Consider the following 203,247-nt stretch of genomic DNA (forward strand, 5'->3'; position numbering starts at 1 on the left):
GAAACTGGGCAGCGCTGGCCTCTTCACACACTGCAAGGTTAATCTCTCTATTGATTACAGCAGCAGAAAAAAGCAAGACTTCACTTCACATTTCCTCCGTTCCCACATGTGTGTGTACAGTGTACAGTTTGCTTCCGTGAGCGATGCGGCCGTGGATCCACAGCTCGGAATGATAAATGATGTTTATGCTGATACCATCTTTCTGCCACACCCATTACCCCATATTGAAAAAATAAATCACCTCCAGCGCAACATTAGATTCACATTTATTGACAAAAACATTTTTCAAAAGTGTTTGTTCATACAGCAAATACTGAGTATTAAAAACAATGACTGGTGTAAAAGGCATAAATATACATTCTGACGCCTGCTGACGTCTAAAATCTTGGCCTTCATAAAAGCTGGGCATTGGTGAAGACAACGACGAGTCCACAACAACACTTTGACCGCGACGTGGGACACATTTCACTGCAAGTGTTCAGCATTTAGTGTCCCCCGGGCGATCCGGTGGACGACGGCGTCTCTGGGAGCCTTTTGTCTCTCACTCGCATATGTACAAACACAATCGACAGAAAAACCTGCGCGGGGTGTGAACCCAGGGCCCCAACACCCCCCATGAACCTCCCCCTCCCCTCCCCCGCGTTTTGGTGACCCCCACATCATGTTGCGTTGACGCCGCGCGCGTCCACATCCTCGCCTCCTCGGGGGTCGCAGGGCGACTCGCACTTCTCGCCCTCCGGGATTCTGCTTCAGAGGTGACCTAGTTCTCTCCTGATTGTCGGCAGAAGGCAGTTTCATCAGCTGGCTCTGTGCTGAGGCACTGAACTGTGGCTGGAACCCTGGGACAGGCCGATTGGACTTGTGTAATGAAGCTCATCACACACATGCACGCACACAGACACACACACACACACACACACGCACACCGCGGCCGTCGTCGGATCCAGGGCAGCAGAATTTATAACAGCCATTTATTACCTCCTCCGTTATCGAAAGAAATGTGATTCCTCGGCGCGCTTCGGATGCGGCGCGGCGCCATTATGCTGCGTTATTATGAGGGGGACGGGGACGGAGCGGAGGGTGTTGATGGATGTTGGTGCAGGGCCCGCTGTCATTACTACATCCAATCGAGAGGAGAGAGCGCGAGGCGCTTCCCACAAAATGGCCGCGGAGTACCGAACATGGCTCCGGCTGCGAGGAGCAAATGACTCGCGCGCGGGAAAAAAAAAAAGTTAAATACATTTGTTCGATGGCCGCGTGTGTTTGGAACACTTTCAGTACGGCAGCCCAATCAAAGACAGTTCAACTGCAGTGATTTCGGCGCCTCTTCACAGCAGAGTGTATGAATGAATGAATGAATGAATATTTACACGTGGCGTTTATCTCACTGTACTGTTCAGGATGTATAAAAAACAACAACAACAACTCAGCATCAGTAAATCTGTACAAGAACACTGCAAACGTCCACACTGAGCGTGGCAGACGTCACACAACATACTGATATTGTCCTAAAGTCTCTCTAGCCTACAGAATACTCATCACATACAGAAGCAACAGTGGCATTACATTCATATAAATAACAACAATAATTCCAGTTCAACCCGAGACTCGCGCTGTAGGCTTCATTCGTCAGTAAAAAAAAAAAAAAAAAGAGAACTGAAGACCAGCTTCACCGTGTCCTTAACAGCTCCCTTTAGAGGTGCAGCAGATGTCCTTGAGGTGGTGACACTAAATCCCCTTGGTATCACAAAAAGAGAAGTATCTTTGAGCACTGCTCTGTACAGGTCAGGGGGGTCCTTGGAAGTCCACGGATTTCTTTCTTTTTTTTATAAGGCCCAGGAGACAGCAGGGTTTTACAGATAAGAAGATATCAGTTCCCCTCTTTTATTGGCACAGAGAAAAGTCTTTTCTCTTTGTTTTCTTTTGTGATCCAAAGGTCTGAGCTGGAAAACGGTCCGCATTGACATAAAAGCAGAGGTAGCCGTCAGCGCATTCACTGATTGATAAGTCGGTAACTGACGTCCCTCTTGGTCTCCACGTTAGCTGCAGTCACTGGCGTCCAGTTTTTCTGCAAGTTAAATGCGAAACCGCTGCGGTCACTGCGATTCCACGCGGTTGTGGGAGTAAACGAGAGACGTCGCGTGAGACGAATGGAAGGTAAATATCTCCTTATCTTCCACGTAAGTCCCCTAAATGTCTGGAAATTAGGAAAAAGACTAGGATTTGAAAACACGTTTTCTGGCCGACCTGAAGATGTGGGGGTGGGGGGGGGACAGGTTCCCTACTCTCTATGGCCAGAGGTGCTCTGCATCACCATCTGCTCGCTCATGGCCGGAGATGACTGCGTGAGACGAGAGAAAAGACGAGCCAAACCCCCCCCAGTCTCTGCCTCCTCCTCCTCCTCCGTCAGAAGCAAAGACTCGCGCCGCTCGCGAGCTCTCGGCGTCGCAGCCGCCCGGTGACGCGGGCGAGGAACGACGGAGGGGGGGGGGGGGGATGCGAAGGTAGGAAAAGAAGAGCAGAAGTGGAGGTATGAAAAATAAGACATGGGGGGAAAGAGACGGAGGGCAAAGTGTGTCCATCTGATCATAGACAGTTCTTAGGCTCTGCTCCTGGCAGATTCTCCTTCTATCTGCGTTTGCTTTCTCCATCTGACCATCTGTCTCCTTCTCCCTTGCTGCTCCGAGGATGAAAAGGACAAGATGAGAAGGCTCCGTGGATTTGATGTTTTTTTTGCTTTTTTTTAGGCTCTGCCTTTGTCCTTCTTCAGCAACCTGTTCCCCGATCTGTTCGCCCGTCCTTCACAGCTGTCTGCTGCCGTTGGGTTTCATCTTGATGACCCACTCTCCTCCAGAGTTGCTGTTATTCAAATCCAGAAGGTGTGTGTCGGGATCCAGGCAGTGCTCACCTGCACAAAACACACACCGAAATGAGCAAAAGCCACTGCTGTTGGAGTTTTAAAATGCAGGGTAGATTTTGCATTGTAATTACGGATGGGAATAATGATCACTTCTGTTATTGAATCATCATCAATTAAAGTCATAACAATGTCCATTCCAGTTCCTAGAACTCAAATGGACCCAATTATTTCTTGAAAAATGACATAAGATTGAAGATTTGTGTTTGTATCACACAGCTTAACAATCTCTGGTACCAGTTTTAGAAAAGATGAAGCGACTGAACTGAGGGTTGTTTCGTCTCAGCTTGCGCGTAATTATAAGCATTTGTCTGCTCCGATAACTGCAGATGCACCGCTCAAACCTCTTTTGGTGTTTGCACAGTTCATTACCTACGACCTCGCTTCACTCTTCAGCTCAATGAACAGAAATTAACATGCAAAACACTTCCAACTCACCGATGTTCCCTCCCACCTCGTACAGGGCGCAGTCAGCGTTCGCCACGGAACCGTTTCTGTTGAGAGACAACAGCTATGTGGCATCTGGTTTTTCATAAAGGATCAATTGTAAATATGTCTCTAAGAAAATAATAATTTGGAAAGTGACAGAAGTAACACCATAACTACTCTGAGAGTAAACATTGAAGTCAAGATGTCTCTGTCATGTAACGCCCGGGCAGGACCGTACCTTCGCATTTTGCCCTTTCCATTGTCTGGACTGCGAAGGGACTGACGCTGAAACTGTGCCAGCAGGTCCGAGGCTCGGGAGTTGACGTTGAGCTGGAACTCCATGGTGCTGCTCACCAGGTCTCCGACCTGGATCTTCACCGTGCGGCATGGCTGCAACGCAACACATTTATGTGCTCTATTATGCAGGTTTTGCCGGGTATGATGCTCCATGTGAGGAGCTTTTCAACACGAGGATAGAGACCTTACTTTAATTGCATTGGCTGTTGCCAGGGTTGTAAACCAGCTCACCTCTGAGGCATTTTTATCCGTTTTCTCGCGGCTGTCCGTGTGAATCTTCCTCAGCAGGTTCTTGATGCGGCGATCGTAGAACTGGTACCGCCGGTGACTGTTCTCATTCAGCTTACGCACCTGGCTCATGAGGAAATTGGGGATCTGAAGAGAAAGCGGAGAAAGAAATATGTAAAACCCCAAAATAAAATACAAAATAAAACCACATGTAGAAAACTAGCAATAGCCTCTAAATAATGACAACAAACGATGGTCTCCTCGTGAGGTCGAGTAGGTGGGCCGTCTTACCGTCCAGAGCAGGTCCTGGTAGCGGATGAGGAGCCTCATGACATCGGCGGCCTTCTCCGCATGTCCTTTCTCGGCCCCCTCGGCCAGTCTGCTGGGGACGGCCTTATGGAGGAACAGGTTGGGAGCCATGATGGTGGCAACAGCCCACAGGTTCATCCTGTTCGTCTTCTCACTAGAAACCACCTTACTGAGGAACTCGAGGAGCGCCTGAAGAACACACAGATGGAGAAATGCATCCGTGTGAAATCAAAGGTGATCTTCATCATAATGTAGGTCATGTGGGGGATGAGCACTCCGGTTTGTACGGAGTTGAAAGACTGACTTTCAACTCAACAACTTGTAAATGTTGAGAGGCCACTTGCGCACACAGATGCACAAAATGGAGCAAAGTGCATTATCACAGTGACTGAATCATCTGTAACACCACGCTAATGCACGGTGAGTTTCCGCTGCCTCCACCGAAGTCAAAGTAATTAGTTCAGGTGGGTTTTATGCTCCAGAATGCTAAAAGCGGAGCGGACTGCACCGTTGTATCGGTGAAAGTGAGTCACGGTTAATGCAAGCTGTTACATAACAGAGCAGACTGTTTAAAAGGTGGATCCAAAAACCTCAAGTAAGAGCATGTAGTGTGTGAAGAAGTTTCTTTGTGACAAATTGGATGTTTAAATGCAAAACTATGATATACTGTATTACAATATTAGTTTATTTGAAATACTTTTTTTTATCAGTGAGTACCTTTAGTGTGTTTCTGTTGGGCTCAGGCAGCAGCAGGATGAGCAGGTTCAACATGTGCAGTTTCTGCCTCAACTCTGTGATGTCTGAAAGGCGAGGAAGCAAAAGTAAGACAGGCCCAACACACACACACACACACACACACACACACACACACACACACACACATGATCTTCATTTCCTCTCTGGCCGAGAGCGATGGGATACTTAAAGATTAATGACATTGTGACAGGTGGCCATTAGGTTTGTTAGCTTATGTCTCTGTGGTCACGCGTCGTTCATCACTTTGTACCGGTTCTCTTTGCAAACTAAACATCAGTGAGTCATCAATCAGAGCGTATTAATAACATCAGTTCACTCTTTTATTAAGGTGAAACTAGTGTGAAAAAAGCAGATATTTTACATCTGCTCTCAAAAGGCTATCAACTTGTTCATCTCAATGCTGCGATCTCCACTGGATCAGACCAGGTAAGCGTCACGGGGAAGAGACTCAGGTAATTATGATGTGAACCCTGCTGAGCTGTCTGGAGAATGCCATCTAGCATGTAATAGAAGAATTACTCATTTATATATGCAACTTGCGAGATAAGAAAACACATGAAATCCCGGCATGCAGCATATTCACAGCTGTTGTTCATGATGTGATGCTATAGTGGAGCGGTGCACCCCGCGGTTTCGCACTGAAAACGAACGATTTAAAGAGGTTTAGAATGTTTGCACACTGACCTCTGACGGCGCTGAAGGTGTTGAGGTACTCGGCGGTGAGCAGAGGAGCGGGGAGTTCCCTGATGAACTTCTTAAGCAGCGCGGCAGCGTCGTTCGGACTCACCTCGTCCCAGCTGACCGTCCTGGAGTAGAAGTTGGCCTCTAAGTTCTGCTGCAGCAGCTGCAGGTAGAAAACAATGACAACAACAGATACACCGCCAGTGTTAAACCAAAATCCCAGGTATGCAAATTATGTGAATTATGTTTCAACTCTATGTAAGTAAGTTATATTATCTTCACTTCCTACATTGTGTGTATCTACATTCTCATTGTACAGCATGCTGCTAATACAGGCCACAGGTTTCATATTGTTTCAGAGATTCATCCATTTGGGAAAAATAAAAACTATCATAGTGGTATAATCTTTTTTTAAAGATGAAAAAGTATTAAGTTGATGTCATTCTCTTTAATTGGTCGTTGTTGCCAAATCCATCATCCAGCATTAAGGTACTTGATTGTTTCATTGCAGTAATTTGTCCTGGAACTAAATGGCGCCCTCTTCTGTCCGCTTTAGTTTCATCCATTCACCATCTACTGTGCGGAACTAAATACGCCGTCAGAAGCTTGACCTGGTCGCACAAACTGAAAATAAATAATAATAATAATTTTTCTCACTGGACTTTTCTAAATGTCAAATATACTTAAACTTGATTTTCTTCAATGCTGTTCAGGCACTTCTGACATTTAACAGCGTCAATATCGGCTGCCCTTGAGGTCACGAGACTTTGTTTTTTTATGCTTCAAACATACAATTACAAACGTGGTCATTTGGCGCAGCGTGAAGGGTTGTACGAAATAAAATAAATAATGTGTATTGAAATATTGTACCTTTATTCGTGACTGAGATCCTGGAACCCGCAGGATGCCCTCTGAATCAACACCTTTCTTTTCCAAAAATGACAACAACTGCAAAGAGAGAGGGAGGAGACAGAGACACATTAGCAGAGACTCCGGCTTCAGCAGATAAGCATCTCTTGCCCACCTCTGCTGGTCGTTCTCAGTAACTGCTGCCACATACAGGGTGTGGTCAAACCTTTTAACATTCAGAGGACACAGCGGTGGTTTCATGTGCCTCAATCTGACGACATGTTTTGCAGGTTCCAGCAATAGCAAAAATGTGCAGAAGACGTGCTGTGCTGAATGTTACAGGCAGGTTACATAAACCTGCGGATAATATCTAAGACTTCTACGTTCAGGTGGAAAGCATGTGGAACTACTTTCATGAAAGGTGGCCTTGCCAGCTGTTTCGGGTTCTTACCTCCTGCATGAAGAGAGGAGTGGCGGTGTTGGGTTTGAGTTTCTGATCGTTCTCCAGCAGCGTGGCCAGCGGCACACCGTACAGCGGGCTCTCTGCGAAAGACACACCGTGTCCTTCAGTCGTCTCACATTGACATTCGGCCCCAGTTGCATACACTGCCAACGGCACACAGCCCATTGAATTCTGTGTGATTAATGTTACTGAAGAATGTCACCATTTTTTAATTCCAGTGCTGTTATAGTATATGCAGAAACAGGTACTTATAATATTCATTAAAAGGGGGCAGAACATATTTAGGTTTGATTCCAGTCTGTAAGAAAAAAGGAGGGCGTCGAAAAAGCCATCTTTCTTTGTGTGTATGTGTGTGTTTTTGAAGTGCTCTCTTCGTGTGTGTGTGTGTGTGTGTGTGTCTCTGCTGACATACCTGGGATTTTCCTTTTGACGGTTTTGTGCCTTTTGACCTCCAGCTCTAAGAGGTCGCACAGCGCCGTCATGTCGATGAGAGCCAACTGACGCACCTTCTTCATGTCGGCCTGAGAGAGGTCCTGAACGCGAGTCACTCCGAGACGGCACTTGGGCCAGATCACACGCTGAGGAGACGAGGGCAGTGAAGAGTGAGGAGAAAGGGGTTGGAGTGGAGGGATTGGGTGTGTGTGAGAGGTAAAGGAAAAAAGAAAAGAGAAAAAAGCACAGAGATAAACCTTTAACAAAGTGCTCATTGTAACAGGACGTGCATCAGCCATTCCTTTGATTAATGTGAGCAGTGTGGCAACCGTATCCATGCACGTTTAAAAACACAAACTCCTGCCCTTTGCTAAGGATACTTAAAATAAAAGAATACATCGGCTGGACTCAGTGACACAACAACTATTCTCTCGTTGGGGGCTAATTCCATCATTCCTGCATTTTGCTCAACCCTGCTATCTAACCGGCTGCAGGGGACGATTAGAACGGGATAACAATAACAGTCTGTGCGTGCGTCTAAAAGTCCAAAAGATATTCAGTCCAGGGAGACAGGGAGAACTTATTCATCACGTATACCTGGCCAAACGCCTGATTATCACCCGTGTTTTAAATAGATGTTCTTTCATTCCGAAAAAAAACCCATTTTGAAACCCTTCCCTGAAGGACAGCTGGAACTACAGTCACGCGGAGGAGAGGTGGAAGAGTTTCTGTGCTTACAGGCAGGGTGCCGTCCTCTTTTCTGCGCTGGCTGGTGTACTGGGGAAGTTTGGCCTGTTTGAGGAAGATGACGGCCTGTTCGCAGTAAGCCACATCGGTGATGAAGAACTCCTCCTTTGGGGCGCCTCGGTGAGGCTCCGGCGTTGCAGCTGAGTGGGAAAAGCATCCGTTCAACAGACGTTCAAACTCCGGCCTATTTGTTCACTTAAGGAAGTCGAGTGTGAGGGAAATCTTGTACAATTTTCACGAGGGAACAAAAGGAAGACAGACTTTGGGGGACAAAATGCCATAAATATCAGGAAATGTACCCACATGAATCTTCCATCTCGTAAGAAAATAGCAACAAAACTAATAAAATAAAATAGATATAAAACAACCCTTTGTTTGTTCTGAAGATATCAACCTGCTGCTACTCTGAACAAAATATTATTCTTAACGTTGAAATTTGGCCGGTGAACTCGACATTATAAGGACAGGCGCTTTCTCCAGCAGATGAACGTGGACATGAAAAGCCATCCGGGGGTCAATATGAATATATATTGTATGATATAAAGATATATGACGGGGCTGCGGCCTGATCCAGACAGACTCACATGACTGATTCTCCACGTAGGTGTTTGACATGTAATTGAACCTATAAGCGGCTAATCGGTTGTTTTTTAATCGGCTGACTGTTAACAGTGCTTCTGTGTGTAGCTCTTACCTGAATGGGGCGTTTTGGCCATTGATGCCATGCTGGTTTGGGCAGTGTCTTCGCTGTGCTGGGGCTCGGGACAAAGAGTCTGGTGAGGGAGAGAATTTATTGACAATGTCACGTCACATTTTAACGTGCTCTGTCCTCGGACCACGGATTCAACAGGGAAAGAAAGAAAACCTGGATAAACCTCAGGAGGAGCAACTGAGTAAACTCTGTATGGACATAAAATACACAAAGCCTGTGTACACAATCGCTACTCTTTCTCTATGAACAACTTAAAATATCAGTCCTTTAATACTTTGCCCACCACTGGGAATAGTAGTTGTGTTGAATAGCGTGTCCACTGAGCAGATGGAGATGGATATGAATTGTGTTTCCTTTGATAGAGGACTGATAAAGATCAGAGGAGCAGTGCTCGCAGGGCTCAAGCAGACAGGGGGGGACAAAGCATGGCCTTTACATGTGATTTGCCTTCATTGTCCCAGGTCAGACCCTCAGCACAGAACAAGACAACACACAGGAACAATGGAAAGGCCCTCCCTGAATCCTGACAGACACCAGGGGAATGGATCTGGAATGCCTTCACGCAAGATTTGTCAGCATATCATTGAGCCCGAGAGCGGCCTCTGCATGTCAGATGTAAACAAAGGACATACGAGTTGCTACAAGTCCCTCTCAAATGTTGCACTTTAGCTTTCTATTGCTGTTCCTTCCCTGCGGAGGTGTCAGATGTGGCAGGGAGCTACAGAACCCGAGGCGCTTCAAAAGTCCTGACCTGAGTAATGGGGTTGAAGATATCGCGGACGTCTCGCGGGGCCGGTTTGTTCCTCTTACGGAGGGACAGCGTGTAGGAATCCAGTCGACGCTGGACGGCCTCGGCCTGGGTCCGGGTCAGGGTGGACAGCAGCACCGCTTTGTCCACATCCTCGCTGTCCTCGCTGATGAGGGTGGACAAGCCGGCGTCGGCCAACCACTGCTCCTCCTGTTCGCCTTCTGAGACACAAAATGATGGAAGGAAGTCAACGCAAACACAAACGATGTATTCAACACAGCGGCCAGGCGGCATGAATTTGTTTGATTTATGTGTGTACAACGACATCAGTATCAACATCATGGTATTAGGTAAACAGAGCATTAACTTTCTTCAGCGTTATGTGCCTCGTCCTCGTAAGTCAGATGTAAACAAAGGACATACATTTACACCCGGCAGCTAATACGAGTAAATGTCTAACAACTAATCTCTCTTTAGTGATTTGTAAATCTCTGCGTTGTAATCACCTGTCCTGTAAGTGTAACCCGGTTCTGAGTTGGGGAGATGTTTAAGATCCATAAAGAAGAACATGAAGATAAGTTCGCCCTCTCAAAAGGATGAAGACGCACTTACACACCAAAGTCCGGGACTCAGAGGGGTTTTCTCTTTTGTTACAAATTCATTGAAGACAGGGCTCCATTAAAGGGGACAATCAACACAACCAGAAATACAGAACACAATAAAAGGGCCGTCCCATTAATAATGGCTTACACCCCCTGGCACATAGTGTTTGACAGCGTTGTCACGGTGACTAGCGCTTCTTTGCTGCATGATTGACACCTGATCTGTTGCCATGGCGAAGGCATCACTTCATGAACACTCACACCCCCCCAACCCCCACCTCTCCCCCCCAGTATCTACCTTCAGATTGTCTGGACTCTCTCTTGGTGCAGTCGAGGTCCGCGTAGCCACTCCCCTGCCGAATGGTCTCCACCTCGCTCCAGAAGGAATCCACGCACTGCTGGTCGGGGCGCTGCTCCTGGTCCTGGGAGGAGGCTGCGTGCGCGTCGTGCTCAGCTGCTGCCTGGTCCCGCGGGCTGGCCCAGGGCTCCACGCTCATCTCGGTGGGGCTGGGGTTCCTGGTGCACACATACACGCACGTAAAGAAATTGCACGCGTGCATGCACACGGGCTAGCAGGAAAACACAAAGACACCTACGTACGCACGCACGCACGCGCACACAGACACGGGAGGAGGGAAGGAAGGAAGGAAGGTGGAAAACGATGCACAAGGGGTGAGGAAGAAGAGCCCAGAGAGATGGAGAGACAAAGGGAGCGGGGCGGAGGGAGGGCCGAAGTGAGGAGAGAGACGGCGAGAGCGGACAAGAAGTGGGGGGGTCTCTATTGTTCCTGCAAAATGGGTCCTGGAGGCGCAGTACCCTGCAGATCCACCAGGGGTCACTGCATCATTGTGCGATCCGTTTGCTGGTCACACCCCTTTTAATGTCAGACAATATTTCGCGGACCGGTCGAGAAGGTCCGACGGGGGGGGGGGGGGGGTAGTAGTCGTTGCGGGCGGAACGACCGGCAGGGGGGGGGGAGGGTAGTAGTCGCGCGCTCTGTGTTCGCGGTAAAAAGACAAGAAAAACGCCTGGTGACGCGTGGGGAATGTGTCAGAGGGACGAGCGCACATAATTAGGAGAAAATCCGGTCAATTTTCAAAATAAAACATTTTTCAGAAAAAAAATATATGTAAGCTTTCTGCGGCCCGGTACCAAACGGCCCACGGACCGGTACCGGTCCGCGGCCCGGTGGTTGGGGACCACTGCTTCAGAGGACACATGCGTCCAACCCACCAGCAACGGAAGAGTATGAGACAAAATACAAGACACAATGGAAAGAAAACCAGGAAGAAACCACTGCAGCATATGTTTCTTGTGAGGGACTTAAGAGACGGTATAGGATGGTTAGGAAGAACTCCGCTTGCACCATTGGGGCCTGTGACAGTGATCTCAGTCACAGGAAGTGGTGAGCCGAGTCATCGGCGTGCGGTTCTGTCACATTCCTCTGGTCGGCAAATCTCAAGTAACATACCGAACCGCATGCTTTCAGTTCTGAGGAATTTCAGATGGTCGTTTATAGTGACATGACGCAAAGAAAGACAATGAAGTCATAGTTGTCCGAGGTCTCAGAGCCCATAAATACCTGTCATACTCTTGACTTGTGTTGCCGTGACCAACAACATGTCAGTTGAAACCAAATCACTTCTCTTCCAGTTCAATTCTTTTAGTGTGTAAAACCAGTTTCAAGGCATCTCTGTGTAGAAAAGGGATGTGTGTCTGTGTCTCTGTGTGTGTGTGTGTGAGGGTTCAAGAGTTGCATGTTTAATGGATACTTACTACCAAAATAAAAGACAAATAGAAAGCAGTATGGTCGATAAGGGGCAGACTGCAGAAGAATACAAAGGAAAGAAGTTGAGGAAAGCCAATTCTTCCAACCCAGAAGCTGAAACCAGCAGACGTCACGAATTACCACAACAATTACTCAGAAACAACACTGGTGTTAATACATTTTCACTGAATAGACAAATTGTTTCCACTTCTAATGCTGTGCTTAGTTACAGTCAGAGGTAATGACATTCATTACTCCAGTAGAAGTACAGATACTGAGGTTTAAGAAGACTTCTGAGTTGAAGTATCAACTCAAGCTTTTTACTTTAAGTACGAATATAAAAGTACTGGTTTCAAAACTACTTTCCCATTGATTAGGTAGACTGCAGTGTCTCCCCAAGGGTTACATCTTCATCTTCATGTTACAATGATGGGAAACACTAAACTGGCTGTGGTCGGTTATCAAAACATGGCTTTATGAGCAAATACAGAATCCCTTTGTGTTCATTTCTAAAGCCTCGCATTAAGACACACGTCACTTTATTTAAGACGCTGCGCTACTTGCAAGTCGCCGTGTTGTGCCAGATTCTCAATAAAGTTAGGAAAATACCTTTACGGCAAACCCATGGTCATGAAAGTACTCATTTAACGTTACGTGGAATCTGCATGTCGGTAAATACCCAACTGAGATCGACTTGTGCCGTTCTGACAAAGGAAGCTGCCACCGACCACATTTCTCACCCTGATCTGATTTCGGAGAAAACCAATAGGGTGTCTGGATGGTAAATGTTTATACTTCATCAGCCACAATTAAATTCAGTCTATCCGGATGGAGCGATTCATCTGGATAGGTTTTGTTTTTGTGTGTGTTTTTGAACGATGACAAGACGGAATGAAATGGGAGTAACGAGGCTATTTTTAAAATGTAAGTAGTAGAAAGTACAGATATTTCCGTGAAGATGTAAGGAGTAGAAGTAAAAAGTTTAGTGTAGGAACACCAAATGTCTACTTAAGTAAGGTAACAAAGTATTTGTACTTTGTTACTTGACACCTCTGGTTACAGTAAGATTGCAACAACATTATTCATACAACATCATTCATACAATTGTATGAATAAATAGGATGTTATGGCATGAATGTCAATTCTTATAAATAAGTTATTTGGAATTCTGATTTGAACTCTTAAATGAATAGTACATGTGGTATTGATGCCATGTAGTCACAATAAAGACTATTATTTTCAGGAAGCGTCTAGCTCACTACATCCCACACGCGCAGCTGTCCAAAGCCAAAACACGTGCTCACAACTTGCCGCTCTTACGGATAAAACACAGCAAGCCAGAGAGAGCAGAGGTCAGCTGACTCACAGCAGCACTCTGGATCCACTTCCACCGCAGGGAATGCAACAAAAACTCACAAAAAGTCACGACAAATCTAAACAAGTTGACTCGACAGCACAAACTACAGGCACCGCGTCCCCTGTGGCTCTGATGTTCACTGGGGGTTTCGGGGTATTTGTGGCATCTCCACAACGTGTCCGTCAAGCACGGACAACGTTCGAACTTGTGCGAATTCGATCCCTCGGACCCCAGACCCCCCCCCCCTCCCCCCCTCCCCACCCCTCCGGCTCTGGCCCCCTCTCGTCTCACATACCTGACTGTCTCCTTCTGGGACGATGGCTTCACGCGCTTGTGCCTTGCCGAGATCGGGCGAAGCCTGAAACGGGACAACCTGGCGCGTGGCGACTGCATGGTGAATCCGAGCCTGAGCACCAGCACCTCCTCTCTGCCTTTCATATCCACAGTGCTAAAGGAATCCCGGGATTACAGTCCGGCACAAAGGACCCCGCTAGCTTTTGTCCAGTAGTGTTGAGTGTGGCGTAGTTCTGTCCGCGGCTTTAGGAAGCGGCGTTGCTCACTGAGGCTTTGGCGCTGAGTGGAGCTGGAGCTGGAATGCAGCAGGGAGTGACGAAGTACATTTATCACGTCATTCTCACCTGTCCCTCCCCTGCCATCACCAGGCTATACGCCCTGCTTGATGGCCCAAAGACCAACAAATCTGGTTCAAACAAGAATGTTTGACACTTGAATGATTAATTGTACATCTGACGGTACTCACATGTATACCTCCTTATTGACCTTATAGTGAAAGCTACTCAATTTAACCAGAAGCAATTGATCAAAGGTCCTTTGTTAGGAAAGTGAGGCCAGTTTTCACCTCTTTTCTTGCTGTTACTGTAGAAACTAACTCAATCAAATCCAAACTCTGTGCTTGAGGGTCCGTTGCAAGCAGGTAAGCTCAAATCAAACAGCACATTCTTGTGTTTTGACAGCTCGCGACGTGGTACGCGGAATCCAATAATTAATACGAAAGCTGCTCATTGCAACAGCTTTTCTCTTTGTTCAGCCTCATACCTGAGGCTCTGGACCGAACAGTTTACATAAACTCAGGTGGCAGAGAGCGAGCCGGAAGCTCCTCAAGTAAAACAGGTCTGTCAACTTAGTATGTGAGCAGCACTGTAACCCCTCAAATCCTTCCCCCAAATCACTGACACGTAAATGAGAAAACCGGTTGCTACCCAGACCTCCAAAGTTTGCCAAACGACTCGGTTTCTATAGCTTTAAAGAAGAAAAAAAACTGAATTCATTTTTGCCATTATTGAGATAAAAAAAGTCTTGACTCATATAACTAAAATGACCTCAAATGAAGTATGCCAACCGCCTGGGGAATTAACTGAGAGGACAGACCATCAGGAGGAGAAGCAAGCCTGCTGATAATGTTCTTCACCACCGAAACAATTTATAAAGCTCAGCCGCAAAACACATGCTTCTTTGTAAATAGCCCCTGAAATAGCTCCTGAAAATGTCAGGGTGTTGGGATTGTTTTTCTTTGTTGAATGGGCCCTAAACCAGCACAAGGAATCAACAGGAAGTCATCCACTCTGAGAGAAGAATAAGATGTCAAACTGCCGCGTTGCGTTCAAACTCCAACTAGTTTAGTAGTGACCCCGTCCGACCAGCTGTGGTCAAGAAATGCGGAAAATGTGAAAACAGTTGTGTTGAAACCAACACTGTGTTTAATCCTCGTGGCTGAATTACATGGCAAGCCTCTTAGCTGGCAGAGAATGCAACAGTTTGCCCACACAGCCTTGAGAATGTGATTCTGCCGTAGCGTACAGGATCTGTCCACTGGTGCAGAAAATCATAAACACATTCACAGATCCAGAGTCTACAACATCCACAGAACAAGAGGAAAACCAAAGCACCCAAACACGCATTCCAAAGAGGACAATCAGAACTTTTGAACTAAGAATAAGTAACAAGAGAGCCCCCCGCCCTGTTTAACAGTAGAGGAGTAACCATAAGACCAGCTTCATGTCCCAGCACCCCCTGAGTCCACGGCGGGCAGCAGAGGCCCGGTCCTACCTGGCCTTGGCCCACGCGGTGGCTCTGCCCGAGAGCAGCAGCAGGGCTGCGGAGCCGCTTTTCCCCCACGGCATCCCGCTGTGGTGCACCACCTGCCCCCCCCACCCTCTCTCCCACCCCGTGGCTGTAGGAAGCAGCAGCTGCCTGCCCTCTGGCAAGCTGTTTCCTTGCAATCTCCTCGGTGCACAAACACATTAGAACAAGGACGGTCTCACTAGTGCTGGTTGGCGCGTCACTGCTTCGCATCCTGGGGCAGGAAAGGAGGTCTGTGCGGGGCGCAAAGGGGGAGTAGGAGTGGGGGCGGAGAGGGGTGGTGGTTGAATAGCTGACTGGGGCTGGGACACCGGCCGACGGGGAAGACCCTGTCTGAATGGCTAAAGGCTGAACGGATCGGGCAGGAGGGCACAACAGCTGCATGGCGGGCAGGACGGCTCGACAAACCGCTCGGGGAGAGTTATGCTCGGCATGAGGGGAGCGGGAATTCCTTTGTGTCAATGTCAACCATCTCACTTGGCGTTTTACTGGACTTGGGAAACCTCAAACACAGCGATCTGCTTGACCTCTGGCTTTCTATCTTTAAGGTTGTCATGAGACGCCAACACGCTTATTTACAGTAGAACGTAATACCAAAGAACAGCAGGACGGTGCCTGTTTGTTCACGTGTTCTGAGGCGGACACGGAATTAACCGCGGCTCTTGAACTTTGGATCAGGCTTGAATGAGGAAGGAACACAGTGTTAAAGAAGGGCGGGCACAGCGACACACCGTACAACCTGTATCCTCTGTTACATATTTTTGCCAGAACAGTATTTGACACAGTTTTCAGCCAATTAGTAACACATTGAGGTTCAGTCATTACTAATGGAATCTATTTTTGGAATTTTATTTGTTTACTTATTTTTTAGTAACATATATATTCTCAATATTATGTCCTACGCCCAAAGACATCAGTCTGCCGTCTTTTCTTGGATGGACACAATGAATGTTTGAGTAAAAATGACTTGGATTTGCCATTTCAGGGGAGAGTCCTTGGACCTGTACACCTCCAGTGTCAGGTGAGATCACTTTCTTTCCTTTCTCTTGAATCATTTGTGACGGTTGTTCCTAGTAAGTCAAGCCCTTTTTCACCATCACAGTACTCCTTAGCTGACAGGAAAAGGAAAAGTGGGGAGCGTGACGGCGCGTCGCCTTCTGACCCTACAGATGGCTTGTGACAGCCAGCTCAGCCTCTTGTCCTGCTGATCCACCAGTTGGCAAGTAGGGAAAAGGGATGGGAGGGGAGGGAAAGTGAAGCAGAGTAGCACGCAGGAGGGAGAATAATGACAAAATGAGAAAAAAGGGCAAATGCTGATGGAGTAAGATTGTACAGAAGTGGCGGTTACAGAGGAGGTTGGAAGATGTTGAAGCGCGATGGAACAACATATAACATCAGTACTGCTAGACTGATGCTAAATGCTTAATGTGTGAGGAGAAGAGAGAAATGTGTCCCCTGACTCACCGGCACGTCCAGATGGTTTGAATAACAAGCAAATGGTGACAGAGCCAGATGCAGCCGGTCACTCAGAACTCACACATTGAAATCAAGGCTGACAGCGGGCTGTATATGCTCACGAGTGCAGACACAGCAACCAAAGAGGCAAAGGAACTGCGGTAAACTCATTAGTCAAATAAAGGAGTTTATTTAATGCAACTGATGCAAGTTTGTATTCAATCCAATGACCTCCACACTGTTCCACACCTACAAACGGAAATATAGAGAAAATGTTTGAGGGAAAATATGTGGTCCCAGGAACAACTTGTGCATGCAGCGCACCGACAGGTGAATGTGTGTCACCGGCACCTCTCATCATCTTTTACCGCTGCAAGGCTTGGCTCACAATGTAGCTGTGCTTGTTCTGAGAGCATTTGCATCATTTAAAATATGTCCCTGTGCTACTTCCCTGTGTGCAAAAGGTTTCAGACAACATCCCAGAACTGCACATTACCCTCATTCTGCCAATAAATATGTCAAAGATTGTTGTATGTTTCATGGATACACCATTACAAAAGGGGCTCATTGCGGACAGAGTTGTGTGAGAATAAAAAATTAGAACATTAAAAATACCTTAAACTGTCAACTGAAAATAAGCACAGATTCAGCTTCTATATTGACGACTTGGTTAAGACAGAAGTTCTGGTCCGGAAGAATTACAGGCTTGGTGAATATATAAAGATAATGACCATTGTTTGTCTTATGGCAGCTTCCCACATGCTCTAAAAGGAAGATGTGATAGATATGACTTTTAACTCCTTGATTAGGTTGTGCATCACTGTCACACCTTACTTGACATCACGATCGGTTTCCTTATAATCATAAAGTAGGCAGAGAGGCTAAAAATAGACTTCTGACAAAAATGTGTTGTATTAGGGTTTGGGTAGCACGTCGTTTTCCAACTCACCCAAATCAACCCTATTAGCTCAGTGTTCTCTTTGTTGTACGTTACTGAGAGTGAGCTGGAAGAAATCTGACGTCAACAACACTACAATAATTCCTTAACACATGAAGATCCTTCCTCCTTAAATTACGCCCGTCTGCGGCGGGATGAAATGTTTCAATCTCATGAATTGACCACACTAAACAGCAGCTGTTAGTCGAGCACATCATATGAATAATGACGCAACATGTAAGCATTATCTTCAGGATGACTGCAGCAATATAATAAAGGGCGGATGACAGCCATTAGGAGGTAATTTGTTACACTGGCAAACGGTTCTTTGTGAGGCGAAGAGATGCCCAAATGAATCAGAACGTTGCTTACAGGACGGCGAGTAGCAAAAAGCGTGATATTTTTTGGGGGTCACAATTGTTTGATTACAAAAAAGGAGGCGGGAGAATGACACGCCCTTGGCAACAAGTCCCTAGCAACCGGAAACGCTTCTCGACCGGAGGACAGAGACACAAAGCCGAACATAATAAAACGGCACAAGTCAATTATTCTACCTTTGCTTTTTAAAATACACGTAACATCCGCTTTAAGACGGCATCAGTGTTTTTCACCGGGAGGGGTACGGTTTGCTAACGGCCGGGTGAGGGGTTAGCCGTAAGCTATCGGGAAACAAAGAGGTCCACTGAAGGTTAACGGAACCCGTTAACGTTACCTGGGAGAACACCGTCCAAATCCCCGGTGTGTGCGGGCTCGACCGAGCGGTGAAAGAGGAGGTTTCCATGCAGCTCAACGGAGATGAGTCTCGTTGCGGGCGGTGGGGCGGGGGGGGGGAGGGAGAAGGGAAGCTCGTCCTGCCCTCACGGATGGGATGAGAGAGGCTGCTCTCCTACGCTAACCGTCCACGGCATCCATCGCACCTTGCGGATGACGTCACCGCGCCGGGCCTCATCAATAATAAAAACAACAACAAAAGTGCCATATGAAATTTTTCCTGTTTCCTTTTTTTTATCCCTCAAAAAGATGCCATTTTAATTGCACACAGGAGATAATATCCTAAAGGAAATCCATCTGCATGCACATCTGGGAACTCTTGTCATTCGTGAAATAAAAACTAATTGTAAAAATACACGTTGGTTTATTTCAGAGAAGAAAGTGTACGAAAATAGACCAGAGCAGACATAACACGCTAACAGTAAGCGTCAGGCAGAACAAACTCTGAAGCACATAACATGTAGAGAAAAAAATAGCACTGAACCAGACAAATGCACGTAAAGGTGAAACAAGCAGGACCGACAGAACATCAATGGTTGCACACCTGCTTGGCAACCAGCCAAGGAAACTGAAGGAAATTCTTGAAGGTTTTTTATGTGTTCCGTGCGTGTAGGTGTGGTGGCAGAGCATTCCACCTACTGCCTGTGTGTTGTTGTGCCTGCCATAATTTTAAACTGTGTTCCTTCCTCATTCAGGTCTAATCCAAAGTTCAAGAGCACAGTTAATTCCATGTTGGCCTTGGAATACATCCATGAACAGTGTGCTGCCTTGACAGAGAATGTGCAGTAGATCAGCTAAATGAGTTTGACCTGTGTGAAATGACACAATTACCTTATGGAGCGGCATGTGCCGCTTTGATTACTATTTAATAGTGGAGGCAGGGCCACCAAATTTTTACTTTAAAAAAAGTTTGTGCTGACAGGCTCCTCAACTAAACTCTAAACCCATTTGCAACCCATAATCTTAGTTTTTTTTAAAGCCTGTCATCAGTCATTTCTTATGAGAATGTTTGTTTATCAGTCAAATTGTTCTTTTTTTCTTCTGTTGTGATGATTACGCACTTTTCCCACGTTTTGTATTACTTCTACTTGATTGGTTTCCTATTTGTATATATATATGTATATATTTCTGAACTCTGAATTCGGTGCATTGTGGACATGTACAGTATGAGGGCTGGGAGGTGAGTAATAGGGGGAGGATGTTGGAGGGATGAAATATCTACCTTCCATTGCTCTGCATGGCAGAGCATGGCATATTTGAGCTGTGACTATTGTATCATAACTGAGCTGACGCAGGTTGTAAAAATGCAAGAAAAACACGGACAACACATAGAAACATATTTTTGTTAGCTGACTCACGTAGTATCAACGTTTCTACGGTCTTTTAGTACAACATTAAATGGTAGTAAATTCTGGAATCTTTCAAATGGTGAAAATCTTTATACAAGCAAAATTGGAACCTACACTCTTTGTGATTTGGATGGATATAAACAAGCTTTAAACATACTAATAAACATAAGCACGCGCAATGTGCCTGTTCTATGGTTTAAATAAGTGTACCTAGTGTACGCATACGTATAACAATAATCTAGAACAGATTCTTCACCGTGAATATAACAACCAAGGAATGTTCTGTCAGTTTAACCATTTTATTTGGTGAATTTTACATCCATATACAATTACATTCAGTCTTTAAGGATCATAAATAATAAGAAATGGGTTCTGCTTTTCTCATTCAAAGAGTATGATTTTTGTTGTCGTGATTCTAATTTTCATAACTCTATGCTAGATTTGGTAGTTTCTAATTAAATACTTTTATATCATACTATTGGATGTTACTATTGTGTACTATTGGACCTTTTAATGTCTAACTCATTCCTCAACACATTCTATCACCATCATCCCCTGAAGGCTTCAACCATGACGTGCTCTACTTAAATACGGTGGGATTCTACATGGCTGCTGAACACTCTTGTAAAGTCGGATGTCTTAATAAAGGTCTTTTACGGCCTCCAACCTTCAAGCGTTGAATCAACAATAGACCGACTATTTAATAAAAGCCTCGGAAAACCCCGGCTGACTCGAGTTTGGACTAACGCTTCTATAATCACAGTCACAGCTGTGCAGAAATGCCGCATGCTTATTTTTAGCTACGCTAGCAGCAGGGCTCCAGATGCCAAGGCCTTTCGGGCAGTTGGTCCACTGAAATGTATGCATAAAATATAACACCTGCTGAATGGATTGACATGCCATTTTGAACATAAATGTATGGTGCCCACAGGATGAATCAGCACTTTTACATTTGAACTCGATGACACAAATCTTGTGCATGTTTGTCTTGATCTTGGTCAAAAAACAAGTAATGACAAGATACAAATCACATTTCTACCTATTGGAGCTCTAAATGTGACTTCTGTATGATTCCAAGCATTTTTATAAGATAATAACTAATAAATAAATATAATAATTTGAGCATGTCCTGTGTGACGAGTAGCAGTGAGATAAACCTTGTAGAACAAGTTCCACTGAGACTATTGGCATCGCTATCAGCCTCAGCTGCTCTTAGCATGCTAGCATTTAGCTCAGGTCTCCTGAAGAGCGAAGCTGCCACCACGGCCATTACTTTTTATGTTTAGGGTGAATTGCTCATATCGGTTACACCTCAAACAACCACCTCAAATGTCATCCCCATTGTGTTTAAGATGCTCATGTGACACACTTATCATACCACCACTTCTGTCTTCTCAAGGCTCTCGCATCACTCTTCGGGAAGAAATCCCTCCTGCGGTTGACACAGTACGGGAACAGAAGCTATTTATTTGCAGATATCGCATTCCCAACATACTGTGGACTCAGCTGGACTCAATCGCTCCACCCCTGCAGCTTTTAGGTGGAAACATCGTTCCTCCCGCACAGACGCATTCTCCCTGGGATCCTGTTTTTGTTTTCATTGTCTTCTCTGCTTTCTTGCAGACGTGTTGGTTCATTCCAGGGTTTTGTGGATGTGTGTGCATAGAGATAGAGAGAGAGAGAGAGAGAGAGAGAGAGAGAGAGAGAGAGAGAGAATGTGTGGAGGAAACGCATGAGACACAGAAAAATGAGACACGGCGACAGAGAGCACAGAGGGCCTGTAAAGCGGCCCGCTGTCTTCCTGCCATTGTTTCATCTCGGGAACCCACGTGTGGCTCGGGCGGCCTACGAATCTTGGACATCAGCTTGCCCCCCCCCAACCCACTCCTTCTCCCGTCGTGCCACTCCTCCCACTGCCGCTCTTCGTTTCCATGGAGACAGATAATATGCCCGCAGACGATTGCATCCCCCGCTGAAAGGCATTCAGGGACGCAATGAGACAGAGCGCCGTGGAAAAAGCAACACAGAGACAAATTCATACGAGGTTGCACTCGAGAAATAAAAATTGATCGGATTAGAAATAGAATTAAAAAGTATTTTTTGCCTCTTGCTTTGTGTGGTTTCACACACAAAAACTATGTATCTCCAAAAGGTCAAAGGTGAAGTATACTACAGGATGGATGGCCAATAAAAATAAACAAAAACTAGCCAGAGAGTTTGTTTAGTTAATTATTTCGTTTAATTAGCATTACCTGTGCTATCGATCACGTTAGCCTCCTTTAGACAGTTCAGGCCCAACAGAAACTTATTTGCATTAACCAGAATAAAAAGTCAATGTTTGGAGATATCTTTTCACCGTATGTATTCATCGCACACTGACATGGGTTGGTAAATTCTTTAAGGAGCTCAGCTGGTTGAAGGCAGTGGTACGTGGGAACGGGCCAGACCTGCTGTTTCACACTCGTCACGTGTCACAGAAGCACGTGAAACCAGGCTGCTCTTGCACAGCGGATTATGCCGCGAATAGAAGATTTTTGTTTCTGCGTAGACTGATTCAACACCATGTGTAATCATAAAGTAACGAAATTGAGTAACGAGAAAGCTGCCGATTTTCTTCAGAATATTTGTGGTTATCAGGCTGCAGGAAAAAAGTCAATATGTAGCAAAAATGCCTGAAACAGAAAGAAATCTCAAGGCCTAAAGTAAAAAAATATCTGGTTGACAATTACAATTTATTATTTACTTTGTTTTTACAACCCAGGTTGACGTTGATGTACATATTTGTCATTTATTACACTCAGATGTATCCTGTCACAGCCTAACATGGCTCCCTTTTTTTAAATTTAAGATTGGGAATATTGGTTTTCTGTTAGTTTACAAAGAAGACTTTTATCAGGAGCGAGCTGATTATATAAATTCACAAACAAAGGACGTTATTCAGGTAGGCCTAAAATCCCTTGCTACATTTAACCACTCTCATGGTAATATCCTGCTTTAGGATTAATCCTGAGTATATGTGGTGGGATGTTGGCAGCAACGCAAATTGAGATTACGTATAAATGATTGTTTGAGCCTAATTATCATAAAACCATTTTAAAAGTGGGATCAGAACGATAACTGAATGAACTCCATCCGCAAACTGACTTTTTGTCTGATATTCTGCTGTCATATTAAAATAATAGAATAGTAACATATATACAATTGACTGCTCTTTTCTCTCCACATCCATAGCAGAACATATTATTCTTAATATATACGTATTATGATTAAAAATCATTGCCAGACTTTACCAAACCGATTATAAAGAGCAGATCAAGTATTTTTTAATGTATGCAGTAACAAATGTGTCATAATGTGAGAACTACTACTACTACTACTACTACTAATAAGTTGTAGTCCACAGGAAATTGAAATTAATCTACTGGACCACAGGCTGGTGCTAATGGCACAAAACATGATATTAGCAAATGAAATATTGCCCTTGTTTTTTGTTTTTTTAAATCATTGCCTGAAATATTTCACGTGTAATCTATTGCTGCAACCACCAGGGGGAGCTCTTGTCTTTCTGTAAAATAAGGGTGAACAGCACAATTTTGTTGCTAAACTGCACAAACAATGGGGGCCCTTTCCTGCATTAACTGTCTCCATCGAGTAGTACATCAATGACGTGATTTCCTTTGATCGGTCCTGCAGAGGTTCAACAGTTTGTGATCAAACGTTTGCTCATCACTTGTTCCACATGATGAGTCCTAGACAGCGAGCAACACTAAACACGAGTCTCATGTGTAAACCGGTTAGAATTTTGGATCCCACTACAGGAAGTACTTGACTGCAAACACAGCAATGACTTGCAGGATTAGCTGCTGAGGGACCGACTGCACCAGATTTGTGGGGCATCTGGGAATGGCCGCCTTGCCTGAGGGAACGTGCACAGTCGGTCGGTGAAGCCGGGGATTACGCAGAATTTTTTACTCAGTGACTCGTCGGTCCTTCTCGCTTATCCTTTTTTTTTTTTTGCATTAATATATGGTGTGATGAATTTGGGCAAGGCCACGAATTATTCACACCTCGTTGGTCTACACGGAGTTAAAAGAAAGTTTTCAAAACTGCACCGTCAGTGTCTGCAAACCAGGATGGAACTCTGCTGCAGAGTGAGACCACACAAGGCCTCCAGCAGAGTGAATTTCCCCCTCGGGTCTCTTGTGAGTGGTGGTTTGTTTTCCGCATTTGAAAGCCTTCGGGTTTTCCTTTTTTGCGCTCAAAGAAATAGAAACAGACACTTTTGTACACTGAGTGCCAGCACTGTTGAGAGTCGTTGGTCGTGATCTTTGCATGCATGTATAATTTGAGTCATTCACAGTCAGCTCAATGGGCTCAACGCGACAGCGACACAATGCCGAGAAGAGAAAGAGGCAGGAGGAGGAATTCTTTTTAATGTTGAAGGTTCAGTTGAAAGAGGTTGTCACTGTGTTGCCAAAGAGGAGTCACACTATCATCTGGCTTATTGTCAAATTCTCCAAAAGAAAGCTCTGACCTCAAGGTTTCACTTCAGAGCTGCGTTATTGTTCCTGCTGGCGGGACGAGTGACTGGTACTCACTGGATGCTGTGACAGGATGCAGAGGAGCTTTACACTCGGTTTGATGACTGAATGTCCTGCGTGCGATGATGGAAAAACATTTACTCTTTAAGTGTCAGCCTTCTTGCGCACAGTTATTATACTACTTTATACACAAAAAAGGGCCATGCCATACATTTCACCTTAATAAACACAATAACACTTGATACATTTATTATACATTCAATCCATGCTTAACTCTGGATACTTAAAGTACACTCTGCTGATAATACTTCTGTACTTTTAGTTGTACGACTGCATTGTTATGTGGTTGCTACTTTCACTCACTTTTAGGCAAAGAACTAAGACTGCTGTTCAGACATTTAACTATCAAATAAAACAGAAAACAAATCCAAAGATTATAGTGACGCTGCATTCACAGAATGCACCGTCATTTGATTTGGTGTCCTGCACAAATATATCACAAGTGTAATGGTGTTTGAATTAGAAAAGCAAAAGAAAAGACATTTATTGTTTTTTGTGTGGGGGTTTTCAGCTAAATTCAAGGTTACTCGCTGTAGCTGTGACATCAGCAATATGCGAATAACCCACGGGGAGTTCTCCCACGAAACACACTCATTTGTGGTTCGTATTTCCTTGGTCATTGAGGATGAGAGTGTTCTTTCAGTTCTCAGAAGAATTCAAAAAATAAATCAGCCACATTTGGATTTTGGACGGAAAAGAGAAAGAAAAAAAACATAAACGGGTGGTTTGTAGGTGAATGGCTGAGTAATTTTTCTCTAGTAGAAGAGAGAAATGCCTTCCCACTTTGAACCCGGGGCCAATACTTACGGTACATCGTGATGAATCACAGTCAGAAATGATCAAAAAGAGCAGAAAGCCGCGTCTCAATGTGCTAATATCTTAATGGGATGACTCGGACAACCTGGACTCGTTGCTCCCAGAAGATTTATGGCAGCGATCCAGCCTTCAGCACGTTAGAGAAGATAAATATCAACGGAGAGGTTGGATCAATGCGAGGCAGAGAGACATAGAGACATTCTGTTTATTGTTGGAGCAAATTTACAAAAACGTTTTTAGCTTCACACAGAGTGTGATTGTCTTTCCTGCAACACTTCACCGGCTTCAGATATATTAAACATGTGTTGTTGTATCATTAGTCACCGACAGTGTGTCGCAAACCATTAAAGCAGATGATGGAAAGTTTCTGACTTGAAAATTAAATTCAAATTTAGCGCTTAATGATCAGATTATAATCATTCTAAAGCACGTTACAGGCCTTTTCTGAACAAAGTTAAAGGAACAGTTGATTTAATGTCAAGATTTTGCATGAGGGGATTGATTTCAGAAGTTTGATATTATTCATTTAATATAGAGATTGAAGATGGTTAGCTTAGCATAACACTGGAAACAGGTGGAAACAAGATATGGCAAGAATTCCCCATTGTATTTTTTAAAAGCGGAAGAATGATTTAAATGCCATTTTGAGGGATACTGCAAAGACCTGATCCTCATTATTAAGATTTAATTTGCGGCCTTTGTTTAGTCGTGCATGCCACTCCCAACAAAACAACCAGCCCTTTCTGCTCCTTGGGAAAATTAGGGCAACTACAAATCCATGAAATATGTAAAGGGTGAACTTTTAAGCCATTCCAGCTCCCAGGGGGAGCAGGACGATTAGGGTTAGGAGGAGAAAAGGGGGGAGTGTATGAGCAAACACTTCACTCCATCAACCGTTACCGCTGACCCAGATTCTCAGATCACAGCCATAAATAAAGTTTAAAATGAGTCAGCGGAGGCCAGAGCAGAGGATGGACTCGAGAAAACACAGGCCTTTCCCCCAGTAGACTGCTGATTGTGTCCCTGGTGAACAAAGTACTTTTGTTGCCTTAACTTTACATTTTGCATTTTGTTGGCAGAAACCCAACCAAGGAGTCTTGTTCACTGGATCTTTTGTATCCAAATTATTGACCAAGTTGTTTTGTAGCGTTTTTTGTTTCGATTTGCATCAGCCAAGTGTTTCAAGCTGTTGTCACTGTGACCATCATCTTGAAGTGTGATTGAGAGGTAATGCATTGGATGGGTGTCCTTCACAATGACACGGGGCTGCTTTGTCCAATGTGGACATACCTGCTGGTTTTCCAGGTTTGGATGTTATCACGCCAAAATTATATCGAGGCACATATACAGTAATAAAATATAGTGATCATTATCAACATTTTTGCAGAATCACTTCCCTCCCCGTCATGTGTCAAAAGTTTGGTGACGTCTCTATAGTTAAAAATGCCCTCAAATAATCCACAGTATTTTCTTTACCGGATTATCATATACATGTAATCTTTGAATGATTCATAATAGGAAATACATTAACATTAAGACATTAACAGGTCGGTGTTGTGCTTCTTTTAAAACATACATCCGCTTCTCTCCTCTGGACTTTTTGTGTTAACCGCTCGTACCAGTATGATGTGCCACATTGGTTACCCAACGGTATCCTTTATAAATACCCATATAAATAATTACTAATTTATGTGTTATTTGTTGCACAATGGCTTTCTGAGCAAAAGTATGAAAAAGTATGCCATCTTGCAATTCACCTTTAATATTGCAGGAGAATCAGACAAATTAAAGATTCAAATCTGAATCTTTAATTTGAAGAATCCTCAGCCCCAAATGGGATTTCTTGCCTGTGCATCAAACTTTTTCAAAAAGAACACTAGAATCAAAAGAGTCACATGTCAGCATTGGTGGCAGGTTGGTCGCTCAAAGTACGACCTCAGCTAAATAATACATTAAAGATGAAGTCTGTGAAATTAAAGTCTTTTATCAGGATGAGTGTCTTAAATATTCAGTTATCTGATGTTGAGAGCTGCAAAACCAGACTTTGAGTTACTGTATAATTAACTACTGGCTCATGTGAGACGACTATTTACCAACAATGCTGATAATAAAGAAAATTCTCTTGGTGTCTTAAACTTACGGAGGCAAATAATCAACATGTGTACTTGTTTGTGTACTTGTTTACAGAAACACTTGACACAGTATGTCAAGTTGTTGTTTCGGATCTCCAGATACATGTACGGTATGTGAAATGCAGTACGCCAAAAATACTTGGACGTCCTTCTCATTCTGCAGTAGGTCAGCATGCTTTGCTGACTGTTCTGACCCACAATCCTCTGCAGGATTATACGACCAAAAGGGTCAAAGTTCAAGGTGTAACGGTGTGTGGATGTAGTGCATCCCAACACTAGTCTGTACGTTTTAGTGTGATATGGAAGGCAGTGTGCCTTTACGTCCTCACTTCAACCACTCAGTGCCGGTAAGGCGGATTCTACGGTGGCCCGGAGAGCCCAAGGCACCGCAAAGGGATGAAACAACGTGCAAATTAACTAAAAATCATGAAAAACACAGCTAAACACAGAAATAAAGCCCTGACAGGAGAAAGAAAAAAAATCCGAACATGCCAGGACACGCTTACATAAAAATAACCCTGTAATTTAGCTCATTTTCAAAGACCGCTATTGGTTAACAGGCAGCAACTATATGCGTGCGTTTTCTCTACTGCAGCGTGTCACCATAGAACTCCTAAAGCTGCTCTTTGCTCCGGTGGTCGGGGGCTGTAGACCCCCCCCCCCCCCCCCCCGCTTTGTGCACCCCTGCGTGCTCCTCGGTCTCCTCCCCTTTCTCTCAGCCCCGCCCTCCGGGAGTGAATTGGTGAGAGAGAGAGAGAGAGACTCTGCAGACACACACGCGCGCACGCACGCGCACGCTGAGCTCCTGCGCTCAGCCCCGCCGTGTCGCTCACTAACGGGACAAGTTTAAACCTTCAGGATATCTTCCCCTCTCGACGTGAACGAGCCGCACTGAGGTCAGTAAACGATACTTGTCCGTGTTGTTTTTGTTGTTGTTTGGGAGCCGTTGACCGGCTGAAACTAAACGAGGTGGGAAGAAGAAGAAGAAGAAGAAGAAGAAGAGGAGGAGGAGGAAGGGGGGTTTATTCCTTCCTCGGTGGAGGAGGAATCTCCTCTCGCAGCTTCCTTCGCTTTTAACCGCCGATCCGACGACGAAGCGATCGAACCGGTGAGAAAGACCCCGTCGGTCCCCGTCGGTCCCCGCGGCTCGTGGATTCGCCTCCGCGGGTCTGAGATCAGCTGAACATCCCCCCCGGTGGTCGCCGCTGCGATGTTCCGCGTGGGTTTCTTTTCCTGCAAACTTCTCAAATCAGTGCGCGGAGGACAGCTGAAGGTTCGATGATCATTTAAAAATAGGCCCGTCAGTGGCTGCTAACTTTTGTTTTCATTCTGAATGAATTGTTGGGGTTCAAATCGATCATTTTAGTCATTCATCAGTCAGATCATTTAGTTAAAACTCATATTTAAATTAAAGTAATGTGAAATAAAGCCCAAACTCACTGGAGGCAAACACCAGCATAGGCTTGACGATTTTTGATTGATAGGACTTTGAATTGATTATTTTCTTAGGGCCAAGTCCCAAAGAAAGAAAACTAAAATTGCCCATAACGTTTTGTCCAACAATCGATCAAACACCACCATGGTTCAGTTCATGATTGTTTAAGAGAGATAAATAATAAACATCTGTGCGGTCCTTTTGGTACCACGATGACACCAGCGCCGCCTCTCGCTGTCACTGCCTTATGTTCACACAATAGACTGGAAACATCAGCACGTTGTGCCAGATGTGCTGAGGACGGTCGCCGCGTTGGCCTGTCCTGAGCACTTTCTCCTGCTGTTCCTCTCAACATCTGCAGCGGGAGAGAGACACAGACAGAGACGGTGCAACCTGCCTTCACGCAGACAACACCCCTGCACACGTATGTGCGTGCCAACATGCGACTAACCAGAGAACGACCGTCCGGTCGGTGACGTCGTGGTACCCGGGCCGCGTGTCGGATGCCTCGGGGCTGAATAGATGCTCACATGTGACGCTCACAGTTGAAGTCATTCAATCCTCCTAGAGCTTAAACACTGAGGCCTTCTACACATTCCAAAACACCCCCCCACCCAAAAAAAGTAGCGCGTACAGAGGGCAAGCTTTGGTCGGGCCCTGGCTCCCCACACGTGACCAGCGGCAGTACGAGCTGTGGTCATCGTAAGGTGGAGCTGCAGGGCACGCAGGAGTCACAACAGGCCTTTGGGTTGGTAAATCCTCGACTCCTTTCCTAGCCTCCTCTCCTGGCGTCTCCTCGGAAGAGACGCCAAGGCCGGAGGAGTCAAGGCTCCGAGGGCGGAGGAGTCAAGGCGGAGGAGTCAAGGCTTAACAAAGTGACGTCAATTAGATCAGTGGTGCTGTTGAACACATCCATGAGAACTTATACATTTGACTTTGAGTCCACTTCTTACCGGCATAATGCGTAGAATGCGAAGAATGTCCGGCGCCTGCCTCGTCTGCAGCCCGATGCCGGCTGGGACCCTCTTTTGGATGATGAGCTGTATAAAGCGGAAATGTGCCGTCTGTGTTGCATAATGGTGAGAGGCGGATTGTTTGATCACCTCAAATAACAAAAAGGGTCTTTTATTAAGCTGTTAGTGCCAAAGAAAAGCAAAGGAAGAACCCCCGTAAGACTCGGGCAACAGTTGGGGGGGTCACAAGTCTGCACACTAATTCCTCTGCTGCGTGTGTCATTGCACCACCCTGATCCGCACACGCGTGTGTGTGTTCTTTGCACCTCACATGGTCCGTGGCAGAGAAGGCCCGACGCGCGACGGCTCTGCAAAGGCAGAGTGTGATCCCTCTGATTCCCGAGGAGCCCCGCTGCTCTCCTTCACTTCCTCCTCTGCACCCACGAGCTGCCTCCGTAAAACGCTCTCTGCAGCTTCGTACCCTAACGGATGTTTAATTATTCCGACACGGTGATTTTGCCTGTTTGCTCATGAAATATTGAAGCAGAACAGCGTCCCAGGAGGCTTCACCTCATCCTTAAACGTTTCTCCGGAGTCTGTGACTGACATCAAAGGCGAGTCAACACAAGCGCTGCATAAGCTGTGGATGGGGGACGTTTTGGCTTAAACAAAAATCTTTTTTTTTTCATGCTTCACTCCTAACTGGAAGTATCTTGTGAGGATTGTAAAATCTCCTCCGTGACCTCCCGCTGCTTAAGATGTCTTCCGTGAGCCGCGCCTGAAACCACTGTGCTTGATTACTATCGAAAGAGCGATTATACCGGATCAGCGCTCTGATTACAGCTGCCAACCAGGCGCTGTCTGCTAATCGCCGGTCTTAATACTGAGACGGGCAAGTCTCAGGGCAGCTATCAAGGCCACTTTGTAATCAAAATACTCAAAAAACTGTTGAATTCTTCCCTGGATGTCGACGTGATTGTGCAGGTTTGGCTTGTGGGGTTGTGGGTCGCAAAGTGTGCGTTGTGTGAGTTACTCTCGTATTCTTCAGGTTGTGTTGTTTGACTGTTAAGTGATCTGGGGATATAATGGTGGATCTCCTGCTGGTGCATGCTGGGGTTTCCAATCCGCTCCGTCTCTCCCCTGTGCAGGTACTCGCTGAGAGGAAAAACAAAACGAATGTTTTAGTGAGAGGAGCTTGAGCATCACGTCAGTCGTCCCCATCGATCAATGCGTGACATTTATTGATTTTGAAGGTCTGTCGGAAACGCTAGTATTTATAACTGGTCTGAGACGCAGAGATGATTTAAAAATGCATGAAAGTCGATAACAGTAGATCTTTCTTGTGCTGAAAGCCCCAAAAGCCAAACCTGAGGTGACACCACATAAAACCTTTTTCAGTTCATGAATCCTCCGAGTAGAATAACGGAATCTAGAACCGTCGATTTGTGGGTGGACGGATTTGACCGGCGGACAAATATTCCCCAACTATTTTCACTGGTGAGTTACTGTTCATCCATAATGCAAACTGAACGTTTCGGGATGTTTTGTCGGGGCAAAGCTAGACACCTGCAGACGTCACCATCGGGGTTCCGGAGTGTTTCATGTGCATTGTATCTGCTAAATGATAAATCAATAATGAAAATCCTCCTCACAGTGAGCAGTAATACAACCCTCATCACACCATCGCTGCCTCCACCTCCTCCAATCAGGCCGGCTTATGAATGAATGAATGATTTCTGCTCCGGCGCATCGGCTCGTACAGACCATGGGGGGAAAAAAACAAACATATTATTTGTAAGGTGCCATGTCAACAAGCCTAAAACAAGGCTGCTTTGCTTCTTTATTTACATTTTTTCCCTCCGGAGACACGCGATGTGCACTCGGGAGGCCCGGTCTGTTACCGCCGTTGGATAACGCACGTCTTTAAAGGCCTTCGCGCAGATTGAACGTCCTCTCTGAGTCGCGGCGTCTTTGCGGCCTCTCGTGCCGCGTTCCCACCTCAACTGCGCGTTTCTGTGTCGCAGCCAAAACATCCCGCGCACGCTTTGTCGAAGTGTCGTGAACAGGAAGTGAGCTCGTAGAGTTTGTGGCCTGCACCCTCTGTTCAGGAAGGCGTTTGGCTGGGGGGGAGGGGGGCGTTTTTCCCCTCACATTGTTGAGGAAAGCACACAGAGCGAGCCTCGCAGGTCTCTAGTTTGATCCTTCTGAGTGCGGTTGATCATGCGTCCTTGAAAAAAAAATGTTCCCGTCTCATCGAATCTATCTTTTTTCGTGGTGATTATAAAGAAAAGCACGACGTGGTTTCTCTTCTGGGGGAAAGCGGCGCTTCACAGCAGTTCTCATCAAGTCGGTAACCGAGGAAAAACATTCACTACTTTCCATAAAGATTCCTGCTGTCCTGATGAGCAACATGTCTCCTAGATAAGGGGAGCACAGCTGTTGGGCTTCAAAGGCCACCATTGAAAGTGTTGAAATATTGCCTCTGCGTGTGTGTGTGTGTATTTGTGTGTGTGCTTTTTGAAGTCTGTCTTCCTGTATTCTCCTTCTCCTGTGTGAGATGGGGCTTTTAGAGTTTGCTTTTCCCCGTTTTCCATCTCTCTCCGCTCTCTACAGCTCTTAGTGGAGAAGGTGGTTGTGGCTTGTAGTACCCAGGCTGCAGCTGTGTGTGTGTGTGTGTGTGTGTGTGTTCCTGGTTCGTACCGTCTGTGTTGTTTCTGCCATTTTTATTTATTCTTTTTTCAAACATTTCTTTGCCCACTGTGCATGAAGAACCTCGACATAAACACACACACACTCTGTTAACCGCTAGTGATTTTCCCATTACGGTTTTGAAAATTAACCCCAAACTATTGAAGCGACGCTTCTCCAGCTCTGATCTCTTGACTGCGGGGTTCCTTTTGAAGGGAACAGCTGGATCTGTTTAAATAGTGATGAGTGTGCAGAAGTTTGCCTAAAAGCGTACTCTCAAGGAGTCCCCCAAATGAACGGTCAGTTTGAAGTGTTTTATGTTCCCGACATGATGCTCCTGTCTGAACTGTTTAGCGGCAGATGCAACATTCCCTTAAAAGAAGGATCAGGTTGATCAGATTTTGGCACAGATGTGCGCCGGCTCTGAAACAATGACGGGGTCAGCGTTCTAGCGCTGTGGGTCAAAGTCCTTGCTGGCTTTCATTCAAGCTATCCAATTACCTCCACACGGGAAGTTATGTGTTTAAATCTTTTTGGTTTGACGGCAGGATGTCTTCAGATCGTGTTGGGGAAAAAAAAAAAATATTCTGGAACAATTGCTTTACACTGCTTTTATTTTGATGTCGGGATTATTCTTGGAAAATCGCGCTGGGGTTAGTGGAGCGATAAAGACAAAGAAGAGCGGCTACCTCCGCTGCCCTACTTAAAGAGGTGTGGCGGTAGAGTGGCTCTGCATGTTGTTTTGTGCTCCGTGAGGGCGGTTTCCTGCAAACCGTTCAGCAACCACTCGAATCACCTGCATTCCATCATCAAACCCGTTCCCACTCCGACGACAGGCGCTAACCGTGCAAGGTGCCACCTGCCCCTCCGGAGCGCAACTAACCGTTGGCAGCGGCTCACGCGGCCTGCGGGATCAATGTGGGGTTAAGTGCTCTTCATCAAGGACACGCCGACGTATACCAGCCGAGCCGGGGGGTTCAAAACCGCCGATGCTCTGGATTTTAAGGACGAGCTTCCTCCACCACCATCGTTAAATTAGAAATTCACAAACCTGTATGAAATAAGCTCATCATCTTCATCCAACGTACGGTATGATCGTCTTCATTCTGGAATGTAGTGCGATAAGAAATGCGCATGCACGGCTCCTGCCCGCAGTCTCTGCGCTCCCGTCTTGGTTTAGTTGTGGATTAGAAGTGACACGTACTGCAGGCCGGCGCAGCCTAAGCCCTGTTTACCCCGGCTAGGTCTTAGCCAAAGACTCAAACCATCATTAGGCAGCTAAATGACTCAACAGCGGGAAAGAGCTCCAAACGGGGAGGGGGGGGAAGAAGAGTATCAGGAACAATTCAGAAAAGACACAAGAGGATTTTCCTGAATATGCGTGTGATGGAGTGAACCGGATGACTTTAGCGAGGGGTGGGGGATGAAACAGGGCGTGCTTCGGTCAAACCCTTTTTATAAATAAACAGATTTGTCTAAAATAAACATGAATTGCTCTTGTCTGTGCGCAGCAGATGGACGAGTAGCCCCACCCAGGCCCTGGACGCTGCGAGCCGCCCTCTTTCCGCACTGAGGTCGAGGCCCTTTTTGTAAAGTCAGACATTTGTCCAATTTGAAAATGGATTTGCAGTAAAGGGATCAGTGCTGCGTCCTGTCAGGAAAGGTCGGAAAGCCTGCTTTGAAGGACCCGGGTCTCATTTTGGAAAGATGTAAACCTGCATGTTGATGTAACAGGCAAACTGTAATCTCACTGTGGGCAGGGGAAATAATAGATTAAAAAAAAAACAGAAAAACATCTCAAGGAGAAATAGCGGCGAGGAAATGGAGACTTCGTGCACAAGAACACGGCAGAGTAAGAAGAATAAACCATTTCTCGGATTTGTATGTAAAACGGATATAATATATCGCAGCACCAAAAATGATCGCGCTCATTTTTATATATTGTGCGATAAGTCAACATATCGTTCGGTTATCGCGACAGGCCTACTCAGACGTGGATCTTTTTAATGCGAAGTGCGGGTGGCAGGAAGTGAATAGAGTTTCACGTTCAGGCGTTCACATGTGGGTCTTCTACTGCACGTGGAAAAAGTCTGCTACCTGCCTTAAAGTGGCCGTGTCGAATGGATTATGCAATAACGTGTGCAAGATGTTGAAAGGCATCTCGGGAAGTGTTTGAGCAGTACTAGTTCCTGCCTCAGCGTAGGAATGCACCTGAGAAGGTTAAAGAGATTGAAATCTTTTTGCATGTTTTTAGGGAAAATGCTTTTGCAGCTCAGTAAAGTTAGTTGGGCAATTAAACTATTTAAAAAATGTACTGATTTTTTCAAATCAGTGTATTTCCTGTTTTATTTTGTAGTCTTGAATGATAGAAGATTGTCGGAAAAATAAAATCGCAGAGGGGAATCCTTTTATTAATCTCTTTCATTTGCTCGCTCGCTCTCCATCAAACCAACATGCAAGGAAACATTGTGCGTGCTTCGCCTGTGAATGCTGCTGCTGCGCTCTCATCAGAGACGGGGAAGGAGATTGCCGGTGGTAATCTCACAGGGTCTTACTGCAGCCTCTTGCAGAGAAAATGTAAAGAAATCCCAACTCATTTTTCCAAGTACAGAGGGGAATAAAACACTTTTATGTAGGTTAAGGTGCAAGTGGGATGGAGGCTTTCCCAACCACGTCAACAACACTCTGCATCGCTGTCTCCAGAACTTTTTTTTTATCCAAAGGGTTATTATCTGTTTGCTCGTCGTTTTCTCTTCTTTGTGATGAGGTTTAATCCGCTGAGTTTATTGAGCGCGTTCTGACCTTGTGTCTATTTTAGGTAAATCTCCCTCGGTCATCAATTGACAACACCGCTTGAAAATACAAGTTGGATTGATTCTACACTCGCAAAGATGAACAAGAAGCTTGAAAAGAAGCTTTTCCTTCCCCACTGGACAAGAACCACCAACATCTGGCTTTTTGCAGTCTTTGTCACATGACACCTGGCTAGAGATATCGGGGATATCGGCCTCTTTTAATAATAGTTATAACAGTTATTTGGATTTATTGACTTACAAAACACATCATTTGTCCAGTCAGAGGACAGCGAGTTGAACTCGAGGACGGTCGTAAAACACATTCAACATTTGTAATCCTGTGAATTTCCCCGCTGGGGGACTAATAATGGATTATCTTATTTTATCTTATCTAACAACAGAAACCAAATAAAACTCATCAGAGCGCTCGGTGTTCGTCTCTCCACCGTCCCATCAACCAGCAAATCCAATGCGAGCTTTTGAAAGAGCGCACTGAGTTGGTGACGGAAATAAGATTAAAAAAAAGAAGAAACCGCCGTAACATTTGAGCTGTTTATTAAGGTGTGTGTGTGTGTGTGTGGCACGTTACACTCGCCTTGGTAAAGCACTGCAACGCTTATTTTTAGTGCGTTTTCCATTCAACGTTAGATATATATACGCCATCGGTGGAAAAAGGAACTCTAAGAGAGCTCTACATTCTTGGGCTGGCTCCGTGTGGGCTGAGGCTTCAGTCCCCCTCTGACCTGCTGACTCTGTGGGCTCGTGCAGCGGTGGAAAATGTCAGTTGACACAGTTTAGTGTCTCTGCGCCGAAAGATCTTCAGATAGACGGTTCAGGGGTAAGTGACTATTCAGCTAAGTGACGATTATTTATTTCCATGCCAAACAGAGAAAACCGGGCCGATCCGAACCCTCGTTGGAACGTTTCTTTCGGCCGTTGGGGACTTTATCTTACGATGCACAAACACAGCAGGAATGTGTCTTCCCACGCGCACGAATCAGCCTAGATCTTTGTCTTATTCTAAAGGTTGTTGCTGTGTTGGAATAGTATGTTGTTTTTTATTTACATCTGACTTTCCTCACTTCATTTCCGTCTCGGGCAGTTGGACCATGTGGGTCGAATAGGAATCCGCTCGAAGTGAAGATTGGGAGTCCTTTTTTTTTTTTTGTCATTCTGTGGTTTTACAACTTCATTCTTATTCACACCACAGAGAAAAACACTGCAGCAGATTCACGGCGTCTCTGCATTTGAGCACATTTCTATTAAACAGTGTTTGTCCATTTCCTACGTATTCTATGATGTCTGTCATCATATATTTTTTTAGATTCCTATTTGTATTTAAATTCCCTCTTTTTAAAAATTTTTCCCCATTTCAGCCGTGTTCCATATTTAAATGTGACCAGAGGAAAAGATAGACAGTCAAAAGTTTGGACATACTTTCCCATTGAATGAGAAAATATGTCCAAACCATTAACAGGTACTGTGTATATATATCTATATATAGATATATATATATATAAATAAATAAATAATGTGGAAATCTGCTGCTACAGGCAAAGTGTAACATCATTATTATTATTGGCTAAATAAGGAGAATGTGGGGGCCCAGTGCTGCCTCCTGGAAGGTTAGTGTGCCTAAACCGCCCTTAAGATGTGAAAGCGTCGTTTGTTTCTGTAGTCGGCGACTGAGAGACCGCGGCCTTCTTATCCACCAGCTCCAGGTGAACAGTGAACGGTTTTGAGTGCTTATCAACCGAGCTCATTCGTGTGCATCAGGGTGGAATATTCATTTACTTCATGGCCCCTGAAATGTGTCCATGCCTCTCGGCTCGGACGTGACTATGCGGCTGGCCCGGGCCGCGGCATCCCGTCGCATCGCAGCGCCTCGGCTTAGTCTCCGCGCCGCGCGCCGTCTACCTCTGCCCTGGTTCATTACGACAGGGGAGACAGTGACCCAGAATCTAGTTGACCCGAGTGCTTTAAATCAAGGCTCCACCGCAGGAAATAAATTCTCTCCCTATACCAGCACGGCCAGCGCCAACTAGGACAAGCAATCCAGACAGAATAAAAACGTCCTCTCGGATGGCACAGAGGGGGAGAGGGATGGCAGAGAGAGAGAGAGAGAGAATTGACTGGATGGATTGAAAAGTGGTGCACTGCTGCAACACAAAGACGCCTTTTGACACGAGACGAGCGAACAGAGCAGTTCCGTGGAAAGCAGATATGAAAACCGTTAAGATTCTCATTCTTCTACATTATATTGGCAGTTTTTGTAAATGTCAGAGGTTCCCTGCTCAGTTTGTCCAACAGTCAACTGAAATAATCCAAACATTTAGGGCTGTATTTGATGAACTGATGGTTTTAAAAGTACCAAAGGTGGGATTGAACCTCGGTCAGCTTTACATATTCTTTGATCCGATAGTTCCTGACTGAATTGTTTATTTTAGCCAATACATCTTTTATTAGACACTGTGTTCAATCTAGGATTACTAGTGGGTGGATTTTGTTTCCTTTTGGCCATTTTAGCTGTTTGTCAACTTAACCCATCTTCATTTAACATCTGAGACTGTGTGTGTGTGTTTGAGGGGTTCCACGGCTCACTGAAGCCTGCCCCCGTTTTCTGTTTACATGCAGCAGCAGCAGCTGCTCGTCCCGTTTTTCTTCCCTCTGTCTCTAAATAAGAAGCTTTCCTCTCTCCTCTTCGTCAAAGAGGAAGCTGCTGCTGCTGCTGCTGCTGAGGGAGCCGAGACTCACGTTCATAACAAAACTCCACGTGATGTGGTTGAAATGTGCGATTTACCGGACTGGGAGCACTTTGAATGCCTCTTTACGGCTCTCAACATGGCGGCTCACGGTTACAGTGTAAACGGGGGGCCGAAAGTGTCTGACCGAGCTAACAGTGTTTACTTGCGGTTGGGGGGGGGGGCTTCATCAGCTGTGAGCGCAGCGCAGAGCCACGCTCACGTGCACTTACATGCACAGCGGGCTAAACTATGTCAACAAGGCGAGGAGAAGCTCTGATAGCGACACACACAGAGTGAGCGTTATTTCCCTGCTCGGTCAGACATTACTGCGTCATATCTTTACATAGACGAAGCTTGTTTCAGTGTGTTGTATCCAGCTCCTGAAGTATTTTTAGTAATGTAGTTTAAATAAGTGAAAAGCGCTGGTTGAGTGGGATGCAGAATATTGGATTTGTACTTTTCATAAAAACGTCCTTTTTTCTTTTGTGACGAAATTGAAAGTGGTTTTAAGCTTCAGAACAGAATGAATGAAAACATGAATCCTTATTAAAAGATGAACATATAGAATACATCCTTAGTGTACGCTGCAGCATAAAGACATGGAGTGAAAAGGCTAGAAATATCAGCGAATGAGAACTGCAGCACCAACTCAAGCTCTCTGCATGTGTGAACAGAGTAAACAAGGTGTGATGCAGTGTGCGTGTGTGTGCGTGCGTGCGTGCGTGTGTGCGTGCGTTCTGTCAGTTTGACACGGCCAGGGGTCGTGTTTCGGCTAATGACTGCGGTCGTCCCAGAGGTCAGAGGTGAAATCTCACCGCAGCTTATTTCCACTGAGTCTGTTTACTCACAGTTTTCCCCCGTCGCTCCCACCCGTGACGATACCATTGTATTCACCATCCTAAACAGTTTGGATCAGGGATCACAGCGGCGGCAATAGCGGAGGGCGAGGAAACACCAATGTTTGGATTGTTATGGTTGTTATGGTTTTGTTATTGAAAATGAGAAAATGTGTGTCCTTTTAAATCTACCAATTATGATCTGAGACAATTACAATTCTCGTGTGCTCCTCTTCCTTCTTTACTTCTATACCACTGGTTTGCAACCTTTTCTTGGGTTTTCATCAACATTCATCATGTTCCATATGCATTTATTTGAATTAAACCAGATCATGTGTAGTATTTTTTTACTGTACATATTGTTACAGTATTCTTCTCATACAATCAGGTTCTTGAACTGTTGATTGGTGTCCTCTATTGGTATCTATTTCAACTCTACTGTACTCCGATCCAAGCAGATCTGAATGCACACTTGCAGCACGTCTCGCTGGGGTTTGTCGGGATTACTGGTTTCAGATAATCCGACTAAACCGCAATCACTCCGATCACAGTGGCCCTGCCACCGCGTGCTTAGCGCCGTAGTAATGGACAAAATCATGGCATAGAGCACAATCATTGTTGCTTTTTGAAAGGCAGTATCATGCGGTTGGCATACAAAGGGGGGTTGGAAAACCACAGCGCTGTAACACATAGAGCATTGAGGCCGTTTACGTGTGCTATCTGCTTTAAGCCGCTATTAGCGTGTGAAAAATGCCTCACTTTGTCGAGCCTTCGGTATGCAAAGAGGGAGCAGTGCATTGATTTCTCTTCCAGTCTAATGTGTCAGCTGAGGCTGTCGTTTTCACCAATGAAAGAAACCGCTTGGTGAGGAATACTGCACAGTCTGATGTTATGGATTTCTTTTCATCCTCTGGTGACCGTAGCACTTTGGGAACTCCTGAAAAGGCTTGTCATCGGGAGGAAAAGGCTTCTACGGTTCAGCTAACTCATTTACAACCGGAAAATTGCATCAAGCGCTTTCATTGCAAATGTTTTAACAAATGCACTCTTCCGGAAGTGATGATCACGGAGCTCTGCACAGTCTCACATCACTGAGTCTTGAATTCCACTCTGGGGCCTTGAAGACCTCCCCCCCCCCCCCCCCCCAAAAAAAACATCAAATGAAACATGAACTGTGTCCTCTTTGGAGTGACGGCAGGATTCAAGTGTTTTTCTGTCCGAGCAATGACTGATGCTGGATGTCACTCTCACATGGACTCAGGCTCTCCGGGGGTCGGCATGGGGACGGGACGGAGCACAGGGTGAGGGACAGGCTGAGGCCGCAGTTTCATGAGGAGGGGCACGCCAACAACGTGCACCCGCACTTCCTCATGACGGAGGGGTTTGTACAGCCTGCATGAATACACACACGCGCACACAGACACAAACACTGTCCCATTGTGTGCGACACTACCGCCTGTGTCTCCGCACGGAGCGTCCCGCCACAGGGCACGCCCCCTTGCTGCTGGATGGCACGCACTGGTACCGACATCATTGGCGATGCAAAGTGCAGCGAGTGTGTGTTTTGTTTGTGCGCCGTGTTCTGGTGCGCGCGGCCCAAACCGTTACGCAATAAACCAGTTAGTGGATCCGTAGCAAGTGCATTCGTTTTGCCACTGATTGGATAAACTGCGGGTCGCTTTGCTGGTTAACAGCACCAGGCAGGTTATGGACACTTAAACTTTGCACTGTTCTATTTTGTTGGGAGCTGGATTTCTTTTGAGTTTTTCGTACGACAAATGAATATGTTACATTGTTTCCTTTTTAATCACAAAAATATTCAGCAAGCTGATACATAATGAAGCTCATAAGCACCCTTCACTTCTTTCTTTTTAGGGTTGAATGCGACTATTGTTTCGAAACAAAGGAAAAGTGAGAACCACGTGAGATATTTCTGAGCCCTCCTGCAGGCAGAGACGGACGGCATCATCAGCCGGGATCCTCGGGACGGCAGATGACGAACTGTGAGCAGGAGGCAGGACTCACCCTGCAGCACAGGGTTCTGTGGCCCGGTGCTCGGCCTTCTCCTTCCTCCTCTTCTTAGCCATCGACGCGGTCGCCCTCAGTGGGCGGAGTCGTCTTACGTACTCCCACATTGCACGTCATTCAGCTGACGCTTTCATCCAAAGCAATTCATAATAAGTGCATTTAACCACGAGGGTGCAGACCCAGAACAACAAGTATAATTTCTTCAAGAGAGCCAAACCACTGAGTGCTAAAGGTAAGTGGCATCAAGTGCCACCTAGACAAGGAATAGTGGGAGGAGGTGTGCTTTTAGTTACCCACTTTCTGCCGTCCCGACGTCGCCGGGAGCTCGTTCCACCATTTAGCTCCTGTAACTGTCCGTTTACAGCTCAGAACTGTGCAAACTTTGCACCTCTGTGTTCCCGTCACAGTCGGAAGAAAAAGAGTTGAAGTAATTGGTTGTCGGATGTGTTCAGCTCCCGAGGAAGGAAATCATTGTCGTCATGACAAGCGTGTCTGTGATGGACTGTGGCGACCTTTTAAGGACTTGAGACATTCATAATGGGCCTAAAGTGAGGGAGCGGAGGGTCTTTGTGTAGGTGAAGTATTATTAAAAGCCTGCTTCTGGATAGAGGTGTCAGCGTTAGAACAAACGTTTTTCTTGACATCAATTTAAGGATAATTTAAATTATTCGTCTTTCTTAAACTGTGAGACAAAGGGACTAATGTTAAAAGCAACTTCTTCAAATGGTCCTGATGAGGTTGATAAAAGGAGCTGATAATAATGGGGAAGAAGTTTAAAGCCATCGAACCTCATTTTGCGCCTTAAGTCCAAAAATCCACTTTGCTCTCAATATGAGAAAATGAAACGTAAGTGACCGATGAATCGATCTGCTTGTTGGTCGACATGTTTGTGCTTTCAAATGCTAAACAAGTCAGTGGAGCCGTGAGGTTTTTTTGTCAAACTGTATATTGCGTTCTCCATTCTGTTGACAAACATCTATCAAATACATATTAGTGCTAAATATTCTCAGGATAGTTAATATTAGTGAGAGGTTGAGATGAAATCCTTTCTGTGTATCGTAAGCTCCACTGTGCTGCCATTAGCTGTTTGGTCTTTTGCCAAATCACCTTCCTAATGATGATGGGGGGGGCAGAATGACCTCAATCCAGCTGGTTTGTGGAGATATTAGTGAATTAAAGCGGATGTTGGCCTGTCTGGACACACACACACACACACACACACACACACACTTTTGCAATGCTATAATTTTTTGTTCCTTCATTGGAGGCATTCATTGTCTGATTCATTTCCTTTTCAACCCCATTTTATTTAAGGTAAAGGTGGCTGTAATTTACGGTTTCCGTCCTTGAGGGGACACTTGGCCCTCATAAGTGTGGAAACACACACACACACAGCTGTGCTATAGATGATGAAAAGGAGATAATGGACCCGGATGCTCAGTGACAGCGGCTTTGTACTCAGCCGTCAGGCGGCCACGACAGGCGAAATGTTCCTCCTCTCAGTCAGTCCAGTGAGGTCCAGCGCTTAAAGCTCCAAGCTGGAGATAAATCCTTGTTAACATGCAATGGGGGTTGTTCTTTTAGCGTAGTGTGTTTTTTTTTTTTTTATTGCTTTCATAAATATTCCTTTTTGCTTCGATAAATCAGCTGCAGCTGTAGTTTTATGCTGAAAGATGAATAGAACGTCTGCAGCAGAAAGACGTCTTTTTTTCTTGGCAGAGAGAGAAAGAGGAGACTCTTGTCTAAAGTCCAGACCACCGTCGTGTATCTATTTCCGGAGCGTGAGTGGTTTGCGTTTTTTTGGTGATCTTGCAATCACAAAAAAGACAACAAGCCAAATAAAAGCACCGACGAAACTGTAAGAATCGTCTGTGAGAAGTCGCTCTGTTGGTGTGTTCGGGGCGTAAATGTCGCTGCTACGCCGTCGTCTGCGTTTGTCTGACAAACGTTAACCTTTATGAGTTCAGTGCAGAGGTCTTATCCGCATCACGGGAGACGATTTGAAGTAAATCTGTGATTGGCCCCCCCGTGACATCGCTAAAGGCTCAGCGTTGCCTGCAGCCCCCCCGTTACCTGGAAAGTACGCAGGGCGTCTACGTTCCTAACGTGGCCCCCCCGGCTGTGCTGAGGGAACAAGACCACGGGGGCCCTTTCGTGATCCGTGGGAGAGACGGCAGCCTCTGTAAATGTCCCCCCACCACCCTCCCCCAGCAGAACGGTGCGTGAGAAAAGGTTAAGCTGGCACGACCTTGAGACGAGCAGCGAAACCGCTGCACGCTCGCTGAGGCGCCGCGGCGGCCTTTTCTGCTCCTGTGGTTTTGGGGCGTTCGGGGGCTCGAGAACAAGGAGGAAAAATGAGTCTAGAAAACCAGGCGTTGTTCTCGGAAAGATGACGGGCTGGTTTGGCAACGTGGTCTCCAACTAGATCGGTATTTTATATTGTTAAATTTGTAAGAAGAAGGGCTCGATGGTGATTTCAATAAAATGGTGTTAATCCAACAAATCTTGTGTTGTACGTTTTCATTGTTTGTTTGATAAAACATCAGAAATTTTTTTTTTTTAAAAAGTCCACTGCTTGTTATTTTACAGTTGACACTGTAGGGACACTTATCAGTACCAGTCACATGTTTGAATACACGTCCTCTTTGGATTAAATTAGAAAATGTGTTACAACTTTTTACTGTAAATCCCAGTAAAAATTGTTCCTTTGCTCATTATCTCTGTGGGGTGTATGATATCTTTACATTAATCACAGAAATCTGTGTATGAAGACGCGGCGAGTTTATTTGTAGGCAACATTGAAAAGGGTTTAAATACAGCCTCAATTATTACTGTCAGTCACCAATTAATGCAGAGGTTATAAATCTGTCTGGGTCTGTTTCCGCCACTTGTTGCTTTTTCCGTCTCAGGCTGTACATTCACTTCTGTGTGTGTGTGTGTGTGTGTGTTTGTGTGAGTAATACCATTACCGCCGCTCTGATTCCCCTGATTTGATCAACGGTAGCTCCTGGGTTTCATATTCCCGGCTCTAATGGCAGCGAGCATCAAAGACCGCTAAAGAAAACACTGGACGTTCCTTGTTTGTCACACATCCTGTCTGAAGTTAATTCACTTTGCCTGATCCACTCACTCACACACACACACACACACACACACACACACACACACACAGAGTGCTCTGTCTGGAAGCCTCACCGTGATTCAGAGGAAACTTGCGTTTTAACGCATTTCGTGTTGAAAAGTTATAAAGTAATACTTATTCTCTATTTACACTAGATCATCCCCAGTGGAAATACTTGCTCATATTTGGATTGGAATATACTTCTTATTATCATATTCGCCGTGCAGCATGTTTCTGTATTTAGGTGGAAATGCACTCGCATGTTTGAGGAAAGATTGCAACATCGACATGTTGTGGTTGTGGTGACCACATTTGTTCTTTATTTTGTAACTCCCCCAACCCCCCCCCCCCCCCCCCCCCCACGCTCTGTGAATGTGTATGTATGTGTCTGATCGCGTGGAGCGTTTATTATTCCATCAGCTCCTTCACTGAACTTGGCTCTCATAAGCCTGAGAAAGGTGGCCCACTTACTGGCTGCAGTTCAGCACAGTGAACCTTTTATTTCCCTTTTAGAAAATAAGGCAATGAAAACTTTACAGCTAAGCAATTCATTTTTGAAAGCGCACAGTAAATATAACGTGAGCGAAACAATTAGGCTTGCAGTCGGTTCGAAAGACTGAAAAGCATGTTCATGACCCCTCAATCGTCATTTTACTCATCACCCAGGCTCCTTTTTTTACCCAGCATGCCCTCCTTCAGTCTCCTTCAGCAATAGCACACATGTTTAAGACGTGCCGCATCGCTCGAACAGATCAGTGGGGAAAGTTGTGCGAGACGACAGAACAAACTGTCTCAACGTGCTTTGACAGTATGTGCATTCTGTGTAAGAGGTCACGTTGTTTAATGCATGAGCAGGTGTCTTTCATCTGTGTTTGTAAGTCTTTTTTTGAGTCACTTCACACACATGCACACACACACACACGATGGCGCTGCTATAGGAAGTGGTCGTGCGTCTGTGTGTTTCCTGTCCATGTCTTTAGCAGTGCGCCGTGGAGCATTTCGTCGGCTGCAGACATGACAGGAAATACTCCTCAGCATCGGTGAGTTAGAAGCTCGTTGGACGAATAACACGCGTGCTTCCTGTGACCTGGAAGGTGTCGTTTGCTCTTGTAGGTGTTTGTCTGGGCTGGTTTTTCCAGCAGAGAGTGGCACACTTAGTTTTGTTTGAGTGGTTTGAAGAGACTCAATCTCTGCAGATTTTCTACCTATTTACTCTATTTAACGGTATTCATCGTGATGTCCATGAACTGTAAGGTTGCATCATGCTGCTTTCTTGGTCTTTCTTGGAATTAAAAAACTGGCCGCAGAAACAAGGCACGGCAAATCCTCGCTTCAGCTCACTGCCGTGGTAGTTTTTAATCAGTTTCTCATCAATAACTGTACTTGCAGCTTCCAGGAAGTGGTTAACCTGGATGGCTCACAGCGCTCGAATGAGTCGGCAACCCATGCTCGTCCTTTTCTGTCCCATTTCGCATCAGTTATTGAGGTAAACATGGAGGAAGTAGCCTCTTCTCACGCAGGTTCCCTTTGAATCAGACCGATGCTCCCTTTTGAATGTTTGCCGCATCAAACTACCTCCACATCTTATTTGCTGATGTATACAGTACAAAGTAAAAGACGTTTCTGGCTCCTCTTTACTAACAATCTCTCTCTCTCTCCTCACCCAGGACGTTTACCGCTGCCGAAGGATGACAATAATAATGCTAGCGATGACGACGATGGGAGGAGGCTACGGCCGAAGGGGCAGCCCTCGCTAGAACCCCCCCCCCCCCCCCCACCCGGCTTCAACCCCTCGCCCCCACCATAACATCCTCTCCTGCCGTCCCCTCCCCTCCCGCGACATGGCCAACCACCTGGAGCTGATCCAGGAGCTGCAGCAGCTGGACAAAGTGCCCAGCCTGGAGAGGCTGCGGGCGGCCCAGAAGCGGCGTACCCAGCAGCTGAAGCGATGGGCCGTGTACGAGAAGGAGATGCAGAGCAGGAGGCGGAAGGCCGACAAGAAGGGACGCGGCGGCGGCAACCTGCAGCCCGCGGGGCCCAAGAGGCACGTGTCGTTCGCCGCCAGCGTGGCTCTTCTGGAGGCGTCGGCCAGGAACGACCCGGATGAAGGTAGGGGCCAGTTTGGAAGTTGGAAGTAGAGTTGTTCTCATCGTAACGAGGCAACGCGCTGGAGATATGTGCCGGGGTTTTGTGTCAAAGCTCAGAGTCGAACCCAGCGCAAAGCTCAGTGAGGCCACGTTTGAATAATTACTCTAATTTCAGCCTCACCTTGATTCTTCCGGCCGCATATCAAAACGCCAAGGTCAGGGAAAAAGGACTCGGTGGGCCTTGCCCCCCTTAAACTGCCAGTGGAAGCAGCTGAATTTGTTCTGCTAGGAGACTGTTTCTCATTTCGAAATAATAGAGTTGTCACAGTGAGATGAAACTCTGGCAGTCTTTTTAATTAAAATTTCTACGGATGGTGCCCCCCCCCCCCCCCCCCCCCCTGTTTGGAGATAATAATTGTTTTCCCCCCAGTACAAACGGTCCCACGATGCTGTGGCAGTGCTAACAGTGAGCCAGCGATGCAGGAATGATAGCAGGATCCTTATCACTTCCATACGACACCTAATTTAACTTCGCTTTAACTTTAAAATTAGATTGGGATTTTCTTTTTTCATATCATATTCCGCCCGCGGATGTGCTACTGTACATTCTGTTGGTGCAAGCTGTCGTTGCAGATATGGGGAAAATCAGCCATAAGGCTGATGTACAATGATTCCCAGGGAGCAGACGCTGCACCGCGTATACACACACACACACACACACACACACACATTCAGAGGCTCGCTTGGGATTTTTTTTGTCTTGTGTAACCTAAATAAAGATCTGATGAAACCAGCAGGAGAGAAAAGGATATCACCTTTTTCGAGGGGGATGGAGGCTGTTTCTTTGTTTCTATTCTTGCTCAATCGGCTGCCGCCTCATTAGTGGCGGTGGTGGTGGTGTGTGAGAGATTTTGGAAAGGGTTGGAATAGCATTGAAAGGGGTTTTTGTCTTACGTTGCTGTGCAGAGTTTTGTTCTCAGAAAGTCTGCTGAGCCAATTAGACCTTGAACCAGGATGTTGTTGATGTTTGAAGAAACCACCTCCGAGGTGTCCAAAGACCTGCAAACACTTGCAGATTTAATGTCAGTTTCAGGAATCATCATAAATACATTCCATGTGCTCACGTTTATGTGTAGTCGACACTTTGTACCCGCTTTATATTTTAGCATTACCATGACTTCTTATGACATCACACATTGTATTTCAGTATGTGGCTAACATCAATTTCACTCCATTATCAGTCACACGACTTTTAAAGAGGCCGCCGGTTGCTGACTCTCATACCTGTGAAGCATTTGATGTGATGTCCACGCGTGACGTGTAAATCCGTCTGTGTGTAGCGGTGGCCGACCTCCCTGCTTCGGTTGGAGCCCACCGTGCTGCTTAAGGAGGGTGGGTGTGGGGGGGGGGGGGGCATGACAGCGCCGTGACTGCACGCTGCTCACAGGCTCCTCTACAACGGTATTGTGCCACATGTGTTGTTGGTTCTCTTGTGCAGCCAAGAGAAAGTAGAGAAGGAAATTGAGTCGTGGCATCTTAGAAATACCGGACGTCGGCACTGACATTTACGCCAAGATTGATTTTTATAAATTAAACACATCATTTAGACCCTTCATTTGCTAGAGCTGCCACCAGCGAAGCCACTACGAGCAGGTTTGCAGGTTGTCGATGTGCTTTAGGAGTAAAAGGAGCCAACTGGCCCCTCTTCTTTAAGCAAGAGAAAGGTTGATGGGGAGGAGTAAAGAAAACAGCGGCGAGGGAGCCTGAGATTGACTTTGACCCGAGGTCGACTCGGACACAATAAGATGAGAGGTCGGATTGGCAGGAATGACCTCTGCTCACTCCCAGCTCCGTCGAGATGTTTCCTTTTGATTCTCTCTCTGCTCTCTCCCCTGCTTGGGGTCACTGCGCCGACTGGAGGGCGTGTGCACCGAGAAGTGTGTGTGTGTGTGTGTGTGTGTGTGTGTGTGTGTGTGTTTATTGGAAGGAGCGTTTACTGTTCTGGTATTTTGAAGGCTCTGCTGTGTACATGCTTGTTTCTAAGTGAGCGCTTTTGTTTTTGTGTGTGTGCGTGTGTGTGGGTGTTGTGTTGCCTCCCTGAACTACAACGTCTCTGTAATTATAACGTCATAGCTTGAGGCTGCAGCATCAGCCCTCCCTCCCCCAGGAGACGCAGTTACGTAGCAGAGGAGCCGAGGACGCAATGTGTGTACTCGGGCTGAAGATGTGTTGTGGGGGTTTCAGTGACGAGGGTTGATGGAGCACCTCCATGTCTCTCTCTGACTATTGAGACCGATGGATTTTCTTCTGTCTAGAGAATCACTATCCTGGAGAGAAGCACACACACACACACACACACACACACACAGTGTGGACTGAGCTTACATTTCTTCTTTAACACTGCTGTGCTATTTGAGGACATAACTCCTTCAGTGACATCTGAGTGATTTGATTAAGTTCTACAATCAACAGTTGAGTTCATATTTATGGCAACTGGCATTGATTGATGAGCATGAACTAATATCCAGATTGACCGGCGATGCTGCTCGGTATTAATAATTAAAGCGCTGCATTAGGTGAGGTAAATGTGCGCACGTGGTGATGATACCCGACTGACTGTGGTCAAGTGGGGGAAAGTAACACGGTGACAACGGCTTTTTCAAAATGTCCTTGAGTAAAAACAGCCCGGCCTCTGCTGCTGTGGATCGATCGCACACACACGGGGGCCTCGACAGCTTCACACCGCCTGGTTTTTAATGTTCTAATCGATTTGTACAACTTGTGTGCTTCTCTCTTCATTTTGATCTTTTCAGAATCATTACATTTTCTATCTTGATTGCTTAGAATTCACACTTGTATTTCGTGTACAAAACAGCAAACCAGCGTGAGCTAAGAGACTTGAATTTATTACTTTTTATGTTGAACATCGTCAACTTCATTTTGGTATTTGATGGTACAGCGTCCTTCATCAGGCATTTAGTTTAGCAATAATTTATTAATCAGCCACCTGCCGATCGGCTGAACTTTTGGAGTTTCTAGTTTTACATTTTTTGGCTGCTGCTGTGAGCTGACATTTCTTATCAGCACACTATTCGTTCTTATTATGAGTTCAACCTAAATGTCTAAAATTATTATTTATTAAAAGTATGAAATGACACATCACCTGAAACACTGACTGCTGCACAGAACTGCGCCTCTATTCTTTAATAAAATCGTTTATGATTGAGATCTTTACGATTTTAAGTGTGATAATATATATATATATATATATATATATATATAGGTGTTTTTTAATCTCTTTAATCCCTGAACTCAGTTATTCTACACTTTTTTAGCCTTATAGTTTACTCTTGGCTCTCCACCTTTTTCACAACTAGATTTAAGGATCTCCAGCAGCAACTATCTCCTCGTGGAAAGAGAGTTCTCGAATTGTTTTTTTCTCCTTTTTCCGCTTTTTTTGTGAGGTCTCGGAGGAGCTTTTGACTTCTCCTGCTGTCTTATTAGAAATGTTAGGCCTTCCCCTTGGAGGCCGTATGCAGATCGACTGCTCCCGGGCGTATGGTAGCAACACAGTGGCATTAAAGAGGCACACAAGAGCAAAGGGGAAAGACGACGAGTGACACACGCACAAAAAAAAAGACACAAATCTACAAAAGTATTTGCATAAGAATATACTTAAATGAAAAGTGCTTCTCATCCAGAATCAGGTCGTTCAGAATAATGTATATTATATTATAGTAATATGTTCACGGTATTCATGTTTGAGGTAGGTACCAGTGGAGCTTATTTTGAATGATTATTGATTGCGGCATTAAGTATCTTTTCAGAGTTGTTCAGTGTTTAGTTTTTTAATCATCTGGACACACGCAGAGATGCGATCAACTCTGTTGTGCACAAGTTCTTTTGAAGAAGCCACTTATTTATTCCCGATTTCAAGCATGAGGTGTTTTCGCTCACCAATAACCAGCGCTCTGTAAGAGGAGGTTGTTTACTCGCACGCTTGGCTAAGCTGATGTGACCTCTGACCTTTGACAACTGTAGTGTAAGCTCTCCTGTCGCTCCATCGCATCTGTGCAGTAACTCGATGCAACAACAACAATTTGCATGTAAAACTTATCTGGCGCTGAAACAATTAGTTGATTATTCAGTTTTCGTGACCTCATCATGTAAGTTATTTCTCCAGCTAAAATGTCAAAGATTGAATGCATTTTGTCATATAGGCTTACTGTTTTTTATATTTATTTGTGCCTTTAGTACCGTTTTACATATACAAATAAAATGCATGATAATATACATAATGTGCATATAACCACTGACGGACGGATTTTGCTGATGAAGTTTAATAGTTGATAGTTTGCTGTGAGCTCAGATGGGCTCTGAGATATGAGACTGAAGATGACTGCAACCGTTTTTTTTTTTACCACCGCTGCGTCTTTCCTGGTGACAAAATTAAGCTGCTTCACTCGGGGCTAAATCATCACATTTTCGCTTAGACAGTTGATTACTTAAGTGGGATCTGAAGGACCATGACGGGGTCCAGAACCACACATAAAATGTGTCCTTGGTGGGCGGCGTCTATTGAATCATGCGGTGACAAGGAGGGCTGGTTTCTAAAGGCGCCGCTGCTAGTATTGATATTCGTGTGTCAATTCTTCCCTCTCTTTGTGATCAGGGCTGTTTTCAGGCACCCATTCCGGTCAACAGCACTCCCTTTCTCTCCTCTCGCCCCATTGCGTCTTTGCTGTCTCCTCGCCGCCTCAGCAGACGGGACCGACTCTCAAATAATCATTTGGAATAAAAATGTTTTTTTTAAAAGAGCGATTGGCTGGACGAAGTATGAACAAGTGTAAATGTTGGAGATGAGTTCGAGGTTGCTGTAGTCGGTGGTCGGAGCGGCTGCACTTGTCTGTGGAGTTGTCAGTTTTTTTGTATTCTTTTTGCTTCATAATCTCTCACACAACAACAGAAGGTCATTTATCGAAAGCCGGCGCGTCATTGACCATATCTGCTTCACTGTCTTCCTTGTCTTCCCTTTTATGTCCGTGTCTTTTCTCTTTTTTTTTCTTTCTCTCCGGATTGCTCGCCTAAAGCCAGATTGTTATCGTCATTACTCACCATGGTTCTTGGTGAATTGTTCCGTGGTCTCCGAGACGTCCCCACTCTCCTCGCCTTCTTCACGTCAGTGAAATATCCTAGGAGAGCCCCGACTCTCAAGTTAACTCCCATTTCCATGGTAACTGAGGCTGACAGAGAGAGCCATGGCCCACAGCTGCTCGGCTGCAAAGGCACAAATTGTGCATCATCATTGCTGCACGGGATCGTGTGCGGGAGACGGTGGATGTGCCTGCGAGTTTATGTAGAGAAAAATAGGATATCATATTAATATCTAGATGCATATTTGGATTTCAGAAAATAATGGAAAATTCAGGGTCGATGCGCTCCATAAATGGATGAACGGGTTTCTTCATTTGATGTCCTTTTTGCGAAACAACCGCCTTTTGGGAAACTGATCGTTCTGCCTTTTTGATCGTAATTGAAGGCGTTGGAGGCATTCTGACTTCAACCCCCCCCCCCCACACACACACACACACACACCACCACTGTTTGTAAACCAGCTCACATCGAGCAGGGCCTCTCCACCTGCCCCCAAACCTCCCCAACTCATAGTGAACGGAAAGCCCCCTACCATAGAGTAAATCTTAAAATAGGATTATGGATTATCCAACAAGGATTAGACCTCGCCAAACCAGGGCAGAACGTTTCATGAACAGCTGATGTTAAACCAGAGAAACAGTCAGGGACCTTTTTTTAATTATATGTGATGAAACTGCAGAAACACTTGTGGACTGAGAGGATGAATGCAATGGAGTGAGAGCACATTTTGACTAACTGGAGAGAAAACAACTGCCCTCGAGTTATTTTGAAATGGGATTTGACAAATGGTCTGATTAAACCCCGGGAGACAATTAAGGCATATATTACTTCTGTTACCTTTCTATTTTAATAGCCAAACACACATAGATTTGATGCGGTAGTTAAACTCAGGGTCAGAAAGAAGATTAAACGCTAGACTCGGGGTTTGATAAAATACCAATAATAACCTTACCCGAGTATTTGCCGTCTTTGCCAGATAACCCTGGAGCTATCAAATCCAAACGGAGGCAGTGGAGTGCAGCTGAGCCGGGATGAGCAAATTACAACTGCTGCAGCTGCCTCAGGGGTTGTCGGTAAAAGCAGGAAACCTTGTATAAGCCCCAGATACCCTCCATTGAACAATTTTAGAAATGACTAACAAGGCACATTAGAAGAAGTAACAGTCGTCTCTGGAGAATTGATTCAATTTGGGTTTTTTTTTTAAAGAGAAAGGTTTCTGAAATTAAATTTGGAGGTTCAAAATGAACGACTATTGATTTGGCATTGCACATTTATGACGTAATACATCTACAGTGAGCGTTAAGAGGACATGTCAGAATCGATGCAGCAGAACCAGCAGTGTACATTCTTTGCATTCCGTGCATTCTTCACATTTGTCAAAACCTTCGTCCATTACAACGCAGCTCCACTGCAGACTTTCCAAGTGGAGATTCGGGTGTGTGGTTCTTTTATTTTATTTTCCTGGAGTGGAGTCTTCATGTTGGGTTTGAGCTCTATGTTCTATTTGCTATTGAAATTGACCTCCCTCCGTCTCAGTTACTCCCCCGCTGGCCGTCTTAATCACTGTTTATTCCCCCCCCCCTCGTTCACTGTAATCGCTTTAAGCCGGCCATCTCGATGCCCTTTTTGTACGCATTTTGGAACTAATTGGGTGGAGCACTGTTGCTTAATCCAGAGTATTACTGAGACAAACAATGCGGACGCTTGTCTCCACACTTTATGCTGCACGTTTTTATTTATTTTGCTTGAAAATCATAAGCGTGTACAGACTTGAACATTCATTGTGAAATTGTATCCAGGTTAACAAATTGTAAAAGTATAACGAATTTACTGATAATTCCAATAATCCTGTTTGATATAAAATAACAAGCAGGCTGTAATAAGCAGTTGAAACTCACTTATAGGCAGATTTCGACAAAGGGGAAATGTATTAAAGCGTTGTTGTTCTTTTAAGGTATTTTTGGTTTCTCTACCTGACGTGACTCTGCACTGATGTGACTCATTATGAAGCCTGGATTGGTTCCTAGTCTCAGCACCTTGTAAATGTCTACGACAGACGGGGACAGTGTGAGACGTGAGCCTTTAGATCACAGCGGAAACAAAATGCAACCTCATGGAGCTGTAAGCGTTGGGTCTTGTACAATCACATTGGTCTCAACTACTACAAATGGTTTATGGGTAAAACTTATATTTACATGTCCGGGGATTGTACAGATACAGCCAATTCATTTTGAGATGCGTTAGAAGCATTTCTTCTTTGTTGCAGTGTCAGGTGACACAGCATTAACAACACCAGTTATTTTTATCCAAATCACACTAAAAGGTGGACACAAAATCCGAGTAGCATGTAGAGAGCTTCCTGTCATTGTTCTCTGAATGAACAGCTGGGGACATACGATGCAGGGTGAGTGGCCTTATACGGTGTTATCGGCACGTTCCTTGTGCCAATTCTCATAAACGCACTCGTTTTAATCACAGATTGCTTTTATTGTGTTGACGCTGTCCTCCACAGTTATCTGAAGTTACAAGTTTGCACTAACAACTAACAAAGCAAGTGAATTTCAACAATAAAAATGCTCTTGCACCACGCCAAATATCTTACTTTATTACCATCAAAGAAGAGCTTATTAACATTGGTATTGTCTGTTTGTTACATCAGTAAATCTGTCTTTCTTTTAGAGCGAGTTCCCATCGTCTCTCCAAATTCGAGAGCCGAGCTCATTGGAGCACGTTGTGTTTATTCTGATTCGGCGTTAATTTGCTCGCAGTGACCCAGAGAAAACCCGCTGCGTCCCAGTACTTCCTCCTGCCTTCCGCACTGCAGCCCTGCAGACTGCGACTGTTAAAGCAGTGCAACATACAATTAAAGTCCCTTAATAGCTCATCATGCGAAGGATAATTATAACACACAGCGGAATGCTAATTATATCAATGATCTTCCCTCCTAACGTCCCACTAAAACCAATGTCATGTAGCTGCGTCTTATGCCGGTGACAAGTGGCCTACTTTCTGCTCCGCCGACAGGAAAAGCAAACGCTCCCTCGCCGGCGGATTGTTTGGAACATAATTGTGTTTTTCTCTGCACGGTTTCATGTGTTTTGCGCCATTCGACTGTTCAAAAGAATAAAATGTTTCATTTGTGGGAAGTGATGCACACTTCTGATTATGCGTGATACATTTGTGGGGAATTTTTTGATAAACGAATGAGAAGAGGGTCGCGGCGCGACAATTAGCTCAGTAGCGCGAGCTGAGTGAGAGAGAACAAAGAAGAGAGCGACCTCTGGATCGTTCATGTGTCTCCAGACTGAAAAAGAGAACAATCCTGCTGTGAATCATCAGATATCATTAACGTAAAGTAACTGAGACTATTCATTTAATGCCGATTTATGATTTCCTCTCTTTATTTTCAGAACGGCATGGAAATCAATGCTATTGTTAGCAATCTATGCTGAAAGGCTCTAACTGGAACACAAACGTAACAACATCATGCGTCCACATTTTCAAGTGTTTTGAAGAGCAACACTGCTTAAAGTTACCTGTCTTTGTAAGACTGGATATTTGTTTAGTCAATGATGCCAAAAATGACTTCATCCTCTTGAAAAAATCCTATTTCAAATCTCAGTTCATCTTTTAATCCGACAAACTCGCTGGGAGCAGCTTGAAGGGGGAACACCCGAGTCCATGGATTTACTTTGACCCATTTTGAAATGTTTTATAGTAACTGAGTGAGATGGATTATAAAACACTAGTGACATTATAGGTAACATACATAAGCTTGTTTAATAGATGTGTACCGGCTGACCTGTGAGATTTAAGGGATTCTTTGGCAGCTTTTACTGCTGTGCAACAAATATTTGTCCCTTTGGGACAGCAAAGGGTTTCCCCTAATTATACTCATTAAAATGAATCCTGGAATGAACTCTGGTAGATTCTCATCCATGTAGCTGCAGACCCCAGTTTATTGTACTTGTACCAGCAACTCAATTTCACATGGCGAGCTGATGTGATTTATGATAACTATGTTTAAGCGGTCTGATGGATGACAGCACAAACTGCTCTTTTTTTTTTTAAAAGGCCAATTATTTTAAAATTCAATCTCTGAATTTCCCACAATGGTTCAACTTCTTTCATTTTACTGCTCGAGCTCAACTTCCCGAAGGCATTTTAAGGCTGAAATCAGCTGAATGATGTGACCCATCAGTTCCAATAGAACATGCAAACGCATCGCTACACACAGATGAATAAACAGTGGAGGTTAAACAAATGGCTTTGTTTGATTTGGCGGCAGGGACACAGATCAGAGGCTCGTGCCGGATTGTGGGAATGTTCTGTCCGCTAAGGATCCTGATCACGATCATTGTAGAACATCGTGGTATTGATTGATCGAATCGTCGTGGCAGATCGCTTTCGAAGTGAATGTTCAACAAGTGTCCAGCAAAGTGAGCGATCTCCACGTGCCTCTTTGTTAGGAAACAAGGAGCGTCGCATACTTTTACTTGTGAGTGAAGGAAAGCTCAAAAATGCAAATAAAACCATGACAAAGCATTTGTTTTTTTTTGTAAAATGCAGAGCCTTTTAAATGTTAATTCAGAAGGAGGAAAAATGATTGTAGCACAAGTGGCTCCTCTCACAATAACCTTCATTTTAAAAAGAAAAAGGGCGGAGTTTGCATCAACAAAGCCTTCCTGAAAAAACTGCACTTCAATTTACAGTCTTCTGTGGCCTAATTCGACCCCAGACGTACACCCGGCTCACACGCAGGGTTTCTCGTATCAACTGTATTATTTACAGATGCTTAAAAGTACCTAAACAGTATTATTCACACTGGATCACTTGGCTGCAAACAACTACATTTTCAGAAGATGATCAAGCCAGTGACCTTTTAAGATGCTTTAGCCCCTGTGCTGCAGAAAAGAGGCTTTACGTTGTTATTAGGAGCAGACAACCATAGAACTTGGGCAAATATACTGGTGTTCTTGATATGCACGCACCCGGCTCCACTCCAGAGGCACGCGTTACTGTTGTGAATAACTTCTTATCAACGATCAGAGTTCAGGAAGCGTTTGACCGAAATATCTTTACAGTCAAAGTTCATTCGCTTGGGATTTGGTTCCATCTCCAACACACACACACACACATATATTATTGTCTAGGTACAGCGAGATAACAGGAAGGAAGGGTGCGTCTCTCTTCATGCGCTGTTTGTTGATACATCTTTTATCTTTTGGGAAGCATCTCGTCCAGATCCATCTCCTCCCTCCATGGGAATTTAGGGGGCCTGCCCAGGAAGGCCTGCAGGAGATTTCTGCAGTCTCGTGTTTGTCACTTCAGTCAGTCACTTTGTGGCAGCAGATAATCACCATGGTGACCCCTTCGATGTAACTGATTCCTTTTTTAAAGATCTTTGTGTCATTTTGTGTGTGCGTTTGCTCTGCAGACAGATTGGGATCACATTCATGGTTTGTGTCGCCAGCTCCAAATCTATTTTGCTTCTTTTTTTTTTTTCACTGCCTCTCTTTGTACCAGTGTATCTGTCTGTGTGATGTATAACAACATTTCATCCCAGGCACTTCCCTGTCAGGGTTTGAATGGTAAATTCTCTGTGATCCCTCTTCCTTTTATCACGACACTCTTGTGCCGCGGGTGAGATAAAAGTAAAGAACGCTCATTTTTGACCGCCGTTGATCATTAAGTCAGAGTCTATGTGCCGCTAATGAGACATGCAGCATGAAAAATAATGTAATCCGTGCATGAAATTGGACTTTTGCTTTTGAAGGAAGTAAATCACCTGTGAAAATCTGTTAATTTATCAAAATGAACACTAGCAAATTGAGCAAATTCTGTCACTTTGCTTTGAAATATCGACGACTGGATTGATTGGCGTGAAATGGTGGATATCTCATTAAATCTCCAAACGAAAAGGAACTGACTGCATTGAGTGATGATGTATCGTCTGAAGAGCGCAGACACCTCTGTTTGCTGCTGTTTGTGACATCCTCTGCTCGCTCTCCATTCCATCGAGGTCATTTGTGTGCGTCGCTGTACGACTCGTTAATCGAGGCCGTCCTCGCGTCACGGCGCCCGTATTTGGATTCGCATGCCGCCTTCGTGTAGTTGCACGAGCATCAGCACCTTAGTGAACAAATCTCCGTTTCAATCAGGTCTCTCTTATCTTCAGACACATCACACAACTCAACCAACGCACGGGCGCAACGCTCGGCCGCAGAGGAAAATCAATCCAGCACCGATGCACGTTATCATGGAACATATCAAGCCGCGTGGTGGTGAGGGCGCCGCCTTCATGCTCATCTGGTGAATCTCTCTCCAGTTTCTGGCACATGTCGTTATCTTTTTAATTGTATCATTTCCAGGCTGAAGAGTAAGCAGAGCTATCTGACTTCCCCCGACAGACACACCATTAGACACACAGCTGTGCCCTTCCAATTACTCCAAGTGAAAACTAGAAGTCTTCAAACGATTTGTGACTTCTTGTACATTCGGGGGTTCGTTGTTCTGTTTACGAGTTCTGTGATCTATTGGACTTGAGGTTTAACTTCATCTGGAGCCTCACAACCTGTTAGAAAACAGCCTAAAAGTAATAACCGTAGTAAGACACCAACCACTTTTTAAATGTATTTCTCACTTTGATACTGCGTGCACGAATCCAACTATCTTAAATGACTTTATTGTAGTCGACTTTTCTCTGAATGAATCAGATGACGTTCTGCGACGCGCTTGAAAATGATCAGAGACCCTCTCTGGAAAGCCAAACGCGCTACAACAATTGCCTTTAATCCATTGATTTGTCTTTCTCTCTTGTACCTACAGCATAGAGAGGCTATAATAAAGCTTATCTTCTTTGGTTAACTGAGAAAAAAGCACAGCCTGCCGAGTCAGCTTTACCTGAAAAGGTAAATGTAGAGATTCTGAATCCAAACTGATGTAGTGGAGGTAGAATCCTTGACAATGTGTCCACACTGTGTTCTTTTGTACTCGTCATTAGCACGTGCACACGCATGCATGGCTTTAATTATAAATCATCCAGTGGATTAAAGGTTAGACACCCAGATTTAGCAAAAGATTTTTTTAAATCTGTACTGAACTGTTGTTATTACAACACGCAACTCATCGATGTCATAATTCCTTTGTTATAGTGAGTTAAGAAAACCGGTGCAGATAAAAACCAGTTGTGTCAGAATGTTCTGAGGTCTGTTTGCAGCCTCAAATTAGTTTTATGAAATAGTTTTTTATGAAAGGGTTTTTCTCCTCAGCTGAAAAAAAAAGATTACTGTCTTTGTCACTGCAGTCAATACGAGCACATAAAAGTCTTTATTTCAGTGGTCTGTAGAAGTGATGACGATGATGAATCAGACACGGGCCGCACATTCAGAAAGGAACACAGACTCAAGGTCGTAATTTCATCATCTACAAGGAACCAAAATATACGTCTTAATATTTAAGTCGATGTAAGAGTTCGTTTTTTCTTTGTAAAATAAGTTAATGTGAAAAATAGGTCTAAATACTGGGAGTGCATTTGATTCAAAACAGGCTGCCTATGTTACAGCAAACATTACTTTTGGAACTTGCTTTTGTTGGATCTTGGATGTTTCCTTCGGCCTCCTCTGAGCATAAGTAAGTAAATACAAGTTATGCAGTCACTTGTTTTCAGGGAATCTTGTGCTTGATGCATGATAAACACTGTTATTCCAATGCACTTTTCAAGCCAATTCAAACCCAAAAATAAAATCCTCAGGCAGCTCAACAAGAAAGTCCCTTGAAGATTTTGAATACACAAAAAAACTCTCTCAATGTAACTACAAGAAATCCCCTGATGAGGCGGCTTATGTGGGCTTATGCGAGTAATGTCGGCCCTCGTGGTCCCTCAGAGACGTGGTGTCTCTCCACAATGTCCGCGAACAACATCCACTGAGGGGAGCAGAGATGGTGTGCGTCATTTTATTGGATGCAGTCAGACCTCGGGTCCAATTCTCTCTGCACTCGCTGTGATATTTCACTTTAATCTCCCCCTCCCTCAGGGAAGCGGGAGGCTACAGCGACTCGCTTTTGTCCGCCGTCCTTGGCTATAAAAACTCAGCTGAGACGTTTCCGCCGCTGAGCTCCTGTGCGCATTGGTTGTGCTGTTACGAAACATTGTTCCGGCAGAAGACAAACAACTAGTTGGACGTCGACAGCGTTTCATGTCAGAAGCCTAATTGAGGTCTAATAGCTGCAGGATTCAGGGAGTGGGATAATGGAGTTAGACTGGCGACGGCTGCACTTCCATCACTCCATCCATCCTACTTCCATCTACTTTACTGTTGAAAAAGCTCTCCCTCTGCCGCGTTTTGGGGATTGCGCAATGCGTTTCCATAACGACCGACAGCCATTACCGTCAAAACTCTCACTCGGGGGAAACTCTTGCAACACGCAGCCAGCGTGCATTAATATTGACCTGTATAATGGTCGATCTTTATTCATATACATCTTGTTGTCATCACCTCCTTGCCGCAATTCAACAGGCGAAGCAAAGTAAGGAACCCTTGCAGAACTCATGCAGAAGGTGCTGACAGCGGTGCATTATTTAGTTGGTGTTGTGGATGTAGAGAAAGCAAGAAGCTCTTTAGACGGCGCGTGAGGAATGGAGTGCGTCGTGCAATGCTGTATGTGATAATGTGATTTATTCTAAATTACACTCGCCCCCTAAAGTCTCTCCGCACAGCCTCGTCCTACTGACCATCTGACAAAATCACCCGGACCCCGAACGCTAAATGAATCAATTCAGCAGGCTGTGTAATGGCTCGTGTTTTATTTGTGCTTCATGGCCGCAACCGCGACCGCGAGAGTTTGTTCTTATTTGCGACATGTATTTTGTGGGTTTAGGCTCTTAGTGCCAGGTGGTCTACGCTCAGTGCTTTCTCTAAAAGCATCGTGTGTGGATGCACAGCACTAAAAGCTGCTGCTCAGCTAATGTCCTGCGCAGCAGGGCCACAACCAACGGTTGTTCTTTTCTTGATTAATTGGTCAATCATTTTGGTTTTGCAAAATGTGCAAAAATTGCTTCTCCCCGTAGTCCAGAAAGCCAATATGACATCTTTTTAAAATGCTGTTTTGCTTGAATTGTGTCGTTTGTGTATGTGTGTGTTGCCCCTGGACTGTTTTTTAGTGGTTTTCTGTCCGAGACAAACCCGGATGGCAGCTTTGCCAAAAACGGGGCATAACATTGGCGGGGAGAGGACCGCTGCGGGCCACCGCCACTTCCTGCTCACGCCAGCAGGTTTATCCGTCATAGCAGTCGGGCAGCTGTCCCGTGATCGCTGATCTTTTTTTTTTTTGAATTAGGGTCTGGGCAGAGAGTTTATCTGTTGGGACTGTGAGGCAGCATAATCACATCACCACACACAAACACACACTCTCACACACACACACATTTGCCCATATTTCCAAGGTCAGTTGGGTAACATCCGGGCCGGGCTGATCATTTGAGAGATTGCAGTTCCCGCAGGGATGCACCAGCTCGGATGACGCAGTGAGATTGGTGGATTCCAAATTGACAGGTGAAGTCATTGGGTGACAAAAGGTGACGTTAAGGTGCACCTGCAGTGTGTCTGAGCAATCGGGACAGATTCTGTCAGAAACATTGATTTCAACGGAATGGCCGCCTCACCATGCGACTTGCCTCACGCGAGAGCAAACCGAATCATTTTCAGATGAAGCATGCCTTCTGTTATTTCACAGTTCCACCATCACTTATGGGTTTCTCCCTGTCTTTTCCACCAGTACGCTACCTGCTGAAGAACAACGTGAGTCCGGACCTCTGCAATGAAGACGGCCTCACCGCTCTGCATCAGGTAAGGACGTCCGGCGGTCTCTCTCTACCCGTTTGTAGGGTCTGCGAGAGCGAGATAATTAATCCTAATGAGCTCCAACTATCTTCATGAATGATCGTGCATGGCGCCTCGGTAGCACGTCACGACTCTTTATCCCCCCATTTCCAGTCTCTGGCTTTGCACTGTCCAATGCAAAAAGATCCCCTTTAAAAATAAAGTAAATTATCGTTAAGAAACTGCAAGAATGAAAGCAAAACCTTTTTAGTGGCGCTGTCAGTGAGAGCGACGTCTTTTAAATGATATACTCTGATTCAGGCTTTACATTGTACATATATATATATATATTATGAAATCACAGCCACTTCCTGAGGGTAAAAGAAGTGAAAGTAATACAGCCTGTGTGTGTGAATTAACATTTTTTTCAGTTTTTTTTTTTAAGCCAATTGAAATTCAATTATAATTTCCTCAGGCAGTTCACACGGCATTTAGATGTTTATATAAACAATGTCTAATACATTCTGATACGACAAACTTTGAGCTATTCTTCAGTTTATTTAGTTCAAATATTAAATATATTCTTTGTTTTGTAGAGCAGCACTGCGACTGCTCTTTTTAAAAATGTATTAATGAAAGTCAACTTTACCATCTCAGTTTAGTAGACGTATAATTAAATCTTTTCCTGGTGTGATTAGTTTGCAGTAGTGTGAATTAAAACCCTTGTACAGAAAAGTGGTGATTTATTTCGACACTGAAAGAAATGACTTTTAATAGTGAGGAAATGAGCTCGGCATTGGGTAAATGAGTCCGTTTTGATGCAGGGAATTCATATAAGAGATCAGGCTCCTTTTCTGTTGGTAATTAGGAACGATAATCAAAGCTAATCCAAATCAATGCTTCAAGTCACTCAAAACTGCTCATTCATCTGTGCAAATAATGAATCATTACATGTCTCATTTAATCACAAATCAGTCCCTTTATTTAAAAGTTTCCCTTTATTCATCTGACTTGAAGCCGTTTCCCGGCACCACATGAGACCGCCCACCATTCAAAAGCGTGTTTGTAAGCTCCAGAGAGTGAAACAAAATCGTGAAAACATCAAATCCTGGTTTCATCAAGGTTGTCTTTGGTTTCAGACTCATATTCACACACTCGAGTCTCTTTGCAATGAATTCTTCTTACTCGTTCCACTGAGAGATTAGCAAACAAAATGAAATCATGAGCTAGTTGACGCTTTTTTAAAAAAAAAATGTATAATTTGATGCCACCGGTTAACAGATGTGACATCGTAACCATGGAGACATGGTTCTGACTTGTCATGATAAAAGGTTAGCTTACTTTGAAAGCTTACAATAAGTATTGATGTGGTTGCTACATACTTTTACTGTGGACAGAGTTGTGTTACCTTTGGTTGTCTTTAGCCTGAGAACCCTCCTTTAAGATCATTTCAATTCCATTTTCAAGAATAATCCTACGAATTTGAATAAATTGATCAAGTTGATTTGTTGTCTCTGGCTCCTCTTTCCCTCCTCTCTTCTCTTGGCATTTTCTCCCCTCTGACCTTTTTGTGTGTCGTCCCCCCCCCGACCCCCGCCGGCTGCCCAGAGCCTAATACTGCGGCTCCTGCTGGGAGGCGGTGAAATGAACAAGGGGAAGAGAAAATTGAAGTCCATCAGTCACCACCGCTGTGGCTGGTGCTTTTAAACGCTGTGGGGCGTTCGCCGCCAAAAGGTCGGATTGACCTTTGGGCTCTGAACGTGTGTGTCTACCCGATAATTTATTCGAGCGGTCCAGCCTCCACGCCGTCTTCAAGATGAGCCTTTTTCACTCCCGCTGCAATTCGACAAATATCACCATCCACATGCAGGCGAGACACAATAGAGACAGAAACACTCATTGGGGGAATTCCTCCATGTGTATACACACACACACACACACACACACACGACATATGGCAGAGGGTGAGATAAATAAAGGGAAGTGGTGGGGATGTTTCTATAAATGAGATGTCATAGCGATCAAGGACTGTTCTCTCCTCACTGATGGCAAACATCAATCCATAGATGGCTTTCAGGGGGACTGGATGTGGCAGATCACACACACTAGTGTATAGACACTTCAATATTTATTATGCCCTCCCTTGGGTTCAGTTCTGACAGAGAATGTGTCATTTTCTGCAGTTTGCTGGCTGAATCCCAATGGGACGATTTCAGTTGTTGGATTCTTGAAGTCATGTGGACCACTTAACGTTTTTCTTCCTCTGTTCTTCCTTGCGATATTTAACTGAATGCTATAGCACCATAACCTCCACTAAGAGTAAAGGGCTTTTTTGTATTTGATTTATTAGTTCAAATCATTTAAGACACTTTTCATATACAGCGGGTGCAGACTTCTGTATAATTAACAGAGAGCAAACATTCCCTCATGAGAAAGGAAAAACCTTTAAAGGGTAGAAACCCGAGGGAGGGCGTCCACACGCCTCGACTTTACAGAAGAGAGAGGGACAGAGAGGTGGGGGACATACAGAGACACACACACAGCAGCTACAATAATAGCACGACAGCTATTCTAGCAATAAAAGGATGACGGTGAAGCAGCAGGAAACGGTTGCTTTTTATGAGCAGAAACTCAAAGTAAAACACGGCTCTCTGAAAGTACGAGCAGCAACGCGCATCTCCGAAGCGCCGATATCAGGGCTCCAAAATGTGCATTTAAAATGTGCACTTTCTCCTGCAACAGAAGCGCGGACAGAGAGAGACGGCTGAGGCTTTTTGTTCCTGTGTGGTCCCAGACGTCTCATCAGTTAATTCATCTCCGCGTCACGTCACACTTTTCGCACCTTGAACTCAGCCCACCAGCCTTTCAGCACCATGTTCTTTTTCCCGGATTCATTAATGACCCTCGATTTAGTCTTCCCTGGACTTTGGTGTTATAGTTGTGTTGTAAAATGACTTTCTCAGAAGCCGTTGGGTGTCGCACGGGGGCCGAAGGTGAAGGACGGTGGCCGAAGATTTAAGCCGCCGCCCCCCTCCTTCCTCACGATTCGCACGAGCGAGTCGCGTCAACTGTGAAGGCTTCTCATCCTTTAACCACCCGTATTCTCCGCCACCCGGTCGGCCTCTTTCAGCCGCTCCGTCTCCTCCGTTTCAGCTCTGAATCGACGGCCCTCGCGGTGCCTGGTCCTTGACAACAATGCCCTTCTGCTCCTCAGACGCGGACCTCTCGTCCCACTGACGCTGGTCTTCCCGAGCCTTTTGTTAGAGCAGCGCTGCCGCCGTCGTGTGAACGCTCTTCAATAAAAGGCCGATCATCTCCTCGCTCGCCTCATCGTCTTGTTGGCGAGGAGGAGACGCGTGGAGGACTTTTGGATCTACACCTGGCGGCTGTGTTTGGAGGCCGGTTAGCTCGTGGGGGCCCCAACGCGGGCACGTTTTGTTTAGAGGGAATGTCTGAGCGATTTAGTTCAGTCAGCCAGCAGGCGGGTTTATGCAGAAGGAGGTTAAGAGATTAGCCTTGTGTGTAGGTTGGAGCCTCCTGACGACGTCCGTCACGCCGCTGCCGCAGGACGGAGACGGCGGCTCATCCGTCAGTGTGCGGAGGATGTCTGAGACGTGCTTTTATGTCGCTTCAGTCTCGCTCTTGTCAGTTTTAGGATGCTGCTCAATGCGATTTTGGTGCAAGAAAGAAGAATTAAATGCCTCCACACACACACACGGTAGAGTAGTACATTTGTGACCCACGCTGGCCCTTCTTTTCCTCTGAATGTGTGTTGCCTGGTGCTATTTTGATGGCAGTCACATCGGAAGTAGTTGACTCAAATAAACCAGTAGCACTTCTGCTTTTGGGAGCTCTAGAGGAAGATCTTAGTGGGGGAGTTCTCGCCTTCCTTAGCTGAGCATCACTAACAGTAACGACAAGTAGTAATTATAGCACTGAACTTTGTGCACACGGATCTTTTTGTGTCAAGTCTGTTGCTGATGTGAAAGACGTGCAGAAAGATTTTGAAAAAGATTCAGAAAAGTTATTGACCCATGTGTTTTCCAAACTTCCCAAACTTTTTTCACATTGATGCCAATTTAAGTTTTCATCAAGCTTTCTCAGTCAGATCTCATCCTTTACTAAAATGTTATTGCGTAGAAATATGACATCCGCATTCTTATTCCTCCAGCCTGATTTGCTGTTTGTTATGTATTCATATTTCAGAAGTGGACAGGTATTTAGAGGTATGTAACAATGCCATGAAATGCCCAGATGCGTTTTCTACTATTGAAACAGACCTTGAAATTATCCTTATGTCAGATTTTCTTTCTTTGTGAAATCTCCATCAACAGAATCTCTGTAGATAAATATGCCACTTTTAATGTCGCCATTCAGTGGCCTCTACGATTCTGACTGTAATAAATCATTGAAATGAGCTTGTAAAAATGTGATAATGTTATCACATCTGTTTTTTGACCAAAAATCCCCCGCTGTCACAGGATGTTTGTCAACCAGTAGTTTCCAGTCACTCAGCCTTTCTGTTTCCTCCGAATCTACTTCACCTCTCATTTGCCTTCCTGCTATCTGCCTCCTGCATCTGTGAAGTAATTTCATTTCCTCTCCTGTGTTGTATATTAATTTATATACACACACACACACTCTGCGTAGCCTTGGCGGTCGATGCCACACAACTCCAGCGAATTCACACAGCTTATTTTCTCCTGACGTCAGTGTGGTCTTTTTTTTATTGGTGTTTTGAGCGCTCGGATTAAGATTTGTTTTTTTCAGACGAGAGACGGTGACAGAGATGGAGCACTTGTTGCTGAGGAAATAGATTGTTGTTCAGTGATTCACGCAGCACCAAAGGTGACGCTGTCGGCCATCAAATCATCCCACGGTCGCAGCTTCTGTGCTCCGTTCCTGCTGTTTGGGTTGCACCAAACACTCACCACTGCAAGGAAAAGCGTCCAATGTGTGCTAGAATTTCACTGCTCTGTGGAAGACATGCTGACTGCTTTCTGCTCATTCTCGTGCTCATTTTCAACCTGTTGTCTAGACGACGCCATTAGGATGCTGAAGGAAAGACTGCTGTTGATTTCGTTTCACCAAACGGACCTTTTGTATATCCTCCACTCAGCTTCCTCTTCTCTTTCCTCACTGGTCCTCTGCATCGACGTTTGTACCCTCCTTAGCGGTCTCACTGGCCCTCGCTCCATCGCTCGGATACTAGAAGCCTCTAGAGATGCCACTTGCTCATCCTCTATGTAAATCATCAAGAAAGAGGAAAGAGTCTGTTCTGCGCTCCTCAGCTTCTCAACGTTTCCATGGCGAGCGCGTGCAGTGAGGGGGGGGGGGGCACACTGAAAGACGCAGTGCGAGAAGGAAAAAGAGTATGCGACATCATCACGACGACAAGCCGCAATAGGAATTCATTGCGATATTCTCTGACACCATATTTTATTATTTGTTCCCCATAAAACATCAGTGTTTGCGCGGATGGAGCCATTTGGTGGGTGGCTTAAGATTGATTCGTATTATTTTCTTTTGGTTACCAACCCGTTTATCCCCGTTTTCCTCACTGTGTCAGAATCTCTCAGTGGGCAGGATCACGACGGGATTAACAGCAGTCAGCAGATTCAGCGTTTGATCCCTGACAGATGAATCGTTTTCCATTTCAAAGCTTCGAGAGTCGAGAAGTGACAACGGTGGCTTCACACAAAGGGGAATGAGCTCCTGTGGAAGAAGCAAACAAGCACGCAGCGGTTTTCTGGAACGAAAAAAAAATAGTATGAAGTATTTTTTAGGACATTTCTTCTTTGATATTCTGTGCACGCAGCATAGTGTGGTCCAACATAACTTCTGACGGATCGGACTCAAACGCACAGCAGCACGTCGGATATCCTTGCTCCTTCTTGCTGAAATGACACTTTCAAACTGAAAACAAGACTTTTGCGCTGAATCCTTCAGGTTTTTGATCATAGTAATCCCAGTTTTTAACTACAGACTACTGTCTCTCTCTCTCTCTCACTTGTCTTCTCCTTCGTCTTTGTCTTTGTTCAGCGGCGAGACACTCGCTCCAATTAGCTCGGGTGGAGAAAGACTTCTGTTTGCAGAGTCGTTTACAGAGAGAAGTTCTCTTTCCGCCCCACCCTATAATCACGCGAGAGTCTAGCAGGGAAAATACTTTCTGTCTGAGTCTTTGTCTCTGTGGCGGGGTGGGAGCCATGTCTGCATTTGCAGCTTCTGTCACAGATCCAGGGCACAACCCACACAATGGCTGTGATGTCAGAATGACCGTGTCCACATTTGCTTAATGCGTTCTCAGTCTTGCACTCTGCAGTATGCGATAAGGGAGGTTTACGGGGATTGGGTTTGACTTGGTAATGGACTTCTCGTTCATTTGTGCTCTTTGTGCGACAATATGTCTCTTTCAATCCATTTCCGACGCAGCTCACTCACTGTATGAATCAAATGAGGCAGTAGAATGATATTTAATAACATGCAGAGGAAATACATTTCAATTTCCTCCAAACACGAGGAAATGGTGGATGAGTTTTCATACTCCTTAATGATTCTGCATAAAACAGCAATGTTACATCATTTCTGTCCTGCATTCTTATCTCTTGTTACCCCCCCATCCTGCCCCCTTCCCCCCTCCAGTGTTGTATAGATAACTATGAGGAGATGGTGAAGATCCTGCTGGGCCGAGGAGCCAGCGTCAACGCTCAGGACAACGAGCTGTGGACGCCGCTGCACGCCGCCGCCACCTGTGGCCACGCAGGACTGGTCAAGATACTCATTGCACAGTAAGACGTGCAGACATGCTACGCCACAGCTTTCATGCAGCTTTTTAGAATTGGACGGGAAATAGACATTTCTTAACATTAAATTATGCCGTTCAATGGGATGAAAATATAGTGTGATACACAACAGTTTTAATTAATCTGCTCTGAGACATTAATTTCGACAGGAGACGTTGATAAAATGGGATATCGTCACATCTCCAGTCAATAAACAGTCATATTTAATTATCTCCCATCCATACGACATGCAATGATTAACAAAGTCCTTATTAGCAGTCTTTGTTATGTAAATGTATTTCTTAATCCAATTATACTGATGCAGTTTTTTCAAGCGACAAACAAAGGTCCTCATGTGTTGTTCATTTCTTTCTTCTAACACATTTGCATCCCAACAAATGGAATATATTCTATATTATAGAGTTCCATACGCTGTGTTACTCTGGCCATTGATTATGTCCTCTGATGTAACAGCATGTAGACACTGAAGGAGACACACACGTTTGCAGCATGTGAACCCATTCATATGGTTTCTGCCTGTATGCAATAACTAGAAACTCAAGCACACACACACACAACCACACACACACACACACAATAAATCCATCCCCACTACTACCATCTGTTGATGTGCAGGACTTGCCGATCCACTCATTATATCCCTCGGCCTCATTATCCACAGTGAAATTACTGATTAAAACTCCCTGAATGACGCTGGCCAACTTGTTTGGGACTGAAAGAATTTAATTAGCATCATCAATTAGTTCTCCAAATGAGATTTAATGTGCCAAGACTTTAAGTTATGAATCGTCTTTTTGTTACAGCAGGTTTTGAGTGTAAAAATACAGACCTTAGAAGCGTCGCTGATTGTTATTATTATCTGAAAACCTTATCTAGCTTTAATCTAGTTCATCTAAAGCTCGTCAATATCATCTACCTGCTCGTCTCCAACAGCGGTGCCGATTTGCTGGCGGTCAACTCCGACGGGAACATGCCGTACGACCTGTGCGAAGACGACCCGACGCTGGACATCATTGAGACGGCTATGGCCAACAAAGGTAGAGTTTCGATACTCTGCGGTGGCACCACCGCACACAATCTAGGCTCCGTGGTCACAATCTTTGAGCTGCAGATCGCAGGGGATAAGGAAGTGCAAGTAAAGCATTGTTAACTGACGCGGCTAATACAACCGTTGAGGGAGGCGTCTCAGTACCTATTTCCTCACCTGTAACAGTGGCAGTATGTCAGCAGGAGATCGTCCAGGTACACGGCAGCGAGTTGGTGGCCTCAGTCCCGCAGAGACTCCAGATTCACTCTTTGGGGAGCTGCGAGACATTCGCAGTTCCATCACTCTCGCCGGGATGCAGATTGGGAAACTGTATATTCCTGCTGCATCTCTGCAAACCGGCGCGGTCTTCAGGCGGGCGCGTGGACACGCGGTTGGAGAACGAAGCACGTGGCTCAGAGCATTGCTGTGGTGTGAAGTGTGGTTCATTCAAACGGGGTCGGACTCTCACAACACTTCCAGTTCCCCAACCGCCTCTATTGGAGACCATTTGTGACAGGGCAAACTGAAGCTTTCCAAATAAACCCAGTACTTCATTTCCCTCACTCATTCACTAATTCATTTCTATCGCCGGTCTCTCCCGTGTGTTTTCCGGAGGGTTTATTCGTTTTTTTTCCTTTCTCGGGCTGTCGGTTGCTGTCCGTTTAGCGTGTTTAAACTGCTAGCGAGTGAGTAGCTAGAGACGTAAAAGGTTACACTCCCTCCATCAAGGCGCCCCTTCGGCATGAAAGTAAATCCCAAATGCTTCGTGGTAAACAGGAGAAAAGTGCGTGCAGGCGGGGTGCTGCCGGAGGGCATCACGGTTGCTCGCTCATATTTCCGTAGACAATTAAAGGTCTAAAAAAAGCCTTGTTATGGTAATTGCTGCATCGTAAACAACTGTGGGGTTAATGGTTTTTTTTTTTAAACCGTGCAAATAGACGATGGACCGTTGTGGAGGAACACGGAGGGAGGCTGCGGGTTTGCAGAGGGGAAAAAAACGAGTGCGGCGGAATATGAGGTTCTGATTTTGCGATGGGATCTCTCGCTGATAGCGGTGCAGGAGGTGACAAGAACAATTATAGAGCTGATCACAGGCAGCGTGCTGATGCTCACTGCTCATTATTAGCACTGTATCGCCGGGGCTAGAATGGTCTCTCCAGAGACGGGCACTCCGGTACTCTCACGCGCACACACCCACGCACGGACACACAACTATGTAGTCATTTTGTTGTCATTGAAGGACACAGTTACACTAGTTTTAGTCTATTTTTTTTTTCCATGGTCCAATGTTTTTGGCCCTGGGACACGGATTTTGTTTTACAAATGACTTGTTTTTCTTATTTACATGATGACATATTGACAGTTTTCTGACTATATTTGTCATTGTGCGACAATGAGAAATGTTTGTTGTATTACACACATTTTTTAAATTCATTTTGGGGGCATTGTTAAGCTCAAGGGCGTCACTGCAGCTGAATCAAAAGATGTTTGAAGCCAAAGAGACGGATGCTCGCTGACAGAAAACACAGGAAACAAAACAAAACAGTAGCTGGAGGGATGCGGAACGTCGAAGTCGACAAAGGGGACCGTCGTCCGGATTCCCGCGCCTTCAAAACGCCCTCGGGTTCTGATTCTCGTTATAAATTCAGAGTGAGAAAAACAATTTTCCTCACTGGTATGTCTGTTTTGCCATGGCTGAAAACAAGAGTGGAAGTTGGCCTTGAAATGGGGGCCGGGGGGGGGGGGGGGGGATGTTGGCTGAGTGGATAGATTCACCTCCGGCCTCGCTCGCTCATGTTCAATCTTTAACTCTACAACACAGGAAAAGTTGCGGGTCCAAAACACTGGCGACATCATGTCATGGGGATGACGACTTCTGCTTTATACAGAAAATCGAGGGATCCTCTTTAAGTGACTAATCCTTGTGCATATTCTTTAAGCTTCGATTTCCAGCAGCTGTCACAGCACTCGATTCATTGTCATTTTTAGTAATTCACATTTTCAGTCACACACTGAGAAGGTAAAAGGTCACAGTTCTGACTGACAGGCAGTTTCCATTACACATTTCTTTCAAATTTGTTGGACAGTACGGTACATTAAAGCTCAGCCGTGGGGGAGGAAGTCAAGTGGGCGCCTTTCAGCGTGGAGTCGTACCTGGCAGTGAGGCAATAAATTAGAGGCGCCGTGACGGACGGAATCACCTGAGCTTCGACTGGGGCCAAACGCCATTCAACTCTTTGGCAGACGGTGTTGGGAAAGGCAGCATGAAAGACAAATATCCTTGACGGTCAAATTGTTTCTATCCGCACTGATGGCAGCGGTGTGTTGATAGTTAAATGCATTGAAATAATTATCTGCCAATTTCTAAACGTTACTTAAAATGTTTCTTTAATTTCTTTTAATATCATTAAACATCCGTCCGCCTTGTGATTAACGCTGCGGTTTGCATGCACTTGATCGACAGGCATCACGCAGGAGATGATCAACGAAACGCGAGCCTCGACAGAGATGAGGATGATGGGAGACGTGCAGGACCTGCTGGGGCAGGGAGAGGAGGTGAACCTGCAGGACTCTCAGGGAGCCACGCTGGTGAGACGCTCGCTTTGACGTTTCACTACCGATCTCCATTTAAAACAAGATGACAAAAGTGCTTTTCTTTAGAGTTCAGGTTTATCGTCATTTGGGCTTTATAAGAAAATGTCTCTCTTTTAGGACCAGGTTATTGATTGACATATGCATATAACATATGCAAAGTAGCAGTTAAAATGATGATTACTAGCAGCATGTGTGTGTTTATTTAAGTTTGTCAGGTACAATACATGAGGTAGCTTAAAGCAACCAACAATACAAACCACAACAACTTGTCTCATTCACAGCTGCAGCCTGTGTTGACTTGAGATGGATTCCGTTCATGTACACAGCTTCATTAGACAAGCCAATATTTGCATATGAATAATATGTTGATGGGAAAAGGCATAAAGTTTCTTTTGAAATATAATTAGGGAGATGTCCAATGATCATCAACCCGCAGCTGTAAATGAGACTAGAGAGCTATAAATAAAGCTAACTTCATCACAGACCAGAGTTCATGCTACTTTTTTCAAATAATCAGAAATTACGCCTCTGCACTGAGAGGAAAAGAGAAAAGGCAGGTAAATAGTCAAAGGATAGTCTTTTTTTAGATAGATGCACCTTCTAATGATCTGGGCTATCAAACTATTACAGCCTGCCTATCGTGCTTAGGGTGCACAGGCGTAACACAAAAATGTTGAAAAAAGGGTAGAAAGAAAAGGGTAGCCTTGGCAAAGGTGGAACGGCGGAGATAAATAAGGCGTGTGTACATTAACAATAGTAAATAAAATGTATTAATAATTTATTTATCACAAAAGACAACTGAACGGAAGCAAAATGCATCAGGGTCTCAAAGGCCAAAACAATAAACAAAACCACCCAGCCAGAAAACAAAGGCGTTCTGGCCTACCGTGGGAAAAGGAACAAAGAATACGCCCACAAAACAGGAGAAAAAAAGATGAATGAATAAACAGAAATGGCAGAGAACCCTCACACTTCCCACCCAAAGTGGCAGTCTGAACGCAGACACTACACACTGACCGTCTGCTCGTTGTCAGGACGAAGAGAGAACTGGGTCAGGGAGCCTGTATGTAGCCCACTAATGGCCTGATGTCTCTCAGGTGGCTCTGCTCCAGGTGAATCACCTGAGAGAATCCCCCCCGCCCTCTTCTCAGGAGGGGGGCGGAGTCACGTCAGGGGCCGTAACAAAAACCTTTAAAGCTGATTAGAGCGTTTAGATTTATCATCTTATTAAGTGCAAAGCAGAAATCCGTGATACGAAAGGGATCTGTTTTGTTTGTGAGCCCCGAATACACCTGGAGTCACAATTTAAAAGCCGGACTGGAGAATATAATAATCCTTTAATGAGGAATATGTAAGTATTACATCAGGGGTAGAAGATCCGATTTTGTAGCATATATCTTACTAAAACTCCTTGAATGTGGTACGACGGGACCACGAGGGAGAAATGAGCTATTGTTCGTGCTCACAGCTACAACGGCTCAGCTTTGAGTTCGACTCCCATCAAACGCAACGAGAGCAGCAGCAGCAGAATGCATGCTGGGTAGGCAGACGGGCAGGTAGGCCAGTCATCTCACAAAGGATAGGACAGCGCGTAGCAGTCCTTCCAAAGACACAGAGGCAATATCCTCTGTTCTCTTTGTCAGAGCGCTGGAGTCATTCATTGCCGTCGGGAACGTCAAGAGAACTGCGACAAAAACAGTGTCTGTGAAGTAAATTGCCTCCCCTTAGCTTTAAGGGAACACGAACACACCGAACTAAAGTTGAGTTTCACTGCTCGATTCATGCAACTGGATAGGACATACACTTACAAATGGGACAATCTTGGCTGTGAAAAGAAACACAACCCTGCATCACCTTGAATAAGTAAAACCAATGCGCTCTATTAATAAGCAAATATATCTGATAGCTGCTTTAGGTGAGAATCAGGGAGGCAGCGAAGGGCGTGAATCTGTCCATCGTGTTGGTTTGAAACGTGCGCTTTCATTCTTGTGTTTTTTCATTCTTGAGTGTTATTTCCGAAGCATTAGAAAGGACGCATGCTTGGGACTGACATGCAGACTCGTTCTTCTGCTTGAAAATTGTGAACCACAAACAGCAAACTTTGTATTTCAGTGCACTGATGCACATAAAGAATGGAGGGCAAAAAGGATCATTGGCGTGATTTTTTTTCCCTGAGAAGAGCGCAGGATGCCGGATGCCTTAATGAAGTCTTTATTTTGCATCAGGGATTTAAACAACGTGACGGATCAGTAGATGAAAATAGCCGTGGGGACTTTAAATGGTAGTACTCCAAAATAACCCTGTTAAGTCTAACTACGGCTTGTCCGATTAAACTTCTGGTCCCCTTGTTTTGTCCGTCCTCTTAATCTTCTTTGGGACATGATGCAGCAAACTAGAGCATGCCTTCTTAAAATATCAGGAAAAGAAGAGAGGAACAGACCTGGGTCTGGTAGGAAGTTATGTAAGTTTAATCTCTTCGTTTTCCTCTGCAATCCTTTTGTTTTGATGCGCAGGAGCAGTGATTCTCATCCCGTGTGGTCGCAAACGGGAGAGGATTTATTTCACTCATAAAGTCATCTCAGTGTGATTTAAGTTGCGAATAAATGAGAAATGTGAATGAATCAAACCCCCAAAAATGAACTACTGACCAGATCAGAATGAAGGGACACAAATGCCTTTTTCGCAGCCGGACCGAGCACTTCATCGGCTTAAAATGATGGCAGAGTTAAAAAAATAATAATTTCTAGTAAACTGTAAAGAAGTCTTTATTTTCATTGTGGCTCTTTGCAGCTACACATTGCGGCGGCGAGTGGCTACGTGCAGGCTGCAGAGCAGCTGCTGGAGGGAGGAGCTCGCATGGACCTGAGAGACTGTGATGGATGGCAGCCGCTCCACGCTGCAGCGTGCTGGGGTCAGGTAAGGTCAACTTAACAGGAAACCGATAAGCTGGCATGCACAAAGGCTCCTGCACCCATCGACACCATTTGCTGCCGTTGTTGTCGTTTCAGATGCATGTGGCGGAGCTGCTGGTGTCACATGGAGCCAGTCTCAATGCCAAGACCTTCCTAGATGAGACCCCCATCGGTATATTTACACCTCGACACTCTTATCAATACACCTGGTGGGGGGTTAACAAAATAAAAGTTTCATCTCAGCGGGGTCTCATTTACAGATTTATTCGTGGTTTTGTTCTGTTTAATTACTGATTTAGATCTTGTTACGGTAAATTCATTCATTTCACAATCTGTTTTCAGCATTTTCCTTTTTTTTTTTTTCAAGAGAGTATCAAAACATAAGACGCACAGTTTCTTTTGAAAGGAGCTGACATTGCTGTTCTTCCACCGTTCTCATTCCAAGATCTGTGTGAGGACGAGGAATTCCGAGCCATCCTGTTGGACCTGAAACACAAACACGACATTATCATGAAATCTCAGCTCAAACACAAGACCTCGCTGTGCCGGCGGACGTCCAGCGCAGGCAGCCGCGGGTGAGTGCTGACACCTGCTGGTGTTACCGCTGCTACTACCAAGAGTGCTTAGCCAGGCTTATTTACTACCCAAAGAGAAAATATGACCGGTGCACGGCACTGACTGCTCCGACTTAATCCAATTTAAAATCCTCATCCACGAAGTGAGCTGTAATTACAGACGAACTGCGTGCGGTTTCCGCTCATTAAGACACGTGAGTGTTGCAGGCATTTTAACTGGGTTTATTAAAGGCTGCCCTCATGTTTGTTGGCATGTTTCTCTCACGTGTCCACAGAAAAGTGGTGCGGCGAGCCAGCATGTCGGACAGACACAACTTGTGCCGCAAAGAGTACGAGACCGAGGCCTTCGTGTGGAGGGGAGGGAGAGAAGAGGAGCACGAGAAGGAGAAGGAGTCCGATCAGGACAATAACCAGGTGTTTAATGGGAGTCTTGAGGTTGTTTAGCACTTATTCCTGGTTTTAGATAATCCTATGCAACGGTTTTATAGATGCGTTTGGGTATTCCTCCTCTCAGGGTTCTTTATAATAATAAATAGAAAATATACTATAGAAAATAGGTAATGCACATGTCATAGTAATGTGAAAAAATGGAATAGGATTTCGGTCTTTTGTAAATCTAAAAAAATTTAAATCCTCCTGTAATTCAAATGAACGTAACAAAAATAGTATATTGTGAGGAAAAAGTGCTTTTCAAGCTTTCATCACAGACGAACCGCTGTTACACACTGATTGCCGCACATTGAGCAACGGGAGACTCTTCACAGTAGAAAATCAATTAGCTTTGTAGGTCTGTCACAAGATCAAAGATGTCTAATCTCCCCGTCCAGAGTTAGGCCTGCGTGTGATAATCTGACAGAGAGATTAAAGCGCTCTGCGTTGACGCTCTGCAGGTCAAACCAGCCGCGGCTGTGGAGCAGCAGCAGCAGCAGCCAGACCAGCACAAGCCTTCCACCATCCTCAAAGAAGGCGGCGGCAAACCGAACGGCCTCATCTCCACGACGACGTCCACGCCGCAGCCCCCGGCCCCGCCCTCCAACGGCGGCACGCAGCCGCCTGATAAGCGCGCGGCCGCCCCCAGCCCGCCCCCCCAGGAGGAAGCCGTGCCGAGAGAGCGCCCCCAGACTCTGTCCGAGCTCAAGAAACAGAGGTCCGCCGCCAAATTGCTGAATCACCCCTTGTTCAACAACGGTCACCTGGGCAACGGCTCGGCCGATTCCTTCACCGATGGCAAAAACGACTCCGAGGACCCCCGCATGCCGCTGGTCTCCTCCAACGGCAACGCGGTCTACTACACGCCGGCCAGCGGCGACCCGCCGCTCCTCAGACTGAAGCAGCCGGCGGATGAGGAGCCGCCGAAGGTGCGAACCTGCTGCTGCGTGTCATAGCAGCCTGGTCACGTGACTGTTGACGGAGCAGAAGTGCTTTGCACAGAGGAGCGAGGGAGGGGCTGTAGGAAGGAAGGAAGGAGTGTTCCCTGTTTCTACGCATCTCCCCACCCCTCCCCCTCCCTTTAAACTTTCTCTCCCAGAGAAGATGGGCCCCCCTGAGGAATGTACCTCCCTGCCAAGTCCCTCCCGCCACAGTGGGAGACATCTTGGGCGGGGCGAGTGTCCAGCGTAGCAGCGAGGAGGACAAGAACTGAGCAGTGCCACTTTGTTCCTCCGGGTGTCACTCGGATTCAAATTCAGTCTCCAAAAAGACAAGCGGAGAGAGAAGGACTGCGAGAAGCTGTCCCCTGTGCACCTTTAAGAATCCAAGTGTGGGCGGATCTTCTCTCGCCTGGAGCGGCAAAAAGGAGGAAAGTGGAGAAGAACTCGAGGTACAAGGGTCATGTTCGTCCTCAGAGGTGAAGAAGAAAAATACATCAAGAAAAAGGTGGTTGTCGTGTATTTCAACGCGATCTTCTTCGGGACAAACGAGCATTGTCGTCCGACCTCATTCTCGTTTCTCGGTCAAATGGGCAAGAAAGGCCACGGCCGAATCTGCTAGATGAACCCCATCGCGTTGAACCATCTGGAACGATGAAACGTAGCAAAACGAGATCTGTGACGTCTCGAGAGCAGAGCGCCGAGTCCTGCACGTGTGTTTAAAACTATCGCTCCGTCGCCGTCGTCCTCTCGTAATCGACCCTGAACCGACCGGTCGCGCTCGGGTTTTTATGCATTACTCGGTCTGCGCTCCCTCGTTTAGATAATTTAAGCAAACATGGTTAAACATGACTGTACATTTCTTTATTTATGAAATGAATGTGTGAAGAGAAGATTACGGTTCCTAAAGTTGAGTGTATTTATTTTTTTGGATGTTGTGAGGAGAGCTTGAAATGAATGGACTAATGGAGGGTAGGAAGGGTTCCTGTGTGCTATGTTACTAAAATCACGCAAACAAGCCACCCTGTTGGGACGGATTTAATAACTGCGTCGCTACGTTTAAGTGTTATTTGTTTCATGTTTTTGGTTTTTTTATTTTCTGGTGGCCATTGTGTGGCTGTATTTCACCCATTCACTGTATTTGTTTTATTACAGAACGTGTAAGTATTATGTAATGAATTACTGTTGCAGTATGGAATTGTATACTTGCCTCCGTTAATTAAAACATTAATCCACACATGGCTTTGATATGTAGAAGCCCACAACATTATCAGGTGTTTCATCATTGAATAATGCTGAAAATGAAGAATTGAATTATTTTGAAATCTGCTTTCTTGCAGATGTTTGGATGACAACACCAGAAGCGTCATATTTAAATATAAGATAGTGATCAATCTCGCCGCTTAACTCCATATTTCCCAAAATATTGAACTGCTCCTTCAATCTAATAGCGCCTCCTATAATCTCCTACTGAGTGCCAAAGAGTCTCCCATGATTTAAATGTGAAACTTTGGGGGTAAGATTTTATTTTGTTGCTGACGTCATGTGACGACCCACAATGTGTTAGTAAATATATGTCTGAGATGGTATCCCTGCATGTGTTCCCATGTACTGCATTTACATGTATGTGTTGTTACGTGTATAGGAACATATATGATACATTTACCCACATTGTGGAACATTGTTACATACCCCCCCCCCTTATATATATATATATATATATATATATATCTGCAAAAGACATCGTCATCACAGCCGTGACTTGAGTGTGCGGTCGGGATTTCTTTCTGTGCAAGTATTTTTCAACTCCATTTGAGGAAGTACGATTGAAGTCGCAGTCCAAGAGGTCGCCAGGTTCCTTATTGTTCGCTTCCTTCCCTATTTGTTGTTTTGAAAGCAGTCAAAGGCGGTGACATCATCACTATTCGGCCGAAGCTTACTTGAGTCGCTCAAGTTAACATTTATCCTCGCTGCTGCAGTCAATTCAATCTAAATGTCACTTTTGCTTCCTTAATAAGGAAATCTAAGTCGCGTTTAATTGTGTTTTTGTTTTTTTTAACTACGACCTGGTCAGTGATTATCAGTATTAGCTCAAACGTCTCCTGTTAAATAGTACCTGGTGTTCTCATAGATCGAAGCTTGTGTTTGTCCTCTATAACAGCAAGATTATAAAAACAAAAACTACTGATTTTGTAACTCCTGGAAAGTGTGGAAGGTTGCATTAACATATTTTGAATAAATTGTATATTTTGAGAATTTTAAATGGTCTCTCCTCAGTTTGTGAAGCTTTTTTTTCCTATGTCCGACTTTCTTCTTGGATGAAACGAGACATTTAAACAACCATCTTTGTGATTAATCAAGAAAGAAATCAATAGACATCCGTCTGAGACGTGTGGGCGTCACTCGCATTTTGAGGAAACAAACTAAAACATCTGTTGCTCTTTTTTTCCTTTCCTTTCCAAAAAAAAACTGTATTCAGACAATTAGTTGCTAAAGCGACTGAACACAGATGAGGTTTGCGTGCCGCGTGAAGGTTGGGATCCGTCTCGCCCCCCCGACGCTTTCTCTGCCCTCTTTTCTGCTCTGGAAGTGAAGGACGAGGCTGGACCGTCCTCCGGCACGCAGCTGCCGGGGTCTTGGCCCGGCATCAACTGCTCTCTTCAATGATCTTCTGTGCCATCTTCTTTCCCCTCCTCTCTTTGTGAGCTTCCTTTCATTCACCGTCTGCGGGGTCACAAGGTTCTTAACAGCATCTCCAATACATTTGGCTTTTAAAGCACCTACTGGCTAGTAGATCACATCGGGGATTTGAAAACAAACATCAACTCATTCGTAAAACGTTGACATCAGGTTTCTGTTCTCCACGTTAGTTGATCTGAAGCCCCCCCTCCTCAGTTTGTCTCAGGTATAGAGGACACCAGGTATAGAGGAGGACAATGGTTGCCGAAAACATGATCCAGGCTGCGTTGACCTCGTCTGCGCGGGCCTGGCTTTTGTCTAAACTTGGTTGTGGGCCAGCTGGCTGCGGTCCCAGTCCTCCAGTCCTCCGGTCCTCCAGTCCTCTCCACTGGAGGGCGAGGTGGATCCGTGCCAGGACGAGCACACAGGCGCATAGCGACCGCTCGGCTCCTCACATAGATGGGAGGGACGATGATGGACTGCGACCGAGGAGCCGTCCGGCAGAGCGACCTGGACGAAGCGCGGGAAAGATGAAACGGGGGGGGTGCCAGCGGTCGCCGAAGACGCCGAACCGCAGTGACGGAGCGACGGGCGGAAACAAGGGATGTTTTCACTGGTGAAATGAGAGACGTGGGCATGCAAATGAAGGGTGGACGGCGGGCCTGAAAGCGGGCCGGCGCCGGGAGGAGGCCACTTCTATTGAGCGCACTGCCAGAGTGTGAGGAGACGGCACAATAGGGAACAGATGGATGGCTCAGTGGGTCAGAACGTCCGCAGAGTTCCCAGGCTGCTTTGGGCTTTACTGGGCGTCTTGTGTCAATTGGCTGTACAAAATGATTCCCCCCCCCCCAGTTGGAATCATGAAACCAACCAATGGAATTCTGACTGAAGGAGAAAGTACCACAAACCGCGAGGCTGGTCTCATGAGACCAGAGTAACCGGTTTGCTGGCCCACTTCCGTCATCAGCGCTGGATGTCCACCTGTCAAGTGATCCGAATAGATAAACAACAGCATGTCATGAAGACGTCTGTACGCCGTATCTGAATCTACAACATATATAGACGTTTTTAATTTGGACACGATTATTAGATATTTCTGGAGAATATTACAGTCACCGTTTCCATCTCTTTCCCTATAACGTTATTGTTTTTTTCACAGAGAAAAAAACAATACACACAGCGTGGATGAACTTCTTCCTGTTCATTCTGGCTCTATGACGTAATACAAGTAATGTACTCAGATATATTCAACATTTACACATGGTGACGTCCCCTTCTGGCAAATATAGGTTTCATTCTTTAACAAATAACTGGGTATATAAATATGAGGAGGGGTGTTTAAAATGAAGGGCTATATTAAATGTACCCACATGTGTGTGTGTGTGCGTGCGTGTGTGTGTGTGTGTGTGCGTGGGTATTCATGTTGTTGCTTTGCTGAAAGACAAAAGGCTCGGCTGCTGCACTGACTCTCTCCTCCTCGCTGCTTCTCTTCGCCTTGTTGATGCGTTTGTAACTGCAACGTCTGTATAAGAAAAAGATTGGGGGAGGTGTTGCATGAAAATAACAGACAGAAATATTTGGTACAGTCTGACAGCGTCATCACTTCCATTTTGGGTCTGGCTTTTTTTTTGCAAAGGCATGCGAATCTAAATGAAAGTGATAAAATACATTTACAAGAGTAGCTGTTTGATACAATATTTTCTTTTTATAGTGAAGAAGTATCTTTTTATTCTAAAAAAGAGTTTCTTTGACAACGACTTTGAGGATTAAGCATTTACAAACAGATGAAAGTATTTCAAATAAGTTCCACCACATTCAAGTTTATCATTCAAGTGCTGCAGTAACACCGTAGTTACTCAATAATATAATGTAATGCTCTGACAAGGGCTATTGTGTAGTACAATTAATGATTGTACTTACTTTTCAAAGAAATAGCGGTATTTTTTTGATGTACTTCTACATTTTCTTGTTTTTTTATAGTGTGTTTGTAATACTACTTTGTTGTTTTCATAGTTTCTCCACCAGAAGGGAGAAAAATAACAAATTCGAGAGGAAGAAAACACTAGATGCATTGCGCTTTAAAACATCATTCTAACTGTTTAAAATGTCGTTGATATCTTTATCTCCCCATAACACGCCGTTCAAAATCCACAGATAAGAGCCCACAATGAAAAGTAGAATAGTGGGTGTTGTCAGAAGAATTGTGTGCAATTGTGTTGTTACATTTTGCCGATGTATTTGTTTCCCTTCAGCATGCTCATTAATGTGGATTTTCCTTTTTTTTCACTGTATATGTCTTGATTTAGGTTTGACTTGACGTCCACCTGGTCGTTATTGTTTGAAAATAGATTCATGGATAATTGCTTGCATTTTGTATAACACACGATGGGATTATACAACCAGCATTCCCCCAACCGAGAAGTGGCGACTTGACTTTAAATAAAAAGAAGAAGAAGCCGCAGGCGCCGTTTCATAACTCAATTGTAAGAATTATCACGGTTACACCTTTAAATACCCCTCCCCCCCCCCCTTCCTCTCTCTCCCTCCCTCCCTCCCTGCGCGCAAAGCTTCACTGTCTGCGATTGCGCGTCAGCTCTCATTGGCTGTGGGGGATAAGTGGCGGGGGGGGCAGGAGGGCGCAGGGCAGCATGTTGACAGCCGCCCGCTGACATAATTCGTCGCCCGACACCGTTTGAGCGGCTCCGGCGGAGGTTCGGAGGCTCGTCTCCACCATGTTTCTCTGCCTGTCCGCGGCGGCTCACGCTCCTAAGTCCCCGGGCTCGTTCCTCGGGGCGAGCAGCCGGGGGGACGTCACATTACGCAAGGGCCACGCGCTCCCGCGGTACCGGTGTTTCTGCGTATCCGTCCGGGCCGGCGATGCGAATGGTGTCCGACTGGGGAAACAACAACAACAACAACAACAACAAAAGCCCCCCGTGCGGCGACCTGTGGAGGACCGGGACTCGTGTTTGCGCCCTCTTGCGTGGGGACACTGGGACCGGATGGCGGATAAACACGCGGATCTCTGGAGACGCGTGCGAGGCGGAGGCGCCGGTCACGCAGATATGATCGCGCCGCGGCTCGTGCGCGCGAACGGAGGTGGGCTGCCGGCTCCGGGTTTGTTTACGGGTGACTGGGGGGGGCTCGGTGGGCTCTGCTCCGCCGGGACAATGCACACCAGAGGGTTCTCCACGAAGAGGAGCGACGGCGGCGAGGAGCACACGGCTAACCACAAAGGGGTAATTCATTAACTAATATTTGTTTGACCCCCCCCCCCCCAGTGGCAAGTTCGCACGGGCGCTCATTTCCCAGTCCCTCCCTTGTGCACGTTTGTGTGTATGTCTCCAAGTGTCCAAGGGGGGGATGTTAAACTCAAAATCATAAAATATGCAAATAAAAGTTCAACCGTCTGCCTGCCAGACGGGCTTAAGGTTAAACACTGCGTGGCCACGTGGCCTGTCAACATCTGCAGGAAATTGACAACACCAGTCGTTGCACAATCGATCCCGTCTTCACAACCTGAAGGTGACGTAGCTGAGGCGTTGTTTACAGGGTTGGGGAAGAACATTGCTGAGTCACCGTTCAACTGGTCCCCAGGAAGAAGGACTGGCAGAGAAGCTGATCGACCGGATTTCTTTTATAGAGGAGTCATAGTAAGAATGAGTCACTGTGTCCAAAAGACATTTCATTTAAATGGCAGGTACTTTGACACTTGAGCTTAACACAGAGGTAAAATGTGGTTGATCTCAACCTGCAGCAAGCAGTTCTTACAGGGCACAACAAACACAACTATACTGTATTATTACTGAATTATGCAGGCAAAGCGTTTCAGGTTTATTCTGAATTACATAATTATTATGTTGGATAATTACAAAAGAACACCAAGCAGCTCTCCCGCTGTGACAATGCCAACATACCTGCTGTGAACATGCTAACATGCCTGCTGTGAACATGCTAACATGCTCGCTGTGATGACACATGCTCGCTGCGACGATGCTAACATGATCGCTGCGACGATGCTAACATGCTCGCTGCGACGATGCTAACATGCTCGCTGCGACGATGCTAACATGCTCGCTGCGACGATGCTAACATGCTCGCTGCGACGATGCTAACATGCTCGCTGCGACGATGCTAACATGCTCGCTGCGACGATGCTAACATGCTGACTTTCAGCAGGTCTGTTGGCCACGTTAACCACCACCGTCAGTCGCTATTTGTTATGCTGGGGCTGATGGAAATTAGCTTTCTAGACACGATATGACAAAACAACGTTAATGAAACATTTAATTTTAACCTGGTGATGGTGTTGGAGGAAAAGTCAGGGAGTTGCCAAATAATTAGGATTCCTCATCTAGGCATCACAACTGTTAACAAATGCAACAGATATGTCACTCCAGCACAAGTGGTCGACCGGCCTACGTTTACTGCTACCCTGGCTGCAAAACCCTGAGAGACAATATACAACACTTTGCTTGCAGGTAGTGAAGCTATATTTTAGGACTGGAGCAATGAGAAATTCCTGATATGTTCTTATTGCAGAAACTATTGATACTGATGTTGGCTGACAACACGTAGCCAATTCCTGTGGTGCGGCCCGGTACCAATTGGCCCACGGACCATTTTTTATTTTGAAAACTGACTGGATTCTCGTCAGTTTCTTGCTGCCGTTTCTGTTAAGTTTGACTTCATCTTATCAACTCAAACACTTTAGCTTCTGCTTGAGGGACCCCCCCCTCTGCTCTATCCGTGTGCATGTGCGTGCACGCGAGTGTCCGTCTGTATTTGCATGCGTTTCCTTGTCTCTCAAAAGCTGTTATCAAACACAGCAGTGCCACTGTTCACCCTCCCCGGCACAACTCCCCATGGCCGCTCGCTCACATGACCCTCCCATACCGCTGCCTCGCCTTTTGGCTCGGCCCCGCTGGGCTCCGCGAGGCGAAGGCCTGCTCCCTCGCCCACTCTTTCCTCTCCATTGTCCATTGTCGGCAGGCCGGTGGATACGTCACCGAGGCCGTGGCTCCGTCCAGGGGGCTCGGGACAAACCGGACGATAAATTATCGACCTCGGGCCTCGAGAGGAAGACATTCTGAAGCGAGCTGAATGTCAACAAGAGGGGAGATGGATGTAAAGGAAAGTTTCTGTATGTGGGGCACAGCAGCAGCACATTCTGTAGAAGTTACCGAACGTTTTTTGGCTCATAATTGTGTTTTTGCACACTTCAGGACAGTCATTCACCCGTGTACTTTGTAACTTTTTTTTTTTCAAGAGAATTGCATTTGCAAAGTACCTATTAGTTTTGGATTTAGCTACTTCCTGTTTTCTCAGGACCGGATTGTGTTTCCTGTCTATAAAGGAGCTGTTTGGTGTCAGATGCAGCCGATGACCTTGAGGACCTTGAGGCAATATACCCCTGGTATATTTAATCATAATCATAACCTCTAATCAGCCTGCAAGTATTTTGTTGCAATTTCATTTCCACAGCAGCATTGATTGGGCAACTGGGTGACCTCCTACTGTTTACTTATACTTTGGTCAAATATTTCCTGATTCAGGTCTCACTATTATTTGTGTTAATATATATATATATATATATATATATATATATATTATTTAAGAATGCTTCAACTGTGATTCAGTATTATTTTCTTTAACTTAATTGTGCTTTCATGAGACACTTTCTTAGTTTGTGGAGCTGAAGGGCCTCATGATATTTATTACAATAAGCTGCCAGAACAAGTGAAGTGAAGATTGCTGTTTCACGCTTATTTACCACACTCAATGTCACACTGACCAAAGCGAGTTCCTGGAAAAAATCTGTTTCATATTAAAGGGATATTTAGGTTTGCCGTGACGACGTGTTTCCACATCCAACAGCAGCTTTAACTTTGTTTGTAACAAACGGTAACGGTTTGTCTGTGCCGGTTCTGCTGCTTTAAGCATTTTTGATGACTCATTGTTTGACGGCGGGGTTTGTGTCTTGGATCCTCCAGGAACGTGTCTGCAGGTCACAAACGCTGAGTGTGTATGTGTCAGAGGCATGAGTGTGTGTGTGTGTAAGAGAGAGACTGACTCAGTCTGAGTGTGTGAAAGGGTAAATTATCACGTGAATTAGCTAAACCGCCCAGCAGCCTGTTTAATCAGCTGACTCGGCCTTGTTTGACTTGTACATCACGACCTCAACTCTGTGCTCCATCTAGTTCACAATGTTTCTTTCTTTTTCTTTGTATTGTACTTAAAGTGAAGAGGATGTTTTCTTTTTACAGCGCTACTTATTATCCAAAACTTGTCAGTGATTCTGCAGAGGAAAAGTAAATTCTTGACTTGATTAAAGATTTACTGTTTCATATCCGTTTGTATAAATCGTGGATGTGGTTCGTGACATTCAGAGGATTTTCATGGGTCGAAGGCCAACAGCTGCAACCCTCCACCCTTTTAAGGTCAAAGGTGATTGGAATGTTCACATATTTATTGCACCCGTACATCATGAATGAATGTGGCCTTCTGTCGAGGTCAGAGTGAGAAATGACGGTCAGGTTTCCGCGTGACCCCCTTCATACAAACATCGTCACGTCCACGTGATATTTTTTGGTTGGTTCTTTGATCTTTTCTGCTTCGTGGGATAGAATCCCAAACACAAACTGCCATTAGTTAAATCCGCAGTGAAGCCATCTTTGGCGCTGGACCGTTTTGTAGTTTCAGGGAGTTCTTGGAACTCCTAACGGGAAAAGTTTCCCGGTTACGTACCCGATGTGGAAACCGTGCCCACGAATTGAAACCACTTCCTCGCTCTGCTCCCCTCATCTCACTTTGGGCTCGTCCCCCTCCACTCAATTGTGCTCTCTTTTCAAACAGGAATTCAAGGAGGCCTCTTCTACTTCCCCATCTGCAGCGACGCTCCCGGGGGAGCCGCAGCCAGAGGGAGGAAAACCAAACAAGACCCAGCAACTGAAGAAAGTCTTCAAGGAATATGGAGCGGTGGGAGTTTCCTTCCACATCGGGATCTCGCTCATGTCCCTGGGAATGTTCTATCTCCTCATATCCAGGTGACAAAGCATCAGATTTTAGCCCGTACATGTATAACTCATGCGTTCTACATCTGGTCTCTTTTACCAAGTCAATAAACTGGACTCTACATCACGCGTTATGAACAACGTGTTCCACATACCGTGACCTTATCTGGTGCTATTTTGTTTGGTTGATCGTTTGGCCCGAAGCAGCACTGGACAACCTTAGTTTGAGTAGAAGCATCGGCGTGGCCGAGTGCCAGCAGGGACTTAAACATTCCTTACAGCCGACGATGACTCTCGAAGTAAACTCACTGACTGTGAGAGCCGTTGAGCATCATCGCTGTGAGGCCACGTCGCCCGGATGAGGTTTTGTGTTGATTGAAGCAGCTCTACGCCTCGTGTTTAGTACTATTTGCATATTCCTTTTGCCAAACAGCTCAGATGAAAATACACCGACTCTACAGAACTGTTTCACAAAGGCAGTGAAAGATGTAGCTGGTTAAACCCTCTTTGGTTTTGTCGTTTTTCTTATGCTAATGTAATCAGTTTGAGGTTCAAAAGGCCACAAAATGAATTATGCAACATTATTTTGGGAGCACAGCTCCCTCTGGTGGAAATCATGTGACTTTGCATCCGAAGTACTGATGCAGAACCCAAAGAGACGATGGGACTTCACTTGTTAAATCTTTTGAAATCTCGGAGGATGTGAATGCTTTTCTATATTTTACGCTTCAACGCTGCGTAATGAACCGTATAGGGCTATTTATTGGCTCTGGAGCATCCTATATTAAAATATGGATTTTTCTTTGCGTAATGTAGTAATCCAGATGATCGCCCAGTTACCCAGAGTCCAAATGTAACTATATTGTTTGTATGTTGTATTTGTTTTATTTATTTTCACTAAAATTGAATTTATGTTGGTTTTATTTATTAAGAATGATCTTTTTGTATTAATTTTATTTAATTACGTTTTTTGGTTTAAATACTTTAATTTAAAAGAAATGTGAGGGGGGAGGACCATCCTGCCTAATGTTGAAAGTGATTATTTTAAAATATTTACTGGAAGGTGGTCCACTTAACCGCATATACCTTTGTTACACACACACACACACACAGGATTGATCCTCAATACACCTGTGTGTAATTCAAAGCCAAATCTGAGAAGAAGAGCGCTGAGTGATTGTCTAACAAGAAAATTTGTACGTACTTCTAACCTGTTTCCCGTGTCATCCGTCTCCCCAGTGGGATCGATATGGCGGCCGTGCTGTGCAAAGTGGGCTTCAGCGAGGCGGTCGTCCAGTCTAAGATGGCAGCGGGGACGAGCACGTTCGTCTTGGCCTACGCCATCCACAAGCTCTTCGCTCCGGTTCGCATCAGCATCACTCTGGTGTCCGTGCCGCTCATCGTGCGCCACTTCAGAAAGACTGGTCACTTTAAACCACCCACGCCTGCACCCTGAGGACCCCCCACCCTGTCCTCTGCTGCCTCATCAAGCAGCAGACCTCCTGGCTCTTAGTAGCCACAGTCAAATGTACCCCTGATTCATTTGCCTTCATGTGAACATTTTCTTCATTGGTGCCAGTGGAATCAATGTGTTCAGAGTGGTGTTTTTAATGAGTGCGCATTCCAAAAAATACAAAGGCTAAAAAGCTCAACTATTTATTTACAATCAGTGGTGTGATCAGGGATTTTAAGCTCTTTCAGTGTGAAGGTCCTTTTGTAGGGTTGGAAAAAGCTGATGTCTCCTCCTCGGTTCCTCGTCAGCTGACTGGGCCGTCGCTCCGGTGTTGCATGACTCAGCAGAATAATTCAGGTTCTCTCTCTGTCTCCTACCTCGCTCCTCTTTCTCTCCTCCCCCTGCTTCCTCGGACCCGCCTACGCCGTTTTTATTTCCTGCCGTGGTTTTGGCTTCCTCTCGACACCTCTCCCAGCATCTATTTCCATTCTTCTCGTGTCCCTCTGCTGTGCCGCAATAACCCCCGACTACGTCCATCTGAGAGTGAAGCCGCCTGTAGTCCAATGCAACGTGAAGAATGTTGATTTGAGAAGGTTTCTTTCCCCGAATTTGAATGTACTGTAGTTAACTATTAAAAAAAAACAGAATTTCTCTTTTAATATGTGGCGTTTTTCTTATGAAATACTACAATCCCACAGTGAGTCAAGACACCTTCCTTGATTGCCTTCCTCCTTTTCCGCCACACTGGGGAGCTCACGAACTACAAATATCCAGCTGCTCTCCCTCCATTACTGCAACAGTTCTCATCTCTCATAAGATTGAACGTCTTTGTACCCTTGATGTCTTCAAGATGGATATCAGCATTATATCACCAGAAGGAGCATCGCTCCTCGTGCGTCCCACAAACACACCATGCTAAATGCTTCCCAAACTCCTCTGTTGTTGTCGCGCGTGACAGATAGTCGTCTGCCACGCAACGGCCGAGGAGCTGTGCAAATATTGGGAGATTACTCAAAACATGAAAATATTTACTGAACTTCTTGTCACAGACAACCGGATGATGCTTCCTCTTGAAAGACTAGTCTGAAGAAACAAAACCATTATTAAAGGCTTCTACCTAACATGACCACTTTTATTCCTAATGAGAACTTTTTATTTCTGGCCGTATGTAATCACAGCAGCCATGATGCAATTCTTAGTTAGGGTAGAACGACAGTCCACACGTGTATATGTGTGTGTGTGTGTGTGTGTGTGTGTGTGTGTGTTGGGCGGGTAAATAATTCAGCAAGGGGACTTGTATAAGCAGAACCAAGAGAGTGCACGGTGGTCCGTGCCAGATATCGAACCCCCGCTTTTCAGAAAAAGGATTTTTGGCAGCACTGTGACACAAAGTGATACAAACTGATCTCTCTCACTCTCACACACACACACACACACACATCCACACAGAGGTAGAAGGAGAAGCCTGGGCCTCATTAGCCATGATGAGGACAGGGAGCTGCCATCGCCTCTCCATCCCCTGCATGTCCCCCATGGCTAAGAACAAATTGGTGACAGCGCTCCCAGCCACTCTGGAGCTTCCTGCGATGCACCGGGCTCCTCCACACTGCTGTCCATTTGCGTATTTGTGAGTGTGTGTCTGTGTGTGTGTGAGAGAGAGAGAGAGAGAGAGAGAACGCTTGACACCGAGGAAAAAGAAGAGAGAAGAAGATCAGCTTCACGGTCACGCTCCCCGTCACCTTTTAGCTCGACCCCAGAACCGGCTTGTGAGTCGAGTGAACACTTCGTCTGGTCGGCTCTGAGTCTTTATGAAGGGCCTCAGCACCACCAGGGGTTCAAAGGGGTTCGAATCCCAGCCGCTGCTCCTCACTACACAACAATTCTTTTGAAATTAAAGTCAGAAACACCTTGAGTGTCGCCGCGATCAGAGCAACACACGGCCTGAATACACACACACACACACACACACAACAAAGTGTGGATGGAGCAGATGCGAAACGCTGATGCACGCAGTGATATCTGAACATATGGCGCACACACACAAACACACACATATTGTCTTCACACACACACTCCCTGACAAGCCTCCTTTTCACCCCTTGCACCTTCAAATAATTGACTTTCGTCATTTCCACAGCACCGGTCCTGCTTCTACCCGCCTCACGACCCGCTCGGTACTCGTTAGTGTCAGAGTGCAGATGGAGAAGCACCTACTGCTTCATGCTGTGAGGTTCTTCACAGTGAGGGCTGCACACACACACACACACACACACACACTTATTCCACCGCTTCTGTGCATGCTCTCTATATCCTCCGTATACGTATAAATAACTATAGGTGTATGTTTTGCTTTAACGCTTGTTCCCTCCTGTGTTCCGGCCACCCTTCTGCCTATTCCCCACCCCTCCTCCCCCCCCCCGCTGGCGTCTCCTTCCTCTCCTCCCTTCTCCACGTTCCTCCTCGCCCCGTCTCCGAGTTAAGTTTAGCAGATGCACCTGATGGCGGCATCATCCTGGAGCACCTGTCAGCTGTCTGCCTTCATCGCGCCTCCTCTGCTGCCACAGGGGCTACGGGGAAGTAAACCTGGAGACTGTCGCTACTATCAACAGCTGCATCTTATTATTTTAAGCACTTGGTGCCAGTCAGTTTCTGCCGGAGAGACGCGTGCGTTTACTTTACTTATTCTTGCACAGAACACCGCGCCTCCTCCTCCTCGGTCTCATTGCTCGTCGGGATTCAGACGCTCAGCTCTTAAATGTGAGCAATTATGAGCGGGCTGAGGACTGAGGCGAGGTTGGAGACGGAGAGGCAGAGCGGCTTTTCTTTCTGGCCTGTGAGTGAGAAGAAGAGGGAGAAGTTGTTGAGTGTTTTTGGCAGATGTGAGATTATGTTTTTGACTGTGTGGTACTTAACCTCTGCTGGCTGCCCGTCACGTGTCTGACAACGGGCCGCCGGGTTCATTCTGTCGGCGCCTTTTCAGCGCAGTGCTTGCAGTGTACTGCAGATTAACGCTCCCCTTTTAAACTCAAACCGTGGCCTCCATTTTGCCTTCAGTGGATTCACACTGACGTTAAAAGTACCCACCGGATTGGTTGACATTTAGTGATGCTAAGATAGAGACGTGAGTGCAAAAGGTCAATTAAACTGTCTGCAGCATCAGGTCAGTTTAAAAGGACTTTTAAAAGCAACGACGGAAACTAAATGTGTGACCTTCGGATTTCGGGACTACAAAAGGTCACCATGGACCTTTCTCCACTATGAGACTCACTGTGAGACAATGTTCAACCATGACTACGTCTAAATTCAAAGGCACAATAATAAAGATCGCACAAAAGTCCATGAAGAGGTTGCGGGACCCACGATGGGAGCTGGCCGAAGCCACGCGACGCCTTCCAGGACAATTACCAGGTCAATTACCCTAAAGTGACTGCTCTGACACGTGTTAATAATTAAAGGCAAGCGGCTGTAAAACCAGCTACATGCACCTAAGCAAATATTAAAAAATCCCCTGGGTGATGGGATGGGGAGCAGAATGAAATCGAAAAATACAGCAGGCCGCGGCGGACCACCTACGAGGCGGCGCCCATCGATTGAAGACGGTTTGTCTGCACTTGGTAATGAACGCATCTCATAAATCCTCCTTAAATGATTCCCCCTTAAATGACTCCCCCCCCCCCCCCCAGCCCAGACTGTCTGCTCAGTGGAGGGCGCCCATGGATCAAACCATTAACAGGAAACCAGGCCTCGCGCGAAGGGCCACAAGCTCAGCCCCCCCCCCCCCCCCCCCACCCGATCATCACCCCGCCCCGACCCACCACCCTCTGCAGACTGTAATGGAAAGCCCGCAGACAGACAATTTCTTTCAATTAGCCTAAACTGGCCGGCCCAATACATTTTAGTTTGTTCCTCAAGACGTAAGGGCCCTGTTGCATGTCGTGCTGAAAATGAAGACTAATGGCGTATCGTGGAGCTGCTGAGTGCTTGATTTCGTGCCACTGTAGCACTCGCTTGCTCTCCTTTTCTTTGGTTCGTTTTTTCCTTCTTTCCTCGAGTTCAGTGGAGTCAGTGCTGACCAGGCACAACAGCAATTTTGTATACATTTATTCACGGCCCGGATTCATTTTCTGTTTTAAGCATTATTCCTGAGTAGTTAGGCGGAGCTATTCATCACCGCGTGACAACAGCTGTGAACGTAACCATCGTTCACCGCCGCTGTCACCCCGGGTGAGGAAGGCTCCTCCACTCAGCTGCCTCCTGGACGTCGTCCCCTTTTCAAACAGCATGTTTTGTATCAGCTATATTCAAAACTCTTTTGTTTTTTTTCTTCTATTATACAGATCGGTGATTTTATGTATTTAAATGTTTAAACTGAAAGAGGCCTCTAACTTTTGTATTTGTTGTATCATTTTTTTCTCGTCATTAAAAGTAGTAATACCAAACTACACAATGAACTGAGTCGGGCCTGCGTTAAAAGAGCAGAAACATAAATAAATCAATCAATAAATATAATAACTAACTATAACAACAAATATAACACTAATGGTTTATTTTTTAATGTACGGTATTTGGAAGCAATACAACTTCTATGAAAATATTGTTACCACTGTGTTTTATTATTATCTAAGCTGCCACTTGCTGCATGGGTATCCACAAGAGGATTAATAAACACTTATATCTGCTTACATCTACATTATATTGCATAATAAATGGTTCATTAAATGTTTATATAATTTATTTAACGCTAAAACAACAGTTTTAGTATTTAACCAAGATTTCCTTTAGTTGATCACTCGTGGAAAGTGAGATCATAAAAGAAGCGAGTGTACATTGCTGTTAAAAATAGCTTTATTTCTGAAATATATTAAAATAAAAGTAGCCTGACATTTGTGAACCCAACACAAGTAAATGTACAGGTACCTTGAGTGGAGCCACGTTGGTTGATTTCCAATACTGCCCATAAAGCAGCAGGTTAAGTTAAAGTGAGATGAGACGACCGTCAACGGCGATGCCGATAACAACAATAAAGACGAATAATCTATCCGGCACATTTGCCGTCAAACGTTGATGTATGACATCCTCGGGCCTCCGCTGGTTGATGACGGGAGAAACAAAGTTGCTTTGTCATACAGAGAAATATTAACAAGTGACCAGCGGCCCGAGGAGACATTGATTTTACAATTCAGAACTCAATCAAAGAGAATTATGGATGGAAACACTGCTGTGATTTGCCTGTGCTGCTCATTAAGCTCAACATCTATAGTGTATATCCCCCCCACCCACCCCCGCTGGCAGTGTAGGAGTGAGATTTACAGGCTTAGGTTAAATACAGTTCAACACATGGGAGAGCTGCAGTCACATGATGGTTAATAAAAAGGTGTTAGGAAGGAAGAGGGGGATCAGAGAAATGGTGAGGAAGACGAAGTGGGACGGATGGAGAAGGAAAGAGAAAGTCCATTATTATAGGCCGAACAGATAAACTATGCATCAAAGTGTAGCGTTTAGTGAAAAAACATTTTTTCTGTGTGCTTTGAGGGCACGAAATGAGAGCGTCAATACGCATCAACACAACACTGCAGCAGCCAATGCGTTTTTTTCTTCTTCTTCTTCCTCTTCCTCTTCTCCCTAAGATTCCCAATCAGATCGGGTGGCTCCCCGCAGGCTTTTATGCCAGCCGCAAATGGTGCGACTGCCAGACTGACAAACACGCAATCACTCAGAGCGGAGAGGGAAGAAAGAGAAAGGGAAGAAAAACACATCCTCCCTTACTCAGCCTCCCCGTCGCAAAGGCCCCTTTAATAAGCCTGTGAAAAAGAGCAAGTAATCCTTTGTAATGATTTCATTAAATGCCCTCATCACACCTGGAGATAATTCCATTATGATTGTGGCAATAAAATGAGGTTTTCATCAAGAAGGAGGAAACCATTATTCCTCTCGTATTCAGATATGACGTTGCCTCTAATATTATGATATTAGGCTATCTGGCAGGATTTATGACATTCGCGTTAATCCACAATGCTTGAGGATAGTTTCCCTCCACCGATAACAGCAGAGATGTTTAACTGGCCTCACGCTGCGATGGTGGAGGGGATATTCATTTGTGGTGTTCAGCTGCTCAAAAATTAAAAAAAATAAACTGCATTATTTGTTGCATCCTTATATCAAGTGGGAAAACTATCATAATAGTTGATTTTGTTTCTTCTCTAGCTTTTACCCACGCTTTTACCTTGATACACCTCAAGCAGGTGTTAAACTACGAGGTGAAAATATGCTTCACACTTCCTGATAATACGTTAAATGAGTTATTTTATGATATGAACACTGTGACATATTACCCCCTTTGCAGTGTTGTTTGAAGTGTTTGTCTAAAAAAAACAGTAGTGTGGACTTATTTCTTCAAAGTTTGCTTACAACAACCAGCAGATCTGCATCAATCTGATCCGCCCCTTGATGCAATTTGCTGCCTCGGGACCAGGAAGAGGACATTTCCACTTCTGATCACGAGCTTTCGTTGGTTGTTTTCTGAATAACATGTGGCATGCTCTCATCCCCCCGTACTACTGTGCCCTTACGACCTCTGCACAGACCTTTGAAATCTCTGACCTCAGAGTAGACATGCACGTCCGGTGGGTAAAGCATGATGCTGGGGACGAGTCTGTCTACAGACGGACCTGGACACTGAAGCTCACGTTGATCTGCAGCCCGCCGCGTGTGCGCGCTCACGGAGCAGCAAACAAGTTGTTTGTTTGAAACAGCTGTCACTGAGCTCACAGCAGACCTACTTGACATGAGAAATCTGATTTGTGGGCGGCAATTAATTCACTGGTGTGGAAACCGGCCAACTTTGTGCAGGTAGCGTAGAGTGAGTTAATTCAGGGTTTCTTTTGTTGAAAGAAGCTGTGAGAGCAGAGTTTGTGGGCCGGAATAATTAGACGAAAAAAAGGAATAAGCTCTGTACTTCTGCCATAACACTGTCATGTGATTCATTTGAATGAAAATCCATCGGTGCCTCATGGTTCAATGTGATTTAACTGGCAACAATTTATATCCAAAACAATTCCTGATGCTTCACTATGTATTGCATCAGCGATTTTCAATACTATTCATCGGCTAAGTCAAATGTGAACTTATCATTTATTTTGAAAATTATAAGAAGCTGCACTTTTTCAACACAAAATATCGCGATGCAAAACATTGCCAGTCGAACTTAAAACTTAAAATCAAACATGCTACTTGATGTACCAGCATTGTCTAATACCTACAATCCCATATTGATAACTTAGGGGCGACATTTATCAGTGAATGACACTGAACTAAAAATGCACTCGTCACAAAAGATTACATGGAAATGAAAAACACACTGCATTCTTTTCCTGTTGTTTTTCTGACCACTGTTATAAATGTAAACCTCAACAATTAGAATTAAAAACCCACCAATGGAAAATTGCATACTCTGAAGAGAAAAAATGTCCAGGGACATCCATTATTTCTGCTGAGGTCGGGATAACCTACAAAACATTATCGGGGAAAAGTCAAAGAGAGAAAGAGGAGAGGCGGAGAGAGTTTCATTAATGAGGGAAACCTAAACAGAACTTCAGCACTGCCACGATTCTGTCAGCTGGCAGCGTGGCGGCACAGTCTGGGCCTCGCTACGGAACTTGTACCATTGTTACGAAACTTCTGGTCCGTCAAAGCCTTTCTGACAAAGGAGAAAGCGGGGAGGGTACGGTTGTGCTGTCTGCAGGAATTTGGAAGCTGCTCGTTTTTGGCATTCGTGTCAGAGCTCTTCTGAAAAATGCATCAAAGCAATGGCAGAGCTCGCGGGACTGAGTTTGGGCTCACGAAGTCGTGACCATCATCCAATCCTCGATGAGAGGGGGCTGCTGCTCAGAGTGGAGGGTCTGAAACGCGCTGCTGTGCCACTTAATAATGAAATCAAGTGCCCTGCCAGGCCGCGGTGACAAAGATTCCTGTCACTTCTGGGAGTTTATATGTAAAATGTGTGTGTGTGTGTGTGTGTGTGTGTGTGTGTGTGTGCGCACAGAGAAACAATTTATCATTTGTGGTGTTTTTCGGTGCCTCTCAAAAAACCTGGAAACAGATTGGGTTGTTTTTTCATGCTTACTTATTCACACGTGGCTATTAGCTGAAATGCCTTCTGCTTGAAGAACCACTCTCTTCTCCACCTTCTGCTATAAAATAAAAAAATAAACAATAAACGATGGCCACAGTCTAACTATCACTTTCTTACACGCGCTCCGATGGTTAGGAATTAAAATGAGATCACTCACAGATGGACAATTCCCTGCAGATGTCCTACCCTCCACTTATCTTCTGCTTAGTAATTCTTGGCCAAGACTTCTGTAAAAAACTAAAAGAAGTTCATCAAGCAGCGAAGCTCCTGCTGTTATTACTATTGCTACTATTATTATTAATATTACACACTTTCACTTTTTTGTTGATATGTGGATCCTGACTGATAAAGAAGTTCAGTCTAGAAACTGATTTGATCTTCATATTAATATATCAGCTGTATTATTTGTACCAAGGATGCAACAAACTTTTTTTAATTATTGTGTAATCTGTACATTTTGTTTAAACTGTAAAAATAACACATTTTTCCCATAACCCCGATTCTGAGTAGCTTCCTTTTGATTTATGTTAATTTTACTGAAGAAGAAGAAGGAAACAGATCCTGAACACATTCACAAGGCTGGAAACAACAAATGTCTGCAACTTTTTCCCAAAAAATGTATCGAAATAACTTGTCAATCACAAGAAATAGCAAAAACCCTTTCAATTGAGTTACTAAAGAACTGTGACAAAAGGTACTACTCAGGACACCTTCAAGCTGTGGACAGACAAATAGAATCAACGTCATAGGGACACTGTTCCCTTGTTAGCCAAAACGTTTTTTCTACCTGCTTTAATCATAAGTCATGAAAGCGGATGCATTTGTGAGCATGTCTCTCTACATGTTATTCATCATATCGTTGTTCTACACGATTATTCAAAATGTTCTGTATCCTTCGCAGTATGTGGCCACAGATGAAAAGAAATTGGAGTAGAAATGTGTAAGTAGCTATCACGCTGGAAGGTTATTGACTTCACACTAAACCTGAATAAAACATGAAACGCAAGATTAAACTGTGTTTATTCCAAAGGAAATGTTGTGCATTTTCAGTGTAAAGATTAGCAGTATTTAATCCAGATGATGCAGACAGCCGTGTTTTTCTTAAAGAACTGAACAATGAATCCACTCCCATCTGAACTCTATAAACCTGCATTATCATGTTTTTATGGATTTCTTGCCATGTGCAAGTTCTTCACAACTGAACTTTGTTAGTCAAGACTCAAATTAATTGCATATTTGGGATATGAGGCACCTAATATTACAAGTGAAATTAAAAAATACCTCACAGTGCATTATTATTCCATACAGGTCATTTTCCTGTAGAGAGGGGACAAGGGGAGGGTCCATGTAAGAAGATTACACTGTATTGCACTGAATTAATGGAATATTATGAATATTTAATCTTTTCATAGGGTTGATGGAGGTATCTCTTCTTCGTTCGCAAAGGGATATTTTTATTTACTTTTATCTACGACAAATATGTGAAAAAAACGAAGGACTTTTTAATCAAGAATTAAGAACAAAGAAATACATCTTTTTAAATGAATTAATTACACGTTTAAAGGAGGACGCCCGACTCCCCTTGTTATTGGCCCTGGAACCGCATTGTGGCTCCTTCCGTCTTCGCTCTGTGTCCAATATCCGAGGCTGAAATCGAGGTCACGATTCTAAACAAACACAGTCACAGTACATCTCTGTGTCGTCACGAACCACAACCACAGGGAGACGCGTCAGTAACACAGCCATCTATTATTCGGGAGCACGTACTGGTGGGGGCTCTCGCGTGTTGGGGCCCCCGCCACCTATTTGTACAGCGGGGCGGACGGAGTGTGGACACAGCGCTGCGGTTTTCCCCCCCGACGTCTCAAGGTCGCGTTGCTGCGGCGACTCGTGACTCCTCACGACTCTCTAAGGAAAGAAAGAAAATCCAGTTGGAGACGAACAGGATTTCAGGTTGTCTGTGAGTGAGTGTGTGTGTGTTTGCTGTGTTGAGATGAGGGCAAAGCCGATTACTCGTCATCCTTTTAACTCGGTTTTGGTCTCATCCGACTGCTTAAAAACAAGAACATGCTGCTCAAAGTAGCTGAAAGCTCTGGAGGCCTTTTGAGCATATTTAGCAGAAAAGCGAAGTATGAGAGTGTGACTACACGACAATCACACACCACCAGGAAAAACAATGAGCCGAAAGGCACCAACGCGCTTCCTAAGCCCGAGAGGCAGCCGATAATTTGGGGTCAGTTCATCACCTCGGGCCTTTTACATCAGTCATTTGATCCATTAACATGAAAATATTGATGTTTGCAGCTTTAAATACATCCACCCAGCTACAAGGGACCGATTGGGAGAGTAAGAGCATGTATATGTGTAAAAAAATGCATCACAGATAATATTGATTGTAGCTGCTTTAAGTATTCATCAAAGAAAGAAATTAAATTACAGTATTTAAGTATATGAATTCTGCAGGTTACCTTAAGTACAATTAAATCCGCTCTTCCTCTTAACTCACAGATTTGTTCTGCTAAACCTCTTTGTTTAAACGCTCGGCCTGCAATCTGTCGGGGGGACAACAACTTTTTTTTTTTTTAAATGTTGAACACAACGGGGCACTTCTTGACATTTTGATTAAAATAATCAAGATGCTAACCCTTACATACATGCACATCTACAATGCGTACACATATGCGCGTACACAAGCATCCACATCCACACACTCACTGCATCCCCATCTGTTCCTCCCCACGTGTAAATTCTTTCACACGTTCACTTGACAAGGAGGATTGAAGGGGAGGCCTAAACAGCGAGATTATAGTACAATTAAATGATAGAAACTATAAATCCATGCTCTTCAAAGCGACTAGTTCCCCGATGTTTGTGAGCATGAGTAACCCCGACTTGGTGTGTTTTTGGGGGGCAGATTTATTTACAGGCATTGATTAACTGATCCCCGTTACTGTTTATTTTCAGATTTCAACTACCCGTTTGTTACAGATACAAGCGCAGAGTAAAAGACCTGCATCAGGGTTTCTTTTTGTGCTTCAATGAAGAGTGAAAGAAAAGCATCACCAGCACAACGTTGACTTAATGTCGGTTCAAGGAGGAGCTTTCAATTCCGATATGATGCCGGATGGTTTGATGAAGTATTATATTCATGAGTCAAGTATGAATCTGCAACACAACCAGTAGAATTTCTCTCTGAGGAGGAAACACAGCAATACAGTTGAATTGCATATTTTGTATCTGCTTTGGGGGCCTTTTGTACATTATCTTGGGGTAAAATTATTTAAACAGTAACACATTTTAGTATTATAATAATTATTATAATAATCTGCGGCTCTTTGGGGTCCAGGAAGTTGCCTACGTTGGTAAATAGTAAAGTCTCCCCCGTTTTCTTTTTTTTTACCTTGAGTTAAAGTTACTAACATTTTCTCATGAGCATTAAACCCTTTTTAAGAACATCTGCAGCTGATGGGGATGTTAGTTTAGGAGGTATTTTATTATGAAACACAGTACTGAAAATATTAAACTAACAGACCTGATCTTGACTGAGATTCATTAACTGTCAAAGTAGAAAACAGCACGGCGAACCATTCGATAGTAACCGAAATGCAACGGCTCTGCTTCTCCCACTCAGGCGTGATGAATGGTGTGAACACATCAGATACCTTAACTCCGCAATAGTAGCAACCTGTGCATTATTTTCACAGTGCAGCATTGCTGTTAATTACATCAGGTTCCAAAGGGCTGTTAAGGAATCTGAAAGGTCTGCAGTTGCTGAACCGCCGACTAATCAATTGCCATCATCACGCCGGGTGCAAAGGTCGCGACCCGAGGAACGCGCAGGAAGCCGCCATTACTGCTCACCTCTTTACACGTTTAGCAGCTGAGGATTTGAAAAATTGAAGAGTAATGCCGTGATACCCTCTTTTTGTTTGTTGACAACAACAAAACAGCGTGTGTGTGTGTGTGTGTGTGTGTGTGTGTGTGTGTGTGTGTGTGTGTGTGTGTGTGTGTGTGTGTGTGTGTGTCGTCCGTGAAAACGGCAAAAGAACATGAAATGAACCAGCACAATGGGGGTGAGATCCAAAACGCGATTCCATTAGGGGAGCGTGCTTCACCGCTGCAGCATCTCCACCAGTAACTTTTTTGATAAAATGTCAGTCTGTGTCTGTTGTGTCATACAATAAAAACTGATTTGAAGTACCCGCTGTTCTGTTGTTGCATAACAACAGGTTTTAGGACACAGAGAACTCAATGAGCCTTAGTGGAAACATACAGTGTCCTCAACAGATGGGAATGGGAGGATTAGGACCGTCTCTCTCCCCCTCTGACCCTCCCATTGGATGAATGGGAGGGAGGGAGGGAGCGAAGGGGGCAGAGCGGATGGGTTAGGCGAGATATCACTGCACTGACCGACATACTTCATACTTCTGGCAAACAGCTCTTTATATGAATCTGCATGAGACTTTAATTTGAGATTATTAAAGATGATTCAGACCATGGTTAAACACGCGAAGAAACATCCTGGGGTAGGTCGCATCACCTTCATGTATCTATCGAGCTCTGTGGTTATTTCTAACATCGAGCCTAAAAAGTCTGACAATTGCAAACAAAAAAGCTGCGATATTTATTTTTTGTGTTTAGTTTGGTATTTGGTTAAAATGTTTAGACATGGTTGTCATCAGTTTTGTAATCATTGAATGGCAGGAAAGCCTTACTTCTTTATCCTTGAAGAAAAAGTTCCCATGTGCAGTATATGTAGTAAATCTGGACACACAAAACACACACTAACATTACCAGTTTTACCATATCTAAGAGAGAGGAAACAACTTTACTTATGGACAAATGGAAAGCAAAAATGGAAGTAATTTGCTGATTTTAATAAAATGGGAGTATTGTCTTTTTTCTTGGTCTATAAAAAAATTGATTTTCAGTGTGTTGCTCTGTTGGTTTGGCAAAACAAACAATTCTAAGCTGTCTCTTTGAGCTCTGTGAACTTTAATGAACACTTTGCATCATTTACTGATTTTATAGACAACCAAACAAAACATTGGCAGATTCATGAAAATATAATGCAATATCAGGTGATATAACCTAATGTATTAATGTTTTGATAAAATATCCAGCGGGTGTCAGACAGCCTCTCTTTAATTCCTTCATCCACCCTCTTAAATTGGGCAGCACTGTGATCTTTCTGGATACTCAGCTGATATCAAAGTCTTTCATGTGCAATGTCCTTTTGGGCGCACAATGCACAGAGCTGGCAGCAATCACACAACTGCAGCAAAATCAGAAAACGATACATTTCCGGATGAGGAAGATGCTGCCTACGCGAACCACATGAATAGTGAATAGTGGAATATTGGTGTACAGTGTCAATATTAATATTCATATTAGAAAATAAGAGCTCAGCCAGCTCCATCAATTGAGTGAAGTCTGTGAGATGGAGCTGAAGGCTCCAAAAGCTAATAAGTGGGCTTTGAAAGCTTAGATGCTTTTGTGACATAACATTAACTGATTTGATGTAAAAACAAGCATTACGTTACATCATTGTGGATTTGTCTTCATTGTTTCTATAAAAACATGAAGGAAGAAAAAGAAAGACGGTGCTCTTGTTGTTTTTCCTTCTTCCTCCTGTTGCCTCGGCGCTGCGCTGACTGTGACCCAAATTCACGGATTGACGGGGTTTGTTTGCCAGCGCACCAGAAAAGTAATAAGGGCAGCAACAGTATCGAACCCCAGCGAGGGCAAAACACTTCCTATGTCGGTCAGCCTCCATGGTGGAACTAGTGTGGACTGAAAGAGAGACATCCGACCAGCGACGTCTCCCAACACACACGCCTGTCTTCATTGGTTGCTTTGTGTGTGTGTGTGTGTGTGTGTGTGTGTGTGTGTGTGTGTGTGTGTGTGTGTGTGTGTGTGTGTGTGTGTGTTGGACTGATCAAAGCTGACCTGCTTCCCCGTTTGTGTGTGTGTGCGGGTGGCTGTTTGTGTTTACTTCATCGAAGCCGAGCGTCCACAGTCAGCGTTGTGTGTTTGAATGATTGTATGTGTGTGTGTGTGTGTGTGTGTGTGTGTGTGTGTGTGTGTGTATGCAGTGACAACGTGTTGTGCACAATAAGTCTTTTTTCGTCCAGAGTTAACTTGGGGAAGCTGAGAAGCTTACAATAAGCCAGAGGAATTCAGCGGACATCACACTGTTACTCAGGCTTTGCACCCGTCCAGTCGAGTCGTGGCTCGTTTGGAAGTTTCCACATAACCGCCGATCAAATGTTAGATGGACTTCATGATTGGTTTCATGTTGAGAAGTGGCAGAACGCCATTTAAAGGCTGTCTTCTTGCTTCTTACTAATTGCACCAGTTGAAGTTTGGAATCAGTCAAAAAATAATAATAAAATGTTAACCTGATATCACACACTTTGGAGAAATTGGATTGGAGAAAAAGAAGTAAAACAATATACGACAACATAGCGTAAATAACGGTAGGACACTGTAAACAAAACAGTACGTTACTGGCGTCGACTGCCAGTAAATTGCAGTTAATTCACAGTAAAATTTGTGCAGTTTACCAAGTTTATGGTAATATACAGTAATCCATTTTATGGTAACATAGTGTAAAAACCATTTACGTTATTATACCGTAAAATAACAGTAAATTCCTGGCGTCCTTGCTGCCAGTAAAATACCGTTAATTTACTGTGACATTTTTTAGAGTGTATTAATTGAATAATTGTTTGTATCATACTTTCTAAATGCTACATGCAGCCCCGGTTATAATCTCTACCATACAGACACCTTGAGTAACACGTCTGAAGCAGGAGGTCCATGTTCTAAGCCGCAGTTGCTAAATAGTTACGTTCCGATTTGGCCTTTCAAGCATGCACCCTGGGGAGAGACACGTTTCCCTCGTCTCTCTCTCTCTCTCTCCGCTGCGGCTTCCGGTTAGCGAATGTCAGCGTCTCATTATTCTCACAATCAGCAGCGCGCCAATCAGACGGAAAGCAGATGTCTAGATGCTGCATCAGAAGCGACATCCTTCAGTTCGATCTGATCAAACTGTCACCTCTCTGCCGCTCGACGAGAGATCCGTGCAGACTGAGAACAGCTGTTTGAATATGGCGACCCCCCCCACCCCTTCTTTCTCTCCCACAGCAGCACACAGGGAATCATGCAGCAGAGTAGACGGGAGACGTATGCGTGGCGTTGATGAATTAGAGGCCGCTGGCTGAGGGGATCGACACGGCTGAGCTTTAGGTGTTTAAGATGACACACCACATTATCCCCCCCCCCATTCCCCCTTATGTGCTTTTCTATTTTAATTCCTGTCATCGTCACCGCTCAACACACCAAACAAAAAACGCGTGCACACAATTGTGCTCCAGTGCTCAGACTGTGTGTGTGTGTGTGTCAGCTCGTTTACGGGCATGTGTGTGTGCACATATGCATAGGTGTCTCTCTCGATGTGTGTGTGTCTGTGTGTGTGTGTGTGTGTGGTGCTGTCGATCAGTCTGACAGGTTGGGTGTCGAGGAGGACAGGCTGGCACACACAGAGACGCTGCAGCTCTCTCTTCCAGCGCGTCCTTGCCCGTCCAACCCGGGCTGACAGTGAGCTCCCTCACACATGGCCTGGGCCTCATGCATAATGGAGCAGGGCAAGGAGAGGAAAAACAGGAATAACAACCGCCTGCGTACGTGTGTGTGTGTGTGTGTGTGTGTGTGCGCTGGTATTTCACACAGGTGGATGCTCGTGGTACATATCCCAGCCCAGCGACTGACGTTTGCTTACCCTGGTGTGTCTGCGTGTTGTGCGATTAATGCCTTCCTCCTCTCCTCTCTCCTCAGTTAATCCCTCAATTTGTCTTCCTGGCGCTGGGCGTTTCGAGTGCCACCTTCTATCTGATCCGCCTGGCGAGAGGACCCCACGTCACGTAAGACGCTTGTCTGTCTAAACTGGGTGTAAACGTGCGCCTTGCTTTTGACACCTTGAGCATTCGCAGATTCTTACCATGAGCCCGGGAGGAGGATGTGTCTTCCTTCCTGTGTTAGTCCGCGCGTAATGTGGATGTGAGCAAATATAATTCATTAAATGTCGTTTTAGCGTTCTTCTGAATTTAATAAAATAGGATTTTACAGAGCACACATTGACAAAAGAGTTAAATGTTAAGACAAAGTCAACTTGTGAAAATTCCAATTGCCAACTTTTGGATACAAAAGATGATCAGCTGTACTTTGTATATTTGTATATCTTGAGGGCCACAATTTATTTAACAATATTCTAACAATCTATGAACCTTTTCAGTTAAATAGTGTGCTCGATGAGAAAGCTTCATATTTAAATTAAGTGCATAAAAGACTAATACAAGCATAATTTCTCTTATGCTGCCAATATCATTTTGTTCTCTGCTTCATCCTCAGACAATACGAGTTGTTTGAATTTCTCTTTGAGATGAATTAGATCAGAATTGATCTTCTAAAACAGTGTTGGCCAAATCATCTCTTTGTTTTTGTTTTTTAACTTTAACAGACAATTTGGACAAGGGTCACTTACATTGATGTGAAAATTATAAAAAGCAGAAATGTTACAATTAAAAACATCTTTAACAGCATCCTTGTCCTTGTAACAGACGTTACAAATGAAACAATACAACTTTGATCAGGCAACTGAAATATATTTAGATTCAATAAATGTAAACTCGATGCAGATTTGATGAAATCCAACAAACTCGCCGCCCAATCGAGTGCACTGGATTTTAGAGACAAACAGTGTAAAACAAACAAAGCTACCAGTATTCTACTCGCTCACCCCAGCGGCCGCACTGCGCCGTCCGTGTCCTCCCCGGGGGCCGCACACCACCACTTGTTCCAGGGGGGGGTCAGCCACAAAGCGTGACCTCATCACCGGCTGATGATGAGTGCTGCTGTCTGCGGCTGCTTCTCTCTCACAGGCCGTCTAGTGTCTGCGGTAATGGGGAGAGAGGGAGGGGAGGGGGGGCAGGGGGGGGGAGGGGGGGGACATGCTCGCTCCGCCATCAGTCTCTCTGCCTCTTTGTTTGTGCTTTGGTGGCGTGAAATCCAGACTTTGGTTAATGAAGAGAGAAGCACTGCCGAATCACCTCGTAGTCCCGTCTGTCTTCATCCAACGTGGATGCACCTGATCCGCTCTTACTCGTGTCTCCTGTCTTTTCTCGTCCCTCTGGTTTTGTCCCCGTTCGCAGCCTGTGGAACAAGAAGAACAACCCGGAGCCGTGGAACCAGCTTGACCCGACCTACCAGTACAAGGTGACCTTTGAACCCCCATAACGCACGCCGGCTCACACCTTCAAACCACAGATCACATTGTGAAGCAACATTCATCAACGACGTCCCAAACAAAGTACCCAAATAGATTTGGACCCAACCAACGTTGGCAAAATCACGTCGGATCAACGCGGCTGCGTCTGGTTCCCCTTTTGTTCCGACGGAAAGAAAACAAAGTGTCTCTGAAAAACAAATTGAGGCAGATGGATCCGGGAGATTTAAGTGTTCGGTAATAATGTGCCTTACCTTTCGAAAGAGGCCAAAGCTTCAGACAAACTAATGAAAATATTATCAACGTTGACCCAAAATAGAGCAGAAAAACAACCGACTCCCGAGTCCCAGAAGAGGAGATCTGGCTGATGTGTTTTTCAAAAGAAAGGAGCCCTTTTCGGAGCGTTTCAAGGCTCGACTGCCTGACAGCCGAATGAAAGTCGCTGCAGACGAAAGGTCACGACGCTGCATGTTTAATTCTCGGTAGCGAGGCAAAGGTCTTGCATCAAAATTCCACGGGAGTCCAAACAATGATCGTAATGAGCCAGGGTGGGTGGGGGGGGGGTACTGAGTGTGTTAATGGCGGACCAATCAAGAAAAATACACAGGGGGGAAAAAAAGAAATAAAAAATCACCGCCAGACGCAGAAATGTGTGTTTCTCATGGTTGGAGGGGTGTGATGTATGCAGAACACATGCGCGTTGTCACGCAGTGTTTATATTAGACGCCGCGGATGCAAACTGATGTCCTAAAAAAAAACGCTCAGCAAGACAAAACGTGGAAAGTAAATGAGCTAGAAGGCATCATGGTGAATAAGTGGGTTTGTCTGAGTGTACATCTGCACTCGAGGGTAAAAAAAAAACGTCGCCCCCCCCCCCCAGTGCCCCTCCTCCCCCCACCGTACGCGTTCCCCTAAAGACAGGACTGATGCATTTAATTTAAGCAAAACAGATTTAAATGTATTCCTCCTGCCTCACACAGTTTGTGGCCGTCAACACGGACTACAAGAACCTGAAGAAAGAGGGCCCCGACTTCTAAAAGAAAAAAGGTCCTCCGGGCAACTGCAGGGGCACCAAGTTCAGCCGGACCTCCAGATGCCGCCTCGGCGATCGGAACCAACGGCGTAACCCCGTCAACGGGAAAAATATTAAAGAGTACTTGAGAAAAAGAAAAAGCTTGGTTTCTTCCAATGCACGTAGCTATTAGCTACTCGTCACTTTTAATATTTTATCTCTTTGTTCTCTTTTCTTTGCCGACCCCTCGGCGTAGGTGTCAAATGTCATTCTTCTTCATCTTTCTTTAAAACTACATTAATCAATAAAGTGATTTTGTGTTGACCGGACTACATTTATGTGACTGCAAACTGCCAAAACACTGGAACGGTTAATATGCAGTGCAATTCGTGCTGAATAGACGGGAAAGTCGACTGTGTTAACGCATTGGCGCACGCAGGTACACGACCAAAATCATGCTTTTAATTTCCAAGGATAAAACATCGTTGACTTATCACATGAAGAATCCAGCAGGACGAGCGAGTCACACATAAAAGTTGCAGATGAAGGGGACCAAAAATAGAGAAATCCATCACGGGAGACGAGTGTCGGCGAGGGTCACGGAGCTCTTTTAAACCGCTTCTCAGTCCCAGAAAGACGCAGCCAGAGGAGAGAAATCACTGGATCTGTTTGATCGCTGCTCCTCGACGAAAAAAAAAGCAAACATTATTTTCACTCACGTATGGAGGCGCAGAAACGACGGAATCCGTTTCTCCGAGTGTGCCTCCTGCTGGCATAATGGTCCCATGTTGGAGGGTTCATTGAATGATGAATGTTTGTGTCTGTGTGCGATTGTGTATAAATGTGTGTATCAGTGGACACCAGACAACAACATAAAATCCTTTTCTAATGGCACACCAACTGTCTCAATGACAGACCCCATGGTTCCCCTAATACACTCCTTAATAGACAATCTATGTTCCAGACCCTGCATGGGCCCATTTATGTGTGTGTGTGTGTGTGTGTGTGTGCGCGCGCTCTTTTTAAACAGCAATATGCTTCCCGTAACAGTGTGCTGACCTGCCCAGTGGGGATTGTCTGTTGCTCTGGCGGTGATTTGTGTGTGCACATGTGTGTGTTTGTGTTAGATGCACAAAACCTGCTGACAGGTAATCAGCCGGGCCAAAGCGTCACACTGGGGCATAATCACAAGGTCACACACACACACACACACACACATGCGCAGGCGACAGTTATTATCCAACCACAGCAGCTTCCCAGGCCTTGTGTCAGTATCAGTATGAAACCTAAAAAGGCAGAAAGTGAGGCCGGTGTCTCGCTATCAAACAGCTATATTATATTTGTTAATATGACTAATATGACATCGCCTGAACACAAGCTTTTAAAAAAAATGTAATAACATGTTCTGCTTTATCTGCCTTTAAGTAACTCGATCAAGTCACGCCACCTCCCCCAAAAGCTAATAATGCCGCGCTAAAAGACTACACTTATATCTGCCTTCAGCAGCGTGCGTGTCCACAAAGCCACCGAGCCCTTTTTCCAAAAACAGCAAACATCACATGGAACCTCAGCGGGAAAACAAAGTGTGGCCGCGTGTGATCAGCTTCGCAAACACAGTGTTTGTGTTTGTCGTTTCTCTGCGCCGCAAGTGGAAGATGGAGGGGAAGCCCTTTCTGAGATACTGTAACTCGAGCACTTGTCGATTTTGGGGAATGAGAGAGAGGGGGAGAGAGAGAGAGAGAGAGAGAGAGAGAGAGAGAGGGGCCATCTCCACCCAGATTGCATCCTCTCCGACGATCAAGAGTAGATATTTTTAGATGAGGATTAATTTTAATGGGCGAGATAAGAAGAGAGTCGCGGGTGGAGGAGGGACGAGTAAATAAGTAAATAGGACACGAGGCAGAAAAACAGGAGGCGGCGGTGCGGCGCTGCGGTCGTGTTGGCGGTTTTGCCGCGAGGCCTCGGGCAAATTCACTGATCCAGTGCAGATAGTGAGGCCTTTCATCCTCTAATGATTTCTCCCAGAGGTGCGACTTCAAAAATAAAAAGAGCAAATCTGAGTTAGTCCTAAACCCTAAAAAGGAGCGGCCTCTCGTGGAGCGGAGGTCGTTAGGTTAGATCTCCTTTCGCTGTCCAATTGTAACTAAAGAGTCCATTTAATCCAGTCGTGACGGATTCACTAAACTACAACTATATTTGTTTTTGATAACTTCATTAAAAAAAGGCTAAAACAATCTGCCAGGGTAATCTAAAAAGTAAAACTTATAAATATTGGTGTGAGAGTTCAATTTGAGTTAATTTTATGATCATTATTTTAACATTTTTTTTAGAACAACAACAACAACACTTCATTTCAACAATAGAACAAAATATCCTCTCGATATTTCACCCCAAGTCAGAGTCAGAAGATCAAAACGCTTTGGAGAGTAATTGTGGTAACGTGCCACTGGAACATTGCAATTACAGAGACAAGCTGTGGATATTATGGACACAGATGCCACTGGCGCCGAGGAACCGAAGCCTCGAACAGACGGCAACCCGCTCAGAAGTTAAAAGAATCTAGCAAAGGTTTAAAAAAGGTGCTTTTTACTGCAGAGTTCTACTTCCTGGTTCAGGTGGAAGGAACGTACCTACACATGAAATGATGGGGAAGATATTTGTCTTAACACGCGTTTTTAGTCTGTTTGTTTATGAACTGTAGAACACTGACGAATGATCTTCTATTCATATTGTACGTGTTCATATTAAAATATGATAACTAAAGTAAGAATACTCACTTATATTATTGTTATGACAGATTCCTACTGAACTATCATGTCTACAAGGCAAAGAAAGAACTAGATATCTCATGCTTCACGCACTCTTTACATTCATGCCGTTTTATTCTAAAGGCTTTTCAAAACAAATTATTCTGTAGCTGTCAAATAGAGCAAGAATAAACCAATAACGAAAGGAATGGATTAATACGTTTCAGCTGCTGTAGCATCATGGCGACACGATGCTCTTGTATCCCCGTTTATCCACGTGATAAGAAGCTGACCAACGCAGATCTCTACACCTCAACGCCAGATGCAGAAAGAAAACAAGCCGCATATCTCCCCGAAAAACACGGCAATGTGCGATGCTGCATCCTGCCTGTACGAACTCCCCAAAGAGCCGGCGGCGTGTTCATAATATACGGCGTGAGGAAAGCGGTGTGTGAAAAGCAGGACAAAGAATTGTGCTGCATTGGCAGTCTGGTTGCTGGAATCCCTCCAAACTTCAGGAGCAAAGAGAGTTTCTATAAAGTTGGAGAGGTGAGAAAAAAAAATGGTTTCAATTACTGGCTCCATGCTGCAGGTATGACAAAATGTTTGCAGAAAATAGGTAGAAAGCATCTCTTTCAGACACACATGCACCATTGCACTGCCTATTACAGTGCACACACACACACACACACACACACACACACACTTGGAACTGCTAGACAATAAATGGATGAGTAAAATAGTGTCATTAATCCAGCAGTGAAGGAAACTAGAAACTTTCTAGTCTGCACCGTGAATCTAAAACGACTCCACAAGTACAGCTGAAGGTTTAACGCTCTTTTCACGGCAGACATTTTGACCCTTCGTTGACCTCAGATCGCACGCGACTGTGTGAAAAGTGTGTGAAAGAGAAATGCATTGGCATTAATGTATTAATGTATCACGTTGTAGATTTGCTTGGATCACAAACGGGGGCCCTACAGGTGACGGACAGTGTTGGCAGAGACAACGTTAAATTAGAAGCGGATCTATGTGAGAATTTACATTTGAAAAAGCAATAAAGGTCTGAAAGCCTGAATACTTTAGAATCTCCATTTCTCTTGTGCCGCCCCACGTTTTGGGACCTGGTGGGATTTCCCATCTTTGCATCTTGTGGAAGAGTGTAGCAGAAGAAGGGGAAACCCCCCCCCCGAGGGAGAGCGAGGGGCCTCTTCTTCGTCGCCGGGCCTTTGACCGGCTCTGTTTACCTCCGATGAAGCAGCGCGTTACCAGAATCAACGCGGCGCTATTAGCCGCGGCGGCAAAACAACAGGTGCAGCAGCGTGGCGGGATTAGGACGGGGGGATTAGGATTATGGTGCATGGAGACGACACCTGTTCACACCGAGGAGACGCCACCGGGAGCCCTGGGGTTTGATTACGGGACGATTACAGCGCATTAGTGTGGCTTCGATGTCTAAATATGACTTTGAGCATCGCTACATAAAGCTTTTCCCGGCTATATTTAGAACCCTTTTTCATGTCAACCTGAGCCAGGTATTATTGTGACGGGTATGGAAGTGATAATTGATGCACACTATACTCTGTGACTCACAACACACACACACACACACACAGATATGAGGGTGAAGACACATTTCTAATGAACTGCTGACATTGTCATTTATTCATCCCCCTCATTAAACAGACGTGATTTATTGTCACATGAGCTCCAGAGAGAACTGAATTTGATCATGTTTTCATCTGAAACATTGTGTGCGTGTTGTTGTGCGTGTGGAGCAGAGGGGCAGATCAGAGGCTTTGATGAATGACCAACATTATGAGAAAATGTACCAGATGGGGTAATACTGTGTACAATTACGACAATTAGAGCCAAAGAGTACTTTTTCATCGTTTTTTTTCCCGGCTTGTGGACCAATTCATTTCACAGGGAGGTTTTACGATCCGTTCCGCTGCTAAAAGATATCGCTCATCTGTGTCATTTCTGAGGAGAATTCTTTTGTTAACTTTCCCATGGGGGCGAAGAGAAGACGCAATTATGTAAAACGGCCGAGGAAAAAGTGCAAGGGGGCATTAAAATTGCTCCACCCAAGTACATTATGATGCTGCCTGTGTACGTTGCTCGCGTGCTTATTTGCTTACGCGTTGTAGCTTCTTAATGCTGAAAACTTCCCCGTCTCTGGTTTAAGTTTTAGGCCCCAACGCAAAAAACTTGAAGCGGTGTCTTCTTGACAAATCAAGAGGAGTAAAGCAGAGTATGTTAAAATATTAATGAATTACCAATGTGAACAACCCAGAGGTGTGAACTGTCTACAGTCACTGAGGGAAGTGGTCTGACTTCCTCCCAACGTTCAGGTCCAAATGCAAATTCAACAGAGTACAGCAATTATTTACTGCACTAAAATCGACTGACGGCCTTTTACGGATTAGATCCCAAAGGTATGAACCCAAATATGGCAGGAATCTATGTGCTTTCATCAGCAACATCCGAACCCAGCTGCAAAGACTTTACATGCGTTGTTCCACATACGCCCAGACGTGTGTGCATGCGTTTTTTTTTTCTCAAACAAACAGAAATCAGTACATGCAACTCAAACAGCCAGTACGAGCACTTCACATGCAGCAGCTCGGTCACCAGTGAGCGGAGCTCCACCGTTCGAACCAATACCTGAAGTGTTTGAGTCGCTTGTACAGGGCCTAGTTTACACGTCCATAGTCCAGCACTTAGGAAACGGGTAAATCCAATTAATAAAGATTCTGTGAGCTCACACCGAGTCGCAGGAAACACCCATTTGTTGATGAAGCATCGCGGTTTAGAATGAATGCAGCTGCAGCGTCAGAGTACGACAAGGAGGTTCACCATCAGATTAACGTTCGTTTGAATCCAACACTTAGCAACGAGACGCCGCCCAGTGCCGCAGTTTTGATGCTTTCTTATAAATAAAAGTGACTAACAGCGTTGGAGGAACTTAACTATCCTTATTTTATAAGCTCATAATCAAATTTGTGTCTAAAATATGTTTTAGTAGAGTAACTAGATGTCAAATCAAGTGCAGAATACGATGCAATATTTCCATTCAGTGGAGCAGATGTATAAAGACAGTTATGTGGGGAAGGATCGGATACTTTAAGGTCTGGTAGGATGTTGTTTCTATATGCAGTACACTTCAAGATAATCAATATACACGACAAATATCAGACACTAAGCCATTCTTCTAATACTCTGCAATGGCTAATATGAACAATGAAAATATGTGATTAGTGATGTGTATAAGTGTCAATAACAAAACAACTTAAGTATGCATTATTGTATTTTATTAGGACCAATTCAATGTTAATAAAATGTTCTGTTAAACAATGTTAATGTAAACTGTATTGAAAGGAAAAAGATTGGCAACATATTGGCGATGATAAACAGATGAATGAACATTGTAGGAAAACACTAATTGGAATAGTTAGACAATGCTTAGTCCGATGTGGAGAACTCGTATGATTTGGTTGATTTTAGAAGCTGCTTTGCGCAAAGAAAGAACGTAACCACAACATTTCTAACACTCTCTTCTCAATAGTTCTGTAAAAACAGGCGTCCTCACTGATGCAGCGATAATGACAACACTTCCACTCCATGAGCTTCACACACTTTGCTTTTTCTTCTTCAAATCAAGATGAGTCTTAATTTCCATCATTGAACCCCATTGTGAAATAGCAGGCAGACAGAACTATAAATACTTTGTGGTACGACAGATCAGCTGTAATCGGAGGCTTCAAATTATATATTATATGAAATTATAGCAGTTACATGGTTGATTCTTTTTAAAGAAAACAAAAAGGAAAAATACATTTTCCATTATTATCTAAGTTGTTTATTTACATTTAATTTTTTTAAAGGGTCGTAAACATTGTTGCTTTACAGGGTTTCAGTTTAAATGGTTGAATGATTAGTCCAACTCATTTGACTTCTACTCCATCGGCTTAGTTTAAAAGGTCTAACTTTCATAAATAATGTTGACAACATTTTGTGTTCATTTCCGATAGTCAAAAAAAAAAGAAAAAAAGAAAGTCCAACCATGAATATGAAAAGCCAGCACAGCATTGTAGGGCAGAACGCAGAGACACATTAAGTCTCCCCGTGTACCTGGTTTGGTAAACAGAAAAGGAGGCGATCGCGCCCACATCTCCCCTCATGAATGTAATTAAAACATTAATGACATTAAGACTCTTTACAGCATTAAGACATCTCTGTATCTCATTATAAAAAAAGCTAATTATACACCAATCAAGTCACAGAGTGTGGCCACCGAGAGCTGTTGGTTGTTGTTTGATTTGACATGTTATTTCTTTCTTCTCACGCACCCACATTAAAGACTTAAGCAGACAATAAAAATAGGTTATTCAGTTCTACAAAATCTTACATTTTATTGTTTCTTTACTTTAAACCAGAGAATCCATTTTTTTTTTAACATTAACAATTTGTAAAAAATACAGGGTCTCCAGATGTTAATTGGGGGGGGGGGGTCACCGCACTTTCACAGGCAGCAACCGCATTTCACTATTGTCACATTTTGCGTCTCCTTTTGCGCCACCTGGCCGTTATGGCCCCGCCCACTCGACGTGGCTTGTTTAATGGTCGTGGAAGCCGGGCATGGGGAAGGGCCTCGCGAAGGCTTCGACGCGATGGCGCAGGTCGGCAATGCGAGCCACGGTCTCCGGGTCCTGGAGAAGGAAGTCCTTGAAGTCCTGGAGCTTTCCTAAAAGGAGGACAGCAGGAGGAGAACGAGACGGATCAGCTTTCCCGTTTAAACATTTAGCCTCCCTTGTTACATCACCACTTGGCTTTTGGCGTCAGCTTGTGTTTCCTCAACCAACAATTTAAAATCACATTTAGCATATTGTACTTTTGTTACCTCTCTAATAGATACATAGTTTAAAAAACTGCTACATTGCCGCCGGTCTCCCCTCTCACGGCAGACTCACCGGTCTTCTTCTTGACATCCAAGGCGATCTTGAAGCCTTCATCCATGAGCTCGACGACGCGCACAAAGTCAGCTTCTTTGAACTGCCTGGACGTCAGGGCCGGAGCACCTGGGACGGAGAAGAACACAAAACCTGCCGCTTGAAACAGCGTTGTGACAGGTAATCGTTTCCTTCTGCAATGTTTAACTGCCTCTAATACATTTACCAGCATTTTATCCTATTTAGGAACCATATGGTATTTGGGGGAGGAAGAAAAAAAAAAAGTGGTAGCCTGAAGCTTCTTGAAATATCAAATAGCAATAAATCCACAGACTCCAGAAGGGTCAAAACGAGCGAGACTGATGGGTCGCTACGGCGCGGACCAAATCAAATAAAGCACTGAGGAGGTAATAAGTGCAGTTTCTCGCCTTAAGACAATGCTAAAAATGCGGCAGTGTAGATGTGGAGCTCCTGAACTTCCTGGAAGATGATTAAAAACTCAAACACGCTTAATTAATCATGATCTGCTCAGTGCTCGTGGCTTAATTGCTGGCTGACTAATTTCCATATGCACAAATACATTTTTTTCTTTTTTAAGCGAGTGAAACTAAAATGAAGTGAAGATGCTTATTGAAAAGTGAATTCAACCAAAAGAACATTCCACCATATGTTTGAATTCTGATGACAGAATGCTGAATTGCTGACAATCATATTAAGACAGATAATCTTCAATTTTTTTAATATACAAATAATTTCAGGATATGTGGTCCGAGGTGCAGCTGCTGCTTACCCAGCCTGAGGCCCCCGGGAGTCAGGGCGCTCTTGTCCCCGGGGCAGGTGTTCTTATTGGCGGTGATTGACGCGAGCTCCAGCACCCTCTCGGCCCGAGCACCGTCGATGCCCTTAGGCCGCAGATCAACGAGGACCAGGTGGTTGTCGGTCCCATCTGAAACATTCAGCGTTCGCAGTGAAAACCGTTGAATAAGACAAGAGTCCAAACCATTGTGGGCACAAGCCCCCCCTTTTAAAGCCTTTGCTCAGACCACCGGGACATTAGAGTTACACAGGTGAGGTAACGCCACTCGATTTGTGAAACCAGGTAACCATGACGACAACGTATCGTGAGGTAAAGTTTGTCAGGGCGTCCGATGCTTCACCGTTATTCTGCATTTGTCGGCATACCGGCTTTACTTTTATCTGAACACAGTTTATGTTAAATGTTTGCTGCATATCCAGTATATGGATCGGTTTTACTGAGCCCAACGCAACATTTCTGAGGCTGCAGCTTAGCAGAATATTACAACCGTCACATAGGTAGTGTGGTGGAAATAAGTGGATAATGTCCTTGTGAAGAATGAAAGGTGTCTTAAACGTGTTTGTGATTAAGCATTTATTACTAACTAAATCATAAATGGTACAGAAATCATCAAAACAAGTTTGGTGACTCAAATCAGCAGAAAGGGGACAGAGTGTTCCTTCTGCCTCACGGGAGCAGAAAGATGTGACCGCGCTTCTTGGTGCAAGAGAAGCTTTAATGCACATTAGAGGGGTTTGTGTTGTCCAATCAGAAAGGCACGCATGCACAAAGGGACTCGGGTAGGAAGCAGATGTTGAGCCCATCCCCAATAAGACAATAAATAAATCAATAAAAGAACACGTGGGTTCGAGCTGTAAAAACTAACTAGTTTAGCTCAAAGGTCACAAGTTCCTGAGAGACGCCGTGTGCAGGTAGTACTGTTGTATTAAACTGCATCGAGTTAAGTAATGTGCTTTTAGTTGGACAGAAAACTGTGTGTATATAAAGAAATAAATACATTTGACTCCAGCTGTCTATGTAACAAACTTAAGTACACACTCCTTTTTACAAGTTTCCTGTTGACATTCACAGAAACATCTATAAAAAGGGATTGAAAAAAGGAGCTCGCACACAATGCAGGAGGCACAGGACACGATTGTATTTTCTCGGGTATCTTGAAGGCTATACATCAAAAAAAAAAAAGAGCTGAGGCCAGCGGATTAAATGATTACAAGATTCAAGCATTTGCTCACAAGCAGAAAGTGACCACTTTCATCAGCTTTTCCTTCCGTGACTGGCAGCTGCGCTCTGCATTTGCCTATTTGCACGTTGCGAATTTAAATAACCCCTTTTCCCCCGGTCATGTAATTTGCCTTTTGTGACAGGACATCGCTCTTCATTGACGGTGTTTTTTGTTCTGCCGTTTGCTGAGCCAGTGTCTCCGTGCGAGTTACAGAGGAAACAATGGTTTAATACAAGTTTGATTACCTGATACCAGGGTGTAGCCTTTGCTGAGAAGAGCTGCAGCCATGGACTTGGCGTTCCTTAGTACTTGGGAGATATACTCCTTGAACAAGGGCGACTGGGCCTGGACACACACAGGTTCAACATGAGAGAAGGACTGAAGTTAAGGGTTTGCTTTTCTTCCAGCCAGGGGCCAGAAATTATAATCAGATATCAAGAAAACAATCACATCCTGCTGTGCTGACTGTTCCATCCTCTTTACTGGATTCCATCCAAAAAGATCTCTCGCACAGCATTAAGATCCAGATAGTTCACACTTGAAGACATGCAACAGACGGAATCTCATGGAACAAGCTCCTTCGTCAAGCACAACATGGTAAGATTTAGTTTCTCCCGTTAGTAAAAGCGTTACGTCAGTAGCGATGCCGTTTCAGTGGAGATAGCGAGCCAGTGTGTTATGCTGACCTGTTTGAGTGCCACAGCCACACCAGCGATGGCATGATTATGTGGTCCACCTTGCAGGGAGGGGAACACAGAGAAGTTGACCTTGTCCTCGAGGTCGTACATGATCTCCTTCCCCTTCTTGTCCACTGAGCGAACACCCTTGCGATAGAAGATGAGGCCGGCCCTGAACAGAACAGACTAATTACCGGACCAAAGCATTTTCATCGGCCATCTCATTAGAAGGGAATCAAAAACCATCACAGGTGCCATTAATGGAAATATAGCAAACTCCTAAGATGCTGCGGTTTGAATGACATTTTAAAGGGTCATGTCTTATTCTCACCGGACTCCTCGGAGGGATTTGTGCGTGGTGGAGGTGACCAGGTCCGCGTGGTCAAAGGGGGAGGGGACGGCTGCGGCTGCCACCAGGCCGCTGATGTGGGCCATATCAGCAAGCATGTAGGCCTTGATGTCAGTGCACAGCTGAGGGTGAAGGAGGGAAGAAACAAATGCATTCAATCAAAATTATATTTACGCCTTTTCTAAATCTTTAAACCATAAACGTAGTCATCCGTCATTACGGCAGTAGTCTGAAGTGTACGACCTCTTTGACACTTCCAAACGGTTTACTTCTTTCGGGGGGAACCAGTCTGATCCTTTACAAGTGAAACTGCTGTTTCGCTGGACTGAAGTAACATTTCCGTATTTGCCCACGAACCATTTGCGCCAAATATCAAATGGCAAATCTGGAGCAGAGAAAAAATGTAAACTGACCAATATAACTATGTATATTTATGCATGAATTATTGCCGGCAGAGTTCTACCAGAGACCAGTATAGTTATTGTAAACACTACAAATCTAAATGTGCCTCAATCTGTGTCATCAGTGCCCCAACTGTGCCGCACATTGTATTTAACAGGGCTCAGTCAAATAGTAATATTAAAAAGGTCTGAAATATCTTGATGCGAACACATTTAAATGTTACCCTGGTTACGCTTTTAATGGTAACTCAACATCCATGAGCAGCAGCTGTGTTCTCAAGGGGAAGATATTTCAAGGAGGCGCTGCTTTTATTACTCCTCGGCAGTCTTCAGGTCTGAAATATTACAGTGTAATTCAATAAATCCTTTCAGTCTCTTGCTGGCCTTCATTTGAAAAGCAAAAACAATAAATATCCCGTTAACTTGAATATGACTCACTGGCGAATGATCAGGGCAGTAAACCATGTTTTGAGTGTTCCAATTAATATCCACTATCATGACAATCTTCCTTTCCCCTCGTATCTGAACTGGATCAGCACATGTTTATTAGAGGGAGCATGGACAGCGGGGTCACTGGGGGGGGGGGGTCGAGAACTCAAGGGGCTGATGTGCAATAGCTGATGAACGGCAATAATGAAATAAATCTAAAAAAGGCAGCTTAAATCTAGGTAACGACACTGAAAATCTGGAGAGGAGCCCGGCTCGGCAGATTCGGCCATAAAACAGTAAACGGTTCCACAGAGAAATGCCAAGCCAAAAATATGGCCCCACTTCAGGCCTAGTGGCAAAGCGGTTATGGTGCTTAATAAAAACACACAGCGGCGTAATGACGGGACTCTCCATCTGACAGCACCAGCTAAAGTGGGGCTCCGCAGCAACAAAAGGGGAAGCAGTCATGGAGTGAATGAAGTGAATCAGCGGGTGGGTGAAACAAAACAGACGAAAAAGGGGCCTCTTGTGCGCCGCCAGAGAGAGCAGTGAAGTGTGCCGTTAAAAAGTTAGCTGCCTTGCACGCACGAGTCCGCGCGAGTGTACGGCGCTCGGTTCGGATGAGTGGGCAACAGAAAGTGTGCGTTGTGAGGACAAACCGACAGCAGAATTTGGTCGGCGTTGGCGGTCTCAGACAAAGGAATCAGTGAAGATTTGGTTTGTATTGATCCTCACCAGCTAAGAGGAGCAGGTGTGTGTGTGTGTGTGTGTGTCACAGTTCAGAGGAAAAGGTTGACTGACTTTAAGACAAGAGGAACAAGAGGCTCTGACCTTCATATTGCTGAATGAGAGAAGAGGCAGCAGGAGAGGATGAGGTAGAGCAACGCACACACACCTTCTTGATGCGGGCGTAGTCAATGAGGCGGGCGTAGGCGCTGGTGCCAGCGATGATGAGCTTGGGCCTGAACAGCTTGGCCGTCATTTCCATCTGGTCGTAGTCTATGAGTCCGGTTGTCGTCTGTGGAGACATGAAGAGGGACACCGATTGAGAGAGAAGAAATGGAGGATGAACGTGAGAATATTAAGGAGAGTTGAGGTCAGGAGGAGAAAAAAAACAAAAGGACAAAGGGATGAGGAAAAAGTTGTCAGATGAAGAGCAAACATATCAACACAAAATAGGTTGTTTTTTTCTCCCCATTAAGAGCAGCGGCTGCAAAGTACTTTGGCTGCCTTAAAAAGGGGAAGGAAGTCATCAAGGGGAACATTTCTACCCATCGCATCAATGGAGAAGATTGAGCAATTGCAGAAATGCATCCCTACTTATCCTAATTCAGCCTTTCAGGGACCTACTCGGCAGGATGAGGCTGAGCAGATCAGAGGTTCTGCCCTTTTTTTATTGAAATAAGAAATTTGAGATATGTTAGACACTCCATTATCTGGGGGTCGAAGATCTGAGTCACATGAAATGGGGCGAATGAAAAGCGCGTCCTGCGCCTGAACCTCCAGCTCCCACAGTCCACTCCTTCTCCCAAGCATCAGAGAAGACCGTACGGGGAGACAAAGACGGCAGGAAAACAGTGGGAGACAGAAAGGATGGAAAATAAGAGACACGGACAAGAAAGAAAAAAAAAGAAGGGATGGAAAGCTTTATTTAGACAACCTGATAATCTCCTATCTCCAGAGCACATCTACGGATGCCCCCTCACTCCATCAAGCTGCTCATTGTGAAGACAGAGCCAGTGGTGCTGGCCAGCCTGTCGATTTCCCATTATCTCTCTCGCAGAGGGGTCCCGCCTGCCCATACATCAGCAGGTCTGGACACGGAGACTGTCGCGGCCATCCATCAGCCGCTGCGAACCCCACCACACAACGGTGACCCCACCCCGCCGGATAAAACACGATGCGCCCATGTCTGTGGTAGGCTGGTTCTACAGATTTCAATGCCGGTGGAAGCAAAGTATTCCTGAGGTTTGTCCACAAATGCCGGCGCAATTTCCAACCGACTGAAAAACTGAGTCAGAGAGAGGATCAATAATACAACTGAAGGATTGTACGGAGCGCTGCAGCACAACAAGCAGCGCTCTGCACGGGCGAGCTTTACACATCCGAGAGGCCTGAAGGCTCAAACACACGTGGGCCGTTTCATGCGCTGGTCGGTTTATAAACCGACGGACTCGGAATAAGGAAATGGGATAGGAAAACATAACATGCCTAATACATTAGGCATTGTTTTTAAATAGGAAATATGATCAAACCTGGGCTGTTTACTTACATTTAGCTTGTAGGGCATGGACTCAAAATAGATTGAGGTTGCAGAGATCCTCTTCACGTCGGACATGTAGCCATGAGTCAGACTGGGGTGAGAAAGAGCAAAGCGTCAGCGGTCAGAAAAAGACAAAACAAACAAACAGACAGCAACACAAAGTTTCCTGAGCTGGAAACCAATTGGATGTTTTTTTTGTTTTTTTGTTTTTTTTTAGGTGCAGAGGCTGCATTGTGAGGATAAGAGACTACAGGTGGAGAACAAAGAGGAAAGCGGTGGGCGACCACTCACTGTCCTCCGTCGGGCAGGTCCAGGCCCATGATGCGGTCGTGCGGTTTGAGCACCGCCGTGTAGACGGCAAAGTTAGCGGGGGAACCAGAGTACGGCTGGACGTTGACCCCCCACAGAGCCGGGTCCAGGTTAAAGGAGTCCAGGGCGCGCTTCTGGCACAGCAGCTCGATTTGATCCACCACCTCCGCTCCACCGTAGTATCTGAGGGAGACGCCACCGGGCCATTTAGTGAGAGATGCAGCGCACGCAGATGACAACCTGAATTAAGCTCTAATGAGAGTCAAGTGGGGGGTTTTGGCCACTTGGGGGCAGCAATAAAAAAAATAATTAAAAACCGTGTGTGTTTAATTTTTTTTTTATTGTCATCACCTTTTTAACTTGTTAGTTAGCGATTTATACATTTAGCCACTTCTGTGTAATATCATCATTCAGTTTAGAGTCCTGATTTTATTTCAAAGAGTCACCAACTGCAAAAATATTGTATAGCTTAACTTTGATTATGTGAATAGTGTTAAAAGAGGCCTTAATGAAAGCTTTGAACGTTTGAAGTAAAGTTCTAGTGGCCTAGCATAAATAGCCTATAATGTTATATGCTCATTATTCATGTTTTTTACCGCTTACATTTTTCCATTTTCCTCACAGACCAGAAGCAAACGCTCTGATCCAAGTGTTTCAATTTAGACCAACGTCAGCCCCAGAAACCATCCCAGCAAATCGGGGGACATCTCAGGTGAGAACGCTCGAACCTTTCCAGTTACAGATGAATGAGCAACTGATGGCTACTTTACAAACCACTCACTCTGAGAGATCATCCTTTTGTTTCAGTGCATTTAAGTGCAAACAGCAGATGAGTAGGATGTGGGGGTGGACACACACACACAAATATCAAAAGCATCCAGTGCAAGGGACATTCACGGTAGACTTGTATTCCAGGAATCAAAAGGCATCAGAAGAGAAGCCGTCGAAAATCAGGTCAGCGCTCTATTTGCGACTGATAATTGTGAATTAACAGAAGAAAATATGGAAACTGCCGGCCGGACACTGAATTCTTCATGAATTGTATTTGGCAAAGAAGTCGCTGTGGGTTATTGACTTGGTATGCTCCATTATAACACTGTATAAACCATGCATGTGTCTGTGTGCGCGCTTGAATGTAACGAATACCCTGAAGCAGAGAACACCACGAGGGTTCGTTGGGTGTGGCTGCATAAAGGCGCTCACCTTCTCCCTGGGTATCCTTCAGAGTATTTGTTGTTCAGACAGGAGCCCTGAGCCTCCAGAGCCGCTCGACTGCAGAAATTCTGCGTGGTGAGAACACACAAAAAAGCAAACACACACAGATCAATGTCTGCAATGGACAGAAGGGACAAGGACGGCAAATTAAAGTCCGTTAAGTGATAGTGAGAAATCCCCCTCCAGCCAAAGGCAATCATTACAGTATCGAACCTGTGGACTTCCATGGACTAACACTCCGCACTTCACGATGCTTATCGCCTCGCTGCTGAGGACACAAGATAACGTGATAAACTTTTATACACATGCGGAGATTAACTGGTGATGCCTTTTTTCTAAAAACATTTTTCAACAGAAGAAAGACACTTTTGCATGTCTGGTTTGTTTCTAATTGTTCTCATATTTGGTCTACGTCCTGATTAAAAGACAAGTTAAAAATGTATCTTTAAAATAGAATATCAGTCACTTTTGCGCTCACTAACAAATGTGACTAGCCTGATATACAAAAAAATAATAATTCCTCCATTGTATTGGACCTCTATATATATATATTAGATTCCCTATGTTAAGACAATTTAATTTAATTCAATTTAATTTCAGATATACGTAAACATTTTGGTTGACAAATTATTTTTTTTTAAACTTGGTTGTGGCTTTACAAATGTTCAATATGTGATAAGTGGGATTTTTTAGGGTGTTATAAAAATATTTATAGAGACATTACATGGCAGATCTGAGGTCCTGTATATGCATGTGGGGATTGATAACATTGTATTCAATATTACAAATCGTATCAGAATTATGTTCAAAACTCAATCTGTGACCAGCCGGTTTGAGAAATCAGCTGTGACAACTTCCTGCTCATCTTGTACCCCACTGATCCGTGTCAGATACCCATCTTTAAAATGTGGAGGAGGTAAAGTGTTGCCGTTAGTAGAAACGTGTTTTGCGCATACTGGAGAAAATGCAGAAAAGTTATTCAACCAGTCTCAAAATGTTGCTGCAGCAACCGATCCGCGTGTCAGCCTTCTTCTCTCCTCGTCACAAGATTATTCTACAAATGTGTATGGCAGATTTGTCAGATTATGCTAAATATCGGCCTCCTGTAAGCAGCTATGCGTGTGAAGAACATATATACAAATATGCTATAAATAACAGGCCACGTTTCAATGCATCCAACCCCATTGGACTCTTGCTTTTAAATGATACCGACCTGCTCAAATGCATTTGGAGTGACCACATGCTGCCCTGACTCCATTGTAACAGTAAGTAACCATGGAAACCTCTTTTGGTACGGGCCACTGACACAACACTCCTTCTGTTTATTACCACACACAAGTGTGTCTGTGTGTGTGTGTGGTGTTATGCTAATGCTTGACCTAGAAGCCAAGAGGAGACCAAGAGAGATAACAGCTGCAATAAAAGCTTGGCTGCGTCTGTCCGTCACGCAGAAAACTCTGCATATATTTTAAAAGGAAATACATTTACTTCTCACTGTGCGTGTGTGTGTGTGTATCTTTTCCTTAAAGCAATGCCTTCCTGAGTGGTTACTGTGGTGCGCCTTCGCAGAGTGAGGTGGGGAGGAGGCAGAATGAAGATATCAGCTGTATCTTACAGCAGCGAGTGGGCCGGTGTACTCAACTGAATAACTAGCGTGGCAGAGGAGAAACACACAGAGAGAAAGAACAACACAAGATAAAACCTCTTCTGCTCTTTTGAAGAGTAAGTATTTTTCATTTCACACCATCCAGCTTCAGAATGGAAACAAAGAGGAACCCACATCTAAAGATTTGGCTCATAAAAAGTACTGCATGATGTGAGCTTTTTCACTATTTAGAAACATACATTCATACATTTGAATAACATGAATTAATTTTAATGATATCTGCTTGATATACAGGTTTGTTTCTCTGTCATAGAAGGCCCCCTAAACGTTAAAAAAAAGAACAAACATTTAGTGCTTTGAGAACATACAACAGGGTGATGCATTCTGAATAAACTCAAAGAATGAACACACTTGCAGTGCATGTATTTCAACATATCATTTTGTACTGGATGCGCTGTGCCTAATGCGTCTACAGACTGAGCCCTGATGAACCACCAGTAAGGGATTTTCTATCACTGCTGCCAGCAGTGTTTTTGATAACAGAGCAAACTCGATCAGAAGAATATGGCACAGCCTTTGTTTTGCATTAAAGGCTGACTGACTGAAAAAAATATACTCCTTTGTTATTCAAAGTTATCTGCTAACACGTGAACTCCGTGCCGTTCAAAGACACATCTACAACATCTCGCACCTCCGTTAGCGGCTCCATCAAGTCGAATGTACGTAACCGGTCGCCGACGTCAAGCGAGGGGTCTCACCTCCGACGCAATGAGCTCCAGTCCGCGGCACTGCCGGTCCTTCTCCTTCAGCAGCAGATCCCACATCTCGGGGTCGTCCTCCGCCAGGCTCTCGTGGCCCGTCCACGGACGATCTTCATCCACCATCCGGGGGGAGGCGGCCTGGGACTGCTGGCCACGCACAGCGAGACGGACCGGGGCTCGTTGGCACAGCGGCTGTGGGCATGAAAGATGGAAGGTTTGGCATGATTAGAGAGCGGGAGAAGGACCAATCTAAAGCAAGATAACAGGCGGTTATCGTGACCACAGTTTGGGGAGATGTTTCTTTTTTTATCCTCCAGATTTGCCCATTTAAAACAAAAACCACTTTGCTGCAAATTGCCATTGCTTTGATGAAAGTGTGGTAACGGAAATGTTGCAGCCACAAAATGAGAAACATTCAAAATGTGGCTGTGTGGAAAAGAATAGGATGCAATTTTGATTTTAAATCATACCCATTATGTTGCTAAGGATACGACTTTTGTCCAATTTTACTTACCGTCAGCTGTGGGATTAAAGAACACTGCAACAGGAAATAATAAGGGGCCCATAGAGAATGTTTATGCTGTATTTTTTTTTTTTAAAAGCTCTTTTTTTTTATCCATGAAGATTAAAGTAGCTGGGGCTACACCCATAAAGAGTGGGCAGAACGTAATTGAGCGATGTTACACGGGGCAATAGTTTTCAACACGGTCCAATTGATAATTTAGTTATTTTAAGTAACACCCTGATTTATCGTATATAAAAGGAGACATTTCAAGTCCCCTCCTCTGTTCCTCCACTCAAGCTCGGCATAATTAGAAAACTGGAGTGTTTGCATGATATCAATAATCAGCGTGGTTGTTCAATTATGCCTCTATCAGCACTTCTACAAACTGGGGGAACCGACTTTTACGGCCCCAGTGTGCCGAAGGAGGCACACAGAGAACAGATTCAGCACTTCCTGCTTATCTAATCTGGACTGGGGCCGGCGAGTTCTGCTGCTGCTGCAATGCCGGATCACGTGAGTGGGCGGAGTCCACGCCAATTTCCACAGTCTCTTATTTTAAAAGCTCAACAAGAACCCGATATTGGCTTCCACCCCGATTCTTGGGTGCTCTGCATGTGATGAAATAGTCAAATACTAAAATGTCTGGCTTGGTATTGCGTACGGTAGATATCTTCCATTAGGTGATATAAAAACTTAAATAAGCGTATTTTAGCGGTACTTTGTGCTTCAGTTCCTTTGTCGACATACAAAAGAACCCCCCCCCTCCCCCCACCTTGACAGGTTGATAGCATTTAGCAATACAGTGGCTCACTCCCGACATTTAATCAACAATATGAGGACTCTGTGTTGGGATCAATCCCACCACTGCCAACCCATAGTTATCATCTGTACAGGTGGGCTCGGGTGTGAGGGACAACCTCCCTTTAATAGCGCCATTAAAAAGCAATTAACACAATGCTCAGCGTCGGATGAGGACACCCAGAATACAAAAAAGAAGAGAAAGAAGCTGTACACGCGGATTCCATAAGGCGTAAGACATGTCTGGGTACTTTTTGCAGCTTTATGGCACCGTTAATCTAGTAAAGAAAACAACTTTAGGGGTTTTTTTGACAGATTTTAAAGAGAAAAAATGTTTAATGCTGGGAAAAAATAAAAGCAATTTGACCAACCGTGATGTTATAATTCAACCTTTTTTGTAAAAAGAAACACTTTATCCTAAGAAACACCTTGCAGATAGTTTATCTACGCCATCGCTCTTGGGCCCAATCCTCTCTACTCCGCCTCCTCATCTGCTCCCTGGGGGGGGGCCAGAGGGAGCGGTGGGCAACGCATCCAGGGAGCCAACCTGCACATTAATGGCCGATCTCCAGCAGTTTTCATTCTGGCCTTCTGTCACCAGCGGCGGTGTCGTTGGTGGAAAAGGAGGGAGGAGGTTCTGGAGGGGACGGAGGCCCGGGGAGACGGGTCGGGCCGCCTTTGAGGAAGAGTTTCTCGCTGAGGAATCACACGGGTCATTAAATCTTGACGGGGACTGTCCTTCGCTGTCTGCACTTCTGCTGCGGCGCACCGAGGCTCTGGAACGCAGCGGCAGAAACACCCGAAAGAAGCCAACACTTCCAGACAGACACGGGTAACTTCCCACCCCCCTCCTTCGTCCCAGCTTTCCTTTCCCCGCCCCCATCCTGTCACTCAAAGCACGCTCAGCCAAGTCGCACTCATGTGGCATTTATATTAGTCCCCCCCCCCCCCCTCGTCGTCGTCGTTGCCATCACATCCACGCCGCCCAAACGCGCGGAGCTTAAACCAACACGCGGGTCGGTCCCGGCGGTCGGCCTCATCTCGGAAGATTAATTAATAAAACACAAGATAAACCGATCCAAGGAAAAGTGAGAGCCGGCGTAGAGGCACTGAACATGTCACAGCCGGGCTATTTTTAGGCGGCAGACGACGCCCCCGTTTGAAGGTGAGCGCGATGAAGACTTGCAGGGGAGAAAAGGGGCGGGAAGGGCCACGCCGACCTGGGCGGCTCGCACCAGATAACGGCAGTCACAGATGCACTGCGTATGAGTGACAATGATAAAGGTAATGGTTGGCAGTTTGTGTTTCCTGTCAAACATCTGTGTCCACAGACAAAATAGCAGAGGAAGACAAGGGAAGAGAGAAAATCGTTTCATTAATCCCCGGCTCTGTATTATTTTGCCCATTTCCTGAAGCAGCTGATGATGCGGGTCCATTTTACAGATGACTGCTGTCCATCAGCGGCTGCGCCAAACAACAATCAGCCAGGTAACAGAAGCAAAGCAGAAAAAAGGACCAGAGAGGAGACGCTGAAGGGAAAAAAAAAAAAACGACCATATGTAAGGGTTGAGAGACGAAGTGTCAACAGGGCAGCAGCATCCGTCAGCCCGACGGAGCAGTTGCCTCTTTGCCCGTCACTGAGTAATAGCAGGGCCGTCCGTCTGTCTAGATAACAGTAGGCCGAGATATCTGGACGGGGCGCAGAGGCGTGAAGGGACGGAGGCCGAGTCCGCGGCGACGCCACTGTATTCGGGTCAAAGGGTTGTCAAGGAGACAATCGGGAGACAGAAAGCGATGACGGCAACAAAGCCAATCTAGGGGAGGTGTAGGCGGTGGAACGGCACATATGCAGCGATCATTCCCCGGCGCCCGTTGTGGCGATGGAGCTCCACACCGGCCTTCCTGCTGCCTCAGGGAGGCCAGATGCTGGCGTTGTGGGAGAGCGCCTGAGGTCACCTGTGACCACAAGCCTCTCATTATCCCGTCAAGTGCAGGGTTTGTTATATCAAAAATAAATAAATAAATAAATAAATAAATAAATAAATAAATAAATAAATATATATAGAGAACGGATATCCGGAACAAAGAGGAGCCGAGTGCTATTGAGGTTTTTTTGGTTTTGAAAAATCCAACATAAGTTAGATCAGAAAACGACAGCAAAACTATTTGTTTAAATTTAGAGTAGAAAAATACATTTTACCTCAACGAGTATATGGTTGGGTTATACTGATTGCACAAACACCACTCAGCTGGTTAACAACATATAGATGAAAACTAAAACATTCTCCTGTGGTGACTAACTTTTGACAAAAGTTGGAAATGTTCCTGAAAGTCTTTGCCTCAGAACTTCAAACAGAAGCGCGAGGAGTTACGCGGCAAACTCTGCGGGGCAGCAGGTCCGCTCACCACCAAAAAACAAATAAGTTTGAGTACTTTAAGTATTGATTTTGACTACCAAACGATTTATTCATACGGTTCATCCTTAATGACCCAGAGTTACTGCTGGTTTTCCCTTTAGTACACAACACGTCTTAAGATACACAGTTGTTACTTTTCACATTTAACACCAAACATTTTGTCCGGCATCGACATTTGGTAAAAGCCAGAAGACGAGTGGTAGGTTAATAGTTTTTTCTGTCTTTGTGTGTATCGATGCAGGTTTTGTGGTTACATCACAGCATGTTGACTTTCATTCTCGTCTGGCTGCAGCCAGTCAGCTCAGGTCAGACCAGTAAGTTATTATCAAGCAGTAGCAGAAAGGAAACGACCTCTTTCAAATCAGAGTATTCAGCACAGCAGCCCATAAAGTTTGAGATGTTCAAGCATTTCTCTGTCCTGCAATCCTTGCAAACACTATCGTTTCGTTATTTTACGTTTAAACAGTACAGAGATGATGCTGCCTGAGTTTTATCCCTTTCTCAAAAGCAGGAATGAAAACCTCTAAATGAAACCTGGACATTTTAATGCTGCATTGTGTGATATTTACACACAATGCAGCACAACTTCAAAAGTTGATCTTCACTCATTAAAAGCAACAAGAAAAAAAAGCAGAGGGCCTGAGATCTTTCTCTCTCACACAACACACCACACACACTATGAGGCCGTGGCATTCCTGAACTAAAAAAAAAGAAAAAAAGGGTCTTGTGAGTCCTTCTGAAATCTAATAAAGACCCGTAACCGATTACCGCCAATAGGAAAAGCATGCACGCATGCGAATCATTTTAGTGTCTGATTAATAGGAAACTTCAAACCCGCTGACAGAGACTTGTAAAACTAGGTCTGAATACATGCCACAAAATGTTGGCACCAACGTGCCGTAGCCTAGTTGTTTCCGAGAAACCGCGTGGAATTTGCACCCTCTCCAAAATGGGTCACTTAATAAAAGTTCAAAACTAGGATATTAATAGCCCTCAACTAACTTCATGTTTCCAACAACGTCACCCTGATGCTTTAACTAACCAAGCCGCTTACTTTATAACCTCGTCAAATGATACTGCTTGGTACGTTGTTCAAATAACAGGTCATTAAAATGGTTTTATCAAGTGGGATACAATCATCCTAATAGGGAAACTGAATTAATAAATAAAAAAAAGGTTTATATTGCAATGCAGTTCTGTAATTAAGCACAGATGTACAGTTAATTAGTAACCCTGTGCCAAAGTATTTCATTGAAGTATAAAGTCATGTTAACAAACTAGTAATACATATTTGGAGGTTATCATTTTTTATGGATTGCGTTTAGAAAGTGCACCAATTGCAATTGTGCCCTTAAACTGAGCAAGCGTTATACTGAACTTCAAATACATGCAATTAATCTTAATGACGACTGCTTTGACAAACACCGCAAGCACCGGTTACAGAATTGTCTCAAAGCAGAAAGTTAAATATTTCCTCGGTTCTCCCCTCAGTGTACTTCACATTGCACTTTGAACGTTATTATTAGGGGATAACGTTCAAAGTGGATAACAGCATTATCATCACTGCGGCTCGACTCCTCAAAATAAAAGCGAATGTGATTTATGATCTCATTTCATCCAGCTTCACCCAGCTTCCGTCCCTAAACATGTCGTTACATGTGGCGTTGTGGGAGACGCGTGGTGCTCAGCGCTGTTTCTGCCACATGATGAAACTGAGCAGTCGCTGTTGCATCATCACAGCTGCAGCGAATACATAACGTGCACCGAGAGCTAGCCTGCTAGCCTGTCGGCTAACACGCGACCGACATTCCAAATGCGAAATATGAACAACGGTGAACAGATAGCAGGCGTTCGGATGACGCAATCGTGTTACATTTGGGGGGCTTGTTTGCTCACAGGTGGGCAGTATAATACCCCCCACTCGCCCCCAAAACCCCAGGTATCCGTATTGACGTAAAACTAGCTTAACGCTTCCAGCGTACAGTTAACTAACCCAACTCAAACACTCCGTGAATGAAACATTGACAGCGGCCTGAAACAACACACGTACCCGCGTCACTCGTCTCAGGGCGAAGGACAGCATGTTTCCAGTTCTCAAGCCGGGGAAGAAGCAGAGCAGCCAGGCGACACACAGCTGGCGGGCTCCGGACGGGCTGTTTCAAGACGCTGGCCACGTGGGGTTGCGTTTGGCTCACCGAAAGGGCTGTTGGGAAATGTAGGTTTGTTGATAGGAAATTACGCACGCCAGTAGTGCGTTTAATAGTTACACGTACTACTGTAGCTCTCGTTCTTCTTCTTCTTCTCTCTTTTTTTTTTAGCGGTAGAAGTAATTCAATATTTTACGTAAGTAAAAATAGAAATACCACTACAATTAAGAGTATCAATTATATATAATTTGTTGAATATTCTGTATCTGAATCTGCAAAGTAAACCTAAACCTGTTTTTAAAGTTATAAAATAAATGTGGTCGATAAAAAAGTAGAACTTTGTTTTCTGTGTAGTGGAGTACAAGTAACCCATCACAAATATTGCTGTAGCCTCAAGAACCAGTCTGTACTTGATAGAACAGAATCTTAGTTAAATGTAGGCATTGTATATTGTTCATTTTCAATATAATTTAATATTCATGCTTACAGCATGACGGAACATATGCAGGCAGTTATCACTTATTCATTATTTTTGGTACGTTTTATTTTTCATTACATACATACTACATTTTTAATTATGCAAGTCTGCATCTGTAAATGTCTAGCAGTCTAGCAACAAGAGGTAGCTTCACACTTTCATGTACTATCATGTAAATGTCTAACCTTTTCTGTTCACCTTGGCATACATTTTGGTGAAAGTGCTGGCAGATACAGATGATTTTTAGGATTTTTTTTTGTTGACGGTTGCTGAAGGCACCACCACCAGGACTACTGGCCCACAAAGCAAGTTGATGAAATCTGGCATAAGAGCTACTGGCTGGACTCGACCAGTCTGGCATGGAGAAAATAAATGAATTAAAGATAACATTTTGGGAAAACATGAAACATTGGGTAAATTAGAAAAAGATGTTCTGAATGTACTATTTTATTTCTGGTTGGTGTTGCTTAGAGATTACACCTTTTCCCCTAAAAGAGGTTGCACAGTTGCAAGTGTTTCAATTATTGCAAACCTCAGTGGATTAAAATGACGGCGTCAGACACACACAAAGATATACATCAGCATCTGGGAACTCTGCAGAATGTGGGTTGCGGCAACTCCTCCGATCTCCGTGTCCAAACTATCCACAGCAACTTGTGTCTAGCAGTCACATGGGCACATGGACTTCCCTAGACCTCCATCTCAATGTAATTGATAAAAAGCATAATACATTATCGAGTCTGAGTGGGAAGAAGATTCAATTAGTGCCGACTATGTTTTCTTATGACATTTCTAGTACCATTATTGCCTGATCAAAAGTGCGGAGAGCAAAAAGCCAAAGAGTTGCAAGGTGGAGGTGCTTAATCTAATCAAGAACCATGTGGGTGAGTTGATAAATGCTTTAAGTTTTTTCTTCTGGCTGCATATTTATTTTTATATAACAATGATGCAACTATCCTATTTCCCTTTTCCATAGGTTTAAATCTTTAGAAAAAAGAAAACAATAATGGCGTAAATATTATATGTAGCCGAGACTATATTATTGGGACCAGTAAAGAAGATTTCGGTAAATTGTGACAAAGCCATCTGGGAGGTGCAATGGAAAACGGCTCGCTCACATGTGCAGTTCTTCCTTTGTTTGCATCATCAAACAAACAAAATCTGTCAGTCACATTGCCTCCAAAACATTAGTCATTTTTCCTTTCAGTTTCAGGGTGAATGTAATTCAAATTAATCACCTCACTAGGATTCAATTACTTTTCACACCAACTCTCTCAAAAGGAGTTATTATCATTTTAAGAATGTTTCACAGTTGGTTTTCAAGTTGGAATTCAATCCTCCCCTTCAATATGTTTCAGAAAATTTAAATGACATATCTTCACAGAGAGCTTGGACATGCGCTCCCAATCAGAGTGGAATGTAACTTAATTCATAACAGTGTCCTCGCTAAGTTAGATAACATGAATATGCTGCACAGCTTGTGCCCTTTAATTGAGCTTTTGGCTCTGAAAGAAAACATTCACCCAGTAAAAGACAGACAGTTTAAGAGATTTTAATGTGCTTTTTCATACAGTATATTGTATGCATATCCAGCATAGCATTTCTCATACATATAACTCTCTTATATCCAGGAAAAGGTAGAGCTGAGAGGATAATTAACAGTCACTCTACGATAACATTATCTCTGCCATACAGTGATGGCACTGCACGGCCGTCTCCGAGGCTCCCTTTTTACTCAGAGGCCGTGATACTGATTCCAGATGTTTTCAACCGAATTCTCCCACTGCACAAAGTAATAACACTGAGAAACAAATATCTAAAAACAATAAGTGTGCTGAGGTTGAGTACATTATTTACAGGAAAAAAAAACAGACGAAGACAGAGGTTAACAAATACAAAGTTGGAAAATAAGTTAGAGAAATCAGCCATCTCCTAACCATCCATAACTTGATTATACTTGATTTTACGCCACAATTCACAGCAGTTTAGAGGCAAAAAACTGTCCCCTGCTTCTTCATCGTAATCAATATGACTATGATTTCCATCATTATCATTATAATCATCGTCATCGTTTTCACTGTCTCTTTTTCTTTTCCTTTTTTTTTTGTTGCAGTCTTACTCATTTACCCCAAGTAAGGGTGCTCACTTTGGAAGTTGTAGTCCGGACACACTTTTTGCACCAGCTTGTAGTCGATGCTGAAGAAAGAGATGAAGATGCAGATCACTTTGAAGGGTTTGCCACAGAGCCAGCTGGCGTGGGACTGGGTGCTCTCCGTGAAGCAGGTCTGAGAAGGGTCGTACAGGCAGGGTTTGGGCTTCTTGGACCTGTTGGTTTTCTCGTACTCCATCCGACAGTTGAAGGTCTTTGTCTCTTTCGTGTTGCCGGTGGACTGCTGGGTCTCCTGGACCTGGACGTCCTGCTGAGTGTGGGGGTGCAGATGCTGGACAACTTCGAACTCCACCACCTTGGTCGGTGGCACGATACTAACCGACACGTTCCCCAGGCTGGACGAGTTGTGGCGGAAGTAAACGGTGAACGTCCCGTTGATGTGGTCGACGATCTTCCCAGTCACCAACAAGCTGAACTTCATGGTCTTGACATTGAAGAAGAAGTCCCCCCAGCCGAAGATCTTCTTGGTCTTCATGGCTGTCTTTAGTGAGGGCTTGCGCTTGGAGCGGTACCCTGTCTGGTCCAGGACCAGAGACTGGTTCCGGGCCGAGTCGTACGGGTTGAAGTAGCTGTAGGTGGGCGGCTTGGATTTCATGGCCGTCTGGTCAATGGAGGTGGAGAAGATACGGGTTTGGTACGGCGGTTTAACCACTCCCCCTGTTGATCCTCCCACTGTACCCCCACCCATGCCGTAAGGAAGCGTCTTCATCACCGACCCCACTGGGCTCAGTTCTGAGAACTTCACCTGCTTCTCCAACCCTTGGACCTTAAGAAAAGAAACGCAAAAGAACAAGAAGAAAAGTTTATTTCAACAGGCCAAAGTAAGTTTTCACATAATCCGCAGAACAAAAAGCAGCAGTTTTAGTTTAGTCTCTACTTAAATGTGTTATAAACTCTAACCTATAAAATACAGTCACAGTGCAGATTTACGTAGCAGTTTAGGGCTCTGCACCTATGTCATGCCAGTCCTGGCAAGGCCAGAATTGTCTGCTCTCAGTATTGGGAGTTGAATCAGCAACCTACTATCATCATCATCATCATCATCATCATCGTCATCAGTTATCACACGTCCTTTCTTTTCAAAATGTACCTTAAATTTGATCTATAATAAAAAGAAAAGAATGTTCTAATCACAGACATTATCATAATCGGAAGTGATTTAGGTCAGTCCTCCTTTTACCTCACATGGTATTTACTTCCCCGAGCATCCCAGTTGTTGCAAGTCTTGCATTTCATCTCTTGCATTCAACAAAACAAAAACCATCTATTTTTGTTAACACACCTCAATTTAGTTGTCAGCGTTGCAACAGAGATGAAAACATCTCTGCGTGTGAGGTAACGGATGTGAGCCTTTGTTAGCTTAGACAGCTTTCTGCCTTTAATCCACAGTCTAACTGGGTACTCACCGGGCTGATTGACTACAAGTCTTCCTCTACTCTCTTTCATGTCTCATCAATCACATCACTGCCATGCAACCAACCATGTGCCTACACCAGCACACTTTAAGGCGCACACACCGGGGCACACAGACGCGTTCGCAAACATGCAAACTACAAGCTCAAAGCTGTCACGAAGTGACAGGGAGAAGTATTACAGCTATTCGGAGGGGTTACATGTGCTTCCCCTGAGGATGCATTTGGATAGAGTTATAAACTGTTGTAGTGGATAAACAAAGCAAAAAAAAATAAAAATGAAAACAGCATTTCAAAAGAAGTGCAGGATCAGATCTTTGTGTCTTCTCATGCAGGGACAGTTTACTGCTCCCTTCATTCTTATCCAGGGCAGTGCAACCGACAGGTTTGTGCCAAAGCGGTCCTCATCGCTCATCAATCACTGAACCTAATAATAACTCCACAGTGCAGCGCTCAATACAGCTCCTAATGCATTCAGTCATTCAATTAATGTTTCTATGTCTGTCGGCCATTCATTAACATGCCCACAGCGCTGATTTCTAAGTAGATCGATTGAGGAGAAAATAACTGAAAGTTTATTGACGGCTGGAGGACTGAATTACAAAAAAACGACAGGTGTTGATAAACGACCAGCGGGTGGGATAATGACCCGGTGAGGATTTTTTTTAACAGACCTCACCTCCCTTTCGGTGGCATGACAGCAGGCCCCCGCGGAGCGGCCGTGCGATTTTAAGCAGGTGAATTGGGGACGTGAGTCGACTTTGGCGCTGACAGGAAGGAATAAGCCACAGTTGACGGCAGAAAGACACCACGATGTGCAGCAACCAACAGTGTGTACAGTGCAGGCAAGATAGGGACTTCCTGTGAATGCGCTGTCAGCGTTGCTGTCAGCTTGCTCCATGTGTTGCCATCTGTCAGACTAACACTCTGCTGGCGCGGGCCTAATCATTTCTCCTGCTGATGGCAAGGAGCCTGAACTAGCACCATCATCATAATCCTTAACAATATTCAGCGGCAACATCACGCTAGGAACCTCAACCTAACCCTCGGGGTCAACTGCGTAAGGCTCAAAAAGGATTTTTCTTAAGGGGTCTGAGGTCGGCACGGGTCTTTTTGAGGGAGGATGGCAACTGTACACAGTCAGCAACTTTAACAAACATCGATTGAATGGAAAAAGATGAGCATGGAGAGAAGGCTTCTTCTTCTGTGTCACAAAAGTAATAAAATGCCAAAAGAGACCAGTGAATACATGGACTTTCTATTAGCATAAATATGTGTTTTTTTGTACTGGACAGTAAATCCATTTAAAGGGTGAGGATTTGTTGGAAGAAATATCAGATGTATTTTTCTTGACAGGAAATCCATACGCTATAGACTTTCTGAAAAGCAGCGGATGTTTGCTATAAGGTCAAATCAGGCGGCCGCAACCGGCAGGAGATTGACGGTTTAGAAAAATACAGCCTCGTACTTTTCATCCTTGTCATCCTCTATTTGGTCAGGTCACAATGAGTTAGAAGTAATGGATGTTGCTGTGGATGATAAAGAGGCTCTGAAGCTATGGTACACTATATTTACACACTAAGCAACTTAACTGGAGAAAACATTTTAGCTGCATACATTCATGTGTTCAACTAAATGTGTTACCGTTATCAATGCATAATGCAATTCCGGCCAAAGCATAGAAATTCCTATGTTTAAAAGTCTTCATTGACTTCATTGACTAGGCCAGAAATGTTAAGGATGTGCTGTACTTAGTGAGTCAAAGCTAAAATGGCCATAACATACAAACAAGTGATTATCATTGAAGGTACTTCTTCATAAAAGTAAGTACTGAATAAATTATAATTACTGTCTATAATTACTCCCGATAAATGGACTGAATGGACAACCCAAAAACATAATGCCTCCAGATGCATAAGGATTTATTCAATGTTATTACACATACATGTTTGTGCCGAATTGAGTGGCAATCCATTCACTTTCACTTGATACATTGCACTCTAAAGAGAAACAGATGGTTGTTCTACGAGAAAAATCAGGGCATCATGAAGGTCATTTGAATTTATCCTCCAGGGATCAGAAAATTCATTAGAATCCGTCCAGGAGTTGTTGACAACGGCAGCATGACTTTTGTAAAAACAATTAAAGTAGAAGTTGCTCCCCAAAGAAGCTTTAAAACAATGACTTTACCTTCCCAGCCTCTGCTATCACATTCAATGTGACAGACCGAGCACGTCTAACGGGGACGAACCAGCTGAGGGCTGGTTGACTTTTAACTTTTTAATCAACGTGTCTTTAGCGTTTCCTCCATTTAGGAAAGAGATCCCTGTTTGGCAGCATGCGATGGAATAGGCACAGTGGTGGACTTATACATATGTATGTATAGGCAACTCAATAACAGCACAGCCATAGCAAGAACAATCAGATTACAGAGGTTGGGAGATAGAGGGAGATAGTGTAGAAAATGTTATTAGCGGAGAAGTGAGATGAGGAGCGCAGAGAGAGTAAGGAGATCGTGTACATTTTCTTGGAACAGTGAGCATTAATCATCTATAACCTCATTTGGAAGTTCACATGAGCAGAAAAGCATCTTGGGTTGCCGCTTATAGATGGGACGCCTTAAAAAAAACGACTTAGAAGTACATGCAAGAATGAAATGAAGGAGATGTTCGGTGAGGAGATTATGAGTGTAAATCAGAGTCAGTGACACAAAAAAAGTGGACACATGTGCTGGAAGACGGAGAAGGGCTTAGAGGTAGAAAGACAAAAGACAGACTGAGCGCTGGAGGGACTCACACAGGCTTATCAAATAGTAGAGACGGTCACATGAGCTCTGCTGAAACCTGACATATAACATGCCACCACAATTAAGATCTCTTTTCGTCATTAAGAGAGACAGAGAGACAGAAGCTTTCGGATCAATGGCAGCACCTCCGATCTCGCTTCCTTTCTGCTCTCTGTCTGTCGGGTATCTGATCCTCCGGCGGGGGCAGTTTCGCCCCCCCCCTCCCACCTCTGTCCATCATTTCCACACCTCGTTGATGGCGAGAGCATTCAGAGGAAATGGACCTCGCTTACCGGCTGCGCAACAAGCATCAGACTTCCCCTCTTCCGCCTCCCGCCCTGCGATCCGTCCCCACAGAAGGACTAATGAAAAAATGAAAGCAGCTTGTCTCCCCCCCCTCCTCTCTCTCTCTTTCTCTCTCTCTCTCTCCCAGGCTTGTTTCTTTGTTTAATTGGAGTTTTATTGGTGACAATCAATTCATTTCTATCTGTGCTCCAGGCTGCATTGATCGGCTTGTCACAGAGGAGAGTCAAATGTACAGTTCCCCTCCCACCGCTCTGCGAAGGCGAGACTCTGATGCCAGCCACTGACTTTTACTACTTCACTTCTTGTTGTGATTAGAAGCAGAAATGGATTTTGTTCTTTCACATTTTAAAGTTGACCTCATCGTTTCTTAAGAGGAGTCCGAGAGGCTGCAAACTATTTACAAGCAGTGAGAGAACAGAATACAGGATGAGACGTTGGATGTTGAATCAGTTTTTTCTTCACTCTTTACCTTAAATGCTCCCAAATACCATTAATCTGTTTAAGCTGACGGTGAAAAAGTCTTAAATAAGAAAAAGTTAACTACACTATTGGTATAAGTTGTGTGCTGACCCTGTGGTTGCAATAACTTTAATCTCAACTATATCATTTAAGTTATGATGTTTAGATTTTCAGCGGTGGAAAGTAACAAAGTAGATCTACTCAAGAACTGTCTTTCAAAGGTACGTTTACCTTACTTAAGTATCTCCATTCATGCCAGCTTTCACTTTTTTTAATGCACATTTATAATTAATATAAATATAATAAATAAATGATGCATTGTTCTAATTCAGCTCTGCCTATAAAAACACTACATGGATGAGCACATTCATGCATCAATATTCTGAATTACATAATGTCATAAATGATTATCCTAAAATTGACTACTTTTTGTACTTTAAGTGGATTTAAAAAGTTGTAACATTTTCAATGATGGACTTTCACTTTTACTAGAGTATTTCCACCCAGTGGTACTACCACTTTTCAGTGCTTCTTCCACCGTAATACTGAAAGCCTTACAGTGACCGGGGAAAGGAGAATTATTCAGGGAAATCTCCACACGACTTCCTCTTCGGTTTTTTTTTCCCCCCCATGATGCAGTTCAGTTGGCTTCACCGGTCTGTGACGTTGGCGCATGCTGGGGGCAATTCTTTTGCAGCCAAGTGTGAAGCAGATGAGACAAAGGGTCAGCACCTCCAAGTCAATGTCCTGCTGCCCACGAGTGAAGGAATTCAAGTGCCACGGAGTCGCGGCGACAGCTGGAGGTAACGTGGAGGTCAGGGTCAACATGCGCAGTCACGGTTAAGGAGACTTCCAGAAGTTTGGCGTACGTGTGCATTGGGAGTTCATCATTGAAGATCGCTTGGATAGTAAGAACACAAGGGCCGCTGCAACCTGCAGCTCAGTAGCTGGTCTTAAAAGACAGAGGAGTCTTCGTACATGTTCGATTCTACCAGCAACGACTTGACTTGACTCGTAATATTTAAAAAAATAAAGAAACTTTTGCTGCTTCCTCCAGAGAAATCTGAGAACTGAAAATGACATTTAATTACAAAATAAAGCCAGGAGGAAAAAAGATAAACCAGTAGGAGGAAAATGAAGAGAGAGAGAGAGAGGGAGAGGGAGGGGGGGGGGGGGGGGTTGAAAAAGAAAAGGCAGTAAAAGCGATTTCGCAGTCCAGTGGTGTCGCTGGATTATCATGAAAATGAAAGCTACTGAGTCAGGGAGTATCAGGGAGCAAGGAAATGGAGCCGAGACAGATAACACTGTAAGGGAGAAGAAGAAAACGAATAAGAGGACGAGTGTAGAGGAAAGCAGAGAAGTGTGTAAAACAATGTGGAGGGAAAGTGCAAAGAAAGAGAGAAAAAGCTAAAAAGACAATATATATACGACACACAGTGAGATTATGAGTGCAATAAGAAAAAAGTGAGAATCACTTCAGCCCATAGAGAATAATCAGAGGTTCCTTGAGAAGTAATATCTATAATATTGTTTCGAGAAGACCAGCTCAGGTCTGGAGTATTAAGGTTTTCCCCATGTATCAGGCACAATGTTAGAAGTATATGCTTGTTGATCACGAGCCGAAGTTTAATATAGAATAAGATGTACTTTATTTTGCATATACAACAAACAAAGCTTCATTAAAGGGTTGTTGGGATCAAGCGTCAACTGAGGGAAAAACAGTAAGAGAGACGTGAGACAGTAATCTCTGCCATCTGGGTAAGAGGATTTATAAAGGTGGCTTAAGTGTTATACTGTATGTTGACAATATTACACAATATTGTAGATGGCAATAAGATCAAGATTGGGCGGAGAAGGAATCCCTTGTCGGCGTGCGAGGTATCAGTGAGAAACTCAACTAGACTCCTCCCTGTTACCACTCAGGTTTTATGTAATTAATTAATATCTTAAACGATTTATAAATAAACGTATAAACATTTGTTCAGGAAAAACCTCTTTGTACAATATCTTTGCAGATGTATTCCTTAATACTTATTACTAATCCGGTCAACATAAAGCTGCAGGCAGCAGCTAGTTAGCTTAGCTTGGCACAGTTGCACTATAGAGTGCTTCAGGGAAGACGCATTTTTGTAGTTAGCTTCATGCTCCAAAAAAAGCCTATGGGATTTTTTTCTTGATTATCTCGTAGAAAAAAATATTCAAATATCTTATCCTTATCTTATCTTATCCAAAGCATTTTGCCAAAAAACAACTCAGAGTGCAGAAATGCTGACTCACTTTGAGATTTCAGAATGCATTCTGAAGGCACCACACCGGCACCTTTAAAACCAACAAAACAATGTGTGATAGCTTGTTTGTTTAATCCATATAAAAAGAAACGAGGGTATACAAATATTTTGGGGGATTGTGCCTAACGGGAGCAGCATTTCTTGAATTGAAAAACAACAACAACTCGGCAGTTTGTGCTCGGCTATGATAAGTCATATGTTTTGAGGGCAAACATGACTGTGTTTAATCTTCTCGTTGGTGTTCCCAGGGTTTTATGAGCATAATGATGTTTGCTGATGTTGACACGACATGGCGTCACCAGCGGCTCACAACCACTTGACGGCACTTGACAGCGAGAAACCAAACACTGGGGCACGGAGCGAACCCTTCCTCGAGAGCACGGGGTGATAAAGTTAGTTTACTCAAAAAAAGATTCCACCGAACAGAACAAACCACTACCTTCAAAACCAACTTCTCAAAAATGAGGTGCGATAAGCTGTGTAAGATTTTAACCAAGCGGCCCCCCTTGAAAACATAAGCACGCAGTGCCAACACATTAAGTGCAATGTCTAAGTCCTCTTCGTTTTACCAGGCACCAAATCAGAGAAAACCTTAATTACAAATGTTAAAACCTAGTTTTAACCTACTAGTCTGTGTATTATTATACAGCCCTCAAAGAAACTGAAAAACCAAGATGCAACACTTTAGGATGATCATTCAGGCTTTGGTGCATTTATACAGTAATAGAAGTAAATGAGTTGGTCACAACGACAGATATTGATAGAAGATACCCAAAACAAAATAAACCATATGAAATAGAGAACAAAATGACTTGGCCTGCACGGTGAACCGCTTGATCGATTTGTGAAAACCTCGCACCTTTTCATGCCACCTGCCGAGCGGTGGACAGGGGAGGCGGCGGATACAAACCGCAGTCCGCTTTATCTCCAAAGCCATTAGAAGATTTCGCTCTCGGGGAGCCCGACTTCAGTGGCCATAGATCAACTCCGTGCAGGAGTCCTCCCTTGTTCCTCCTAATCTCACTGATCACATCAGATCACCCCCACGCCACAGTGTGCCTGGGTGGGCAGACTTGTCTCCAGCGATGCCACCTGATCAATCACCCGAGGGCCCTCTTTGGGGCCCGTTGGAGGGGGGACGCACCGGTGGAATGAGGGCTCGTCTCGTTTGCATGCGGGCTGGCAGGCCATGCGTCAGAAGATGACAGCCCATCCCGTCCGTCCTTAAGGAAGATGTGCGGGGAGGGTCGCTGGGCTGTGCCTTGACTTTAATCATTCATCTAAACAACTGCTGCAGAAGTCTGGGACGAGCTGCCACGGGGAGCGGGGAATATGAAAACCGACGTTGCGCCACCGAATGGCTCATTTGTAAATGTGTAAACACATATTTGACTCAGATTGCAAAAGCACAAAGCGCGCCCCCCCCCACCCCCCCCCCCCCCCCCCCCCCCCCCCCACACTCCCCGCCTCCCAAACCCCTCTTCCATCCCATCGCTCTCATAGATGCATGTGTTGAACTAGTTTCAAACTCATCAAGGTTGGACTGAGCCGGGTTCTCCGTGAGCGACGCGTCGGGCGCTTAAGTGACAGTGATTGATGCGCTGTGCGTCCCGCAACTTATCGGGCGCGCGCAAACAGATAAACAGCGGGCACGTTTGAGATGAATACAGAATGAAATAAACACAGGGGAATGGCAAAGACGAGGGGGGAAGAAATCCACCCCTCCGAACTATCTGCATAATGACTATGGGAGGGAAGCAGAGATTCCCAGCGGGTGAAGCCGAGCCCGGGAGACGTCTGCTGGCGAGGGACGCGGGGACACGCGGGCCTGTGACGACTCCGACAAGTCACCCAGGCGGCAAAATAAAGCCTGGCTTCCTCCCGTTTGTTTCCAGTGCTCATCAGCGGGAGAACTGGATGACGGATGGACCGGCGCTGCGTGCATCGCCGGCGTGTCACAGTTACTCAGCATAATAAAGACCTGCTCATTTTCCTTTTTTTTAAATTTTATTTTTTTACCAGCCTGCGGTCTCACAGCCTACAATCCATTTAATTTCGTTTTTAATCTGCCTTTGTTTGTCTCCCTTCACCGCTCACTTCTTTCACCCTCCCTGTATTCGCCATCACTAAATTGTTTTCATGCATTTCGTCTATTTTCCTTTTTCCTGCTTCTTTCCAAATCTTTCATGCGTGATTTGAACATTTTATGACTGGCACCGGATTTTCCCTTCTTTTAATTATTTTCTGTTTCCCCAATCCATTTCTCTCTCAGCCCCTTTATGTCCATAACCCCCCCATGCAATTCATTCCCAACATCATCCTGACACTTGATCCATTCCTACCGAGTCTGCATCCACACATGCTTCCACCTTCCCCCCCTCATCTCCATGTCTCCATTACCAAAGTCATTACCCGTTTAAAGATGCACCTTTAACTCCATCCCTCCATTTGACTTTCCTTCCCACTTTCCTTTCGCCTCTGCCCCCCCCCCCCCCCCCCCCCCCCCCCTCCTCTCCCCCAATCTGTTTCCCCTATTTGGGAGTCGGCCAGACTTTTTGAAACGTAAAAGGATGATTAGACAAAGATGAAAAGACTAAGCGTTTCCACTCATGCTGCTTCCCCGCTGTGAGGGATGCTCCATGCATTCGGGATCACGGTGGGGCCGTGCTGGTGAAAGGTGGGTGGCGGGAAAAGGGGGGGAAGGGGGGAAGCAAAGCTCAAACCTGGAAGGAAAACGGTGTCTCTCCAAGTTGGGTGACACTTTCCTAAGCGGGGCTGATGACAGAGTTAATTGGAGAGAAAACAGTAGGAGGTGCCAATGAATAAAACCCCTCGGAGGTGCTGGCAGGAGGGCACGGCGGCGTTTCCCTTTTCACTTCAAGGTTATGCACACGCGCTGAAACACACACCTGCTACTGACACTAAAGCGACAAGGTTCGTGTAATATCATTTGCATAGAAAGCACACGATTAGCTCTAGGTTTATTCTGTGCAAGCAATTTGATTAAAAGGAGCTGGAAATAACAGGATAGGTGAGATAGATGAACATAAGAATGCACACACACATCCGAGCGCACAATGCATTGCAAGTTTTTCTCCTCCACTGCCTTTTGGATGCCTTTGCCAGCGTATAAATCACCCAGCTTCAAGGACGCAGCACTGGGACCCCTAACTGGGATCTTTCACATCCACCATCTGGACGCAGAGTGCTGACCAGCGGCCCTGCTCTCATTCTGTTCCTCAGTACGAGCCGCAAGATGGGGGGGCGGGCGCGTACTGGAGACAGAAACCTAATCAATCCAACGACTGCTTGGTATGTGCTGCAGTTAATAGCAAAATCCACTACGGAGATGGAGAGGAGTTGAATACTGCAGTAATGATCAGACCTAAAGAAAGAGAGAGAAAGAGAGGCTATCTCTGCTCACCCAGACCTGTCACACACTTACCCCCCCCCCCCCCCCCCCCCCCGCTTATACCCCAAACCCCCCCTCTCTCCGCTCCGCTCGCCCTCCTCCTGCGAAGGGTGTTCTTCCATCATTCGACTTGGTTTCACACTCCGAGACCCAATATCAGAGTTGATATGAACAGATAACAGAAACACATGATTGTCTTTCCACAGACAATTGTGTCCACTACGGTTATTTGTGTCATGCTATCCACTGGTGTAAGTGGGCCTATACGTCTCCGGCCCGCCCGCCCGCCCGCTGCCTTTCCATCAGGCCGAAAACATTGCGAAGGACAGCGGCATTCCTCCTGGCCTCCCTTTCCATCTGATGGGACAGCCGCTTTGTTCCAGCTCAGGTCACCTCACCTGCTGGGTGCTGCCCGGTGGCTCATCACTTGGTCACTGTCAACGCCCACGTGTGAGCCCACACACACACACACACACACACACACACACGTACACACACACTGTATTCTTCAAATGTTTAAATCACTCGAAAAAGATTTACTTTATCACAGGGCTTTAACGAATTATTATTTTTATAACTAATTGACAAATCACACTTGCCATGGTGATTGAATAAGGTATTTTAAATGCTATTGTTTTATTTGAGGATTATATGCATGTAGCTATAAAATGTAGCTTTCTCTTAAATATTTTGTTGCAAATTTAAAATACTTTCTCCAGTGTTAGCAAGGTAAGGTTGTATATTTAAAAACTCAGATATTTGAACTTTTGTTTATGGTTAATAATATTAACTGCAGGTGTGGCTGCCGCCTGATTCCATGTAAAGGAATGATCAATATTTTTGGTTTAAAATAATGAAAATGATTTGATGATTAAATGTAGATCGAGAGATATTCAGTTAATTATCACAAAATAAGTATAAAAACCGTGAAACCAATGGGGAAGTTTCTTAAACATGCATTATTGTTACTGACCAGCAGGGGGCGACACAACTTCTCACCCTATATCACCTCAGTATTCATGTAAGTAAACTACACAATAAATTTCAGGGCGGTGCTACCTTATTTAGTGTTTGGTTATAAATAGCAAAAGAAAAATGGCAATGGACAAAAAAAGGTCTTAACAGTTATTTCACAGACACAAGAAGCAACTAGCAGAGTATTTTTGTAGAAATTAAACTCTTAGCAATGCTTTGCAAGCTACAATTTAATTACTAACCTGCTCTCATTCACACTGCTTGATTCAACAGCGATAAAAGGCTCTGGACAGACGCAGACTTGTGACTAATAATCCAGCAGGATCTGTGGTTCAATTACCGCGTGGGGCAGCGCTCCTCTGTCCCTGGGCAAGATGCTTTACTGCAATAGCTTCAGTAAACACACAAACACACAAACGCAAACACACAAACTGAGCAAACGGCAGAGCCAATGCACACACACAGCTTTTATAAATGTGATGTCACTGACAAAAGGATATCAACACTGATACATTTCTCTCCCTCGTTTTTCCCTTAAAGATATGTCCTGAAGAAACATATTGGAAGATTGGATATTGGCACTATCTAAATGAATGTTTTCAGGCCCGGGGGACGCTGAGGCTCACTGCACCGTCTGGGTCTTAAAAAAATCAGGGGACAGCTGAGGAAAAAGCTTGGCTGAAGCAGCTTATCCACAATGAGTGAGAAAACTCAGGAAATGAATAGTGACCCATGAAGTCAATTCCAGCTCTTTCAATAAAGTCTTTCGACGGTTAGTCGGCGCAGCCAGTTTCGGGCTGAATTAAGAGCGCCAACCGTTCCAGGGGCTCATCACGTGCTTCTTAAGTGATGTCAAAGACATTGTGAACATCCCACGTTTGGAGAACACGTGATTGAACGCCTTTTGTCAACCAGCCGGGACAATAACAAGACCAAAAACCTGACAAATTCAACAAAAACACAAGAACAATTTGAGGTCCCCCGCCTCGGTCCAACCAGACCTACAGAAGAAACATACAACAAAACCGAACTGGCCGACAGACGCCCACCCGGTGTAATAACACAAGTCGGGTGTGGGGATCTGGCGTGCTTCCAGAGCAGATGGGTGGGTTGGGTAGGGGTGCGGGGTTGGCCTCGTGGGTGGTTGGTGCAGGAGAGCGCCCAATCTGTCATTTCTAACAAGCCAGGAGACTTGCAGCCGGGGCAGGTCACAGACCCAGGACACACAGACACGTCGCCGCTCGTCCTCACGCAGGCGACGCGTTCCCACTGTGGCATTCCTGCTAATTAGGGCACAAATGAATGATCCCAGCGAGTGAGACTGGCTGGTTCTCCTTCATCTCCCCGTCGACGTTTAGCTTTCCTCCCGTCTGCAGCTACCTCTTCTCCTTTGTTTGGTCTTTTAGAAATCCCTTCGTCTCTTTAACGCGCTTTCTCCTCCTCCAAGACAGATGAGAGAAACACCTTTAGAATGATATTGTTTCTAATTTGTAAATCGAGAAAATAATTAAGGGGTGTGCAAAAGGAATCAAACCACCATTACGGCGGCAACACCTTCAATAAATGATTTTCCTGCTGAAAGTGCTCTGGTTAAAAAAAGACGTATAAGAGATCTTGTAGAGCCTTTTAATGTTGAAACTATACTCATGAAACGTCAGTAGAATAAAGATGTTAATCTAAAAAACTAAAATATTTTAACAACACGTTGTCCACGGCTCAGAAAAACCTCCAGAAAAATCTACTCTGCTTTATGAATCAATACTTTCTTAATCTTAAATTTTGGAAATCTTCATTAAATTGTTGGCGTGCCGATACATGTTGTCCACTGCACATCTTATCTCTTCTAACGCCTCACAGTGCTTTGACATCCAGACTTGAAAGATGAGACAGAAGCTTTAAAACCTTGTTCGGCTAACGACCGCAGATCACACCACTCACTGAAAACAGCCCAACACTATCAATTTCGATTAACTTGACTTTCAATGTAATTTTAAAGTTTAAAAAAATCCCTCAAACGTTGTCCTGAGATCTTAGCTTTGAACCGCAACGTGTTTTATTTTGTGCTGGGTCCTATGGGGATCCACTTCAAATGGCCCATTTGAGAAATGGCAGTTTTTGAGCTCTTTGGATTCTCAGCACCAAAGGTTGATGCTAATTTCAAACTGAATAACTGCCTGGGTCAAATATGACTGCCATCAGCTGATGACTAAGACCTAAAACCCTAAATCGACTGCTGGATTTGCAGAGAAATTTACAGGAAATGCTCATGATGCTTTCAGTAAAGTCGTTGGTCATTTAACATTGATCTGTCTTACATTATTTTTCTAGTTAGCGTTTAATTATCAGTACATTAAACCGTTAAAAATCATGTGTGTGACTTGTAGAACGAGTTGTGGCAGTTGCTCCTTAGATCTGCACCGCCGAATAAATTGCTCGTTCTGTGGATGTATTTAATGCTCCTTCAGGAAGAACGTTGATGTATTCTGGTGCAAAGTTACAGGGAAACTACAACACTCTCAATCTGGCAGCGCTCTCCGGGCCACCTTGCCCATGATGCATCAGTGGAAAACTGACCTTGAGTGCTAGTCATTAAGGTCCGGAAGCATCGTTAGTCCTGCTTCCCCGCTGCACCGGCTAAGAATAGGAACATGAACACAATCACTCACTCATCATCTCCATGTATTTTTCCTTTCTTGCTTTTATTTTGCTCTCAGCAGTAGATTATTTTTGGCAAGAGAAGAACTAAAACATTGAAATATCCTGCTGTTGTATATGTGGGAGTAAGTGAGATTAAATGAGCATCTATATCAACAAACACACGGTATATGGAACTCTTTTTTTATTTAATATTCTAATAAAACAAAAGAAAATAATCACTTTCCCTGTGATTCAGACTGCCTTCCCGTAATAATATGAATAAGACATTGGGATCATTTTCTAGCATTGACGGCTTCAAGTTGCGACATGCACCACACACCTTATGTTACTCTTAGATTTTCCTCTTAGATGTCTTACATTTGGTAAGGTTTGTCAGGTATGACTGCTTTACATTTATTACTAGTAAATACATGCACCTTGCTTGATTGACTGGAATAAGCTGAAAAAAAAACACTTTGCAAGATGTGAGAAAGGACATTTCGTTTTAAACACCTGCCTCCCTCTCTGTTTCCTTCTCTTCAGTCACAGTTGGCGCTCCGGTTCACAATCAATACCTTTCACCACTAAGCTAATCTGCAATAACAAAGGCATTACGGACGGGGAAAAATAACACCAAATCTTATTAAATATAGGAGATGGTCTCTTCTCTTTTATGTCTTCCTGTCTCTTGTTGCCTAGGTGAGCAGGAAACCGCTCCGTTGGACAAATGGCAGCGGTCGGATAATTCTCTAAATGCTGTGTGATGAGCGGGCGCAGGGTTGTGGGTAACAGGTAGGAGTTTGGAGCTTAGCATTCTGCGCAACTCTCCTACCGGCCATGTATATTTCACAGACTTGCCTTTTATATTCAGTGTGCGGCTCAGTGGAGCACTCATCTTTATTTCATTTTGTGGCACTTTTTTAATTTGAGCAGAGATTTTTTTTTTCCTTTTCTTTTTTTGCACCCTCCTCCTCTCCCTCCCCCACTCCCTCCATCCTTCCTGACAACCCCCTCTGCCGACTGCATCAGTAATGACATTATGCATCTTCCACTCAGAAGTCTTCAGGGAAGCAAATACTAACTTCTGGCAATCGGATTTCTGCCTTTTCTGCGAAGTGTGTACAAAGAAGGAAAGTATTTGCATGGCTTGATACCACCAAAGGGCAACCAGGAAAAAATGTTGAATGCAAACGGTGTCTGAAAATCCATGAGCGTTTTCTGAAATCATAAAGAGGCTGTCATGAACAATCAAAGGTTCCTTGCAGTTGCTTGAATAAAGCTGGTTAAGAAAGAAAGCAGATGACCGGATTTAAAGGATTAAACACAAATTTAATAAAACCTTCAGCCGAGTGAGTCGCTGCATAATATTATTGAGAACACTCGCGAGTATACAAGCTAATTTTACACAAACTCACAGAACTTTAAAGAATATTTTCTCTCACGTCTTCTTTCATCAAAATAAATGGTAAACTTGTCATGAAATTAAAACTGATCAGTTTAAAGGATCATTTAGAGTTCATAGAAGAAATCAATTTTGTGGTCTATTTGCATGTTCCAATAACGACAAATAGCAATATAGAATCATTAGCATTCCTTTGAAATTATCCTACAAAATAAGTTGATTTAGTATTTTTATCTTCAGTAACAGCTTTAAACATTAGATTGTTGTCGGTTTTTGGTGAGAACTTGCATTGCTGAAAGTGATGTTATATAATTATCAATAACATAAGTTTAACATGTGTACACTGCTGCATGCAGCCCTATAGAACCTTCACCATTCACGGGAATAATAACTCTTGATCTATCACAACATTCAGTTTGATCCACAATACATGTCCAGAATTATTGGGCAACTGATTGTAATCTGTTTTTCTACAATGAAAAGGAGACGTTGGGGTTTGATATCTCAATGACGAACGAGAACGAAATCATTTACTAAACCATTTGGCAACAGAATCTAATCTTTGCTACATCAGAAGTGGTAAATGAAAATGGGAGGGTGGATTGGTATCTTAACAAAGAACATGTGTTATCACAGATGAAAATAAAATCTCACTGAAATAAAATCCCTGCAGAGGCAATGAGCACAAACCAAATGTGTTTGTTGGAGCTGGTTGGTGAAAAATTAAAAACATGGTTTTAAAAAATGAAAAACAATATCTGATACGAATATGAAAATCACTATTCAGGAAAACCACTATTCAGGAGGAATGGGAATTACGGCGTTGGTATGGCCGACACACTGGGGGCCGATTTTGGGAAACACTGACCTTGTGGATTAAACATCTGAGAAAATTACAAAAACATTTATGGGTAAAACTCATTTGTAAATCTCATTTTAATCTCTATTTAGTGGATGTGGCAATCTCCGAATAATGTGCATCCAGTTAAATACAAATTGCTCTGCCTGATGAGATTTTGTAAGATGTGATAAACCTTGAGGCGCTCGACGATGTGCGAACAAAATTTGTGTACGCATCATCGTAGACGTTCCTCTGAGGTTAAGTTCATCTCAAGAATAATGTTCAGATAGTAAACTACGCCATAAATCGTGTGGGTAAAGTGCGTGTGTCGCTCTGGAAGCGAGCGATTACTCATTCAAGGTCTCCACGGAGATTGTTGGTACCAGACTACCGCACAGGTACGTGTACACGCTAGCGTGTTTTTCAAAACCTTTTGGGGGGGTTCTACTTCACAAGGCAACGGGGGCAGTCAATCACTCACAGATATCTTTTTTTAATCTCTTTCTTTCTGTCCTTGCGCGCGTTTGATTTATGTGGCTCAGCAGGCCATCAGGACACGGAGCCGGCCCCTCAATACCGGGCTGTCTGATGTAGCGAGACACGAGCTCACGCTGGCCTGCTTATCTACGCGCTACACGAAAACATCCCACCAGAAACGGGGGAGAGAGAAATCGAATATTAAGGGAAAAAGAATGCCTGCAAAACACGAGGACTTGGGATTACACTGAAGAGTAGACGAGGAGGCGGGACGGAAAAGACGCGATCCTCGGCGAAGCCGCGGCCTGAATGCCAACGCGAGCATGGCGGCAGCCAGCCGGTGTAATTTGTACTATTGGTACCGGCGCAGTTTAGCGCGTTAGCATGCTATGATTCGCCTGTCAGATAAAACGTGTGTTCTGTGTTATTTTTCAAAGGAGCGAGATGCCACAAAGAAGCAACCAAACACCATTCATCTGCACACACTGCGGTGACACAAGGGAAATTGGCAAATATATCCCTTTAAGGCCACAATTAAACCAACAAAATGTTTCCCTTTTGCAGTCAAAAATCAATATCAATGTGATTTTATTAGGAAAAAGATATGGACACACAACCAAGTTGTGGAATCTAAGAAAAATGTAGTCTTGGAATAAATTAAATTTAAATCAGAAATGCTTCTTTAGTTGTCAAGCATATGAGTGGGTGTGCCAGTATCTGTGTTTGATTGACAGCTGAGCCAGCAGGGGAATTGAGAGATGATGTAACCAAACAAACGTATGCAAATCATGTCTGTCTGTAGACACAAAGTAGCAGCGATCTGAACAGACTGGCCACACTGTCATAAAACCCAAAATATAAACTGTTCCCTTTCGGGTATTTTTTTTGCCCTCAAAATAGCACACAGGACGAGTAATTTACAGAGCGGATTTGTACCCTGCAGCAAGAAGACACCACAAACAATTTGATTTCAGACTTCAAATCCGGTAAACAGAGAAAATGGGTCTATAACTGAAAAATATGTGGCAAAAAAAAGAAGAAATAAAGACTAAAGTCATAGTGTGGACAGGATGAGTCGAATGCATCACAGAGCTTGCAAATGAACTTGAATTCATTCAAGCGCTCACTTCCCTAAACTGCAGTTGGTCGAACTTCACGCAGTCACTCATGCACTGACAAATTAAGGTTAAGGTCAACTTCTCCGCCCAAAGTCATAAAGAGGAGAAGAAGAGTCTGATCAGCGCTGCCCGCTGGGTCCGGAGGTTACACTCATTCTGCTGATTCTCTCCTCGTCCATGCTGCATTGATCCGTCTCTCCTCGGATGAACGTACAGAAGCACATCTGTCTGCACGGGGGGGGGGCGTCCCACTTCTCGCTGGGGGAGCCCACGTGTCAATTTCTCCGCCTGTCTGTCACTTCCCGGGCCCTCATTCGCTGTCTGGCTGTTTCTCTAGGTGCCACATTATGTCGCTGTCACTGACTGGTCATGTCGCTACATGCAGGTTGGGGTCTGGTCGGGTGGGGGGGCATCCAGGGGGAGTGGAGTGAACTCGGGCTTCTGGAAACTTGTTCCCTCTGACCAGGACACACGGAGTGAAAGCCATTTCTTTTCACCCGTGATCCAGCTGTGACTGAAAATGAGTGACGAGGAGCGCGATTCCGGCTTTCTTTGGCCGGAGTCTGAATTTTACCGGCTGGGCTTCATGCAAAAGAGCCGAGTGGCACATTAATACATTAAGGTTTAAAAAAAAAAAAAAAGAGAGATGACAATTTTTTAAAGCTACATTCAAATGGTGACAATGTGACAAAAAGAAAAATCCCCGCAATCAAGGTGATGATGTTCCAGCCTAAATCTCACAAACTCAATTTTTTTGCCGGTGGGGATTAATAAAATGTGATGTGAACTAATGCGTGACCTGAGAGGTGATTTATCATGTGAGCTGTATGTAAAACTCTAACTGAGCCCCTCCCAGCTCATATGATACAGAAAGCATTAGAATGATTTAGTGGCTACATTGCTTTAGCAACGTGTCTACGTCTTTAATGCCACCGTTTAAATTTACATAAAATAAATTCACGACGCATTTCTTACCATTCTTATCTATTTTTAAAATACTGAATAAAGAATCTAATCACACACAGTGTAACTTCTTATGACTCTAAGTGAAGTTAAAGAGTCAAATGGGTGACATGTTCCTCCATTAACGTTGGAAATTATGAGTCAATTTAAAGAAAATGGATGCAGGTAGAGTTCACGCAGGTAGCCCAAATAATAGGTTTGACAGGTTTATTGCAGACGTGGAAAAAGCCAATTATTGCGGGTCTTTTTTTTGTCCGAGAAATGTATTCATTGATTGGGATATCAAGATAACTTTTCATAATTCTAGCAAACTGGAATTACTGTCTCGCGTTTTGTTTGCTATCGCCAACCAGACAAGTGTCCAAACTGTCACGACTTCATCCACACACACACACACACACACACACACACACACACACATAACTTGATGCAATAATAGCGTGTAGGCCCTGGTCTTAAGCTAAAAAACAGTGCGACTTTTTGGACTTTTCAACGCATACTGTTCTCTTCAGGTTGCTGTATGAGGATGTCTCCAGTCTGTGCAATCACTTCGTAATGTGTTTAACATCTATTATTTTGCTAGTACTTGTTAAACACTGATCAGGACTTTACTCTCTCTACTAGGCAGGAAACATCTTGTCAGCTGAGCGCGCGCACACACATGAGGGGGCGGACGCAGACAGACATGTTGCTGTTCTCTCATCATCATCTCATCACCGTACCTCTAGTTAATGAAGTTTATAATATTGGGACTATCGAGTGGTTTTACGGTCCGGACAGACAAAACAATAAGAATCTCTTGCGTTGGCTGAAAAGGCTCGTCGGCCCACCGGCAAAGTGGCGGGCCTGCCGCATGGCCCCATGGCCTGTTCTGCCCTGGGTCGATCCAATCACCTAAGCCAAGAGCCAACAGTTATTGTTTCTGCAAACCTACTCCCACATAAACCCATATATATATATATATATGTATATATATATATATATATATATATATATATATAACTCATGTAATAGGAGCAAAAACATGCATGTCAAGGTCCTTCAACATATGCTGACATAAGCCCTGCATGAGCCAACGCGAGGGCAGCTCAGATGTTCTGATGTTCCCCTTTTGCCCGCACAGCCTCAGGTTCAGTCTCCTGTGCACTCTTCTCCTTCCTCAGTCCTGACCTGGACTTCCCTCCCCAGCAAAACCCCTTCGGGACGGCTTGGACCGAGTTAAAGGAAGGGAAAGTCTACCCTCGCCGCCTTCGCACACACCACTCCCACCCTCTTGCCATCAATCTTCCCCCCCCCCCCCCCCCCCCCCGGCTTCCACGTTGCTTGCGCTAATTAACTAAAAACCAAGCAGGAATTTTATATAATTCAACAGCGAGAACTGCCATGTCTTGATCCAGAAACACCCAGAGACAAACATGATGGCTGGAGCCAGAACCCACCATAACGGGGGGGGGGGAACAAAAAAATACGCAAATATCCTCCACCAGCACAAAGCTATCAGAGCACTGGGAGCTGGAAGCTGAAATTATGAAATTCTCAAATATTTTATATCTTCCAGGGCTATATTTTGATCAGACACAAAAGTACTCGCGGGCCTGACCAGTATCATGGCAGGGGGGGAGAGGGAGTGCGGACGACGCAGAAAAAACATGCAAGAGGAAAAAATGGGGCGATGGAGTGAAGGATAGAGGCCCGATTGTGACGGTTGTGACAGGCGGGTGGCAGGTGAGAAAGGTGTGAGATGAAAGAGTGAGGGGGAAACACTGAGAAGTACTGTAGACTGAGAGAGTAGCCGGCAATCTGTGACCAAATGGTTCTGCAGAGTGCTCGCTTCTCCGCTGAAATCTCCTGACCGTTCTCCATTAGGCCCGAGTCCAGGGAATCTATAAAGAAAGTTTCGACACGGGGGAGAACAGGAAAATAAACCGTGCCCTCAATGAAAAGAAAAATCACAGCTTCCACAAGCACGCCTTGTTTCTTTCATCTCAATAATGCATCCCATGTATAGCATCTCCTGAAATCCTGAAGGAAAAACAACGATGAAAACAAGACCCCATTATTGCATTATTCTTCTATATTCTTCTGAAAAACCCCCCACAAAATCCCAGAGATTCTTCTTCCGGATTTCTTATTTATTAATATGGGGTTCATTGCAGTGAGGCTTACCAGAGATGTCACAGTACTAAGACACCTGTGTTACTTTTTGGTTTTACTCTCCCCCCTGCCTCAGTTCTCCAATAAATGCAATGGTTGTCTGAATTAATGTATTACAAGCCATGCTGGAGATATTAAAAAATGCTTTGAAAAAACAAAAAAAAAACAGATTCCATCCTGTATAGTCTGATCTGTAGCGGCGCTGACCCTGAGCGCGCTCTGCTGTCTGCTCCATGAGTTATGGCATTTGGTGTCACTCGGATTACACTTAGTATTTCATTACACGCACATAATCCTTTTCTATATTTCTCCCCTGGGTATGTCACTATTAATCATTGGGTGTTGTGAAAACCCACGGCTGTTTGATACTACATGTGCTACACTCATTTACAAATGTTGCTTGCTCGTGTAGGAAAACCAACAACAAAAAAGGATCAGAAACCTGCATCTACACAATGTAGAGCGGCAATTTAAAAAGGTGCACGTTAGCAGCCGCACACACCAACACACACACACACATTTTGTTTTTTTTCCAACAATTGTTCCTCCTGCTTGTCTCTCGCACCAATAAACACACGTGAACGCATTAGAAAACACACTGCTTTATCAAACAGCAAATGCATGAAGCACAGCGTGTGTTTTCTCCCGGGGGAGGAGGCGACCAGGCAACACATTGACCACGGGTTAGCGGCGGGACGCCATCACTGGCGTCCCGCCCCCCGCCGAGAGCCGAGCTACTCATCGTGCGTGTGTGTGTGTGTGTGTGTGTGTGTGTATGAAACAAACGCGGTGCCCGTCATCGGGAGCCAAGTGTCCATTCTGATGTGATTTATCTCCAAAGCTCAACTCTGCTCCTTGCAGCCAGGACAAACCGAGAGGGAGGGAGGGAAAGAAAGGGAGGGAGAGAGAGAGAGAGAGAGAGAGAGAGAGAGAGAGAGAGAGAGATTAACACACTGCTCACATCACGAAGATGACTGGGGACCTCTCAAAGTGGAGCAACACCACCAGAGCGATCCAAAGTAGGGCTGACCCCTTTACACCCAGTATCTCCCCTAGCTGATTTATTTATTAAGTCATCCAAAAGAAGACAACAACAACATAACCGCAGTGGACACTAACTACACAACTAGAGAAAACAAACAAGATGCAACCCCTTGAAAAAAATAAAATAAAAAAGAGTGCCCGTATTTGAAAGTCCTGAATCGAGACCTTCACATGCCAGTACCATGGGCTCACCGGGATAGGAACTAATTATTCCAGCTCTTATTATATCAACACACGCAAAATGAAAAGTATTACGTTGTAAATATCACTATTTTGAAAACCAGGGCGTGTTTGTGTTTGGTGGACAGCTGACATGAATGTGGGACAAACAAACAGACGTCTGGTCACCGTGGACATGAGAGGCCCGAGACGATGCGTCTACAAGGGGCACTTTGGGCAACAGGATGACGTTCAGCGGGTGTAATGTTCTCAATGCGCAGCATCTCTGTTTTGCTTGATAAGGAAATTTAGTAAATGCGAGTCGACTTCTACTATTCAAAAAGGTACCCGACCAGTGAGGTGGCGTTGAAGTCAACGTTCATGAGGTGAGATGATGGATGAAGTAGTGGAGCTCCCCCGCGCCCTTCTCCTCCGTCCAGGAGGACGCGGTGCGGTGATGGATGCGTGCCCCAGTGGTAGACGGCATTACGGGGGCCGTGACACGGACGGCTGTGATGTCCCTTTATCGGCTGCGGCTAAGTGTTCATTTTCTCCCCCCGCGCCATCCTGGCCGTAGAGTACCTCAGCGGTAATCGCTGCGTAATAGATAAGCTCTGTGTCTATCGCACCTCGTCATGACGACATGAACAGTCGGCTGCGCTTCTCCAATGTCCCCCAACCCCCCCCCCCCCGGTTGTGTATGTGTTTTTTATGCATGTGCTTGGGGATAATTTGTTTTTATCATAGCTCCATTCTATGCTTGCAGGACAGATTGCGAGTAATATTTTCGAATTGATTCCTTTTCAGACGTTATCATCTCCTCTTGTATTCTCTCTTTGTAGCCCCCCCCCCACCACAACTCCTCTCAGGGAGCAATTTTCCACAGTCGCAACACAAGGCTTGGTGAGTCATATGCAGTACTATTGTAATGATGCTAGCCCATTCATTGGGGCCGGCAGGATGCATTAGAATGCCATGCGAGCGTGTGTTCTGCAGGTGGGTAGAGCTCAGTTCAAGACAGATCAGGTGTGGTTATCTTGACCTGGACCTCTATGTATGCTTTGTCTGCTCTGCCCTCATCCTCCTTCCCTTCGCTCGGGTAGAGAGAGGCACAAAGAGGGAGAGAGCAAACAGAAAGCGGAGCATGTATAGAAAAGCGTACACAACCTTCAACAATGACAAACATGGAGATTTAGCCCTCACTATCGCCCCGGTCCACCAGCATCATCTCCAACATCACCGCTTCCTCTTCCTCCGCGGCCCCCCCCCCGAGCTGGCGGGTTCCCACTGGAGGCCGGGCAGTTTGTCGGGCCATGAGATGCGAGACCCTCTCGGGGGCCGAAGGCAGCAGCTGTCCACGGGCCTCCTTCTCCAGACTACACTGGCAGCGGAACGTCCTGCCAGGGTCTGATGTGGAGCTCCGTCGTCCCGCTTCTTTCTGTGTGTGGTCGTGTTTTTACCAAAGAGCAAAAGCAACATTTTCCCGACAACAAGTCACTTGATGACAGACTCGAGATGGCGCAAAACTGCCCATAAATATTGACTGTTCTGATGAGGCTTTGTGTACCTGGAATGGTTTTTAGACTAACTACACAACACTCAACTATCCAAACACAATCTGTACAGCCATTTAAATGTTCCCATTCTCAGCATGATTGCATTTTATTTTTGGTCAGGAATTACATGTAACAAGGGTTCCATTGCAGGCGACATGAATGAGGCATTTCTCTTTTTCCACTCATCACGAAATGATATAAAACACACATTAAGAGACTTAATTCAGCCAGTAAAGAATCAAAAGGTTTTGTCGCATCTGATCCTTGCCATCATGCTATAAACCTTTAATCTATGAAAAACATTTTGTTTACATTTTCATATTAACTTGATCTTTCCAAAACTCCAGATCCCAGACGAGACAGGAGGAGGCGTTTTATTGAATTTATCCGATCTGCTTCTCTGATTTCCATATTTTTTCTTTCCAACATAAAAGCTTCAACCAATTGCCAACGTTATTTGCAGTTATGCGAAAGCCCACCATCTGGCATTCACAACCAAGTCTACCAAAGCAAGACTCTTGTGACAGCTGGAGGCTAGTTTGTAAAATTAAACAGAGAAATGTACTTGGTTTTTCTCAAAATCCTGTCATTTTTCACTGTGAGTACCTTGTCCTATTTAAAAAAACATTCATTTAGCAATAAGTATGAGAAAAGACGTAGATGAGACATTGGAAAATGGATGAAAGGAGAGCAAATACTTCACTATGAAATTAGCCTGAAGCATTGTAGAAGAAAAAAAAAGCCAGGTGATGTAAAAACAAACTAGCAGACTGGGGGAATAATCACATAAATCATTCCGCTGTTCGACTGTGCGTAACAAAAGATGAGCACTACCAGACCGAAAAGAGGGAGCCAACAGATCATTTAACTGTGGTGAGTTTAACCGTGTTTCCACACAGCCTTCTGCTCAAGGAGTTCCTGATAGACTAACATCCTTCCGTCAACATTTATTGCACTTAGGATGCAGGTATTAATTAGCTGACCTGGTCCAATGATCAAGGAGCTCCGTATCTTTGCGGGTATTTTAAGCCGTGCTGACACGGTGGCTCTGAGGACGGCGATGTCGGTCTGAACAGATGTTCACGCCGCCCGATGGTTGAGTCATGATGACTTTGGTGATCACCTGACCTTCACCGTATAGCGATGTAACCCCAGTCGGACTTAAGCATAGAGCCGCATGCTAGTGAGTTAATCCATGAACGGGGGGGGGGGCTCAGTACTGTTTTAATATATACATTGTTTTTATAGCACTACAATTAAAGTCAAGCTGTAGTTTCCTGTAATGTTTTAAAAGGTCTGTTCAAAAAGTCAACGCTTCTTCTATTAGACATTTGTTTGAATTTGTCGTAAGAACATAGGAATTATTTGTTTAGCGAGGTCACAGAGGTCATTGCACATAGTAATCCAAACAAGAAAGGAACGGCGGATGGAGGAGATTAATCGAACATTATCCAAGGTTCTAAATAACCAATTCTCCTGTTGGTGGCACAACAAAAAACAACTAAACATGAAAATAAAATCTGACCACATTTAACACATGTTTTTGCTTCATGTATAAATTGGGACACAGAAACCTGCATGGTGACCTTATTGTGGCAGGTAGTTGCCATGTGCATACCCCAATTGATGAAAACTGATGTAATTTTGTAATTTAATTATCAAAAATGATAATATAATATACCCCTTCTCGATATCCAAAAATTTGAAAAAAATATACTGTATATAAAAATTTTCAATCAATGAAAACTAAATATGGACCCTTTGTATTTTTTGTTCACAGTGAAATGAAATTCACATTGAACCGACCCCAATTGATCAACAAAACAGCGTCATGGCATGATTGCACTACGATCTGTTTTAATGTGTTATTGATGCTTTAGTAGGACGTGATTGTGAGTTCTAATTTGGCTCTTGATTTAAAGAAGAAGCCAACCCTCAAACATGTTCCAAAGCCAGTTGCATGTGTGACACCAAAGCAACACAGCACGTCTTACCAGCTGTTTCCTCTCTGCCCGAAGAAGTGTGATCTGCCTCTGCATTTAAACCTGAGACACATCTGCTGCTCTCCTCCCGGGCGAGAAACGAGACAGACGCGGAATGTGAAGAAGCTCCGAGACGCTTTCAACACATTTGTTTTTCAAACGTCTGAAAATGAAAAATGTCCACTGCCTTATTATGCTCTCATTTGTGTTCCTCACATGTTGACTTACTTTAAACTTTACTTACAACTTGATCCTGTCCTATACCTATTTACTCGTCTGCTGTTTTTCTTGCAGCAACAACCAGAGAAACACAAACCAGTATAATATGGAAGTGCTGTGGTTATCTTAAAAACATTCCTTTTCTGTCAGATCGATAATCAGCAGTGTAAATGTTTTACATTAGTATTGTGCTTAAGTACATATTTGGGAGTTTCACTTAAGTTTCTGTATTCTCCAACAAAAACGTTTTTTTAATCCGTAACATTTGGATTCAAATGAAAAACACATGATCCATTGTTTTTTCATCTTTTAAAAGGCGCTTCTCAACCGGTGGAGACGTGGGATCACTTACCGTAATCAATCCAAACTTGGCCTCCAGCTGGTTGGTGGTGAAGTGAGGTGGTGCGACCGCGGCGTCGCTAATCGCCTTTTAATATAAGTTATTTGCCTCCCCGCCAGACTCCCTCATTCATATGCTTGCCTGCTCCACTTCCCCCCCATCAGCATACCAGCCCACTTCTATTGTTCCTTTGTCGCTTTATCATTTTTGCTGTTTGGAGTTTTCATTCCCTGCTACCTGCCTGCCTCCTGGTAACTCAGCCTGAAAGCTTTTAACAATAAATCACTGCATTCATCCTGCTGCCTCATCTGTTTCTCCTGCGTCTGGCTCCTTCCCTGCTGCCTGCCCTCCCCGCCAAGACAGCCACACACAAAGAGGTAATTCCTCTGCAATATGAACAACTTCACTTAATATACTTGATGTACGATTGGGTTATAATACCTGTATACTTTGTGTAAGTAATAGTTTTAACGCTGCAGAATTTGCACTTTAAGGAGCACTTACGAGGCATCCTCAAATCACTAATTTTCATTATCTAAATCCAAATAGAGATGAGGTGGATTTACAATGGATGAAAAATCTGTGACCCGGGAACTAGCTTTGACTTCTATATATCCAGCATGGACCGGTGGATCCATCAGGAGGAGAAGCGAACACCAGCAACAGGCCTTTGTCAGCAGAGAGCAGCAGCAGCAGCAGCTGTCAAGAGAACCTGAATATGTTCTGGTTTTCTCTTCCTTTGTGCCTTGAAAATAATACCATCGCCTTATCAATAATTTCCAACATAATACTCCCTTTCTTGGAGGCTCAGGTGTAGTCGAGCTGTCAGTCAAACACAGAGCGCACACGTTGTTTGTAATTGAATTTTGGCAGCGTAGCACTTCTTTTTTTTTCTGCTGTTTGCTTTCATTATTATTGCTGGATCCTCTATAAATAGAAGAGTAGTAGTGGGATGATGCAGTTATTTTATGTGCCCATCTTTGTCTTTATATAGTTTTAATTAAATCAACAAAAATTGTGTAAAATATATAGATACAAAATATAAAACAATATACGTAAGAAATATTATTATGCTATGTTCTCCATATATAAGTCATTATGAAATGCATTTAAAAAGTGCCATTATACATTTAGGTTTACAGTCATGAGACCCTGAACCCGAACAGGGACGACAGGTGCTTGTACAAAGCAGGACCTACAGGTCCATAATGATGTCTTCTTCTACATTACTCTAAAATATATGACATCTTCACACAGTTCAATTAAATTCCCCTCTCCTTAAGACTAATACCCAGCCTGGGGTGGAATTGTTCACCGCACCAATAAATCATTTTTAAAAGTAATGGGTTGTCAAAAATGGGGCACGGGGCTGTTGAAAGGGGAGAAAAACAAATTAAATAAAATGGATTGTTGCTTAACCTTAAGCAAACCATGTTAGAATCCATTAAAACACTGGATGAATCTGTGCCATTTTTTTGAGTTAAAGAATCCTTTGATCTCAGGGAACAATTTTCCGAGCAATAGATATAGCAATAATGTGATTGCTTCTATCATCGCGTTTCAACAGATTACATATCTAATCGGTTTTTGAATAGAGAATATAATTTACAGATTACAGGCCAGTGGTGCCTCCTGCTCGTTCAAACTGGGCTCTTTGACAGTTGAGATGATCACAGACGCGCCGACAAAAAGACGTGCATGTGTGTGTGTGTGTGTGTGTGTGTGTGTGGGTGTGTGGAGAGAGAACCAACAACTACCTGGTTTAATCTGTGGTTTCCTTCAATGGCGTGAACATAAATGCATAAATGTGGGCACAAGCAGGAGGCGTGGAGACACACTCGGCCGTACTTCTCATACAGATTTCACCGAGAACAGAAATGCAAAGCTATGCAGAATATATGAGACACGATTGCAAAGGAAGTGGGATATACAGCATAATGATATTAAAAGGACTGCGTTGCTGTGAGATCCCTCGGGTGTTTAGCTAGTTGTTTTCTGGGGGGAGATAAGAGGATTTCGTCAGGTTGAGATGCCGGCTAATGCTATTGTTCCTACTGGGAGCATTAAACAGCGTAGAAGCTTTTCACACATCTTTTCTGTTTTGCAGCGCTGTTACTGCAGATATCGCTTCAATGCAAAAGGCGGAAAAACATTTTTGAATATTGCAGCGTCGGACGTTATGTGCAGGATTTCTCTTTTTTTTCCCTTGAATATAACCAAATACATTTGACGCATTTCTGAAAGAAGTTTGATAGTTTCAATGCCGTTAGAAAATACAAATTAGTTTGAATCATGAAAGGATTCTGGTCCTCTCCCCACCTCCTCGTCCGCCTCTTCTTCTAATACGCTCACTTATACACTCACACATGTACTTTAAGTGACCTGTAGGTTGAGGCTGGGTTTTGTTCAAAGAGAGCATGTAATTAAGGGAGAGGGGTGGTTCATGTTACACTTCATTCCTTCCCCCTCAGCTGACTTCAGCTTCTCTGATTCCTCTCCTCTCCGTTTACCAGATGTTGGACCTGCCGTCACTTCTTCTCTACCTCCGCACTTATTAATCCTCCCAGCCAATACCGCTCCCACGGATGGAACTTGTCATTTTATGCGAGCTGAATCACGGTGTCATCTGTGCCGCATACTAAACAAACAAGACTCGTATGCCCCCCCACCCACCCACCCCCTCCTCTCCCCACTACTAAAAAAAAAAAAAGACATGAAAAACGATCCGCCTCTATTTCAAATGGCACATTACTGAAAAGCACGGCTGATATAATCTAATACCGAGTCAATCCTTATACCTGAACCACAGTTGCACTCTCATGTGATGGAGCCGGAGCAGCAGTCACACTTTGCTGCAGAAATGATTTGCATTCAATCTCACAAAGAAGCGTAGGTGTTATTACCTGTCACGATTACAACCCAGCCGCAGTCTGCCAGCAGCCAACAGGGTGTTTGCAGAGAATGCCAAACTACTGTTGGGCCAGCCGGGCAAATCTGTAACGTTCCCCTTCTGAACCCCCCCCCCACTGGGCTCTTCAGTCCTAAAACACTCAAACCAGGTGAGCTTCACCTGCTAATCAGACCTGTTTTACACTGTCAAGGGTGCTTATTAAATCTTTATTTAAAAAAACTACTTAGGAAATGAAGGAGTCAGAGGTGAGGAAGAAGAGAAAGAGGAGGGTCAAGGTGAAAGGTCATGTTTTTATAACTCTTTCATTTCCTGCTGCTCAGCCGTGTCTTCTGTTCCGCTGTATTCCGTCACGTCACGTGTGTGTGTGTGTGTGTGTGTGTGTGTGTGTGTGTGTGTGTGTGTGTGTGCGTGTGTGTGTGTGTGTGTGTGTGTGTGTGTGTGTGTGTGTGTGTGTGTGTGTGTGTGTGTGTGTGTAATAACCAAATAACCGAATGACCGTTGTGAGAGTAAAGCGATCAGAAAAAACGCTCCAGCTGAAGTGCGCGAACACGCGAACGCATTTCAGCGCAGCGAGCGGAACTATGCGCACAAACTGCGTGTATTACCGATGCCGAGATAACAAAACCCGCCAAGGGCGTGTTTTACTTCTGAGGAATATATCCAGATATATAGATATATAAAGAGAGAGAGAGAGAGGGAGTGGGGAAGTTGCTGGGAGCGCAAACAGATAAGCGAGGCTGCGTAACTGGGAATACAGAATTAAGGGGAAGCGCTCAGAGAGAGAGAGAGATGGAAGTCTTACACCCGTTTATTCCCACTAACAAACACTATTTAAAACATTTAGCAACTTCGATCCAAGTTACAGCCAACACAGATTCCCGTAGTTAAAATACGGCGCAAGCAAACCGCAGTTTCTTACTGCGTCTGATTCCGATTGGAAACTAAATGTGTCGGTGACTGTACATGCAAAGGTTATTGCAGGAACCTTGTTTGTTCCCCACTTGAGTGATTTCAGGCAAACTGTCGGTCTAAGAGGAGTGTTTATCTCCAAACGCAGAACCTTCATTTTTTTTTTTAATATTTAAAGAGTATTTAAAGTTTCTTTCTCTTTCTCAGGATAGTAATTAACTCACCTTCCGTAGGATCCACTGGCAAAGGAGAAGTATGGTCCAACCGAGAACCTGCATGTCGCCTTCCTTATAGAAGACCACCCCCGAAAAACTACACGTCTCCCCGGCTGGACATAAAAAAGAAGGAAGCGCCGCAGAATCCAATCAATCCCGACCGGCAGGCGACGGGGGGGGGGGAGCAACTCTTCAGGATCACAAAAGTTGTGTGTTTGTTGGGTCAGTGTCACGGTGGTCTCCGTGGCAGAACTTTGCGCGGTGCCTTCAGTTGGTCAGGTCTGCCTCGTGTGGCGCATCCATGGTGGTTGCCTCCGCTCACGATGAACGCTGCTGGAAGTTTGCGCGCAGACAAAGTCAGGTTGGAGGGAGGAGGCACAGAGGGGGGATTCGCTGGACACCGCCAACGCTTCTGGAGGCTGTTGGGACACTGACTGGTTGGGTTAGAGAGATGGTATCTGTCTAATGCGCGCGCGCGCTCGCGCGCTCTCCCCACCCTGTCCAAGCTGCGCGCGTCATGGCGCACATCAGCTCCTTCGCAAAACACACCGACCACAGCTGCATGTATGATATGTTGTCCTGTCAATGTTTATATGAGTCGACCATTCCAAGACTCGTACAAGTTAGTTTAGTGCGTCTAAAAAGAGTGAGATGTGTGAGAAAAAGACTTTCAGATGCTCACTCTCACTGAGAAAACTTCGTATTATTAATTAACAAGACAATCATTCACAATGAAAATAATGGTTGTTATATTTTAACAAGCTCTCATTTAAAATGCCTAATTCTTCTTATACTATTGTTAATTATTACTGTATTATTCAAATTACTATTGTATATTTATTAGTTAACCAGGCCTGTGTCTTTGTAACTGACTGCATTAATATGCATGGGGAAAACCAACTAAACAGACAGATAGATGGATCGACAAACAGATGGATAAATGCAGCACAGGTTCTTGAACTCGAGTGAGGATAAGATACCAGCTTTGAGAAGTCTTTACCGCAACGACAAACAAACAAAGTTGTTACTTTTTGTTCTGACTCATACTATAAGAGCAAATGGAAAACAATTGTTGTCTCATGCAAAACACAAACCTTAATAATTGCTTCATTTATGAGACCGTGTCATGCAGCAGCGGCTATCCAGACTATAAATTCCCAGAAAAACTATTTTGAAATATTAATGTAGCACGGGTATATTGGGGCAGCGCGACCCTCCGTCTCTCCCTGATGGCCAGTCCAGTGGCCGCCCGCCTGATTGTGAACTTTTAAAATGAACCTTTAGAGAAACCGACGTGGGATGCGCAGTGTTTGCCCGCCTGAGTTTATCTGTGTGGAGATCAGCGTGTCTGTCAGGTGGATTGTTGAGTGTCCGCCTGTGTATAGCGTTATATATAATCAATCAGTCATACCTATCTGAACGAGTGACGGGCGGACGTCTCTTCTGTATAAGCATAATGTCTGTCTCGACTTTCTGTCTGCTTATGATGATGTGTGTCCCTTCTGGATAACTGTCTGGCTGAATGACAGACTGACCAACAAACTGTTTGTCCCACCCCTCCCAATGCCCCTTTATCTTCCTGTCTGTCTTATTGGCTTTTCATCCGTTTCAATGCCGCCCTTTTATTTACCGCATGTACACAATTTGTATTCAGGACACCAAAATACATTTGGTATTCTTAACTACTTTTACCGACTGTCACAACAGAATCTGGCCACAAACCCAACAGACTGCACATAAAATACCAACGTTGGAACTCTCTTCAAATAACAGTGATTAGCTCACCTGTGAGATTTCCTCATCCTTGTCTGACATGTTTTTGGGGGGAGGGGGAGGGGGGGCTGGTGGCCAAAATTTACATCAGGTTGATGGGCGGGTTTGGTGAGAGCGTATCGCAGATGGAGAGTGAGTGTCAGTGTAAGAATGAGTTACTTTGTGGTTACGTGTCTGTTATCGCTCTTTGAAAATACAGGCCTTTTACAGTGCGTCTGTCTCCCTCTCATCCGCGTGAGAGTGACACAGCACTGCCTCCCTGCGAGGCAGCGAGTCATTGCATGCAGAGGAAAACGTGTGAAAACCGGGTTTCAACAGTGTGGTAAATGAAACTACAATCTACCCCAAACTTTAGTGATTAAAAACCACACAACCGCATGCAGCTCTTTTTTTTCAAAGTCGTTCATCTGAATTCTCATCACCCAGACCGGCCTCCTGCATCCAGAACTTCCGTCTGAGGCCACAATTTCAACACTTTTGAAAACACGGGCGATTCAGCAGCCTTTTCCATGTGGAAAAAGATCACGCTGGCAAACGCAAAGCACCAATGCTTTGTGACAATTCACGTACACCGACAATTCACCGCGTCCCTCAAGGAGCAGAGGTGAGTTACTCTTCTTTGTTTGTGCCGATCTTCCAGCTGCTGTAAATCAGTCTGTTACACCCATTGCTTCATCTTCAGTAGACCATGAAACGTTGTCTATCAAACACAGCAGGTCTCAAGGAATGCGACCATTTCCCATTTTCATCACCGCCCTCCATTCAATCTAGCGTCCATGATTTGTCCGGCCACAGCACACTCTGTCCTCCTGTTTCCCTTAATTTTTTTTTTGACCCCCCCCCCCGAACCAGTCGGAGAGAGGCGTTTGCTAGTGTGAGTGCAATTTCTGATCCACATTGGAAGTGGCAGGTGAATTTTGCCCAGCTGCTCCCCTTCTCTGTTCCACTTAGCAGCGACGCTCCTGTCCCGAGTCACTCGGTCGCCGCATGTTTATAGTAAATGAAAGAACATGCTCGGAGCACAAGCTTCTACGTTCACACAAACATCACCCTCACGCCATTATTCCGCTTCTTCCTTCCCCAAATGTCAGGAGGATGTTTTTTAATCGTTTCCAAAACTGCACGGTTAAAGCCTGCTGTGTGCAGCATCTTCATATTTACAAACTGATGAGAAGTCGTGTGCATCAGCGAGGACAATAAAATGCGGTAAAGAATAAGTGCAGAGGTCTTAACCGGCCACACGGCATATTCTCAAAAACGCCCTTTGATGGATTGGGAAAAAAAAACAGTTTGCAGGTGGAAGTGGCAAAGATGGATAAGTGAGGAGGAGAGCAAGGTGGGTACGGAGGAGGACGAAGCAATATGTGGAAACAGGAGAATCAGCAAATGAGGAAAGGTGTACAGAGGTGATGGGAAGGACGACTCGGAGAGAATGCGGTGGACGCATTAAACGTGGTGCAACAGTAGGACGATTGAGGCAAAGCAGAAGAAGTGGAGGGAGGGGAAGGGAAAAGTAGCAGATAGATGTGGGGAGAGGAGGAGGTCTATTTGTGGAGGGATGCACTTGTTAAAGGGTCAACCAACACACGGGGAGATCCACTCCAACGATGGACTCGCACAGCTGGAAAACACTATATTTGGCATCGTGAGTCCATAGAATGAACTCTCTGATCTCCTTATTAGGGGAACAACATTAATTAAAGATACATGTAAGTAATTGCAAGCATGCATAGACGGACAAAGAAGAAATGCCTACGCCATTTTTTTTGAGAACAGGAATTTTGAATGCTAAAAATAGAGAGCCCTGCAGTCAATGCAAACATAACTGCAAAAAGACACTGAGAAAAACAGTTGATACGAATGACAGATTCCTTGCAGTTGCATGAGGAGCTCTAGTGCATACACAATCACACTGCTCAGCCTCACACACTCACACACACACACACACACCGAAGCGCCGGTCCCGGTCGGTGTAACTCTGGGGTTAAAGAACAGAATGACAAGAGGTCACCTGGCAGTAATGGAGCCTTTTGTGTGTGGAAATAGTCATTTCCCTGTGTAGTCTCCGGGTATCACAGCAGTGATATAAAAACCCTGTCATTTTGTTTTCCTTTCAATTGATTTCAGAAAGGAGAATGTGTGGAAAGGAGAGAGGGCGAGAAGAGCACGAGCACTGTGCCTGTTGCGGGTGTTAGGACTATGCCATTGTCATTCAAATATTTTGTTGCAGGAAGGAAATCCGAGAGGACAATGGGAGATGAGCGCTAATGGGGAGCAAAGGGAGAAGTGGCATAATTGGATTTGATTACGTCTGTCTGTCAGAACAGGACGGGACATAATGTGCGGCTGGAATTATTTTGGCAGCGTCACAATGTGGAAGAGTCTCCGTCTCAAGTTTGTCCAGACGTGAAGAATGAAATTCGTCGCGAGTGAGATTTGTTGCTTCGGGGCGGCGAGTGGCCCGTCCACCAAACAGAAACACATCCAGTGTTGGATTGCCATGAAAATGTGTGATTCATAACTCCCTGAGGAGGAATCCTCCTGTTTCACTGACTCTTACTCACAGGCTACATTCAGGACGACAACAATGATCAACAGCAGGAAACAGTGGGTTCTATTTTGGTACAGATATTCATTTCATACAAATTGCAATTACATTTAATACTTTAATTTGGCTGTTTTCATCAAGTATGATGTTCTCATTTACCTCCGCTTTGGACTTCAAGTTATTTTGCTTATTTGCTTGCTAACACACTAAACTAAGATGTTCAAGATGGTTTGAATAAAACATCCACTTGATAACATTTTCATTGTGAGCATGTTAGCATTTGAACTGTTGGGGGCATTCAGATCAAAACCACCCTGCATTAATCACACATTGGCATCTGTGAATGTGATCTACAGTCAGTGTTTATTCAGCTCCCGCTTCTCCTCTCACCGTCAAAGCCAAGAACAAGTGAATGCAAACCCATGTGACCACTCGCATTACCCTCCCTGAAGCAAAGGCGGAGGCCCACCATCAGACCATAAGCAGAGGAGACGACAGGAGACTTCTCCTACAGCTGCATCACCTAAACTGCCAATTGTGATGCGGCACTACGGTCTTCATTGAAAGGGGGTGTACGTTGACCACGAGGATGAAGCTGGTCTGAATGTGGCCTTACTGTTGTTAATCAGTAATTGGTGAGACGTCTTTCTGCAGCACAACTGGCTGGGACTAAAAGTCAAAGAACATCTTTGCGTCAGTCTTTCTCATGCTGCTGTGATCCAATACCATTTCGTCCTGATGAGAGCGCATTTTAATTTTTGGATCTACCTTTTTTTATCCCGCTGATGTCATCCGAGGTGATGAAAACGTGGCTCGGGATGGTCGTGAATAATAAAAACCGCTGCGTGGATACGACTTGGATACGAGCTGCAAAAGTGATCGATTCCAGCCTGGAGGCATCGGCTGAGTGTGTCTAATGTTGAAAGACCTTAACCACTTTGTGACCTCGGGTTACATCGTTGATGTGTCCAAATGCATCAGAGGACGTACAACATCAAACTTACCTGACGACGTGCAGGTAATCCATCTAATCCCACCGAGGCTGCAGACAAAACAATAGATACATCTAAAAGGCACTTTGATCAAACATAATCAGATTTTTCCCTGTCTGACCGCCATAAACTGTCAACAAATCCCGTATTTGATTCACACCCTTTTAGGTGCATGTTGTACTTTTGCCAAATATAAAACGGTGACTCACCGAGAGAGTGACTCAACAGTTTGGGCATCTGGTGCCACATGATCTCATTTCTTCCTTCACACTGAACACAGAGGTAAGGACATAAACACACAAGTATGATTAAAACTGGGGCAAAGTTAACAAAAATCACTGAATATTATTTTAAATTTGCAATACGAGAATTGTGTTTTGCTTTAGCGTAAAGGGGGATCATGGCCCAACATGAGCCATTTATAGATATTTGCCACATATTAGCTGCTAACTCATCATGAGTCAAGAGGTGCAACAAGTATCTATGTTATCAAACCTTTATACCGGCGGGAAAGAAGGCTACATCATGATTTGTTACAGCTCTACTCAGTAAAAATGAGTCTTGGATGCAGGGAGATTGCGATGGCGTCATAAAATGTTCAATAAGATCTATTCAATTTAAATCCAGCACTTTGAAAGTGATATTTGCAGTATAGTTATAGGAGAGGGAATTAAAGCCTCTTTATCTTCCTAGAACTAGATATAAGCAGCTAATAGAATCTAATCAAAGGTATTAAAGCCAGGATTCTTTCATCAAGGGAAATATGTAAATAGAAATACAATCAAACTTCTTACTCATTTAAATAGTTAAACCCACAATAACAAAATGTATCATCTCCATTTGTTTTGTTTACACTCACTTTCAGATGACTAAAACTTTTTTCGGGACAGTGGTGATAAAATGTAGTCTGGAGTCTTGCTGTCAATCATCGTTCTTAAAAACAAAAATCGGAATTGGCAGGTCAGGCTGAAAAAAAAAATAGAAATCGGTCCAGGAAACTGCATTCGGTGAATCTCTTGACAGATCCTCCATCCTCACTGCTTTACCACAAACAAACGCACAACCAAACATCCATAAGCAAGAGAATACTAATATTTATATATAAAAAATATAGTTTGGGAGCCCAAACTAGAACACTTTGCATTGCTGTTGTTGGGTAGTGGTGTTGAAGACAAAACAAAACTTTAAACATCCATAGTTATAAATGACCCAAAAATAATCTGTCACCCAGGAAGCACAGAGGGCCTGTCAGCACTCCGCGACTTCCCATCTGTCACACACACACACACACACACGCACACAGACAAGTATACACACACATACTGTAACAGCAGCCACATGCATCTGCTCCCATCTCCTCCACCCCCCCCCGCCCTCACATTAAGATTCATATCCCAGAAAGGTGACTTCTTAGTCGGGCACAGTCAGTGACAACCCCCCCCTCCCCCCGTCCCACACACACCCCTCACCACCCTGCCCCACACGCTGCCTGCAGGTAGAGGCTCAGTGACAGGTAGCTCCTCGCTCCCCTGGGCTGCGGGCAGCGGTGGGATTGTTTATGTGTGCGTGTGTGCACGTGGAGTTCAGGGAGGTGGAAGTGACGAGGAGCAGGATTATCCATTCGAAGATTCCCCCCCTAGATATGAATCTCATGGGGAAAGAGCGCCTGTCTGAGAGCACTTTCCCTCTCTCGCTCTGTGCTGCTCTCCCTCTCTCTCTCTCTCTCTCTCTCTCTCTCTCTCTCAGGCTTATCCACCTCTCACCTCCCACGGCTCGCCATTCTCTTCCTCCCCCTCCTCCTCTCTCTGAGCACTCCCTCTGCACTCCAACAAATGAATCCAGCCACTCGGTTGCTGATCCGACGTGCTGTTAAATCACGGGCTCCCCACGGAGCCGCACTGGGGAGGAGGGGGCAACTCTTGTCCCCCTCAGATGGGACCGTTTGGGAAAGGGTTGAACGTTTCTCCTTTGTTTGTCTGCAGGAGTCTACCATTGTGTTCGCTCTATTCTACCTCGGCTTGTTTTTTTAACTGTGAAGCCTCTCATCGTTTTCTCTTAGTTATGATATAGTTGTTCTCCTGAGACACGATAAGGTTTAAAGGGGAAGAAAGAAGAGGTCAACACTCAGTACAGACAGATTATCCAAACCACTTAATGTCCCGGTACAGTTGAAGAATAAAATATCTGCCAGAATTGGACAGTTTCTACTTTGTACGGGTCACATTAATGGGGAATTTCTCCCACTGACCCTGTTTGCATGTCATTTATGTTTTATATTTACCAACAGGAATGATAAAATAAGACAAAAATAAGAACCTCGGTAAGGATACGAACTTGGGATCTTAACTGGCGATGCTCTTTGTTACAGACTCTCGTTCCTGTTCGACTCCGTGCTCATTTTAGGAGGCCTGGATCGCGATGGCCAAGTTGTGTCCGTGTGCTGCTGCTGACATCTTGGCCATCGCGGTGGAGGTGGCGATGTTCTCACCCCTGATGCCACCGGATACAAGGTGGCACCTTGAACAGCCAGAGATAATTAGCGGCGTTCAGAAAAAAGGGCAATTTTGTCTGCTTGAGGTGCAGATGAAAGGAGTTAAAGTTACTGGGATTCAAAGAGAGGGTCACACATTCAGGACTTTTTTCATTTTTTCAAAAGTAATCTGTTGCGGTTCATTCGAATGCAAGAATCTGGTCATAATAAAACGAGCAAAAAGTCACGACAACCCCAATGGTTTTATTGTGGTATCACGAGGTCCGTCTTTGTTCCCAAATCCCCAAATGTCTCCTGGCTCATGAGTTGACTATGTAGCTATGGACATTGTACATGGCTGATGCCTTCAGAGGGGGAGAAGGCCGAGGGACTTCAGGTGGGGATCCGGTTGGTGGCACCCATCAGGTGAAGTGTTTAATGAGGCGGTCCAGGTGGACAGTCAAGGCTAATACCTTCACACCAGGCTGATTAGTGTGAACCGACCCTCGGCTGCCAGCCAGAAGCAGCGCTGGGTGCCGACTCGGCCCTCATTATTACTCTTCAAGCGGGGAGGAAAGAAACTGTTCATTTAACCTTTTTTTTTTCATGATCTAAATTTACTACTTGTTTCGGACTTTTGAGTTCACTTTTGTAATGTTGAACTGATGTCATTTTCTCAGATAGGATTTCCAGGACTTAATTATTGTAGAAAACAGGGATGCTTTAACAATGCATTTACACACTACAATACACAAGCCCTCATGGCTAATAATAAGACAACAGGAAAGAGTTAGTTTAGTGGACGACACTATCTTCTGGTAGAACTAATAAGCAGCTTAAGAACAGCAGCTTTGACTCTGCCTGAGAGCGTACTAGCTAAAAGGTCCATGTGATAACGACTTGTGCACAAAATGGCCTTTGGCTGCTTCGTGTTCTGTGGCTGAAATAGAAGAAAAAACTAACACCCACATTTACAAAAGAAAACGCTGCTAATAATGGAATGTTTTTTTTCTATTTGCTATTCACAAAACCATTTTTGAGCCCATAACAACATATGGCGTGAGCAATTAATTGTGTTTGCACACCACAAGGATGAAAAGAAGCGTTTGACTGGAGGTGACATTTCGTACCCTTTGTACACACATACATAAAACATAAAGGAACAAGAAAATGAGTAAATAAAATGATCTATATATACATGTAATAACCATAATAAGGGGGCACCACAGTATGTGTAGTAGTAATTAAGTAATTACTAACTACCCCAAATAATCAAATATTATATTGAACAATATGATTTTATTTATATTAAATCACCTTTCTCAACATGAGGCACTAGCATGTATTCTTCAAAATGGGGTCCTGTCCTTCGTTTTGAGATTCGCAGGGAGCAAAGTCGAGCAGGGGAAGGCAGGTTATGGGCTTTGGCTCCTAATGAGCTCCTCGGTGACTTCCCATCAGCACACAGCTGGATTCCCCTGAGACAGCACTCAGTAGTTCTGGTGGTGGGGGGGGGGGGGGGGGGGAGGGGGCATTCCCTTTAAAACAATCATCCGCCAGCAATCGTCCTCCCCTTTTTTTCGGTGTCTGTATTTCCTATAAGTTATCACGTGTCACGCCTGTCTGTTTCCCTCTGGCCCGGCCTCGCTTCCCTCATCCGAGCCTCTTTCCCCACTCGCGTGCCTCATCTCCGTCCCTCGTCGCCTGTTATTTGGGCATTTTGCTCGGTATTCACATTGGGGGCGGTGTCTTTCCCCGGGGAGCGGTTCCAGAGTCTGACATTGTTTCACAGGCATCAGCAGGACGGCTTGTGGAGAAGGGAAGATAGCAGCATGAGTAAACACAGTGCATCTCTTCTGCTAAGAGGTGGTAAAGAGATGGAGGTGTGCTGTATTTGCTAAATGAGGCAAAAGTTTTTTATGCATTGTCTCTAAAAAAATTATATTCACGTGCCACTATTCTGCGTTGGGGATTATTATTCTCAAGCATAAATTTACGAGATGTGTTATATGAGAAAATCGAGATAATGGAAAGCGATGACGAAAAAAAAAGGGTCTAGTTTACTTTCGACCAGTGTGTCACATTTTTCCTAGTGTACAGAATCCCATTACTCAGTAAGTGTGAAATGTTACATAATTTACAAAGGTGAAAATAGAGTTCTGTCCCTGTGATCTTTTTTCATTCTTTGCAGCTTTGAACTCTTGTGTTGAAAGTTTGTATTTTAAGGTCTGTGCTTGCAGCTTCATAGAACTTGAACCTATAAGGTCTCTTTTTGTAATTTCATGCTTTCAGTTCAGGATTAATTCAATAAACTGCAACAAAAACCTCTGAAAGTATAGTTTTTTGTTTGTTTTGTCCACAGAGAAACATACCAACTTCCAGTAACAAATAAACAGCTACTCGCCTTTTTAACGGCTTCATAGAACCAGCTCATATTTCTTATTTAGTTGAGAACAATTCAACATATATTTTGGAAAGCATGTAAAATATCTGTCAAAACCTCAAAAAAACGTGAGAGAACAACTTGCAAATCACTGTTTACAGGCCGACAAATTATTTTCAGACTCAGGGAGAGCTTTGTCGATAGTCACTAAATACCTTCCCGCTGCCTATTTCTACACTTTACACACAGAAGACACAATGTTTGGAAGGAGCTGCTCTTGAGTAATCCCATTACTGAAAGGAGAGGAGAGAGAGAGAGAGGAGAGGTTGAAGAAACCCTAGAAACATGTTGCTAAGTCAAATGTTGGTAAAAATGTTTGCCGTTATGTCTACTCTGAACATTTATACCAAACACTGTTTGAAGCTAAATCAAGGATGATGCTGGAAAACAGAGCTGTCATATCAACCCCATAAGATGCGGTCCAGTCAGTGTAACCTGGACAGCCCAACTTGTTGTGTTGATCTTCTCTAAGCACATCTGCAAACTCCAAGAAACTCTTCACTGGTTCAGCATAAACACTCACGTGTATGAAGGCAAATAAACCAGTCCGGGCCTCGATGCAACAGGTCGACCTCAGCAGCCACGCACTCTAGCTGGACAAATAAAACGTTTTATTTCACGTGACACTTTGCCCTAAGCCCTCATTTAGTCCATCTTTCTGCAAAAGAAAAAGAAACAACCCGAAAATCTGTAAGGCGCGTTGTCTCTCAACTATTATTAGCTCAAGATTTTATTCCATATGCTTTGTGAATGTACAAGGTTTGAGGTATAACATGAGATGATTATGTTGTATTCACCCCTGTGAGACCTGTTTCACACCAACCATGTGGAAACTAAAGAAACCTTTGCCTCTCGCACCATTTCTCTCGATCTTTTACCTGCTGGGGTATTTCTAAGAACTTTTTCTCATCTCCCCAGGCGGGAGAGTTTGGGCCGGCCGGGAGGCTTCAAGGGAGGTTGATCTGTTGACCGAGATACTGTGTGTGATGTACTATAAGGACTGCAAGTGCTGCACAGCACATTAAGATCAGGGCAGTATTTGATTCAATCGAACCAGTGCAGACATGTTTATTACACCGGTTCAAAGTATCAAAAGTGTCATGATAACATTATAGCATTATATCTGGCATAAAGTAAATGTTAGAGGGGCATTTCAGTGATGTTCAGATCCCAATAACTCTTCATTTGAAGATGCTCGGCTTCTATAAGAAATTAAAAAAAAATCGAGCTCTTGGCTTGATCTCTATTACAGGAAGGAAGAAAGAAAAGAAAAACCAGCCGATCCGTGTGTTTATATTCTGACATTTCCAAGTGGTCTCTGATGTACACCTGTTTAATGAGCCACTAATGGTGGCACTAATCGAGCTGGCTAATCTCGTGTCATCATGAGCTCGTCATATGCGCCTGCCAACGGATTTTTGGATCCATGGATGGGGAAGTGTTCGCGGATCTTTCGATTCACCGTCCAACGACTTATCGTTTCACTCACATTCATGTTTTGCACGAGTGGACGTGGCTTCCCAGTGATCACGGCTCAACACTCGACTAAGCCGCGGCTCTTTAGATACGACGCAGGATCAGCTCTTTACGACGTGAGTTCGGCTGGAGGTTTCGGTGGAGCGGCCTGAAGGATTGTGAGGCAGCGGACGGTGGAGAGTTGTAGGTAGAGAGAAGACAACAATCGGCTCACAGCCCCGGGGTTTTTCCATTATCCGGCTCTTTCTGGATCATAAAACACAGGAGTGTGTGTGAGCAGCTTGCGTTTGGCCGTGATTGCTTACACGTGTGTATCCTACGTGGCAGCGTGCACGTCCCTGTTCTCTCCCGTCCCGTCCCTTCTCTTTTAAAGCTTGCTTTTTTTATTTATTACCAATGATATCGGGTTTGTTCTACCAACTGGGGCCAATGACAGGCACGTGCCCGATATTAATTATTGCCCCCCGGGTCTTGCAACTCCGTGGGACTGGAGAAGAGCAGCGGAAGAGGACCACAAAAGGAATGAGGTGAAGGAAGCGAGATTAAGAGATGCATTCATTGTGTGACGCCACATTGTCACATCACAGTTGTTTCCCTCTTCACACAGACACACACGCTTCACACGCTGTTATGTGCAGAGGAAGCCTGACCCAAACGGGTTCACTGGCAGATGTACATGCAGAAACAACATTCAAGGCTGTCTAAATACTATAGATATGTATATATTTAAAGAATGAAAGGGTGCCGGTTTCTTCTGTCCGTACTGATTATGAAATCAGTAAATTAAGTAACGGGGCAGAAATAGCAAGAGCTACATGGAGTGTTGAGGCCGGTCTGACAGGAGCAAAAGGAGGAAATTGTGCTTAAAAGGTAAACATTTTGCAGGGGGCAAAAGATTACATCAACATTATGTCGATTTGCAGTTTCCTATTGACAGTGTTTGTCTTATAAGCATCACATCAGTCATTCACAAACCTCAACCAATGGTGATGAAGAAATCTATGGCTATTTGAGATCAGGTTAGATCAGAAAATGCTGTGCGGGCAATAAAAAGGATTTATTGTATTGTTCAATTAGGAGGACTTGGGATTCACACTTTATGTTAGCACCAGTCTCCTTTTTGTCTGATTTTACAACTAAATCCTAATGAAGATTTTGTTCTGAAATGACAACCTCTGAAGATACCTGATTAGTTTGACAATGAAAGCTTCAGAAATTTTAATCGTTTTTACACAGAACCGGTGGATCTGACCTCCCATTCCTTTAGTGTGTAATCTTTTCAAAGTGAGTATGGACTGACTGACTGAATGTCAATGATCACAGTCATCACCTGGGCCTGTTGGACATCAAGGTATAGGTAAAAACGAGAACGTAGCCTTTAACATTGCCTTCAACTGTTCATTCAAATGAAGCTTTTGACTTTTCTCGATCCTTATGCTTCCCCCCCCGACACAACATTACATCACCTCCTTGCAGCCTGCATGAACTCCAGCAGGGCCCTGAGCCGTAGGCGGAGTGTCGGTGCCACCGCTCTGCCTCTAAACCTCCCTCAGACGGGTCAAACCCCGTGGACTCTACGTGAGCGCTGATAGACGCTCCACGCCAGCGCCCGTGCCCTGGGTCAGCGTTCGCTTTCTTTCTCTCTCTCTCTCTCTTTCTCGCCGCACAGCCGCGCGACGGTCTGCAGCCTCACAAAGCAACGGCGTAATGAGTCCCATGACAGTCGGGTGGAATGGGCTCTGAATGGGTAATGATGGAGTGTGAAGGTGCTGGAAACACCGGCGCTGTCTGATCGGAGGGTTATAATGTAGTCTTGGAGCATCCCTCACTCTGCTTGTCAGCCAGAGTTGTTCTGGCTCAATACCTGCTGTCCAAAATGGATTGTATAACTGCACATGCCTGTGTTTCACTTGTGTTCCCCTCATTCTGCCCATCGAGTCGTATTCCGATCCCCGGCCTGGTTAATGGTATATACACGTAGCCTCCCCCATATGTATGCTATACATGCTGGGCTGGTAATAGGAAGGTGTATCACAAAGCCACTACGAGGTTTTATATTCAGAGGCGGTGGAACAACGGCTAACTGACTGGACTGAGGAACCTTTGGTATCTGACTGATGCTGCGTTGCATTCAAATGACTCGCGATAATTTGCTATTCTTTGCAGCTCCAGGAATTGCATCTTATTGTGCTTATGTTTGTGGCAGGTGACTTTGTGCGCTCTTTCTGTTCACCTGTCATCCTATTTTGCTTTCTGTGCTCATGTATTTATGCATTATGCCCGGGCAGAGGCCTCCTAGTGGTGCCTTCGGCATGATTAAAGAACGGGAGTTGAAGCGGAGGAAAAGTTCGGGGGAAAGAGAGCAGCGCCTGGCAGACGCTGACAGACAGCAGTGGACAGTCAACTGTGTGTGTGTGTGTGTGTGTGTGTGTGTGTGTGTGTGTGTGTGTGTGTGTGTGTGTCTGTGGGGGCGGGGGGGTAATAAGGCTCCACCATCTCATCTGCAGCACTGTTCAGAAGGCCTCATATTCCTATGTACTGCTTATCTCATCACCATGGTTCTTCTGCCTTCATTTTACCGCTTCTTAGATTCCACCCCTGCCATCCGCCTGGCAATCCGAATATTGAGAGTTACATTTATTACAAAAAAAATATTTCTGATTGGCTGCTTAACTGCTGTGAGCTCTTGGCTTGCTTTTTCTTGCACTATACTCTGTGTTACCTTTGGATTACGTTGCCTCTACATTTACAACCAATTTCCATACCTGTCGATGAAGTTAAAGTAAGTGTGCTTCATTAATACATCCTAGATTAAATGTCACACAGGTGATGCATTCAGATGGTTGGACTGAGAAAAAAAAACACAATTATTGGATACGCACTTGTGTTCAACACATCATTTCTCACTTATGTAGCTCAACTCATTAAAATACAGGTCTAAAGGGACATTTTGAGTTTGTTTCCGACCAACATCTATTTTATCCAACGCTTGAGAAAATAGGAATTACCTGACATTCATGTATTATGGAGGTAACCATGGCTCCAGGACTTTTTGGGGGTTTTGGGTGGTCACCTGCTATGGCACGAAATGCTGAGCAGAAGAATAAAACGGTTGTCAGTCATAAAAAAAACTTGCTCCATCCTAAACCCCCATGTTTCGTCTTTATTTCCTGAAGTATTATACACCTTATTAAATAATTTCCTGTAACCACATTGAGTCTTCTTGAGACAGTCACAATTTTCTTCTGAGAAGAGTTTAATCAGGACGCCAACATACACCAGCGAGAGCAATCGGAACACTTCGATGAGGTTTTTTGAGCTCATGTCAGCACGAACAACAAAAGGTAAGGCAGAAAAAAAGAAGAGGCGATGTTAAAGGAATGCATTAAAAAAAAAGTCTAACAGTCTGTCAGCCATAAATCTTATGACTCACCGAGTGGCTGCAGAACGGTTGCAGGGGCCTTCGCCCCTTCCTCCCCCATCCGTTAAACGTCTGTCTATAATGGTGAAACAGGCTTGGGTGGCAACGTGGTGTGTGCGCAGTAAATGCGTGCATGGTTGTGTGTTTCTATCCGTCTAAGGTGGGGCTGCGAGGACTAGCTGGTCAGGGGATGGAGTCACACTCACGCTATTGATCAAGGACAACACAAGCTCACCAACTGGACAAACTCACACCCCAGCAGGCAACACCGTGCTCCTACTGTACTGTCATGCACTCTTTATCCACAGCCTGCAACCCCCCACCACCCTTTACACCCCCCCCCCCCCCACCCCCGCCTCCCCTCTCTCACACACACACAATTTTTCACGTTCATTCTGAACTTGAGCATACAGACATTTTTCATTGTCAGGAACCTGCTGGAGGAAAAAACACCGGGGGTAAGGTCTGCTGATTTCAGCAGGATAGGGATTTAAACATCATACCTGAACGGCATTCTTAGTGTTAAAGCCTCTTTACTCTTTACTCTGCCCAATAAAGTCATCTATAAAAAAGGTAATTATTCTTTTTCTGGGTTCCGGCAGCTGATGTTGGGCTCCACTGGTGAAGATATCAAAAGGGCAGCGGAGCCTTAATCCCCACAGTGCTTTAACTGACTGGGGATAAACCACATTGACCCTGATACATTTGTAGACAAGACTCGGGTCAAATACAAGCAGCAACCACAACGGCTGAGTGGAGAAGTCAATGCGAAAATGCATTCAATTACACGTCCTCTGTGGCCGAAGTGAAGAGGGTTCTTTTTAGAGAAAAATGGGGGAAAAAAGGATACATAGCAAGGTGTTGGAGCAATTTAGATGTTGACAAAGAGCAGGAAGGCATTTGAACTGTGGATTAATTACATTACCATCATAGTGGGAATGATAGTTTTGACCTGGATGAGGGAATAAATATGCTATTCTTAATACACTTGAATTACCAATGTTAAAAAAAATTAATCAATGAAAAAAAAGGAAGAAAAAATTGTGTGTTTTTACGCAAATCGTCAGTACTGATGTTAACAAATTGCATCATTTGCGGTTGACAATAGGAGATTTATCTCAATATATTAATGTTGGCTCATGTTAGGTAGGAAATAGGAAGTGTTTCAATTATATTGCACATGAACACCTTGGTATTGATACTGATATTCCATATGAGTCATTTTCGGGGTTTTTACGTGTGGGTTCTGCAGACCGATGGTGGCAGGAAGGAAGGATCTCTCCTACACACACCACGGGTGGAGCAGCCTGTCGCTGAAGGAGCTGCGCAGCGCTGTTGGTGCCCTGGAAAGGGAGGAGGTTGTTTTCCATCAACATTGAACATCTTTCTGCTCTCTTCCATCACTATCCATCTAAACTGTGGGCAAAAGCTGAAATACACTTTCCTCATCAATCATCAAACACCCCATCCGACATTTAAGAAATAAAAAGAATGAAGTGAAAACGATATATCATCAGGCAACTTCAATTTCAAATGTTTAAGCGCTGTACACAGGATCTCCGGGACATCATCGAACACTCCATTCTCCGTGTATGTTTAATGGACACTTGGGATACACGTTACTAGCTGGGATGTCACAAAAACCTACTCGTGCAAACATGTTTTACACTTCAGGGTTGATTCTTCTGCCGAGGATTTCATCTGCTGCTGTTAGGCGACCTTCATTTTGTTGTGGTGAGTGTCATCTGAAAGCAATCTCAATCACTTGTTAGTTTTTCATTCTCCTTTACGCATGAGTGCTGACCCTCCTGTGACGATATGTTGGGAAAGAGGGGCCATAGAAATCATCAAATCATCCAACGTCTCCTCTTGATTTTCAGTCATAATGTGTCTTAATCAACCGTTTTTTTCTCAAGGTAGAAGTACTTGCGCTGTTGTTTTCATTCCTCTGGGACAAATGCTCCTCTGCAAAGTGGAATATGTGATTTGAACCACTTCATTGTGCGGCAAAAAGAAAAAAGAAAACCCTGCACAATTACCTACATGTGCCCTTTCCTGGGTCCGATGTCTGAGAGGAGTTCGGTTTCTTAACCTTTATCCAGTGATGTATGAGTTTAGAGGAGTGTCTGCAGGCTCGAGCATCTATAATGTCAGAGCAAAGTGCAGTATGGAAAAAAACTAAACATAAACAGGATTGTTATCTTTTTAATTGGCTTTAAATAACTCAAAACAATTTCTTAACGTGCAGTATTGAATCGTCTCTGTGTGGGGAATTTTCCACTTGTTATCTGACGTTTTATAGCCGGGTTCACTGGCTGAATGGCTCCCAATCCCCTTAAACGAGGCACCCTTGTTTAAACTCGGCCTTCATTTTGTGCCAAATCGGGGCCCGGGGCATGAAGCTGAGTCCATGAATCCCCCCTCACCCCCCCCTCACCCCCCCACTCCCTTTGCACTCAATCTAAGTTTTAATTTAACAACTCAGCTGTGGAGTTTCGGGACTGCTTCTTGCACGGTTGCAATGCTAATGTGTTGACAGACACACAAACACCTTGTCAAGTGCCAGCGGTGGTGCTGACGTAGCTTCAGTAATAGGTTTACGCTGTTGTGGCTGGTGATCCAACAAAAACTGAACTTATGCAAGTATCTATTATATTTAGACTGCATTAGTACCTAATAAACTGGTAACTGACTGTAGTTTTCATGATAGTACTACTGCAACAAGGTCTAAACTTACAAAATAATGTCTGTACTTACCACATTTTCTGACTTGCACAGTGTTCCATATAATGTCTGTCATGACCATTGATGCATGCTTGGATTCCCTCTCGGTAATTTGTGTTTTTTTTTCCTTTCTGAGACACATAACTGCTCACCTACCAGGCAAGTGTACAGCCACAGCCGTAATAGAGGCTTATCATTTGGAGGCAATTTCACACCGCTCCGCCCCTAATTGAACAGTCTGTTTGTTACACTTCCATTTTCCCCTCTCCGCCCTCTCGGCGAGCCCGCGGGACAGGCCTGAGAAATGACACCCTGCGCGTCTCATTGAGCATCCTCAAGCTCAAACAAAGCTCGCAGAGCCGCACGCGGGAGCCACGCGTGGTTGACTCGACTCATCGCTTCTGCTCTGTCTGCCGGGGGAAAGGAACGCCGCAGACAAAAAAAGGAGGGATGGGAAAGAGGCAGCGTTTGGCCCGAGAACCGGCCTGCGGAGACGTTGGCTTTTCACGTTTGGTTGTCGAGGGTGTTTTTTGTTACGTTGTGGAAATTTGGGACGCTAAGAAGGAACTGAACAAGTAGCATAATTGACGACATGTGAACATCCGCCCACCCTCTGTTCTTTCGCGTGTCTCGCTAAAGGTCAACGCCGCGGTTTTCGTGAAAAAAAAAAAAAAAACACTCCCGCGTGTATCAACGGAGAGACGAGAGTGAGATGAGGAGCCTGCGGTCAGTGACCCTCATTCGTTTATCCTAATTAATATCCTTATAGTCGGAAGATGGCCGGATGTTCATCAGCTTGAGAGTAGAGAGAAGTCACTGAAACTCTTAATTGGGCCGGTGATTGGCCGGTGCTAATTGAAGGCGAGCTCACAGAGAGAGGCGAAGTGGTAAAAAGCAGAGCTCTGGGGGGGGCACGACGGGAAACAGGGGGCCGTTGACGATGGCAACGCTACGACACTTCTGCATAGTGTGAGATGTTGTTCCAATTAAAGCCGCTGAGGATCCGTCTTTCTGTTTGCCTCTCGCTCTCCCCGTCTCTCCGCTTGTTAATTACTGCTGGGAGTTTTGAACAAAGTGTCTGTTATTTTTTTCTTTAACAAGAAGAATCCAACGGATTTGTTGGAGACGTTGCTTTTAATGGTTGCGGAAAAAGCAGAGAGGGAGACGAAAAACTTTCTCACGCGCTGTAACGAGGAGCAGCAAGTGACGGGCGATGATGCTGATAATGATGATGAAAATGACAGGAAGGAGGTTGCTGATGATGAGAGGGATAATTTTGTTGGATGGCCCCCACCTCTGTGTTCTCGGCTGCAACACGTTTTATTACTCGCCACAGAAAGTCACGTCTTCGATCATAATTTCAGAGAAAGGGACAGCCATCTATTTGGAAGCAGCTGGACGGGGAACATCTGCAACTAAATCACATTCTTTTTAGCTCAAGAAGAAATGAAAGAAGAAATGATGCTATGAGACAGTATTAAAAATGCAAACTTTTAAATGACACCATGATTGGAAAGCACTCAGACAATGTAATGCATTTATTCTTCTGACAATGTCAACACCTTGTAGAAAGGAACAGCAAAGTCTCTAGAACATTGAAAACCATCTTGCTGGCACCGTCTATTTTTATGCCTGCTGGCAGTACAACATAATTAATCTTTACCATCATCGTTTGACAGCCTGAGAAAGGTGCCAATTATACAGACAGTCTACAGGGCTGATGTCACAAAGAGCTGATGAAGATTTGATGATTAAAAAAAAACAGCAGGCTTTAACACAACCACGGCCTCAAACTGGTCCTTTTTCCCAGCGGCTAGCATGATCCAGCTGCTCTGGATCCCGAGAAAGACCCGTTCGATCCAAAGACGCCTGAAATGGTCCTTTCCAACAACTCTCCATTCCTTATAATAGACTTGTCGAACCTTTACTCCAAGTTGCCCATCCTTCTCTTCCTCCATCCAGCTAACACCACCCGTTTTCACCCACACTTCTCCCACTCTCTTAATTTCCTTTAACACCCCCCACACACTCTTCTTTCCTCACCAATCTATTGCATCCCCCCCTTCCCTTGTTTCAGTGGCTGTCCGCTATATGATAAAGTGCACATATTGAGAGACTCTGGTTCCCATCTTCATTTCCCTTTATCTCCCCCGTTTGGAGTGTCAGTGTTATTAATGCAGGCCCGGGGTCCACAAAAAGGGGGAGAGAGACACAGAGAATAAGAGAGAGCGAGGGAGGGAGGTGGCACATTGACTTCCAGCAGAAGTAAACACACAAGTAGGAGTAGAAGAGTTGTGTCACAGTGTGATTTATTACTCAAGTTTCATTAGGAAGCTAATGAAAGGTCAGGGAACCTTAAGGTAAGGCTTTTACGAATGATGAAAAATGCAAACAGTCGTAAGTAGTCCTAGATACAATTAACCTTTTCCCCGTCTCTCTGCAGACTGGGTAACGCAGGTTTCGCTAAGAGCAGCTGCTGTTGCCCGACCCTTATTAGTGCCTCATTCTTACAGTTTTAGATTCCTATCTTTTTATTTTTTATTTTATTCTTTCTCTGAAACACTGGGCTCAGCACTATGAAGTGACCTGTGCTTTGGCGTGGAATATTTCTCTCATGCTAATTTGCATAAATATCAGAAGCTGCCTGTTCTTTCAACGCAACAAGAGCAATTCCAAAGCTAAAACTCAAAGTGCAACCAGTACGTAGCCACATTCAGGCACTATTGTTGTGGTTTCTAGTGTCTGTTAGTATTCCACTCAAATGCCAAAAGGCTCAAAGTATATTAAATTCAGCCCAGTTGGATACAGACGACGGGCCTTTTGTTTCTTGTGTAACTCACATAAAAGTGCCCATTGGAAAATGTTGCCATTAAATTTGAAAATAAAACCCTCATAACTTTAATTAATTAATTAGTTTATATGAATTTTCGTTCTTTCCATCTTGAGAACAGAGATCAGAGATCACTTTGGTTTTGTGTAGAGCAACGGAAACATTATAATATAGTTACACGTACTCTTTAAAATCAACAGAAGTATTTACACTTAAGTACTCCAAAGTTTTCACCCTGTGTTTCATCATTTTGTGACGTAAACATCTGTCCAGCTCCCCTTCAGGTACCCGTTAGTTCTGACTGCGCTGCTGCAGTAGTTAGTCGCTAGCTTCTACATTAGCTTCTGCACGGGTCGCCATGTTGAGAGCTGTGTGGAGGCAATTCACATGCTCTTAATGCGCGGTTGAGAACCTTTGACTAGAAGATTAAACCTTCATTCCCTTGTACAATCAAAAGCTGTGATTATTCATTGTTCAATTATATGACTGCTACTCAATAAGTAAATGTATTTACTTGAACTCTAACTTACATTTCAAACTCTACCAGAGTGCAGGTGAAACTACCTTGAAGACCTTGAAGCTTGGTATGCAAGATGGATTCCTCCTCGCCATCCCATCCTCCCCAGTGGGCCGGTAACGATTTAAAAGCCTCATAATACATCAAATGGAGAAACCAGACGCCTGCACAAAAGTTCAGGATGAAACAACCACAGTGCATCAGGCTGGAGGACGTGTACTGGTTCCATTCACGGCTAATAATTCAGCCAGTTTTGGGGTTCGACAGGAAGCTCATCGTTAAATAACCGGGCACTTTATTTATAAGTTACTGGGTTTTTATGATGACCACAAGAGGCAAACAATCAAGTTTTCAAGGTTATTGAATTTAATTTCAGGGCCATTTAGTGCACTTGGCATTTCATGTTGACAACACAGTTGGTGAGGGGAGGGTGGTTTATGGATGGTTATGATTGAGAGGTGCAGCTGAGGGGTTTTGGCAAAGCAATGGAAGTGGCGGTAATGGCACCACACAATTTGTCCAAGAGGCAGCACCTAGAATTTATTGTTGACCAAATGTTGGATTGTGTGTTGCAAATCATAACTGGACTGTGCGTGATGCTGTTTGTTCCTGTTTGTCACGTAACAATATTTTAGGTTGAGGGCAACATAGATGTTCGACTGAAGACTAATTAGTTTGACTAACAAAAAAAACCTTTAAAGTGAAAACTTTACTCATAGTGGGAATGAACTATGGTTGACACCACTATTAATAAAGTAAATATGCTGTTTGCTGATGTTGTTGAAAGTTGAGGTTATGGTAAAGAAAACCAAAACACTCAGTATTTAGACATAGAATGACTCTTTAAATTTGCAGAATTAACATATATGTTTTACTGATTATAGGGTTCTTTGTATTTGTGCCTGTTTAACACATGTTTACAAAAATATGAAATGGTTTTGCAGGGACATTTTATACTACCGTACAACAAACTAATAACAAAAGAAGATGTTTTACTTTCAATACTGGTTTTTATCTAAGCACTTACATCATTCAACTGTGCCATGAATGTCCATCACGCATGGCTTTTCAAGCAGTGATTTATTGATCGCTATGGTAACTAACTATGAGCTTATAAGTAACCAGTGTTCTACAGACCTATTTCTTTGAGGAAAGAAATGAAGCTGTGACTGATATAATTAACTGTATGAAACCTGTAATTCCCATGGCAACAGTTACTGTTATTGTGGATAATTAATTATGTTGGTACTGGAAGTAATCAGTGAGGCTTGATGTTAATCAGAGCGGAGAAAAAAAGAATATCTGTGATGACAATAGTCAATTAATTACTGGGGAATTTGGTCAGCACTCATCATTCCTTCTTCTGCCAAATAAATTGTTCGGCGGTATTACGAAAGCAAAAGCCACTAAAAATTGCAATAAGTTGACGACAAATATAAATAGGCATATATATAAAAAATAATGACATCATATTTCAAAACATTTAAGATTGTAAAAAAATCAACTGGTGTTACATTATTTATAAAAGAAGTGCTGGTAGTGCTTTGGTTTTCTAATGGCTCTCGGACCCACCGCCCCTAAAATGCAATCTGTTGAACTCCACGCTGCAGAAAGCCTGCAGGTCCACTGCGTTGTTGATGGTCTTAAATGTCCTGCTGTGAGGCTCTTCTCTGCGAACAGATGTCGAGGTAACCGCTAACTGGCCGCTTAGATGAACATTTGTGCTCGGCAGCCTCTAAAGCGCCACGCTGATATCATAACACCACCTGTTCTCTGCAGATCGTAAAGAAGCAGGGTGAGTCTGCCTGCCGTACCATCTCTCACCTCTCGGAGTGACTCAAGCTCACCACGGACCGTTCCACTTCTTTCAATTATTAGGTCTCAACTTAACTTTTAGGGCACTCGTCTTTACCGTACTGGAGTACCGGACTTAAATTTAAAATACTAGCACTTTCCTTGAGTATCTACAATTTGTGCCTCCACTCGTCTGGTAATGTTCTACCTTTAGTTTGTTGTAACCATCTGACGGTTGCATTTGTTACTTTACAAAACCCACCCAGGATTATTTTTTAGTAAAACCGAAACGATTCATCTGTTGAAAGGAATTATTTTTTTCTTTTTTAGTTTTTAGGTTTTGACAGCTAGTAAGACAAACAGATCATTGGAGATGCCTGACTTGGGACTGGGTGACTGACGGCTCAGCGTCGGGTCTAACCTGTGCCTTTGTGTCGGGGGGGACGACAAAACAAAAATCCAAATCAATACCTTGTTTCTGCAAGTTTGGATTGAATCCAATAACTAAACTATGGGAAGGTAAGCCGCTGGCTGGTGGCACAACAACAGCTTACAGGCCGACGCCACGTAAAGAAAGAAACCAGCAGGTGCATTTTGAAAAGGCTGTATCGATGGTTTAATTCACACCTCTTTAAAGAAAGACCGCAGAGCCTCTGGTTTTGTTGTGTGCTGTGTTTTCTTGACAGCGCATTAAAGGTATGTGTGATTACTGTAAGCATCTGCTTTGACTTTGGGCTTTGGACATTTCAGTGCGAGTTCTCACAGAATAACCTGCGTAATTACTGCAGGGAAGTTGCGTGTTGTTTTGCCCTCTGCAGTCAACATCAACATTGTTAGCGGCTGTTGTGATTCTGAGGGGGTCCCACATGGAACAGTGTTTGGATAACATTGATATTCTTCAGTATTTAGCTGTTCATGTGTTTAGGGACAACCGATCTGTTCATGTTGCCGTCTCTTTTTAAACAGTTTATGTAGTTGACGTTGCAAACAATAGCCTGACACAACAACACATTGGGTTTAGTTTTTCTTATATTCACCTGGAAAGCTAATTATTATTTTGCGACGGAACATTATTTTCCTCTCACCCGTGCAGCGGCTGAATGCATGCGTGCTCATTTGCGTTCGCGACAGATGGGGAGCGTGTCCGTCCACGCTTTTGTAAATGCAGAAAAACGGAGAAAGTGTGTATTTTGTGTTTGAAGCAGCGCAGTGAAGAGCTGGGTGACCTTTCGGGCGGTGCAGAGGTGGCGTCAGTGTGACAGTGTGACAGAGCGGGCCTCAGCCTTCCCGTAATGGATGAGCACTCTCAAGGTGAACGCCTCTCCTTCCCTTCTCTTTCCCCTTCATCCCACGTGTCCTCGTGCCGCGTGCCGCCCGTCTCCTTTGCTTGTTTTTGACCCAGCGTGTGACCGTGAGTGATGATTCGCTGTGGCTTTTTTTCCGAATTGATATTTTTGTCGCGGTGTGTTGGCGGAGTCTCATCGCACAAATGTGTCGCAATATGATCAGGTAACTTCAATTAAGCGATGTCACTGAAAAGTGTATTAAGAGAAAATTTAAAAAAAGGAAATTCACACTCGGCGTTTCCTGTGATTGCTTCAAAATCAGTTTATTTGAACTAATATCCACCCTATTACATCTCATAGAGCTTATCCCAACGATTGAATTTTCGTAGTGTTGCAACGGTCTAGCTGACACTGGCCTTTTCAAAGAGGGGATGCATGATAATGATGTCGAAACGGCACACACTGATCCCTCAGAGAGCAGAGGTGGAGATGGCGGTTCGGGGGGGCCGAGGCGGCGCACAATCTGTTCTTGTTATTGATCTAAGCTGAGGGGACACGCACGGCGGGTCACAGCAACATACTTGCATGATATTGATGGGAGGGCGAGCAGCCGGCCACCCACGTCTCCGGGAAATGGACCCTGCTGTTCGTCCTCTAGACCGAGCTGACCGTATTCCTCTAGCCTGTGCTCCACACAAGGCAGTTTGCACAACACGCACGTGTGAAATGGGAAACGTAGCGCATCACATGGGAGTCACATGAAATATCAATTGTGTGGCTGAAGGTAAAGAATGTTGATTTTGGAGCGAGCTGCCACGGTTACTGACTGAACTCGGTGAGCTGACTCAGCCCAGCTGTGTGTTTAGGCTGAGAGGGTAAATGATACTGTACGAGCTTTATGTCCCTTCAGCTCCGCAGCTACAGCGCATCACTCAAAGCTAATTGAATATACCAAAGCTCGGGCCTTAATTGTCCAATACGTTAGTGTAAACAAGTCTAACGACATTAACATTTACACACACTGCGATGAGGTATTTGTCATGCGCGTGTGCTCTGTAGTCGTCGAGTTAATTGTCAGATCATTAAACGTTAATGACATGATTAGGGCGACGCTCTGGCTGGTTTCAGCACGGAACACGAGGCCGAGGCCCGAACCGGGAAACGGCAGAGCGATTCAAAGAAGATTGCATTTGTGACAAACACCATCCTCGACTCATCCATCATGCTTGCCAAACTTAGACATTCATTACAAAGTTTGCCGATGGATGCAGCCCGTTCTGCTCGGCCATTCATTTTTTGTAGACCCTCTTTTCCCTTTCCCGCCCTCCACTCGGCGCTCTTCCCATTTCCATCTCTTTTACCTCTCACTTTCTCTTCTGTGATCTCCGTGTGTGCCGGCGCGCCGCAAATGACTTTCCCTTGTTCTCCTCCTCCTACTGTGGGCTGAAAGATGCTGAGCAGCAGGGCAACAAAAGGGGTGCAGCGCATTAATTAAATACAGCAATTTTCCTTTGCTCCTCCTTTATGTTGCGCAGACAGCGCCGCTAAGATTGATGAGGCGCCGCCTGATGCACGAGAGGCCCACTACATCTATATCTAAGGCTGATTGTGACGGAACCCCCGTTGAATGGCCAACACGCATTAGGTTCTGTATTATAAACTGCGTTTGTCCGTTTATTCAGATTTTATGTATTATATCAGCGAAAATACAGACAACGCAAATTCGCAAAGTTCCTAAACCCCCAAAAATGTTCTCTGCTGTCTTCTCTGACCTTTAGTTTGATGAGCCGGCCAACATTTGGCGTGAACGTCTCTGCATGGCGTCGACGCATCTTTGCACACTCGCAAGATGTTTTGACTCCATGTGTGGAGGAACCTATGACACGAGGAGGGCTGAAGGAGGAGAAACCGCCATGGAAGAAATAAAGGGGGGCCTTGAGGGGTTGGTCTCATTATCATACAAGTCTGTATGAATATCACATTGCAGCGCCGTAATGAACATTTAATGAAGGCTTTCATCAGCCAAATTCGCATCAATTACAGCATAATGCTAAATGTCTCTGTTTTGGTACGTGAATTCTAGTCGCCTGGAGGCTCAGACGCCTTGTTCCAAGTGAACAAGGTCCACTTTGGTGCAGCATAACACGGCTGACACGGGCTTTTCAAGGCCAATACTGATATTCTTAGTTAGAATAAGGAATAAGGCTGAAAAGGGCTCATTTTGAGGTTACACAAAAGCCTTTTAGCAAACTCGATCAGTAAAAAGGTAAAACCTCGGAAGGTGATAAATAAATCAAACAACTGGACGCACAAAAAAGGCAGTTAATAATATGTTTTTTTTGACAAATATATACCATTGTATGATCCCTTGAATTGACTTTTTGTCAAAATACTGACAGAGACAAGAAATAAACATTATAATGACAACGTTGTTTCTATACAACCTCAAACACATCATCACTGCATCTTGTTTATCAGCCGACTTTACAACATATCTGGTACGAACAGCGCTCCTATTCTAGTGGGGGTTTTTTACAGCTTAATCAATGATTATTTGTGCAGTCAGATGGCATTTTCCATCATCTTCCAACTCACTCGAGTAAGACTTTAAAGTGCAACGTACTTCTATCGGAGCTCCACTAAACACCCACCTCCTTCTCCACGGCGCTGTCCCTTTCCGTTCCGTTTCTTCAATGCATTTCCCTCTTGTCCCTCTCTCACCTCCGGCCTTTCCTCTCGTCGCTCTGCTCTAATTGATAGGAGCAGACTTAGTTAAGATGTCACACGAACACATCCACAAGCCCTCAGACGTGCCGACAGCGCCGGGCCCCTTCCACACGCGGACTAACTGATTGGTGTTGTAGGAGGGTCAGGAATGCCTGTGGACCTCGGGGGAACGTTTGACCCTTCCTGTCACACTCACCGGCACACTCGTACACACTCGTACACACTCCCCACACTTCAGACGGTTAAGCTGCAGACCCACAATCCGTTCACCTCGGCGGCGGCTCAATTAGCAGACCCAGCCCAGTTGTGCGGGCACCACAGGCCCGTGTGCACGCGATTACATTCATGCACACGCGCACACCTCTCTCTGGCAGCGTGCATTGTGATTGGTAATTGCTTCTCTAGTTGTGACCCGGGCCGCCATGATCAATGGGTGTGACCGGGTGATTAGACAAGACAAGCGCCCGCGGCCATTGATTAGAGACGTTTATTCCATAGGATATAGACGTATGAGCCCTTCTGCTGCACAATGAGTCGACCCAATGGGATTTCTCATGTAAAGGTTATAGAAGGGTAGAGAATCTCCTCCTAAAGGATTTCCATTTCCAACTGGATGGAAGTGACCTTTTCAAGAAACTTTGTCAGAATAGTGAGGGGTGCCATAATTGCAGAGCATGCATCTCTAAAACTCGGACGGCTTTGTTTAAGTTGTTGTTTGTTCTTTTCTGATGCAAAATTGTTTTCATGTTGGCAGATGATGTTGATCAAATCATTTAGGGGGATGGACTGTTAAGACCCCCGTGCTCTCAGAAAACTGGATTAAAAAGGTTACACGGTTTATTCATTGCCTGCACAATAGGGTTGTGTAATAAAACGTAGTTTGCGGCCCCATTTTGCTACAAAGAAAATACACGCAAAAAAACCCAATTAAACTGAACAACACTGTGACAATTTCTGTTCTTCTAACACATTAGAAATGTTCTAATTACCTTATATGTCTCTCTTATATACAATATAAGGATGGCGTTTAAGCATTTTCCAACCTAAAGTAATGCGATCAATACTCTGCAGTTGTTATTGCTGCATGGAACAAATCAATAGACCGCAATGGAATTGTTTTTGTTGCGCGATCACACGATACTGTAGCTTGAAGTTCATTAAAGTGTGTGTGTGTACAGTACAGATGCAACATCTCGGCGGCTCTTTTTTATTAGTTCGATGGGACTTGCTGTGTGGGGTTGGAATAAATGAAGTTAAAGAGTTAAAGAAGACCCTAAGGTGAACACCTTCAACTTAAGCACTTGAGAATAAAAGGCTTCTCCCACTGCGCACGGTGCACCCCGGAGGATCTCTTTGTGAAATAACTTAGATGGGGGAGCATTAACCTCGTGGGACAGGGGGAAATTACGAAAATGGAGAGTGGAAAAAGCACAGTTAACCTTTTAAAGGTTCTGGGGAATAGGCGGAAGGAGGGGGAATTGTTTATCTGATCTAAAGATACACAACCAAAAATATTACGTTATATTCTGTGGCTGGAAACTGGGCTAGTGTTGTGACTTTGTTAACAAAAGGACGCAAAATTTCTCCCCGACCCCCCCCCCTGCTGTTCACAGGGTGATCAGCAAAAGTGTATCTCTTGAAACTACCCGCCAGGCAGAATGGATTGTACTTAATTTCCAATAAGGTGCTTAAGAACGATCCCTAATCATGCCTTTAATTAGAATCCCTTGGTCATTAAGAGGAGATAATTCGGTGAAAAATACCTCTGCTCTCCGTGGGAGCAGCAAAGCAGCAGACGGACGAAAGGCTCTGCTTTGTGCACCGGCCAACTCCTCTCCTCCGCGCCCAACATGTCACAGAAGGCCTGACTGGTCGGCTTCAGAATGAAGGAGAACAGACTTTGCTGAGAGTAAAGGCTGGACGGCAGTGGGTTGTTAGGAGCTTACCTCGAGTCAAGCCCAAACAAGAGGTCGGCCCGAGTGTTGTGAGAGATGAGCCTCTCACCAGAAGGAGGCGCCTTCATAACAAAGGAGGCGACACACACAACCTGATACCAGCAGGAAGGACTGCGTATAATGACATAAAACAAAATACTTCCCAAACTACAGTGGAATGTGAACTACGACTTGAGAGCAAATGTCACTAAATAAAGACTGTTTGTGTTTTAGTGACCTGCGCTCGGTCCTCACAATCAACACGAGTCCCGAGTGCAGAGGGAAAGTCTAACATAACAACACTTCCCATTCCATCAGTCTAAAAGAATGTCTGGAACCAAGCGGTGATGCTGCAATGACTTTCTCTGTGTTCTTTCCGCGTAATGTATGATCTCTATCATTTGGGCCTCACTTAATTTCTGTTTATAATTATATATGCTCATGTGCCTGTGCGTTTGTGTGGTTTGCACTGTGGGGATATGCAGCAGCGTTTGATTGATAATCTCTTGACCCATTTGATTACGGCAATCAGGATCAGCGGCGGTGGCAGAATGACTCGGAGCTCGGGGCGTCGCCTCATTAACTCCCTGTGACCAACAAACGACACCCTCGCGACGAATTAGAAATGCCTCAGCACTCTGACTCGCTTCCGCAGTGAGAATGAGAGGATTGGATCCCTGCCCCTCCAATCTTCCATCTCACGATCGGACTGAAGATCCCGGCCACTGTTTTTGGGGGGGGTAGTACTGTGCGTGGACCTCTGACCTCTGACCTCTGGGAGTGCCGTAGAGACACGCCTCCCTGGAAGGACATTTCATGAATTCTAATCTATTAAATGCAACAATTTGGTGCACTTTCAGAACAAAACGAAGAAGACACGCTGTGCTTGCATCAATTCAATGATAAATGACACACCGAGCCCACAAAACATGCTAAACGACAACGACAAGCAACATCGCCAAAGTCCTAAATGCATTTAGTAGCATTGGAAACTGACCTCTTTCATCTTCACTCCTGTTTTAGCTGGACTCTTTATTTTATTGGTTTCAGTTCATCTTCAGCACTAAATATCTGCTTTTCTTTAGAGTGAATGGTCTCTTGCCTGCGATAAAACAGTGACTTGAATAGAAAGAGTTGACAGCAAAGCCTCTGATTAAATCCAAAACATCCTGGTAATTACACTGCAGCGCCTTCTGTTGTTTCCATGGGTTTACGACTGCCAGGAAATGTGGTTTTAAACTTATTACGCATCCCTAATTCCCACTTGTACATTTGAAGTGAGATCTGGCCAAAGCTGGCAAATAAAAGGATGCAGTGAGCGTTTTTTTGTTGTTGTTGTTTATTGGAAAAACATGGGGGGGGAAGTATTTGATGCTGCCTGTGTTACTGAGCGGTTTGTGTGGGTGTTCCCATGCCATTTCAAATACACACATTCTAACACATCAAGATTGTGCCCGAGGCGCGAATAATGACCTGCTGTCATCTTCATGCCCTCCGAGTCCTCCTCTTAATCAGCCACCTCCAGTCATACCGTTTAATTAGCTGCCCACCGATGCTGTTATTAACTAAACACTTTACACAGTAAAAAAAAGCAAAACAATAAAGGATCAACAATACAAACAAAGCGTTATGACATCCTAAAAAAAAAAAAACTAGCATCACAGGTTGACGCAGTCAAGTCATCACCACCTACATCACCTCAGGGATCCGCGGTCGGCACCGCAGGGGGCCTCCTAACCACGGCGGTTAAATGTTAAGATCCTGGCCGGCAGGGGCCAAATGACGTCCATACTTCCTTCTGAGGCTGACACTAATGGGAGCCACGCGGTGTTGCGCAACCCAGCCCCCCCCCCCCCCCGGCTGCCTGCACTCACCGACGACTGAGGTCATCTTCTTCCCGCGCCGACCTCCTTGAGTTGTGGACAAAACTTGTGGACAACCCGCTGTGCAAATCGGTGAGTCAACAACCGCATCACTTACACATGCAATGAGGTGCTGCCCTGAGGGGGGGGGGGGGGAATGCAGTTTTGGGGGAGGGTGGGGGGGGGGTAAACAATTGAGGAGCGCTGTGACGCATCCTTGGGGTTGTGTGGTCGTCAGCGAGAGGTTAGGTAGCAGACGGAGACAGAGAGGTGAGCGCGGCGCTAGCCGGATGTTGTCTCAGTGGAAATGTGTCACATTTGCCCTCGGTATCGGCTTTCAATATCTGATGGACAGTGTTGGCGCTGGCAAAGATACGGCACCAGTAAAAGTGTTTTTTCATCCTGCCACACAAGCGTGACATGCAGATAAAGAGCTTTGCCAAGAAACGGTTTCCTGCTGGAATTGTGTGTTCTGTGGCTCATGAACGGATGCCGGTGTTTTTGCATATGTCATTTTGTACCGTCATTTTTTAAAATATTTTTGTGAGTTACAAGCCATAATAGTCAAACGATTCCACTTTATAGTTGCAAAGAATTTATAGCAATTAGTGTCAATATATTGTCTTGCCTCTCGTTTGACCTTCAACCTGATTACTATCAGCGCATTATGTAATTAATGAGGTGATTAATTGTTGGATTGATATATTGATCAACCAAAAGCCTCTCGGGTATAAACAGGAATCCTCGGCCCCGTGTAATTACATGAATATTACAAGTTTAATTGGATCCTTTTTGGTGAGAATTAGTTTCTAAAGTGTAGTACTTTTTGTGTTTGAAGTTATAGAAATAAAAGTATTTATACCAATAACGCTAAATTCTTACAAACCGTGAAAACATTTTCACTTAACAACTTTATTGTCTCTATGTTATTAACACAACATGATTCAACACAAATATTGAGTTTATAAAATATGAAGTCAATCACATCGAGTATTAGGAGGAGCTTGTTTAAAGCTGGCTTACACCACAAGTGAGAGGTTTGTAGACTCGTTTAGCTCATTAATATCAACCACTTTTTGTTTGTTGGTTCTTCAAACCAGCCACAAAAGCTTTGCCCGGACTGTTTTTACCAGAATAAAACACAAGGTGCGACCAAAGCCTGGGTTTGTTTTTCATCGGAGGATGAGTGCTGCTCGCTGAACAAAAACTCTGCTTTGTAATAAGTAACAATGAAGCTGCTTCTGCTGCGACCGCTGCGTCTTGAAAGGAATCGGGGATAAATGGGACACGGGTGGAAAAGGACCAAAGCAAACTAGGAAGTGGAGGTTGTGACGTGGCGTGAGGTGGTGGTGGCGGTGGAGGCTGGTAGCCGGGGGAAGGTGACCCTGGGACTTTGTTTGGGCAGGCAGGGAGCAGAGCGGTGACAGCCAGCACCGGAGTAGTCGCGGACCCCCGGAGGGAGGCGCCGCAGCAGATGGAATAAGAGAATTTAGATTAAACAATCCCACACAGCACAATGTCACCATGTTGATGTTGTTCTCGTCTTGGAGGTGATGCTGTACTTTTGTACCTGAAGGATTTTTTGGGTGGGGAACATTTTTTTTCAGGACTGCAAATTAAATCCATGTTATTTCTTCATTACTGAAAGTGATTCAGTGGAAACAAAACAGTAGTGTATTTTTATTTAGAGAGGCGGCTACAGATTGTAAGTACGGGTTATAGATTTCAGAGCGCTCAAGGTTTCAGCTATTTGCTTTTCAAGGAAGTCACAAAAGCCACGACCATGAGAATAAGAAAAGAGTGAGATCAGATCAGTGTCGACAAAGCAGGACTAGCTCATCATTTCTGAAATTCCATATTTTTCACCTCGGCCTCAGTCCGTATTTCAAGAACACACATAGCTGCTGAGAATGAGGCCGTGCCTGCGACGCTCGCTCTATTGTGGTCGGAGGGCGAGCTGCCCGATGTTTTCTATGTGCTGATTACCGCCCACACACACACACACACACACACACACACACTGATGGGGTCCCAGCTAGAAGAGTGACGGCAGTCAGTCTGTGTGTCTTTTGTAAGTGTGAGCGCGTTCGTACAACGTCTCATTAGCATGGATCGTGTGACGAACACAAAGACGCATGAACAGATGTGCTCACATGGCAAAATCCGGGCGATCATCCTATTGCACGTACATGAACAAAAACACTTCCCTTCCATCGATTGTATCAGAATAAATAAATTATGTGATTTGTATATTCATTGTATCTTTGAGTGGAGATCATTTTGGTCAATATTTTAATGTTTTGCCTCTTTCCGGGATTGATGTATTGAAACAGGTTTGTCCACTTTTTTAACTGTTTGGATGGTTCACTAAAAACATCATCATTGAGGTAATCAATAAATTATTATGGAATGAACTTGACACTTGAATCTGATGTGCACATCATTGCACTACTTTGAAATGAGTGTTTTTTTACATGTATCACCATTAAACAGGCCATAGAACACCAGTTATCAGCTGTATGTTATAAATGTATCACTAGAGTTGCCAACGTTTATCTCAGTACATTAATTGTCTATAAATAAATAGCTTATTAGTTATTAGAAGTAACCAGATGTTTTAGTCGTATCCACTGCTGATGTGTTTGTTCTTACTAGTCACTGATACAGAATGATCTATATATGTACAGACGTGTGTGTGTCTACCAGGCCTTTATGTCTTTAGTCTCATGTTGGCACCCATCGTTTATATGTGACGGAAGCTCTGCTACTATACATATGTACGTACATACATAAATACACACATACATACACACACACATACTTCCAAGCATAATACATTCAGACACAACAGAAATGCAACACGTGTGTAGGTGAGGTTTTTAACATCAACGGCCCAAAGCCATATTTCTTCTCACCCTCTCTCCCTCTTCTTTACGCTCACCTCACTCCACCTTCCCCTCATCCTTCTTCCTGTCTTTCCCCTCATCTCCTGAACCTCCAGAGGGCTCCACCTGCTCCATTATTTCCTGTCAGGACGTGTCTCCTGAGGCCTTCAAAGCACTGGAGCACCTCCTCCAACTTCGCTTGAGCTGTTAAAAAGGGAAAACGCGCCACCTCATCCTGAAGAGCTTAACCTGTGTGTCAATGCGTTAACTAGTAAACAGGCAACAGATGTTTTTTGTTGAATGGCATTTAAAGGTTTGTGTTGTTAACTGGAGGCTTATCAATAAATAGTGCAAGTCTTAAATACACCGCGATGAAGTAACAACTTTCCTGGTATTTCAACGAGTGTTTCTGTACAGCAAACACAAAAGGATTATTATTATTATAATATGAATATTCAGAATACAAGGCCATTCACCCACGCTTTTATATTTTTAAACCTCCATTTTAAAGTATATAACCAGGTTGCTACATAATTGGAATATGAGCTCATTTAAAGTTGATTCATTGTCTGCAGAAAAGTTTTTATTGGAATATAAGAAGAATATTATAAGCGTAGTGTTGCTTTGTGTCAAATGGAAAACAAAGAACGTCCCTGATAAACGTTCTGTGATCACACTCACATGAACCTCGGATTAATTACAGCTCACTTTGACCCTCTTAGTGTACATTTTTTAACTTATCGTTATTCACCAACATTCCGGTAAAAACGCAACCAGGATTATCGAAGTTTCTGATAATGTGACGTTGTAAACAGGAGGAGAGCGAAAGGATCTGCAGCGGTTGGACACTGATGGGATACGCCGAGGGAAGGAGAGAAAGAGAAGGAGAGAAGGAGAGACAGAAGGAGACAATGTGATTTCAGTGCTGTACAAGGGGCCACCAAAGGTCACATCAGGAGGTCATCAGGGGATGGTCACAGCCGTCCTAATATTGACACGGCTGTCCTGGACATGATTGGTGTTGAAGATGTGTAGTGTTTTCTTTGTGCTTTAACACACATGCTCATTTTATACAGCTTTTTTAGTAATGAATTCCATTGTCATAATACATATTGCGTCGACTTTTCTGTAAATCCGAGTGAACGTTATCGTTGCGGTAACGTGGACCGTGACTCGCCGCGCTGCACTGAGGTGCTGTCGGTGTGGTTTTCCTTGAATTATGGGCTGTTGCAAAGCAATCTGGCGGCAGCGTGTCGGGGTCAGACACCTTGATATTCACGCCGGAGACCTTGACCGGCCACGTTGAAGATGAAGGGAACAGAAATAGCCGCTGTGACAGTTTGAAGTACGTTTGGACAGGAAACGCTTATCGGTACTGTGACTTCATATCCAATGACTCCAATTACTTTTTTTAAACATTTCTGTCAATCAATTCTATAATCATATTATGTGATTTAATCTGAGAGATTAATTCCCTTTTTTCATTAAATCAGTGTTCAGTATGATAATTTATGATATGATAATATGATAATTGCTCGGGGGTTGACCGAAAAAGTAAACGGTTTGGAAAGAGGGCGGAGCAATGATATATTGGGGCTCTGATTGGAGTTTTGGTTATCAAGCACCTTCATTGGGGGAAAGAAAAAGAAATCAAAAATGAACATCGTAATGGTAACACAAATCAACAGAATACCGGATTTTTCAAGCGGGTTACCAATGAAGGTAAAAAAAAATAACTTAAGTTGATTTTAGTGATTTTAGTTTTTTATCATATAGAGCATTTCCTGGTGTCCTTTTGATATCCTTCTTTTGGATTTGGCTTTGTTGGCTTGTCTGTCTACCTTACAACAGGATTTTGTCCCCGTATATGAGGGGAATAAGTAAATAATTAAATTAGCCTGGGAGGAGACGACACATTGTGTCGCCATGCTGATCTGGACAGCACACTTGATGTTAATACATTTAAAAACGTGTAAGCGGCTTTTAAGAGATGAATGTATTTTGATGGTAGATAAAAAACTAAACATTTAGATTTCTATACGGGAATGATTTAAAGCACCAACTGATACAATACTTTGCTTTATCACTCACTTAAGTTGTAAAAATTAAATTACCAGAATGGTTTATCAGTCTTGCAGATTGTGTGGACACGAGGGAAAACAAGTAGAGAAAGATATAAACTCAATTATCATTGAATAATTAACATAGAATCACAGATATTTCTCTTTCATGCTTTGGCAACGTGTCTTTTTCACACAGAAATGATTACATTATTGTACGTTCCATAATGTTGTGACCAATCTGCATTATAATTAGTTATTTTTCTTGAAGGCTCTAAATAGAACATATTTCATCGAGATCTCACAGTACTGACTGACTATTGGAAAAAGTTATTACCGTTCGACTAAATAAGGTTTAAGAGGTATCGTTGGCTGTGGTCTTTAACATAACAAATAATCTCACCTCATTTTGACATCAAATCATATCTCAGGACGACTGCTTCCAAACTAAAACTTCACTAATGGTCAATCACATCGCAAACTGCAATTGAGAAACATACAAATGGACCAGATGTTTACTGATTCTCAGCCGTCCCAACTTCTCACGAGTTTAAATTACTGTCGGTTTTGCAGAAAAAAGGCACCGTGGTTGTTTTCCTGAACTTTTCTCACGAGGGCCAAATCTGCTTACGCTCTATTGATTTAAAAAAAAATGTTATTCCCCTTTCCCTTTCTGCGGACTCGTCACTTTTTTTTCCCGCCTATCCGTACGTCCTGTAATTCCTGCCAATAGATAGCAGTGTGCTGCACAACTGTTTGTGGTGAAGCGATGATCAATAAGAGCTCATTTAAAACGGTTAAAGAACAAGCAGCGCGATTAGCATAAGTGGGTTTGAATGCAGGAGCCACCGGGATGACTATTAAACGAGATGGGAGACGCGGGGAAAATGTATTCTGAGTGCGTTCCCGTCCTCGGCGACACCTGTCAACACACACCGTGCAGCCATACGGCGACTTAAACCATCACGTGAAGCAGAAAAAGAGCTGCATGTCGCTAACACGCGTACAAACACTATTTAGGCCGATGCCTCACTGCTGGTAACTTTACACACACACACACACACAACGACCAGCAGTGTGTGTCTGGCGCATCTGCCACGGGAGGACAACTAAATGAGGCCATTCAGAAGAGAGGAGGATGAGATGAAAGAATGACAGCAATGTGTTATGCTGGTAACTGCCACCGTTGAGAGAGCATAAAGCATTCTAATTGAATATAACAGAGAACTGGTATCCGAGCATAAACAGGCTTTTGTGTTGTCGTCTCACAGGTACACGCTTCTGCTTGCAGCGCTGTAGTGCGGAACATTACGAAAGATAGGGAGCCGTTGAAATTTATATCTCGTGTGTGTGTGTTTTATATTCTTATAAAGTAAACTGTAACTTTTAATTGTGCGCAATGTTGCACGCTTGAATTGCATGATGTGTGATCCATGCAGCGGCTGGACACACTTACATGCACATGTTATATATGTCTCACGGATCTGTTGGTACGCAGACAAAGGCCTTCTCTTACTGCCCCCGCCTGGAGCAAGATGTTCCAGTATAACTAGTCATTGAGAAGAGCATTGCAACTGCAAGATGGAGGCATTAAAAAAAATGTTTTCAGTGCAAAACAATTGTTAATTCTGGGGGGGGAAGAAATGTACTTTGATTATTATTCCTTAAAATACAGTGTGTTCTGTATTCCTTCTCCCTTAGTGTTTGAGCTTGTTGCCACACGTTTGTGTCAAAATGGATGCCAGGTACGTGGGAAATGTTTGGTACTGAGCGTGTGAGAGGGAATGAGGGTGGGCTGGCAGGTTGGGGTGGTTTAGGGGGCGGGGAGGGTGGAAATAGAGTTGTTTGCGAGTTTATTTTGAGCCCCATTACCTCTATTATAGATGAGTATCTGCTCTCCACCGTCGTCAAAGTGCCGAGGATGCAGGTGGCCCACCGAGGACGGCACATATTAATCTCTCACTGGCCATCCACCGTTCCGTCTGTCCATTTATTCATCAGTTCATCTGATGGCAATCCGCCCCGTCCATTCCTCTATTCATCTGCCCTCTCCTCCATCTCTCAGATAATCAGTCCATCATTCCGTCTGTGCATCCATCCAGCAATTCATCTGTCCATCCGTTTATCTCCCCATCATTCACCCATTTGTCTACCATCCATCCATCCATCTGTCCTAACACGCAAGCTCGCTTCCATCACCTTCCAGCAGCTCCATCGAGAGTGCAACCCCCGTAGTACGTTAGCTTTCCAAACAAACAAAAAAAAAAAGAAAAATGGAGGAGCTCTTTTGATCAATATACGACGCTAGATGCAATCTCTCCGAGACTCGATTGTTCTGGGAAATGTGGAAAACAGCAGCAGGGGGAAAACAATTAAAAACAGGGATAGAAACAATGTCGGGACAACTGTTCGAAGGCGTTGATTACCAGGAGAGGCTCGCCTTTAAAATCAATTACCACTTCACAGATATGGCCTGTAATTGAAATGGATTAGTGTTCAAGGATTGTCCTCCTGTGCGTAAAGCTGTGCAGGGAACCCTCGTGCACATGAAAACCTGAGGGAATCAGATGCTGTGTACAAGCTCTGATCATCCATCAGACACGCTCATTCTTTTTTTTGGGGGGGGGGGGGGGGGGGCAGGGGGAGGGGGCGCTCAAAACCTAAAGCTATAGATTGTTAGAATGAATGGTGCATATCCAGCATCTTGTGTTGTCCATTATAAAATCCTCGGCTGGGGTAATAATGAAACTTTATACTGAAAATACCTTTACAGAGCAGAGGCCCTGCATGACTTTGTTAAGGGCGGCTACAAACTGAACATGTGCCAGGTTAGCGACTGACTACAAAGGTGAACCTTCGGAAGAGAGGAGAAACAAATGCTGAGGAAGGAGCTTATCTGCACGTGTCATTCTGTGACACCCCTCGAGGCCAACCATTAGCAAGCAAGAGCCAATAACCATTTCATCAACGTTCCCTGCGAGGCATCTCCCCCTTCTTCTTTCCTTCATGTCTTCTCTTCCTCTCTCCTTTCCTCTGTAAGCTGTGTTTGTGCAGAGATTCCTCTCCCTGCCTGTGCGCCGGCGAATGTTGAATATACAACCCCATTGTGTACGTGTCTCTAACACAGGTGTACATGTGTGTGTGTGTGTGTGTGTGTGTGTGTGATTTCAGTGTTTGTTTGCATGTGCAGCCAGCTGAGGGCGACCCGACGCGGCCTGAGCGCAGCGGTCCAGCGGGGCCGCTGTTACGGGATAATGGACATCACTCGTTACTCACAGTGAAATGTTCGTATGGCTGTCTTTCCCCCTCACACACCTCTTACCGGGCTCTTTCCACTGACACGCACACGCACACACACACACACACACACACACACACACTTGTTCCCTCACCGCTCTGAGAGGCTTCACTCACCACCTTATCGGCTTCAACCAGCTCTGACAGTGGCGGCCCGCACACACCTTGTCCCGGCGGCGCACCACATTATGAAACAATTACTCCCTTAATTGACAGTTAATTAATCTAAAGTCAATTTGACCTTGCCGGCCCAACCTTGAGATGGAGAGCAGTCGTCACGCTTTGAGGCGGAGAACTGGGTGGGTGGTGCGATGGAGGCGGCAGGAGAAGAAACACAGGAGGATGGAGGAAAAAGACCAACGTCAATTCTCAACATCTTCTTGTCCGGGTCAAGATAGCGTGTGTGTGTGTGTGTGTGTGTGTGTGTGTGTGTGTGTGTGTGTGTGTGTGTGTGTGTGTGTGTGTGCAACATCACACCTTATCAGACAATTGCCAGCTTATTCTGCTGAGTTGTTAATTACTCTCATTTGAAAAGCCTGCAAAGACTCTGTGTTCATTCTCTTGTGCAACAATCTTGGCTACAGTCTGTGTGTGTGTGTGTGTGTGTGTGTGTGTGTGTGTGTGTGTGTGTGTGTGTGTGTGTGTGTGTATCTCCAGATCTCTTTACCGGTGAAGTTGCAATTAACAGAAAACTGTCTTGTTTCCATTGCACATTTCTTGCAGGCGCCTTGTGTTCTCTTGGGTCTATAGTTGTAAATGTACATTTAAATCCCACATCTCAAACACAGAAGAAGATGAACTCCAATGATGAATGTACCCAACGGATTGAGAAGAAGTCATGCGATGCAGTATAAAAGATGGTACCTGCTTTGTTACATAGACCACACACCCAGTAACCTCTTCATCAAGCAACCATATTTTTTGCTGTGTCAGAGAAGTTCCACCAGTTATTTGTGATGCTGTGATCTGGTTCCAATAGTTTACTCAATCCATAAATACATAAATGCAATAAAAACTTTTGTGTAAGGCCTTCCAACGTCATCGCCACCTTCGATCACTGAGGGGAATCAATGTCAGTAGCGTCATCACTAGAATCTACTCTGAGCTTCAATCTGGTGATGCAAAGAAAGATTTTGTATCATTTTGGCATCAGAATCAAACCCTTTTCAAATAATAGTTGGTTCGGCAGATGAAACAATTAACGTTAAAGCGATCTACTGTCAGACATTATACGGGACTATTAAGACAAAGGTTACCCTTCTTTTGTATCTGTGGTTTTCTGCATACTGTGTAGATGGAAGGCTTGGTGGCGAGACCGGATGTACAGCCTTGATTTCAGCTCGTGCGTGACCTTGCAGAAACGTTCGCACAACGCTGCTTTGTGTTAAAAAGCACTCGGCATATAACGTC

The 203,247-nt window shown here is 44.5% G+C and overlaps 6 protein-coding genes and 1 long non-coding RNA gene across 12 annotated transcripts; 3 read left to right on the forward strand and 4 right to left on the reverse strand.

Moving 5' to 3' along the window:
- Positions 1-249: 249 nt before the first annotated feature.
- Positions 250-18,756, reverse strand: arhgap40 (Rho GTPase activating protein 40). 3 transcript variants are annotated; one of them, XM_040204331.2, is made up of 15 exons: positions 18,500-18,756; positions 10,469-10,686; positions 9,572-9,789; positions 8,803-8,881; positions 8,100-8,248; positions 7,342-7,507; positions 6,918-7,009; positions 6,488-6,565; positions 5,621-5,780; positions 4,898-4,980; positions 4,163-4,369; positions 3,875-4,018; positions 3,585-3,736; positions 3,356-3,411; positions 250-2,908 (listed from the first exon to the last, which is right to left on the reverse strand). In XM_040204331.2, the coding sequence occupies exons 2-15, from the start codon at positions 10,665-10,667 to the stop codon at positions 2,802-2,804; spliced, it is 1,890 nt and encodes a 629-aa protein (XP_040060265.2). In that variant the 5' UTR covers positions 10,668-10,686; positions 18,500-18,756; the 3' UTR covers positions 250-2,801. The 3 variants fall into 3 exon arrangements, with proteins under 3 accessions (XP_040060265.2, XP_077947877.1, XP_040060263.2); XM_078091751.1 differs by lacking the exon at positions 18,500-18,756 and adding an exon at positions 15,363-15,623; XM_040204329.2 differs by lacking the exon at positions 18,500-18,756 and adding an exon at positions 13,591-15,488.
- Positions 18,757-28,200: 9,444 nt separating this feature from the next.
- Positions 28,201-78,660, forward strand: ppp1r16b (protein phosphatase 1, regulatory subunit 16B). 4 transcript variants are annotated; one of them, XM_078091752.1, is made up of 12 exons: positions 28,235-28,352; positions 45,446-45,542; positions 45,724-46,165; positions 61,075-61,145; positions 67,761-67,906; positions 68,855-68,958; positions 71,413-71,537; positions 74,334-74,459; positions 74,552-74,627; positions 74,901-75,030; positions 75,306-75,444; positions 75,921-78,660. In XM_078091752.1, the coding sequence occupies exons 3-12, from the start codon at positions 45,898-45,900 to the stop codon at positions 76,413-76,415; spliced, it is 1,680 nt and encodes a 559-aa protein (XP_077947878.1). In that variant the 5' UTR covers positions 28,235-28,352; positions 45,446-45,542; positions 45,724-45,897; the 3' UTR covers positions 76,416-78,660. The 4 variants fall into 4 exon arrangements, with proteins under 4 accessions (XP_040059885.2, XP_077947878.1, XP_077947879.1 ...); XM_040203952.2 differs by lacking the exon at positions 28,235-28,352 and adding an exon at positions 45,043-45,096; XM_040203951.2 differs by lacking the exon at positions 45,446-45,542 and having other exon boundaries at positions 28,201-28,352.
- Positions 74,706-76,413, reverse strand: LOC120835224 (uncharacterized). The gene is made up of 2 exons (XR_005714552.2): positions 76,224-76,413; positions 74,706-74,941 (listed from the first exon to the last, which is right to left on the reverse strand). It is a non-coding gene; the product is annotated as an uncharacterized LOC120835224 (long non-coding RNA).
- A 2,955-nt stretch (positions 78,661-81,615) lies between the features above and the next one.
- Positions 81,616-88,201, forward strand: fam210b (family with sequence similarity 210 member B). Its single transcript, XM_040204231.2, has 3 exons — positions 81,616-82,315; positions 85,932-86,122; positions 87,329-88,201. The coding sequence occupies exons 1-3, from the start codon at positions 81,809-81,811 to the stop codon at positions 87,543-87,545; spliced, it is 915 nt and encodes a 304-aa protein (XP_040060165.2). The 5' UTR covers positions 81,616-81,808; the 3' UTR covers positions 87,546-88,201.
- Positions 88,202-100,002: 11,801 nt separating this feature from the next.
- Positions 100,003-106,295, forward strand: LOC120835786 (cytochrome c oxidase subunit NDUFA4). Its single transcript, XM_040204996.2, has 4 exons — positions 100,003-100,199; positions 103,513-103,598; positions 104,886-104,949; positions 105,940-106,295. Exons 1-4 carry the CDS (start codon positions 100,158-100,160, stop codon positions 105,994-105,996), a joined length of 249 nt encoding a protein of 82 aa, XP_040060930.1. The 5' UTR covers positions 100,003-100,157; the 3' UTR covers positions 105,997-106,295.
- A 5,720-nt stretch (positions 106,296-112,015) lies between these two features.
- shmt2 (serine hydroxymethyltransferase 2 (mitochondrial)) lies at positions 112,016-129,725 on the reverse strand. The gene is made up of 12 exons (XM_040203962.2): positions 129,490-129,725; positions 123,717-123,911; positions 121,341-121,420; positions 120,120-120,320; positions 119,838-119,919; positions 118,461-118,583; positions 116,718-116,857; positions 116,396-116,558; positions 115,955-116,054; positions 114,461-114,616; positions 113,692-113,799; positions 112,016-113,465 (listed from the first exon to the last, which is right to left on the reverse strand). The coding sequence occupies exons 1-12, from the start codon at positions 129,520-129,522 to the stop codon at positions 113,338-113,340; spliced, it is 1,509 nt and encodes a 502-aa protein (XP_040059896.1). The 5' UTR covers positions 129,523-129,725; the 3' UTR covers positions 112,016-113,337.
- A 1,875-nt stretch (positions 129,726-131,600) lies between these two features.
- On the reverse strand, positions 131,601-163,234 carry nxph4 (neurexophilin 4). Its single transcript, XM_040204892.2, has 2 exons — positions 162,808-163,234; positions 131,601-133,000 (listed from the first exon to the last, which is right to left on the reverse strand). Exons 1-2 carry the CDS (start codon positions 162,859-162,861, stop codon positions 132,188-132,190), a joined length of 867 nt encoding a protein of 288 aa, XP_040060826.1. The 5' UTR covers positions 162,862-163,234; the 3' UTR covers positions 131,601-132,187.
- Between the last annotated feature and the right edge of the window lie 40,013 nt (positions 163,235-203,247).

Source organism: Gasterosteus aculeatus, chromosome 17, assembly GCF_964276395.1.
Source record: "Gasterosteus aculeatus chromosome 17, fGasAcu3.hap1.1, whole genome shotgun sequence".
NCBI classification, from domain to species: Eukaryota; Metazoa; Chordata; class Actinopteri; order Perciformes; family Gasterosteidae; genus Gasterosteus; species Gasterosteus aculeatus.

Bases quoted from the DNA above. Each gene is read 5' to 3' on its own strand.
- ppp1r16b (XM_040203951.2), top strand. From the start codon at position 45,898: ATGGCCAACCACCTGGAGCTGATCCAGGAGCTGCAGCAGCTGGACAAA. The intron at 68,959-71,412 runs GTAGAGTTTCGA...CTTGATCGACAG, and splicing joins GACGGCTATGGCCAACAAAG to GCATCACGCAGGAGATGATC. The intron at 75,445-75,920 runs GTGTTTAATGGG...GACGCTCTGCAG, and splicing joins CCGATCAGGACAATAACCAG to GTCAAACCAGCCGCGGCTGT.
- fam210b (XM_040204231.2), top strand. From the start codon at position 81,809: ATGTTTCTCTGCCTGTCCGCGGCGGCTCACGCTCCTAAGTCCCCGGGC. The intron at 82,316-85,931 runs GTAATTCATTAA...CTTTTCAAACAG, and splicing joins ACACGGCTAACCACAAAGGG to GAATTCAAGGAGGCCTCTTC. The intron at 86,123-87,328 runs GTGACAAAGCAT...CCGTCTCCCCAG, and splicing joins TTCTATCTCCTCATATCCAG to TGGGATCGATATGGCGGCCG.
- arhgap40 (XM_040204329.2), bottom strand. From the start codon at position 13,733: ATGAAAGGCAGAGAGGAGGTGCTGGTGCTCAGGCTCGGATTCACCATG. The intron at 9,790-10,468 runs GTAGATACTGGG...TTTGTGTCTCAG, and splicing joins AGAGTCCAGACAATCTGAAG to AAGGCGAACAGGAGGAGCAG. The intron at 5,781-6,487 runs GTACAATATTTC...TTCTACCTGCAG, and splicing joins GATCTCAGTCACGAATAAAG to CTGCTGCAGCAGAACTTAGA.
- shmt2 (XM_040203962.2), bottom strand. From the start codon at position 129,522: ATGCTGTCCTTCGCCCTGAGACGAGTGACGCGG. The intron at 116,858-118,460 runs GTGTGTGTGCGT...CTTCACCCTCAG, and splicing joins ACTACGCCCGCATCAAGAAG to CTGTGCACTGACATCAAGGC. The intron at 116,559-116,717 runs GTGAGAATAAGA...TGTTCTGTTCAG, and splicing joins AAATCCCTCCGAGGAGTCCG to GGCCGGCCTCATCTTCTATC.
- LOC120835786 (XM_040204996.2), top strand. From the start codon at position 100,158: ATGATTCAGACCATGGTTAAACACGCGAAGAAACATCCTGGG. The intron at 103,599-104,885 runs GTAAGACGCTTG...CCCCGTTCGCAG, and splicing joins GCGAGAGGACCCCACGTCAC to CCTGTGGAACAAGAAGAACA. The intron at 104,950-105,939 runs GTGACCTTTGAA...TGCCTCACACAG, and splicing joins ACCCGACCTACCAGTACAAG to TTTGTGGCCGTCAACACGGA.
- nxph4 (XM_040204892.2), bottom strand. From the start codon at position 162,861: ATGCAGGTTCTCGGTTGGACCATACTTCTCCTTTGCCAGTGGATCCTA. The intron at 133,001-162,807 runs GTGAGTTAATTA...TCTTTTCTTAAG, and splicing joins GCCAGTGGATCCTACGGAAG to GTCCAAGGGTTGGAGAAGCA.